The sequence below is a fragment of the Trachypithecus francoisi genome, unplaced genomic scaffold, assembly GCF_009764315.1.
Source record: "Trachypithecus francoisi isolate TF-2019V2 unplaced genomic scaffold, Tfra_2.0 Lachesis_group11, whole genome shotgun sequence".
Classification (NCBI taxonomy): Eukaryota; Metazoa; Chordata; class Mammalia; order Primates; family Cercopithecidae; genus Trachypithecus; species Trachypithecus francoisi.
Window position 1 is genome coordinate 79,835,458 of NW_022681456.1, and position 281,199 is coordinate 80,116,656.

The 281,199-nt window shown below is 47.9% G+C and overlaps 9 protein-coding genes, 3 long non-coding RNA genes and 1 other non-coding gene across 27 annotated transcripts in view; 8 read left to right on the forward strand and 5 right to left on the reverse strand.

The window, feature by feature from the left end:
* The window catches only part of GTSF1 (gametocyte specific factor 1), a 19,258-nt gene extending 12,304 nt beyond the window's left edge, over positions 1 to 6,954 (forward strand). For both annotated transcript variants that reach the window (XM_033221803.1, XM_033221804.1), the window contains exons 7-9: positions 1,484 to 1,578; positions 2,519 to 2,555; positions 6,745 to 6,954. In XM_033221803.1, the coding sequence (XP_033077694.1) occupies positions 1,484 to 1,578; positions 2,519 to 2,535 (112 nt within the window). In that variant the 3' untranslated portion in view covers positions 2,536 to 2,555; positions 6,745 to 6,954. The remainder of the gene's footprint in view (positions 1 to 1,483; positions 1,579 to 2,518; positions 2,556 to 6,744) is intronic.
* Positions 6,955 to 28,236: 21,282 nt separating this feature from the next.
* On the reverse strand, positions 28,237 to 74,058 carry LOC117089994. Of its 2 annotated transcripts, XR_004439838.1 has the most exons (3): positions 73,937 to 74,058; positions 36,294 to 36,362; positions 28,237 to 29,223 (listed from the first exon to the last, which is right to left on the reverse strand). It is a non-coding gene; the product is annotated as an uncharacterized LOC117089994 (long non-coding RNA). The 2 variants fall into 2 exon arrangements; XR_004439837.1 differs by lacking the exons at positions 28,237 to 29,223; positions 36,294 to 36,362 and adding an exon at positions 64,951 to 65,145 and having other exon boundaries at positions 73,937 to 74,022.
* Positions 45,273 to 69,908, forward strand: ITGA5 (integrin subunit alpha 5). Of its 2 annotated transcripts, none has more exons than XR_004439835.1 (30): positions 45,273 to 45,751; positions 52,772 to 52,902; positions 55,151 to 55,263; positions 55,395 to 55,515; positions 55,856 to 55,917; positions 56,009 to 56,054; positions 56,568 to 56,693; positions 56,927 to 56,971; positions 57,111 to 57,154; positions 59,201 to 59,257; positions 59,408 to 59,460; positions 59,749 to 59,957; positions 60,233 to 60,424; positions 60,652 to 60,697; positions 60,885 to 60,986; positions 61,166 to 61,221; positions 61,353 to 61,507; positions 61,808 to 61,945; positions 62,082 to 62,149; positions 62,809 to 62,959; positions 63,046 to 63,138; positions 63,284 to 63,363; positions 63,474 to 63,554; positions 63,661 to 63,766; positions 64,141 to 64,290; positions 65,192 to 65,275; positions 65,383 to 65,496; positions 65,574 to 65,792; positions 66,725 to 66,826; positions 67,698 to 67,719. XR_004439835.1 is itself a non-coding variant. In XM_033221805.1 (30 exons), the coding sequence occupies exons 1-30, from the start codon at positions 45,387 to 45,389 to the stop codon at positions 68,899 to 68,901; spliced, it is 3,297 nt and encodes a 1,098-aa protein (XP_033077696.1). In that variant the 5' UTR covers positions 45,273 to 45,386; the 3' UTR covers positions 68,902 to 69,908. The 2 variants fall into 2 exon arrangements, 1 of the variants encoding a protein (XP_033077696.1); XM_033221805.1 differs by lacking the exon at positions 65,574 to 65,792 and adding an exon at positions 68,818 to 69,908 and having other exon boundaries at positions 67,698 to 67,820.
* On the reverse strand, positions 45,704 to 48,004 carry LOC117089993 (vegetative cell wall protein gp1-like). Of its 2 annotated transcripts, none has more exons than XM_033221810.1 (2): positions 47,773 to 47,917; positions 45,704 to 46,212 (listed from the first exon to the last, which is right to left on the reverse strand). In XM_033221810.1, the coding sequence occupies exons 1-2, from the start codon at positions 47,780 to 47,782 to the stop codon at positions 45,731 to 45,733; spliced, it is 492 nt and encodes a 163-aa protein (XP_033077701.1). In that variant the 5' UTR covers positions 47,783 to 47,917; the 3' UTR covers positions 45,704 to 45,730. The 2 variants fall into 2 exon arrangements, 1 of the variants encoding a protein (XP_033077701.1); XR_004439836.1 differs by having other exon boundaries at positions 45,750 to 46,688; positions 47,773 to 48,004.
* Positions 73,222 to 97,851, forward strand: ZNF385A (zinc finger protein 385A). 3 transcript variants are annotated; one of them, XM_033221808.1, is made up of 9 exons: positions 73,222 to 73,766; positions 73,971 to 74,246; positions 81,241 to 81,377; positions 90,592 to 90,702; positions 92,481 to 92,643; positions 95,271 to 95,513; positions 95,886 to 96,055; positions 96,261 to 96,356; positions 96,499 to 97,851. In XM_033221808.1, exons 2-9 carry the CDS (start codon positions 74,237 to 74,239, stop codon positions 96,727 to 96,729), a joined length of 1,161 nt encoding a protein of 386 aa, XP_033077699.1. In that variant the 5' UTR covers positions 73,222 to 73,766; positions 73,971 to 74,236; the 3' UTR covers positions 96,730 to 97,851. The 3 variants fall into 3 exon arrangements, with proteins under 3 accessions (XP_033077699.1, XP_033077700.1, XP_033077698.1); XM_033221809.1 differs by lacking the exons at positions 73,222 to 73,766; positions 73,971 to 74,246 and adding an exon at positions 79,716 to 79,826; XM_033221807.1 differs by lacking the exons at positions 73,222 to 73,766; positions 73,971 to 74,246 and adding an exon at positions 80,790 to 81,144.
* A 5,518-nt stretch (positions 97,852 to 103,369) lies between these two features.
* GPR84 (G protein-coupled receptor 84) lies at positions 103,370 to 105,782 on the forward strand. The gene is made up of 2 exons (XM_033221811.1): positions 103,370 to 103,507; positions 104,368 to 105,782. Exon 2 carries the CDS (start codon positions 104,376 to 104,378, stop codon positions 105,564 to 105,566), a length of 1,191 nt encoding a protein of 396 aa, XP_033077702.1. The 5' UTR covers positions 103,370 to 103,507; positions 104,368 to 104,375; the 3' UTR covers positions 105,567 to 105,782.
* Positions 105,783 to 107,270: 1,488 nt separating this feature from the next.
* Positions 107,271 to 117,363, forward strand: LOC117089997. Its single transcript, XR_004439840.1, has 2 exons — positions 107,271 to 109,797; positions 115,475 to 117,363. It is a non-coding gene; the product is annotated as an uncharacterized LOC117089997 (long non-coding RNA).
* On the reverse strand, positions 116,220 to 146,312 carry COPZ1 (COPI coat complex subunit zeta 1). Of its 2 annotated transcripts, XM_033221812.1 has the most exons (9): positions 146,190 to 146,312; positions 128,004 to 128,072; positions 126,303 to 126,384; positions 124,960 to 125,051; positions 122,573 to 122,628; positions 120,230 to 120,307; positions 120,023 to 120,074; positions 118,409 to 118,447; positions 116,220 to 117,595 (listed from the first exon to the last, which is right to left on the reverse strand). In XM_033221812.1, exons 1-9 carry the CDS (start codon positions 146,205 to 146,207, stop codon positions 117,548 to 117,550), a joined length of 534 nt encoding a protein of 177 aa, XP_033077703.1. In that variant the 5' UTR covers positions 146,208 to 146,312; the 3' UTR covers positions 116,220 to 117,547. The 2 variants fall into 2 exon arrangements, with proteins under 2 accessions (XP_033077703.1, XP_033077704.1); XM_033221813.1 differs by lacking the exon at positions 128,004 to 128,072 and having other exon boundaries at positions 117,190 to 117,595; positions 146,190 to 146,247.
* A 3,236-nt stretch (positions 146,313 to 149,548) lies between these two features.
* On the reverse strand, positions 149,549 to 174,294 carry LOC117089999. The gene is made up of 3 exons (XR_004439842.1): positions 174,158 to 174,294; positions 174,004 to 174,081; positions 149,549 to 149,596 (listed from the first exon to the last, which is right to left on the reverse strand). It is a non-coding gene; the product is annotated as an uncharacterized LOC117089999 (long non-coding RNA).
* LOC117091148 lies at positions 154,469 to 154,572 on the forward strand. Its single transcript, XR_004440269.1, has one exon. It is a non-coding gene; the product is annotated as a U6 spliceosomal RNA (small nuclear RNA).
* Positions 174,263 to 183,291, forward strand: NFE2 (nuclear factor, erythroid 2). Of its 4 annotated transcripts, XM_033221815.1 has the most exons (4): positions 174,347 to 174,583; positions 175,106 to 175,235; positions 180,052 to 180,221; positions 182,017 to 183,291. In XM_033221815.1, the coding sequence occupies exons 3-4, from the start codon at positions 180,108 to 180,110 to the stop codon at positions 183,022 to 183,024; spliced, it is 1,122 nt and encodes a 373-aa protein (XP_033077706.1). In that variant the 5' UTR covers positions 174,347 to 174,583; positions 175,106 to 175,235; positions 180,052 to 180,107; the 3' UTR covers positions 183,025 to 183,291. The 4 variants fall into 4 exon arrangements, with proteins under 4 accessions (XP_033077705.1, XP_033077706.1, XP_033077708.1 ...); XM_033221814.1 differs by lacking the exon at positions 175,106 to 175,235 and having other exon boundaries at positions 174,263 to 174,583; XM_033221817.1 differs by lacking the exons at positions 174,347 to 174,583; positions 175,106 to 175,235 and adding an exon at positions 177,186 to 177,606 and having other exon boundaries at positions 182,017 to 183,224.
* Positions 183,292 to 188,397: 5,106 nt separating this feature from the next.
* HNRNPA1 (heterogeneous nuclear ribonucleoprotein A1) lies at positions 188,398 to 195,330 on the reverse strand. Of its 4 annotated transcripts, XR_004439844.1 has the most exons (12): positions 194,705 to 195,330; positions 194,018 to 194,134; positions 193,586 to 193,732; positions 193,219 to 193,429; positions 193,036 to 193,128; positions 192,857 to 192,949; positions 192,648 to 192,722; positions 192,287 to 192,442; positions 191,557 to 191,712; positions 191,200 to 191,259; positions 188,781 to 188,851; positions 188,398 to 188,555 (listed from the first exon to the last, which is right to left on the reverse strand). XR_004439844.1 is itself a non-coding variant. In XM_033221819.1 (11 exons), the coding sequence occupies exons 1-10, from the start codon at positions 194,927 to 194,929 to the stop codon at positions 191,204 to 191,206; spliced, it is 1,329 nt and encodes a 442-aa protein (XP_033077710.1). In that variant the 5' UTR covers positions 194,930 to 195,330; the 3' UTR covers positions 188,398 to 188,851; positions 191,200 to 191,203. The 4 variants fall into 4 exon arrangements, 2 of the variants coding, with proteins under 2 accessions (XP_033077710.1, XP_033077709.1); XR_004439845.1 differs by lacking the exon at positions 192,287 to 192,442; XM_033221819.1 differs by having other exon boundaries at positions 188,398 to 188,851.
* A 48-nt stretch (positions 195,331 to 195,378) lies between these two features.
* On the forward strand, positions 195,379 to 240,844 carry CBX5 (chromobox 5). 2 transcript variants are annotated; one of them, XM_033221820.1, is made up of 5 exons: positions 195,379 to 195,524; positions 221,224 to 221,402; positions 230,011 to 230,197; positions 235,936 to 236,036; positions 239,945 to 240,401. In XM_033221820.1, exons 2-5 carry the CDS (start codon positions 221,266 to 221,268, stop codon positions 240,093 to 240,095), a joined length of 576 nt encoding a protein of 191 aa, XP_033077711.1. In that variant the 5' UTR covers positions 195,379 to 195,524; positions 221,224 to 221,265; the 3' UTR covers positions 240,096 to 240,401. The 2 variants fall into 2 exon arrangements, with proteins under 2 accessions (XP_033077711.1, XP_033077712.1); XM_033221821.1 differs by lacking the exon at positions 195,379 to 195,524 and adding an exon at positions 219,334 to 219,413 and having other exon boundaries at positions 239,945 to 240,844.
* Positions 240,845 to 281,199: the final 40,355 nt, after the last annotated feature.

Genomic DNA, 281,199 nt, shown 5'->3' on the forward strand with positions numbered 1-281,199 from the left:
CTAAAAATACAAAAAACTAGCCGGGCGAGGTGGCGGGCGCCTGTAGTCCCAGCTACTCCGGAGGCTGAGGCAGGAGAATGGCGTAAACCCGGGAGGCGGAGCTTGCAGTGAGCTGAGATCCAGCCACTGCACTCCAGCCCGGGCGAAAGAGCAAGACTCCGTCTCAAAAAAAAAAAAAAAAAAAAAAAAAAGAGATTGGAAAATCCAGAGTACCTATTAGGAAAGAATATGCATCTCTTCTTCCCACTGATTTTATATACAATTTATTTTTTTAGAGACAGGGACTCTGTTGACCAGGCTGGAGTGTAATGGCATGATCATGGCTCATTGCAGGCTCTACCTCCTGGGCTCAAGCAATCCCCCTGGGCCTCTCAAATAGCAAGGACTACAGGGACCCACCACCACACCTAGCTAATTCTTTATTTTTAGCAGAGACAAGGTCTCACTATGTTGCCCAGGCTGGTCTCAAACTCCTGGCCTCAAGTGGTCCTCCTCACTCTGCCTCCCAAAATGTTGGGATTACAAGCCTGAGCCATCATGCCCAGCTCTAACTGACAGCTAGAAGATTTCTGGCCAGGCACAGAGTAGCTCATGACTGGAGGCCAAGGTGGGAGGATCACTGAGGCCAGGAGTTCAAGATCAACATGAGCAACACAGTGAGATCCTGTCGCTACAAAAAATTTTTAAAAAACAAAATAAGCTGGGCATGGTGGTGGATGTCTATAGTCTCACCTACTTGGGAGGCTGAGACCAGAGGATCACTTAAGCCCAGGAGATCGAGGCTGCAGTGAGCCATGATCATGCCACTGCACTCCAGCCTGGGTGACAGAAAGAGTCCTTGTCCTAAATAAAATAAAAATGAATGAAACTATTTCTCATTAACACCAGTACTCAAACCTTGGAAGATCAAGTTTCAAACCCAAATGAGAATACTTCTGGTTTAGGAAATGAAGGAATAAGATGCTATACTTCACTTTTTTCCCCAAACAGAATGCTTATCAAATTTTTACTTTTTAACTACTGAGGTCAGTAAATAATTTTAAGTGTATACTATTATGTGCATTAAGATAGAAAAACTTAAAATGAATTCCATTGGCTACAACTTTTAATTTTACCTCAGTTGAAGATTTGCTGCTTTTGGTTTGGTTGCCTTAGCACTTTGTTTTATCTCTTATGTTTATTGAGTGAGTTGATGAGCCTGTCATACAGCTGAACAGTAGATGGCATTGCTGTTTATCTCAATTTCTAGAAAATGAAAATGGTTAGACCCATCTTAATGCCTGTACAGAACAGGGAGCTTTCCAGAGAAGTAAGTGGTAATCATTCTAATTGCCGGAATGTTTTGATGGAAATGTGTTTACATTTCAGATGAATGTAGGTTGTTGTTTTTCCCCAAATTACAAAAAACACATTTTGATTATCTTACGTGTGCCTGCTTGAATGATACTGATCTGCTGACATAGCCAAATTCATCTTTTTGCAGCCCTGCAAGCAATATAGTTACGGAACATAAGAATAACCTGGCTTCAGGCATGCGAGTTCCCAAATCTCTGCCGTATGTTTTGCCATGGAAAAACAGTAAGTGAAACAGAGGCAAAATAGTTTTACTCTTTTCATTGTGCTAAATACAGTTGATCTTGATTATTCAGACGTGTTCAGTCTGAACACCTTGGAAGGTGTTCCATGACCCTTAAAGTGAGTGCCTCCTTAAATTTTATGCCCTAAGCACCTTACTCAGTTCACCCTACTGACCCTGGTTAGGAGCAAGAAATTATGAACAGGAAAGTGTAAGATCACAGAAGCCAAAAGAATATTTTCAAAATGGGGTGACCACTGACATCAAATACCATGAGAAAATTTGGGAACCAATAAAAAGGTTGATGATTTGGGCTAGGAGGAAGTCATCCCTGATTTTTTTCAAGGCATAATATTAGTAGAGAATTGGGATCAGAAATTGGATTGTGAGGGCCTAAATGGAAATGAGTAGAGAGAAAATGAAAGTCATAAGTCATAAGAACCAGCATAAAGAATGGTATTCAGATGTCCTCCCCAGACTTCAGAGGTCATGCTGGGTAAACAAGTACGAAATTTGTATCATATTACCCTCATAATGAAATTTCCACATAGGGAACACCCAAGATACTGTCATTTTTACTTAATACAAACTTTCTTTTCCAATGTTGCCCGTAGATTCCGATTCTCTTGATTTCAGTCTGTGCTACTGTTTGAGGTAATTTTTAGGTGGCTAGAGGATTCACTTTAAAACATTTTTCCCTGGATACTTGTGTTTCCCAAAACATGAAGTCACCAAATTATATGTCAAAAGGCTTGATAGGTAAAGGTCTATTTTCTCTTCCCATGCCCTTGGATGAAATCTGATTACTAATATTAAATTCTTCTACTTTTATATTATAATTCAGTATACCCAGGAATAAGTCATTTGTATTTAGTAAGAATAGGGGATGGAGTGAATTTCAATTGGCACGGTGTATTTATTTTGAAATATTTCTACTTGTAGATGGAAATGCACAGTAACTGAATACCTATCTCATCAAGTAAGTGTTTCAGTTTTATTTCACTATCTCTTCAGATGGTAGCAAGATTTAACTGGACATAAAGCAATTTGGGTCCAATTTTCTTTCAGATTATGGTATCAAATTAAAGCTTTGTGTGTGCATGTGTTTTTTAAGTATATAGCCTCTGTTATGGCTTTACACTCTAATGAATAGGCATTTACTGGTTAAATTAGAATTCTGTTAACACGCCAAGTTGTTTTCTCTAACATTAGTACACATTGCCTTTTTTTTTTAGTCAAAGTTACATTCTAGATCTATCATGCCTCTTTTAATGGACTGAGATTAATCAGACAGCTGTGCTTCACTGCTCTGCAATTCATTCCCTGTGCAGTACAGTTTAATACTCATCAAAAAATTCATACTCTTTTTAATGAGCACTTAAAAGTTTTGGGTTTCTGGCCGGGCACGGTGGCTCATGACTGTAATCCCAGCACTTTGGGAGACTGAGGCGGGCAGACCAGTTGAGGTCAGGAGTTGGAGACCAGCCTGGCCAACATGGTGAAACCCTGTCTCTACTAAAAATACAAAAATTAGCCGGGCGTGGTGGTGCACGCCTATAATCCCAGCTACTCGGGAGGCTGAGGCAGGAGAATCGCTTGAACTGGGAGGCAGAGGTTGCAGTGTGAGCCAAGATCACACCACTGCACTCCAGTCTGGGCCACAGGGTAAGACTATGTCTCTAAAATAAAATTTAAAAAATAAAAGTTTTGGGTTTCTAAGAGTCTTACACTGTCGATCTTATCTGAGTATTTGATTTAGCAGAACCTCCCAAAATCTATGTGAAGAGACCAAAATCTCTCTCACTTTGCACAGATGAAGCCTTGCCTTTAGGTTACCCTAAGTGCCTGTGGCAGAGCCAAGTTTGATCCTTCAAATGTCGTCTTGGCTGAGGTTGCCCAGATACATTGCTTCTGGCAAAGAGAATGTTATAAAGCCTGAGAATGGGATTATATCCCAAATGTTTTGGAGTTAGTAGGCCCTCAGTGAATATTTATTGAATTAATGAATAATTGGCCTCTTGCATTCCAGTCTGTTCATTCTCTCTGAACAGTGAAGCAGATAAATCTGTGAGTTAGTTTCATTTTGTAGTAAAACTACATGATGTTTCTTCTGGTAAGAAGCAGAAAAGAGATGCTAAAAGTTAACATCCCTTAGCTATAGACAATAATACTTATCAGTTGCTTCTAGGTACCAGCCATTTTTCGTAGTAGATTCTGATGTCAAATTGTTAAATACGTTTGAAAGCCAGAAAATGGGATTTGGTCCCAGAAGGACGAGAGATACAACAGCACTGGGGTACATCAGGAAAGCATACATTGAGTATGGTGGTATACACCTATCATCCCAGCTACTTGAGAGACTGAGACAGGAGGATCACTTGAGCCCAGGAGATCAAGGATATAGTGTACCATGACTGTGCCTGTGAATTGCCACTGTACTCTAGCCTCAGCAACACAGTGAGACCTTGTCTCTTAAAAAACAAAAGTAGGGGGCTGGGCGCGGTGGCTCAAGCCTGTAATCCCAGCACTTTGGGAGGCCGAGGCGGGCAGATCACGAGGTCAGAAGATCGAGACCATCCTGGCTAACCCGGTGAAACCCCGTCTCTACTAAAAAATACAAAAAACTAGCCGGGCGACGTGGCGGGCGCCTGTAGTCCCAGCTACTCGGGAGGCTGAGGCAGGAGAATGGCGTAAAACCCGAGAGGTGGAGCTTGCAGTGAGCTGAGATCCGGCCACTGCACTCCAGCCTGGGCGACAGAGCGAGACTCCGTCTCAAAAAAACAAAACAAAACAAAACAAAAGTAGGGAGGGCTGGGCACAGTGGCTCACACCTGTAATCCCAACACTTTGGGAGACCAAGGCAGGAGGATGGCTGGAGCCCAGGAGTTTAAGACCAGCCTAGGCAACATAGTGAGACCCTGACTCTTTAAAAAAAAACTGGGGGAGGGATTGGAAGAGAAGCATACATTGAACAGACCTGGATAAATGGTGAATTTTGAGTTCCTCTCTGATATGCTATACAAGGGGTCTGCCATCAAACAATATTAATAGCTGTCTAGTAAAAATGGCTACTCGGCCGGGCGCGGTGGCTCAAGCCTGTAATCCCAGCACTTTGGGAGGCCGAGACGGGCGAATCACGAGGTCAGGAGATCGAGACCATCCTGGCTAACACAGTGAAACCCCGTCTCTACTAAAAAATGCAAAAAACTAGCTGGGTGAGGTGGCGGGCGCCTGTAGTCCCAGCTACTCGGGAGGCTGAGGAGAATGGCGTGAACCCAGGAGGCGGAGCTTGCAGTGAGCTGAGATCCGGCCACTGCACTCCAGCCTGGGCGACACAGCGAGACTCCGTCTAAAAAAAAAAAAAAAAATGGCTACTCTAAGATAAAATCTAGGAGAAAGTTCTGGGTCTGTAACTTAAGACCAGACCCTTTTCTCCTTTGGGTCTTAACTCTTTGCGGTTAAACTCCTTACACACTAAAAAATTTATTTTTCTGTGTAACTCCTGAGGAATCAGAAAAATAATTAGGTTAGATAAGAATCCTTAAGCAGCCACAGACCTTATCCTCTTAATAAAAATGAAGTTTGAGTTTTTTGTTTGCTTTTGTTTTTGAGATGGAGTCTCGCTCCCATCACACAGTCTGGAGTGCAGTGGTGCAATCTCAGCTCACTGCAACCTCCACCTCCTGGGTTCAAGCAATTCTCCTTCCTCAGCCTCCCAAATAGCTGGGATTACAGGTATGCGCCACCACGCCCGGCTAATTTTTGTATTTTTAGTAGAGATAGTGTTACACCATGTTGGCCAGGCCGGTCTCAAACTCCTGACCTCAGGTGATCCACCCGCCTTGGCCTCCAAATAGCTAGGATTACAGGCAGGAGCCACTGCGCCTGGCCATTAAGTATTATTTCCAATGCCTGTTGTTGCAGAATTCTCTGGTTTATTTGGAAGGATACAAAAGAAATAAAAGATATGGGCCGGGCGCGGTGGCTCAAGCCTGTAATCCCAGCACTTTGGGAGGCCGAGACGGGCGGATCACGAGGTCAGGAGATCGAGACCATCCTGGCTAACACGGTGAAACCCCGTCTCTACTAAAAATACAAAAACTAGCCGGGCGAGGTGGCGGGCGCCTGTAGCCCCAGCTACTCGGGAGGCTGAGGCAGGAGAATGGCGTAAACCCGGGAGGCGGAGCTTGCCGTGAGCTGAGATCCGGCCACTGCACTCCAGTCCGGGGACAGAGCGAGACTCCGCCTCAAAAAAAAAAAAAAAAAAAAAAAAAGAAATAAAAGATATGACTGTGCCCTTAAGGAACTTAAGTGTGAGTGAAATGTTTTTGAATGTATACACATGACAGGGGTTTGTTCACTTAGCACTTAATGTGTTTTATCCTATTTATGTTTTTATCAACAACTCCACTTTTTACTAGACCAGTACCTCAGAAGCAAGTAGTATCATACTACTTCTTGTCCCCTAATGTACATTGTAAAAGCTCAAAAACTATTTTTGAACTAATGAGTAAATACAGTATGTGAGAAAAAGATCAAGGTAAGTTAATTGGAGTTAATCCAGAATTATCTGAATCAATTTCCTGATATTCTCCTCACTTGTAAAACTCTTGACACAGAGTGTACATTGCTTTCTGTATAGAATGTTTTTTTTTTTTTTTTTTTTGAGACGGAGTCTCGCTCGATCGCCCAGGCTGGAGTGCAGTGGCCGGATCTCAGCTCACTGCAAGCTCCGCCTCCCGGGTTTACACCATTCTCCTGCCTCAGCCTCCTGAGTAGCTGGGACTACAGGCGCCCGCCACCTCGCCCGGCTAGTTTTTTGCATTTTTTAGTAGAGACGGGGTTTCACGGTGTTAGCCAGGATGGTCTCGATCTCCTGACCTCGTGATCCACCCGTCTCGGCCTCCCAAAGTGCTGGGATTACAGGCTTGAGCCACCGCGCCCGGCCTGAATGTTTTTAATTCAATTAACAAGTTTCTCTGTGCTCAGTGATACTAAAGAGTTAAGGGTCAGAAGGTACTTGGTGTTGTGCCATTAACAACAGCAGATTCCTCCGGCGGGACAAGATAATTTAATTGGGTTGTAGTTGTGTGGCCCATTGTCAGATGTAGTTGGTGCTTTTTTCATTGAAAAAAACTAAGAACTTTTTTTTCTCCATTTACTTGCAGATGCCAGACCCTAAAAGACTCTTGCTTCTTCCTGCTACCAGTGGGTTCTTCATTTTCCTCCTAATCTAATTATAGAATGATAAACTCTCTGTGACTTTCCAAACTGACAAGCACATTTTTTTCCTCCCCCTCGCCACTTGAATCCTCGTTTGATGCAAGTACCCTCATACTCAGAAGCTTCCAAATAAACCTTTGATACAGATTGCTTAATAGTTTGGTCAAGTACCTGCAGCCCCAAGATTGGAGATCACATCCAATTCCACATTAATGAACCATTATGATTAAAAGTTTTCTTAAAGGATCTAACTGAAATAGACAGGAAACTTGGGTTAGAAAAAGAAACTGTATATTTGTGTTCTCTGACACACATGGACCAAATTCCTTTTAGTGTTTATAGCAATGGACTTTTTCTTATCAGTGCATCTGTTTATCCATTCTCTGAGATATTGATAACATTTATATAGCAAAAGACTCCATTCTTATTTATAGTCTTTAGGACATCTTACTGCCTATTTCCAACCTAGGGTAGTTTTATTTATCTCCCCATATTCCAGCTAGAAATTGTACTAGCGGTCAATCTAAGTGTGGATTATGTAGGAATTAAGATTGGAATGGAGGGGAGGAAGTGTACCTGTGAAGAAGAGATAGGCTTTCCACCTGTGTGTGAAATTTGATTAAACTTCAGAGTTTAAATGTATAAAGGCCTTGCTGACTGCCCTGGGATATGTGTGTAATGACTTAGATTTCTGAAACACCCACAGCTCTGGCTATCCTAGCATCTTGTGGATCCTTATAAGGAGACTTTATAATCTCCCCAGACCAGTTTTTTGTTTATTTGGATTATTTTTGGGTTTTGTTTTGTGTTTTGTTTTTTGTTTTTGAGATGGAGTTTCACTCTTATTCCTCAGGCTGGAGTGCAGTGGCGCCATCTTGGCCCACTGCAACCTCTGCCTCCAGGTTCAAGCAGTTCTCCTGCCTCAGCCTCGTGAGTAGCTGGGATTACAGGCATGTGCCACCACGCCCGACTAATTTTGTATTTTTAGTAGAGGCGGGGTTTCTCCATGTTGGTCAGGTTGGTCTTGAACTCCCAACCTCAGGTGATCTGCCCGCCTTGACCTCCCAAAGTGCTGGGATTACAGGCGTGAGCCACTGCGCCCGGCTTGTTTGGTTTTTATCAGGTTGGGTTTGGTTTTAAAAGTGTCTAGCATGGTGGGGAGGCATTTGGGATCTGGTATACATAGGGACTTGGATGAAGAATACTGACAAACATTTCCAAAAAAGATCTCTCTAGCATGGTTTGAAAATGACAGATAAAAAGGGGGAGTGGACTCCTGTGGAATACCTCCTTCCAGGAGTTTTCCACAGAACAGGATTCTCCCCCTAATGAAGCAGAGCTGTTTATTTAGTCTCAATCTTTAAAAACAGGTTCAAGATAAGACCCAGCACAATAGTATTTCTGCTTCCAGCTATGTGATCTTAATAAGTAGGCTGTTTCTCCTGGAAAAGGTAGTAGTATATTGAGGACAAAATACACATATATGACCCCTAGTTCCAGTCATTTATGTTTGTATATCAGTACCTCACAACAACTTTATTTTAAAGAAGTCATATTACTCAAAAATACAAAACACTTTTTGATTTTATTTATTTTGGTGATGACAAAACAAAACTGTCTATACTACACTTAGAACCTAGAACTCCTACCTAGTTTAGGAAAACCGAGTAATGTGAGTTTCATTGCAAAGAGCTACTCAAATATAACTCAATTAAATAGAAATTAATTTATTCATGAGGCGCAGTGGCTTATGTCTGTAATCCCAGCACTTTGGGAGGCCAAGGTGGGCAGATCACTTGAGGCCAGGAGTTTGAGACCAGCTTGGCAACATAATGAAACCTGATCTCCACTAAAAATGACAAAAAGCCAGCCATGAGGGTGTGTGCCTGTGGTCCCAGCTACTCAGGAGGCTGAGGCATAAGCATTGCTTGAACCCAGGAGCTGGAGGTTGCAGTGAACCACTGCACTCCAGCTTGGGCAACAGAGCAAGACTCTCTCAAAAAAGGAAAAAAAAGAAAATAGTTACTTTGTGCTTCTTAAATATTTAAAGGGTCAAGGTAAGCTAGCATCTGTCATTTATGAAAAACATTTTGTTATTTTAGGAAGACATCTCTTTGCTCATGACTACTAGGACATAATCACAAAACATCTGACCTTTTGGAGTGTGAGTAGCACTCACTACAGGAGAATGCCTGCCTGTGTTAATTTTGTTAGTTCACCAAATAGTTGTTTCTTTCTTTCTTTTTTTTTTTCTTTTTTTTTCTTTTTGAGATGTAGTCTTGCTCTGTCTCCAGGCTAGAGTGCAGTGGCACAGTCTCGGCTCACTGCAACCTCCAACTCCCTGGTTCAAGCGATTCTCCTGCCTCAGCCTCCTGAGTAGCTGGGATTACAGGCACACGCCACCGCGCCCAGCTAACTTTTATATTTTTAGTAGAAACAGGGTTTCACCATGTTGGCCAGGATAGTCTCGATCTCCCGACCTCATGATCCACCCACCTCGGCCTCCCAAAGTGCTGGGATTACAGGCTTCAGCCACCATGCCCGGCCAGTTCTCTTTCTTTAGTAAACTAATGATTAAAGCCACCAAATTGTCACAAGCTTTTTTTTTTTTTTTTTTTTTGAGACAGAGTCTCGCTCTGTCGCCCAGGCTGGAGTGCAGTGGCCGGATCTCAGCTCACTGCAAGCTCCGCCTCCCGGGTTTATGCCATTCTCCTGCCTCAGCCTCCCCAGTAGCTGGGACTACAGGCGCCCGCCACCTCGCCCGACTAGTTTTTTGTATTTTTTTCAGTAGAGACGGGGTTTCACTGGGTTAGCCAGGATGGTCTCGATCTCCTGACCTCGTGATCCGCCCGTCTCGGCCTCCCAAAGTGCTGGGATTACAGGCTTGAGCCACCGTGCCCAGCCAGTTCTCTTTCTTTAGTAAACTAAGGATTAAAGCCACCAAATTGTCTGGTCACAAGCTTTTAAGGCCTAGGATTCACTAATCTAGATTTAGATGGCTGGAAATTTTTGGAGATTCCCAAAAACTAGTAAAAAGAAATGGTTCTTAGGCCGGACGTGGTGGCTCACACCTGTAATCCCAGCACTTTGGGAAGCCAAGGCGGGTGGATCACTTGAGGTCAGGATTCGAGACCAGCCTGGCCAACATGGCAAAACCCTGTCTCTACTAAAAATACAAAAAAATTAGCCAAGTGTGGTGGCGACTGCCTGTAATCCCAGCTACTTGGGAGGCTGAGGAAGGAGAATCACTTGAACCCGGGAGGCAGAGATTGCAGTGAGCCTAGATGGTGCCACTGCACTCCAGCCTAGGCAACAGAGTAAGATTCCTGTCTTTAAAAAAAAAAAAAAGAAGGCCGGGCGCGGTGGCTCAAGCCTGTAATCCCAGCACTTTGGGAGGCCGAGACGGGCGGATCACGAGGTCAGGAGATCGAGACCATCCTGGCTAACACGGTGAAACCCCGTCTCTACTAAAAATACAAAAACTAGCCGGGCGAGGTGGCGGGCGCCTGTAGTCCCAGCTACTCGGGAGGCTGAGGCAGGAGAATGGCGTAAACCTGGGAGACGGAGCTTGCAGTGAGCTGAGATCCGGCCACTGCACTCCAGTCCGGGCGACAGAGCGAGACTCCGCCTCAAAAAAAAAAAAAAAAAAAGAAGAAGAAGAAGAAAAAAAAAAGAAATGGTTCTTGGGAGGGAAAGAGGGAAAGCTTGCTTATCTTTGGGACCTTCTTTTTCAGAGGATACCCTTCCTTTGGGATGTGAACAATGGAAGGCAAACAGTTGAATATTCTGCCTCAGTTTCAGCTAAAGTCAAGTGTTATGGTTAAAGGTTAAATGCAGAGGCATTTCAAAAGCTTAGCCAGAGATCTAAGCTTTGAGTCCTGCATTTTAGTCTCCTCCAGGGTTTCCATACTCTACCCAAGGAGAGGATTTGCTTTTTGGAAGATTGCCTTTCTCCGTAGGGGTTCTACAAGTGCCATTGTGATTTGCAAATGCTCTCACCAGGAAAAAACAAATGTAGGTGATAAGTGATGCTTAACTCTCCTGGTAGTTGTACCTGAGCTAAACAAGGAGAGTATTTGAACTTAATTTCAAATAATGCCCTTTCATTGGTGAGGCAGTAGCTGCTTGTGTTTGTCTCTCAGACAAAATGTACAGTATATACTATACTGGCATTCTTGTATTCCTTTAGTTGTACTTTTCACAATTCATATTAAACTCCAAAATAGGCAAAAACTGAGAAGATAACATTATACTTATTTTTACCATTTTTAAAGAGGCAGGTTGTGAAAAAGCAATTTATATACTGTATTTTAAATGATTGGATTGGCCTTAGAAGAGACATCTAAGAAAATACGCATTTTCATGTGCCAGTTCAATGGGTAGAATAAGGAAAAACTACCTAAATTTCATGCAAAAATACTATAACAACTGTTCATTCTTTTGACCACTGTCTTCCTGATACTGTTAAGGTTCAGAACATATTTACATCCTACTTTACAGTGTTGGCCTCTTCAGAGATCACTGAAAACACACTAACCTGTTACCTCATACTGCCCCTCAGCTGACTTTCCATTGCAGTCACACTAAGGTCTGATAAATGCAAACCTGGGTATGAACAGGGCATTTGCCTTTTACACAGCAATTCACTGCCTGATCCAACTCATTTAACTCATAAACTTGTTAACAGTTCAGACAAAAATGAAATATAAGATTGTTTGTAGCTAGGAAAAACAGCATCCTAAACAGTAACCCAAAGAACACCTATTTGGTCAACAGATTTGCATTTGTATTTACCTTAAAGACTTACATGAAACTAAAATAGTGTAAGAGACTTTGAGGAAACCTGTAAAAGACAAGTTTAGTTGTTTTATATATGTAAGGAAGAAATCAGGTTTATTGAAAACCACTGCTTATGAACCCAACCATGCCTCTTAATTTTTATTAAAATACTTGTCTCTGAAATAGTTTTTTCAAGTTTGTCTGTTTCAGTTCTGTTGCCTCAGACCAGCATCCTGAATCCCCTTGACCCCCGCCATTCTACTGTCTCTGCTTCACCAATTCCCAAGTTAAGTGAAGCCCACCACGTTTTACTCTATTCCTTCTAGGTTACCAAATATGGTTACAGAAAATCATATGTTTTCACTGGACAGGGTCCGGGGCTTAGATTTAGCTCCTTCTGTTGCTTTTCTCTAGAGTAGATCTTTATAGTAGAGATGCAAGTTGAAAGAAATTGAAAGTCTTCTTGAAATTAGAAGCTCCATTGAGATAACCTTTTGTTGAACTGCAGATTTCGACAAAGGAGTCTTTTAGCTTTATAAAATCCTGCAAAAATAAGCATTCACATGGTTCCCACCAGGTATGTAAATTTGATATCCACCTATTGTATCCCATATAGAGCTGAAATGGGCTGGGCATGGTGGCTCATGCCTGTAATCCCAGCACTTTGGGAGGCTGAGGCAGGTGGATCACTTGAGGTCAGGAGTTCCAGACCAGCCTGGCCAACATGGCGAAACCCTGTCTCTACTAAAAATACAAAAATTAGCCATGGTGGTGCACGCCTATAATCCCAGCTACTCGGGTGTCTGAGGCAGGAGAATTGCTGGAACCCAGGAGATGAAGATTACAGTGAGCTGAGATCACACCACTGCACTCCAGCCTGGGCAACAGAGCAAGACTCTGTCTCAAAAAAAAAAAAAAAAAAAAGGCCGGGCATGGTGGCTCACGCCTGTAATCCCAGCACTTTGGGAGACCGAGGCGGGCGGATCACGAGGTCAGGAGATCGAGACCATCCTGGCAAACATGGTGAAACCCCATCTCTACTAAAAATACAAAAAATTAGCAGGGCGTGGTGGCAGGCGCCTGTAGTCCCAGCTACTCGGGAGGCTGAGGCAGGAGAATGGCGTGAGTCACTGCACTCCAGCTTGGGCAACAGAGCCAGACTCTGTCTCAAAAAAAAAAAAAACAAGGCCGGGCGCGGTGGCTCAAGCCTGTAATCCCAGCACTTTGGGAGGCTGAGACGGGCGGATCACGAGGTCAGGAGATCAAGACCATCCTGGCCAACATGGTGAAACCCCGTCTCTACTAAAAAATACAAAAAACTAGCCGGGCGAGGTGGCGGGCGCCTGTAGTCCCAGCTACTCGGCAGGCTGAGTCAGGAGAATGGCGTAAACTCGGGAGGCGGAGCTTGCAGTGAGCTGAGATCCGGCCACTGCACTCCAGCCTGGGCCACAAAGCGAGACTCCGTCTCAAAAAAAAAAAAAAAACACAAAAACCTGAAAGGGAGCTTAGAGAGTACCTGATCCAAAGCTTCATCTTGCATATGAAGAAACAGACCCTATACAAGTGTGAAACACGACAGTTTTTAAAAGGAAAGAGAACAATAAACACAAAGTTCAAGATAGTGGTAATCCCTAGGGAAGAGGCCAGGATGAGGGGATCAGGAAGAAACACAGGGTATTAGTAGTAGTCTGTTGGTAAGTTGGATGGTGAGTTTCTTGGTGTTTATTATGCTTCACAAGTGTGTATTAAATACTATATAATTTTTAAACACTTAAGAATAATTGTTAAAAGAGTTGCAAAGTTCTTACTGTAAGCAAGTTACTGTTCTTACTTAGCATTTTATGTATTTTAGCCCAGGAGGGAAAAAAAAAACCGGCCCTGAAAATCTGATCCTTGCTGAGGATGCACAGCTTGTTAGTAGTACCTGTGACCATAACCTGGGACTTCTGATTTCTAATTTACTGCTTTTGTACCATTCTTCCCTAAATGTTGATTCTACACTCAACCTCTCATTCTCTCAGGCTATGACTTTCCTCCTGAACTCATTTCCATGTCTGCCAGTTTAGACTGCATGATCCATTACTTCAGTAGCCTAAACCAGCATCCTTAACCCCTGCTGCCTCTGCTTTACCAATTCCCAAGTTGAGTGAAGCCCACCATCTTTTACTGTATTCCTTCTAGGTTATCAAGCGTAGTTACAGAAAATCATATAACTGTGCCATGTAACTCCACTGCAGATACAGATTTCTAAACTCAGGCACTCATTCCTGTTTGACTTTCAGATTTACCTGGTGACTGTTGCAGCCCTTTTACTATTCTGAACTTAGTAGTCCCTACTTTCCATCCTCCACTATCAGCAGATGACATTGACTTTGCCTCCAACTTTTTTGAACTCCTGGGCTCAAGCCATCCTCCCAAGTAGCTAGAGCTACAGGTGTGTGCCACCACACTCAGCTAATTAAAAAAAAAAAAAAAAAAAAAAAATTTAGAGATGTGGTCTTACTATATTGCCCAGGCTGGTCTCAAACTCCTCAAATGATCCTCAACGTTAACCTCCCAAAGCACTGGGATTACAGGCATGAGCCACCACACCTGGTCTTGACTTCCTTGAGAAGGTACTGGTCATTAAACTTAACTTACTCTTTAACTCATACAGCATTTCTTTTTCCTTTATCTCATAAGTATACTTCTGGCTAGGCACAGTTGCTCACGCCTGTAATCCTAGCACTTTGGGAGGCCAAGGCAGGCGGATCACTTGAGGTCAGGAGTTCGAGACCAGCCTGGCCAACATGGTGAGACCCCATCTCTACTAAAAATACAAAAAATAAGCCAGGCATGGTTGTGCATGCCTGTAATTCCAGCTATTCGGGAGACTGAGGCGGGAGAATTGCTTGAACCCGGGAGGCCGGGGTTGCAGTGAGCCGAGATGGCGCCACTGCACTCCAGCCTGGGCAACAGAGCAAGACTCCGTCTCAAAAAAAAGTATTCTTCCTCTACAAGGCTAACTTTATCTGCATACCTTGTACTATATCACATTGTATTATCTATTGCTACATAACAAATTTCCCCAAAACATAGTGTATTAAAACAATAATAAACGTTACTCTCATAATGCCTTTGGATAAGGAATTTGGGAGTTACTTAACTGAGTAATCCTGGTTCAGGCTCTTTCATGTAGTTGCAGTCAAGAGTCAGCCAGGACTGGGCACAGTGGCTCACACCTGTAATCGCACATTCCAGCACTTTGGGAGGCCAAGGCGGGCAGATCACTTGAGGTCAGGAGTTTGAGACTAGCCTAGCCAAATGGTGAGACCCTGTTTCTCCTAAAAATACAAAAACTGAGGCCGGGCGCGGTGGCTCAAGCCTGTAATCCCAGCACTTTGGGAAATCGAGACGGGCGGATCACGAGGTCAGGAGATCGATACCATCCTGGCTAACACGGTGAAACCCCGTCTCTACTAAAAATACAAAAAACTAGCCGGGCGAGGTGGCGGGCACCTGTAGTCCCAGCTACTCCGGAGGCTGAGGCAGGAGAATGGCGTAAACCTGGGAGGCGGAGCTTGCAGTGAGCTGAGATCCAGCCACTGCACTCCAGCCCCGGCCACAGAGCAAGACTCTGTCTCAAAAAAAAAAAAAAAAAAAATACAAAAACTGGCCAGGGATAGTGGCATGCACTTGTAATCCCAGCCACTTGGGAGGCTGAGGCAGAAGAATTGCTTGAACCCCAGAGGTGGAGGTTGCAGTGAGCTGAGATCATACCACTGCACTCCAGCCTGGGCAACAGAGCAAGACTCCGTCTAAAAAAAAAAAAAAAAATACAAAAACTGTCCAGGGATAGTGGCATGCACTTGTAATCCCAGCCACTTGGGAGGCTGAGGCAGAAGAATTGCTTGAACCCCAGAGGTGGAGGTTGCAGTGAGCTGAGATCATACCACTGCACTCCAGCCTGGGCAACAGAGCAAGACTGTCTAAAAAAACAGTCAGCCAGGGCTGCCATTTCTGAAGACTTGACTGAGGTGGGATGATTTGCTTCTTGAGTGACTCACTCACATACCTGAAAATTCAGGGCCTCAGTTGCCCCCCACATGGGACTCTACAAAGCCTGCGAGTATCCTTACAACATGTCAACTGACTTCCCCCATGGTGAGCAATCTAAGAGCAAGGTGGAAGCCATAAATTCTTTTAGGACCTAACTTCAGAAGTCATACTACATTATTTCCACAATATGCTTTTGGTTACACCGGTGAGCCCTTTTCAGTGTGGAAGGGGACTTTACAGGAACATGAATACCAGGAGGCAAGAATCAATGGGGGGCTGTCTTGAAGGCAGTCTACTACACTGAGCTTCTCCTATCCTCCAATGTCTTCCATAAGTCAATTCCTCTCTCCTCTTTATCTTTTTTTTTTCTTTGAGATACGGCCACATTCTGTCACCCAGGCTGGAATGTAGGAGTGCTATCATACATCCCTGCAACTTCGAATTCCTGGGCTCAAGCAATCTTCCCACCTTACCTTCCACGAGTGGTCTTTCTTTTTTTTTTTTTTTTGGTAGAGATGGGATCTCACTATGTTGCCCAGGCTGGTCTCAAACTCCTGGCCTCACGTGATCCTCCCATCTCAGCCACCCAGAATGTTGGGATTACAGGCGTGAGCCACCATATCTAGCCCTCTTCTCTTTAAATTTACTCTTTCCTTAACTCTTTCAGCTGTGAAAATGTTTTGTTTTTTTTTTTAATGTATACCTTGTTCTCCATATTAATCAGGGTTTGGTTGCAGAGAACAGAATCCATTCTAGCTAGATTAAGCAGTAAAGGACTTATTACTAGGGCATTAAATGGATGGATCACAGAATTCTGAGGCAGGCTGAAGAAACTAACTCTAGACTGGACTTCCAGAAATGATTCCTAAAGACTGCTAAGGGAGGCCAGTCATGGTGGCACACACCTGTAATGCCAGCACTTTGGGAGGCCAAGGTGGGCAAGTTGCTTGAGCCCAGGAGTTGGAGACCAGCCTGGACAACATGGTGAAACCCTGTCTCCACTAAAAATACAAAAATTAGCTGGGGTATGGTGGCATGCACCCACAGTCCCAGCTACTCAAGAAGCTGAAATGGGAGGATTGCTTGAGCTCAGGAGACAGAGGTTGCAGTAAGCCAAGATATTACTACTGTACTCCAGCCTGGGTGAGACAGTGAGACCCTGCCTCAAAAAAGAAACTGTTAATCAAGCCGGGCACAGTGTCTCACGCCTGTAATCCCAGCACTTTGGGAGGCCGAGGCAGGTGAATCACCTGAGGTCAGGAGTTCAAGACCAACCTGACCAACACGGTGAAGCCCCATCTCTACTAAAGATACACAAAAATTATCCAGGCGTGGTGGTGGGTGCCTGTAATCCCAGCTACTCAGGAGGCTGAGACACGAGAATCGCTTGAACCCAAGAGGTGGAGGTTGCAGTGAGCTGCACTCCAGCCTGGATGACAGAGTGAAACTCCGTCTCAAAAAAAAAAAAGACTGCTAAAGGAGCTACTACCACTTCTACTATATTTAGGAAGCTTCTACTACATTCAAGAAGCTTCTACAGTAGTTAGGAAGCTGCCATTGCTGCTGGTAGTCCAAGAAGTATACCACCTCTGCCACTGTCAGCATCCCTAAATGGATGCCCTGCACCCTGTCTTAACCCCTGCTGGCTTCAGAATCCAAGTGAAATACTAGTGCATCTGATTAGCAGAACTTAATTCAGAAGTGATTTAACATAGCTAGCTAGAAGAGAATGTGGGAAATTTAGTCTTTAGCTTTCCAGCTTCTGCACACTAGAAGAGTGTGCATGCTGACCACATACATAAAATCCTTCACACTCCCACTGAAGCAATTATGACTTCAGTGCCAAGTTTTTTGAGAGTTGTCTATACCTGGTCTTAAATTCCCACTTACTCCTTGATCCATTGCAATCTGGCCACCCTGTTACCATCATCACCACTTGATCCCCTATTTGCAGGACCAGGGGTCCATTTTAGTCCTGCTCCCTGAAGCATTCAAGCAGTAACAGGTTGTTTCTTGTGATGCTTATGATAGTAGTCATATCAATGTTGTTCATGAAAGAATTAGTTGCGGCACTGGGCGCAGTGGCTCACGCCTGTAATCCCAGCACTTTGGGAGGCCGAGGCAGGTGGACCACTTGAGGTCAGGAGTTTGAGACCTGCCTGGCCAACATGGTGAAACCCCGTCTCTACTAAAAAGTGCAAAAATTAGCCAGGCATGATGGTGCCCGCCTATAATCCCAGCTACCGAGAGGCTGAGACAGGAAAATCACTTGAACCCAGGAGGCAAAAGTTGCGATGAGCTGAGATCACGCGACTGCACTCCAGCCTGGGCGACAGAGTGAGGAGATCAGTCTCAAAAAAAAGAACTACTTAGAGCCATTTTCCTCAAAGGGGCCTTGGACTTGAAGGCACTTAGAGCTTCAGCTGTCACCTAGACTTGACTTTCCTTGTACATGACTAATCCAGATTAATGATGTTACTGTTCACTCAGTCTTTTCAGAATTCCCTCACATTCAATTAGCCACCAAATCCTGGCATGCATTTATTTATTTTTTTTTTTTTTTTTTTTTTTTTTTTTTTTTTTGAGGCGGAGTCTCGCTCTGTCGCCTGGACTGGAGTGCAGTGGCCGGATCTCAGCTCACTGCAAGCTCCGCCTCCCGGGTTCCCGCCATTCTCCTGCCTCAGCCTCCCGAGTAGCTGGGACTACAGGCGCCGCCACCTCGCCCCGCTAGTTTTTGTATTTTTAGTAGAGACGGGGTTTCACCGTGTTAGCCAGGATGGTATCGATCTCCTGACCTCGTGATCCGCCCGTCTCGGCCTCCCAAAGTGCTGGGATTACAGGCTTGAGCCACCGCGCCCGGCCAAATCCTGACATTTAAATACCAGAGATGACTTCCGAAACCAACCAGTTCTTTGCATCTCCATCACCACTACTCTATTTCAGATCATCACCTTTGCCCGAACTATTGCAACAACTAATCTTTCAGCTACTAGGTTTTCCTCACTCCATTTATCTTCCACCTGCCATAGCACAACTTTCATATTTAATTGTTTTTAATTTACCCAGTAATAGTAAATAGCAGGACAGGCATGGTGGCTCTTGTTGGTAATCCCAACACCTTCGGGGGCTGAGGCAGGAGGACTTGAGCCCAGGAGTTCACGACCAACCTGGGCAACATAAAGAGACCTTGTCTCTACTAAAAATTAAAAAAATTAGCCAAGCATAGTGGCAAGTACCTGTAGTCCCAGCTACTTGGAAGGCTGAGGCGGGAGGATGGCTTGACCTTCAGTAGTTAGAAGCTACAATGAGCTATGTTCACACCATTGCACTCCAGCATGGGAACAGAGTGAGGCCCTGGCAAAAAACAAAAAAGAAAAAAAGAGTAATAGCAAAGGCTTATGAGCACTTGGTATGCACCAAGTATTATACAATGTACTTTATATGCATGTCACATTTAATTCCACATAATCTTAATAAAGTGGATACTGTGCTTACAAGTAAAGTTACAAGTCCTTCCTTGATAAATAAGGAAGCTGAAGGTCCTCAAACTTATAAGATTTGACCAGAGCTGTTTAGTTACTATATGAGGAAACCAGAATGGGAGTCATGTCTGCTACCCCTAAAGGCAGCACTTTTAACCCCACTGTATTTGATGATTGCTACAGCCTCATCCCTCGCCATCCTATTCAGAGTCTAGCCATGGCGAACTCACCATCTTTCTAATACATTGTGGTCTTTAATAACCATACCTCAGCACATCTTGTTTCCTGAAATGCACTCATTCCCTCCCCTTCCCAATGCCTTTCTGCTTAGCATATTCCTATTCCACCTTCAATTCCAACTTAAATATTACCTCTGGGGTAATTTTTCCAAGTTCCCTGTTCTATGCTCCTATTCTTCCCCGTTCATACTTTTTTTTCTCTCTCTCTTTTTTTTTTTTTTTTTTTGAGACGGGGTCTTGCTCTGTCGCCCAGGCTGGAGTGCAGTGGTGCAATCTCAGCTCACTGCAAGCTCCACCTCCCGAGTTCATGCAATTCTCCTGCCTCAGCCTCCCGAGTAGCTGGGACTACAGGCACCTGCCACCATGCCCGGCTAATTTTTTGTACTTTTAGTAGAGACAGGGTGTCACCGTGTTAGCCAGGATGGTCTTAATCTCCTGACCTCATGATCAAAGTGCTGAGATTACAGGTGTGAGCCTTGGCCTCCCAAAGTGCTAAGATTACAGGCCTGAGCCACCGCGCCCAGCCGGTTCATACTTTTTTAAATATACTTACTGAGTTGTGTTGTAATTAGCTTCTTAATGCTTGTATCTTTCAGGGTTTAGAAGGAAACAGAAACCACTCTTGATATTTTAAGCAGAAAGTGAATTTAATATAGAAAATTAGGTGTTTACAAAATCATCTGAATAGCTGAAGGAGCAGGCTCTAGGTGGGACTACTAGGAATGACTCTCAGAACACTACCGAACTGACTCACCAAAGGAGCTACAGCCTCTGATGACCACTGGAACACTAAGTGTGAGAAGATAGCACCACAGCTACAATCTAGAGATCAGGAAACTGCCACACAGTCCAACAACATATGTAATACCAGACTTTTTATAGAGCTAGTAACTAATGTAAACATCCAAGTGCGTGGTCCACAGAAGGGAGAATAAAGGAAACTGGATAGTCAGTGCCCGGAGCATTGAGAGTTTGCTCTAGAGTATGTTGGGGGTTTTGAATGCTTACTTTTATAATAAGATTGAGGCAAGTCTTTTTTTTTTTTTTTTTTTGAAGGAAATTAGTTATTTTCAAAGCGCAGAGAAATATGTACCATATGCCAAACCACCCCCCACCCTCACCCCTCAATGACTATAGTAGTTGAGTACTAAGTGGACAGGCAAACCTACTTGACAAAAGTGGTTGTACCCAGGCACAGTGGTTCAAGCCTGTAATCACAACCCTTTGGGTGGCCGAGGTGGGAGAATCACTTGAGGCCAGGAGTTCAAGACCAGCCTCAGTGACACAGCGAGACCGTCTCCACAAGAAAAATAAAATAAAATTTAAAAACTAGCCAGGCATGGTGGCATTTGCCTGTAGTCCCAGCTACAGACTGAGGCGGGAGGATCCCTAGAGCCCAGGAGTTTCGGGCTGCAGTGAGCTATAATTGCACTATTGCACTCCAGCCTGGCCAACAGAATGAGACCCTGTCTCAAAAAAAGTGATTATGAAAGCAGTTGAGAGGTAACATTGAACTAGGAGTCAAACATATTGAGTCTAAGATGAGCCCTGTGACCTTGGAAATATCAGTTAAACATTCTGTGCCTTAATCCTCTCTTCTATAAAGTGAACAAATTGAACTAGATGACCTCTAAGGTTCAGTCCAACAGTAAAATTTCATGTTTTTTAGTTATTCAATTGAAAAAGTATTTTTATAATGAAAGGGAAAATTATGCAACCATTTCTAGGGCTTGCTTTACTTTTGATCATTCTGTAAAATTTTCCTGTCAACCTTAAAATATTCTCTGAGGCCATCCAGATGAGGTGAGAGAAGCAGTGGGAGGAGAAAGTAACCTAGAAAAGGAAGAGTTTTTTCCCTGACTGTATTGAATCAAATGTAGTTTTTTTAAACACACGGAGCAGCTTTGGAGTTCCCTAATTTCCCAATTGGGGGTTTTCGTTAATATGTCCCCAGAAGTTAAGCGGGGAAAAAATTCTTCAAAGAACCATCACTGATTCTAGGAGCTGGAAGGGCTCATCACAACCTCAAAAGCTAGGCTTGTTTTAAAAAAAAAAAAAAAAAATACATTGAAAGTGTCCTCTAGGCTATGTTAGCTGGGCCAGAGATTAAATGGAGCTTTCTGCTAAGTCCCTGCAACCTCCTCAGGGCTATTTGAGGTACTTGCTGAGTTTTTTGCCCTAATTTCTTTTTTTCCTTCAAGACTTGCCCTTCATTCTCTTGCTTCTCCGATGCGAACTGCTTTTCAGAACATTTCCAGACAAACCTTCAGATGTTTGCCGAGGGACAGTTTGCCGGTACTGTTTTGTTGTTGTTCTTTCCCCAAAAATAGAGAAGACCCAGCAGCGACTGGTGCTGTCTTCAGAGGATGCTGTGGTATTACATAGCCCTTGATTTCTCCCCTGCCAATATGCTTTCTTATTGTGCTTCAAAGCTTGTTTACTAACTCCAGCTTAGTCCCTTGACTCTCCTCCCTTACCCTGCCCCCTGCATTGTGCATTTCAAAAGGTGGAAAAAAATAACAGCTGCTTCTCAGCCCTCTCCTTTGAAGAACTGCAGAATCACCAGGGCTAACATGTCAAATTGTACAGCCTTCACCAAACCTTTGCACAGAGATGTTTCAGGTTAGGAGAAAGAAAAAAAAAAATTTAACATAATAGCCTCTTTTCTGAGGGCTTTTAACAAACAGGCCCCAGGGCTACCTCTCCTTGCTGCAGAATATATAAATAAATAAGTGAATGAGCAGGGTTTAGTTCTTAGCCAAGGATGATACAAACCCCAATGTTATATCTGTTGCTACTTGGAGCCAATTAAATGAGATGGACACATGAAGGTTTGTTTTAGTTACAGCCCTACCCTGATACCATTCATAATCAAAGGCAGTTTCCCAAAGCATAGTTCAACTGTCACCTACATCACAATTATTTTAGAGGCTTGTTTTAAAACACAGATTCCTAGACTTTCGTCCAGATTTCCTGAATCAGAGTATCTGGAAGCAGCAAACAGGAATCTATTTTTAGCAATACCCTTTATATTAATTTGTATGCACAACAGTTTCTGAAACCACATATTATTGAATGAAGGTTTTTAGGAATATATAAGGAAGATAAGTATGCTATTTGAATTTTTTCTTTTCTTTTCTTTTCTTTTTTGAGACGGAGTCTCGCTCTGTTGCCCAGGCTGGAGTGCAGTGGTGCGATCTCGGCTCACTGCAAGCTCCGCCTCCCGGGTTCACGCCATTCTCCTGCCTCTGCCTCCCCAGTAGCTGGGACTACAGGCGCCAGCCACCGCACCCGGCTAATTTTTTTTTTTTTTTTTTGTATTTTTAGTAGAGATGGGGTTTCACCGTGTTAGCCAGCATGGTCTCGATCTCCTGACCTCGTGATCCGCCCACCTCAGCCTCCCAAAGTGCTGGGATTACAGGCGTGAGCCACCGTGCCCGGCCTACTATTTGAATTTTTAAGGACGCAGGTTCTTTAAAAATCAACACACAAATCACAAAGTAAAGAGTGTGGGGACTGGGTGCAGTGGCTCATTCCTGTAATCCCAGCACTTTGGAAGGCCAAGGCGGGTGGATCACTTAAGGTCAGGAGTTCAAGACCAGCCTGGCCAACATGGTGAAACCCTGTTTCTACTAAAAATACAAAAATCAGCTGGGCGTGGTGGCGGGCGCCTGTAATCCCAGCTACTCAGGAGGATGAGGCAGGAGAATCACTGGAGTACAGGAGGCAGAAGTTGCAGTGAGCTGAAATCACGCCACTGTACTCTAGCCTGGGCGTCAAAGCAAGACTTTGTCTCAAAATGAAAATAAAAGCATAGTAGTGATTAAGAACATAAAGAAAATAAAAGTATAGTATTTATGTCATAAGATAATTTAAAGATATAAGTGGGAAAAATGCATTAAAGTTTTTAAGAGTTTTAACAGTAAACACTCAATACATTTTAGCTATAATGAATAAACTGAAGATACATAATACAGAAATGACATGAACTGTATGTAGCATAAGATGATCCCCAACATTGTCTTAATTCCTTCTTGATTCCTTCCCTTTAAGCAAAAATTTGAAAGATATTTAAAGGGCATGTTTTAAGTGAAAACCAGACATCCAAAAAATAAAAAAGAAATGACTGCTTGTTACTTCACCTGGTAAGATGTTCAGCTGGAGAAGTAGAGTAAATTTCTGGATCTGATGTAAATTGTTTTCCTAGTGCTGTAACCTCCATGAATTGATATTATTGTGCAGCCTGATCAATTTTGAGGATGTGTATTGACATTGTCCCCATTTCACCAATAAAGGATTCATTTGAGAGCTGTCACTACTTATATACAACCTTCACTTCTGAAGATGTAGCCCAAGGACTTTGGTGAATAGCTAGCCCATGGTTTCAGCATGGACAAAATGATTGTTAATGGATTCTAATGGAATTGTCTTTGCTAATGAGCATAGGAAGAGAACTGCTGGTGGATGTGAAAAAGAACAATAGAGCCGGGCACGGTGGCTTACGCCTGTAATCCTAGCACTTTGGGAGGCCGAGGCGGGCGGATCACAAGGTCAGGAGTTCAAGACCAGCCTGACCAACATGGTGAAACCCCATCTCTACTAAAAATACAAAAAAAAAAAAAAGAACAATAGAGGACACCCCTAGTCTCTCCCATATTTGAGTCAGGTGGCAGACAGAGAGACAAGTAAAAGGCAATTCTTTAAGATTGCTTTCCCCTTGCCCTAAGGCTAACAGGAACCCTATGATCTAACCCTACCTACCTGCTGTTTTCTGTCTATGGGCATTCGAGGTGAATAGAGTTTAACCAACCTATATCCAGGGCAACTGAAGCAAGGAATTGAGGCTCTTGATCCAGCCCCTGAGACGTTTTTTTGTTTTGTTTTGTTTTTTGAGACAGAGTCTTGCTCTGTCGCCCAGGCTGGAGTACAATGGTGTAATCTCGGCTCACCGCAACCTCCGCCTCCCAGGTTCAAGCAATTCTCCCTCAGCCTCCAGAGTAGCTGGGATTACAGGCGCACGCCGCCACCATGCCTGGCTAATTTTTGTATTTTTAGTAGAAAAGGGAGTGTCATCACGTTGGCCAGGCTGATCTTGAACTCCTGATCTCAGGAGATCCACCCACTTCGGCCTCTCAAAGTGCTGGGATTACAGTCGTGAGCCACTGTGCCCCACTGACAGATTTTTTTGATAGAGAAAGCAGTGTATGGGGGAAATTGTACCCAAGTCTTCCTAGTACCCAGTCTCCCTGAAAAGGCGGTCAATCTGCCCCCATAGCTTCAACAAATTCTGAGAAGGAAAGATTTAACCTTGGGATAAACGTAGAGTATTGATGAGGTTTTAGGCTCTATGCTAGTTCTAAAGAAAAAACTGAGACAGTCTTGTCAATCTCCTTGGTGTCCAGTAGGTGGAGATATAGTCTAAGGTGGTCTGGGACTGCGGTGGAAATTTTAGGGCATTAGGTAGCTTCCAGAGTCTTCTGAGTCTGTGGGAAAGAGTAAGCAGGGTGCCTTTTCTGCTTCCCAGTCCACTCATCCTAACGCACATATACCTCACTTCTCTGCCTTCCCATTCTTAGACACTTTGGCCTGAGACAGAGATAACATACCATGTAGGGAGGAGTGACACCAAGAACTCTACAGTGGGGGAGTGTTGGGAAGAGAGAGATCACAGAGACATTTGAAGAACTTTCCTGAAGCCCAGGTCTTGTGCTATCCAGCACAGATTCTAGGTTGGCAGTAAGGTGTCCTCCCTTCTGCCAATCTGGAAATGCCAGTATCTTAAATCCGTGGAGCGACCACCCTCCTAAAATTGTCACACATATTCAAATCTAAAAGTGACATAAATCAGGAACTGCAGACCAGACAAGATGCACTATAGGTATTCAGCCAGCCATCTGGCATCCATGGACAACAGACATCAAGTTAACGCATGAGTGGACACCCTGCCTGCCAATGGGCACTAGGCCATGACCACCAGTTGGATACAATCAGCCTGCCAAGGTGAAGGGCATCCCACAGCGTTGTGCCTATCAGCTTCCCTGCCACAAACTGAATGGAACTCAGAACTTGAGAGACCTCCTGCCTACAGAGAAATAGACTCAGTTCTTCATTGAAAACAACAGGGGAAAGAGAGGCAGGGAAAGGGGGTAACGCTCTATTTTGCCTAAAAATAGTAGCGAAGTCTCTTCGTCCTATCCTTAGAAAAGTCTGGAAATTGACCCTTCCCAACTCAGAACTGGAAGTTGGGAGTCAGTAGGATAAAATGGAATATGATTTTATCCTAATGAGTGAAAGCAAATGTGGCATGAAGAAAAGAGCTGACTTGGAATAAAGACACCTGAATTCTGTCCCACATTAGCTGTATGACCTTGGGCAAGTCATTTCCTTTCTCTGGGCCTTGCTTAAAATGAGGACATTGGGCTAAATGATATCTAGAATATTGTCCTCCTCCAACATCTGCTGTTCAGTTCTGAGAAGTTATTGACTTTGCCTTGTTGAAGGTGACCAGTCTAGCACCCGCAGAACCCCATGTGACCCCAGACATAAGCTATGTCTGAGCTAAGGGAACCGAGTACTAAAGGAGTGGGGGAAATGAACGTTCTGAGCTCCCAATGTCCCTTTCTCACTATCTGTTTCCCACCACTGGGGACCCACTACAGGGATCTGAATATCAGAGATGCAGATCTTCTAATCTTTTGCAGAGTGAGAAGGCTGGAGGCTCCAGTCAGCCTTGTAACCAAAAGAATCTAAAACTACTATTTCAAGAAGAAAGTGATGCTCATGTGGGTAATATTCGTCATATTAATATGTATCAAAGCCAGGCACAGTGGTTCACAACTGTAATCCCAGCACTTTGGAAAGCCAAGACAAGAGGATTGCTTGAGGTCGGGAATTTGAGACCAACCTGGGCGACATAGCAAGAGCCCTGTCTCTACAAAAAGTAAAATTAGGCCGAGCGCGGTGGCTCACACCTGTAATCCCAGCACTTTGGGAGGCCAAGACGAGTGGATCACCTGAGGTCAGGAGTTCAAAGCCAGCCTGACCAACATGGTGAAACCCCGTCACTACTTTAAAAAAAAAAAATCCACAAGTTAGCAGGCGTGGTGGCAGGTGCCTGTAATCTCAGCTACCCTGGAGGCTGAGGCAGGAGAATGGCTTGAACCCGGGAGGTGGAGGTTACAGTGAGCCAAGATCGTGCCATTGCACTCCAGCCTGGGAGACAAGAGTGAAACTCCATCTCAAAAAAAATAAAATAAAATAAAATAAAATTAGCCAGGTACAGTGGTACATGCCTGTAGTCCCACCTACTCAGGAGGCCTAAGTGAGAGGATGGTATGAGCCCAGGAGTTTGAGGTTGCAGTGAGCTATGATCAGGCCACTGCACTTCAGCCTGAGTAATAGAGTAAGATCCCATCTTTAAATATATGTAGGTAAATTTTGGGTCTAAGGCCAATCTGTCTCTGATCTCTGCTCCACTGCCCACCCAACCCCACCACCACCAGCAGCAGCAGCTGCTGCCCTTCCTCACTAGTCTCTTCCTGCCCCTTTATATTCTCAGTGGGCTGACTGTTAGTTCTTCCTGCCGGTGCAGTTTTCACCTGGTCCCTAGTAAAGGACCTGTGCCTGAATTTATCCTGTGAAGAGAGGAATGCCTTCACTTTCCTTCCAGACACTGGTTCACTTCCTTTGCCCAGGTGAGTTTCCATAGGATATTGGAAACATTCCATTTACCAGAGCTTTCATATACACCCAGTCTGAAGAAAATATTCAACTTAACTACTGAGAACAAAGAATTTGGGGAGATTCCAGTATGACAAGTAACAATACTCATCTAAGACCTGAGTTCTACCACTTGTCCTCACCTCCACCCTGAGAAATCTTAAGTGCCCTCAGGGAAGAAAAGCTAGTCAGACTAATTAATAAATTGTTTTCTCTCACTGAGTTAACTTATGCTGAATTTCAAAGACAGTATCATTTCACATCTCATGTATCAGATGTTGTAGTATGCTCTAATCACCTAGGTTAGGGGTGGGAGAGTAGTTGATAACAATAACTTGAGGTAAAATAAGTATAAGTCATGAATCTTACTTTCAAGAAATTTATAGAATATGTTATCTATACATAAGAAGTTACCCCCAGAATGTAGTTACTTGAAACAACAATAAACATTTATTCTCTCTCTCAGTTTCTGTGGGTCAGGAATTCAAGGGCAGTTTAGCAAAGCAGTTCTGCCTTGATATCACTCTTGAAGCTGTAGTCAAGATGTCAACTAGGGCTGTAGTTATCTGAAAGCTTGACTGGGGCTGAACACTCTGTACTGCAAGCAGGTTCACACACATGGATAGCAAGTTGGTGCTGGCTTTTGGTGGAAGGCCTCAGTTTCTTTCCACACTGGCCTCTCCATAGGGCTGCTTGGTGGCTGCTTGGTGGCTGGCAAGAGATCCGAGAGAGACCATGGTGGAAACTGCAATGTCTCCTATGATTTCGTGTTAAAAGTTACACATGTCACTTCCACAGTATTGTGTTGGTTACATGGGCCAGCCATCATTCAGTTAGGAAGGGAAAACAGAAAGGGCATGAATACCAAGAGAGGAGGGTCAATGAGGCCATCTTGGAGGCTACCACATAATCTATCTGGGATTTCAAAGTTATGATAAAAAGCAATGCTAAATAGAAGAGCTACTATGTTTATAAACCTACAACTTTGAATATGCTCATGATAGAATGAATTTCATAGTTTTTCACAAAATGCCATTGAATAAGTGACTTCAGTAAACTCTATTTTGAAACTTGGTTTTTATTTTGCGCTCCTTGAAAACATTCTTCAGAGTAGGCTAAAGGATTTAATGAATTATATGGTTATCTTAATTTTCATTCAAAGGATATCAGCCATGCTGCTACAACAAAGAAACCCACAAATATAGTGAGCCTCTTACTTCAAATAAAGTACTAGTACAGAGATATATGGAGTAGATGGTCTTTGATAGAAAAGGCTTGCATCTCTGGGTCCATGGTGGCTGCTTAATGTGTCACCATGTCATAGCAAGCAGAAGGATGAAAGAGTGAGAGCAACTACCTTTCCTTTTTAAAGGCATGACCCAGAAGTTACACACATTGCTTCACTCACATTCCATTGACCAGAACATAGTTATGGGACCACCTCTAATTGCAAGACAGGCTGGGCAGTGTAGTATCTAGCTGGCAGCCATGCACCCTGCTAAGATTTAGTGTGTGGATAGCAGGGTAGCAGAGTCATACTATTAAAAGGAAGAAGAGACAGGACGATGAGAATTAGTGGTCTCTGCCACATTTACCTGTCCCTTGTGGGGACAGGACAGGTGACAAAAGTTAACAAGTAATTGGACCACATCTCTGGATCCAATTCAATAATTAGATGCACATTAAAAACACGATAGTAAGAAATGCTATCTTGCTAGAAGACCACCTTGTAAAAAACAATGTCATACAATTCAGAAATTAGTTTTGTAATGTCACTGTGTTATGTTTACCATTGCTTTCAAAACAGGCTCAATTTTTTCAAATATTTGTTTATCCAGGCAATGTGCTTGGCAGTGGAAAAACAGAAGTAAACAAGGTCCTTACCTCACAGAACTTAGTCTAAAAGGACAGACAAACAGGAAGATACAATATAGTGGGGTAGGTGCTGTGACTAGTGAAATCAGGAGTACTGGGTGGGGGATTAATGAAGGCTTCTTGGAGGAATTAGTGTTTGTGCTGGGACTTGATCTATAAAACACATTACATTCAATCCCAGCTACTCAGGAGGCTGAGGCACAAGAATCACTTGAACCCCGGGAGATGGAGGTTGCAGTGAGCCAAGATCACACCACTGTACTCCAGCCTGGGCGACAGAGTGAGACTCCATCTCAAAAAAAAAAAGAAAAGAAAAAAAGCAATATTACAGAGAGCATATCAGAGTTCAAATAGATTTCAAATTTATCAAACAGACTGAATGAGGCTTTAATATTTACAACCAAGTACTGTAACCATACATATAGCATATTAGTTTAATTATCCCAACAAATCTATGAGAAAGATATTACTGCCATTTTACAGATGAAGATATTGAGACCCAAGGAGGTTAAGGAACTTGCCAAGGTTACATATCTATTAAGTAAGGGAGGCAACATTCAAACTCAAGTCTTTTCAGATGACTTCCCTGTGCAAAATAAAAGCACATTAACAAAAAGCAAACATTATCATTAAAAATTCTGGCCAGGCGCAGTGGCTCATGTCTGTAATCCCAGCACTTTGGGAGGCTGACCCAGGCAGATCACAAGGTCAGGAGTTCGAGACCAACCTGACCAACATGGTGGAACCCCGTCTCTACTAAAAATACAAAAGTTAGCTGGGGCATGCCTGTAATCCCAGCGACTCAGGAGGCTGAGGCAGAAGAATCGCTTGAACCTGGCAGGCAGAGGTTGCAGTGAGCCAAGATCACACTATTGCACTCCAGCCTGGACAACAGAGCAAGACTCAGTCTAAAAAAAAAAAAAAAAAATTCTATAGAATATGCTTTCATAAAATATTTAGAGTTACTTCTATCATAGGTGCATCCAAATGTATTCAATTTCTAAATTATCCAAAGACTTCATTAATACCCTGGATAATTAAGTGTTAGACCATGTACTCCAGACTATAAGCCTAGGACTTCAGAAGAGTGGCACATTGCTGAGATTTAGAATGAGCTGGGGAAGACCGGGCTCAGTGGCTCACGCCTGTAATCCCAGCACTTTGGGAGGCCGAGGCAGGCAGATCACTTGAGGTCAGGAGTTCAAGACCAGCCTGGCCAACATGGTAAAACCCCGTCTCTACTGAAAATATAAAAATTGGCCAGACCTGGTGGTGGGTGCCTGTGATCCCAGCTATTCAGGAGGCTGAGGCAGGAGAATCACTAGGAGGCAGAGGTTGCAGTGAGCCAAGATCATGCCACTGCACTCCAGACTGTGTAACAGAGCAAGACTTCATCTCAAATAAATAAATAAATATTTTAAAATAAAATAAAGAATGAGATGGGGAAGCTTATGCAGGGCTTAGATGGGCCTTGATGACCAATACAGAGGACAGTGCATTCCAGACACTGGAATCACAGGAGCAAAGCTGAAGACAAAATGGGCACATTAGTGAGACAGTACTGAGACACTGAGACCCAGATGACTAAAGTTGAAGGTGTATTTGAAAGAAGCTTTCTGGTTCTCCCAGGTACAGGTCAGGAGAACGGAGAGATTGGAGACCTCAGGGTCAGTTTACCCCCACTTAAGTGGCCATGGTAGCTGTGACCTACCCTCACTTTTCTAGGAAAAAATATATCCCAGCATTCCCAAGATCTTCTCTCTTCAGTGTAATCATATTGTCACCTTGAATATCAAAAGACATGTATTATTTTCCTAATGCTGGTCCGGGGCTGTACCGATTGACAGACACAATCTTTGCTTCATTCAAGTTTCCAGTCCGATAGGATACAGACAATTCAGCCAACAAAATGAGGTAAACTTAGCCCAAAATAAAAGCATCATGATTCCCTTAAGAGGTCAAAGTGCTTACAGCTGTACCATGTAGGGGCCATAACAAATGCTACATTTAAGAGGACACTAGGCATGGTTGGGGTGGTCCCAGGCTTGATAAGGTTACTTATGCCCCCAAATCCTTGTGGTCAACCCCAGAACAGTCGCCTGGAAAAGGACTGATGGACAGGACACCTTTCCTCCAAAGGAATCCTGCCTCTCCTATATGCCCCAAAATGAGCATGAGTGGGAAGCTAACCAGAGGGAAAAATAGGAGGTGCTGTTAGGGTCAGACAGGATCCAGCAGCCTGGACCCAAGTGCTCGGAAAAGGCCCTTGTCTGAGTGGCTTTCTGGATTTCCTGCCCTCAAACACCTACCCTGCCCAACATGCACACTCAATCTCTTGCCTCCTGTTCTGCCATCACTGTGATTAGGAGGCACTACCCACCAAGAGGACGACAGACCACTGAGGTTCTCCTAAAGTGAGAAGGGAAATCACCCAGACCCATCCCCAGTGGGGAAGGGCAAAGAGATAGCAGAGGGCAGGCCTTTAAGATTACTAGAGAAAAGTGTTTCCAGATCTTAATGAAGATCAGGATCCTCCTTATCTCTCAACCCTCACTCATTTCTCCCAGTTCTACTCATCCAGAAGACGTAGAGTTTTCTGGCACAAGTGAGCAACAGCTGGATGGGGGTGGGGGTGTGTCTGTGTAGGTGTCTGTGCCTCTAGGCATGTCCCAGTGGTTTTTATGTGTGGGAGAGAAGTCAGCAAACAGGGTGTGGTTATGGGTGTGTCTCACGTGGCATGAGGCATCTACAGAGCAGTTCTGTTGAAATCCCTGGGCTCCCTGCTCTACCAGCCCTGGCTTTTAGTCCATTTCATGACCCTGATGAGACCAGATTCCCAGCTGATGACGCCCATTCCCAATCACCAGCTTCCAGCTCTTTGGCCCCTCCCCCATCCACACTCTTACTCCTCTGGCAGGCTAGCTGGGCTTTTGGCTGGGAACTGAGCTCAAAGCGGAAACAGGCAGTTGGGAGGTGTGATTTATGTCTCTGACTTCACCCCAGGCTGGAGCCCAAACACTTAGACCCTCCCCGCAAGTACCCGTCTGGCAAATTCTCTCCTCCCCCTCAAAATCTCAGGCTCTTCTAGCTGGTCAGAGGTCTTCCAGGCAACCCCATCCTCACTACCATCCCCCGCCACTAACACTACCACTCACACCTGTAACTCCTGCTGATGACAGTGATAGAAGAATTAACTTCACGATTACCCACAGGAGGCAGGATTCTATCAGCCCCAAACAATAGGTAAATCCCTCCATATATCTAATTTCCTTCTCTCCTGCTGTTGACCAGTAGTTGGTAGGAACAAAGGGGAGCTAACTCACTCAGAATTCTACCTCTGGCCTCTCAAGGTCTCTTTGCAGATTTAAGGTAATCCTCAATCCTGTGATTGTTTCTATCTCTAGAGACTTCTTATAAACATTCTCAAAGACATCAGAGTGCCATTTTCTTGCTCCTGATCAGTAACTTGATGCATATCTTTATCTGCCATTTGTCAAGAGCTGAAAAGCACACTCCCACCCCCCACAATCTGGAAGCCTAGAGTCAGAAAATATCTTGCTAGGAAGTGAGAGTCCTCTAACTCCTTCCAGGGGCTCCCACCTTTACCACTTAGAAAATCCTACTAGAAATCTAGTTTCATCTTTTCTCACTTTTAAAGATTCCTCATCAGTCAAATGCCCCTGTTAACTTTAGAGAATAGTTGAGGAGGATTAAATGAGGAAATCAATTTGAAAGATATAAAATGCTGCTTCATAGGATTATTTTGAGGTTAAATGAGGTCACATATGTAAAATGCTTAGATCTATACATGGTACTTGATAACTATTAGCTGTTTTCTCCTGTAATACCTCAAAAATTGGGGAGGGAACTGGGAGTTTGCCCTTCCTAGACATCTAGAGCCCATGGGCTCATTATAACCTTGTTGGATGGGAAGCTCAGATTCCTAGGTTTTAGTTTCTGAAAGTACATGGTTGCATGAATGAATGAATCCATGCTCCATTCAGTTTTCTGGGGTCTGGCCTCTCCTTCCCTGGCTTCCTTCCCATCACCCCCTACAGAGCCTTTCCCCTAGATCACTGAGCTCATCCTGGTTACCAATTATTTGTTTATTCCTGGCCCCCACACAAGGACTCCAGCCCCAACCCTGGTTTTCCCCTGAGTTCCTGTATGAGAATCTGAATGTGTTGGGGTAAGATGGAACCTCAAGGATCACCTAGCCCAATTCCTTTGATTTAGGAAAGACAAAATTGAAAGCCAAAGAAGGGCAGACTTGCTCAAGTTGGAACTTCCAAGTGAAATACCTGGATTCAGCCCAGGGAGTCCCTGTGTGCTTTCAAGGGAAAAAGAATTCTCATCCCCTTCTTCATTTCTCTCTCTCAGTGAGTAGAATAAATCACTATTTTTAACTACCTAAAACATGAGCAAAAGCTGGAGAAAGGCTCAAGGAAGTCCCTCCACATACAAGCTTACTGGCTTCTTCCTTATTTTCCCGGGTCTTCTCTAATCCTTGTATCTGCCCCTTCTTGCATTCCTCCCTTCCTCCACCTCCAGTCACACTTAGATGGCTTCTGTGCTAACGTGTATGTCATTTGCATATCAACAATAGATCAATAGATTTGGGGGGTTTTTGTGTTTGTTTTTTTTGTTTTGTTTTGTTTTGTTTTTTTGAGATGGAGTCTCACTCTGTCTCCCAGGCTGGAGCGCAGTGGCACAATCTCGGCTCACTGCAAGCTCCGCCTCCCGGGTTCACACCATTCTCCTGCCTCAGCCTCCCGATAGCTGGGACTACAGGCGCCCGCCACCACACCCGGCCAATTTTTTGTATTTTAGTAGAGGCAGGGTTTCACCATGTTAGCCAGGATGGTCTCCATCTCCTGACCTCGTGATCCACCCGCCTCAGCCTCCCAAAGTGCTGGGGATTACAGGCGTGAGCCACTGCACCCGGCCTTGTTTTTTTGAGACAGAGTCTTACTCTTTTGCCCAGGCTGGAGTGCAGTGGCATGATCTTGGCTCACTGCAACCTCTACCTCCCAGGTTCAAGCAATTCTCATGCCTCAGCCCCCTCAAGCAGCTGGGATTATGGGCGTGCGCCACCATGCCCAGCTAATTTTTTGTATTTTAGTAAAGACGAGGTTTTACCATGTTGCCCAGGCTGGTCTCAAACTCCTGAATTCAGGCAATCCACCCACCTTGGCCTCCCAAAGTGCTGGGATTATAGGTGTGAGCCACCACGCCCAGCCTAGATTTGTTTTTAAAAAGTGAATTTGTTGCTGAGCACAGTGGCTCATTCCTGTAATCCCAACACTTTAGGAGGCCAAGGCAGGAGGATCACTTGAGCCAAGGAGTTCAAGACCAGTCTAGGCAAACATAGTGAGACCCCGTTCCTACAAACAAAGAATTCGTTTTAAAAGGAAAAGAAGAATGGGTCAATGGCTTTCTTTGAAAGTGTTTAGTCTGAATCCAACACCTAGGTCCAAAGTGGGGTACACTTGACCAGCAGCTTCTGTGAGCATGACCACCCCATAAGCCTCATAAAGGCATTCCTTTTGCCTTTGCCAGTGAGGCTCTAGCATTCCAAAGATAAACCTAATGGACTGGTCTTTCCTAAAGTAAAGCCAGATTGCTTGGGTTTGAATCCCAGCTCTTCTGCTTACCTTGGGCAAGTTTGTGCCTCAGTTTCCTCATCTTATGGAATAGGTCAATAGTACCTCCCTGATAGAGGGGCAGTGCCAATTAAACAAGTTAATACATACAAAGCTCTTAGAATGCATACTATGTAGCATAAAGCATAAGCTATTATTATTATAGGAGAGACAATAACTCCAGGAAGCTGTGCCTCCACCTCCACCCCCCATACATACTTGAGCCATGTGGCATGGCTCCTCTCTCTCTTCCTGGGATCTCATTACCCTTCTCCAAACCTGCCCATCTGGCCCCTGTACAGTCTTACCCTTATCCAACCCCCAGCTCTACCCCTGGGGCCCAAACCTGGGTGTAGGGGAGGGAAGAAGAAAGAAAAAACGTGGCCATTTTAGGGCAGAAGAGCTGTTCGAGGGGAGAAGGGGTGGGGGCAACAGGGAAGTGGACCCAGAGTTGGGAAGCTCCTTATTGGGAAAGGCCCCCGTCTGATTCTGGGAGACAGAGGCCAGGCCTGGGCACTCAGCCAAGTCCAAAGAGCAGGCCCTAGGCCCTAGTCCTGGCCCCCAAAGCCAGCACCAGTGAAGAGACTAAATATTCAGTTGCTTTGGGCCCTTCTCCAGACAATCACAGGACACTTTCCCTACCCCAACCTCACCTCTTCTGACAAAATACCCATGGTGATTAAAGTAGCTGGAACCAGGAGTACAAGGTCTCTGTGTATATATGTGTGTGCTGGGAGGAGGGAGAGACTCATGCTTCCGGGCCATAATAAGGTCAAACCACTGTTCCAAAAGTGGCTGCCTCTAGGACACTGCCCACCACCCACAACCCCCACTACCTCCCCCCAAGTCCAACGGCTGGCTGTGAACTCCTCCTACAGGAATTCAGCCAGTTCTGGGGAGACTGCTGATGAGGGGGGCCCAAGGGTGAGTAACGGTTCCCGTGGGGATCGGGGTGCCCATGACTAATCAATGAGAGGGTGAGAAATAAAACTTACATTCCTTGACTTGTAGGGCAGTAGCTGGAGGTGGGAGGTGGGGCAGGGGCAGACTGAAGCAAGGACAGCCAAGTAGGGAGGCAGAGAGGGACGCGAGGCTGAGGCGGGGGTGGGGAGTCTTTCCAGCCCTGCTCTCTCCACATCTCAGGCTGAAGGAGAGGCAGGCCCCAGGTAACCAAACACCTGGGTTTCTGTTTCCCATCCCCTGGCAAATAAGCCTCTCCTCCAGTTCATTCAATCCAGGGCTACAGACTTTGAATGGGCTGAGGGAAGGGCACACTGACATCTCATTTGCATTCCTCAGCCCCTACCCCACTTATCTAGGAGTCCCTGTGCCCAGAAGACCCGGCTTGGAAAAACTCCCCTGTGCAAGGCTGAGAGCTAGACTAAGGGCATAAGAGCGGAAATGAGCTGGGAGCCAAGATGCTGAGAGGAGGAAGGAAGCCAGTCTGCTGCCACAAAGGAGTCAGGAAAGAGAGGGAACAAACAGCCAAGTGCTTCCTGCCCATCCCCTTCCCTGCCTCCCCACCAACCTCCTCCAGCCTGTCCAGACATCTCAGGCCCAGGGGGAGTGGGGAAAGGAGAGCAGAGACTCACACGAAATGCCCTCTAATGCTTCCAGCTCAGCAGCCTTCATGGCAGAGGCCGGGGCTATTCTCAAAGCAGCTCCTGTATCATGCCTAGATGATCACTCCCATGTCAGCCAGTTCCAGAAGTCCCCTTACCCCAATTTCCTCCACCAAAGTGACTCATTCCTCTCTGTTTCAAGCTTGCTTTCTCTGGCCCTCCAGTATCTGCAGTTGAAAGAGAACACCATGAGTTTGGGAAGGGACGTGGTGGTGGGGAGGGTTGGGAGAGTTTTAAGAACAGGCAGCCCTCTTCCCCAAACTACTATCTCACCTTCCACTGCACTAGCACGAGAGCAGGAGCAATCACACCTCACACACACGCACCCCAACTTTAGCCTATTGACAGCTCAGGATACAGATACATCCATGCAAATACACCAACACAAACATGTTCAGATTTTCAGACCATACACACACGCAGAGGGAGGTTTTCACCTCACAGGCACATTCACATCACACAGGATCTTTTCCCAGCCTGGCCGGCACAAATGGTGAACATGAGAAAGATGTAGAAACCTGGGCCAACTTGGACCCAAAATATATTCCAGGTTTGGCCCTTCTCCAGGCCTGTTTCTCCTTTCCTTACTACTCTCCCAGGGCTTTCCCATGCAGAACACGGGAGAAGGTGGAGAGGCGGCACCTGAGGGTGCTCTGTTCCTAAGCTGTGATACTCAGTCAGCTCTGTCTGGGTTTCTGGAACCCAGCCCCCCTCCCTGAGGTGATCACATGGAAAACGTCCAGCTGCGGTTGCTTGGAGAGATGAGCTCAGCCAGTCTGAGTGGGGCTGGGGGCCTGGACTCAGCGTCAGACTTTCCACTTCGGACCTTACCCCTCCTCCCACCTCCAAATACCACTCCAGGGATTCAGGAGCAGGAAAGGGGCCAAAGGGACTTCTGACACAAATGTCACAGTCTTGGACTGGTTCAGAGGGGAAGGGTGGACACTGATGAAGGGCAGAACAGATCTGGAAGCACCTCTAGTCTGCTTCATTCCTGCATACCCACTTCAGGGAAATAAATCCAAAGATAGACCAAAAAAGACAAGGGAGACTAGCTTGCAGTGTAAGAAGTGGGGGAAGATGACTTCAGAAAGTCATCTTCCCAGGGGTGGGAGGGGGAGGGTGGGGAGCTCAAGAAAGAGTAGATTCAACTCCATGACCCCAAAATGACAAAGGACATAGAAAGCTGTGTCCTAAATGGAAAGCTGGGGGTGACAGAGGAAGGAGCAGACCGGTGTTCCACACTGCCTCTCATTGGCCAATGAAGAGTTCCTGACCTGGCAGGAGGAAAGGATTAGTCCCTTAATCCAGTCTTCCAAAGTCTATTTCCCACTCTCCGTGACTCTGCACCCCTGCCCTCCCTCTCCTCACGTTCCTTTCCCTCTATCCCTCCTCTCTGTTGTGTGCTTCCCCTTTCCTTTCTCCTTTCCTCTCACCTACCATCTTTCTAGGATCCTCCTTCCTGGTTCCTCCACCCTCTTCTCCTTCACCAATCCCAAGCCACTCTGTCTTTTCCTCTCTCTAAACCCTCTCTGTCTACCTCTTTGCTCTTATTTATGTCTCCAACCTAGCCCATTTCCCCCTCCTTCTCCCTCCTTATTCTCCCCAGCATAACCCGCAGAGCTTTATACATAGTAAGCATTCAAAATGTATACTACTTAGATCAATGGCATTTATTAATTAATGTCCCTTGCACAATTCTAGGAACTTAGAGTAGACTGAGATCTTTATTAGTTAAAATGTTGGAGCCACGAAAGGTTTTTTTTTTTTTTTTTGAGACGGAGTCTCGCTCTCTTGCCCGGGCTGGAGTGCAGTGGTGGGATCTCAGTTCACTGCAAACTCCGCCTCCCGGGTTCACGCCATTCTCCTGCCTCAGCCTCCCAAGTAGCTGGGACTACAGGCGCCCGCCACCTTGCCCGGCTAGTTTTTGTATTTTTTAGTAGAGACGGGATTTCACCGTGTTAGCCAGGATGGTCTCGATCTCCTGACCTCGTGATCCGCCCATCTCGGCCTCCCAAAGTGCTGGGATTACAGGCTTGCGCCACGGCGCCCGGCCAACACGAAAGGTTTTAATCTGAAAAGTAACATCATCAGAGCCTTAGTTTAGGAAGATTAATTTGCCTGCAAAGAGTAGGGTGGATTTCAGGGGAAAATGAGACCCTTTTTTTCATTTTCTCTCGTTCTTTCTTCAACTGTTTCTTTCTCTCTGACTTCTTCACCGTCTGACAGGCTTCCCCACCTGATCACAACTTCCTCTCTCCCTTCAATGAGTCTTCCCTCCTTCCTTGAGTTTTCCTTCCCTTTACCCCATCCTGCCCTTCCTCCTCTCAACAACCCCCCCCCAGAACATCTGTAAGCAATCGGCTTCTAGAGAGGGGTAGGGTTGAGATTTCCCAGCCAGCTGTGGGGGTGTGGCCAGCTGTGGCCGACTGGGTGGAAGAGTGTGGCCTGAAGGGAGGGCTGCTCTCCCTAGAGGTGAAAGCTTGGAGTACCATTCCACCGTTCCTGTTCCTAGGCACGCAGCTCTTTAATCAAACCCCAGACTTCTCTTCTTCCCAGGTCAATCTCATCACACACCCCTTTTCTATCTGAGAGACCTGGAAGCCCTAACCCTACCTCCCAGTTCCACAATTCTGTCATCTGGAACCCTCTAGCCACATGTAGATTAGAGACTGGAAGAAGGCATCCAACCTCCCAACTGCTGGACATCTGTTGAAGGGAATATAAACCGAAGGGTCAGAAAGCCCCTCCTCTTGGCTTCTCCCTTAGGGCTTTGAATCCAATCAAGGACTGAGGCCAGAGGTGGGGGGTGTGGGTATTCAAAGGACAGAATGCAATTCAACCTTACTACAGGTAAAGCAGGAAGTCCAATACATTTTTGTACATTAGACCCAGAAGTAACCACTTGTGAATTGTGAATGTATAAACATTACCTTCTTTCATATTATTATTATTTTTTTTTTTTTGAGACGGAGTCTCGCTCTGCCGCCCAGGCTGGAGTCCAGTGGCCGGATCTCAGCTCACTGCAAGCTCCGCCTCTGGGTTTACGCCATTCTCCTGCCTCAGCCTCCCAAGTAGCTGGGACTACAGGCGCCCGCCACCTCGCCTGGCTAGTTTTTTGTATTTTTTTAGTAGAGACAGGGTTTCACCGGGTTAGCCAGGATGGTTTCGATCTCCTGACCTTGTGATCCACCCGTCTCGGCTTCCCAAAGTGCTGGGATTACAGGCTTGAGCCACCGTGCCCGGCCTCTTTTATACTATTATCTCAATTTAGTAAGCCTCAACCTTGGAGTCCAGGGGTTAAGAATCTTCTAAGGCTTTGTTCCTCCTCAAGTTATAGTTCTGGAAGAAAGGGAGGGTGCTCTGTGTCCCAGGAGTGCTCTGTGTCACTGGGCTCATAAATATCAGCCCCTGAGACTCTCCATTTTACTTTTATGCACTGGCTGCTGCGGACACCTGGAACCTTTGCAGGAATTGCTGTAAACCCCACTTATCCCCTAGTTCAGCACCCTAACAGGTTAGCTCTCCCTGAAGAGAAAGGCAAGGGGATGGACCTATTCTTCTTAGCCCTGTACATGATCCCTGGAAAACAAATGTGCTCATTGTGAGGTGATGATGGACAGGGAGGAATTTGCAGCCAAGGAAGGAGTGTATGTGTTTGTTTGGGGGTAGAGAGATGAGGAGCGCTAGAGGTCCAGAGAACTCATGAGGAAGACTTATGAAAAGCAAGGAGAGGGACATGCTGGGCCCCATCCCCAACTTTGTGCCATTGTGTTAAGGACTAATGGCACACTATGCTCTACAAACACACAACACACACACACACACACACACACACCCTGATTCCTACCTGATCAGAGATGCTGTTATCTCTACAAAGCCAGAAAGAGCTGAAGCTAGTAACATAGCGTGTCTGAGTTTGGAGTGCAATCTGTGGCCCTCCTGCCTTCCTCCCCAGCCTCTTCCAATGCCCTTTCTGTCTGGGATTGATAATCCTTCCCAAGAGAGGGCTGGAAATGGCAGTTGGACTTGTAGAGGTGGGAGGGAATGCCTGGCTCATCCTCAACCCCTCACAGCCCCAGTCGGATGTGCACTGGGAATCCTGGTGCTCCAGGTCCCTTCCTGATGGGCTCCAGATGTGCTTACATCTGGGAAGGCCATCCCAGGAAGCTGACACTCCCACCCACAGCTCCCACCCCGGATGGTTCTCTCCTCTAACTTCCAGGCCCTTGAGCTGAGAAGCTTCAGGCACCCCTTTCCTCTCGAGAGGTAGGTACAAGGCAGCAAAGGGGAGAGAAAGGAAAGTCATGGGGGTGGCATGAGTGAGCAGATAAAATGAGGTCAATGTTTAGGACACCCCAGAGGATCTTATTTTCCTTTTAACTTCCTATCTGGGGTTGTTACATTTTGCCGTAGCATTCTAGTGCCTCCAAAAATGCCAAAAATAAATTGAGAAAAACTCAAGAACTTTTGGAAGAGAAGACATTAGCAAGAGTGGGGGAAATTCCTTCCCATTGATCTGCTTAATCTGGATTCCTGACACTCTCCTGTCAGTGCCCACCCCAGTCCCTGTCCCCCTGCGCCTCCCCAACCTAGTCTCGCCTGGAAAAACTCCCAGTTTGGTCCCCACAGAGGTATCTAGTCATAAGAGTCTGAGTCTCTCTCTGTCGCCCAGGCTGGATTGCAATGGTGCTATCTCAGCTCACTGCCACCTCCACCTCCTGGGTTCAAGCGATTTTCCTGCCTCAAACTCCTGAGTAGCTGGGATTACAGGCTCCTGCCACCACGCCCAGCTAATTTTTTGTATTTTTAGTAGAGACAGGGTTTCACCATGTTAGCCAGGCTGGTCTCAAACTCCTGACCTCAGGTGATCTGCCCGCCTCAGTCTCCCAAAGTGCTGAGATTACAGGCATGAACCACCACATCTGGCTCTAGTCACAGTCTTAATCACTGGGTTCAGAGTCCTGGAGCAACAAAAGAACCCAAGCATCTTATTGCTAATGTTGCTTTTGTCACCCTAGTAAACATCTTTCATCCACCCCTCCTGTGCTGTGTGCAAACTGGGGATAGAAAAAGGAGAGGAGTCTGGGTTTATTTTAGGCATAGGACACAGAGGAGGGGTTTCTCCTAGGTCAGACAGCGGGTGGGGATGGTGGAGGTGACTCACAGATGATAGAGCCCTCAGTTCCTCTAGGCAGAGACCTGAGTCAGAGCAGCAACAGAGCCTGAGGGTGCAGATGGTCTACTCCTGTACTTTCCAATTTCCCTCTCTTAGACATACACATACACACACACAGAACAACTCCCCAGCTTCAGCAGGCTCTGGATCCTAGTATAACTGGGCTCCTATTCTACTTCTGGAAATCCCCCTATCCCCGCCTTCAGCTTCATAATTTTCCTAAATATCCCGCCTTCCTTCACTCTGTGAGATCCAACTTCTTTGTTTGCTTGTTTGTTTTTGTTTTGTTTTGTTTTTGAGATGGAGTCTCGTTCTGTCGCCCAGGCTGGAGTGCGATGGCGCAATCTCGGCTTACTGCAACCTCTGCCTCCCAGGTTCAAGCCATTCTCCTGCCTCAGCTTCCCAAGTAGCTGGGATTACAGGCACCCACCACCACACCTGGCTAATTTTTGTATTTTTACTAGAGACGGGGTTTCATCATGTTGTCCAGGCTGGTCTCGAACTCCTCACCTCGTGATCCACCCACCTTGGCCTCCCAAAGTGCTGGGATTACAGGCATGAGCCACTGTGCCCGGCCTAGGAAGTTTTATTTCATGGACATCTCAGCCTCCACCACCCCTACCCAACCAGGCTTTTTACAGCCCAACAAGACCTGAGTCTGTTTCTTGAAACCAAGGCATCCAGCCTCAGTGTTCTCAGAATTTCCAGGCATTTGAGAATCTTAAAGAAGCCACTGAGTCTCACCCCAGAGAAATCACATACATACGGACAAAAACTTCCACCCAGTTTCAGAGGATTAATGGATTGTATACCCAATCTTCCCCTACCCCACCCCAAGGACAATGGATCTAGGTTATAATTCCTACTCTAGGATCTTCCCCCATACCCCTGTAGAAACCCAGCCTGGTTTACAGGGCTGACATTGCTGTGGGAAAAGCAATGGCTTTGAAATCTACTGGGATTGGGTTTGGATTTCACCTCTGCCCCTTTCTGTTGGCCTTCGCTTAGTCACTTCTCTCCTTTAGGCCTCAGTTTCCTAACAGTAAAATGAGGATCATGATACCTTCAGTGCTGGATAAGTTGGGATAAATGGGATAGAGGCAGATTAAAGGTCAAGCCCAGGGCCAGGAATACAGCATGTGCTAAATAAACCATTATCAGTACTCCCCATCCTTCTTCCACACTACTAAAATTCAGCATGACTCCTGGCATTAGAACTTGCACCTGAACTCCTCTGTGGAAATTCACTCTTCTGGTTCTAAAACTCCAGCCTTCAAGGCAAGCAGGCTGGCGACAACAGGAGCCTGGTGAGTGTCCTGGCCTTGCCCTTCACCCTTCTTCCTCTCCATCAAGCAGACCATGATTCATAACAGTCAGTCATCACGCAAATCATTCCTACTGAGCAGTGAAGAGACAGAGGGTACCAAAGAGGTCAGGTTTAAGAGAAAAAACAGAGGCACTTGGAGACACACAGCCTTGGCCAGAGAAAGGCTGAGAGATATACAAGATGGAAAGAAAAAGCTGAGAGAAGATAGAGCATTTAGAGGGACAGTGGGCTTAGAGGAGAAGGCAGTGGGTTTGGAATCTAAACACTTAGGTTCTAGACTCACCGCTAACTGGCTAGCCATATGACCCTGGACAAATCACTTCATCTCTCTACACCCATTTCCTCTTCTGAAGGAGAAGATTGGACTGATGGCTTCTACCCCTCCTCATTGTCCTTTCTAGGTCAGCTTCCAGGCCTGGAGGTCTGTGCTGAAGTAGCTCTAATTAGGAGGGGACCCCAAGTTCAGGCTGAACCCAGAGCAGAGGAAGAGAGGATCAGGCAAAGGCAGGCATAGTGAGAGGAAAGGCAGGAGGTGTTGGGGCCACTGGGAGAGGACTTATAAGGGCAGAAAAAGCCAAGAGAGGAGGGATATTGGGGAGAGTAGAAAGGCCAGCCAAAGAATGACTAAGGGGCTCCCGGTGTAAACAGGAGCAGGGAATGGACAGGGAGGGGGCCTGTTTGAGTTGGCCAAGGCTGGGGGTGGAGTGGGGAGGAGGACTGGGGCAGGACGCTATGTCCCCTGTCCCCCACCAAGGCTCCTGGGAGGAGCTGAGTCACGCACCTCCTTCCCTGCACCCCTCCCCACCCCCACCCCCAATCTCCCAAATCCTGGGAAAATCTAAAGAGTTTGCCTAGACTGAGAAAGGAGAGTGTTTTGTTCACACACATGTGCTTTGCTGGGCTAAAAACAATCAGGCCTCAGCCCTTCTGCTCCCAAAGGGGGTTCCCAGCCCATGGGTTGAGTAGCTTTCACCTAAAGGTTGCCTTTTTGGCAATGCTTGGCTTAAAGATCCTGACCCAGAGATTCCTTGGGTTCCTCACCTAAGAAAGGGTCAGGACTTGCAGATGTGAGAATGGGATACGGGCCAGCATTGCCCCACAGTCTGGCCAGCCAGCCTCTCCCTTGGGCTGCAGCTGGCTCTGGAGAGGGGCTTTTAAAAAAGCAGATGGGTGATTTGGGACAGGAAGTAGAGTAGCAGAGTGAGGGGGAGAGTCATGGCAGGAAAAACAGCATTGACTCTGGACACTCTTATTCTGAGCCTTTCAGCCCAGAGTGGGGCAGAGGACTGGGGAACAGAAGGGACAGGGTTGACTTCGGGGGTAATATTCTGGAAAGGGAGGAGTCCTGGAGGAAAGGGACTGAAAGGCCTCGTAGTCCCCCTCCCCCAGACTAAGATAAAAAGGCTAGAATCCTGAAAAGTGATCTCATCACACAGAGCCAGAGCTTGGGGAAGAGGTGGGGGGCAGGGGGTCACTGCCTTCCCTTACTAGAGTCCCTTCCTCTACTTCCACAGGGGATCTGGGAAGAATGGGGTCCTGGGTTCCAGCTGCCGGTGTTTTTTGGTTTTTGGTTTTGGGATTTTTTTTTTTTTTTTTGGAGATAGCCTTGCTCTGTCACCCAGGCTAGAGTGCAGTGGTGCAATCTTGGCTCACTGCAGCCTCTGCCTCCTGGGTTCAAGTAATTCTCCTGCTTCAGGTTCCCGAGTAACTGGGATTACAGGTGCGCACCACCACGTCCGGCTAATTTTTGTATTTTTAGTGGAGATGGGTTTTGCCATTTTGGCCAGGCTGGTCTTGAACTCCTGGCCTCAGGTGATCTGCCCACCTGGGCATCCCAAAGTGCTGGGATTACAGGTGTGAGCCACCGTGCCTGGCCACAGCTCCCAGTGTTTACAGCCGTTAGGAGCTGAAGGTTGGGTCCCTTTGCAAGACTTCCCACCACCACCACCACCCCTCACAATTCTCCAGGTTTGTAGGAATCAGGTGAGTTTAATCAAGAACGTACTGAGGGGCCAGCCACTCGCAGGCTTTTGGTTAACTGTCAGATCCAAGGAAGGGGCTCAGCAGAGGTTTACATACCGTAGGACCAAGAAGGGGGCAAACTGGAGCAGAATCCTCCTGGTGAATGACCCCAGACTCCTGGGATTTCAATACTAGCAGCTTGAAGGAGGAGGCAGCGGAACTTGAGGAGCCGGTGTAGGTCCTCTAGCAAGCTGACTGCGAACGCTTTATCTGTACCTGAACTCTTGTGTCCCAAATCCAGCTGGCTAGAACCCAGGCACCCGGTGGCCCCGGAAGGCAAGGGGGAATCCCAGTTGGCCGGACGCCAGAGGAGTCTCCTGTCTCTTTAGACCCCAAAGTCTCCTCCCTAAAGCACTGAGGGAGACCCCACACACATATACAGGCTTCCTCCGCCCACCAGAGGTGATTCCTTTCCTCATTAGGAAATTCTCCGCTCCCTTTTCCGACTCGTTTTCCGAGCGTTTACGTTGTACATCTGGAAAGGAGTGGGGAGGAAGGAGGGGGAAGCAGAGAGGAGGGGGAAGAACCCAAACCCGCCCAATCTAACCTAGTCCAGACAACCGGCTTCCAGCTGGGGCTAAAGAAAGGGGGTTGGAGAGGTGCGCCTCCCCCCACGCCCCTTAGGGGTGGGGGACGCGGGCTCAGAGTTCCAGGGACCCAGGAATGCCCCCCCGCCAGCCCCCTCGGCAGGCGGGGGGAGGGCTCAGCCGGGAGTTTGGCAAACTCCTCCCCGCGTTGAGTCATTCGCCTCTGGGAGGTTTAGGAAGCGGCTCCGGGTCGGTGGCCCCAGGACAGGGAAGAGCGGGCGCTATGGGGAGCCGGACGCCAGAGTCCCCTCTCCACGCCGTGCAGCTGCGCTGGGGCCCCCGGCGCCGACCCCCGCTGCTGCCGCTGCTGCTGCTGCTGCTGCCGCCGCCACCCAGGGTCGGGGGCTTCAACTTTGACGCGGAGGCCCCAGCAGTGCTCTCGGGGCCCCCGGGCTCCTTCTTCGGATTCTCAGTGGAGTTTTACCGGCCGGGAACAGACGGGTGAGTGAGAAGGGCTGGCGACGGGATGGGGGTGGGGTAGCCGCCTGGAGACTGGGGGCGCGGCTGGGGTCTGGAGGGGACCAGAGTTTGAGTTTGAGGGTGGAGTTTGGAAGGACTAGAGCTGCAGTTGGGGGCCCGCGCTAAAGTTGGGGGCCCGCGCTGGAGTAGGGAGGGCACCGTGGCGGGTGAGGAGGGGCCCTGGCGTTTGCGATATGTGGGGAGACATGTGTCGGGTGGGGAGAGGACACGGAGCTGGAGAAGTCTGGGCAGGGGTCTCCGGGCCAAGAGTGAGGAGAGCGCGTGAATGGGGAGTTGAGGGTCTCTGGCTGAAGTCTGTGGGCTGCTGGGACCTGAGGCGGGTGGGGGCGCAGAGGCCGGGAAGGGCTTTTGGGGGGCTCCAGGAGACCTCGGGATCCGTAGGGGCCATTGTGCGGCGAGAGAACGGGTAGAAGCCGAATGAACTACGCGTAGCAGGAGGAAAGTCAGAGACTGAGGGGGTCGGAAGGTTAAATGGGGGCCAGCCTCATCCTCCCCTCCCCCCCTCAACTCAGGCTGGGGAAGACCCGAGAGAGGAACGGCGGTTCCCTCTCCTTTCTCCTCTGTCTCCTACTCCTCCCTCCACCCCCATTCTCTGTTCAGGCGAGGGGATCTGAGAACTGGGGGCGAGTGAGGGGACCCTGGCAATGGGGGCGCTGGGACTGGGGGCGAACTCAGCCAAGGGCGGGTGCTGGGATGTGTCGGGAGGGGTGTGTGCGCGCGTGAAGGGGGGTGGGCGGTTTCCCTCTTCCTCTAGCTCTTGGGAGGAAGAGAAAAGCTGGTTTCCTGTAGCTGGTCGGCTGGAGCTGTGCTGAGACCGGGACTTCTGGGGCTGGGGTCGGAAGCTGGGGAGAAGCCGGCTCCGTGGGGCCAAGAACGTCAGAATGAAGGACTCAGGACCCTGGAAGTCTCAAAGGAGGATCCTTATTCCCAACTCAGCAGAGTGATAAGCAGACCCGGACCCCGAGTGCCTAGAAAATGGGGTGCTGACAGGCTTAGGAAACAGGATTTGGAGTGGAAGCAACATTAGAACCAAGGGTGTCTGTTTAAATGTGGGATGGGGGAGATTGGGAAGCAAAAGAGGTAGGTGGTTGTTCCTGGGCTAGGCCACAGATGCCAGATTCCTGGTCCTCCACAATGACTGGTGTAATCCTTTTTCTTCTACATCTCTGAGCTGGGAGCTTCCTACTGCTTACCCCCACCCCACCCCCAGGATCTCAGAGTTTGAGGGGAATTCTGTCAGAAGTGACCTGTTTTTACACATGAGACAGTTAACTGATCTCTACTCAGTCCCTATGGTTTTTGGAGAAAAGGGGTTAATCTAGCTAATACAATTGGGGAAAAAGGCAAATTCTCCTTTGTCTGGAGGACTTGGGGATGGGAGAAAAGAAAAATGATTAGGCCTGGGCAGTTGGTTCTGGGCTATTCAGTGTCCCCACCCAACCCCCACCCCACCCCCCTGGCCTTTTGCCCAAACCCCATTGCATCACCCTGGCCTGGAGCCTCTGCCAGGACTGGTCTCCCCCAGGTTCCCTCAAACTTCTTATCACAGCCCTAATGGAGTAAAAAAGAGGGAGGGAGGAAGGAGATGAGGTCTCCTCTCGCAGATCAGAGTATCTAGTTGTCTGGCATTTAACCTTCTCTTTACTCTCCACCTCCCCTAAATTTCCCTTTAAAACACTCCTCTAAAACATCCGGACTTCACACATTCCTGGTCCCCTAGGTGTCTGTCTGGCCCTGGCCTGATCCTATAGTCCCTAAAGTCCTCTTCTAAAACAGGACCCCAGTGCTCATCCCTTCCCCTCCCCTTCTGCTCATCTCCCCTCCCAAGAGAACCCAGGTGTCCAGCTTGCACTCCTTCCCTCTCATTTCCTATTTACAATACCCTCTTAGAGTAGAATATTCTACCTTCCCAGTGACCTTCTCCCACCACAGCTAGGCCTTCACCCACCTCCCCACAACACAAGACAAACATAGCCCCTCACCTACGGCCATTGCCAAAGAGGGACAGCCTCAGTGTTCTTGTTCTTCCTGCGTCTCCTCTCTTGGTGAACACCAAAAGCGCATTAAAGGACAGGGTGAGCACCAAAGCAGTTAGATAGTAGGAAAGGGCAAAGCTTTAAGTCAGACAGAGGTAGGTGTGAGTCCCCACTACTTACTAGTTTTTTGTGTGGTACCCTGGTACCTAGGGTGAGGTACTTAAGCTCTTGGAGCCTGGTCTTCCCATGAAAATCAGACACCTAACTAACGGAGTTCTGAGGACTAAACGAGAAAACATATACAAAGGGAACCTGGTCTGCAGAGGGTGATCAATAGATGGGCAGCATGGTTTTTATGGGGTAGCTGTTTCTGTTTCTGGTTCTCTCCTTCCTAGCTACTGCCTAGTTCTTTAAGTTCTCCCCCATTTCTTACTTGCTTTGAGTATTTGCTTATACTGGTGATAGTAACAATAGTCTCTTATATTCCTTTAGCACTTTCATATCGATTTTTCCATTGGATTGTAACAAAAATCCTTGTGTTAAAGCCAAGGAAGCATTATTGCCCCATTTTTAGATATATAAAAACTGAGGCTGGCCAGGCGCAGTGGCTCACGCCTGTAATGCCAGCACTTTGGGAGGCCAAAGCGGGCAGATCACCTGAGGTCAGGAGTTCGAGACCAGCCTGGCCAAACTGGTGAAACCCCGTCACTACTAAAAATAAAAAAATTAGCCAAGTGTGCTGGCATGCACCTGTAATCCCAGCTACTCGGGAAGCTGAGGCAGGAGAATCACTTGAACCTGGGAGGCCGAGATTGCAGTGAGCTGAGATCACACCACTGTACTCTGGGAGACAGAGCGAGACTCCATCTCAAAAAAACAGCAAACAAACCAACAAAAAATAAAAACAACTGAGGCTTTAGGAGTCATAGAAATTTTGAACCAGAAGTTAGTTTAGGAAACATTCAAGGGAAATCCATCATTTTATGCCAGAGAATCCAAAGCTTGAAGAGAGACAGTGACTTGGCCCAGGACACTTGAAAGCTTGAAAGGCAGGCCAGTTTCAGCTCAGCCCCTTGTTTCCTTCTGCAACTGCCACAAGTGAAGACAGCTGTTCTTCCCCAGCCAATCATACATATCCCTTGTGAATGCACTGGTGGACCCCAAACCAGGTGTCCTCCTCTGGCCCAACCCATGCTACTGTAGGACCTGTAGGAGCTGGGCACTGGTCCACTTGCTGCTCTCCACCCCTGACCTTGTCAGGCCAACAGAGTCAAACAGTAACCCAGTATTGAACTGGGACTTGGTTAATCAAAAGCTGGGGAGACAGCAGATATGAGAGGAGGGAATCAGTTGGCAATGGGGTAGACCAGAATGCTGTCCTAGAAATCAGGATTTCTGATTTCTGCTTCATATTCTGGGAGGGATTCTGAGTGACCTAAGCACATTACTTAACTCCTCTGAGATAGTTTTCCCATCTACAGAATGAGAACATGGGACGAGGTGAGCAGCTTTGAACTTTTTCTTAAGGAGTGTCAGAACGAGGCCAGCCTGCCTTTATGCCATGTGGCCTGAGGCACCTACAGTAAAGTCTTAAAACCAGTGGGTGCTCTCTACAGTGCCTTCTAGCTATGGTAGTCTGTGTCTCTGAGGACCAACCCTTCCATTTCTGAGGCTTCAGAATAAATTATGGCAATTATTTCTTCTCTCAGACTCTATTTCAGAAGAGTGTACCTGCCAAACTGCATTTAGTAAGAAATAATGAATTCCTTTTCTCATTTTTTTATTTTTATTTTTTTTATTTTTTTGAGATGGAGTTTCGCTCTTGTTGCCCAGTCTGGGATATAATGGCGCAATCTCAGCTCACCGCAACCCCCACCTCCCGGGTTCAAGAGATTCTCCTGCCTCAGCCTCCTGAGTAGCTGGAATTACAGGCATGCACCACCACGCCCAGCTAATTTTGTATTTTTAGTAGAGACAGGGTTTCACCATGTTGGTCAAGCTGGTCTCAAACTCCCGACCTCAGGTGATCCGCCTGCTTGGCCTCCCAAAGTGCTGGGATTACAAGCATGAGTCACTGCGCCCGGCTGTTTCGTTTTGTTTTGTTTTGTTTTGTTTTGTTTTGTTTTTGAGACGGAGTCTCACTCTGTCCCCTGGCTGGAGTGTAGTGGTGCGATCTCGGCTCACTGCAAGCCTCCTGGGTTCACGCCATTCTCCTGCCTCAGCCTCCTGAGTAGCTGGGACTACAGGTGCCCACCACCATGCCTGGCTAATTTTTTTGTATTTTTAGTAGAGACAGAGTTTCACCATGTTAACCAGGATGGTCTCGATCTCCTGACCTTGTGATCCACCCATCTCAGCCTCCCAAAGTGCTGGGATTACAGGCGTGAGCCACCACGTCCAATGCTTTTCTCGTTTTTTATTAACCAAAAACATCTATAGCTGCCAATCAGAGTTTCTGACCAGCATGAGATAACCAGTTTCCCACATAAATTGATATAATTCCAGCCAAAAGCAAATACACTTTTAATTAGCCTAGGCCACCTTATCTGGTAAATGCATGATTTCCATTAGCCTTTCTGAAATCTTGAAAATAGCCCACGGACCCTTCATTGTTAACTTCTTAGACCCCTAAAAGTGCCCAACTGCTGCAGGATTTAGGAAGCAGGAACAAGATGTGGGAAAACAAAGACAAACTAGCTTGCATGCCATCCCTGGCGCCAGTCACCTCACTTGGCATGTTGGCAGGGGAGGCACTATTTATTGGATTGACTTAAGGTTGCTGGGATGGAAGGGCCACTGACTCTCCAGGTATAAGCCATGGGTAGTGTGGCAGGAGGAAAGGAGGCCTGGGTCTATGTCACTTGCCTGCATGCCAGCTATCTTGAACCATCACACAGCCGAAATGGATATGCCCCTGACTTGCGGGCTTTACAAACTTTGTAAACTCTCTGTCTTGCAACCTACTAAACTCCAGGCTACTTCCTCAGGCCACCCCAGAAGTGTCAGGCTCAGCTCCTCTCCAAGAGCAGTAGGTGTTGGACAAATTGGGAACAGGAATAGGGTCCCTTGGCCTTAGCCCGGAGAGCCAGGAAAACTTTGAGATAACCTCTTCTTCACCCAGAGGAAGAGGGAGAGGGTACTGCCCAAGTCCACAGTTAGTGCCTGAACCAGAACTCTTGGCTCCTGGTCCAGCGCTCCTTTCACTGCTTCCTGTACCTCTACTGTTCTGGTCTAGTTCAGGTTGGTGGCCCTTTCTGCTTTCTAGAGCCTGAAGGCAGCAACCAAGTTCTCTGGGGGCTGCCCCTGCTGAGAGAGGGGTCTACCCCTCTCACCTCACCCAGCCCTGGGGTGGCGCAGCCAGACCCCCCAATTGGATGTCAGGCCTGAGTGAGAAGGGTGGGGCCTGGCAGGGAGGTGGGGGTGTGGGAGACAAACGGAGAAGTGAGAGGTTGGAAACAGACAGGAAGCCACAGGCAGTAAACATTTCCTGTCCCCAGAGTAACGGAGACTGGCACCTCCCCTCCCCACCCCCCTAACTTCAGGAGCTCTCCCTCTTCAGCCTACCCATCTCCTATTCCTCTGGACCCTGCCTTCTCTCCCCTCCATTCTCACCATTGGCCCTCACAGACCCCTCCTCACTCCCCACTTCCGTCCCCTCGGAACTGCCCTCTCTGCTGCTTCCATCCCCTATACCTCCTGGGCCACTCCTCCCTGCCTCAGTATACCTGGTCTTCTTGGAAAATACCCCCAGCTCTTGTAACCTCTACGATAATCCCTCACTTTGGGCCTTCTTGCCTAGTGAGAAAGCTGAGGAAGGTATTCAAATATCAGGGAAGGGGTAGGTATTGGACGGGCTGAAAGCTGAAAGTGGACAGAAACCAATAGAGATGGAGAAATGTAAAATCTGAGATAGAGAGATAGGATCCAAAAACCAAAACCAAGAGAGCAAGCAGTCACAGGGGCAGAGGGACAGAGAGATTGAGAAGCAGTGCCAAAGGCAGACACGGAGCAGAGCAGAGGCCAAGGCTGGCAGGGGCACTGGTCCAGAGGCTGGGTCGAGTTGCCCAGGCAGCCAGATACAAGTCCTGGCAGGAGACCCTTAGGGGAAAGCCAAGAGAGCCAAGAGCTGTGTGGAAGTCTTGGAGGCAAGGGACCGAGGGATGAATGAGGCAGAGCTGACGGCAGGAGGACTGCCCAGCTCCTTAGCTATGACCATCCCATTACACAGGACCTCCAACAGAGGCAAACTTCTCGTCTCAGGGGGAACGGAGGCACTATGTCCAGAACTAGGACCCCGGTAGAGAAGACTCAATTCAGTCAGCTGGGGGTGGTCTATGGGAAAGGGGTTCAGGGGCTGAGACAGAGACCCAGCCAGGAAGGGGAGGTCCACACCAGGGCCAGGGTGAGGGCAGGCCCAGGCCCAGTGGAACAATCTGTTTTCACTGTCCTCCAGCTCCTCTCTCCACTCCTGCTGCCTGATTTCCAAGACTCACATTTTCCTCCTACACGCCCCAAGGCCGGGTGGCTGGGCAGCCGGATGCCTGGGTCTTGGCCCAGGGAGGGGATTTGGCTTGGGAGGAGAGTATATAGGCGAGATGACAGACCCTGAGGCTCCACAGGACCTTGGGGTTCCAGAGGCTGCACATCTAATCTCAGCAGGTACATACAGGAGAGGGAGAAGCCGGGGGTACAGGCTTTGGCCCCTCTTCCCCTTCTGGGAATTGACTCTGGTTCCTCTTCTCTTTATGAACAGGGGAAGGTAGGAGAGGACAGAGAATGGCGGGAGGAGGAGAGGGTTGTGTTAGTGACAGCGGCACATGGGGACCGCCTGACTCCAGTCTGTGCCTCTGGCATCTGTGGCATCTTCTGAGATATAAATACAACCCAGGGGGCATCTACTCCGCCCCCAGCCAGCCCCAGCCTAGAGGTCTGGGTCCTTCCTGCCTCCAGACACCAATGAAGAGCTAGGAGCCATCCTGAACTGCCTCTCTTTTCCCCTTCACAGGGTCAGTGTGCTGGTGGGAGCGCCCAAGGCTAACACCAGCCAGCCAGGAGTGCTGCAGGGTGGTGCTGTCTACCTCTGTCCTTGGGGCGCCAGCCCCACACGGTGCACCCCCATTGAATTTGACAGCAAAGGTAAGCCAGTGAAATTCAGAGAGGGACTGTTGGGTGGGACTGCAGCCTGGGGGCAAGGCCTGGGTGGGGCCTGGGGTGAGGGGTGGAGCCTGCTGGAACCCCCGGCCACGTGACCGCTCAGCACCAGCTCTGGTGCTCCAGCTGCTTACAGTGGATCCCCATGGCACTCACTCCACGCTCCCCTCCAGCCCAGCCCAAGGAGGACGGGCATGATTCAGAAACATGTGGCTCTCATTTCCCCTGAATCACCCACAACTCTGGGAGGCCAGGGCCGTAACACAGACAAAGACAGGGAAATGTTGCACAAACTATTCAGTTGCTTTAACGAAGTACTGACTAAGTGACAGTGCATGACAGGCACTGTGCTGGTGCTGCAGGGGTTGAAACATGACTAAGCCACTGCCCTCAGGAGCTCAAGGTCTGAGTAGACACAGATGGATGGGAGGAAGACAGAGACTAACAGCTATCAGTTGCTCTATGCCAGGCCCAGTTGTGAACACTTTACGTGTATTAGTTCACTTAATCCTTTCAACAACTATATAAGGTATTATTTTCCCCATTTTCTAAGTGAGGAGACAGAGGTTAAGTAGCTTATCCAAGGTTATACAGCTAGCAAACATCGGAGTGAGGTTATGAACTAGGGCCATCTGTCTCCAGAAATAAAAACCGGAGAGGCTGGGCACAGTGGCACACATCTATAATCCCAGCACTTTGGGAGGCTGAGGCAGGAGGATCACTTGGTCCCAAGAGTTCAAGACCATCCTGGCCAACATAGTGAGACCCTGTCTCTACCAAAAACATTAGACAGGGCCAGGCGCAGTGGCTCATGCTTGTAATCCCAGCACTTTGGGAGGCTGAGGCAGGTGGATCACTTGAGGCCAAGAGTTTGAGACCAGACTGGCCATCATGGCAAAACCCCATCTCTACTAAATATACAAAAACTAGCCAGTCATGGTGGCACTTGCCTGTAATCCCAGCTACTTGGGAAGCTGAGGCACAAGAATTACTTGAGCCCAGGAGGCAGAGGTTGCAGTAAGCTGAAATCACATCACTGTACTCCAGCATGGGCTACAGAGAAAGACTCTGTCTCAAAAAAAAAAAAAATGAGCCAGGCATAGTGGTGAGCACTTGTAGTCCCAGCTACTCGGGAGGCTGAGGTGGGAGGATCACTTGAGTGGGGAGGCCAAGGCTGCAATGAGTGGTACTTGCCCCACTGCCCTGCAGCCTGAGTGACAGAGCAAGACCCTGTTTAAAAAATAAAAATTTTGGCCGGGCGCGGTGGCTCAAGCCTGTAATCCCAGCACTTTGGGAGGCCGAGACGGGTGGATCGCGAGGTCAGGAGATCGAGACCAACCTAGCTAACACAGCGAAACCCCGTCTCTACTAAAAAATACAAAAAACTAGCCGGGCGAGTTGGCGGGCGCCTGTAGTCCCAGCTACTTGGGAGGCTGAGGCAGGAGAATGGCGTAAACCCGGGAGGCGGAGCTTGCAGTGAGCTGAGATCCGGCCACTGCACTCCAGCCTGGGCGACAGAGCAAGATTCCGTCTCAAAAATAAATAAATAAATAAAAATAAAAATAAAAAAAATTAAAAAATTAAAATAAAAATTTAAAAAAACCTGGGCAACATGGCAAAACCCCATCTGTACAAAAAACACAAAAATTAGCTGGGCATAGTTTCCACCCACTTGGGGGGCTGAGGTGGGAGGATCACTTGCACCTGGGAGGTCAAGATTGCAGTGAGCTGTAATCACGCCACTGCACTCCAGCCTGGGCAACAGAGTGAGACCCTATCTCAAAAAAAAGAGAGGTGGAACAAGATGCTCTTAGAGACCCAGCCCAAGTACAAAGACAAAGAAGTTCAGCCAAAGGGTTACTGTCTTGGGAAATAACCACTGTTCCCCGCCACCCTCCTGCCCCTACTCCACAGCAGGCATCCTTATCTCAGTTGGGTGAGAAAGCAGGAGCCATGGGGAGGCAACTCTAGAAAGCCCAGGTTCTGTGTGCGTGTGCGTGCATGTGTATGTGTGTGTGTGTATGTGTATGTGTGTAGTGGAGAGGTGAGTCAGGCTACACAAACAGGCTACACAAAGCAGAATTAAGCTCCTTACCAACTCTGCATTCCCAGTGAGTCGTGGAGACTCAGGGCTTGGAAGTGTTTGTTGGGTATCCCCAGGCTGAGGGTAGGGGCTGCCCTAGAGCTCAGCTGTCCATGGCTCAGCAAGACTCCCTCTTTTCACTCCCACAAGGCTCTCGGCTCCTGGAGTCCTCACTGTCCAGCTCAGAGGGAGAGGAGCCTGTGGAGTACAAGTCCTTGCAGTGGTTCGGGGCAACAGTTCGAGCCCATGGCTCCTCCATCTTGGTGAGGGGCCAGCAGGCTCAGTGGTGTGGTGGCCAGGAGATGGGCAGTGGTTGGGTAAAGCCGGGCCTGGAGGGAAGGAGGAAGGGCCTTACTGGACTGATTTTGAGGCCCCTCCTCCTGGGCCCTCCCAGGCATGCGCTCCACTGTACAGCTGGCGCACAGAGAAGGAGCCACTCAGCGACCCTGTGGGTACCTGCTACCTCTCCACAGATAACTTCACCCGAATTCTGGAGTATGCACCTTGCCGCTCAGGTAGGGGAAAGAGGGGGCCTGTGCCCCATGTCTGCCTTCTCATATACTTGGAGTGTCTCATATACTTAGGGCTGACTCGTGCCCCCCACCACATACCCCCATGAGATTCTAAGTTGCTTAAGATAAAGGTTAACCCAGTTAGTTAGCTTTTATGCTTACTGTCTAGTCCAGGGAGGCCCTTTCTCTGATTCTCTCTCCCACCCCCTTACCTATGCCCTCTCTTCTTTCCTGGATTGTATCTTTTTAAAAGCACTTGTCCTCGTCTAATAATAACATCTGAAAATGATGTTATTATCTGAAAATGAGCAGGGCTCATTTTCACCACCTTCTCCCCTCACAGATTTCAGCTGGGCAGCAGGACAGGGTTACTGCCAAGGAGGCTTCAGTGCTGAGTTCACTAAGGTGAGAGTGTGGTCTGGGAGAGAAGGGGCCATGGGTGGTGGACACGGGGGGATCGAGACCAGATGTTGGACTCCCCTCCTTTCACCCACAGACTGGTCGTGTGGTTTTAGGTGGACCAGGAAGCTATTTCTGGCAAGGTAAGTCCTCTCTCTGCCATTCTTTGTTTTTTTTTTTTTTTTTTTTTGAGACGAAGTCTCACGCTGTCAGCCAGGCTGGAGTGCAGTGGCACAACTTCTGCTGCCCAGGTTCAAGCGATTCTCCTGCCTCAGCCTCCCAAGTAGCTGGGATTACAGGTGCCTGCCACCACACCTGGCTAATTTTTGTAATTTTAGTAGAGATGGGGTTTTGCCATCTTGGCCAGGCTGGTCTTAGACTCCTGATCCACCTGCCTTGGCCTCCCAAAGTGCTGGGATTATAGGCGTGAGCGACCGTGCCCAGCGTGTTTCTGCCATTCTTTAAGTCCCCTGGCACATAGCCTCCCACTCTACTCCCAATTCTCCTCTTCCTTTCCTGAAACTTACATGCCACCACCCTCCCCATGCTTCCCTTTCTTGAACCAGACTTCTGAAATACTACCCAGTCAGCCCCCAGAGCCCCAAGCCCCCTTTGCCACCTCCTCACCATCTACTCCCTCTTCATCCTCGCTCCAGGCCAGATCCTGTCTGCCACTCAGGAGCAGATTGCAGAATCTTACTACCCCGAGTACCTGATCAACCTGGTTCAGGGGCAGCTGCAGACTCGCCAGGCCAGTTCCATCTATGATGACAGCTACCTAGGTGAGCAAGCAAGTGGGGAAGAGATGGCAGAGGGAGAACCTCAAGTGCTCCTGTTCCCACTCACCCCCTTGCCTCCCCTCTCCTACTCGGGCATCCCCAGCACCCCTGCCATACTTGCCATGTGCCTGCTGACTATGAAGGCCCAGCAGAGGTGGGGAAGGGATTGAGGGATAGGCCAAAGCAGAGGGGTCCCCAAAGCAGGAATCCTAACATCCACCCACTCTGTCCCCCAGGATACTCTGTGGCTGTAGGTGAATTCAGTGGTGATGACACAGAAGGTGAGTGTGTCCCCAGGCTGGGGCCAAGGGAGGGGGGTGGTTAGAGGCTCAGGGCCAGATAGCCCGTGAACTCCGCCACTTACCATTATCTACTTCCCTTTCCCCGACCTTAAGTCACAACTTTCTCTTCTCTCTGCAGACTTTGTTGCTGGTGTGCCCAAAGGGAACCTCACTTACGGCTATGTAAGACCCAGCCTGACCCCTCACTTCCTCTCCTCCCCTGCCTAATCACAAAGAACCATGCATGGCAGTTTGCAAGGGCTCAAAAAGGTGGATCAGAACACGGGCTCTGGAGGCAGACTGGCATTCAAGTTCTGGCACTTACTCTGGCAGAATCATTCTGCTCTTTATTCATACTCTGCTTCCTGCTGAACCTCTCTGAGCCTCCTTCTTCTCTGTATAACAATCGTTCTGACCTCACAAGGCTCTGGCAAGGATGAAATGAGAAAATGCATGTGAAAGTAGTCAGTGAATTGTTGGGCAATGTACAACTGGCAGATGTTATTATTAGACGAGGACAAGTGCTTTTAAAAAGATACAGATAAGAGTGCCAGCGGAGTTCATTCAATTAACAACATTTATTAAGGCAAGGTAAGAGATAAGAAGATGAATAAGTTATCATACCCCATCTTATAAGATGCTTCTAATCAAGTATGATAGATAAGACACTCATATAATTATGATCTAAAGTGAAGCAACTATTCATTCTCTTCTCTACTCAGTGCATCAGGCATTATCTATTCATGATTTCTATTCTTCACAACAAGCCTATGGGGTAGATATTATCATTTGTATTTTACATGTGAGAACACTGAGGTTCTAAGAGACCAAGTTCCTTAAGATCAACCAGTTAGTAAGTAGGTTTAAAATCAGGTCTCTCGGCTGGGCGCGGTGCCTCATGCCTATAATCCCAGCACTTGGGGAGGCCAAGGCGGGCGGATCACGAGGTCAGGAGATTGAGACCATCCTGGCTAACACGGTGAAACCCCGTCTCTACTAAAAAAAAAAAAAAAAAAAAATACAAAAAATTAGCCAGGCGTGGTGGCTGGAGCCTGTAGTCCCAGCTACTGGGGAGGCTGAGGCAGGAGAACGGCATAAACCCGGGAGGCGGAGCTTGCAATGAACCGAGATCACGCCACTGCACTCCAGCCTGGGCGACAGAGCGAGACTCCATCTCGAAAAAAAAAAAAAAAAAAAAATCAGGTCTCTCTTAATCCAATATCGGCATTCTTTCTGCACTTTGCTAAACTTCAGAAAAGTGATACAGTGACATAGCAGTTTAGGGGAAGGAATAATCTCCTTTCTAGGAAAAGGATGATAACAAGTTTGGGGAGTCAGGAAATAAAAATTTTAAAATTTTAAAAAGGAAGAGGACAGATCAGAGAAGGTTCTATGAAGGTTCAGCAGAGATGAGGCAGGAGGGCATCCTGTGCAGGAGCATGAACGAGGTGGAAGAAAAGGAAACAATTTCAGCCCAGCTTAGCAGCCTCATGAGCTGATTGAGGATGAGTAGAATATGGAAAGGTTGAGCAAAAACACATAGGTTAGGGCCAGATTCTCCAGAGCTTTGGAGGACCAGCCAAGAAGTTGAGACTTTGGGCAGTGACTGCAGGGAGCCACTGGATTTCCAAGCCAGAGGTAGCCTCCTAAATCTGCTGGGAGAGCTGGAGGCAGGGACATTGTCAAGACATCTGTCCAGCAGTCCTGGGAAAGGGCTCATACCAGGATTCAAGAGGCCTGGTGGGGCCAGTCACTAAGGGAACATAGGGGAGACATGGTGTTTGTGGTTCGGGGGACTGGAGGATGAGGATGACTTAGGTTTTGAACATGATGGGTTTGAGGCACCAGCGCACATTCAGTCACAATTATTATTGAGTGCCTGCTACTCACCAAGCATGACTTTAGGCTCTGAGGAGAAAGCAAAGGACAAAATCAAGTTCCTGCCCCTATTGATCTTACATTCTAGTGGGTAGAGAGGGACAAGGAACAGATAAATACAAATCTGTCAGTAGTTGGTGATTGATATGCAGAAAAGTAGTGAAGCAGACATAGGGTAGAGCTACCTGGCATAGAGGTGGGAATATGAGGGCAAAGCTGATGAGGGAGCTAGGGACAGTGGTCTGCATCTGTAAGGAATGCCTGCCCCTGGGGGTCCTGTACACATCCGTTCTTTAACCATGGGATACTCTGGGATTCCAGGACCAATGGGCCTATCTCTTCATCCCCCAGGTCACCATCCTTAATGGCTCAGACATCCGATCCCTCTACAACTTCTCAGGGGAACAGGTAAGGATACCCCTCAATCCCACCCCAGCTTGGCCCTCTGCCAACGAAGCCCCAGCCCTGACCTGTGTCAGCCCAACTTCCCATCCCTTCTTGATCCTGTGTATTGAACCTTCTAGTTCTGACCCAGCGCTGCCCCTTTGTCCTCCCCAGATGGCCTCCTACTTCGGCTATGCAGTGGCTGCCACAGACATCAATGGGGACGGGTGAGCAGTGGGAAATGAGCTCACTGTGATACCTCTCCCAGCTCCAGGAGGGAAGAGTGGGAATGGGACAGAAAATGCAAGGAGAATTTCTCCAGGGCTTTTTCTCTAGACTCTCGCTCATACCTGCATTCCCGTTGCTCAGGGACAAGGAAAGCTGAGAGCTAATGATCAGAGACCTCAGGTCTTCTGACTCGATGGAATCCAGAGTGCCTGGGGTTTCTGGCACTAGGATTGGGGTGGGGTGGCAAGACAGGGTATCGAGATGCCTGGGTTTGCCCTTCCCCTCAGGCTGGATGACTTGCTGGTGGGGGCACCGCTGCTCATGGATCGGACCCCTGACGGGCGGCCTCAGGAGGTGGGCAGGGTCTACGTCTACCTGCAGCACCCAGCCGGCATAGAGCCCACGCCCACCCTTACCCTCACTGGCCATGATGAGTTTGGCCGATTTGGCAGCTCCTTGACCCCCCTGGGGGACCTGGACCAGGATGGCTACAATGGTGAGTACCATGGGCTCAGAGAGTGAAAGGGGAGGCAGGGGCCCAAGTCAGAAGGGATTTGGGGAGAGGGCGTCTGTCAGCTAAGATACCCAGACCTCCATGACTTCCCGAGGGGTTAAAATCCCACTGTCTGGGTCTTGGGATTTGAAGAGACTAGAATATAGGGACTGACAGGTGGGAAAAAACTAGGATCCTAGGTCCTGGGGTCTGGTAGTAGAGATTTGGGCCCCTGGATTCCTGGCCTGCTGACTAGTGTGTGTTCTTGTGTCTTCCAGATGTGGCCATTGGGGCTCCCTTTGGTGGGGAGACCCAGCAGGGAGTAGTGTTTGTATTCCCTGGGGGCCCAGGAGGGCTGGGCTCTAAGCCTTCCCAGGTTCTGCAACCCCTGTGGGCAGCCAGTCACACCCCAGACTTCTTTGGCTCTGCCCTTCGAGGAGGCCGAGACCTGGATGGCAACGGATACCCTGGTGAGTTGTGCCCGAGGCCCCTTTTCACCTTAAAATTCCCTGGTCACTGACCCCTACCCTCTCTTCTGCACCTTTCCTAAAGTTCCTGGGTGCCGTTCTAGCTAATTCCAACAGAGGGCGCTGTCTTCTCACTTCAGCCTCCCTGAGCGTTGAAACCAGGAGGGGTTAGGAAGAAAGGATCCTGATTTGGGGCTTGCTGTAAGAGGTGATTTCTTGACTTCTTACAGATCTGATTGTGGGGTCCTTTGGTGTGGACAAGGCTGTGGTATACAGGTATGAACTCCAAGGGGAGTTGAGGGGACAACCTGGGGGAACTGGAACTGGAACTGGATTTCTCAACAGAGCTGAGGTTGGGAAAATCAATGCAGAGGACACACATTCTGGGGCTTGGGCATCAGTTTCCTGTGTCCAGGTTACAGAGGAGTCCTAATTCTATTGACCCCACATCCACTCTTGGCAGGGGCCGCCCCATCGTGTCTGCCAGTGCCTCCCTCACCATCTTCCCTGCCATGTTCAACCCAGAGGAGCGCAGCTGCAGCTTAGAGGGGAACCCTGTGGCCTGGTGAGCTGGCACCCAGGAAATTGCAGAGACCTGAGCCTGGGAGTGGGCAGGGGCACCAAGTCTGCCTTCAGAAGGGGGAAAATGGGGGTGTCCTAGTCTGGGTCTGGCTGGGAGATAGGTAGAGGATAGGATGTCTGTTCCAGTTGGATTCACCAGCTTTCTTCTTGGTCTTTCTCCAGCATCAACCTTAGCTTCTGCCTCAATGCTTCTGGAAAACACGTTGCTGACTCCATTGGTGAGGGAGACTGCCTCGATCTCTCAGGCCCTAGGACAGGGAATGAAGGGACTGGGTACCTGGGGACATTTCTTCTCTCTGAAAAGATGAGGAGAGACAAGCAGTTTCCCCTTATATGTCCCTGGCTGCAGGCTTCACAGTGGAACTGCAGCTGGACTGGCAGAAGCAGAAGGGAGGGGTACGGCGGGCACTGTTCCTGGCCTCCAGGCAGGCAACCCTGACCCAGACCCTGCTCATCCAGAATGGGGCTCGAGAGGATTGCAGAGAGATGAAGATCTACCTCAGGGTATAGCCCAGAGGGCGGGGTGTGGACTGGCCAGGGAGGGTGGCCACATAGAACTGAGGGCACCTCCTGAAGGGAAAAAGGTTGGGGGATTCCAGTGAAGGGTTTGGGACTCTTGTGGGGACTGAGAAAGGGAGACCTTCTGTCAGAGGAGCTGGGAAGCAGGCTGCCAGGGCCTCTGAAACAATAAGAATGGTCAGAATTGGGCCCTAAGCAGACAAAGGGATATGAGAGAGGCTGAGGAGCAGGACCACCAAGTCTCCAGAGTCCCCTGACTCTGTGAACTCTCTCCTCTGTCCCCAGAATGAGTCAGAATTTCGAGACAAACTCTCCCCGATTCACATCGCTCTCAACTTCTCCTTGGACCCCCAAGCCCCAGTGGACAGCCACGGCCTCAGGCCAGCCCTACATTACCAGAGCAAGAGCCGGATAGAGGACAAGGTGAGGACAGGGCAGGGAGAAGGGACCTGGGAGGACAGAGGCCTGGGTACTGTGGGGGCAGGGCCCTGGAAAGAGAAGAGCCTACAGCCCAGGAATGGGTCTAAACTTCCCCTCTCAAGGCTGCCCTGCTCCCCAGGCTCAGATCTTGCTGGACTGTGGAGAAGACAACATCTGTGTGCCTGACCTGCAGCTGGAAGTGTTTGGGTAAGTAGGGCTGACGGTAAGCTAGGGAGTTCCAGGTGCACCTGGCACCTGAAAAAGTCAGCTAGGGACATACTAGCTGTGTCGCCTTGGGAAGTTGCTCAGCTGCTCTGAGTTTTAACTCTTTTGTCTGTATAGTGGGAATAGTAGCATTTATTTCTCAGAGTTTTTAGAAAGATTAAATGAAATAATCTACATAAAAAATCTAGCCTAGTGCCTGCCATAGAGTTAGAACTCAGTAAACAGTATCTATTATGACTGTATTATTACTCTTTTTTTTTTTTTTTCTGAGACAGAGTCATGCCCTTGTCACCCAGGCTGGAGTGCAGTGGCACAATCTCGGCTCACTGCAACCTCTACCTCCCAGGTTCAAGCAATTCTCTGCCTCAGCGTCCCAAGTAATTGGGATTACAGGTGCCTGCCACCATGCCCGGCTAATTTTTTTATTATTATTATTTTTAGTAGAGACAGGGTTTCACCATCTTGGCCAAACTTGTCTTGAACTCCTGACCTCATGATCCACCCGCCTCAGCCTCCCAAAGTGCTGGGATTACAGGCGTGAGCCACCGCGCCCGGCCCTGTATTATTACTCTTATAATGGTCCTTTGTCCTGGTTTGAGGATTAATTCCCCAGTTTCCCTTACCCTCTGTGTCCCTTCCAGGGAGCAGAACCATGTGTACCTGGGTGACAAGAATGCCCTGAACCTCACTTTCCATGCCCAGAATGTGGGTGAGGGTGGCGCCTATGAGGCTGAGCTTCGGGTGACCGCCCCTCCAGAGGCTGAGTACTCAGGACTCGTCAGACATCCAGGGGTGAGATGAAATTCTCCAGTGGGAGTTGGGAGGATACCTCTCCAGAGAGGACACCAAAACCTGACCAGTGCCCACCCCACCTCCAGAACTTCTCCAGCCTGAGCTGTGACTACTTTGCCGTGAACCAGAGCCGCCTGCTGGTGTGTGACCTGGGCAACCCCATGAAGGCAGGAGCCAGTGTGAGTCTGGGATGAAAGAGGATGGGACAGAGGGAGAGCAGACCTGAGGGTGGTAACCAGCCAGCCGAGAGCACCGCTGTGAGATGGGGAGGGAGAGTGAAATACACAGTCCAACTGCCCTCTTTTCCTCTTTTTCTGTCCCCAGCTGTGGGGTGGCCTTCGGTTTACAGTCCCTCATCTCCGGGACACTAAGAAAACCATCCAGTTTGACTTCCAGATCCTCAGGTAGGGAGTGAGTGTGTCTAGGCTGGGGCTGAGCTGGGGACAGAAGGGAGGGCTGGGCACAGTTCTCACTGGCTGCACTCTAGCACCTCAGTCTTGCCTCCATCCCACAGCAAGAATCTCAACAACTCGCAAAGCGACGTGGTTTCCTTCCGGCTCTCCGTGGAGGCTCAGGCCCAGGTCACCCTGAACGGGTCAGTGCCAGGCAGAATGGGGTCTTTCTGAGAGGGGAGACAGACTTCTAGGGAAGGATGCATATGGGGTTCTTTCCACCCTCCTCTAAACCACCCTCCTCCTTAGTGTCTCCAAGCCTGAGGCAGTGTTATTCCCAGTAAGCGACTGGCATCCCCGAGACCAGCCTCAGAAGGAGGAGGACGTGGGACCTGCTGTGCACCATGTCTATGAGGTAAGGAGGGAAAGGGGCAGGGCCAGAATGAATGAAGGGAAAGGAGAGGTAGTATGAGTGACAGATGGCTGGAACCCACGTGAGGTACTGAGAGAGAGAGGAGGGAGGGGTAATGATATGCAAAGGCATGAGGCAGAGTCCTGTGAGAAACAGCCAGAAGACAGACAGGCCAGTTGAGTGGCTTGGAAAGAAAGATGGAGCCCCCTCCAAAAGTGTTGGCTACAGAGGATTTCACCTCTGCCCATTGCTTCCCTGCTTCATCTCTGAGATAGGAGCCCAACAGCAGGGTATAGTGGAACCACGGTGATCCAGGGTCTCAAGGGGGCAGAAGCATTCCCTTCCTTCTCATGATGATTGTGTTCTTCCCTCCTCAGCTCATCAACCAAGGCCCCAGCTCCATTAGCCAGGGCGTGCTGGAGCTCAGCTGTCCCCAGGCTCTGGAAGGTCAGCAGCTCCTATATGTGACCAGAGTTACGGGACTCAACTGCACCACCAATCACCCCATTAACCCAAAGGGCCTGGAGGTGAGGGCCTGAACACTGGCATGGGGAAGAGGAGCAGGTTCAGAGGACCAAGGTGGAGGGATTGGGGAAGGTTGCTGGGGGCCTGCAAGAGGCAATGAGGATGTGCCTATAGCTAGGGCTGAGGGTCACAAGACCCAGAGGTACCTCAAAAGCCTCTGGAGGAAAAAGGACCTTCATCCACTGTGTTTCTTTCCGCCTGAACTATCCCTTCTTTGTTTCCTGGCATACCCCTAGGGCCCAGTTATGTGCCACCTCCTCTAGGAAGCCTTCTTCAAACCTTTTCCTCTGGGCCCCAATGCCTGTTTTATAGTTCATTTACTCATTAACATTTAATTAAATAAGTGCCTGTACTGAACCCTGTTAGGCCCAGGAAATATTGTACCAAACAAAACTGACAAGGTCTCCACGTTCATGGAACTTACATTCTAGTGAAGGGTGATAGACATAGAAAATAGAAAGAGAAGGAGAAAAATTAACAGGGATTGAAAAGTGATGAAGTGAAGTGTTAATAAGCTGTGGGAATACGATTTAAATTGAATCACTGGAAAACCTCTTGAAGACGTCATAGTTGAATTGAGGCCTGAAAGATAAGGTTGAACCTATCTGTAAGACTCAGGGATGAGCATTCCAAACCGAGGGAACAGCCAGTGCAAAAACAGGAACATGGACCTAATTATTTATTTAAGCATCTCCTACAGCGTGAACTCTAAGAACCAAGTTTTCTTCATTTCCATATTTTAACCCCGAGCTCGGTACCTTGTACATAGGCGGCGAACAGTTGGATGATCAATAAATAGATAGATGAAAGAAGAGGTTGAAGCTGCTCTGGAACCCAGGTGCCGGCTGACTCAGAAGCTGTAATGAGATGGGAAAGGGGCCCAATACTCTCTTTCTCTTATAGTTGGATCCCGAGGGTTCCCTGCACCACCGGCAAAAACGGGAAGCTCCAAGCCGCAGCTCTGCTTCCTCTGGACCTCAGATCCTGGTAAGTCAGACAGGGAATGAGGTGTGGAGGAAAGCGTTGAGTACTTGTTTGGGTTCTCACAGCCACCACAAGGGCAGAACACCAGGTTCAAGCTTCTTTCTTCCTAGAAATGCCCGGAGGCTGAGTGTTTGAGGCTGCGCTGTGAGCTCGGGCCCCTGCACCAACAAGAGAGCCAAAGTCTGCAGCTGCATTTCCGAGTCTGGGCCAAGACTTTCTTGCAGGTGAGGGAGCCTTACCTCAGCCCTGACCCCTGACCTTTGGGCCTGCTTAGACTGACCCACCCCTTTCTCCACTACAGTAGCCACCTCTTCTTTGGTGAATGGGATCCAGCACTCCAGCTCCCCTTCCTTGCCCTTGTGTAGACCAGGCTGTATGTCCTTGGCGCCACCTAGTGACCACAGTGGGAGCAGCAGCTTCCCTTTCCTGGCCCATTCAGAGGAGGGAGGGCTGGAGGGAGACCAGTGTGCAAAGAATGCTAGAAAAACAGTGAAATGGAAGATGAATCCATAGTGGAGAGGTAAGCACATGTAGGAAAAGTAAAGAGCAGTCACTTCTTGAGCACACACTGCAGGCCAGGCACTGTCCTGGTGTCAAAGCACATTAATAATTTTAAAAAAAATTTTTAGGCCGGGCGTGGTGGCTCAAGCCTGTAATCCCAGCACTTTGGGAGGCCGAGACGGGCGGATCACGAGGTCAGGAGATCGAGACCATCCTGGCTAACACGGTGAAACCCCGTCTCTATTAAAAAATACAAAAAGCTAGCCGGGCGAGGTGGTGGGCGCCTATAGTCCCAGCTACTTGGGAGGCTGAGGCAGGAGAATGGCGTAAACCCGGGAGGCGGAGCTTGCAGTGAGCTGAGATCCCGCCACTGCACTCCAGCCCGGGGGACAGAGCGAGACTCCGTCTCAAAAAAAAAAAAGTTGTTATATTGAACATGTAGTCATCTAATTATATATTATCCAGTTACAATTATTCAGTTACACATTTGTTATCCCATATAAGGAACATCAAGAGAGGCTCAGGGGCCAGGCACAGTGGCTCACACCAGTAATCCCAGCACTTTGGGAGGCCGAGGTTGGCAGATCACTTGAGCCCAGAAGTTTGAGACCAGCCTGGGCAACATGGCAAAACTCCACTTCTACAAAAACAAAACAAAACAAAAATTAGGTGGGCACAATGGTACATGCCTGTAGTCCCAGCTACTTGGGAGGCTGAGGCAGGAGGATTGCTTGAGCCCAGGAGGTGGAAGTTGCAATGGCCTAAGACCACACCACTGCACTCCAGCCTGGGCAATAGTGTAAGACCTTGTCTCAAAAAAAAAAGAGAGAGAGACTCAGGAAGAATGAGTCCAAAATAGGGAAAGATCACAACCCCCGCCAGACCATGGGGAACCCTATGTCCTCTGGATCCCAAGAGAGGATGTGCTGACCAACTTTCCCCCGCCCACAGCGGGAGCACCAGCCATTTAGCCTGCAGTGTGAGGCTGAGTACAAAGCCCTGAAGATGCCCTACCGAATCCTGCCTCGGCAGCTGCCCCAAAAGGAGCGTCAGGTGAGTCTAGGGCCAGAGGACTGGACGAGGGAATACAGGGCTCAGAGTGCTGGAACGAGGGCTGGGACATGGGTGAGGGCTGGCCTTGGTATTGTTAACAACTGTTGAGAATCTAATATGCGCCAAGCACTGTGCAGATGCCAGAGACAGCGTGGTAAGCAAGACTGTGAACCTGGAGTTCACAGCCTCATGAAACAACAGTGTTCCAAGTGTGGTGATATTTATGAAAACACATAATAGGAACACCTGAACCCAGTCTATCTGGGTCAGAGAAGGCTTCCTGGAAGAAGTGATGTTCAAGCTGAGACCTGAAGAATAAATAGGAACTAACCAGGCTAGTCATTCAGGAAAGGGATATCCTGGGGAGAGGTGAATAACAGATATGAGGCCAAGCGCAGGGGCTCACACCTGTAATCCCAGCACTTTGGAAGGCCAAGGCAAGCGGATTTCTTGAGCTCAGAAGTTCAAGACCAACCTGGGCAACACAGTGAGACCCTATCTCTACAAAAAAATACAAAAATTAGCCAGATGTGGTATTGCACATCTATGGTCCCAGCTACTCAGGAGGCTGAGGCAGGAGGATCGCTTGAGACCAGGAGGCAGAGGTTGTAGTGAGCCGAGATCGCACCACTGCCCTCCAGCCTGGGTGACAGAGTGAGACTCTGTCAAAGAAAGAAATGGATATGATATGAAAGCCCGAAAGTAAGAGACAATATTGTACATTTTAGGAACTTAAATTTTTAAGTTCAGAATGCTGTTAGTTCAAAATAAGAGGTGGGAAGTGGGTCTGGATCCAATGACAAGTGGAGGTCAAGTATAGGGTGGAAAGAACTTCTGAGCTTTCATTGACTTCACCCAACTTGTTCCCCAGGTGGCCACAGCTGTGCAATGGACCAAGGCAGAAGGCAGCTATGGCGTCCCACTGTGGATCATCATCCTAGCCATCCTTTTTGGCCTCCTGCTACTAGGTCTACTCATCTACATCCTCTACAAGGTCAGCCACATCCTGCTTGTGACTTGGCCACCCTCTCATCAGGCTCTGCCCTTGATCTGGCACAGTCCCAAGTATCTACCTCTAGACTAGTTCAAGTATCTACCTCTAGACAGCCATGTGCCCCCACCTCTGTCCTGGCTACATGCATCCCATCCTAACCCTTCCTATAGGATCCCTCCCTTCATTCTATAGCCCCTAGCTTAGAAAGGGTCCTCTTGACTCAAGACGGTAAGTTTGCCTATACTTGCAAAATCAGTGGAACCCACAGATTACAAATACATGGCATTTGTGCTGTCAGTTTCTCCAAAAATCCATGGCAGTCATCACTAACCTAGAAATGGCTACTGATCATCTCCTAGAAGTGGCTTCAGAATCTCTCTCAAGAGGCAGCCATGGCCAACTGTGGTGGCTCACCCCTGTAATCCCAACATTTTGGGACGCCAGGGTGGGAAGACAGCTTGAGCCTGGGAATTCAAGACCAGCCTGGGTAGCACACTAGGACTTTGTCTCTACAAAAAAACACAAAGATTAGCCAGGTTTGATGGTGCGTGCCTATGGTCCCAGCTACTCTGGAGGCTGAGGTGGGAGGATCGCTTGAGTGCAGGAGTTTGAGGCTACAGTGAGCCATGATCATGCCACTGCACTCCAGGCTGGTCAACAGAGTGAGACCCTGTCTCAAAAACCAACAAACAAAAGCAGCCACTACTAAGCAATCAGACTGGCTGCATGAGTTCAAACCTATCTGCCATTTCTGGCTTAAGTGGGGAATTTTTAAAACACTGGCAAAAGATACCCACCATACAAAACCACCCCCAAGTTTAGTCCTCCTGGGTCCATTGCATAACTTGGAAGAGTAGTCCTAGCCTGAATTCAGAGGCCACTTTGCAAGATGTAGAGGTTGGAGGCACTAGAGTCCTCCTTATTACTTCTTGGGATAAGAGCTGTGGAGAAAAGGCAACCATAGCACCTAAACTCTCCCTCTTTTCCCCTTTATCAGCTCGGATTCTTCAAACGCTCCCTCCCATATGGCACCGCCATGGAAAAAGCTCAGCTCAAGCCTCCAGCCACCTCTGATGCCTGAGTCCTCCCAATTTCAGACTCCCAATCCTGAAGAACCAGTCCCCCCACCCTCATTCTACTGAAAGGGAGGGGTCTGGGTACTTCCTGAAGGTGCTGAGGGCCAGGGAGAAGCTCCTCTCCCCAGCCCAGAGACATACTTGAAGGGCCAGAGCCAGGCGGGTGAGGAGCTGGGGATCCCTCCCCCCCATGCACTGTGAAGGACCCTTGTTTACACATACCCTCTTCATGGATGGGGGAACTCAGATCCAGGGACAGAGGCCCCAGCCTCCCTGAAGCCTTTGCATTTTGGAGAGTTTCCTGAAACAACTTGGAAAGATAACTAGGAAATCCATTCACAGTTCTTTGGGCCAGACATGCCACAAGGACTTCCTGTCCAGCTCCAACCTGCAAAGATCTGTCCACAGCCTTGCCAGAGATCCAAAAGAAGCCCCCAGCTAAGAACTTGGAACTTGGCAGCTCTGGACAGCCCCACTCTGGTGGGCCAAGAAGGAACACTAACTATGGATGGTGCCCCAGGACCAGCTCAGGACAGATGCCACAAGGATAGATGCTGCCCAGAGCCCAGCTCGAAGGGGAATCAGAACTCAAATGGGGCCAGATCCAGCCTGGGGTCTAGAGTTGATCTGGAACCCAGACTCAGACATTGACACCTAATCCAGGCAGATCTGGGACTATATTTGGGACTGCTCCAGACCTGATCCTGGAGGCCCAGTTCACCCTGATTTAGGAGAAGCCAGGAATTTCCCAGGACCCCAAAGGGGCCATGATGGCAACAGATCTGGAACCTCAGCCTGGCCAGACACAGGCCCTCCCTGTTCCCCAGAGAAAGGGGAGCCCACTGTCCTGGGCCTGCAGAATTTGGGTTCTGCCTGCCAGCTGCACTGATGCTGCCCCTCCTCTCTCTGCCCAACCCTTCCCTCACCTTGGCACCAGACACCCAGGACTTATTTAAACTCTGTTGCAAGTGCAATAAATCTGACCCAGTGCCCCCACTGACCAGAACTAGAATCTGTGATCTCATACCTCACTCTTTCCAAACCCATCCTGGAACCAAGCGGCTTGGTGGAAAGCAGATGCCTATTTCTCTCATGGCTCCTTTCCACTGGGAGCCAGAAGTATGACCCCCTAGACACTGTGAAACTAGTTCTGGGTTCCCTTCTTAGGTGAAAGACGTGATGGAAGGAGAGAAAGCAGGGCTTGACTCCTCTCCCCCTCCCTCATCCCCCATCAGATCTGGTCCCCAACACTCCCAAGGGAGAAGGGAAAGGAATCTCTTCTCTTTGGGTTTGAGGATTAGAGAAGAATGCAAAGGGGGAGGTCCAAGGTGGAGGTGGGGAAGGATGGTTCAGAAAACTTCCCAGGCTTCCCTAAATCAGAATAATGAAATGAGTTGAGAGGAAAAAGCCATGGAACTAAATTAGAAGAAAGCCCAGTTAGGTTTTTGTATTGCTTTGTTTTCATTGCTACTGTGTGCTAGTAGGGGGTGTTAGTTTGCATACATTTAATTTCTCACAGGGTTCTGTGAGGTTGGTACTATTAATCCCATTTACACAAAGAGAAACTGAGGCCCAGAGAGGTTACATAACTTGTGCAAAGTCACACAGTGAGTGGCAGAACAGAGTGAAACTCAGCCTTATCTGACTGGGAAAGTCCGAATTCTTAACCAACATGCCACAGGGTTCAGATCTTTGAAGATAAGTCATGCAAAGTGAGGGATCCTCAGGGTCCTCTTTTCTCCTCAAGGCCTGTCACAACATGCAGCAAGAGGGAGAGCAATTGGGGTTGTTGGAGACAAAGATGTCCCTGTCAGGATAGACTAAAATTCAGCCACCAGAGGGCAGCATAGCCACAAATTTATGGGAAATTTGGGAAGGTAGGGTATGAGGTCCACCTCACCCTCTTCCCCCATCACCAGGACTATTCTCATTAACTCAGGCTCCTGCCTAGCAGGGCCTGCATCACCTAAAAATATCCCTCCTGGGAGACCAAGCCTGGACCACACTCCAGTCTGTGACTTCTTAGAATGCTCCGAGTCAGGAATGTCTTCACAGAACCCATAAATGAAAAGGAGCTGATGGGGTAGAAGAGACAGCATGAGACAAAGAACCCCCTAGCATTTCTAAGAATGGCAGCCATGGCATAACAAGGCACCAGAAATTCTAGAGGGAGGAAATCGCATACTTGATACATTAAGAGGAGTCCCCCTCTTGGGAGAGAGGTGGGAGTAGAAGCAGCCAAACTTCAGGGGCCAGACCTAAAATGTCTTCCACTGTCGTGAGGAGGAAATAAGGAAGGGCAGTGGGCTGTGAAAACTGGGCTGGTGTCATGGGTGTGTCACTGTGTAGGGCCTGTACTTTTGAGACAGTGACAAGTTCTTACCCGGGATGCACAATACAAGGAAGAAATTCCTTGAGCTCAGAAATGCCACAGACGTAATCTAGTATGAGCCTCTCTTTCCCTGAGCTGTAATTCTCAGACTCCTGGTCTAAGTTTCTTCTCCCAAATCTCTCAACCCTCCGAAGGAAGTGTGGCTCCCACCTCGAGACTTAAGTGTAGGGGGGCCAGAAGTGTAGGGGGCCAGAAGGCCTGAGCCCTATCCTTGGCTGTGTTGGTAGAGATGAAAAGGAGAAGGAAAGGAGGTCTTAGGAAGTGAACAGAGCAGCTGGGGGTGCAGGGAGGGGGAGGGGGCTCAGGAGAGGCAGCTGGCAGGCAGGAAGCTGATCTGGGGGTCTCAAGTTTCTTGACATCAATTAGAGCAGCCGGCCGGGGCTCATTAGTAGCCCGGGGTGCAGGGCTCATCAATAATGAATTCACCCCACACACCTTCCCCCCACCCCAGCTGCCTGCAAGGTCACCCGTCCTCTAGCCAGCTGCCGCCCCTTGGTAAGCTTAAGCAACCCCTCTTCTGAGATCTTCCTAACCCAGAGTCCCTGGGGCTGCGTGGCAGGGTGGACAACAGCTGAGGGCAAAGGGGTCTCTAAAATCAATCGACCATGCCTGATAATGACTCTTGTTTACTCTCTGAGTCCACCCAGGAGGAGAAAGAATGGGAAGAGGAAAGGAGGTGCAAGGTCTAAGGAGAAGCAAGGGTTTTTCATACTGGAGTTGACCAGCATGGTGGCAGGACAGACCCAGAGCAGGAGGACCTCCTCTGATGGACCCAGAAACCCCATATCCTCTCCCAATGCCAGACTTGGGCAGCAAGGCCAATCACCTGAGATCTCTGCCCCACTGAATCAGAAGGAGACTAAGGCATTGGCACTCCCAGCATTCTCTTGCCCTTGAGCTGGAGTGTCTTGGCAGGTACAGAAACAGGTCTTTTCTTCAAACCAGATTACTGGGGTGAGGGCAAGAGATTGCTGGGACCCAGAAACAGAAACTCAAACTTCCTGCACCTTCCCAATTTCCCTCCAGAACCCAGGAATGTCAGTCTCTTTCCCCTTCCTAAACTGTTCCAAAACTTCAGTCCCACCACCCTTTCACTGACTTCTTCCCCTCTGCTTCTACCTGCCTAAACCTCAAACGTTCCAGTTCCCACCCACTTTTCCTCTGATTGCGGTTGGCCTGAAGCTGACTGTGTGGCATTCTGGGAAATCTGCCTGCCACCCTCCCTCTTGAGACAGGTACAGACAAGTCCAGGCTCCATATTCCCCAGACATCTGCAGTGTCCCAGACTCCAGCCTTGTACTGGAGTCCCTTAAGAATACCTCTGAGTGGACTGGGTATGGTGGCTCACGCCAGTAATCCCAGCACTTTGAGAGGCCAAGGCAGGCAGATCACCTGAGGTCAGGAGTTCAAGACCAGCCTGGCCAACATAGTGAAACCCTGTCTCTACTAAAACTACAAAAATTAGCCAGGTGTGGTGGTAGGCGCCTGTAATCCCAGCTACTTGGGAGGCTGAGGTAGGAGAATTGCTTGAACCCAGGAGGCAGAGGTTGCAGTGAGCTGAGATCGCGCCACTGCACTCCAGCCCGGGCGACAGAGCAAGACTAGGGTCTCAAAAAAGAAAAGAAAAGAAGGCCGGGCGCGGTGGCTCAAGCCTGTAATCCCAGCACTTTGGGAGGCCGAGACGGGCGGATCACGAGGTCAGGAGATCGAGACCATCCTGGCTAATACGGTGAAACCCTGTCTCTACTTAAAAATACAAAAAACTAGCCGGGCGACGAGGCGGGCGCCTGTAGTCCCAGCTACTCGGGAGGCTGAGGCAGGAGAATGGCGTAAACCCGGGAGGCGGAGCTTGCAGTGAGCTGAGATCCGGCCACTGCACTCCAGCCTGGGTGGCAGAGCAAGACTCCGTCTCAAAAAAAAAAAAAAAAAAAAAAAGAAAAGAAAAGAAAAGAATACCTCCGAGTGGCCTGTACTTCCTCTCCCTCCTGACATTCTCCCCAGCTCAGACATTTTGTCCTACCCTCCATCTTCCCCTCCACCTCACCAAATACCCCCATGCCTCCCCACCAGTCCTCCTCAATCGAAGCTGGCCTTAGTGGGGAATGCCCCAGATTTAGGCCCTGGATAGATGCTCCCCGACGCCACCCCACCCCAATCCAGGTCATCTCTACAAGGTGCCTCAGTTCTCAATTTTCTGTCATCTTCCAGTTGCCCTAATGATCTCGGTTACAAGCTTCTATTTCCATCTCCTCAGGTCCATTGATTGCAATCTCTTCGCTGAGACCTTCCCTAACGACCCAGGCATTCAGACCCCAGCCAGAACTCAACCTGGGATCCATCTTCAACATCCCATTTCACCTCAGAGGCCCAGCCCTCAGGCATCCTGCTCCAAAGCCAGAACAACAAACTAGGACCCACACAATTTCCGCTGCACTTCCCCTGCCCCCTGCTCAGTCCATCACTCTGGAGGGAACCTAAGTATCCCACCCAACCCAAGGCCCATCGCCTCCCAAAGTACTTAGGCACCCCCGCCCCCCTCCCCCCGACTCCCCTTCCCATCCCATATCAGCCCAGAACCGGACTTCCCGCCCTCAGACTCAGCCCTCCCCGGGAACCCAGCCATCCTAGTTTCCAGCTTCGTCCATCACCTCACACCGTCTTCTACACGTCCTGTTCCCCCAGCCCTGGCCGCAGTGACACCGTAAACCCAGGAGGCCAGCAGGCAGCAAGAAGAAGGGCGGGAGGAAGCGGGAGGGGCCAGGACGCCCCCTCGCGGAGCCCTGAGTGCCCGGGTCCCCTCCTCCCGTCTTCACCTGCTGAGGGCCCCGCCCCCGCTCCGCCTCGGCCGGCCTCTGCTCCTCCCCGGCTCCTCCCCCCGTACCCCCAGCCCGGCCAGAACGGCCCCCGGGACAGAGCGACGCGGAACCCCGGGCGCCTGGGTCCCCAGCATGATCCTTGGTGAGTGGTCTCTGCGACTCCAGGCTCCCGGCTCCTGGGTTCCTCTCTGTGGGTCACCCACCGCCCCCCCATCTCCCGGCACCGCGGTGACTGCGGCCGCCCGTCAGCGACCGGTTCCCCCTCCCCCTTCATCTGGCTCCACATCTGGGGTCCCCTCTTCCCCTCTTCCCCAGGCTGCCGCTGCTCCGGGTAATCTAGGGAGTGGTAAAGCGGGAGGCAGAGCGGAGTGAGACCCCCGCCCCATAATTAGAACATTGCGTATTCATGAGGCTCATGAATATTATATACCAGTCTACGAGAGGCTGGGGGAGGGGGCTGGTCCTGGCTTGGTGGAGTTGGGGGAAAGGTTCGGACCCGTCTCCCGCCCCAGCGTCTTCCCCCACCCTTAGCTTAGACACTCCGACATCCTTCTGGGCCCAGGATAAGGGGGAAAGGAGGAAGTGGGGGGTGGAAGAAGAAGATGGTGGGTGTAGCTTCGAGGTGAGTGTGGTGGGAGGTGGGAACCTGAGGGCCGGAGATAAGAGGGCTGGGGAGCAGAGGGACTGGGGAGCAGAGGGGCTGGGGAGAAAAGGGGGTGGGGAAAATAGGGGGTGGGAAACTGTCCATCCAGGGCTCCTGCGGCTCAGAGCCTGTCTCCACAGCCATCCTGCCCCAACACGCCGAGACCTGCCCCTCTCTCTCCCTGCTCTAGCTGCCTGAGTCCCTCTTTCCTGACTTCCTTCTTCTCCCTCCACCCCTGCCTTGGGCTGGGGGCAGCAGGAGAGGGAGGGGCAATGGAGAGGGTAAGGATGGGGGATGGGAACTCCCGCTGGGCTCTGACAGCCTGACAGCCACAGCCACCCCATCCTCATGACCTACATCAGGAAAGGAGCCCCAGGGGTGGGGGAGGAAAGGGCCTAGCTGTGCTCTGGACTCTGCATCAGCACCGGCTGCAGGCTCCTGCCCTCCACCCTTCCTCCACAATAGTCCACAGGCCTGCTCTGACCTCTGCCCTCTACCCTGGCTAGGCCGGTTTCTGGGATCTGTTTATGGTGGGAGCCCCCCAACCAGGCACAGACACCTGTGGTCTCCCTGCCCCCAACTGAGGACACCTGGCTCCATGCTGGTACCTAGAGGGCTTGACTGGCTCATGCACTCATCCTTCTCCTGAGTCCCTCTGCTATTTGTCTTCCTTTCTTGCCTTCTTTCATTTCACTGCCTATCCCTGTTGACTACCTATTGTCCTTCTGCCCTTCCTCCATCTCTTTTTCTCTCCTCCTGTGTGTCCTCAGTCTCTCTCTCCTGTATGTCTCACCCCCTCCACCTGGCACTCCACCTATCTATTGAATGGATGACTGAACGAAGGCATGAATGACTGGTTGCCTGCCTCCTTCTCAAGAGCCTCTCCAGCAGGGGAAGTTATCACCCACCCTTCTATGAATACCATCCGGACGCTAGAGTGACCCCCACCAACACATGTTGCACTCAGTCCCCCAGAGCACAGGCTCCACATTCCTCAAACCTGCGTGATCCCTGAACCCTGGCTCCACCCCGGGCATAGCCCGAGAGACAGCATCATGCTTGCCCAGAACAGGCTGGCATAAGCCGTGCTTTCCCTGGTCAGCAGGCCCTGAAAAGGACATCATGGACCTGCTTGCTGGAGCCTGACCAAGACCCCAGGCCACCAAGACCACAGGAATAATTCCTGGGTCCACATTCTCTGAAACTGGACCACAGCCACGAGTGGGACCCTCACATCCCCCTGGAGGACACTATAATTAATTCCCTCCTCATGCCAAGCTCACAGAGGGCAGGAACTCTGGCAAAGCCCACACACCTTAGCCCTCTTTGAGGAAGGAAGGAGAGAGGGAGGAAGCTGCCAGCCAGGGCTCAGGCCCCACCCCCAGGGACCCTACAAAGGTTTTAGTTCTGAACACTCAGGTCCTCTGAATCCGTGTGCATGGTAGCCCTGGAGGGACCCTAAAACCTCCCTGCCCAGCATGTGACACCCAGCCAGCCTGCTCAAGATCTAGAGTCTGGGCCCCAGGTTTAAGATGGCAGTTCTGGGCTCAGGTTCCCTGTTCTAAGCCTTTCAATACCATCCTTTCCAACTGAGTCCCTGGTGCAGTAAGGGTAGGGGTGCATTGAAGGAGGCCCTTTCCAGTCAAGTTGGGAAAGATTTCCCAGGGGCCTCCCTGCTCTCCCCTTTCCAGTCAACTCCTCCCTCTAGGCCCAGTCTCCGCCTATATCCACCCAGGGGTTATTAGGCATGGTGTTTTGAGTAGTTGTTCATAATCATCCCCCTTGTCTCTTTCATCTTTGACTTCAAAGGCTTTCCAGTCCTCAGCCTGCCTCTTGCCAAGCTGGGGGAATTGAGGCAGAAGGGGGCATATACATGGAACTTGGTAAAAAAGACACAGGGGTTCAAAGCTTTCCTCCCACCCCGCCCTTAATTTTAGGCACTTCTAGGGAGGGAGACAAGGCCAAAGGGCCCGAAGGGAAAAAGAGATTAATTAGAGAAGAGATCTCAATTTCTCCTTTGGCCCAAGTCTAATTCCCATTTTAACCCAGTACTGACCCTATGCTTTTTACCACCTTGGGCCCTAACTACTTGCAACTTTAACCCCAGTATCTCTCTCTGATCTTAATCTCATTCTGGCCCAGTCTTCCAACCAACACTAACCCACAGCCCTGTACTAACACCTCTCCTGGCTCCTGTTCCTACCCAGATGCAGCCACTCCCTAAGCATTCTTTACCAACAAGGCTTGAGGCATGGGGCCCCACCTAAAATAGCCAAGGGGCTGGGGCTCCAGACCTGGCCTGAATTTCTGGGGAAGAGGGAAAGGAAAAGACCAATAGAGGAAGCCAGATGTGGCCTGGTTGAGGGTTAGTGCTGACAGGGCAACTTGAGCAGGATCAAAGTGCCCAGGGCTAAGTAGGGTGTGAAAATGGACAGATGGACATCCATCCAAGGGTCTGGAACTCACCCCCTCTAAATCGTGTTGGGAGCTTTCTTTAATAAAGCATTTAGCAATTCCCGATGAAGCTGGGTGGGGCTCTATCTGCTGGAGGTAATTACTCTAATGAGCTTCCCTCAAGAGTGGCCTGCCCCAGCCAGGCCTCAGCTCCTCCCTGCCTTGCCTGACATGGGTGCCACACACATACACACACACACTTACACACACTTCAATTTGCTCTCCACCTCTTCTGCCAAAAGTGCCTAGAGATTTTACCTAGCTAGAAGTCAAAAGCCCTGCATTTCCTACTCAGTTCCTGCCTCCCCAGCCTCTCCTATATTCCTGCCTTTTCCCCCCATCCCTTTCCAGATCTAGCCAGAAAAGTGTAGTGCTTGAAAGCCCTGTCTCTGGAACCAGACAGACAGGTTCACATCACTCACTAACTGTGACCTTGGCCAAATAACTCCCCTTCTGAGCCAGCTGTCATCATCTATAAGACGAGGATTCATTTATTCAGCAAATATTTATTGAGTTCTCACTGTGACATACCAGCATTTTACATGGAATTTGTTCAGTCCTCTCAACAACTTGGTGAGGCAAGTAGTGTTTTCATTTGACAGATGAGAAATGAGACTGAGAGTCAGAGAACCTAGCTGCTCACCCAGCTAGTGAGTGGTGGGACCACCTACTGGGAGATTGTGCATGTAAAGTGCCTGGCCTATAGTAAAGCCTCAAAAAGTGGCAACTATTGTTAGCCTCAGAAAAAGAGGGGAGGGGCCTGAGGCCTGGGCTACCTGAAACCAAGAATCCTGTTTCTGCCCACCCGACCCAAAAGCTGCCATCTGTCTCTCTCACCACTTCAGAATGGAGTGGACCCAGGAATCTGGGAAGGAGACAGTTTGTCTCCAGTTGCCCACCCTGCTTCCTTCCCTCACTGTACCCTCGTTTGACCCCTCTCTCCCACTCTCCTCCCCTCCCCCGCTCACCCAGGGCTCATGTCTGTGGAAAAGATGAGTTGCTAGCCATAGATAACTGAGTGGCTGCTACCTGTTTTCCTCTATCCCTCCTCTGGAGGAAAAATGAGGACTCCAACCTGAGGAAGTGCATGGAACTTGCTCTCCTCTTCCTCTCCTTGAACAAGATGGAAGCCCGTGCTCAGATCTCTGCTTCAGTTAAATTCAAGCCCTTTGGGAGTAAGGTAGCACAGAGAAAGAATTTGCTATAGAGTCCAACAGATCTTGATCTATATCTCAGCTCTGATATTTACAGGCTGTGTGACGTCAACCAAGTTTGTTAACCTCTCTGAGTCTCCATTTCCTCATAAGTCAAGTAGAAAAAATATTATCAGCTACTGCATTGAATCATGGCTACTTCATTGAGCTACTTCAGAGGTTAAATGTGATAATACTTGGAATTCATTACCTGGCACATAGTAGCCTCAAATTTTTTTCTGTGGCTTTTTCTGGAACTCTGCTGTCTCCTCTTAAGATGGCTTCGAGGAGTGGGAGCCTAGAGAAATCTAGAACCAGGGAAAGGGTCAAGCCAAGTTTCAGCCTCTGGTGCTCTGGGGCAGGGCAAGTGCCAGCCCAAAACCAGCTGCTAGGGGTAGCTGCTGGGTGCAGGGGACTCTGGGAGCACTCAGGTTTCTCTCACCATTCCTGATGCCGCCTGGGGCTCATTAAGGCTGCCCTGGCCTTGGGTAACAGGCAGTAACAGCCTTGGATAACAGGCAGTAAGGGAGGGTGGAGCACAGAGGGGAGATGCCATGAGGGGACAGACCAGGAAGGGGAGATGGTCAAGCTGCCCCGTCGGTCTGTCCCTCTCTCTTCTCTTTTTTCTTTCTTGCTGTCTCTGTTCTGTGTCTTTCAGTCTGTCTGCCCTAGTCTCTAGCTCTGTGTCCAGCTTTTCGGCAGTGTCTCTCTGTTTGTATGTCTGATTTCGCTCTCTGACATCTCTCCATTGTTCTCGATCCTTTTATCTCGCAGTGTCACTGTCCCATTCCTCCGTCACCTATTCCTGCTGCTACCACTCTCCCATCCTCTCACTTTCATCTGTCAGTCTCTCTGTGTGTATGTGTGTGTGTCCTCTCTCCGCCCCATCCCAAGTGTGTGTGTGTGTGTGTGTGTGTGTGTGTGTGTGCATCCTCTCTCTATCCCATCCCAACCTTGAAGGTGACAGAGGAGGGAGTAGACACAAAGCATACAGACCACCAGCTACTTAAGGGTCAAAGCCAAGGATCTTACCCTCTCCTTCAGCCCTGAGAATTCTGAAGCCCAAGCTCCCAGTAGCCTTGACACCCCCCTCTGTCTCAGTCACCCTGACCACCCACCCTGGCATGGGGTGAAAGAGACAGACCCCTCCAGACCTTTCTGGACCAGCTCCCTGCCCCCAGCTGTGCCTGAGCCCTCCCCACCCCCTCCCTCTCGCCTCAGATTCCCCTAATCCCTGCTCCCCTGCCCTCCCCTCTGCCCCACTTTTCCAGGATTCTGATTGGCTGATTCTACTGACTGGGCTGAGGGGGAGGGGGCTGGCAAGGGAGGGGGCAGAGGGCAGAACCAAGGGAAGGGGACGCTGTCAGGCCCAGGCCCCTGGGGGGCCAGGGCCAGGCCACTGCCTGGGGGCAGCAGGCACAAGAAACTAAAGGTATGAAAGGGGGTGGTCTCTATGGAGGGAACAGGAAAGGATCCTGGGGACCTTCTGCCCTAGTAAGGTCAAGGGAGGACGGGCCAAGCATGCAGCCTCCTCGGTTTGCCTTTGTTCCTGGGAACCCCTGTTGCTGTCAGGGGGTTACTGGAGCAGTGAAGGGTGGCCAGAACTCCCCAACTGGTGCACAGCAGGGTCGCAGAAGGGAGCTGGGCCAGTGGAAGCCCAGAGGGGCTCTGAGGACCTTTGGGCTGCCCCTTTGGAGTCTGGTGGGTTCCTCCCATGACTCTGAGAGGAGGAGGAAAAGGTTTCAGGAAAGGGTAGTTGAATGGCTGGCCTGGACTTTCATTTCCCCTTGGGGTCAGACCCAGGCATTCCCCGCCCAGAGGCCAGGTTGAGGTTCCTCCTGCAGAACTGGACCTGTAGCTGAGCATTCCCGGTGAGACAAAAGGGTCTTGGGGAAGACTGAGGAAGGTTGGGAGAAGGGGGTCTGAGAATGGCCTCGGTAGTTCACCTCCCAGAGCAAAAACCACCCAACCCGCTACCTACCCCCACAGGTGTCAATAGTTAATTAAGAATTATAATTAGAAGCCGGGCACAGTGGCTCACGCCTGTAATCCAGCACTTTGAGAGGCCGAGGCGGGAGGATTACGAGATCAGGAGTTTGAAACCAGCCTGGCCAAATGGTGAAACCCTGTCTCTACGAAAAATACAAAAAAATTAGCCGGGTGTGGTGGCGGGTGCCTGTAATCCCAGCTACTTGGGAGGCTGAGGCAGGAGAATCGCTTGAACCCACGAGGCAGAGGTTGCAGTGAGCCGAGATCGCGCCACTGCACTCAAGCCTGGCAACAGAGTGAGGCTCTGTCTCAAAAAAAAAAAAAAGAAGAAGAATTATAATTAGAGCAAAATCTAATTCTAGGGCATCTGAGAGATTCAGCAGCCCCCTCCAAATCTAAGTCCTAATATCGCCCTCTGGTCAGTGGGATGAATCACCCACTTGACTGTCTTCTTCCTGGGGTGATACCAAGCTTTAGGATCCCCTGGGGGAAAGCAAAACCAGAAAAAGAGGGTGGCCAGGGGCTTGAGGCTGGGAGTCCTGCTGGTTCAGCAGGCAGCCTGCAGAAAAGGTATGGGCTCTTACTGGGTAATGTGCCTAGAGACTTTGGGGGAGGGAGGCTGGAAAATGGGGAAGTGAAAACCACCCAGAAGGGAAGGACCAGTCTACACCCTCCCCCAGACCCACAGGGCACTGTGCTCCATTGCTCTGGAGCCAGCAGGGGAAGTGTGTACACTGTGCACTGGGGTGACACTTCTGAGTGTGGGGGCCCTGGCTAGGGAGTGGGACTGGCAGGCTTGGGTGGGGTTTCCAAGCTTTAATCTTCCTACTCCACAAAATGTTTTCTTTGCCCTTCAGGCAGCCTGAGCCGGGCAGGGCCCCTGCCTCTGCTACGGCAGCCCCCCATCATGCAGCCCCCGCTGGACCTCAAGCAGATCCTGCCCTTCCCACTCGAGCCGGCCCCTACCCTTGGCCTCTTCAGCAACTACAGCACCGTAAGTAGCAGCCTGCCTGCCTTCTCCATCCACTTGTGACCCGATCTTTCTCTCTCAGACCCACCTCTGCCCTCTTCTCCTGTTTCTAATTCTTTATCTCCTCTTATGACCCCATCTTCCTTAATTCTAGTTAATTTTGAGTACTGTGGGCCATCTGGTATAGTGTTAACAACAATAATAATAGCTAATATTTGCTGAGATCTTGCTACGGGCCAGACACTCTGCTAAGTGTTTTATATGAATTATCTCATTTAGTCCTACAGTGAATCGCCCTACCATCTAGAGAAGTAATGAGACTTAAATTGGTGGTAGTAACAGTAGGGAGGTAGGAGGGGTGTAGGTGCTGAATCCAGAAAGAGGGAATAAGCAAGAAAATAAGCATGCCTGTTTGTAAGTTTCACCTCCCTGGAGTCCACAGCTGGGTGGGTAGGATCAATGGGATAGGGCTTGGAGGACTGGCAAGATGATCTAGATTTAATACAATATGAAATAGGAAGGTGCTGTCTATTTGTGTGTTTGTTTGTTTGTTTGTTTGTTTTTATGAGATGGAGTCTTGCTCTGTTGCCGAGGCCGGTGTGCAGCGGCACGATCTCGGCTCACTGCAACCTCCGCCTCCCCAGTTCACTGATTCTCCTGCCTCAGCCTCCTAAGTAGCTGGGATTACAGGCATGTGCCACCACACCTGGCTAATTTTTGTATTTTTAGTAGAGATGGGTTTTCGCCCTGTTGGCCAGGCTGGTCTCAAACTCCTGACCTCAGGTGATCCGCCTGCCTCAGCCTCCCAAAGTGCTGGGATTACAGGCCTGAGCCACCATGCCCGGCGCCACTGTCTATTTTTGAGTAGGAGACTGACTGGTAAGAGCAGTATTTGAGGAAGGTGAGTGGAGCAACTGGATGAAAGGGAACAGAGGCAGGAGGAAGGTGAACAGTTAGGAGGCTATCCTAGCAATGCAGGTCCAAGGTAAGCCTCAAAAGCCAGACTGGGCTGTGGCAGTGGCAGTATGAACGGAGAAAAAGGAAGAATGGGGGAGGTAATTCCAAGGAAATATTGACAGGTCATGGTGACCAACTGGTGTTTGAGGGTGAGGGAGAAGAGAAGGCATGAGTCAAGGATGACTCCAGCATTCAGGTCTTTGTGACTGGATGGAAGTCACCATTGACAGAGGCAGAGGGTTGGAAGAGGAAGTTGGTCTCCGGTGAGGGTGATGAATTCCCTTTAGCATGTGGTGCTAAAGCTAAAGCTTTATTTATTTATTTTATTTTATTTTATTTTATTTTATTTTATTTTATTTTTGAGACAGAGTCTTACTCTGTCTCTCAGGCTGGAGTACAGTGGCATGATGATCTCGGCTCACTGCAACCTCTGCCTCGTGGGTTCAAGCCATTCTCCTGCCTCAGCCTCCCCAGTAGCTGGGATTACAGGCACGTACCACCATGCCCAGTTAATTTTTATATTTTTAGTAGAGACAGGGTTTCACCATCTTGACTAGGCTGGTCTCGAACTCCTGACCTTGTGATCCACCCGCCTCAGCCTCCCAAAGTGCTGGAATTACAGGCTTGAGCCACCGTGCCTGGCCTGTTTGTTTTAAAAAATAATAATAAATTTTTTTTAAAAAAAGGATATGGTGATTTGGCATACCAGTAGGACATTGAGCCCAAAATGTCCTACAGATAGTTAGAATTTGAAGCCTGGAAGGTGGGCTAGAGCTAAAGGTTTGGGGAAAGTCAGCCTTATTCAGCTTAAATAATCCACATGAAATCATATTTAGCCATAAATATGTATTGAGCATCGACTACACGCCAGGCACTGTAGCAGATGTTTCTATCTGCAATCTCATTTCACCTTTACAACAACCCAACAAGGTAGACATTATTATTCCATTTAACAAACGAAAAAGCAAAAACTAAGGCTCAGAAGGGTTTAGTAATTTATATAAGTTGACACAGTATGTGCCTAAGGTATGATTTGAACCCCGTCTCTACTAAAAATATATTTTTTTTTATTTTTTATTTTTTATTTTTTTGAGACGGAGTCTCGCTCTGTCACCTGGGCTGGAGTGCAGTGGCCGGATCTCAGCTCACTGCAAGCTCTGCCTCCTGGGTTTACACCATTCTCCTGCCTCAGCCCCCCGAGTAGCTGGGACTACAGGCACCCGCCACCTCGCCCGGCTAGTTTTTTGTATTTTTTAGTAGAGACGGGGTTTCACCACGTTAGCCAGGATGGTCTCGATCTCCTGACCTCGCGATCCGCCCATCTCGGCCTCCCAAAGTGCTGGGATTACAGGCTTGAGCCACCGCGCCTGGCCTTTTATTTTAAAAAATAGACAGGTGGCCGGCGCGGTGGCTCAAGCCTGTAATCCCAGCACTTTGGGAGGCCGAGACGGGCGGATCACGAGGTCAGGAGATCGAGACCATCCTGGCTAACACGTGAAACCCCGTCTCTACTAAAAAATACAAAAAACTAGCCGGGCGAGGTGGCGGGCGCCTGTAGTCCCAGCTACTCTGGAGGCTGAGACAGGAGAATGGCGTAAACCGGGAGGCGGAGCTTGCAGTGAGCTGAGATCGGCCACTGCACTCCAGCTGGGTGGCAGAGCAAGACTCCGTCTCAAAAAAAAAAAAAAAAAAAAAAAAAAAAAAATAGGTGTGGTGGCAGGCACGTGTAGTCCCAGCTACTTGGGAGGCTGAGGCAGGAGAGTGAACCCGGGAGGCAGAGCTTGCAGTGAGCCAAGCTCACGCCACTGCACTCCAGCCTGGGTGACAGAGCAAGACTGCAACTCAAAAAAAAAAAAAAAAAAATTCAATTTAACAAAAAAAAATTTTTTTGAGCACCTACTATATGCTGAGTACTGTGCCTGGTGTCAGGGACACAGGACTCAGTTACCACACTTGGGGAGCTCATAGTTTAATAGGAAGGATAACAAGTTAACCCTATGCAGTGTGAGAAGAGCTGTGTCAGAGGCATTTTGCTTGCACGGAAGCCCAAGTGTCAAGAAAGACCTTCCTGGATATGGTGGGTCCTAAGGGACCAACCAGAGCTAGGCAGAAAGAGAGCAGAGGAAAAAGGGATTTAACCTGGAGCAGGTGACATATAATTTGGGCTTTGAAGAATTATTGGCAAGATTTTTAAAGTAGCCTTAGGGAACATTCCAGACTGAAGTAAGTAGCATGAACAAGGCCTAGAAAGGAGCATTTGAGAAAGTGCAAGATTGGATGTGATAGGTCATAAGATGGGGAGAATAATTCCCCCCATCTAAACACCTGACTTACACTTGACCTCAGATCTTAGCAACCCCATCAGTGTCCCTATTGTATAGATGAGGAAACACAGACGCAGAGAGGTTAAGTGAATTGTCCAGGGTCACAAAGCTACTTAGTTGATTGGATAATCCAGGGTTTCGACTCCTGCAGAGTTCATGGCTCCACTGCCTCTAGCAGAGGTATTTAAAGCGATGAGCATGGATAAGCTTAGAGTTCAGCAGGGTGTTGAACTGCATCCTGCATCTGATTGGCAGGATTTAACTTGATGTTCCAAAGTACTGGCTATGTGACCTTAGGCAAGTTATTTAACCATTCTGAACCTCAGTTTTACCAACTGTAGAATGGGATAGTTTTTTCTTTCTTTCTTTCTTCCTTCCTTCCTTTCTTTCTTTTTTTTTTTTTTTTGTTTTTGTTTTTGTTTTAAGACAGGGACTTACTCTGTCCCCCAGGCTGGAGTGCAGTGGTGCAATCTCCGCTCACTGCAACCTAAGCCTCCTGGGTTCAAGTAATTCGCCTGCCTCAGCCTCCCGAGTAGCTGGGGCTACAGGTGCACACCACCATGCCCAGCTAATTTTTGTATTTTTAGTAGAGACAGGGCTTCACCATGTTGGCCAGGATGATCTCGATCTCTTGACCTTGTGATCCGCCCACCTCAGCCTCCCAAAGTGTTGGGATTATAGGCGTAAGCCACTGCACCCGGCCAATTTTTGTATTTTTAGTAGAGATGGAGTTTTGCCATGTTGCCCAGGCTGAGAATGGGATAGTATTAACACCAACTCACAAGGTTGTGAGATCATATTACATAATCATAATGCCTATCACAAACTAAGTGCTCGATCAGTGTTAGCTGCTATGATTATTATGCTATTGCTATTGTTTTTATTTAAGAGAGAAGTAAAGAGAGAAACATAGGATGGTCAAGGCCTTAGCCTTTGGGAACATGCAGAATTAGGCAGTGGGAACAGGAAGAGGCTTCAGCAAAGGAATGCAAAAGCCACTGGAGGGGGTGGGGAGGGAAATATGTTCCTGTAGAGTTGGAAAAGCCACGGGAGAGAGTGTGGCGGGCTGCATCAATACTGTCAAATTCTGCAGGGGAATGAGGACTGCAGAAAAACTGCAGACAGGCCTTTGGAAGTACTGTGCAGCAGTTAAGTACGTGGCTTTGGAGTCAGACTGCCCAGGTTTACATTCAAATCCCAGTTCAGCCACTTACTAGCTTATGACCTTGGGCAAATTATTTAACCTTTCAAAACCTCAGTTCCCTCATCTATAAAATGAAGATAATAATAGTACTTACTTCAAATAGTGGTTGTGAAGATTAAATTAGATAATCCATGCAAAGAGCTCAGTACAGAAGCTGGCACATTCCAAGGGCTCAATCAACATTAAATGGTGGTAGTGATATTATTCATGACAGAGTCTCTCCTTCCCAGTGGACTGGCACCTCCAGCACTCTCTCCTACTTGGGCAGTTCTTACTCCTTAGACCTCTTCTGGAATTACTGTCTCCCCTCATTCTCCTCCCACTCACTGCACTGCTTCCCTCTGCCCTTGGACATCCCTCACTGTTTCCCAAAGCCACCCTCTCTCTTTTTTTTTTTTTTTGAGACGGAGTCTCGCTCTGCCGCCCAGGCTGGAGTGCAGTGGCCGGGTCTCAGCTCACTGCAAGCTCCGCCTCCTGGGTTTACGCCATTCTCCTGCCTCAGCCTCCCAAGCAGCTGGGACTACAGGCGCCCGCCATGTCGCCGGCTAGTTTTTTGTATTTTTAGTAGAGACGGGGTTTCACCATGTTAGCCAGGATGGTCTCGATCTCCTCACCTCGTGATCCGCCCGTCTCGGCCTCCCAAAGTGCTGGGATTACAGGCTTGAGCCACCGCGCCCGGCCGGCAAGCCACCCTCTCTCTAGATCCAGTCCCCTGCTTCACTAATCTCTCTGCCCTAGGTGGAATGGGAGAAGATGAGACCTAGAGATGAAAGACTGGGAATCCCAGGACCTGTCTAGACAGAACGAGGTGTCTGGGGGAGTGGGGCTGCTGGGCCCTACAGCCTCAGTCCCCCAATGCTGCCCCCACTGAACCGCCAGAGGGCAGCAGGTGCACGAAGCGTAGGCTTTCAGGGAGCCTGGTTCTCCGGCAGGTGGCGGGCGCGGGTAGGAGGTGGGAAGAAGTTAGGAACGACATCCCCAGTCTGAGGTAGCTTTTGCCCTGGGTGCCCTCAGCTCCACAATTTGAAGGAGTCTCTGAGAGAGCAATGCCTGACACCTGGGTACCTGGGCTCAGTTTCCCATCCCTAGGGAGGGAAGTTACTTGTAAAAGGGTAGCAGCATAGAGGCCGCCTTTGCAGAGGAAGCCGGGGAAGGGTCGTCTGGGGACTCTGAAGACAGACTATCAGCAGGGGAGCTAGGGAAGGTCGGGGCAAAAGGGGTGAAAGAAAGGAGAAATGTCTGAGTTGGTGGGGACCCTGGACCCCAGAAGGAGCCCCAGTGGAAGCAACGAGGTCAATGCCCCTGCCGCGGGGCCAAGTGGCCTCTTCTCTTCCGAACAAGCTCTTTTCTAGGAGTGTCTGGATAATGGACATCCCCCTCTTTCCGCCCTAGCCCCCTTTCATTCCTCTTCAGCTCCCTGTCCCCGTCCCTGTCCCCGCCCCCGTCCTCGGCCCCGCCTCCGGGGCGGGCTCCGGCCCGGGCCAGCACCGCCTCCCCTTCTCCCCGCCGGCCGGGCCGCACAGCCCCGAGCCGCCCGGGCAACGAGCGCCGCGTCCCTGGCCTGCCCGGCCCGGCCAGGCTCGGCCCCTCAGCCCGGGTCCGCTACCCCGGGCCATGGAGCCGCGGCCCCTAGGGTCTCGCAGGGTAAGCCACCCGGCCCCTCCTCTCTCCCTGACTCCCGCGGCTGCCGCAGCGCACCCCCACCCCGTCCCCGCCCGCCCCTGCGAGGCTGGCTACCTCTTCCTCTGCCTGGTCCTCGGGTTGTCCGGCCCATCCCCCACACCGGCGCGGCCCTAACCAATCTCGGGATCCCAGCTCATGCCCCCAGACTACTGCCACCATACTGGATACCCTCACCTCTGCTTCCCACATTCTTGGAGTCCCCCAAATCTTCAGACTTCCTGTCAGGTCCTACACCTGCCCTCCAATGACCACACTGATCAGATCCCTCCTCTCCAGCCCCGGCCCCTTCCCAGCATCCCTCCCCCACCAGCTTCCACCTGCTCTGTACATACCCCCTAGCTCCTCTTTCCTATCTCAGTCCTTCCTCAGGTCTTCCCATCCCTGAGATTCCACCACCTTTCCCTTTTCATCTTAATTTTGGTGGGTGGGGAAGTGGGGTGCTCACACAAGGGGCAGCGGGTTCCATCAGATAAAGGGCAATGGAAGGAAATATAATCATAGCACCCCTCGTGTTCCTGATCTGGTTTCCCCCTCCCTCTCCCTTGCCCTTCCTGATTCATTTTGCCCCAGCTTCAGGGAGCGGTTCCCCTTCATGTCTACTGTTGGAGGGCAGGTGGGAGGGGACTGTTTTATGGACCTTTCCAGGCCGTGTCCAAGCCAGCATCCCAGGGAAGAGGTTCTGGAGTGAGATGGGCTCTGGGAGGTGCTGGCCTTCACCCCTCCCCAGGGAGCCCTCATCTAGGTCACCGGGGCCTCCTGACCTTGGCCTGGAGCAGCACTTCAGTGGCTCACATTCCACCTGCGCAGGGATTGGGCCCAGGAGTCCTCACCTTCAGCCTGGTGTCTCCTTAGTTGCTGGAGGAGGGTGGGAAGCACCCACCTGACTCCACTGGTGCCCTCTTCCCCACTCCCCACTCCCACTCCTAGCTGGTGTTTGTAGACTTAAACCAGGGGAGGGGGTTGTGCAAGAGCTAAGGTTCTCACCCTGGAGGAAGGACCCAGGTAGGACAGGAACCATTCTCAGGGTATGGATGCTGGGATGGCCAGTCCACAAGTCATCCTCGGAGTCCTGTGTCCTCAGCCCCTCTGGAGAGCAGGCTGGGATGATGGGACAGAGCACAGACAGAACTAGGAGACTCTGCTCTCCGCTTCCATCCCGCTCCTCTCTCCCTACTGTTTTCATCCAACTTGGGTTTCCTGGCCCAGACTGAGTTTCTGTTTGAATTCCCATTCCCCACCCAGCATGTGAGGAAGCCCAGGGCTGAGGAGAACTCTGGAACAGAGTTGGGGGTCTCTAAATAGGAAGGACTAAGGCCTGGAGACTGGGAGCTGAGAGCAGCCGTCTGTCTCCCCTTTCTGATGAAAGCCTGTCTCCAACTTGGTCTGTCTTTCTTTCTGCCAAACACATCATACATTCACACAGATAAACACACAGCTGAAGATTACACCACCTGACCATTCATGGTGTCACCAAAGCCCCCAACACAGAATGTTGATATATAAATGATGTACGCACAGTGCATGACACTTATTCACACTCCACCCATGCACAGATTGATCACAGCCTGCCTAACACACACAGACACACCCGTTCTCCTGTTTGGCTTTTCCTTGGATGTGACTGGGGCTTCTGAGAAGCTGAGGTAAAAAAGTGAGCCCTTAGAGAGGCTTCTTTCCAACCAAGAGTAGGCCAAGAGATTGACCTTGTTAGTCAGACCAGTTATCTGAACCCAGTCATGGTCCCTGCCTTCAGCACTACCCAAATGGAGCAGAGTGGATGAGGCCACCATCTATTTCACAGGGATACTAAAGCCCATTTCCTGACATTAACCCCACCCAGCCAGTGAAACTACTGGGGAGAGGCAAAGGAGAGTCCAGAGGGCAGGGCTTTTCTGACTCTTACCACTTTCCCCCACTTCTTGTTCTCTCACCAGTGTCTCACTGGAAGCCCTAAAGACCTGTCACAGAGACGGGCTCAGCTGAGGAGATAAAGACCCCAAGTCCCCAGCAACTATTTTTCACTTGATCCCTCCACCTGGAAGATAAGGTTTCAGTCCTAATTCTGTCCTATTCTTAGGAGAGAGCCCAGCCATCCCCCATTCTTCAGTCTCAGCTACATTCCAGTCTTGCCTCTCCCTAGCTTCCTAGAGGCCAAAAGGGAGGAGAACTGTTGAGGGAGGCAGTTTTCATGCCTCTGAGCCCCTGGTTTCGTCCCCTGATAGTAGAAAGCCTCAGAGAAACTCCTATCCTCTCCCTTCCTCATGTGAACTCTTGGCAGGAGACTGCAAAGACATCTGCTGACCCAGGGTGGGGACAGGGATGGTTCCTAATCCCGCCCAGCCCCACAGCTCTGCCCTAGAAACCCTCATGATCAGGGAGAGAAGGTTCAGAAGATCCCTGGGCTGCCTCGGGCCAGCCCAGGTGCTTAGGTCCCCCCACTTAGTCCCCATGATTCACTAGGAGCTCCTACTTTCTCCTGAGTTCTTTTACTCCCTCTAGAAGTTGCTGCCTTTAAGAGGTCCAGAGAGGAATGTGTTAGGGCGACCAGGGGCCCAGAGATGGGAGGCTGGGAACATCTGTCTCCTGGGACCAGAGGCTGGGCTTGGTGATAGTCTTACCCCAGAATGGAGGCCCAAAGGGTTCAGAGGCTTCAGCTGAAGGCCCTAGGATCTAGGGTGCTTTGGGACTTCATGTCAGAGGCCTCTGGTAGATTGGCTTCACTGTAGGAGATAAGTCAGGGCAACAGAGTTGGATGTTCATGGTATGATGGACCAAGGCAGGAGTCCAGGTTCAGATACCAGATCTGCTATTAACTCATGGTGTGACGTTGGGCAAACCACTTCTATGTTCTGTAAAATGGGAGCATTGGGCCAGTTATCGGTCATGTCCCTTTCAGTGCTATGAAGATTGGGCTAAGAGAGAAACAGAAGACTGAGGCTCAGAGCCCTCAGGTATGTTAAGGGATAGAAATGGTCTGGGGACCTTGGTTCAACACAGATATCTGTGTCGGGGGAATGCTGGACATGAGCTTGCGCTAGGGCTCCCAGCTCACCCCAATCTGCCTCCACAGATGGACCCTGTACAGAAGGCTGTGCTCTCCCACACTTTTGGGGGACCCTTGCTCAAGACCAAGCGCCCCGTCATTTCCTGTAATGTCTGTCAAATCCGCTTCAATTCTCAGGTAAGAAGCCAAGCTGCTCATCTATCCAATGGGTGGGGCAGGGGCAGCAGGGGACCTTGAGGGAGAGCAGAGGCTGGGTAAGAAGGCTTACTCTGGGTGAGGGACAGGGATTAAGGGGATAGTAGGCAAAGAGCAGGGAATAGGGATACTGCAGGAGAGGCAGGGTCTTATGGAAGGTACTGGAGAGGGATAAGAAATTGCTGTGTATTTTGACATGAAGTAGATCAGTCCTCTAACATTGATCCCTCCCTCCCTTGAGACTTGGGCATCCCTGGTTCAGAGCTTCTTGGAACATAGGTGGCCATCAGTGTCTGAGCAGGAGTGTGGCCTCTGGCCTACTGGTTCTTGGGCATGGGGCAGAGTTAGGTCATTGGCTCCCCCACAGAGCCTCTGTCCTCTTTGGCCTCTGCTAAACTCCTCCCTGGCCCACCCACTTCCCTCTAACTTTCTGGCTTCCTTCTCTCTCTACCCCATTTCCACTCTCCTCCCTCCAAATCACACACAAGGCCTGGCCCCTACTCTTATCCCATGGGGCTTTCCCCTGGGGAGAAGCTACCTAAAACCCAAAACCCAAACGTCCAGCCTCCCAGATTTCCTTCCTCTGAGGCTCCACTGGGACTCTGTGGAGTGTGTGTGGGTCTAGAGGGGACTTTGTGGGGTGCAGGTCCTGAGAGCTTTTGGAGAAGAACAGAGAGCCTCATTCTGCTGAGTACGGGAAAATAAAAGCATGTTCTGTTTCTCTACCCAGTACACAGAGACACACACACACACACACACACTCTCTCTCTCTCTCTCTCTCTCTCTCTCTCTCTCTGTCTCTCTCTCTGTCTCTCTCTCTCTCTCTCTCTCTCTTTTTCTCCATACTACTGGGCTCTGCACACCGCTACCCTACCCCTAGGCTGTCAATCTTCTTTTCCTGCCTATCCACACCTTTTATTTCTGCCCTTGTCTGGGTGACCCTGTGCCTCCAGGATTGTACATTCTTAGCGGGGGTATATATGGGAGTACAGCAGGGTGGGGAGGGGAAGCCAGCATTAGGCCTCTCCTTTAGCTTGGACCCCAGGCATCCTGTCTATCAACCCTGGCTCCACTCACTGGTGGATGGTGGAAGACTAGAGAGGCAGGGAGCCAACAGCGGATAGCCCTTCCCTCTTTTTGCCCTACCCTACCCTCCCCCATAAAATGGTTCTGTTTTGACAGCTGTCTCCACTGCTGTTTCTGTCCCCAGAGCTGGGCTTGGGGCCAGGGTCCTCCAGCATGTCCACAGAGACTTCAGGGAAAATGAGACCGAGAGTGGAGTAGTCAGGACGGAGCCCAGGCATCAAGGATCCTGGGACTTCCAGCCTCAGGGTGAAAGCAGCAAAGGCTGGATCCTAGGGGCAGAGGACTTGGGCACATAGCCTTGGGATCTAAGAGGATGCTGACTGACTGGATTGCTAGGCCTCTCCCAATTTATAACTCTTCCATAGATTTGTGGTCCCCCTCTCTCTACCAGGACTAGTTGGGGGGTCTGGGTCAGCAGCCAGGCCCTGGGTGTGGTAGTAGGGTGGAGTCTGAACTAGGTGGGGGCCCAGGTTCCCAGGGACTCAAGCTTGAGAAGCTAGTCTGAGCCCCAGGAATAACCAGGACTTATTGGCATGGGGCTTTATATCTCATTGGTGTACAGAAAAATTAACTGCAGCCTGCTGAGATCACCCCAGGACTTGAGGGAGCTCTGTGGGGAGATCCGTCAGATGAAAGGTGGTCTCAGATTCCATTTTCTTCTTCCATCCCTAAAGAGCCAGGCTGAGGCACACTACAAGGGTAACCGCCACGCCCGACGAGTCAAAGGCATTGAGGCCGCCAAGACCAGAGGCAGGGAGCCTGGCATCCGAGAACCTGGAGACCCAGCCCCCCCAGGCAGCACCCCGACAAATGGGGATGGTGTAGCACCCCGTCCAGGTGTGTCTGAATCCCCCCATATTCTTCAACTGATCTCTGTCTTCTCTCTTCTCTCCCCCTTTCCCAGAACTCTCCTCTGCTTCCATCTCTCTCTTCCTCAGTCCCTATACCCCCACCCCCACCCAAGGTGAGTCCTGGAGCCAAGCACAGTGATGTAAAATTTCCAATCTGTCACCCTTACCCCCACCACAGCTCCTCTCAACAGAGTCCCCACTGTCTGTCCTCCACACAGCCCAGTGACTCAGAGAGGGGCTAGGGTGAGGCCACCTGGCAAACATCCCCAAGAAAAAGAGAACCATCAAATCCAGAGAGAGGCCTTTTCATCTTAGGGAGTGGTGCAGGGAAGGGAATCAGAATACCTGAGTTCCTGCCCTACTGGGGCTCCCCTCAGGGAAGACAGAGAGTGCAAGAAACCTAGCAAACTCCTTGGATGATGTTGGGTAGTAGATCTTTTGACCTCCCTAGTCAGAGGTGTGTTTGTTTGTTTGTTTGTTTGTTTGTTTGTTTGTTTGTTTGTTTCTGGGAAATAGAGGAGTGAGACTAAGATCTTTGAGGTCTTTTCCAAGTTTACAAGATTCCTTTTTCCTCATGGCTGCTGACCATCCTCAGCCATACTTCCAGCCAAGAAACTGGAACAGGAATATTGAGATAGCAAGATATGAGCCACCCCCATCCTGGGATTACCACATCAGATGTCAATCATGGCCAATTCCAGAGAGACATAACATCTCCATCCTTATCCTTGCCTGGCCTTCCTGCCCTACCCTAAGAAGAATGAGAAACAAACATCTGTACTACCAGATTGAAAACGAGGCCCCCATTCTTGGCCGGGCGCGGTGGCTCAAGCCTGTAATCCCAGCACTTTGGGAGGCCGAGATGGGCGGATCACGAGGTCAGGAGATCGAGACCATCCTGGCTAACATGGTGAAACCCCATCTCTACTAAAAAAATCTACAAAAATCTAGCCGGGCGAGGTGGCGGGCGCCTGTAGTCCCAGCTACTCGGGAGGCTGAGGCAGGAGAATGGCGTAAACCCGGGAGGCGGAGCTTGCAGTGAGCTGAGATCCGGCCACTGTACTCCAGCTGGGTGACAGAGCGAGACTCCGTCTCAAAAAAAAAAAAAAAAAAAAAAAAAAAAAAAAAGAAAACGAGGCCCCCATTCTCAATAAACACACACACACACACACACACACACAAAACCCCCTCAGGGATGCACAGAGAGAGTGAGTGGGCAGGTGGGCAGGTGGGGGAACTGAGTTCTGTTTTTTGTTTTTTGTTTTTTGTTTGTTTGAGACGGAGTCTCACTCTGTCGCCCAGGCTGGAGTACAGTGACACAATCTCAGCTCACTGCAAGCTCCGCCTCCTGGGCTCAAGCGATTCTCCTGCCTCAGCCTCCTGAGTAGCTGGGATTACAGGCACCCGCCATCTCGCCCGGGTAATTTTTGTATTTTTAGTATAGAAAGGGTTTCACCATGTTGCCCAGGCTGGTCTCAAACTCCTGACCTCAAGTGATCCACCCACCTCCGCCTCCCAAAGTGCTGGGATCACAGGCATGAGCCACCGTCCCGGCCATGGGAAGCTGAGTTCTAATTGTACTTTGGCTGCTTCTTAGCCTGATCATCTTGGGTTAGTTTGTTAACATCTCTGTAAAATGGAGAGGAAGAGGATGATGATGATGGTGATGATGGTGATAGCTAACATTTCTTGAACAGCACTTCACGCATATTACCTCATTTAGTTCCTACAGTATCTGAGGATATAGGCAGGATAACTATACCTGCCCTGCTTTATAAACCATGAAGTCCTGTCCAGACTGAGATGTGGATGTGCTGTCTGGATTGGGATGGAGGTGAAGAATGTCAGAAAAAAGTAAGAGAAATAAGGGGAAGGACATAGAATGAACAAGCAAATGGGTACCTGGAGGGGTGAGGAGTTCCCCTCCCACAAGCTCCCCACCCCCACTGCCAGCCTCACCATGACCCGGAAACTGGATCAGCTGCTGGAGCAAGAATGGGAGCGCTAGAGTTTCCCCTGTACAGAGGCCAGAACCCAGCACTGAGGCCTAGGGCCTGTGCATCTTTAATCAAACCATGAATTATAGAACAGCCTGCATCCCTGTTTCTTCCCTCTCCGGTTCTGCTGTTTCTGTTTCCCTTTTGCCATGCCTGTGTTTATCTCTCCAGACCTTTCCTCACCCTGCCTCTGCCCCTTCCTAGGGCTCTTTCGTGTACTTCCCGGGGGCTGGGCAAGACTCCGGGAAGGGGCTGCCCTGGCAGGAAGCCCAGACTGGCTGGCAAGCCACTGAGGGCTATATCCTTGTTCCATGCCTCTCCCCCGGCCAGGCTTGCTGCCAGCTTCACCCTGAAGGTAGGCTGGTGAGGCTGGACCCCTTGGCCGTTCCCAGCTAATGGAGAATGAGCCAAGCATTGGAGTTTCACACCCAGCCTGCGGCAGCTGGACCACATCTGGCTCTGGACCAGGGCATGAGAGCATGCATGTTGTAACAGGGTGGGGACTCCTGGTCCCTTGCCCTCCAGGAAATCGGTGGCGGGGGGGGGTCTCTTCCACATGAAGAGTCTTCTCCAAGAGCCATCTAGGGTGATCCCCGTGTTTCTCCCCCAACAACAGTTTCCATGGAGAATGGACTGGGGCCAGCCCCAGGATCCCCAGAGAAACAGCCTGGCTCCCCATCCCCTCCCAGCATTCCGGAGACTGGTCAGGGTGTAACCAAGGGTGAAGGGGGGACTCCAGCCTCAGCTTCCTTGCCTGGGGGTAGCAAGGAAGAGGAGGAGAAAGCCAAGCGGCTGCTCTACTGTGCTCTGTGCAAGGTGGCTGTGAACTCCCTGTCCCAGCTTGAGGCACATAACAAAGGTATGGACTCCCCTGCCCCCACCCAGACTCTCCTGTCCTCAGGCCACCCCTGCCTCCGCATCCTAATGCTCCTGGCTTCCAACATCCCTAGACCATCTAAGACCTATCAGCCTGTCTGCCTATCTCCTTCTCCAGCCCTCTCCCCTGTTCCTTAGCCCTTTACTTCCTCAGCTCCCCCTTCTACCTTACTCCTTTACCTATGACTCTCTCCTGATCCACCTGTTTGGGAGGGTCCCAAGGAGCTTGGAAAGAAGTCACACTGCGCCCACCCCTTCCCCCTCATTTTGTAACTGGGAATGTGCAGATTTGAGGCCCAGTAGGCCTGGATAATTTTTCTTCCACCCCTTACCTCCTGCCCTCTCTGGGCTCCAGGTACTAAGCACAAGACAATTCTGGAGGCCCGAAGTGGGCTGGGGCCCATCAAAGCTTACCCTCGGCTGGGGCCTCCCACCCCAGGGGAACCAGAGGCTCCTGCCCAGGACCGAACTTTCCACTGTGAGATCTGCAATGTCAAGGTCAACTCGGAGGTCCAACTGAAACAGGTGGGTCTAAGGCCCTTCCCAGAAATTCTGGGAAGCTCCACCCTCTAAATGGGGAAGGAGAGCCAGGAGCTCGAGTAAAGGCCTTTCTTCAGGGTTTTCCTCAGGGGGCCACATGGGAGGGGCCCGGTGCTTGGAGCTTGATTATACCCCCTTACTGTTGCCCCTTTCCGGGAGCTCACAGCCCCCTACCCACCGGTCTCTGCAGCACATCTCCAGCCGGCGGCACCGAGACGGAGTGGCCGGGAAGCCCAACCCACTACTGAGCCGTCACAAGAAGTCTAGGGGCGCCGGGGAGCTGGCGGTGAGGCCTGGATGCTAGGGAATTCGGCAATGGGAGGGCGCGGGCGGGGAGGAGAGAGGGACGCGGGCTTTGCCCAGGGAGAGGTGGGGTTTGCAGGACCGCCGGGTGACTTCTCTCTTCCTCCGCCTTTCGCCCGCTTCAGGGCACGCTGACTTTCTCCAAGGAGCTGCCCAAGTCCCTGGCGGGCGGCCTGCTCCCCAGCCCCCTGGCGGTGGCTGCAGTGATGGCAGCGGCAGCAGGCTCGCCGCTGTCCCTGCGCCCGGCTCCAGCCGCACCTCTTCTCCAGGGACCGCCGATCACTCACCCTCTGCTTCACCCGGCCCCCGGACCCATCCGAACTGCGCACGGACCCATCCTCTTCTCCCCCTACTGACCTCAACCCTGAACCCCTCCCATTCAACTCCCCACCTCCAGCCGGGACCCAGGCCTCCGGGCTCCCAGCCCGCTCCTCCTCCCGGCACTCCCTAAATGATCTCTCCTTCCCCCCCCCACCCCGAGATACGGGGTTCCAGGAAAGGGGAGGGGTAGCGGGGGAGGGGGGCTTCAGAAAGGGGGGAACACCCCAGATCTCAGGGAACCCCGCCCCCTGCCTTTCCCTCTCCCCTAGAAAAGGGGGGGCCGTCTCACCCCCGAGCCCCCTTGGAGACACCCCCCCTCCCAAAAGCCATGTCCATCCAGCCCTTCCCCCCCAAACCTAGCACAAAACGGGGTTCACAAGCCATGGTGGGGGTCCGGGGGGACAGAAATGGATTTTCTTGGCAATAAGCGGACTCTGGGACTCCGGCCCCCTACCCCAAACTGAAGCGCTTCCGTGAACACCCCCGTCCTCCGTAGGGGGAGGGGAGCAGGCGGGATCCTGGGTCCCTCATAAGCACTTTGGTTTTACCGCCTGCAACCTCACTGTGCCCGCCCCGCACCATGCCCCAGCCCCAGGTCTAGCAGGGCCCATTGCAGGGGGCAGCACTTGGGGGCATCTCCGGCACTTGGGTGGGACCAAGGAGATGCCACCATAGACCTTTCCCTCGCCTTCTTCCTCCCTAGTCCGGGTTCCATTCTTTTCACCAGCACCCATCGCCCAAGGGGTACCGAGGGGGGCAAGGGGTGTCCAGTCCAAGCCCACCCCCGCCTCGCCTTCCGCAAAACTGTGAGCAAAAAGCAATAGAAGCCTCGCCCCCGCCCCTCCCCTTCCGCAGAATTCGCAGAGTCTGTAGCCTCCCCGATCCCAGTTCCTAGACCTCATGGCTGTCCCCTCCCACCAGTCACCTCCACTGCACAACCCGGGCGGTGGTGTGACACCCCGTCCCCGCCGCCGACTCCGTGGTTTCCGTATCGTCAACCCTTCAGCCGCCGACCCGGGAGGGGTCCGGCCTACACTGGTCTTCCCCTTCCCATCAACTCTTTCTGCTTGACAATGTAGCAACCCCGGCCCCCCACCCACGGTCCTCCCCTTTTTGCTCTCCCTGACAATAAAGTCTGAATTTGTTCTGCCCTCCGCCCCTGGACTCAGACTCTGTATTTGCCCGCTGTTTTGGGAGCAATTCTATCGGGAAATGTATCTGTATGGGACCGGCACAGAGAGAGGAAAAGGCGCGAGAAGGAGGAGGAAAAAGGAAATCGGGGGTGGGGGTAGGCAAAATATGAGGCTTGTGCAAAGTGAGCAGAGGCTCCCCATCCCACCCACCCCCACTTTCGTCCAGCTCGTGTAAACTTGGCCTGGGGGATCATTTCAAGTCCAAGTCTGGGACTGCAGCTGCAGCTGTTGAGAATTTGCCACAACTCCATAAGGCGGCGCCAACGACCCGGAAAAGGAGGCTAAGCCGCTCCTGTGATGTGTCTCGAGATTCCACGCAGATGGGTCTAGACTCAGTCTCAGACAAAGAAAAGAATCCAGGCTTTTGTGTGTCTGGTGGGAAACCCACGCCAGCGAGACTCAAGGCACAGGAAGAAAGGGGGGCAGAGACTGGGGATCTGAGCTCTAGGCTCTGGCCCCACATAAATAGTGACCTTGAGTCAGTCCTTGCCCTCTCTGCACCTCAGTGTCACAGTCTTCAAAATGAGGAGACTTGAGTCTTTTAAAGGTTCATTAAGATCTCATGTATCCAAGACTGAAGAACTGGACTGTGCCATTTACAGATATACTAGAATACCTTCTCAACTGGCCCCTTAAATGGTCTGTGAGACAAGGAAACACTGTTCAGCTGTCTCTCACATGGTGTGTGAGGAAAATGGTCTCTCCGTTATCCTCAAAATTTGGATCAATCATACACTCTCAAGAGCAGCCAGTAATCCTGACCCCCTCTATCCCTACTGAGTGGCAGGAAGTTCAAACAAAAAGCCCAAACCAAAACCCAGAATCTATGTGAGGTCCTCCTGACTTCCATCTCTGCGCACTTCCCCCTCTCTACCCACTTCCCAGTCTTGCAGAAGAAAGGAGAAGGGAAGTTGGGATGATGTCTGTTAAACAGGAAGAAGAGGGGAATGGGGGCCTCCTGGGTTTGTCAACTGTGAAGTTGACAGGTGGGTGTTCACTGTGGGTTCAGAATTGGAACCCAATAAGGAGTGTTTTGGTGGTTGTTTTCATGTTTGTTTTCCGGTAAATCTAGCTTTAAAAGGGTTGGGAGGATTCAGAAGGATGAGGAACAAGAGAGGCCCTATAGAAGAGTGGGTAAAGAAAAGCAGGGACTGGGTCACATGTGGGGAAGGAGATAGGGACTGGAAGAAATTGGGATTAGAGAGTCTGGGATACTAGCATACCCCACAAGTACCTCAAGTCTGCTAGTTTAAAACTGAATTCATTATTTACCCCTTTCCCTAAGCCTGCTCCTCCTCCCACATTTCCTTTTTTTTTTTTTTTCTGAGGCAGAGTCTCGCTCTGTCGCCCAAGCTGGAGTGCAGTGGCACGATCTCGGCTCACTGCAAGCTCCATCTCCTGGGTTCATGTCATTCTCCTGCCTCAGCTTCCCAAGTAGCTGGGACTACAGGCGCCCGCCACCACTCCTGGCTAATATTTTGTATTTTTAGTAGAGACGGGGTTCTACCATGTTAGCCAGGATAGTCTCGATCTCCTGACCTCCTGATCCGCCTACCTCGGCCTCCCAAAGTGCTAGGATTACAGGCGTGAGCCACCATGCCCGGCCACATTTCCTATCTTATTAAGAGCCCCATCATCCCTCTGGAAAGCAGAACGTTATCCTACTTCCTCCTTCTTCCTAACACTTCATCCAATGAATCACTAAATAAGTCCTATTTGACCTCCTAACAACATATGGATCCTTATCATTTCTTCATTCCCACAACCACTGCCCTAACCAGGACTGGCTCCATAATTTGTGGGACCCAGTGCAAAATGAAAAAGCAGGGCCCCTTATTCAAAAAGTATAGTATTGGCCGGGCGCTGCGGCTCATGCCTGTAATCCCAGCACTTTGGGAAGCCGAGGAGGGCGGATCGCAAGGTCAGGAGATCGAGACCACGGTGAAACCCTCTACTAAAAATACAAAAAATTAGCTGGTCGCAGTGGTGGGTGCCCGTAGTCCCAGCTACTCAGTAGGCTGATGCAGGAGAATGGCGTGAACCTGAGAGGTGGAGCTTGCAGTGAGCCGAGATCGTGCCACTGTACTCCAGCCTGGGGGACAGAGCGAGACTCCATCTCAAAAAAAAAAAAAAAAAAAGAATTTAGCCGGGCGCGGTGGCTCAAGCCTGTAATCCCAGCACTTTGGGAGGCCAAGATGGGCGGATCACAAGATCAGGAGATCGAGACCATCCTGGCTAACACAGTGAAACCCCATCTCTACTAAAAATATACAAAAAAAAAAAACTAGCCGGGCGAGGTGACGGGCGCCTGTAGTCCCAGCTACTCAGGAAGCTGAGGCAGGAGAATGGCATAAACCTGGGAGGCGGAACTTGCAGTGAGCTGAGATCCGGCCACTGCACTCCAGCCTGGGCAACAGAGCGAGACTCTGTCTCAAAAAAAAAAAAAAAAAAAAAGAATTTAAAGACAGTGATTGACAAGCATTGAACCAAGCACTAGTCCCTTCAAACTCCAAGACCCTATGCAATTATACAGGTGGTCTGGCCCTAACTTAGGCCCATTCTATCTCTTGTCTGAACTAGTGCCTCTTTACCCATTTCGCTCACTCCCAGCCTGCATGCCTTCATTCCTTACAGCAATCTAAGTGCAAATCTCACCAACTCCTTCAGCATGAAACCAGCTCCTTAGCACAATACACAAGGTCCCCCTTGACCCTGCCTGCTCAACTCTCCAAGCTCTTCTCTGTTGCTCTCTACCTCATGCCCTTTGTTGGCTTCTACCTGAACCTCTGCGCCTCTACACATACTGTTCTCTTTGTCTAGAATATTCTTCTACTTATCTCCCAAAATACTCTCCTGTTCATCATTCAAAATGCAGCTCAGTTACCTCTCTGTGAACCCTTTCCTCACCTCCTCCTTAATAGTGTGCTCCTTTTCTCTAAGCCTCTGATATATAGTTCTGGGTTGTTTTGTTTTGTTTTGTTTTTTGAGAAAAAGTTTTTGCTCTGTTGCCCAGGCTGGAGTGCAGTGGTGCAATCTTGGCTCACTGCAACCTGCGCCTCCCGGGTTCAAGCGATTCTCCTGTCTCAGCCTCCCGAGTAGCTGGGATTACAGGCATGCACCACCAGATCACTAATTTTTGTACTTTTAGTAGAGACGGAGTTTCATCATATTGGCCAGGCTGGTCTCAAACTCTTGACCTCAAGTGATCCACCCACCTTGGCCTCCCAAAGTGCTGGGATTACAGGTGTGAGCCACTGCACCCAGCCATGTATTTTTGGTTTGTTTTTTTTACTTGTTTTTTGCTTGTTTGTTTTTGAGATGGAGTCTCACACTGTCGCCCGGGCTGGAGTGCAGTGGCGCTATCTCGGCTCACCGCAACCTCCACCTACTAGGTTCAAGCAATTCTCCTGTCTCAGCCTCCCGAGTAGCTGGGATTACAGGCACCTGCCACCACACCCAGCTAATTTTTTGTATTTTTAGTAGAGACAGGGTTTCACTATGTTGGCCAGGCTGGTCTTAAATGCCTGACCTCGTGATCCACCTGCCTCGGCCTCCCAAAGTGCTGGGATTACAGGTGTGAGCCACTGCGCCCAGCCTATTAGTTTGTTTTTCTAATTTTTCAGAGACAGAGTCCTACTGTGTCACCCAGGCTGGAGTATAGTGGCATGATCTTAGCTCATTGCAGTCTTGACCTCCCAGATTCAAATGATCCTCCCACCTCAGCCTCCCCAGTAGCTGGGACTATAGGTACACAGCACCACATCTGGCTATTTTTGTTTTAATTTATTTATTGTAAAGACAGGGTCAGGCCGGGCGCGGTGGCTCAAGCCTGTAATCCCAGCACTTTGGGAGGCCGAGACGGGCGGATCACGAGGTCAGGAGATCGAGACCATCCTGGCTAACACGATGAAACCCCGTCTCCACTAAAAATACAAAAAAAAAAATTAGCCGGGTGAGGTGGTGGGCGCCTGTAGTCCCAGCTACTTGGGAGGCTGAGGCAGGAGAATGGCCTAAACCCGGGAGGTGGAGCTTGCAGTGAGCTGAGATCCGGCCACTGCACTCCAACCTGGGCGACAGAGCGAGACTCCGTCTCAAAAAAAAAAAAAAAAAAAAAAAAAAACAAAGACAGGGTCTCACTATGTTGCCCAGGCTGGTCTTAAACTCCTGATCTGAAGCCATCCTCCCAGCTCAGCCTCCCAAAATGTTGGGATTACAGGCATGAGCCTCCAAGCCAGGCCTATATAATATTTTAAAGCAAGCCTCAGCAAACTTTTTCTCAAAAGGCCTGATTATAACTATTTTAAACTGTGTTGATCAAGAGATAAAACTGAGGGTATTACATAGGTACTTATATAACAATTTAAAATATAACCATTTTTATGTTATTTATTTATTTATTTATTATTTTTTTGAGACTGAGTCTTGCTCTGTCATCCAGGCTGGAGTGCAGTGGCACGATCTGATCTCGGCTCACTGAAAGCAACCTCCACCTCCCCAGTTCAAGCGATTCTCTTGCCTCAGCCTCCCTGGTAGCTGGGATTACAGGCACACCCACCACGCCTGGCTAATTTTTGTATTTTTAGTAGAGACAGGGCTTCATCATGTTGGCCAAGCTGGTCTCAAACTCCTGACCTCAAGTGATCTGCCCTCCTTGGCCTCCCAAAGTGCTGGGATTATGGGTGTGAGCCACTGCACCTGGCCTAAAATATAACCATTATTAAATGGAAAAAAAAACATTCTTGGGTCACAGGCTATACAAAAACAGATAGCAGACTAGATTTGGCCCATAGGGCGAAGTTTACTCAACTTTGCTCTGGAGAACCGATTAAGCATTTGCATAATTATGTATCTGTCTCCCCTAGTAGACTATGCACAAGGCCATGTATCAGATGTTCTTGTATCCCTAGTGTCTAGATCAGAGTCTGATGTATAGTAGGCACTCAAGACAAAGTTGTTGGGTGAATGGATAAATGAATGATTGACCAGGACCCTGATCCCTTGAGGGGAATGAAACCAGAATCCTGGAGGCCTCATTCCCACTTTTCTTCATCTGACTCAGTTTCTCAGATGTGCTAGGGTGTTACATGGGCCCCTCTGACTTGAACCATGTCCAAGCCCTGGAGAGAAGAAAGGTAGTGCTCCTCCGAAACAAACCCAAGGCTTCTGGGGGTACCTAAAGTTGCTCCTGGAACTTGGTCTTATCTTTTGGCCCTTTGAGGAGTGGCCCAAATGTTCTGATGCTCTGACTCCGTGCCCTAGCAATTCTCAGCAATGATCTTACAGATGACTTCTGCCATGCAAAGAGGGGAAGAAAACAGAGTTTGGGTTTCAGGAAGGAGAAAGGAAAGAGTGAAACGACTCTGAGGTAAGTAGCAGGGGAATTTCAACAGAGAAGCCTAGATTTCACTAGCCAAAGCAAAATGAGTAGGACCGGAGGTGGTGAAGGAAGTGGCTGGGATTGGGTAACGGGGGAGTTTCTTATTCTTTCAGTGGAGTATAATAGGGAACTTAAGAGCAGGATGCCTCCTGCTTGAAGCCTGACTGTCCACCAGAAAGGACTGCTCTTTGGGTGAGTTGAACTTCTTCCATCAGAGAAAGAATTGAAGGCTGAGAAACTCAGGTAAGTACTTTTGTGGTGGGTTTACTTTTACCTTCTTGGTCTCCTCATCTCCCAGGTCGTAACAAACAGAAATGACTAAAGCCTATATGTGTGTGTAGTGGACAGGAGTAGAGGGAACTGAATACAGAGAGGATCCTGAATACAGGATGCTGAATAGAGAGAGGGGACTCCTGAGGATCTTCAGGGATAAGGAAGGAATTAGAAAAGTTGGAGGGCACTGGGTTTACTGAGAGCAATGGGATAGATATAGAAGAGGACTGTGGTTTGGAGCAGAATAAGACTAAGATATTTAGGCAAGAGATATTTAGATAAAAACTTGGGGAAATATTTGAGAATGGGAAAGGACTAGAGAACCTAAGGAGAGAGTTAGGGATCTTGAGATGAAGAGGCCTGGGAATGGTTCAGGAGGATAGCGAATTAAAGTGAGGTCCAGGAGCACTTCAGATGTCCAGAGTGCCAGAGCTGTTCAAGAGATATAAGTTGAGGCCGGGCGCCGTGGCTCAAGCCTGTAATCCCAGCACTTTGGGAGGCCGAGACGGGCGGATCACGAGGTCAGGAGATCAAGACCATCCTGGCTAACACGGTGAAACCCCGTCTCTACTAAAAAACACACACACAAAAAAAAAACCAGCCGGGCGACGTGGCGGGCTCCTGTAGTCCCAGCTACTTGGGAGGCTGAGGCAGGAGAATGGCGTAAACCCAGGAGGCGGGGCTTGCAGTGAGCTGAGATCCGGCCACTGCACTCCAGCCTGGGCTGCAGAGCGAGACTCCGTCTCAAAAAAAAAAAAAAAAAAAAAAGAGATATAAGTTGAATGCTAGGTTCTGATTCCCTCTTCCTCTTTTACCCTCTGCTTCTTTAGCCTCTATCATGCAGAAAACCTCTGACGCCAACTTCTCCTGCTACCATGAGTCTGTGCTGGGCTATCGTTATGTTGCAGTTAGCTGGGGGGTGGTGGTGGCTGTGACAGGCACCGTGGGCAACGTGCTCACCCTATTGGCCTTGGTCATCCAGCGCAAGCTCCGTACCCGATTCAACCTGCTCATAGCCAACCTCACACTGGCTGATCTCCTCTACTGCACGGTCCTTCAGCCCTTCTCTGTGGACACCTACCTCCACCTGCACTGGCGCACCGGTGCCACCTTCTGCAGGGCATTTGGGCTCCTCCTTTTTGCCTCCAATTCTGTCTCCATCCTGACCCTCTGCCTCATCGCACTGGGACGCTACCTCCTCATTGCCCACCCTAAGCTTTTTCCCAAAGTTTTCAGTGCCAAGGGGATAGTGCTGGCACTGGTGAGCACCTGGGTTGTGGGTGTGGCCAGCTTCGCCCCCCTTTGGCCTATTTATATCCTGGTACCTGTAGTCTGCACCTGCAGCTTTGACCGCATCCGAGGCCGCCCTTACACCACCATCCTCATGGGCATCTACTTTGTGCTTGGACTCAGCAGTGTTGGCATCTTCTATTGCCTCATCCACCGCCAGGTCAAACGAGCAGCACAGGCACTGGACCAATACAAGTTGCGACAGGCAAGCATCCACTCCAACCATGTGGCTGGGACTGATGAGGCTATGCCTGGTCGTTTCCAGGAGCTGGACAGCAGGTTAGCATCAGGAGGACCCAGTGAGGGGATTTCATCTGAGTCAGTCAATGCTGCCACCACCCAGACCCTGGAAGGGGATTCATCAGAAGTGGGAGACCAGATCAACAGCAAGAGAGCTAAGCAGATGGCAGAGAAAAGCCCTCCAGAAGCATCTGCCAAAGCCCAGCCAATTAAAGGAGCCCGAAGAGCTCCAGATTCTTCATCGGAATTTGGGAAGGTGACTCAAATGTGTTTTGCTGTGTTCCTCTGCTTTGCCCTGAGCTACGTCCCCTTCTTGCTGCTCAACATTCTGGATGCCAGAGTCCAGGCTCCCCGGGTGGTCCACATGCTTGCTGCCAACCTCACCTGGCTCAACGGTTGCATCAACCCTGTGCTGTATGCAGCCATGAACCGCCAATTCCGCCAAGCATATGGCTCCGTTTTAAAAAGAGGGCCCTGGAGTTTCCATAGGCTCCATTAGAACTGTGACCCTAGTCACCAGAATTCAGAACCATCTCCTCCAGGACCAAAGTGGCCAGCTGATAGGAGAATAGGTGAAATAACACGTGCGGGCATTTTCACAACAACCTCTCCTCAGCCTCCCAAATCAAGTCTCTCCATCACTTGATCAATGTTTCAGCCCTAGACTGCCCAAGAAGTATTATTAACTATTAATAAACGAATTCTGTGCTTTTAATGCTCAGGTGTGGTCTCTGGGGAAGAAGGAAACAGGTCACGGTTAGGCTCAGGGGCCAGGCTAGGAGGAGACCATACTATTCCATCCCTCCTGCATGACCAAATCCTGTCACCATGTGCATGCTCACAAATATCCCTAAAGCACCTGTGGCCACCAGGAGCTGGAATCTAATACCTAAGGATTCAGGGGTACCTAGGTCAAAGCAGAAGCAGGAAGCAGCTGGCATGGGACGTAGCCTTTAGAAGAGGGGTTTCTAGGTAATAAAACATGTGAGGTGATTTAAGAGGATTAGCCTTTTTGTTTAACTTCCCAGAAATCGCCTCTGCCCCTAACCACTGCTGCCAGGATCCACCATCCCTACAAACAAGTTTATTCATCTCAAAAAAGTTTTATAATCCAGCTGGGGATTATATCCAGCCCCCCAGCCCTCGCTCTGTGTGAGAGGAATGGTCATGGAGGAGGACTCCTTGGTCTGTAGAAATGGAACTGAGCTTAGCTGAGGCAAAGGCAGAAAAAGGTTCCAGGTGCCCTGGCAGAGTCTTGTTCACAGGGCTAATTCACCTGAGTCCCAGGCCTTCAGTTCCCTTGCATTTGTCATCTGGACTTATGAAAGCAGGAGAACAGGCCTAGTGGAGTGGCTCACGTCTGTAATTCTAGCACTTTGGGAGGCTGAGGCGGGCAGATCACCTAAGGTCAGGAGTTCAAGACCAACCTGGCCAACATGGTGAAACCCCACCTTTACTAAAAATACAAAAATTAGCCAGGCATGGTGGTGCATGCCTGTAATCCCAGCTACTCAGAAGGCTGAGGCAGGAGAATCGCTTGAACCCAGGAGGCGGTTGCAGGGAGCCAAGATCATGCCATTGCACTCCAGCCTGGGCAACAAGAGTGAAACTCTGTCTCAAAATAATAATTAATAAATAAATAAATAAAATAAAATACAAAAATTAACCAGGCATGATGGCAGGTGCCTGTAATCCTAGCTACTCGGGAGGCTGAGACGGGAGAATCGCTTGAACCCGGGAGACAGTGGTTGCAGTGAGCCGAGAGATCACGTCACTGCACTCCAGCCTGGGTGGCTGAGCGAGACTTTGTCTCAAACCAAAAAAAAAAAAGAAAAAGGGAAAGAAAAGAAAACGAAAGAAAGCAGGAAAACAAAGACTCTAGTTAAAAGGGCTCAGGAGCCAGGCTAGGAAACCATACCATTCCTTCCCTTCAGAATGACCAAATCCTGTCACAATGTGTATGCTTACACACACCCTTAAAGCACCTGTGGCCACCAGGTGACGCTGGTTCCCTGCGTTTCCTTTCTGGCTTCCCAGTTGAGGACAGTAGGCAGGACTGGGAATGCAGAGACCAGGGAATAGAGACCCAGGGATTTGCACCCTCCCTTTCCCCCAAAGCTTAGGAAGAAAGGTGAAGAATGAGACATTTATTATTCATGAGATATTATTGTCTACTTGGGGTGGGGCTGGGAGGAGTAGCAGTGTGGGCACTGGGGTGGCACTGGGGATGAAATGTGAGTCATGCTGACATTAATGCTCTGGCTGCATGTTGTCGCCTTCCTACCCCAAGTCCATGGTTTGACAGAACAAAGTAAAATCTGAAGATATTAAGGGCAGAAAGAATCACAGTTGAGGTGGACAGATTGACACCCTCATATGCAATACACTTCTAGGGTCCAGGAATCCTGACTCCTAATATGGAACATGCACTTTTGGGTGTCCTCCTTCCAAGAAAGTCACAGGAACCTAAACCAAATCAAGCTGGGGCTACTAAGGCAGAGGTCCAGACAGGTAAACTGTTGGACCAATGAAGAACAACAGTGTATGGGTGTAGAGACACAGGTTTCAGTCAAGGCTCTCTGATAATTAGCTCTGGGAACTTGGGCAGATCTCTGGACAACTCTGGGGCTCAGATTTTATCAACTGTACAAAGCGGGGTGCCGGGTACACTCTTAACACGTGCCCCGTGCAGTTCCCTGTACATACATTATTTCATTTACATGAAATTATAATTTCTTTCTTACAAATGTGAAAACTGAAGCACAAATAGGTTATTTGTCCAAGGCCGAATGACTAATATGTTGTAAGACCGTGATTTGAGGGCAGTCTCAAAACTGCCTTTCTAAAACTAGGGTCGAATGCCCAGATGATCCCTAACAGTGCTTCCTATTCAGACCTAAGATTCTGAAAGTTGACAACTCTCTGAAGGGTTGTAAAAGGATTTACTTTACATGTTCTTAGAAAGCAAATCACAACAGTGTCAAGTAGAAAGGTGAAGCAATAGGGATTGAAGTTAGACCTCAGAAAGGACTTCCCAATTATCAGTCGCTGGGGGGGAAAAAAAAAAAACTCAGGAGACACAGAAGGAAATCCTGGGGTCTAAGACCATGGAGGACAGATCTTAGTAAGAAAGCAGCCACCCTCCACAGCCCACACAGCCACCCCCGCCCCTAATTTCAATAAGGGTTGAATGAGGGGAAAGAAACTTAAGATCAGGCTTTCTAGAGGCGTTCTCTCTCTTGCGGTTGTGCTTGGCGCGTGAGCCCTACTGGGTCCCTCGTGGTGCGTCGCTCATGCGTGTCCCCGGAAGTGTGTGTGTTTGGAGGCCCTGTATGCTCACGAGTGTGAGTCACCGTCTGTCTCTCTTTGTCTCTTTATCTCTGTCAGTCTCCCGCCCGAGTCCGAGCTCTATCGCTGACTTTCTGACGCTATCTCTCACGGCCTCTCTTTGTCTCTTTCCATCTGTCCGTCTCTCCTGTAGGCCGTCTTCATCGCCTGTACCTCTGTTATCGCCTTTTTTTTTCTCTTAAGCTCGTCTCCCCATTCCCCGTTCCCGCGCTCCCCCCGCCCCCTCCCCAGTCGCCCGCCCCGGCTGTTCTTGCTCGTTCGCACGCTCTCTCTCTTTCGCTGTCTCTTACAGGCAGATTTATGGTCAGCTCAGGGCCTTTCATTGGCCAAGCGCTGACAGAACTTGATTTAACGCCGCCTCTCATTGGCTGAGCTTGACAGGGCGATTTACGAGTCACCCTACCATTGGCCAAACCGCCTTGGCCCTGATTTATGGCTCAGCGGCCGCGGGGAGGGGGGTGCCGCTGCTGGGGAGTGAGGATACCCCTCCCCTCGTCGCTGCGTCCCTCTTCCTCTCCCCTGTTTTTTCTCCTCTTTCCCTCCCCTCAAGGAATGGCTCTCCCTCTACCTGTTCCTCAGCCCCCTCCTCCCTTCTTTTTCGTCCACTGGGAGGGAAAACCGGGGTGTGGTGGTGATGGGAACTGAAGGGATGATGGGGTCTGAGGGGTACACATAGGCGGAGGAGTCGAGTCTGAGGGGTGCGGGTGGGGGCCAACAGGGAGAGCAGAGGAGACTGAACAGGGAATGAGGATTCCGACCTGAGGAACGAAGGGGAAACTGAGGGGGCAAAAGGATGACAGAAAGACAGGAAGGCTGAGGAGAGAAGGAAGGCAGGGGAAGAGAGAGAGAGTTAAGGAGATAAGTGGGGGGTTGGGTAATTTGTCCAAGATCCGAGAAGAAAGGAGACATGAAGAGAAAGGACGCATTTGAGGGTCCACACGGGCTGAAGCAGGGAGATCCGGGCACCGAGAGAGGGACTTTTCAAATCTCACTATCCAGACTGAATAAGAGACGGAAATTTCCTTTTCACACAATGGCTCTGAAAAGGGAAAGCATCAGAGAAGCAACGACAGAGAAAGGCGCAATAGGGAGGTGAGAGAGAGGGAGAAGCAGGAAAGGACAACTGAAAGGTAATAGCAAAGAAAAGAGGGAGGGAGAGCGACAGAGAACTAATGGGGAAGACCAGAAGGAAGGTAGGGTTTTTGGTTTTTTGTTTGTTTTTAGGGGAGGGAGGGAAAGTGCAGTGAGAGAAGACTACTCCCCAAAGGAAATATTGACAGAAAGGCTCCTCCTCCTCCTCCCTATGAAGACCCATTGGCATCTGCAAGGGGACAGACAAGTCAGGCGCCTCCCCCAGGAGATTCTGCTTCCTCAAGGCTGCAGTAAGCTCCCCATCCCATGCACCTCACTCCTCTCCTTGCCCACCTCCCCAGTTAAATTTATGAGTCCAGGGTGGCCTTCAGGAATTAGGAATATTTATGCTTCTTTGAGAGTGAGGTTTGGAAGGTGATAAATAAGGGTCCACTGGGGGGTGCAGCTGGGGGGCTCCTATTTTTAACATGGCCATTTTCCCAAGGCCCCCACCCACACATTCCCTCTCCTCCTGAGCCAGAGAAGGAAGCACAGAGGGAGGTGAGGAATGGGTTTCAGGTATCAGGAAGAGGGGTTGACTATCCTGTAGAGCCCCTCAGAGGACTGCAGAGCTTTGCAGCAGAAAGGATTGAAGGCAGATAGGGGAGGAACTTTCCAAGCATCCTGGCATTTGTATAGCCCCTAGTGTGCTGTTACATTTTTGCAGAAGGTGGAGAGAAGCCCATTTCCCCTCTGTCCCCTTAAGCTCAGTTGCTGAGGAATAGGAAAGAGAAGCCAGAAAATTCAAAGGCAGATTTCTCTGGCCTGTCACCATCCTCACAGGAAAGGAAGATTTGAAATCCCTCACCTCCACAGACCACAGCCTGGATCCCTGGGAAAGGAGGCTAGGAATGTGGGGCTCAGGGCATCTCCTAGGAGTCTTGGCCTCCAACCTGCTGCTGAGAATTAAAAACAGTCAATAGTTCTTGACATCCCTTGCCCTGGGCCTCCAGGAAATTGAGAAGGGGTGGTGGATCTGCCTATGGATCCACATACCTTCTCCAGCCCTCAGCTCTAGGAGCCATGTGTCTGTGACCCCCCCAGTGAAAGGGCTTGTTCTGGGTTTGGGTAGGAAGTGAACAAAGATGGAGGTCCATAATATAAGGGAGCCCTAAGGAAAACAGAGCTGGGGAAGAGTCACACATCGCCCCCATCCCCCATGCCCTCCAACCACTATGGCCTTAGCAAGGATGGCCACAATGCACATGCGTACATACACCAGACTGCTGCCTGGAGTGGGAGGAGGGAGAGAAAGGCCTAGACTGGCCCTTTAAGAGCCACTTAGGGTCAGAAAGCCTGGGCTACATAGAGGGGAAGGAGCTGATGTCAGAAGACGGATGGGCAGCAAGATGGGGATTGATGCTAATGGGGGAGTTAAAGCTAAGTACCCAGACACTCAGAGGGCAGAACTGCAGATCTGTCTTCCTTATGCTCACCCCCCTCTCCAAACGGAGGCTGTAAATCTGCCTCTTCAATTGGGGGAAGGGGGACTGAGGAAAAAAGACATGCTCTCTTCTCCCCTTTCCTGTTTCTTCCTTACTTGGTGTGCCCACACCGCCCCCCTCCACCCAATTCTTTTGTCCTCTCCCATTCTCTTGCAATCTACGACCCCTTCCCACTAAAATTTCCAATTTTTGGCTTTGCATCAGAAATTGACAGAATGGTTTCAGCTTACAGAGGAGTTTAAGAGAAGAGATCACAAGTTTTCCCTCACCAGACCCGGGTGGGAATGCTTGGTGGGATTGTGGTGAGAAACTGGTAGATTGGTAACTCCCAGTTCCCTCAGTTTCTCATCCTTCCACCCTCTTCTCACTTGGAGGTAACTCTAGCTGCCATCTTCCGGGACAATAGGGTAAAGGCAAGAAGCAGGAAGTTGGGTGCCAGGGGCTGGAGGAGCACCAAAGTTTCTGAGCTGGGTTTGTGAAGGCTTCTGACACACTGAGATTCTAGAGGGGCTGGTGGTGGGCTTCCAAGGGCAGCTAGGGAAGCTGCGAGAGCTGTCCACTGAAAGATATACAGTCTGGTTTCTCGGAAACTCCTGGATCATACCGTTCCCTCTCAAGCACACACCCTGTCTGCTGAGTAGAGACAATTTCAGGCCAATAGTCTGTTTACTGTAAAGGACCAGCTGCTCCTTGTACCTCTCGGGAGGGAGTCGGAGATGTTAGGAAAGAAGACTTTTTCAGAGGGGCTAGAGCTAGAATTGGTAAATTTCATTTCTTTCTTTGCTTTCAGGTGAGACTGTGTCTCCCACCTTTCAGGACCCATAATCACCCTTATTTCCTTTCCTACTGGCAACCAGGGCCTGTTCTTGAGAAGTCCCTCTCTATATTAGAGGACAGTCCCTCTCATCTGTTGCAGTATTAGGCCTGAACTCTTTCCCAGCCTTGGAAACAGTTGGTGCCTGATTGCCTCTAGTTTCCAAATCCTCTTCCATATCCATAAGATAATAACCCCAAGACATCAATCTCATTTCTTCCCTTCTCCCAGGTTTTCCTTCAGAGGGCTAAAATCACCTCAGGATCATACTCTTCTCTGTTTTCTAAGTTTTCAGAGACAAGGGAGAGAGGAAAGCTGGAGTGGGAAAAGTTGGGGGTTGTGAGCAGCAGCCACTGGAACCCAGGCTTCCAGCCTCCCAGCATCCGGCCTAGTGCTCCCTCCTATCCAAGGGAGGTCAGTCATTGCCCTCAGCCCTGGTCTCTGGCTGCTTCTCAATACTGGTGATAAATCCTGTCTTTGTCTCCCCTCTGACCCAGGCCCCAGGCAGGCTGGGGGTCAGAGCTGGGGGAGGGGTCAGTGTGGAGGAAGGGGAGATACAAGGAGAATGGGAGGAGAAGATGGACAGGAGCAGCTGGTGGGCAGGCATGGGGGGTGGGCAGTGAGGGGATGGGGCCTCTTCATTCTACAGATCCTGGACATTCCAGCAGGCCTGCATTCCAAGTGAGAAAGTCAGGATTGCTGAGTTGTGGAAATACCTTCAGAATGGTCCCTTGAGCATCCGGAATACTGGCAGATGGGGGGCTAGTATGGAGTGCCTCAAGGAAAGAGACTGCTGAAAGAAATGGAAAAATATTGTGGAAATCGTCCTATCCATACGCAGACCCCTATGCAAATGTGCCATGCACACACCCACCCACACACACACTCACACACACAGGACTCACGGCATGAGGGAGCCCTGGAGAGCCAGGCTGCCCCTTGCCTGGCCCCTCCCTAGTGGCCTTCTCTTGCTATGACTTTCCTGTTTCCAACTCTATTCTTTTTCTCTGCTCCCAGTCTTGCTTTCCTTCTTTGTGTCTCTCATTCTCCCAGTCTGTTATTCTCACCGTCTCTCAGCCTCTGCCTCGGTCTCTCAATCACTTTTTCTCTCTCATTTTGTTTCTTTCCATCTTCTTGTCTCCCTCTCCCCTCTCCCCAAATTCCTGGATGCTGCTCCATGTGTCCTGCTTCTGCCACTCTTCAGCCCAGCCATCCCTCCTACCTCAGTGCCACATCAGAACGCTGTTCTGGCCCAGAGGGGACCTTTGGGAGTTAGATTCCAAGAATAGATGGGAAGGAGAAAAGAGGCTCTGAATGAGTCCCTGCTTTAGTGGGACGTCTGGGAATCATATTGGGTTATGATATGGCACGGAATTATGATATGGCACGGAAGGGTGGGGTGGGCAGAAGGTGACCAGAAAGAGAAGCACAACTAAGGGAGGTAGGGTGAAATGAGAGAGAAGATATTAATAAAGAAAAAGCATAGGCCAGGCACGGTGGCTCACACCTGTAATCCCAGCACTCTGGGAGGCCGAGGTGGGCGGATCTCCAGAGGTCAGAAGTTGGAGACCAGCCTGGCCAACATGGTGAAATGCTGTCTCTACTAAAAATACAAAAAAAAAAAAAAAAAAAAAAGCTAGGCATGAGGGTGCATGCCTGTGATCCCAACTACTTGGGAGGCTTTGGGAGGCTGAGGCAGGAGAATCGCTTGAACCCGGGAGGTGGAGGTTGCAGTGAGCTGAGATTGCACCACTACACTCCAGCCTGGGTGACAGAACAAGACTCCATCTCAAAAAAAAAAAAAAAAAGGACACCAGGCTGGGTACAGTGGCTCATGCCTGTAATCCCACCACTTTGGGAGGCCAGGGCAGGTGGATTACTTGAGCCCAGGAGTCCAAGACCAGCCTGGCAATATGGCAAAACATCTCTATAAAAACTACAAAAAGTTAGTCAGGCATGGTGGCACACACCTGTAGTCCCAGTTACTCAGAAGGCTGAGGTGGGGGGATCACCTGAGCCCAGGGAGGTCGAGACTGCAGTGAGCTCTGATCATGCCACTGCACTCCAACCTGGGTGACAGAGTGAGACCCTGTCTCAAAAAAAAAAAAAAAAAAAAAGAAAAGAAAAAAAAAAGAAAAGAAAAGAAAAAAGAAAAGTCACAGAAGGACAAACACTAAAGAGAGAAGGGTGCGGACTTGCAGTTCTCTCTAAGTGTGTGTTTTGGGTCAGTGTGAAGGGGAGGAGCTGAGGGGCATCTCCTAAGTCATATTGCGATATAGGTTCAAAGATAAGGTCTGGAGGCTTAGCCAGAAAGATGTGACGTCCACCAGGCAGCCACAATTCTGGACTCTCCGTCACCTACCAAGGAAGTTCTCAGAGACCTTTTTCTCCTCTCCAGACAGTCTTGGAGTGTTGGTTCCCTCCCCATTCACCTCCTCCACTCTGTCACCTCCCTTCCTCCCCCAGTGAGAATGACATCAGCTCTGGCTGCCCGTCCTCAGCCCAGTTGCTGATGTACTCTCCCATGGGTGAAACAGAAGGCTAATCACCTTTGCCCCATGCATTCACTCTCTAGTCCAGGAGCTGGCGTTTACATAGCCTAGCACTCTGGAGTAGGAGTGGGAGGAGGCTGTACCAAGAAGGTAGCTGCAGAACATTGTGGGAAAAGAGGGGGCATGAGCATCAGGGGGAGGGAGAGGGAGAGGAGTGGAGGGGGGCACTTGAGGAAGAGAGGCAGCAGCAGTAAATCACCCTGTGGGGGGGCTCCCTCTGCCTGAGCTCAGTGGGGTAGGGAAAGAATAGACATAGAGGGTGGGGGGAAGAATGGGGAGTCGCCACATCTGGCAGGCAGGTGTCTGGCACTGTTCAGGCTGTAGTCACTTTCCCAGCCAAAGGGGAGGAAGGGGGGAGAGGGGAGAAGGGGCCTCCCAGCATCCCCTGGGAAAGAGGGAAAGGTTCACAAGCAGAAAGACAGAGGCTTACAGACAGAAAGAAACCAAGGAAGAGAAATAATCAGACCCCGCTCCCAGGCTCTGCTTCAGTCAGTGCTTGGGGATGTGTTTATTCATAGCCCTGAAAAAAAAACTGCTAGGCAAAAAACTGCATAGGCCAGGGCACCAAAGTTCCATTCATGCTGGAAAACAGAAGGCAGGAGTTTAACCCAGGCTAAGCTGGGGAAACTGAAGCTCAGAGAATTCCAAGTTTGAGAACAGGATAGAACTCCATGCTCCACACCATCACACATCACCACCACTCAGCTCTGGTACTGACACTGCCCCTCCCCCAGGTCAATGCTGTGTGGTGAGTAGGAAGATTAGGATGGTAAGGCTGAGTATTGCTTTTCCCCAGCTCAGACAGGCAAAGACAAAAGAAGTACCTAGTCTTTATCCAAACTCTTGCACTCCAACTTTCAATGCAGGACTGTAGGCAGACGTGGTATACCCAGGTTTTTTTCTTTTCTACCTGCTGAGGAGTATCCCATGCACAGGTGCCCCATAGTTGTTGAGCTTAATTGTCAGGTTTTCATAGAAGAGCAGGCAAGACTGGAAAACTCTGGGTTTCATGTTCTGATGCTGGAGAGACTCTCCCCATCCCTGTTACCTTCCTTCCCTCATCCTTTCCCATCTGAGATACTAATTTGGTCTCCCTTGCTTAATCCTGGAATTGCAGGTCCATTTTATGAGCGGCAGAGGTGACTGAGGAAACCCTTCAAACTGCAGTGGAGAAGAGGCTCCCCACACTCCCCCTTCCTTAAAAATCCTGCAGAGGAAGGGGGAAAGAAAACCAAAGCATTCTGTCGCCGCGGCAACCATAAAACCCCCAGCTAAATCCATCTTGTGAGCTCACCGCCCCATTAAGATGCAGGGCCAGGCGCTGCGCCAGCCCAGCCACATTCATTTGTGCGAATAAAGGTGGAGGAGGGGGAGGGGAGCAGGCTCTGGAGGGACGGGGAAATGGCGAGAAGAGGTTATTTACACCACCGTCCTGACCTTCTGGAGCAGCGCTGGCTCCGATAAATAACCCGCTCAGCGCCGTTTCAGAGCAGGAGTGGGAGGTGCAGGAAGGGAGCAAGGGCTGGAGGAGAGCCCCCACGCAGGTGCGCGTCTCTGGGTTACTAATGGCTAAGGCGGGAGCAGGCAGCTGGCTTTGGGGGTGGTGGGGGAAAAACTCAGTTCCCTGGGACTCCCACTGAGAAAATACCATCCCCACCCCACCCCTGGCGCCAATTTCCAGGCGAGGGGACGGAGAGATGCCAAGGAGGCAAACAGCCCCGTAAATTAGGGATGGGGGGGCACTGCTATAGAGTCTCTGAGGTACAAGGGAAGAAATATTGTAAGATGGGGAATGAGGGGGGGCTGGAAGAACAGGAGTAGCTGCCAAAAAGAGGAAGAGAAACAGAAACATCACACAAAGGCAGTTTTGAAAAAATGTTTTATTCCTCTTTGCACAAGAGCAGTTTATGAAGGTGGCTATCTCCTGACTCCATGCATCTTTTACACAAAGATGCCCCCTCAAAAATGCCCAGTTATCTGCCCCACTTCAGTGTTGGAGAACTGGCAGTTAGTAAGTGGGGCAGAATGCTTAAGTCTCAGGAAGGTTTTAAAAGACATTTTTGTGGGGAGGAAGTTCTGGGTCAAGGGGAAAGATTAGAACCAAGAGTGAGCATTCCATTCTCCATCTTCCTGGGGAAATCCAAATCCCAAAGGTTTTAAGAAGAAAAGCACCTCTCTCAGCGACCTAGAGACAGGGAGAGCACAGATGCACTGCTTGGGTGTAAGGCTGAAGCAGAGAGAGGGTGGGCTGCAGCGACTGCAGACCCAAGGCAGAGGAGTAAATGCATGTCGGGGAGTTGAGGGGACAGAGAGAGCCTAGACGCCCAAGTCATAAGTTCTACTCCTTCCCCAGTTCTGAGTAGAAAGTTTTCTTCCCAAGACTAGAATGGAGTTTTAGTTTTAGGAACTGGCTTTGCTTCAGGACACAGAGAAGACAAACCAGGCAAAGATCCCACAGGTAGTAAGGGTGGAGAGTTAAGGTAGCTAACTAAGAGACGGGCACTCACGACGGCAGTTTTGAAGCTATATGCCAGATCGGGGTAGAGAATGCATTTTATGTGCCCTATTCAATACAATTTAAATCACTGTTTCTTCTGTGTTGTCCCTTCCCTATGAACTATTCCCAATACCTTTTCCAAGGCAGAGGACAGGGCAGTAAGAAGGAATGGAAGAAAACACTGAGGTCAGTAAGTGGGGCTAGGGCTTAGACTGGATAAATCCCTACCCATCCCCACCCCTACTTGTTCTATAGTAAAGAATTCTCTTTCTCCCTCCCCTTGCTGGGGTGTCGGGATGAGGTCCAGGTAAAGGCAAAGGCAGGAAAACATTCAGCACATTCTTTCTCCTACTTTAATCTGAAGTTTAGCTACAACAAAGGGCACAGAATTTACAAAAATGTCAGGGCAGGGGAGCATGTGAGCATAATCCAGTCTAGAAAGAAAGAGGGTGCTTCTCCTGCCCTATTACCTAAATACGCTGGGAGCTTTACTCCCAGAACTGCAAGAAGAATGAAAAAGAATAGGAAGGGTGTAGGGGAGGTTGGGGGGACAACCACAAACAGAATGGAGATTTAAGGATCCCTGTGATCCCCGAGATGACGCTGAGAGCATCAACTGGGGAACTAGATGAAAATTCACAGCAGACAGGCGAATTTTTTGAAGAGGATGAAGAGCCAGGAACAGTGGGGTCTTCACCGAAGGAGTGACCACTTGATCTGTTCTTTGGCTGACTGCAGCACCTGCAGAGATAAGAGCAGCATTGAGGAAAGCTTGCTGACAGGGCAGGGTAAGCATGAGGGCTGGGGATCTCCTTCCCCTCACTTGTCTTCCCTGTCCTTACAAGAATGGAGAACAGAAAATCCCCAAAGGTAAAGAGATGGGAAGAAGCTCTCTAAGGCCCTAGCAGATTGTTTGGAAAATTCCAAAAAAATACAAATCCACTGAGGGGGATGAAGAGAGAAGAGGTACAAAAGAAAAAACAAAACAAAACTGGGAGTTACTGGACACATATTAAAAGGGGCAGTGGGTGGGAGACAGGTAACAATCCAGATGGACTTCTTGGTGAGAATGCCAAGTGTGTAGAAAACAGAACCCCTCCCTTCCCCCTACATCAGGTAGACAATCTATCTGCAGTCAAGGTAGCAAGATGGATCTGCAAAACCTGCATATTCTAGAATATGCATTTCCAGCGTAGCCCTCATTTGAATAATAAGAAAAAGAGAGAGTGTGTGCACAAATGCACACAGACCATCTGCTTAAGGCAAGCCTCTGCTGGGGAATAAATCACTGAATGAGGCATCAGGCAGGGAGGGTTTGAAAGGTACAGAGCAAGGTTGACAGCCACTGTTCACAGGAAACTAAGAAAGGAGTTGGAAGTAGGGGTAGGGAGTGGCTGGCTGTATGAGTCCCAGTTCTCTGGAATAAGAGGGAGCCAAGGAAGATGTGTCTTGAGTCTCCAGTCTCACTCAGACTTGGGAGGTATGGGTGGAATGCTGTTCTAGCCTCTTTAGTGACCCAGTCCATCTGGAAAGGAAGAAGGGAGAAAGTCATACCTGAGACACGGTCTGCTCCGTAAGGGGGACATCTTCACCCTATGGCACAGAGATACAAGCATTTAGTGTGAGAGAAAGCTGGAGTAAGACCTGATTGGAGTCTGGTATTAGAGAAGAAAAAAGTGATCCTTTAAACTGAAACAAAGGGCAGATGCACTGAACTTTTCAGTCCCTACTAGGGACTAGTACAGCTACAGTTTTACTTGGCCAGAGGGACTATGAACAAAAAAGGGTCATTTCATCCAGCTTCCATTTTAAGGCAGGAGGACTTCTTAAAAGATTTAACTCCATTCCGAGTAACCAGCAGGTTATCTGATCCTCAACTCCCTTAACTTGGGGGTGGAGGACCTGATTCCCTAGTCAGAAAAGGCCTTCTCTGAGTATCAATATTGCTAGGGAAAGGATGAGGGGGAGCCAGGAGTGGTTTAATGGATCCCGCAAAGCCTGATGGGTAACGACAGCATGTTAATTTGAAGAAATAAACTGCTGCAACAGCAGCCTGAGAAGAGAAAGGGGGGAGTTGGTGGGGGGAGGGGGACCCTCTCTGTTGCCACATAGAGACATATGTTAGAGGAGAAGATTAAACTATGCAAATGGAGCCCACAGCAGTTAAGGGAGATTTCCCATTACCAAGCACTGTCAGCCTTCACTCTGTGGAGGTCAGAGCCAGGACATTCTGTGAATGGGGAGATTTGCTTTGCTCAGACATCTCTGCACCCGTATAATTTGCTTGTGGGCTCTCTGCATCCACCATTATCTCCTCAGCTGACCTGGGGCCTTCTATGGTTAACTCAGAGGCCCCTTTCTGATATCACTAGCACCAAAGAGGACTGAGGTTCTGAGGTTCTGGCAAATACGTACCTCCTGATGGAGAGGCACCATCCTCAGTTACGTAACACTTTATTTATTTATTTATTTATTTATTTATTTATTTATGAGACAGAGTCTCACTCTGTCACCCAGGCTGCAGTGCAGTGGTGCAATCTTGACTCACTGCAACCTCCACCTCCCAGGCTCAAGCAATTCTCCTGCCTTAGCCTCCTGAGTAGCTGGGATTACAGGCACGCATCACCATGCCCAGCTAATTTTTGTATTTTTAGTAGAGACAGGGTTTCACCATGTTGGTCAGGCTGGTCTCGAACTCCTGACCTTGTGATCTACCAGCCTCCACTTCCCAAAGTGCTGGGATTACAGGTGTGAGCCACCACACCCAGTCCTATATAACACTTTAAAAGACAAAAAAGATACTCTTCTGCCTCAGATGATTGGATCCATCTCCAAGAAGGGAATAAGCCAACTTCAAGTTCTTTTATAATTTCAAAACCATAAATATTAGTTTATCACTTATTAAATAAATATGTATTAAATGTCCACTTTGTGCAAAGACTGTATGAGATGTTAGGTACCATATTAGGGGTAGAAATAAGTTCTTTCTTCTTCTTTCTTTGGGACAATAAGAAGGGAAGGAAAAAGAAAGGCTGAATGTATTTGAAAGAAAAAGAGAAGGTTCTATGTATCCTATGAGCCCCAACTACTAGACACATCCAGCAGGTCTGGCTGTGGAGGGTGTTTGTGAATAGATGCGGGGATGCAGAGAAACACATTCCTGCTTACCCTTAACGCCACCCGGTGTACCACCTGCTGGGGATCACTCTCGAGGATCACCCTGCAAAAACAAAGAAGAGATCATTGTTCACTCTGTCCCGAATGCCCAACTCACTGTGGGGGAACAGGACCTCTGGCCACTGAGCCTGCTTGACTTAGGACAGGGGCAGTTATCCCACTACCTCACCCAAGATCAAGGCAGATCAGAGAACTTACCCTCCATCTACGATTTCATCCACAGCCAAGAACAGCCCCTCCATGTTCTCCAGCAGTGCTCGCTTTTCTACATTTTTCCTGAGTCCCCAAGAGAAGAGAAGGAAAAAACCAACTTGTGTGTGAAAGAAATCCTAGGACCTTGTCTGAATTGAGGAACCTAAACTAGACCAATAAACATCTCCACCAACCACACAAAGAAGTAAATAAGGTGAAGATCTTTTTAGCTAGTTCACTCAAAACCCCTTTCTACTCTTGGTTGCTGAATAAGGAATGTATAGAAAGAGATTCAAATAATACAGTCAATTTCTGACTATTCAGGGGTTGATTATCCACAGCTATTGTTTCTTTCCTACCTGCCATGCTGCTGCTCATAACATTGCTCACAAACACTGACATCAGTGGGTGGAAAAAAACAATATAAACAGAGCTAAGACTCAATCTGGAGGTGGCCGGAGGTGGGAGGGGTTGAATGCAAACTTTATTTGCATTCAAGCTCTAACAAACCTCCTGAGACATTCTCTGTTCCCTCTTCTCCCTATCCCTTACCAGCTCTGCTCAGACCCTGAAAAGAAGCCCAAAGAGGGGGCAGGGTCTGCATGCACTAGCCTCAGATCCGGTGGTTGGTGCATGTGGCCTGTCACATCCGTCAGTTTGAGTCTTTCACTAGATTACGCGAAATGAAGTCTATTCATTCACCTGGATAAGAAATAAATCATCCCCTTCCTGAGGAAATCTGAGCCATTCACCCTGCTGAGTTTGCAGGGCTGAGAGTGCCTGCTGTTCTGGGTTCACTTGGGAGCTGCTGGGGGAATGAAGTTCAGAGCCCTGGATGTTTTCAGGAAAAGTAACTTACCTCTCTTCTACTACCCATCTACACGGTTAACAGAGAACAGAGGGCTAGTAGGGAAGTGGAAAGGGCGGAGACGGTAAATGGCAGAAGCTTCCTGTTTTTTTTTTTTTTTTTTTTGGTTTTTTGAGACAGGGTCTTGCTATGTCGCCTAGTCTGGAGTGCAGCAGCATGATCACAGCTCACTGCAGCCTCAACCTCCTGGGCTCAAGCAATCTTCCTACCTCAGCATCCTGAGTAACTGAGACTACAGGTATGCACCACCACACCTGGCTAATTTTTTTATTTTTTGCAGAGACATTATGCAGGGTCTCACTATGTTGCCCAGGCTTATCTTGAACTTGACTTATGCAATCCTCCTGCCTGGGTGCTTCCTGTTCTATAGAAGGGAAAAAACAAAGACTAGAAGTGGAAAAAAAAACTGGGCTAAGTGGCTCACGCCTATAATCCCAGCACTTTGGGAGGCCAAGGTAGGTGGATCATTTGAGGTCAGGAGTTCAAGACAAGCCTGGCCAACGTGGTAAAACCCCATCTCTACTAAAAATACAAAAATTAGCCAGGCGTGGTGGTGCGTGCCTGTAATCCCAGCTACTCTACTCAGGAGGCTGAGGCAGGAGAATCGCTTGAACCTAGGCAGAGGTTGCAGTGAGCTGAGATCATGCCACTGCACTGCAGCCTGGGTGACAGAGTGAGACTCCATCTCAAAAAAAAAAAAAAAAGAAAAGAAAAAAAAATTGGGAGTGTTGCTTCCATTCTCGAAGTACTGAATGACATTCTATCTGGGACACTTCCTTACGCTTGCCCTTTCCCTACTTCTAATGTCAAGAATGAAGCCCAGGAAAGCACCTTGAGGATGCTCAGATCTGACAGGGCCACAGGGGATTACAAGAGTAAACACAGAGGTAAAGATTCGGCTCCCTCCCAGTCCCCTTCCTTAGTAAGATCACTATTCCATAGGAGGGACATACTCTCCATCCAGTCCTCCCCAGTAACATGAATTACTATGAATTAATAAACCGACCTTCTTTTTTTCTTTTTTTCTTGAGACACAGTCTCACTCTGTCGCCAAGTTTGGAATGCAGCGGTGTGATCTCGGCTCACTGCAAGCTCCGCCTCCCAGGTTCACGCCATTCTCCTGCCTCAGCCTCCTGAGTAGCTGAGACTACAGGCGCCCACTACCATGCCCAGCTAATTTTTTGTATTTTTAGTCGAGATGGGGTTTCCCCATGTTAGCCAGAATGGTTCACCTGACCTTGTGATCCACCCGCGTTGGCCTCCCAAAGTACTGGGATTACAGGCGTGAATCACCGCGCCTGGCAAAACCCAACGCCTGGCAAAACCCAACTTCTTAAACTAAATCAACTCCCTGGAGCCTTTGCCAATCTCCTACAATCCCTGAGCCTGAAGATGGTTACTTTATCTCCCAAACAGAAATCAACAATGCCCCTGCTGTTTCCATCATAACTTCGGGGAAAAAAAAAGAATGTCCTGCTCACCTCAGCATCTGGCTCAATGAGTCGAAGAGGCAGTTCAGAACTGCCATAAGCATCAACTGTTGGGAAACAGAGGAGGCAGAAGGATAAGGTTCAAGGCCCTGAAAGCTGCTACCTAAAAACAAAACCTCCTAATTCATTAAACATCAAAAGACACAGGCTTTCACAAAGGACCAAAAACATAAGGTGGAAGTGAGAGCACAACAGGAAGACAACCTGTGGTTTCTCACAGAAATAAATTCTGCTACGTGATCCCACAATTCAACATCTCTTTTAGCCAAAAGTTTAAACAGAACTTTCTTGTCACAGTCCTCTACAATGTCTTTACCAACTGTATGTGTGTTACCTGATGTCTTAGGTAGAGAAATCATTAACCAAGCAATAGCTGAGGTGAGAGGAAGGCTGCAGAGTTAGTGTAAAAAGCATGGACTTTAATTGGCTGGGCACAGTGGCTCACACCTGTAACATCTAGACCCTGTCTAGACCCTGACTCTATCCCAGCACTTTCGGAGGCCGAGGCAGGCAGATTGCTTGAGCTCAGGAGTTGAGACCAGCCTGGGCAACATGGCAAAACCCCGTCTCTACAAAAAATACAAAAAAAATTAGGCTGGCATGGTGGTGGGCACCTGCAGTCCCAGCTACTTGGGAGGCTAAGGTGGGAGTATCACTTGAGCCTGGGAGCCAGAGGTTGCAGTGAGCCAAGATTGCACCACTGCAATCCAGCCTGGGAGACAGAACAAGAACCCTATCTCAATTTTTTTTTTTTTTTTTTTGAGAGTCTCGCTCTTGTCGCCCAGGCTGGAGTGCAATGGCACAATCTCAGCTCACTGCAACCTCCACCTCCCAGGTTCGAACAATTCTCCTGCCTCAGCCCTCCCAAGTAGCTGGGATTACAGGCATCTGTCACCACGCCCAGCTAATTTTTGTTGTTGTTGTTGTTGTTTGAGACGGAGTTTCGCTCTGTTGCCCAGGCTGGAGTACAGTGGCGCAATCTCAGCTCACTGCAACCTCCGCCTCCCAAGTTCACACCATTCTCCTACCTCAGCCTCCTGAGTAGCTGGGACTACAGATGCCCACCACCACACCCGGCTAATTTTTTGTATTTTTAGTAGACATGAGGTTTCACTGTGTTAGCCAGGATGGTCTCGATCTCCTCACCTCAAGTGATCCTCCCGCCTTGGCCTCCCAAAGTGCTGGGATTACAGGCATGAGCCACCGCGCTCGGCCTATGTCTCAAAATTTCTTAAAAAGCATGGACTTTAAGTCAGACAGATATGGGTTTGAATCCAAGCTGAGCCATTTTCTACATGTGTGACCCTGAGAAAGTTATTAGGTTAAACTACATCAAACTGCCACTTTTGTAGTTTTCACAATGGTCACATACAAGTAATTTCTTATGGTTCTTCATGGTTTGGTTTCCTCATTTGTAAAACAAAGGCACTAATGCTTACAACTCATGGAAGTGCTGCAAGGTTTAAATAACAATGTACTTTACAAAGCACTTATACCAATAATAAGAGCTCAGTAAGAGTTGACTTTCTTGGCCGGGCACGGTGGCTCAAGCCTGTAATCCCAGCACTTTGGGAGGCCGAAACGGGTGGATCACGAGGTCAGGAGATGGAGACCATCCTGGCTAACACGGTGAAACCCCATCTCTACTAAAAAAATACAAAAAACTAGCCGGGCGAGGTGGCGGGTGCCTGTAGTCCCAGCTACTTGGCAGGCTGAGGCAGGAGAATGGCGTGAACCCGGAAGGCGGAGCTTGCAGTGAGCTGAGATCCAGCCACTGCACTCCAGCCTGGGCCACAGAGCGAGACTCCGTCTCAAAAAAAAAAAAAAAAAGAGTTGACTTTCTCAAACTTTGACTTTTGCCTCAAATTATCTGGGGGCTTATTTTTATTTATCTATTCTCCTAGAATTTGCTACCTGAGGCAAATAGCTTTTCCTGCTTATAGGAAGCAGGTTAGGACTATACCCAAGGTCTTCTCAAGTGACCTATTCAGAATGTATGGTTTCAACACAACTCAGGTTGTTAGCTAATTGGCTCAAACTCAGTCAGGTATGGACCCTTCATAGAAGGAGCAAGTATCTCCCTGCAATCTTGACCATACCTCAGAAATCCATCTTAAAAAATACTACTCAGGGAAGGGTATTAAAACATATATGATGTTTCCTAATGGATATAAAAGATCAATCTAGGAAAACTTCCTTTCTAGGCGATTCATTTGCTGGGCCATGTTTGTGAGGCTGGTGGGATCTCTGACAACTTCATTAACTTGGTCAGAAGCTAGAGGAACACGGCTCTATCAGGGCCCCAAACCAGTGGCTATGTACTGCCTGTGGTTTAGAAAGTAGGATCAGAAATAGCAAAGAGGGGTAGGGATTCTCACCTCATTTTCATAGGAGCTGCCAATCACATAGAAATAGAGATCTATACTGCTTTTGTATACCACTGTCAGGCCTTCCAAGAGGGCAATTTCACCTGGTGGGGGAAAAAAAGTAGAAAGAGTGGGTGGCCTGAGGTAAGGAAGTAGGAAAGAAGGAGTTACCAGCCAGGTGCAGTGGCTCACGCCTGTAATCCCAGCACCTTGGGAAGCTGAGCCATGTGGATCACCTAAGGTCAGGAGTTCAAGACCAGCTGGTCAACATGGTGAAACCCCATTTCTTTTTTTTTTTTTTTTTTTTGAGACGGAGTCTTGCTCTGCCGCCCAGGCTGGAGTGCAGTAGCCGGATCTCAGCTCACTGCAAGCTCCGCCTCCTGGGTTTACGCCATTCTCCTGCCTCAGCCTCCCGAGTAGCTGGGACTACAGGTGCCCGCCTCGTCGCCCGGCTATTTTTTTTTTGTATTTTTTAGTAGAGACGGGGTTTCACCGTATTAGCCAGGATGGTCTCGATCTCCTGACCTTGTGATCCGCCCGTCTCGGCCTCCCAAAGTGCTGGGATTACAGGCTTGAGCCACCACGCCCGGCCGTGAAACCCCATTTCTACTAAAAATACAAAAATTAGCTGGGCGTGGTGGTGTGCACCTGTAATCCCTGCTACTCGGGAGGCTGAGATGGGAGAAGCACTTGAACCTGGGAGGCGGAGGTTGCAGTGAGCCAAGATTGTGCCACTGCACTCCAGCATAGGTGACAGAGAGAGGCTCTATCTCAAAAAAAAAGAAAAAAAAAAAAAGGTATTACTGTGAATTCCTAGTATCCAGCTGTTTTGGGCTAAGGTGAGGCCAACTGTAATGACCTCCAAAGCCAGAAGATGATCTGCACTTCTTGGGTGGTGGCAGAAGAGAAGCATAAACTTGGGGGAGTCTAAATGTATCTTCTCTAACCACCATCCTCCGTTCCTGCCCACTATACCTATTTCCCTCCTTGTATATGAGACAGGATACTAGTCGATCCTTCGGAGGTGAAAATGCAGAGCGGTCACCTTTACAGACTTCCATTTACCTGCCCTAATGGATGCGGTACAATAAGCAGAGCTGCAGTTAAATTTGTCAAGTGAGGCTCATAAATCCAGGGACTAGACAGGTAGCTAACAGCCAACCTTCCAGCACGGTATTCCCGCGTGAGGTACACTCACCTCCCCATTACATTCTGAAGAGTTTATTATACAAGGGGAGGAAGGAAAAAAAAAAAAAAGGCAGAGTCATTTTATCCTTTCTCCGCAGCCCTGCTACCACCCCCTTTCCACCATGGTTCCCCACAACACAGGGAGTAGTGAAAGGAAAATGACCTACTGTCAGTCCGATGAGTCTTGTTGAAAATGTTCTTCTCAAAGGCCTTTTGCTCCTTGACACTGGGGTAGGTGTCGTCATAGTACTGGTCAGAGGGAAGGAGACAGGGTTGGGTCACTAGAGCTGGAAGCCAGAATGATTAGTGACTATGCTTTGCCCTGGGATCTTGGATTTCTCTCTTTCAAGGCATGGGGCAAGGGAGAAATACTGACATGGAAAAGGAAGGACTGTAGAGGCAGAGAATGGGCAGTGAGTAATCTAAGAAAAATAAATAAAAGACCCTGCCATAAGCAACCCCACCTCACATTTCTAAGACTGTCTGAGGGCAGAAGCCTACCAGCCCTACGGTGAGGCTCTGTGCCTGTCTGCAATCTAGACCTCTCCTAAAACCATTCTCATCAAGTGTTTCCTAGGAGCTACCCCATGTCAGGAAGCAGTGCTAGAGAACACAAAAAACACTAGAAGCACAGAACATCTCCATAGACCCTCACTCACTGTATGAAGCTGAGGCATGGGGAAAGGCTACAAAAACCTCCTCCAAAGAAAGGCAAACCCTGCCCTATGGTCCATCTTAGCTTTCTTTTCTGCAAGCTGAAAGAAGCATCTAGCATACCACTGAGCCCATTCCCAGGCTCTCCCTGGCAAGGGGGTGGAGATGCAGGCTGCTAAATCGCTAGCTCTTTAGGGGCTAATCCGTTGCAGTCAGCTGAAGACCTATGACAGGTCTGGCATTTAGTAACTGGATAACTGTTTCAAAAGGTGTCCTGCATAGTTACATCCAATTACAGGGAGGAACAGCTGGTGAATTCGAAACTAATCTCTACCTGCTGACTGATTTATGCTATGCTCGCCCGGAGTTAATACACCAGGGACAGAAGAAATTTCTACAGGAGGGGGAGAATACGGAGGGAGAGAGGGGTGTCCTTTCTTCTTTCTTCCAACAGACCCAAAGTTGAAAACATCACTCTGGGAAAGTCAGGAGGTAACAAGCTTGATGGTGACTATAGACCTAGGAATGGAACCTTGGAACTGCAAGAGAATTCTCTGGAAAAACCCAGGCAGGGTGACATGGTAGAAGAGAAGGGGATAGGAATGATGGACATGGGCAGACTGCCTCTTAGCATCTACATACTGCTTTGTTAGGAACCAAGGTTTCAAAGCTTTTTCCTAATCTGATGTTGACAACAAAGGAGGTCAAAGTCTGAGGACAGTAAGCAGGGCAGCAGTACAACAAAGGGACAAAATAAAACAGGTTTTATCTGGAGTAGGCAAGATAAGATGGAAGAATTCAGGCTGGGTATGGTGGCTCACACCTGTAATCCCAACACTTTGGGAGGCCAAGGTGGGCGGATCATGAGGTCAGGAGTTCAAGACCAGTCTGGCCAACATGGCGAAACCCTGTCTCTACTAAAGATACAAAAAATTAGCCGGGTGTGGTAGTGCATGCTGTAATCCCAGATACTCAGGAGCCTGAGGCAGGAGAACTGCTTGAACCTGGGAGGCAGAGGTTGCAGTGTGCCAAGGTTGTGCCACTGCACTCCAGGCTAGGCGACAAGAGCGAAACTCCATCTCAAAAAAAAAGATGGAAGTATTCTCAAAATTATACTACTGAGCAACATGAGTTAATAGGGGATCAGTCCCAAGATTCAAATCTCAGAATAAGCCTTTGTGTTGTTCCTAAATTAATTCAAAAGGGAATCTCACCTTGGCAAAAAGTCGATCTCCATCATTGTCCAGAATCAGGATGGCTTTGACAGTATACAGGGAAGGTTCCTGAAGAGATACGAACATACCTTCAGTCCTGAAGGCTCCCACCACCACTGGTAAACCAGATACCTTCCCCTAGTCCCACTGGGGCTGCAAGGGGATACAGAGGTACCTCTGTAAGTCCCTTACCTCAACATGGTCAGATTTTGATATTTCCCATTGAGAAAGACCGAGGGTAAGTAAACTGAGAAAGCATTTAAACAAAGGATTCCAAAGTACCATCAGAGAAACAGTTTCTCTGATGCACAGGGGGCTTAATCAAGAGAAGTCATGCTGTTATTTCCAAATATTATGGTACAGTTATTTTCCAAATTACCCTCTCCCTTCCTGCTCTCCCATGTATAGGCGGTTACAGAATGTGACCAGATTAATTAAAAGGCACTGAACAAGGCCATTTGAAAATAGGGTTGAATGTCCTAGTATACTTGGAAGTTTCTGCAGTCTGAATGCAGTGGCAATGCAGAAACATAAAGCAAGTCTTCCCTAAACCACCCACACACTGAGCAGAGGGAAAAGAGCGTTTACACACACACACAACACACACACACACACACACACAGGCACACCAGTTCTCAATGCAGCTTAGTAAGACAGCCATCTTCCAAAAACTCTCCTGTCCTCCAATTCTTCTACTATACCTTAACTAACACTACCAATTAACTTCCAAGGACAAAAGCCAATCTGAATTTTGGGGGAGTTAAGAAGCAGTGACAAAATGATCTATCTGAGAAACACTCTGGGGCCTAGAGTGAGTGAGCAAGAGGGTTAATTTTTTTTTCCACTACCAAGAATCAAATAAGGAATCACAGCCTCAGTCTTAATGGTTCTTCAACTGTAAGTATATCACTTGCAAAAGCTGTGGTGGTCTGGTGCTCTCCTCTACCCCTGCAACTTCGAGGAAGCCAGCTAACTAGGAGAAGAAAAATTGCAGGAGGCTGAGGCAGGAGGACTGCTTAAGGCCAGTTCAAGACCAGCCTGGGAAACATAGGGAGACCCCCATCTCTACAAAAATAAAAAAATTAGCCAGGTGTGGTGGTGTGCATCTACAGTCCTGGCTACTCAGGAGGCTGAGGTGAGAGGATCTCTTTTTTGTTTATTTGTTTGTTTGTTTCGAGAGGATCTCTTGAGCCCAGGAGTTTAAGACCACACCGAGCTATGACTGCGCCACTGCACTCCAGACAGAGTGAAACCCCATCTCTGATTGAATAGAAAAACCAAAAGTGAGGGGAGACAGTGATGTGTGCATGAGAGGTATTTGCAGCCTCACATTCCTTGACTTTCTTTTTTCTTCTTTTTTTTAAGAGAAAAGGTGTCACTATATTGCTCAGGCTGGTCTCAAACTCCTAGGCTCAAACAATCCTCCCACCTAGGCCTCCCAAAGTGCTGAGATTACAAGTGTGAGCCACTGCACCCAGCCTACATTCCTTGACATTCTAATCAACATTACTTACCATTGATATCCCTTGTGCTATGAGACAAGGCTGTTGCTTTGCTACCTCTTTCCTGGCCTTATTTAAGAAACCCACAGTCCTCACAGGAGCCAAACACAAAAGTATGTGTTTGACAGAGATCCAAGAGTGGGGAGGAAAGAATCATTGCCAAGAACCCAGAAACTGCAGCCTCTACAAACATAAATTGTCTCATGAGTCTGCAGGAGGTTTATGGTTCCATGTAAAGAATCAACCCTGTTTGTGGGTGCAGAGGGGGCAGGCAGTTCAGAATGGGAGTAAAAGGAACCTAGTCTTTTGACAACAACCTGATGAGGAACATAAGTTTTCCCTACTTGAATTCTTGAGGACTGCAATTTTTGTTTTGTTCGCTGGTTTATCCCATTTGTCCAGAACAATGCCTGACACATACTAAACTCTCAATATTTGGTGAACAACTGAGAGAATAAAGGAAGTTTAAGAATAAAGTTGCCGGGCGCGGTGGCTCAAGCCTGTAATCCCAGCACTTTGGGAGGCCGAGATGGGTGGATCACGAGGTCAGGAGATCGAGACCATCCTGGCTAACACGGTGAAACCCCATCTCTACTAAAAATACAAAAAACGAGCCGGGCGAGGTGGCGGGCGCCTGTAGTCCCAGCTACTCAGGAGGCTGAGGCAGAAGAATGGCGCAAACCCGGGAGGCGGAGCTTGCAGTAAGCTGAGATCCGGCCACTGCACTCCAGTCCGGGCGACAGAGCGAGACTCCGCCTCAAAAAAAAAAAAAAAAAGAATAAAGTTAAAATGTCTTGATGCAGTATGCATCTAGGGGACTACTTATAATTAGACTTCCACATATAAGTGGATTTTCTGATGTGGCCACTTTGGGTGATATTACTACCAACTTTATCCCTCCTCTGATAAACACTCCTTAGACATGCCCATCCTGTATACATAACACTCTGGAATAAACAAGGCATGAGTAACTCCTCTCTCAAATTAAAGAACATTGTTGCCTAGTGGAGGGAAGTCCTCTAGAGTCTAGTCTTAAAAGGTCACAAGTAGAAGCAGCCCTCCTAACTCCTAATTCCTCACAGAAAGATCTTCCTGTAAAGCAGGCTCAGTTCTATAACAACTTGGGTCCTCAATTCCAAAAGGGAGACAACAATGGGAATGAGTTTTCTTAATGGGACAAAAGAAATCCAAAAGGAAGAAAATTTAGACAAAATCATTTTTGCCCACAACCTTTTCCTGGAATTCTTTGGCCCTGTTCCTCCATCCACATTCACAGCAACTTTAGAGAGCTGCCCATTAGTTTAAGCTGGGCATTAACCTGGCATAGGAAACTGGTTCTTGCAGCCATAGAGTTTGGCATCCCTAGAACCCAAAGAAAAGAAAAGCCCTAATGGCCACCAGCCAACTGGGAAAGTCAGTCAATGTCCTTTGTGGCCAACAGGGTGTGAGTGCCTACGACAGCCACACCAGCAGAGAGAACATATCCCTGGGTTCTGCTCCTGGTTCTTTTCACTGGCTTCCTAGAAGACATTATCAAAGAAAACCCAAAAATAGAAACATTGGATCTTCCTGGGAAGAATAAAAGACAGGCTAAGGAGGACAAAGATAAAGACTAGATTTGACACAGAGCTTACTGGAGCTCTCAAAAGGGAAAGAAGGCATTACAGAAAAGGCTGGTCATTTCAGATTTCCAAAGGAGGAAGCATACTAAATAAAGCTGAGAATTTAGGCAGGAGCTTAAATGCCGCTTCAGTTCTCCATTCTGCTACAGCTGGAGCCAGCAGCTTCTTTACTTCTCCTGCCACCTCCTGACTGCAGCTGGTTCCACTTCAGCCTGGGGCTTTTACCTCTCAGGAGTGGGGAGGGTTATGCCATAAAACTAGCCAGTTTAAAGGCCCCAGAAGTCATTACTGATAATGTAATTTCATTTTAAGTTTTTGCAAAGGGCAAGTTTATAAATAACTCCTAGCTACTGAGAAATGGGCTTCCAGGACAATGGACTAGGCTTGACCTTGTAACACATTAAATGCTGACTGCTGAGAAAGACCTTATCAGCTTAGGGCCACATTGAAAGAATTTAAAAAGGTCTATTCTTCCCTCCCACTTCCAAAATGGGTAGCTGCTAGAAAGCTTTCGAGACAAAGTTCTGTGATGCACTGACTTTCAGAGAGCCACAGCCTGAGTGTATAACAGAACTTCACCTCAAATGCTAATCGTGCTTGGAAATGATGTATAGGCAGATTGTTTTTGTGGGCGGTTGGGTGACTTAGACAGATTTTCATGTATTTATGTTTTTATTATCAAGAAAACAAGAATGCTGTCCTGAAGACAGGTGAAACACCACAGAACAAGTAACTAGGCTGCTGCAAATGAATCTTTGATCTCAAGGGCTTTTTTTTTTTAATTTTGAGACAGTCTCAGTCTGTCACCCAGGCTGGAGTGCAGTGGAGCAAACTGGGCTCACCACAACCTCCGCCTCCCAGGTTCAAGCAATTCTCGTGCCTCAGCTTCCCGAGTAGCTGGGACTACAGGTGCACACCACCACGCCCAGCAAATTTTTGTATTTTTAGTAGAGACGGTGTTTCACCAAATTGGCCAGGCTGGTCTCGAACTCCTGACCTCATGATCTGCCTGCCTTGGCCTCCCAAACTGCTGGGATTACAGGCATGAGCCCCCGTGCTGGGCCTCAGTCAGGAGCTTCTAAAGCCTGGTGAAAAGCATCAAGGTCTCCAAGAACCCTCTCCCCTAGCACATAGAGGACTAGAGGGGAAGAGTCATTCCCAGTGCTGCCCCCTGTGGGCCTTCTTGGTGACCTGCAGCTTCCACAGGATTATAGTCATTAGCAAAAATATTTTTCAAAGGCAGCTCTGGATAAAAGCTATTTGTGTGTCTTGTAGGACAAACTAGTAGAGATGGGCCCTGAAAAATAACTGAATTAAGTCTGTTCACAATGTATATAGTAAGAGAACCCTTTGGGGTAAGATCTTAGTAAGCCACCAGAAGACTAGGGGAATAGTGTTTGGGGAAGGTAGAGAGGATACCTGGGAACTATGATGAATTATTTGATTCATTTAGGGGAAAAAACCAAGAAGCCTTTATGGAGGGAATTACAGGACACTAGCTACAGAGCTGAAAGAGCACAAATAAGAATCTGGAGGCCAGGCGCAGTGGCTCATGTCTGTAATCCTAGCACTTTCGGAAGCTTAGGCAGGAGGATCACTAAAGCCAGGAGTTCAAGACCAACCTGGGCAACATAGTGAGACCCTGTCGCTGTGAGAACTTAAAAAAAAAAAAATGCCAAGCATGGTGGCATGCACCTGTAGTCTCAGCTACTCAGGAAGCTGAGGCAGGAGGATGGCTTGAGCCTGGGAGTTCAAGGTTGTAGAGAGCTACAATTGCGCTACTGCACTCCAGCTACACAAAACAGTGAGAATGCCTCAAAAAAAAAGATGCTGACTGAGATCACCAAAAAGTTCTTCATTGTCTACTTTAAAAATAAATCCTTCCAGCCTGACCAACATGGTGAAACCCTGTCTCCACCAAAATTACAAAACTTAGCTGGGCGGGGTAACAGATGCCTGTAATCCCAGCTACTCAGGAGGCTGAGGCAGGAGAATCGCTTATACCCGGGAGGCAGAGGATGCAGTGAGCTGAGGTCGCACCACTGCACTCCAGCTTGGGCGACAGAGCAAGATTCCGACTCAAAAAAAAAAATCCTTAAGGCCATACCAAAAGGGGTTACCCTGATGTGGCAATGGGTCTTGATGAATTAAAAACTGTAGCAAGATTCTCTTCTCTCAATCCTGTTTACAAAGTAAAACTAAGATGGTAAAAACTAGAAGGAGAAATTCCTAGATACCACTCTCAGCTCCACATGGCTAAGTAGGTATACTTCCTGACTCTGTGCCAACATTCCTTTTTTTGTTAAGAGTTTCACTTTGTTGTCCAGGCTGGGGTGCAGTGGCACCATCTTGGCTCACTGCAACCTCTGTCTCCCGGGTTCTAGCAATTCTTGTGCCTCAGCCTCCTCAGTAGCTGGGATTACAGGTGACTGCCATCATGCCAAGCTGATTTTTTGTATTTTAGTAGAGATGGGGTTTCACCATCTTGGCCAGGCTGGTCTCGAACTCCTGAACTCAGACAATCTGCCTGTCTCGGCCTCCCAACATGCTAGTATTACAGGTGTGAGCCACTGCACCTGGTCTCTGTGCCAACTTTTTTTTTTTTTTTGAGACGGAGTCTCGCCCTGTCGCCCGGGTTGGAGTGCAGTGGCGCGATCTCAGCTCACTGCAAGCTCCGCCTCCCAGGTTCACGCCATTCTCCTGCCTCAGCCTCCCCAGTAGCTGGGACTACAGGCACCCACCACTATAACCAGCTAATGTTTTTGTATTTTTGTTTAGTAGAAATGAGGTTTCACCATATTAGCCAGGATGGTCTAGATCTTCTGACCTCGTGATCCACCTGCCTCAGCCTCCCAAAGTGCTGGGATTACAGGCATGAGCCATTGCGCTGGGCCTGTGCCAACTTTTTTAAAATTAGGCCGGGCGCAGTGGCTCAAGCCTGTAATCCCAGCACTTTGGGAGGCCGAGACGGGCGGATCACGAGGTCAGGAGATCGAGACCATCCTGGCTAACACGGTGAAACCCTGTCTCTACTAAAAAGTACAAAAAACTAGCCGGGCGAGGTGGCGGGCGCCTGTAGTCCCAGCTACTTGGAGGCTGAGGCAGGAGAATGGCATAAACCCGGGAGGCGGAGCTTGCAGTGAGCTGAGAACTGGCCACTGCACTCCAGCCCGGGCGACAGAGCGAGACTCCGTCTCCAAAAAAAAAATAAATAAATAAAATAAAATTAAATTAAATTAAAAGCTCCTCTGGGGTTAAGGGCTCCAATTTGCCAGCCACAATCCTATGGACTTCAGATGAAAAGAAAAGAAGAATTAGCTAAAGTCTTTGACAGGGAAGAGCAGTTTTTACGTATCAGATTTTTTTTTTCTTTTTTAAGACAGAGTGTTACTCTGTTGCCCAGGCTGAAGTGCAGTGGCGTGATCTCGGCTCACTGCAGCCTCTGCCTCCCAGGTTCCAGCAATTCTCCTGCCTCAGCCTCTAAGGCAGCTGGGATTACAGGTGCTTGCCACCACACCCAGCTTATTTTTGTATTTTTAGTACAGATGGGGTTTTGCCATGTTGGCCAGGCTGATCTTGAACTCCTGACCTCAGGTGATCTGCCCACCTCGACCTCCCATAGTGCTTACAGGCATGAGCCACCGCACGCAGCCTATATCAGATTTATTAATATTATTATCATTTATTGTCACCCAGGCTGGTGTGCAGTGGTGCCATCACAGGTGACTGCAGCCTCAACCTCCCAGGCTTAAGCAATCCTCTCCCTCAGCCTCCCAAGTAGCTAGGACTACAGGTACATGCCACCACACTCTGCTAATTATTTCTGTATACAAACAAGATTAGATTCAAAAAGCACAGCTCAAGAAGGAGTGGGAGCCACTGGTACCACAGAATATTACCCAGTTGACATGAGACCAAATATTGGTTATAAAGAAAAAATTCAACACATGACTCAGGAAGAACTGACTGGAGGAAGAGACACCTACAATCTTCCTATCTGACACAGACCCAAACATGTAAAGCACAGTCAACAAGAGTTTTGATATTACAGGAGAAAATGTCTCTAAACTCCTACAATCCATCTCACAGGGACAGGGTCTTGCTATGTTGCCCAAGCTGGACCTGAACTCCTGGGCTCAAGGTGTCCCGCCTCAGCCTTCCAAATAGCTAGGACTACAGGCATGCACCACCACGTCTGGCTACAATACTTGTATTATAATCAGAATCAGCCATTAACTCAAGTTTTCCCATTCTCTGAGATTCGGCTTCTTCATCAGAGAATGAGAAAGAGGCTTGATCTAGATCAGTTAAGGTTAATGCCTTTTTTGAGTTACAGCAGACCCCTTTGATAAACCTATTAAATCTATGGACCGTATTCCCAGCAAAATACATTCACAATTTTTTTTTTTATTTCATAGCTAGGCATGATGGTTCCCACCTGTAATCCCAGCACTTTGGGAGGCCAATGCGGGGGCAAATCGCTTGAGCTCAGGAGTTCGAGACCAGCCTGGGCAACATGGTGAAACCCTGTCTCTACTGAAAATACAAAAAATTAGCTGGGCATGGAGATGCATGCCTGTAATCCCAGCTATTCAGGAGGCTGAGGCATGAGAATTGCTTAAACCCCAGAGATGGAGGTTGCAGTGAGCCAAGATCATCGCACTACTGCACTCCAGCTTGGATGACAGAGCGAGACTGTCTCAAAATATATATATATACATATATATATAAATAATTTGGCCGGGCGCGGTGGCTCAAGCCTGTAATCCCAGCACTTTGGGAGGCCGAGACGGGCGGATCGCGAGGTCAGGAGATCGAGACCATCCTGGCTAACACGGTGAAACCCCGTCTCTACTAAAAAATACAAAAAACTAGCCGGGCGAGATGGCGGGCGCCTGTAGTCCCAGCTACTCGGGAGGCTGAGGCAGGAGAATGGCGTAAACCCGGGAGGCGGAGCTTGCAGTGAGCTGAGATCCGGCCACTGCACTCCAGTCCGGGCAACAGAGCGAGACTCCGCCTCAAAAAAAAAAAAAATAAATAAATAAATAAATAATTTTTTATGATTTCAAGGAGTTCATAGAGCTGAGTTTAGAATTAAATGAGATTCTCTCTGAATATAAAAAGATGGTGTGGAGGGAGCAGGAAAAAGAGGGGAAATGAGTGATACTTTTGTAAATCACCCCCTCTACTCTACCTGGCACCCAGTAATGACTTTAATAAATGTGTGTGTGGCCTTCATAAATTAATAAATATGATTGAGAAAACTAACAGCCAGCAGGGGGAATAAAGGTCAGCAACCACGCCCCCTCCAGCTTCTTTTTTTTTTTTAAAAAAAAAAAAAAAAAAAAAGACTGAGTTTCATTCTTGTTGCCCAGGCAGGAGGGCAATGGTGCAATCTCGGCTCACTGCCAACCTCCACCTCCCAGGTTCAAGCGATTATCCTGCCTCAGTCTCTCAAATAGCTGGCATTACAGGCACCCACTACCACACCTGGCTAATTTTGTATTTTTAGTAGACAAGGTTTTGCCATGTTGGTAAGGCTGGTCTCAAAACTCCTGACCTCAGGTGATCTGCCCACCTCAGCCTCCCAAAGTGCTGGGATTACATGCATGAGCCTCCATGCCTGGCCACCTCCAGCTTTCAATGGCTGAATTTGGTGACTGTGAAATGGGCAGGACAAAGATAACCAAACCCTAAGCTTTTTAGGAATGCAAAGTCTCAGGTTCTTTCTCAAAACTCAGAAAGCCTGTCTGTTGGAGAATCTTTTTTTTTTTTGAGATGGGGTCTCACTCTGTCGCCCAAGCTGGAGTGCAGTGGCTCACTGCAACCTGTATCCCAGGTTCACGCCATTCTCCTGCCTCAACCTCCTGAATAGCTGGGATTACAGGCGCACGCCACCACGCCCGGCCAATTTCTGTTATTTTTGGTAGAGACAGGGTTTCACCATGTTGGTCAGGCTGGTCTCCAACTCCTGACCTCGTGATCCGCCCACCTCGGCCTCCCAAAGTGCTGGGATTACAGACATGAGCCACCACACCCAGACTTGCTGGAGAATTTTTTACCCAGGGGTCACATAGTCCCTAATTCTTCAACTATCATGGAAGTGAAAGAATCACAGAAATGAGGGACAAAGCAGTACTGCTGGGAAGAGAGATTAACTGAATAAGGAGAAATCAGACTGAACTCCAGACCTGAGGCCTGAGAGCACCATTAGAACATTTTGCCTTCTCAGTTTGGTAATCCAGGGGCCCTCACTTAAGTATCACTCAGAAAAGGAAAAAAATCAAACGGGGCTAGATCCATTCCTGATGAGTCCTCGGTCATGATTTGTATCATGATTTATCCCCCCACAGCCCTCTGCTTTTGCTTCTGAAAACAAAAAGCTAGTCTCTGAAAGACTGAATTGAGAGCCTCTGTGTTATCTTTCAGTCTATTTATGCCCCCAAATCAACCCCTAAAGGAGAACTGCTCTATTCTCCTCTGGTTTTAGTCTCCCTCTAAAATTACACAACAGAAAAGGAGTTGCAGAAAATTAGTTGACCGAGCTATCCAGCGCAATTGGCTATGGATGGGATATCTGCATTGAGAGTGAGAAAATAGGCTGGGCACAGTGGCTCACGCCTGTAATCCCAGCATTTTGGGAGGCCAAGATGGGGGATCACAAGGTCAGAAGTTCGAGGCCAGCTTGGTCAACATGGCGAAACCCCGTCTCTACTAAAAAAAAAAAAAAAAAAAAAAAATCAGCCAGGCATGGTGGCTGGCGCCTGTAATCCCAGCTACTCAGGAGGCGGAGGAAGGAGAATCGCTTGAACCTGGAAGGTGGAGGTTGTGGTGAGCCAAGATCGTGCCATTGCATTCCAGCCTGGGCAACAAGAGCAAGACTCCGTCTCAAAAAAAAAAAAAAAAGAGAGAGTGAGAAAATAAAAAGACAAATAAAAAAGCAGGCTTCATCTGCAGCATATATAACTTAGGTTACACAACAGGAAGGACTTCCTGAAGAGATGGGTGTGGTCAAACACCAGAAGAGGTGACACAGGCTAGGGAATGTAAGGGCAGGAGAGATCCCACTAATAATCTGATGTAAGGAAACCTATTCTGCCCAGAAACAGAAAGGACAGAATGTGAGAGGGCCCTTGTAAGCACAAGCATCTTACAAGTGCATGGACTCATTCTCCCAATCCATCTTCATCAGCTGTCCCCTGGGCACTCTGTCTTTCCTCTTCCTAATTACTCCAGCACAAGTGGGTACATAGGTACTGATTCTTTATCCCTGCTCCATCTAATTTGCTCCTCTAGTTTCCCCTTCCACAACCTGTTTTCTTGTCAACATCCAGACTCTAACCAAGTCATGTCAATGGAGTAAAGTAAGAAACAGCAGCAAGTATCTAGATAAAAAAGACCCTAAACCTGCTACTAGGCTCCCTCAAATACCTGGATAATTGCATTCATCCTCAGCCTCCCAAGGCTGACCTAGCTTCTCAAGGGTCTGGTTTTCTTCACATGGAGGCCCCCTCCTCCTCTTCTGACCATGTGACAGCTCCCCTAGATCTTTGATGTAATTTATACCTTGCCAGGGACCAACTCTTTCCCACCACTGTGAAGGAGAGGGAAAAATATATATAAATACGTCGGAAATCTATAACAAGGTCTTCTTGGAGGGCAAGACATGGGGAGAGTTAGAAGCAGCATCAATTGCTCTTTGGGGGTTTTAGTTCAAGCCGAGGTCTGCTTCCAGCAATCAACCATTAAAACAAGCCGGCCAGAGTAACAGCACAGTTTATTCTGATCATTTAATTTGAAGTGTCAATAAATTAAACTTCAATCAATTAAACTAGGTGTGCAATAACCCAGATGGACACCCCGACACCAACATAATCACAATAAAAATTTTTATTGCTGCCAGGGACCTCACCGGGGGCAGTGCTGGCACTGCTCGCGCCCTAGCTGAGAAATATATCTCCACAGCGCAGGAACGAGGAGATTGCTTCTCCTAACGAAATGGAGGGGCCAGGCACCAGCAAGGACGCAGCTGGGAGAGGGGCACAAGGGACTGCCAGGAACGAGATGGGAGTGCTTTAGGGGCTTAATGTAATTGATACCTTTGCCCAGAGCAGGGGGAGGGGGGCATTTAGGCCAAGTACCTCTACTGTTAGTGCCAAAGGAATTTAACAAAAGCCCCATTAAGATGATTCAGGAAGCGAAGGCCAAGGAGCAATATCAACCTTTAAAGTCATTGACGTATTCTGCATAGTTTCCTCCTCCCTATATACTCATATCCTTGTGCACTTTGGATGGCCTGATTTTTGAATGAGGCTTAGAATTTGGGATTTGGTCATGGTTTTAAAATATTAAGGTAAGAGAAATCACAGAATTAGAAGTCTAGTCTGTAAAGCACTGGAGAAGCACTCTGAAAGCGAATCCAGAGAGGATTAGGAAAAATAAAACCTATGAACAAAGATTTAAAGATCTAAACCGATACAGAATTCAGTTTTTTTGTTTGTTTTTTGAGACAAGAGTTTCACTTTTTGCCCAGGCAATGGCCCTCGGCTCACTGCAACCTCCACCTCCCAGGTTCAAGCGATTCTCCTGCCTCAGCCTCCCGTGTAGCTGGGGATTACAGGCGCATGCCACCAGGCCCAGCTAATTTTTGTATTTTTAGTACAGACAGGGTTGCACCATGTTGGTCAGGCTGGTCTTGAACTCCTGACCTCAGGTGATCCACTCACCTCGGGATTACAGGCGTGAGCCACCGAGCCCAGCCAGTAATTCAGCTTTAAAGAAAAAAGTAGGCCGGGCGCGGTGGCTCAAGCCTGTAATCCCAGCACTTTGGGAGGCCGAGACGGGCAGATCACGAGGTCAGGAGATCGAGACCATCCTGGCTAACATGGTGAAACCCCGTCTCTACTAAAAAATACAAAAAACTAGCCGGGGGAGGTGGCGGGCGCCTGTAGTCCCAGCTACTCGGGAGGCTGAGGCAGGAGAATGGCGTAAACCCAGGAGGCGGAGCTTGCAGTGAGCTGAGATCCGGCCACTGCACTCCAGCCTGGGCGGCAGAGCGAGACTCCCTCTCAAAAAAAAAAAAAAAAAAAAAAAAGAAAAAAGTAGAGGGAAGGAGGAAGCGGAAATCCTTATCTTTAAGATTCCATAGGTTATTAATGGAGAATGGTGACCTGCAGAGATCCTCTCCATTTGCAACTCAAAAAGGGAGACCCAGCAGAAACAGCAAGAGAGAAGAAGCCAAGTCCAAGGATGTAGGCTGAGATCACTATTATTAAGTACTGGGAACTAAAAGAGATGAAAGGGTCTCTTTCCTTAGAGCCTAAGGAAACCCAAGAGAGATTCGACAAATCTGCTTGAAAGCTAGAGCTGGATTACTTAATTCAAGAAAGAAATGTGACCCATTGTAAAGTACCTAAACAAAGGGAACTTATTGTTCTTTAGAAATTCCACAATCAATGCAAACTTTGATCAACAGTTCTTCTTGACCCCCTGTATCTTACCCGTCCCTTTTTCTCAACATCCTGCAGCTATGTATGTACCTTGTAGAGGTAAGGACAGAAGAATATGCTTTGATCAGATTGTCCCTAACAGCATTACATAGGTTTCCCATAACAAAGAATCACTGTGGTTTTATTAATATTTTTTTTTCTTTTTTTTTTTTTGAGACGGAGTCTGGCTCTGTCACCCAGGCTGGAGTGCGGTGGCCGGATCTCAGCTCACTGCAAGCTCTGCCTCCCGGGTTCACGCCATTCTCCTGCCTCAGCCTCCCGAGTAGCTGGGACTACAGGCGCCCGCCTCGTCGCCCGGCTAGTTTTTTGTATTCTTTAGTAGAGACGGGGTTTCACCGTATTAGCCAGGGTGGTCTCAATCTCCTGACCTTGTGATCCACCCGTCTCGGCCTCCCAAAGTGCTGGGATTACAGGCTTGAGCCACCGCGCCCGGCCCACTGTGGTTTTAAAAGCAAAGTCCAGGGATACCTGACCAAGTTAGCAGTAATCTGTCAATGCAGCCTATTAGGCATAGATTAAAGCAGAAGAATAAGGTAGAAGCAGGCTGAAACAGACTTCACTGAGGAAGCAGAGACAGAGAACTAAGGGAAGAGAAATGTGACAGAGAGACTTTTTCTTTTTCTTTTTTTTGAGATGGACTCTTGCTCTGTCGCCTAGGCTGGAGTGCAGTGACATAATCTCGGTTCACCGCAACCTCTGCCTCCCAGGTTTAAGTGATTCTCTTGCCTCAGCTTCCTGAGTAGCTGGGATTACAGGCGTCTGCCACTACGCCCGGCTAAGTTTTGTATTTTTAGTAGAGACCAGGTTTCCCCATGTTGGTCAGGCTGGTCTCGAACTCCTGACCTCGTGATCCACCCACCTCAGCCTCCCCAAGTGCTGGGATTACAGGTGTGAGCCACCGTGCCTGGCCTTTTTTTTTTTTTTTTTTTTTGAGATGGAGTCTCACACTGTCGCCCAGGCTGGAGTGCAGTGGCACGATCTTAGCTCACTGCAACCTCTGCCTCCCCGGTTCAAGCGATTCTCCTGCTTCAGTCTCCCAGGTAGCTGGGACTACAGGCACACACCACCATGCCCAGTTAATTTTTGTATTTTTAGTAGAGATAAGGTCTCACTATGTTGGCCAGGATGGTCTCCATCTCTTGACCTCGTGATCTACCTGCCTCAGCCTCCCAAAGTGCTGGGATTACCGGCATGAACCACTGCACTGCGCCTGACAGAGATACTTTCACATATAACTCCCCCAACTTACCCAACTACACACAGGCCCACTGTTAAAAGGGCTCTCCAAGTATTATCTTCCTCATTCCTTTACCTTTAAACAGGCTCCCTTCTAAATACACGCAGGTAAGTCTAAAAACTTCCAAAAAGGCCGGGCGCGGTGGCTCAAGCCTGTAATCCCAGCACTTTGGGAGGCCGAGGCGGGTGGATCATGAGGTCAGGAGATCAAGACCATCCTGGTTAACACGGTGAAACCTTGTCTCTACTAAAAAATACAAAAAACTAGCCGGGCGAGGTGGCGGGCGCCTGTAGTCCCAGCTACTTGGGAGGCTGAGGCAGGAGAATGGCATGAATCTGGGAGGTGCAGCTTGCAGTGAGCTGAGATCCGGCCACTGCACTCCAGCCTGGGCCACAGAGTGAGACTCCGTCTCAAAAAATAAATAAATAAACAAACAAAAACTTCCAAAGAAACCAATTCCCTAGAATCTATCCTAGTCTGTTAATTGGGTTTGGGGGCAGGTTTTTTATTCTTATTTTTTTAGAGACTGGGTCTGGCTTTGTCACCCAGGCTGGAGTGCAGTGGCACAATCATAGCTCACTGCAGCCTCAAACTTCTGGGCTCAAGAGATCCTCCTGCCTCAGCCTCTCATAGTGCTGGGATTACAGGCGTGAGCCACTGCACTCAATCTCTTACTTCAGAATACCTGCTGCTGGTGGCCAGGCACGGTGGCTCACATCTGTAATCCTAGCACTGTGGGAGGCTGAGGGCAGGCAGATCACGAGGTCAGGAGATCAAGACCATCCTGGCTAGCATGGTGAAACCCCATCTCTACTAAAACTACAAAAAATTAGCTGGGTGTGGTGGCGGGTGCCTGTAGTCCCAGCTACTCAGGAGGCTGAGGCAGGAGAATGGCGTGAACCTGGGAGGCGAAGCTTGCAGTGAGCTGAGATCACGCCACCACACTCCAGCCTGGGCGACAGAGTGAGACTCTGTCTCAAAAAAAAAAATAAAAAACAGAATACTTGCTGCTGGGCACAGTGGCTCACTCCTGTAATCCTAGCACTTTAGGAGGCTGAGGCAGGCAGACTGCCTGAGCTCAAGAGTTCAAGACCAGCCTGGGCAACACAGTGAAACCATCTCTACTAAAATACAAAAAAATTAGCCAGGCGTGGCAGTGCACGCCTGTAGTCCCAGCTACTCAGGAGGCTCAGGCAGGAGAAATTGCTTCAACCCAGGAGGCAGAGGATGCAGTGAGCTGAGATCACACCACTGCACTCCAGCCTGGATGACACAGCGAGACTGTCTCCAAAAAAAAAAAAAAAAAAATACTTGCTAACTGGCCAGGTGCAGTGGCTCACACCTGTAATCCCAGCACTTTGGAGGCCAAGGCAGCAGATCACTTGAGGTCAGGAGTTCAAGACCAGAGCAGCCTGACAAACATGGTGAAACGGTCTCTACTGAAAATACAAAAAATTAGCTGGGTGTGGTGGCGGGTGCCTGTAGTCCCAGCTACTCAGGAGGCTGAGGCAGGAGAATGGCGTGAACCTGGGAGGCGAAGCTTGCAGTGAGCTGAGATCACGCCACCACACTCCAGCCTGGGCGACAGAGTGAGACTCTGTCTCAAAAAAAAAAATAAAAAACAGAATACTTGCTGCTGGGCACAGTGGCTCACTCCTGTAATCCTAGCACTTTAGGAGGCTGAGGCAGGCAGACTGCCTGAGCTCAAGAGTTCAAGACCAGCCTGGGCAACACAGTGAAACCATCTCTACTAAAATACAAAAAAATTAGCCAGGCGTGGCAGTGCGTGCCTGTAGTCCCAGCTACTCAGGAGGCTCAGGCAGGAGAAATTGCTTCAACCCAGGAGGCAGAGGATGCAGTGAGCTGAGATCACACCACTGCACTCCAGCCTGGATGACACAGCGAGACTGTCTCCAAAAAAAAAAAAAAAAAAAATACTTGCTAACTGGCCAGTGCAGTGGCTCACACCTGTAATCCCAGCACTTTGGGAGGCCAAGGCAGCAGATCACTTGAGGTCAGGAGTTCAAGACCAGAGCAGCCTGACAAACATGGTGAAACGGTCTCTACTGAAAATACAAAAATTAGCTGGGCATGGTGGTGCGTGCCTGTAATTCCAGCTACTCGGGAGGCTGAAGCACGAGAATTGCTTGATTCTGGGAGACGGAGGTTGCAGTGAGCCAAGACAGTACCACTGCACTCCAGCCTGAGAAACACAGCCAGACTCTATCTCAAAAAAAAAAAAAAAGAATATTTGTTAACTGCCTGGTACAGAAAATATTTAAAACTACTCAGATTTTAAGCTTTTTACCTATATTTGACCAACTGACATAAGGAATTATCTGTCTTTAACATTCTGAAAGAGAGGAATTAAAAACTGTTATTCTTTTATCTGACGAGGATTTGAACATGTATGCATAGGAGATCTAAAGGAAAATAAAAGACAAGCTTCTTTGGAAAGAGGCCTGGAGTTCAAGCCAATTAAGGAAGGAGGCTGCAAGTTAAATTCCTACATTATACTACCTATCTACCTACACACACACACGCACACACACACACACACACACACCCCTCCAAATCGCAAAATAGGGCACTTTTGAGAGAAATTATCTGGTCCAGTTCTAAATAAGGGGTAACAGGTATTTTATTTGTTAGAACAAGCATAAAGCATCATATGGACAAGAGGGCTAATACACCCCTTGTAGCGACTACAATTCTCATGTAACCAGAAAGGGAGAAATTAGCATCCTAGATCATACAGTGAGAATCCCTGGCCAGGCACGGTGGCTCACGCCTGTAATCCCAGCACTTTGGGAGGCCAAGGCGGGCAGATTATGAGGTCAGGAGATCGAGACCATCCTGGCTAACACGGTGAAACTCCGTCTCTACTAAAAAATACAAAAAATTGGCTGGGCGCGGTGGCTCAAGCAAGCTTGTAATCCCAGCACTTTGCGAGGCCGAGACGGGCGAAATCACGAGGTCAAGAGATCGACACCATCCTGGGGCAACATGGTGAAACTCCGTCTCTACTAAAAAAAACACAAAAAACTAGCTGGGCGAGGGAACGGGCGCCTGTAGTCCCAGATACTCGGGAGGCTGAGGCAGGAGAATGGCTTAAACCCGGGAGGTGGAGCTTGCAGTGAGCTGAGATCCGGCCACTGCACTCCAGCCTGGGCGACAGAGCGAGACTGTCTCAAAAAAAAAAAAGAAAAATACAAAAAATTAGCCGGGCGTGGTGGCAGGCGCCTGTAGTCCCAGCTACTCGGGAAGCTGAGGCAGGAGAATGGCGTGAACCAGGGAGGCGGAGATTGCAGTGAGCCGAGATAGCGCCACTGCACTCCAGGCTAGGCCACAGAGCAAGACTCTGTCTCAAAAAAATAAATAAATAAATAAATAAAATAATTCCTGGCTAGGCGCGGTGGCTCACGCCTGTAATGCTAGCACTTTGGCAGGCTGAGGTGGGCGGATCACTTGAGGTCAGGAGTTCGAAACCAGCCTAGCCAACATGGTGAAACCACATCTCTACTAAAAATACAAAAAAAATTAGCCGGGCATGGTGGCACGCGCCTATAGTCCCAACTATTCAGGAGGCTGAGGCAGGAGAATAGCTTGAACCCGGGAGGCGGAGATTGCAGTGAGCCAAGATCGTGCCACGTGTGCACTCCAGCCTAGGCGACAGAGCAAGGCTCGGTCTCAAAAACAAAAAAAAAGGATTCCTAAGGTCCAATGGGTAGAGAAAAGGAGAACAGAATAAGGAGTCTGGAAAAAATATTCCACAATCCATGCTAACTTTATCAGGTATCCCAGAACTTTAATGGAATACTGATTCTTTATCATGACAAACCTATTTAATAGGGATTAATAGGAAACCGAAGAGAAAACAGTTTCCTGAAAGAATGTGGCAGGGAATCAGCAATGGAGAGTCAAACTTGGGAAACCATCTGTATTCTTTTCTTACAATATGGGACGAGTTTGGTAGTTTGGGTAAATTAAAATTAGGATATCATCCACAATGCTAAAAATAAGGGGAAACCTGAAGAGTCCTAATCCAGTACGCTTACATGTCTGTGTATCCTAAGGAGTCCATGTGCTGCCTTTAACTTTCCACCGACTCTATGCCCTCTCCCCGGCAGGACTTCCTACTCTAAACCAAGGCTTTAGCTCCTACACTAGGCCACACACTTATTCCAAGGGTCGGCAGAACCGTCAGTCCCCAAGAATTACCCGGCACTCTCCTTCCCCGTCTCCCACTTGGGCTGAACCCTGACTCCCGGCCCCTGTGGACAGCACAGCATCTCTGCTGCCCCTCCAGCTCCTACCAAAATCAGCGCCTCCATCTTGCCCCGCAGCTGGTGCCGACGTGGAGCCGCAAAAGTAACGCCACCGCTGATTGGTCACACGTCCCCATTAGGCCCTGCCTAGGATAAGGATCATTGGGTAAGACGTGCTCTGTTGACCAATTATTGTACTAACTTGCTTACCGGAAGCAGAGTGTCCAACCAGAAGGCACAGGTGTTTGATTGTCAGTTTGAATATTCAATAAAACGCCAAAACCTCACGACTTATTCGAGCGGGAGGGTCGGTGGGGCGGGGTTGTTTCCATGGGGAACGGAGGAAGCGATTGTTAATTTTCAATTGGTAGGGCCGGGGACACGTGATATAGTCGGCCTGATTTAGCGATTTTAAACGCCACCCTCTTTAGGGGGCGCTGTGTCCCCTTAGCCTTTAACGCTGGCGCTTCCTAACAGGGATCCTGCCCTAATAATCCCTATTTTCAGCGCCCCCTAGGTCCATGATCTCTGTGGCTAGCCCTTACCTCAGGCTCGCTCGGGTCACTTCAGCATCCTCACAGAAAGTCTGCACAACCATAGAGTAGAGCCAAGAAAGGCCCAACATGTTAAAACCAAGGCTGCCAGGAGATGATAGTCGCAGTAACAATCTCCGTAAGGTGGAGTTCCAGGCTTTGCTGGGCCTGAGAAACGTGAAAAGTCAGAGTTTGTAACAGCCAACTTTGGCTCAACGTGAAATCGTCTTTGGAGATGGAGTTGGGGGGACAAACGGGGAACCGGATTAGAATAAGGGAGGGTTATAGGGAGTAAGGTCTGGGGTTTTCCAATAGAAACAAGCCGTTGTGGCTGGGCGCGGTGGCTCAAGCCTGTAATCTCAGCACTTTGGGAGGCCGAGGTGAGCAGATCATCGGAGGTCGGGAGTTCGAGACCAACCTGACCAACATGGAGAAACCCCGTATCTACTAAAAAAAAAAAAAAAAAAAAAAAAATACAAAATTAGCCGGGCATGGTAGAGCATGCCTATAATCTCAGCTACTTGGGAGGCTGAGCCAGGAACTCTCTTGAACCCAGGAGGCCGAGGTTGCAGTGAGCCAAGATCACGTCATTGCACTCCAGCCTGGGCAACAGAGCAAAACTCCATCTCAAAAAAAAAAAAAAAAAAGAAAAGGAAAGAAAAGAAACGAGCCGTTGCAAAATGAGAAAAGAGAAGTTTACTGAATGCAAGGATTTCACAATAGGGAATGGTTTTGATGAAGCTTGGCTTTCCCCTATCCCTTGGTTTCCTGATCCCTGACTCCTCTTAGGGCAGGGACACCTATTGCCTTAATTGTCCTAAAGGGATTTTTTTCCCTCATCTCTGAAAATTATGTCCTTAGGAGCTCTCCAAGAAGAGATTCCAAACTTACCCAGGAATTTTTCTTTTTCTTTTTTTTGAGATGGAGTCTCTCTCTGTCTCCCAGGCTGGAGTGCAGTGGTGTGATCTTGGCTCACTGTAACCTCCGCCTCCCAGTTTCAAAGGATTCTCCCTGCCGCCTCAGCCTCCCATGTAGCTGGAATTACAGGTGCCCACCTGGATTACAGGCGTGAGCCACCACGCCCAGCTATTTCATAAGGATTTTAAAAATCTATTAAATAATGTATTTAAAGATTTAGCACCATGCTTGGCACATAATAAGTGGTCAGTAAATGTTAGTATTATCATTAAACTGCCAAGCCAATGACAACCCACTGACTGTGACGCCAGGCACAGTAAATGTTTGAACAACTCTCCTTGAGGAATAAAAGGACAAGCCTTCACTTCTTACAGATATAAGGCTTAATGCCTGGGATTCCACCAGAAATTCACCTTCCTTCATAGTACACTGTAGCTCTATAATTTGCATTGTATTATTTTTCATTTTATCTTGTTTTTATATATAGACTGGGTCTCACTGTGTTGTCCAGGCTGGAATGCAGTGGCTATTCACAGGCACAGTCACTGTATGCTACAGCCTCAAACTCCTGGGCTCAAGCATCCTCCTGCCTCAGCCTCTGGGGTAACTGGTACTACAGACACATGCCACAGGGCCCTTGTATTGTATTGTTTTATATGTTTCTTTGATTCTGCTCCGACTATCAGAAAAATTCCTGGGTGGCTGGGCGCGGTGGCTTATGCCTGTAATCCCAGCACTTTGGGAGGCCAAGGCGGGTGGATCACCTGAGGTCAGGAGTTTGAGACCAGACTAGCCAACACGGTGAAACCCCGTCTCTAATAAAAATACAAAAATTAGCTAGGTGTAGTGGCAGGCACCTGTAATCCCAGCTACTCTGGAGACTAAGGCAGGAGAATCACTTGAACCCGGGAGGCGGAGGTTGCAATGAGCTGAGATCCTGCCATTACACTCCAGCCTCAGCAACAAGAGCGAAACTCCATCCCAAAAAAAAAAAAAAAAAATCCCGGCTGGGAGCAGTGGCTCACGCCTGTAATCTCAGCACTTTGGGAGTCCGAGGCGGGTGAATCATGAGGTCAGGAGTTCAAGACCAGCATGGCCAAGATGGTGAAACCCCGTCTCTATTAAAAATACAAAAAATTAGCTGGGCACAGTGGCAGGCACCTATAATCCCAGCTACTTGGGAGGCTGAGGCTGGAGAATCTCTTGAACTTGGAGGGCGGAGGTTGTAGTGAGCCGGGACTGCATACTGCACTCCAGCCTGGGTGACAGAGTGAGACTCCGTCTCAAAAAAAAAAAAAAATCCTTATGAAGTAGATTATTAAACCCATTTTACAGATGAGCAACGTGGAGCTTAGAGCAGTTAAATAATTTGCTTAAGGCTATAGAACTATTTTAGCAGCCATATGTTTGAGCACAGGAGACTCTAAACCACGTTTTTTTTTTTTTTTTTTTTTTTTTTTTTTTTTTTTTGAGACAGAGTCTCGCTCTGTCGCCCAGGCTGGAGTGCAGTGGCCGGATCTCAGCTCACTGCAAGCTCCGCCTCCCGGGTTTATGCCATTCTCCTGCCTCAGCCTCCCGAGTAGCTGGGACTACAGGTGCCCGCCACCGCGCCCGGCTAGTTTTTTGTATTTTTTAGTAGAGACGGGGTTTCACCATGTTAGCCAGGATGGTCTCGATCTCCTGACCTCGTGATCCGCCCGTCTCGGCCTCCCAAAGTGCCGGGATTACAGGCTTGAGCCACCGCGCCCGGCCTAAACCACGTTTTTATACAAAGTCCACTACCCTAATTTGTTGTACCGCCTCTCTTGCATCCTAGTCCTACCTCAAGGACTCTACATCAGTACCAGATGTTCTACAAAGACCATAGGGAGGAAAACTGTGGTATGGTTGGTTCATGGGGATGGTTGGCTCTTTTTTCTGTGGAGTAACTGACAAATGTTAAGTCAGATATTGTTCCAGAAGATCTCTTTATTCTTAGTTCTCCAGCCTGTTGGGGTAATTGTGCTGTGTGGGGAAGACAACTGACTGAATTAGAGACATTAGTTATTGTTGTGACTTTGCTTTAATCAGTGAAATAACTCTGCAAGTCTCTGTACCCTCTCTGGATGGATTATAGTTGTCACTTCTCGAAAGGGGAGAGGTTCAGACCAGAGCTTTCTAGGGCCCTACCTTTTTTTTTTTCTTTTTTGAGATGGAGTCTCACTCTTGTTGCCCAGGCTGGAGTGCAATGGCACGCTGTTGGCTGACTGCAACCTCCGTTTCCCGGGTTCAAGCGATTCTCCTGCCTCAGCCTCCCGAGTAGCTGGGATTACAGGCATACGCCACCAGGCCTGGCTAATTTTGTTTTTTTTTTTTTTGTAGAGATGAGGTTTCTCCATGTTGGTCAGGTTGGTCTCGAACTCCCAACCTCAGGTGATCTGCCTGCCTCGGCCTCCCAAAGTGCTGGAATTACAGGCATGAGCCACCACGCCCAGCCGGACCCTACCTAACATTAAAATTCTATGATTGACCAGGTGCCGTGGCTCATGACTGTAATCACAAGACTTGGAAGGCCAAGACGGGTGGATGCCTTGAGGCCAGAAGTTCGAGACCAGCCTGGACAAAATAGTGAGACTCCCATCTCTACAAAAAAATAAAAATAGGCCAGGCGCGGTGGCTCACTTTGGGAGGCTGAGGTGGGTGGATCATGAGGTCAGGAGTTCAAGACCAGCTTGGCAAAAACGGTGAAACCCTGTCTCTACTAAAAACACAAAAAATTAGCCGGGCATGGTGGCAGGTGCCTGTAATCCCAGCTACTCGGAGGCTGAGGCAGAGAATTGCTTGATCCCAGGAGGCAGAGGTTGCAGTGAGCTGAGATCGCACCACTGCACTCCAGCCTGGGTAACAGAGCGAGACTCCGTCTCAAAAATTAATTAATTCATTCATTCATTAAATTAAAATAAATTTAAAAACCAATAACCTCCATTATTTCCTGTGCCCAGCAGCTGGTAACCACTACTCTACTTTCTGTCTCTATGAATTGACTATTCTAGTACCTCATAAAATGGAATCATACAATATTTTTCTGTTTGCGTCTAGCTTATTTCACTTAGCAGAATGTCTTAAAGATTGCATAGGAGGCCGGGCGCGGTGGCTCAAGCCTGTAATCCCAGCACTTTGGGAGGCCGAGACGGGCGGATCACGAGGTCAGGAGATCAAGACCATCCTGGCTAACACGGTGAAACCCCGTCTCTACTAAAAAATATAAAAAAATTAGCCGGGCGAGGTGGCGGGCGCCTGTAGTCCAGCTACTCGGAGGCTGAGGCAGGAGAATGGCGTGAACCCGGGAGGCGGAGCTTGCAGTGAGCTGAGATCCGGCCACAGCACTCTAGCCTGGGCGACAGAGCGAGACACCGTCTCAAAAAAAAAAAAAAAAAAAAAAAAAAAAAAAAAAAAAAAAAAAGATTGCATAGGAAATCTTTGAGGGATCGATTTCATGAAACAGAATTCAAAGAAAGAAATATGGAAGAGAATAGAGATAAAATCGGAAAGGTATTTTGTGTCCAGGTTGTGAAACACCTTGAAAACAAACCTAGGCCGGGTGCGGTGGCTCAAGCCTGTAATCCCAGCACTTTGGGAGGCTGAGACGGGCGGATCACGAGGTCAGGAGATCGAGACCATCCTGGCGAACACGGTGAAACCCCGTCTCTACTAAAAAATACAAAAAACTAGCCGGGCGAGGTGGCGGGCGCCTGTAGTCCCAGCTGCTCGGGAGGCTGAGGCAGGAGAATGGCGTGAACCCGGGAGGCAGAGCTTGCAGTGAGCTGAGATCCGGCCACTGCACTCCAGCCTGGGCGACAGAGCGAGACTCCGTCTCAAAAAAAAAAAAAAGAAAACAAACCTAGGTAGCTGCCATTAGAGGGACCAGCTATTGTGGAAGTTGGAATTGTTACAGTCTTTTGGAAAGTATTCTGGCAATATCCTGTAAAACTAAACATGGATATACTCTCTCCTAGAGAAATAAAAACACAGTCCAATACCTAATGATACATATTTAAGAATGCTTATTACAGAATTGTTTACAATGGCCAGAAATAACATCTGTCAATAGGGGAATGAGTTAATACATTATTGTACATCTAGACTGTGGAATAATATGCAACTAGGCTGGGCTCAGTGGCTCATACTTGTAATCCCAGTACTTTGGGAGACAGAAGCAGGCAGATCACCTGAGGTCACGAGTTCGAGACCAGCCTGGCCAACATGGTGACTTGCCGTCTCTACTAAAAATACAAAAATTAGCTGGGCGTGGTGGTGGGCACCTGTAATCCCAGTTACTTGGGAGGCTGAGGCAGGAGAATCGCTTGAACCCAGGAAGAGGAGGTTGCCATGAGCCAAGATCACACCATTGTACTCCAGCCTGGGAAACGAGCAAAACTCCGTCTCAAAAAAAAAAAAAAAAAGAACGTTAGATCTACATACATTAACCTGGAGAATAACAATGGCGTGTTAAATGACAAAAGTAAGTTGCAGAGTAATTTATATGTCATTATTTCATTTTTTTTATTAAAAAAAATAAGACTATAGGCGAGGCGTGGTGGCTCACCCCTGAAATTCTAGCACTTTGGAAGGCTGAGGCAGATGGATTACCTGAGGTCAGGAGTTCCAGACCAGCTGGCCAACATGGTGACTTGCCGTCTCTACTAAAAATACAAAAATTAGCTGGGCGTGGTGGTGGGCACCTGTAATCCCAGTTACTTGGGAGGCTGAGGCAGGAGAATCGCTTGAACCCAGGAAGAGGAGGTTGCCATGAGCCAAGATCACACCATTGTACTCCAGCCTGGGAAACGAGCAAAACTCCGTCTCAAAAAAAAAAAAAAAAAAGAACGTTAGATCTACATACATTAACCTGGAGAATAACAATGGCGTGTTAAATGACAAAAGTAAGTTGCAGAGTAATTATATGTCATTATTTCATTTTTTTTATTAAAAAAAATAAGACTATAGGCGAGGCGTGGTGGCTCACCCCTGAAATTCTAGCACTTTGGAAGGCTGAGGCAGATGGATTACCTGAGGTCAGGAGTTCCAGACCAGCCTGGCCAACATGGTGAAACCCCATCTTTACTAGAAATACAAAAATTAGCCACACATGGTGGTGCATGCCTGTACTCATAGCTACTTGGGAGGCTGAGGCAGGAGAATCACTTGAATCTGGAAGAAGGAGGTTGCAATGAGCCGAGATCGTGCCATTGCACTCTAGCCTGGGCTACAAGAGCAAAAACTCCATCTCAAAAACACACACAGGCCGGGCGCGGTGGCTCAAGCCTGTAATCCCAGCACTTTGGGAGGCCGAGACGGGCGGATCACGAGGTCAGGAGATCGAGACCATCCTGGCTAACACGGTGAAACCCCGTCTCTACTAAAAATACAAAAAACTAGCCGGGCGAGGTGGCGGGCACCTGTAGTCCCAGCAACTCAGGAGGCTGAGGCAGGAGAATGGCGTAAACCCGGGAGGCGGAGCTTGCAGTGAGCTGAGATCTGGCCACTGCACTCCAGTCTGGGCGACAGAGCGAGACTCCGCCTCAAAAAAAAAAAAACACACACACACACACAAAAGACTATAATTATGAATAATTATGTCTGTAAATGTTTATATTCTATTCTATTAATATTTATTGATGCCAACTGTGGGCCAGGCACTTACAGTAAGCACTGGGGATAATGCAGTGAACAGAACAGACAAGTATGTTTACCCTCATGTAACTTGCATTCTAGCTGGAGGGGTGGGGTAATGTGTAGAAGCAGACAATAAACCAAAAAAATAAGTAAACTGAGGCCAGTGAGGGGTGGCTTACACCAGCAATCCCAACATTTTGGAAGGCAGAGGCAGGAGGATTGCTTGAAGCCAGGAGTTTGAGACCAGCCTGGGCAACATAGCAAGACTTCATCTCTAAAAGAGATAAAAAATTAGCTGGGCTTGGTGGCATGCACATGTATTCCCAGCTACTCCAGGAGCTGAGGCTGAAAGATCGATTGAGCCCAGGAGGTCAAGACTGCAGTGAGCTGCATGATCTCGCCACTGCACTCCAGCCTGGGTGACAGAGTGAGACACCACTTTAAACAAAAAAAAAAAAGTAAACTATATAGTAGGTTAGGTGATAAGTATTACGGAGAACAACAAAATGGAAAAAGAGGTTAGTGGACAATTCCACTTTGTTGAACAATTTATTATATATATGTGTGTATATATATTTAGATATAAGAAAATATTTCTAAAAAAGAATATATATATAAAATATATGTATAAGAATATATATATTCTTTTACATATATATTCAATATATATTCTTTTTTAGAGATGAGGTTTTACTCTGTTCCCTAGGCTGGACTTCAATTCCTGTGCTCAAGGGATCCTCCCACCTCAGCCTCCTGAGTTGCTGGGACTACAGACTCATGCCATGGGTGCTGGGCTATGTGTTGCACAATTTGAAATGGTACATTTATGTTAGGGAGAAGAGAGAAACAAGGAAGAAGAGTTAAATAGGGTGGTCATGGAATACCTTATTCAGAAGGGGACATTTCATTGAGACACCCCAAAGAAGTAACAGAAAGAGGCCAGGCGTGATGGTTCACACCTGTAATCCCAGCATTTTGGGAGGCCAAGATAAGCAGATCACAAGGTCAGGAGTTCGAGACCAGCGTGGCCGACATGGTGAAACCCCATCTCTACTAAAAATACAAAAATTAGCTGGGCGTGGTGGTGTGCGCCTGTAAGGAGGTTGAGGCAGGAGAATGGTTTGAACCCAGGAGACAGAAGTTGCAGTGAGCTGAGATCATGCCACTGCACTCCAGCCTGGGTGACAGAGCAAGATTACGCCTCAAAAACATATATATATAGTGCTGGCTTCAGCAGCGCATACACTAAAATTGGAATGATGCAGAGATTAGCATGGTCCCTGCGCAAGGATGACATGCAAATTCATGAATCCTTCCTTTTTTTTTTTTTTTTTGAGATGGAGTCTTGTTCTATCACCCAGACTGGAGTGCAGTGGTGAGATCTCAGCTCACTGCAACCTCTGCCTCCTGGGTTCAAGCGATTCTACTGCCCCAGCCTCTGCAGTAGCTGGGATTACAGGTGTGCACCACCACACCAGACTTTTTTTTTTTTTAATTTGTAGTAGAGACAGGGTTTCACCATGTTGGTCAGGCTGATCTGGAACACCTGACCTCAAGTGATCCAACCACCTCAACCTCCCAAAATTCTGGGATTACAGGCATGAGTCACTCCTCCCGGCCACAGGTATTTTCAATTATTATGGGTATGTATTTAGGAGTGGAATTGCTGGGTCATATGGTAACTATGTTTTACTTTTTTTTTTGAGACAGAGTCTCACTCTGTCGCCCAGGTTGGAGTCCAGTGGTGGGATCTTGGCTCTTTGCAACCTCTGCCTCCAGGGTTCAAGTGATTCTCCTGCCTCAGCCTCCTGAGTAGCTGGGATTACAGGCACATGCCACCACTCCCGACTAATTTTTGTGTTTTTAGCAGAGACAGGGTTTCACCATGTTGGCCAGGCTGGTCTGGAACTCCTGAACTCAGGTGATCCGCCCACCTCAGCCTCCCAAAGTTCTGGGATTACAGGTGTGAACCATCACTCCAGGCCTGTTTTACTTCTTTTTGGGACTTTGTTTTTTGTTTTTACTTTGTTCTGTTTTTTTGCTTTTTTGTTTTTGTTTTCCAGGCTGGAGTGCAGTGGCGAGGAGACGGCTCACTGCAGCCTCAACCTCCTGGTCTCAAGCAATCCTTCAGCCTCAGCCTCCCATGTACCTGGGACCACAGGTGTGCACTAGCACACTTGGCTAATTTTTTATAAAATTATTTTTTGTAGGCCAGCACAGTGGCTCACGCCTGTAATCCCAGCACTTTTGGGAGGCCAAGGCAGGCGGATCACCTGAGGTTCAGGACCAGCCTGGCCAACATGGAGAAACTCTATATCTACAAAAATACAAAAATTAGTGGGTCGTGATGGTGGAAGTAGCATAATCCCAGCTACTTGGGAGGCTGATGTAGGAGAACCACTTGAACCTGGGAGGCAGAGGTTGCAGTGAACCAAGATCGCGCCATTGAACTCTAGCCTGGGCAACAGAGTGAGACTCTGTCTCAAAAAAAAAAAAAAAAATTTCTTTATAGAGATGGACTCTTGCTTTGTTGCCCAGGATGATCTTGAAATCCTGATCTCAAGCGATCCTCCTGCCTTGGGCTTCCAAGCACTGGGATCACAGGCGTGAGCCACTGCACCAGCCCCTGTGTTTAACTTCTTGAGGAACTACCAAATTATTTTCCACAGTGGCTGCACCATTTTACATTCCCAACAACAATGTTTGAGGGTTCTGATTTCTCCTCTCCACATCCTCACCAACACATGGTATTTTCTGAGTTTTTTGGTTTTGTATTTTCTTTACAACCATCCTAGTGGTGTTTGTAAACCATGGTGTCTCATGATTTTGATTTGCATTTCCCTAATGACTAACGATTTTTTTTTCACTCTGTCCCCCAGGCTGGAGTGCAGTGGCATGATCTCGGCCCACTGCAAGCTCCGCCTCCCGGGTTCACGCCATTCTCCTGCTTCAGCCTTCCGAGTAGCTGGGACTACAGGCGTCCGCCACCACTCCTGTCTAATTTTTTGTATTTTTAGAAGAGACGGGGTTTCACCATGTTAGCCAGGATGGTCTTGATCTCCTGACCTCGTGACCCACTCACCTCGGCCTCCCAAAGTGCTGGAATTACAGGTGTGAGCCACCGCGCCCAGCTCCCTAACGACTAATGATTTGCACATCTTTTCATATGTTTGCCTATTTGCATATCTTTTTTTTCTTTTTTTTTTTTTTTTTTTTTTTTTTTTTTTTTTTGAGACGGAGTCTTGCTCTGCCACCCAGGCTGGAGTGCAGTGGCCGGATCTCAGGTCACTGCAAGCTCCGCCTCCCGGGTTTACGCCATTCTCCTGTCTCAGCCTCCGGAGTAGCTGGGACTACAGGTGCCCGCCACCTCGCCCGGCTAGTTTTTTGTATTTTTAGTAGAGACGGGGTTTCACCGTGTTAGCCAGGATGGTCTCGATCTCCTGACCTCGTGATCCGCCCGTCTCGGCCTCCCAAAGTGCTGGGATTACAGGCTTGAGCCACCGCGCCCGGCCTTCTTTTTTTTTTTTGAGGCAGAGTTTTGTTCTTGTTGCCCAGGCTGGAGTGCAATGGTGCAATCTCGGCTCACGGCAACCTCCGCCTCCCAGATTCAAGCAATTCTCCTGCCTCAGCCTCCCGAGTAGCTGGGATTACAGGCATGCGCCACCATGGCTGGCTAATTTTGTATTTTTAGTAGAGGTGGAGTTTCACCATGTTGGTAAGGCTGGTCTCCAACTCCCGACCTCAGGTGATCCGCCCGCCTCCACCTCCCAAAGTGCTGGGATTACAGGCATGAGCCACCACGCCCGGGCTTTTTTTTTTTTTTTCTTTTGAGACAGAGTCTCACCCTGTTGCCAGGCTGGAGTGCAGTGGCATGATCTCAGCTCACTGCAACCTCCAACTCCCGGGTTCAAGCAATTCTCCTGCCTCAGCCTCTCCAGTAGCTGAGATTACAGGCACGTGCCACCATGCCCAACTAACTTTTGTATTTTGAGTAGAGACGGGGTTTCACCTTGTTGACCAGGATAGTCCCGATCTCTTGACCTCGTGATCTGCCCACATTGGCCTCCCAAAGTGCTGGGATTATAGGCATGAGCCACCGTGCCCAGCCTTGTATATCTTTTTTTTGAGAAATGTCTATTCAAGTCCTTTATTCACTTTTAAGTAGATTATTGTAAGAGTTCTTTGTATATTCTGGATACTGGATCCTTATCAGGTACAAAAATTGCAATTATTTTCTTCTATTCTGTAGGTTTATGGAAGCAATTTTTTTTTTTTTTTTTTTGAGGCGGAGTCTCGCTCTGTCGCCCAGGCTGAAGTGCAGTGGCCGGATCTCGGCTCACTGCAAGCTCCGCCTCCCGGGTTCACGCCATTCTCCTGCCTCAGCCTCCCGAGTAGCTGGGACTACAGGCGCCCGCCACCTCGCCCGGCTAGTTTTTTTGTATTTTTTTAGTAGAGACGGGGTTTCACCTTGTTCGCCAGGATGGTCTCGATCTCCTGACCTTGTGATCCGCCCGTCTCGGCCTCCCAAAGTGCTGGGATTACAGGCTTGAGCCACCGCGCCCGGCCTATGGAAGCAATTTTTAAATGATTAATTTGACAGTTGTGTGTGCAGAAAGGATTTGAAGAGACAGAAAGCAGAAAGACCAACTAGGAATTCATTGCAGTTCTTCAGGTTACAATGGACACAAAACAGTAACAGTAAGAAAACGTCCCCCAAAGATTGTGCACAAGTGAAATTAGGAAAAGTCAGCTGAGCATGGTGGTATGTGCCTGCAGTCCCAGTTTCTTGGGAGGCTGAAGCCGGAGGATCACTTGAGCCCGGGAGTTAAGAGTCTTCAGTGAGCCATGATCACGACACTGTGCTGCAGCCTGGGCAACAGAATGAGGCCCTATCTCAAAAAAAAAAAAAAAAAAAAAATTAGGAAAACTCAAAGTATAATAGATGGTATCAGCCATTTGTAGAAGTAGCAAATAATCTGGTGTAGTTTCAGGTAAGCATAATTCTATCAACATATCCAAAGTTCTAGCAACCTAATCACTCAAAGTAAAATGGCTGGAGGCCTAACACAATCAAATTCTAACCCAATCAATTATAATAACATGGCTGAAGGGAATATAAACAGAATCAATTATATTAACTTGGCTAGAGCTGAAACCCAATCAATTGAATTGTACCTTGTCTTCATAGAAAGGGGAGTAATGAAGTACTCTGCAAAGAATTCCCACCCCTAAAATTGTCATTATTTCTCCAGTGACATTTAGGAAAGAAGATTACCCATTTGTCCAACACAAATGAGTATCTTATATCTGTATAAAGAAGATGTATACCTTATTAGTCATTAAAATTATCCAACTAGGGTGAGCTCAGTGGCTCATGCCTGTAATCCTAGCACTTTGGGAGGCCAAGGAGGGTGGATTACCTGAGGTCAGGAGTTCGAGACCAGCCTGGCCAACATGGCAAAACCCTGTCTCTTCTTTTTTTTTTTTTTTTTTTTTTTTGAGACGGAGTCTTGCTCTGCCACCCAGGCTGGAGTGCAGTGGCCGGATCTCAGCTCACTGCAAGCTCCACCTCCCGGGTTTATGCCATTCTCCTGCCTCAGCCTCCGGAGTAGCTGGGACTACAGGCGCCCGCCTCGTCGCCCGGCTAGTTTTTTGTATTTTTAAGTAGAGACAGGGTTTCACCGTATTAGCCAGGATGGTCTCGATCTCCTGACCTCGTGGTCTCGATCTCCTGACCTCGTGATCCGCCCATCTCGGCCTCCCAAAGTGCTGGGATTACAGGCTTGAGCCACCGCGCCCGGCCAACCCTGTCTCTTCTAAAAACACAAAACTTAACCGAGGGTGGTGGCAGGCGCCTATAATCCCAGCTACTCGGAAGGCTGAGGCAGGAGAATTGCTTGAACCTGAGAGGTGGTGGTTGCAATGAACCAAGATCGCACCACTGCACTCCAGCTTGGGTGACAGCAAAACTCCATCTCAAAAAAATAAAATAAAATTATCTAACTAATTCTACTTGTTCACTAAGCAACCTTCTAATGATCAAACTTGTCTTCCAAAATAGTCAACCAACCATTCTGATTAGCCAATAAGATTGTCTGGGCCACTGGAAGTTTTTTTTTCTCTATTTCTTTTTTTTTTTTTTTTTGAGGCGGAGTCTCGCTCTATCGCCCAGGCTGGAGTGCAGTGGCCGGATCTCAGCTCACTGCAAGCTCCGCCTCCCGGGTTTACGCCATTCTCCTGCCTCAGCCTCCCGAGTAGCTGGGACTACAGGCGCCCGCCACCTCTCCCGGCTAGTTTTTTGTATTTTTAGTAGAGTCGGGTTTCACCGTGTTAGCCAGGATGGTCTCGATCTCCTGACCTCGTGATCCGCCCGTCTCGGCCTCCCAAAGTGCTGGGATTACAGGCTTGAGCCACCGCGCCCGGCCTTTTCTCTATTTCTTAATAACAAAATTTAAAAGTGGTATAGACGGCCGAGTGTGGTGGCTCACGCCTGTAATCCCAGCACTTTGGGAGGCCAAGGTGGGTGGACCATGAGGTCAGGAGATCAAGACCATCCTGGCTAACACGGTGAAATCCCGTCTTTACTAAAAATACAAAAAATTAGCTGGGTGTGGTGGCATGTGTTTGTAATCCCAGCTACTCAGGAGACTGAGGCAGGAGAATCGCTTGAACCCAGGAGATGGAGGTTACAGTGAGCTGAGATTGCGCCACTGCACTCCAGCCTGGGCAATAGAGCGAGACTCCATCTCAAAAAAAAAAAAAAAAGGTGATACAGAGAGGTTGTTTTGTTCTTCTTTCTTTCTTTTCTTTCTTTCTTCCTTTTTTTTTTTTTTTGAGACGGAGTCTTGCTCTGTCGCCCGGGCTGGAGTGCAGTGGCGCCATCTCCGCTCACTGCAAGCTCCGCCTCCCGGGTTTACGCCATTCTCCTGCCTCAGCCTCCCGAGTAGCTGGGACTACAGGCGCCCACCACCTCGCCCGGCTAGTTTTTTGTATTTTTTAGTAGAGACGGGGTTTCACCGTGTTAGCCAGGATGATCTCGATCTCCTGACCTCGTGATCCGCCCGTCTCGGCCTCCCAAAGTGCTGGGATTACAGGCTTGAGCCACCGCGCCCGGCCCCTTTCTTTCTCTCTTTCCTTCCTTCCTTCCTTCGTTTCCTTCTTTCTTTCCTCCCTCCCTTTCTTTTTCTTTCTTTCCTTCCTTCCTCTCTCTCTCTTTCTTTCTCTCTCTCTCCCCCACTTTCTCTCTTTGTGAGACAGAGTCTCTTGCTGTCTGTCACCCAGACTGGAGTGCAGTGGTGCAATCACGGCTCACTGCAACCTCAGCCTCCCAGGTTCAAGTGATTTTCAGTTTGAAAATAGATAAATATTTCCTAAGTAGCTAGGACTACAGGTGTGCACCACCACGCACAGCTAATTTTTTATTTTTAGTAGAGACAGAGTTTCACCATGTTGCCTGGACTGGTCTCAAACTCTTGGCCTCAAGTGATCCACCTGCCTTGGCCTCCCAAAATGCTGTTATTACAGGCCTGAGCCACCATGCCCGGCCAGGCCACTGGAAGTTGTATGTAGAAATATGTAAATTAACCATGTGGCTTATATGTTACATTCTTCTAAGTTTGGTCAGCATAAGTGAGTTCTTCCAAGATGAATTAATTGACCAAAATTGACATGGGCATTCAAGCCAAGGCTTGAATGTTTTCTTTTCTTTCTTTCTTTTTTTTTTTTTTTTTTTTTTGAGACAGGGTCTTACTCTGTTGCCCAGGCTGGAGTGCAGTGATGCGATCTCGGCTCACTGCAACCTCGACCGCCTTGGTTCAAGGGATTCTCCCACCTCAGCCTCCCTAGTAGCTAGGACTATAGGCACACACCACCGCATCTGGCCAATTTTTGTATTTTTTGGTAGAGATGGGGTTTCACCGTGTTGGCCAGGTTGGTCTCAAAGTCCTGATCTCAGGTGATCCACCCACCTCAGCCTCCCAAAGTGCTGGGATTACAGGCATAAGCCAGCGCGCCCAGCCTGAATGTTCTTAGAAAAAAAAAAACTTAGCAATGTTTCTTTTTTCTTTTTTTTTTTTTTTGAGACAGAGTCTCGCTCTGTCACCCAGGCTGGGGTGCGCTCTCGCGCTGCAAGCTCTGCCTCCCAGGTTCACACCATTCTCCTGCCTCAGCCTCCTGAGTAGCTGGGACTACAGGCACCCGCCACCATGCCCGGCTAATTTTTTCATATTTTTAGTAGAGACAGGGTTTCACCATGTTAGCCAGGATGGTCTCAATCTCCTGACCTCGTGATCCACCTGCCTCGACCTCCGAAAGTGCTGGGATTACAGGCGTGAGCCACCGCGCCTGGCCTAAAGTTAGCAATGTTTCTATCCTTTTTTTTTTTTTTTTGAGACAGAGTCTCATTCTATCGCCCAGGCTGGAGTGCAGTGGCTGGATCTCAGCTCACTGCAAGCTCCGCCTCCCGGGTTCACGCCATTCTCCTGCCTCAGCCTCCCGAGTAGCTGGGACTACAGGCACCCGCCACCTCACCCGGCTAGTTTTTTGTATTTTTTAGTAGAGACGGGGTTTCACCCGGTTAGCCAGGATGGTCTCGATCTCCTGACCTCGTGATCCGCCTGTCTTGGCCTCCCAAAGTGCTGGGATTACAGGCTTGATGTTTCTATCCTTGATAGTCTAATCAACCCAGGTGTGGAAGGAACCTTGTTTCATATGCTCAGAAGAGACAGTGAGAGGAATTTTTTGCTTGGTTTTTCCATTCTGCAGTGGAAGCAGACTCAGATAAGCAATGCAAATTGCCTAGGGCCACAGAATTCAATTAGATAAGGCTCTAGACACTAACTCCCAACCCAGGGCTTGCTTTGGCTTTTACTATAGCAATCATAGATTGCTTCTACTCCAGCCACTGCGTAATAGAAAACAGCACAGTGGTCATCACAGCAGAGTTGGGGCAACTACAGCTGTTGACCTGGAGATGTGGGCGAATCCTCTCCACAAAATCAGGTCTTGGGGAGACAATAGAAGGGTGACATCGTGTTTTTTTTGGTTTTGTTTTGTTTTGTTTTGAGACTGAGTTTTGCTCTTGTTGCTCAGGCTTGAGTGCAATGGTGCAATCTCCGCTCACTGCAACCACCGCCTCCCGGGTTCAAGCGATTCTCCTGCCTCAACCTCCCGAGTAGCTGGGATTACAGGCATGTGCCACCATGCCAGGCTAATTTTGTATTTTTAGTAGAGACGGGGTTTCTCTATGTTGGTCAGGCTGGTCTCGAACTCCCAATCTCAGGTGATCGCCCGCCTTGGCCTCCCAAAGTGCTGGGATTACAGGCGTAAGCCACTGCGCCCAGTATCTTTTTTTTTTCTAAGACAAAAACACCTCTGTTGTCTAGGCTGGAGTGCAGCCTCAACCTGCTGGGTTCAAGTGATCCTTGCACCTCAGCCTCCAAGTAGCTGGGACTACAGGTGTGTGCCACCACAGATGGCTAATTTTTAAATTTTTTTGTAGAGACAAGATCTCGCTATGTTTCCCAAGTTGGTCTCTAACTCTTGGCCTCAAGCAATTATTTTGCCTCAGCCTCCCAAAGTGCTAGGATTACAGGCGTAAACCACCACACCCAGCCGTGGCATCTAACCTAACAACAGTCTGGTTTTGTCTCTGAGGTGTAGGAGGTGTCTCCCCAACATATGACTATGATGAAAATTAAGACCACAAAAAGGAAGATTCCTAGGGTTATGTAGTTGCAACCTTCATCCAGTAGGTTGGAGTGCTACCTGGATGAACTACTTAGACTGCCACCTAAAGATCCACCCCTACCTCTTAATTACTTTATCAACCTTCCTCAGGACTACATCAAACACAGTAACCTGTATAGAGAACAACATTGCTGGGGGCAGAATTGAATGTTAGCTATGCACTCAGGAATGCAATTTTTTTCATCCCTTCCCAGAGCTGTGAGGGGATGACTTTCCTTAGGAAGACGGATATTTCTTTCATTTTTTTTTTTTTTTTTTGAGACGGAGTCTCGGTCTGTCACCCAGGCTGAAGTGCAGTGGCCAGATCTCAGCTCACTGCAAGCTCCACCTCCCGGGTTTACACCATTCTCCTGCCTCAGCCTCCCGAGTAGCTGGGATTACAGGCACGCACCACCACGCCTGGCTAAGTTTTGTATTTTTAGTAGAGACAGGGTTTTACCATGTTGGCCAGGCTGGTCTCGAACTCTTGACCTCAGGTGATCCACCTGCTTAGGCCTCTCAAAGTGCTGGGATAACAGACGTGAGCCACTGTGCCTTCTTTCACCTTGATAAGGTAGAAGACCACACATGTGGGAGTAGATACAAGTAAACTGGTGGATTTGGTATTGTAAAAAATGAGGCAGTCTCATCTAATTGCATCTATTTTATCAATGAAACATGAAGCAAGATCATCTGCTGAGAGTGAAGTGGAGGTGGTATTGGAGATGTTAGAAGAGAGAAGGTGTGAAACAACCATTATGCAGGGTAGAAGAGAGAATTTACCAGGGAAATATAGAATTATTTGGGAGTGCTGAGTTTTAGGGGCATTATTTTTTATTTATTTATTTTGGGTTTTTTTTGAGACAGAGTCTTGCACTGTTGCCCAGACTAGAGTGCAGTGGCACAATCTCAGCTCACTGCATCCTCTGCTTCCCAGGTTCACGCTATTCTCCTGCCTCAGCCTCCCAAAGAGCTGGGATTATGGGCCTGCGCCACCACGCCCAGCTAATTTTTGTATTTTTAGTAGAGACGGGGTTTCACCATGTTGTCCAGGCTGGTCTCTAACTCCTGATCTCAAGTGATCTGCCCGCTTCGGCCTCCCAAAGTGCTGGGATTACAGGCGTGAGCCACCGCACACTTTAAATTTAAAGTGATACTAGTTTGCCAGATTCTGAGATTTTCTCCTTCAATATTCAGCTACCTAGGTATATATATGGAGAAGCTGAATTGTTGGATTTAACTAGAATTGGATTTTTTTCCAGAAAGTTCTATGGAGGGCAAGAGGAACAAGGAAGTTAACAATGTCTGCAAGTTTATAGTTCTGGATGTGAAGGGGAGTGAGTGGATTATTTAAAAAATGAAAGGCCAGGCACAGTGACTCACACCTGTAATCCCAACATTTTGGAAGGCCAGGATTGGGCGATTGCTTGAGTCTGGGAGTCTGAGGCCAGCCTGGGCATCACAGTGAAGCCTGGTGTGGTGGCACGCACTTGTAGTCTCAGTTACTTGGGAGGCCGGGGTGGGAAGATCACTTGAGCCCAAGAGTTTGAGGTTGCAGTGAGCTATGATAGCACCACTACATTCCAGCCTCGGAGTCAAACCCTGACCCTAAAAAAAATAAAAAACCTAGGGCCAGGCTCGGTGGCTCACACCTGTAATCCCAGCACTTTGGGAGGCTGAGGCGGGAGGATCACCTGAGGTTGGGAGTTTGAGACCAGCCTGACCAACATGTAGAAACCCCGTCTGTACTAAAAATACATAATTAGCCGGATATCGTGGCGCATGCCTGTAATCCCAGCTACTTGGGAGGCTGAGGCTGGAGAATCGCTTGAACCCAGGAGATGGAGGTTGCGGTGAGCCAAGATCATGCCATTGCACTCCAGACTGGGCATCAAGAGTAAAACTCCATCTCAAAATATAATAATAATAGACCGGGCGCGGTGGCTCAAGCCTGTAATCCCAGCACTTTGGGAAACCGAGGAGGGCAGATAATACGAGATCAGGAGATCGAGACCATCCTGGCTAACACGGTGAAACACCGTCTCTACTAAAAATACAAAAATTTAGCTGGGCGTGGTAGCGGGTGCCTGTAGTCCCAGCTACTCGGGAGGCTGAGGCAGGAGAATGGCGTGAACCCGGGAGGCGGAGCTTTCAGTAAGCCGAGATCACACCACTGCACTCCAGCCTGGGGGACAGAGTGAGACTCTGTCTCAAATAATAATAATAATAATAAAATAAAATAATAATAATTTATTATTATTTTTTTAGACAGGGTCTCTCTCTGTTGCCCAGTCTGGAGTGCAGTGGCATGATCACAGCTTACTACAACCTTGACTTCCTAGGCTCAAACAATCCTCCCACTGCAGCCTTCTGAGTAGCTGGGACTACAGTTGCATGCAGCCACACCTAGCTAATTAAAAATAATTTTTTTTTTTTTGGTAGAAGAACCCTTTTGTAGAAGGGTCCCACAATGTTTCACAGGCTGGTCTCAACTACTGAGTTAAGAGATCCTCCTGCCTCGACCTCTCAAAGTGCTGGGATTACAGGCATGAGCCACCCTACCTGGCCTCAACTTTTATTTAAATTCAGAGGGTACAGGTTTGTCATATGGGTATATTGCATGACATTGAAGTTTGGGGTATGAATGATCCTGTCACCCAGGTAATGAGCATAGTACCCAATAGGTAGTTTTTCAGCCCTCCCTGCCATCAGTGGTCCTGAGTGTCCATTGTTCCCATCTTCAGAGCCAAGATTTGAGTGCCGGCATTTCTGACTCTGAAACTCATGCTCTTAGCCATTGTACTATGGTGCCTGAGACAAATTTTGTTCAATATCATTTTTGCCAGTGGCATGATCTCGGCTCACTGCAACCTCTGTCTTCCTGGTTCAAGCGATTCTCCTGCCTCAGCCTCCTGAGTAGCTGGTATTACAGGTGCGTGCCACTACACCCGGCTAATTTTTGTAATTTTAGTAGAGACGGGGTTTCACCACGTTGGCCAGGCTGGTCTCAAACTCCTGACCTCAAGTGATCCGCTCGCCTCAGCCTCCCAAAGTGCTGGGATTACAGGTGTGAGCCAACGCACCTGGCCTATTTTATTTTTTTGAGTAAAAAAAAAAAAAATTACCGTTTTACTGTTATACTATTATAGGATGATATAATGAAACACAAAATCATGTGGTCCAAATATAAAAATATTTAAATGAGGCTATTAATTCTCTGGTACATATAATTGCAAAATAACTTAGAAAAGAGGAATATGGGCCGGGCGCGGTGGCTCAAGCCTGTAATCCCAGCACTTTGGGAGGCCGAGACGGGCGGATCACGAGGTCAGGAGATCGAGACCATCCTGGCTAATACGGTGAAACCCCGTCTCTACTAAAAATACAAAAACTAGCCGGGCGAGGTGGCGGGCGCCTGTAGTCCCAGCTACTCGGGAGGCTGAGGCAGGAGAATGGCGGGAACCCGGGAGGCGGAGCTTGCAGTGAGCTGAGATCTGGCCACTGCACTCCAGTCCGGGCGACAGAGCGAGACTCCGCCTCAAAAAAAAAAAAAAAAAAGAAAGAAAGAAAAGAAAAGAGGAATATGGCCTGGTGTGGTGGCTCACGCCTATAATCCCAGCACTTTGGGAGGCCGAGGGTGGTAGATCACCTGAGGTCAGGAGTTAGACCAGCCTGGCCAACGTGGTGAAACCCCATCTCTACAAAAATTGGTCGGGCACGGTGGCTCACTCCTGTAATCCCAGCACTTCGGGAGGCCGAGGCAGGTGGATCACAAGGTCAGGAGTTCAAGACCAGCCTGGCCAAGATGGTGAAACCCCATCTCTACTAAAAATACAAAAAATTAGCCAGGCATGGTGGTGGGCGCCTGTAATCCCAGCTACTCAGGTGGCTGAGGCAGAGAATTGCTTGAACCCAGGAGGCAGAGGTTGCAGTGAGCTAAGATTGCACCACTGCACTCCAGCCTGGGTGACAAGAGTGATACTCTGTCTCAAAAAAAAAAAAAAGAGAGAGATAAATTAAAGAGGACTATGTGTATGTGCGAAAGTAGCCAGAAAGAGCGTTGTAGACCTAGAGCTTGAAATGAACTCTCCTTGGAGAGTAGATTATAAGGAGGGAACCAACATTAATGTATTTCCTGTATAAGCACTGTATGTGCATTGCTTCATCTGATCCCTTACACAACCTGTGATGGAAGCTCTGTTCTCCCTCATTACCAAGGGGAAATTGAGGTTAGATAATTTGCCCAGGTCCACGCTGCTAGGTGCTGAGCTAAGACTCAAACCCAGATCTCTCGTCTACTCCATATTGCCTCAGATTGGTAGAAAGGGCCAAGGAAGGCATTCCAGGTAGAGGGGAGCAGCAGGGGCAAAGATGGAGGTCTGGAATGAGAAGGATGCCTGTGAAAAGAAGTTAGTAAACGGCCAGGGATCTGGCCTTCCATTCTCTAGGAGCAAAGGGTGGGACTTCCTAGGCAGTTCCACCCACTTTAGAGGGTTGCAACAGTGTGAGGTGGGGCGGAGGTTCTGGGGTTCCTGAAAGGTGACTGAAGCCCATAAGCCTGGCACTGCGCCCATGGCGTGGCTGGAACTAGCCCCGCCCAGTAGTGCTGGGATGGGAGAGCCATGGCCTGCAGGCTAGTTCCTGAAAGTCTAGCCACCAGTCCTCCCCACCAACACTGGTGCAGCCTAGCTCTTGCTCTCCCCCAGAATCAGGCTCTTCACTGGCTTCAGTTTGTCCCAAGCATCTCTCTACCAGAGTCTGACCTCCAGATAGGGCATTCGAAGTTCCTCAAGCCCTTGGGTCACTCTGGCCTTCAGGTATCTAAGCTTTCATCTAATAAGTAACAGACTAATTTTTGTATTGATCCCATTTTATCTTCCTAACAACTTCACTAAGTTGGCATTCTCATCATTGTCTCCATTTTCCAGGTGAGGAAATAAAGCTCAGAAGCTTTGGGTTGGCCGGACTTGGTGGCCCACACCTGTAATCCCTGCACTTTGGGAGGCTGAGGCGGGTGGCTCACCTGAGGTCAGGTGTTAGAGACCAGCCTGACCAATATGATAAAACCGCATCTCTACTAAAAAAAATACAGAAAATTAGCTGGGCATGTTGGTGCGCGCCTGTAATCCCAGCTACTCAGGAGGCTGAGGCAGGAGAATCGCTTGAACCCAGGAAGTGGAGGTTGCAGTGAGCTGAGATCGTGCCATTGCACTCCAGCCTGGCAGCAAGAGCAAAACTCTGTCAAAAAAAAAAAAAAAAACAGAAAGGTTGGGTTACCCAGGCTACATAGCCAGTAAATGCCAGGACCCAAGCCCAAGTTTGTTTGTTTGTTTGTTTAGAGATAGGGTCTTCCTCTGTCACCTAGGCTGGAGTACAGTGGTTGGAGTACAGTTCACTGTAACCTCAAACTCCTGGGCTCAAGTGATCCTCCTGGCTCAGCCTCCTGAGTACCTGGCACTACAGGTTCAAGCCACCACACTCGACACGAAGCCCAAGGATTTTTTTTGTTTTGTTTTGTTTTGTTTTGTTTTGAGACGGAGTCTCCCTCTGTCGCCCAGGCTGGAGTGCAGTGGCCGGATCTCAGCTCACTGCAAGCTCCGCCTCCCGGGTTTATGCCATTCTCCTGCCTCAGCCTCCCAAATAGCTTGGACTACAGGCGCCCGCCACCTCGCCTGGCTAGTTTTTTGTATTTTTTTTAGTAGAGATGGGGTTTCACTGTGTTAGCCAGGATGGTCTCAATCTCGTGACCTCGTGATCCGCCCGTCTCGGCCTCCCAAAGTGCTGGGATTACAGGCGTGAGCCACCGCGCATGGCCTTTTTATTTCATTTTATTTATTTATTTATTTATTTATGAAATATTGCTCTGTCACCCAGGCTGGAGTGCAGTGGCACAATCTCGGCTCACTGCAACCTCTGTCTTCCTGGTTGAAGCTATTCTGCCTCAGCCTTCTGAGTAGCTGGTATTACAGGTGCGTGCCACTACACCCGGCTAATTTTTGTATTTTTAGTAGAGATGGGGTTTCACCATGTTGGCCAGGCTGGTCTCAAACCCCTGACCTCAAGTGATCTGCTCGCCTCAGCCTCCCAAAGTGCTGGGATTACAGGTGTGAGCCAACACGCCCGGCCTATTTTATTTTTTTGAGACAGAGTTTTGCTCCATCACCCAGGCTGGAGTGCACTGGCACAATCACAGCTTACTGCAGCCTCAACCTCCCGGGCTCAAGCCATCCTTTCACCTCAGCCTCCTGAGCAGCTAGGAGTACAGGTGCACGCCATCATGCCCGGCTAATTTTTTTTTTTTTTGAGACGGAGTTTTGCTCTGTCGCCCAGGCTGGAGTGGAGTGGCCGGATCTCAGCTCACTGCAAGCTCCTCCTCCCGGGTTTACGCCATTCTCCTGCCTCAGCCTCCCGAGTAGCTGGGACTACAGGCGCCCGCCACCTCACCCGGCTAGTTTTTTGTATTTTTTAGTAGAGACGGGGTTTCACTGGGTTAGCCAGGATGGTCTCGATCTCCTGACCTCGTGATCCGCCCGTCTCGGCCTCCCAAAGTGCTGGGATTACAGGCTTGAGCCACCACGCCCGGCCAAATTTTTAAAAATTTTTTGTAGAACCAAGGTCCCACTATGTTGCCCAGGCTAGTCTCAAACTCCTAGGCTCAAGTGATTCTCCTGCCTCAGCCTCTCAAACTGCTGGGATTAGAGGTGTGAGCCACCGTGCCCAGCCTCAAGCCCATGTGTTAAGACTCAAGGTTTATTATGCACCACGAAACTACTTCTCTTTCTAGATTTAGAATTAAGCCCCAGGCCAACATGGTGAAACCCCGTCTCTACCAAAAATACAAAAATTAGCCGGGCGTGGTGGCAGGTGCCTGTAATCTCAGCTACTTGGGAGGCTGAGGCAAGAGAATCACTTGAAACTGGGAGACAGAGGCTGTAGTGAGCTGAGATCGCGCCATTGCACTTCAGCCTGGGTGACAGAGTAAGGCTCCATCTCAAAATAATAATAATAATGATAATAATAATAAATAAAGTAGAATTAAAGTAGGATTATTTCTTCTGGACTACGCTAGGCTTATCTATCAGCCTTCATCCATTTTGGTGTTAGTACTAGGCTCTGGTAAAGGGCATAATTCTTAGATGCCAGGGTATGGGAACTTCAGTTGCATCCAACTCCCTTGAAAGTCCCAAACCCTTTTGTCCTGAGAATGGGCTTCAGTCTCCCCTTAATTCCTGAGTCAGTCGTCTAAAAATTCTTATCTGAGGAAAGAAACCTCCTAAAAGACTTTTTAAAATCCTATCCTTACCCAAACTGGAACACAAGGAGCAATGAGTTAGATGCTTTAGGAAATCCAGTCCACCATCTGAGCCTCGGTGTATAACAGGGCCCCTCGCTACTTTAGTAAGAGAGGCCTCGCTATTCCCTTGGTCCCAGACCCCTCCACCACCTCCCCCAACCATTGGGGTAACCGCCCGGCTCTGCTGCCTAGGATAACGCCCAGCCCTCCCCTTGCCCCCTGTGGCTGCCTCCCCTTTCCGTCTGTTGAGAGAGGAAGCCAGGGGGTGGTGGGTGCAACCCTGCAGGGCACTGATAAAGGGCCAGCCCTGCCCCCGCCCTCTGGGGCCACTGCGGTCAGACCAGCAGGCAAGCAGGCAAGGCAGCCAGCTCCCTCTGGGACCCATGGCCCTCCCCTGGTTCCACCTCTACACACCCCGCCCTTCTCGGGAAGCTGGTTGCATAACTCAGTGGGGTGTTTGGCAACATTGCTTGTGGCTTGACCTGCTGCTGCTGGTGGTGTACACACACGTTATGAGGGTGAGGGTAGGGGTGGGTTGACCAGGTGTGACAAGAAGTCAATCTTTCAGGGAGTTGGTTAGCAGTATACGTGGAGAATGATAAAATAGTAAAGATATGTGGCCGTGGTTTTCTCCGTATCGTATTCCATCTCTTTCTACCTTTGATGAAGTGGGAGAATCTTGAGGATAGGAAAACCTTAGACATCCCTGCTTTACCAAGTCATAGGCACTATCCAACCCATTCAGGCTGGCTCCTAATGCTTTGCAATTTGTAAATCAAACAAAGGAGACTTAAGGTAGAAGGGTGTTTGGTCTGGATTTCAGGAATCTGAGAGGAATGGGCTAAGGAACCATCCCTTCCTTTGAGGGCTGTAAAGGGTGTTCTGGAGGCAGGACACAGCCTGAGAACCACAGTGAAGTCCTCTTTTTCTGTAGGAGAGGAGTGAGTGTGAGATGGGAGAGACATCTCCACCTAGCCAGTCCACTTAGTGAAGGAAGGCTGTCTCTTCACTTAGAACATCCTACTTGACTCTTTCTGTCCCCTCAAATAAGTAGTAGATGACCTCAAACACTTCTATGAATCCCTATTGTTTATAGGATAAAGTATACTCTCCCTAGATTGACTCTCAAGACATTGTATAATTTAGCCCCTGTCAAATTTTTCCAGGCTTATCTTCTCCTACTTTCCATCTCATACGCCAACCTAGTAAACCCAAAGTATTGCTCTGTATTTTATGCCTCCATGCCTTCACATCTTTGCTTGGAATACTCTTTTCCCCTTCTCTGCCTGGGAAATTCCTAGCTTTTCTCCACAGCCTAACTTAATTGTCATCTCCTCTGTAAAGCCCTCCTTGAATTTCACTTGGCAGAATTTATCTCCTCTTCTGCTCCATAGCACTGTATATATACCTTTATTTTTTTATTCAATTTTTTTTTTTTAGCTAGAGTCTCACTCTGTCACCCAGGTTGGAGTACAGTGGCACGATCTCAGCTCACTGCAACCTCTGCCTCCTGGGTTCAAGCGATTCTCTTGTCTCAGCCTCCTGAGTAGCTGGAATTACAGGCACATGCTACCACACCTGGCTAATTTTTGTATTTGTAGTAGAGACAGGGTTTCACTATGTTGGTTAGACTGGTCTTGAACTCCTGACCTCAGGTGATCTGCCTGCCTTGGCCTCCCAAACTGTTGGGATTATAGGCGTGAGCCACCGTGTCTGGCCTATTTTATTTTATTTTATTTTATTATATACACCTTATTAATGTAATTCCCTGACTAGACTTGACTGAAGATACAGACTCTCTTGCTCATCTTTGTGTTCCTGGGATGTGAAACATAGTAGACACTCAATAAATATTTGTTGAATGAATGAATGATGAGCCTTGTGTTATCCATAATTGTCTATGCAACACTAGTATCCTGAACTGATAATTCTTTTTTTTTTTTTTTTTTTTTTTTTTTGAGACGGAGTCTTGCTCTTTCGTCCGGGCTGGAGTGCAGTGGCCGGATCTCAGCTCACTGCAAGCTCCGCCTCCCGGGTTTTACGCCATTCTCCTGCCTCAGCCTCCCAAGTAGCTGGGACTACAGGCGCCAGCCACCTCGCCCGGCTAGTTTTTTTTTTTTTTTGTATTTTTAGTAGAGACGGGGTTTCACCGTGTTAGCCAGGATGGTCTCGATCTCCTGACCTCGTGATCCACCCGTGTCGGCCTCCCAAAGTGCTGGGATTACAGGCTTGAGCCACCGCGCCCGGCGATAATTCTTATTCAATAAATGTTTGTTGACTATCTAGAACCTGATATCATTATATAGTCAGCCACAAATGTGACTGTTACCATTCTTCATCCCCTCCAAGTGGCCCAAATAAGTATGCAAATGAGAGAATTATATCTGAGAGCCTACCTATGTGACCCAGATTCATGCCCAAGTCTCAAGAGATTCTGAACCCACATGTAACATGCAATGAAGTCATTGGATTGCCTCCTGTCCTACCTTGATCATGCATGTGCAGTCATGATCTACTGGAATAGGGATGGAATTCAAAGCATTTAACCATAGGTTTGGCATGGGCATTGGCCAATTCCAGCACAAGCAGGCAGCACAGGAGACTCCTTATGGTACTAGCATTGCCTCTTTACTTCCATGGTTGTGTTGCTGCGTTGTTGGGGATCTTAGAGAAGAACTAGGCTGCTGGTGGAGTCGTGGGGGACACTTAGAGGGCTCACAGCAGCTGCCCTTTATCAAGTAGGACAGAACATTTTCATTATTTTAACAGTAAACGCAATTCCATCAGAGCATGCTTGTTGAATGCCAGTCCTGCCTCAGAGTGGCACCTATCTGCTTCCCCAGTCTTTAGATGTTTCTCATTTAACTTGAACACCGTAAGAAGAAAAAATGTAAGCTGCAGATGTCAGGATTGAAGCTAGACATATAGAGCTGAAAGCCATTACAAATTAGGAGGAAGAAAGGCTCTTTTCTCATAGTCTCTGGAGAAAGATGGGTTTGACCTGGGGCTTTGGTTGTGTAGCTTGGAGGCAAAAAGATGAATAAGTGGGCTGCGTGAGGTGGCTCATGCCGGTAATCCTAGCACTTTGGGAGGCCAAAGTGGGAAGATTGCTTGAGCCCAAGAATTCAACATCAGCCAAGGCAATATAGTGAGACACCACTTCTACAAAAAAAAAAAAGAAAAAAAAATTAGCTGGGCATGGTGGCGCTGACCTGTCGAACCAGCTACTTGGGAGGCTGAGGTGGGAGGATTGCTTAAGCCTGGGAGTTTGAGACTGTAGTGAAATATGTTCACACCACTGCACTCCAGCCTGGGAGACAGACTGAACTCCTTTCTGGAAAAAAAAAAAAAAAAGATAAGGGTACTTACTGGCCTAACAGAGTTGGGTGCCATGTGGCTGGGGTGCTTTGCCTGAGAGAAAGGAGGACAAAGGACATGTGGGGTCCCCTTTAAGGGAGGTGAATAATCTCCTTGCTGGGCAGCCCCCCACCTAACTCCCCTCACACACTGACAAAAACCTGGCCAAGAAAGAGGCCTTTGTCCTAGGACATCTGAGGCTGAGGGGGGAGGGGGGAAGGCTACAGGTGAAAGGACACATCAAAGCAGCCAGCTGCCCCTCCTCCTCCAAATAGTTCCCCTGCCCTTGTTCCCAGAGTCCAGGTTTTCCTTAAATGAAGGCTATTCCCTAAACGTCCATCTGCCTAGACAGCTGGTAAGCTAGACACCTGGTCCTTACCTTCAGCTGTCTTCCACCTTGATATGACTCAGTTTCCCCATCCCTAGGAGAGTCGTGGGGACACAAGGCGACGACAACCTGTATAAAGTTTAAAGGTCACGTTCGAGGGGACCATCAAGTTGGAATTCATCAAACGCATGGGAGAAACACAGACCTGGCTGGACTCCTGGGCTGAAAAGGAGGGCTGTGAGAGGCTCGGAGCCATGTGTGCCCCCGCTGGCCAGGAGCAAGGTGGGGGCGGGGTGTGGGCAGAAACCACATCAGGCTCAAGTTTCCTCTCTTGGCCGAAAGGGGCAGGAGGAGAGGACAGCCACGGGGAAAGGGGAGGGTTGCAGGAAGGACTGAGAACTCAGGCCGAGGGTTTCAGACGCTGGTGCGCCTGCTTGGGGCTCCTGTGCTCAGCCCAGCCTGAACCTCCACACTCAAGGCTCAGCAATGGCCCGGGGGCGGGGCGCGGTCCTCGCAGATTCTCAAAGGTAGCCGGGATCCTCGTCCAGCAGTGTCAGCTCAGGCTCAGCCTCCCCAGAGACAACACCGGGAGCCTCATCTCTTTCCTCACTCCGCTGGGACTCTGCCACAGGTGCCTGAAAGGCAGGGTGGGTGGGGAGGATTCCAGTGGTATCCAAGGGGCAGGCTGGGGAGGGTGAAGGAGGTGAGGGGGCAAAATAACCAACTTTCGGTATGTTATTAGGAGACCTCAGACTTTTAGATTGCTCCTGGTTTAGGAATCTGATATATTTGGGAACTCCTCTAGGAGAAGACCTAAATGGTTTCTTGGGTGCTCTAGGATCCTTGGGATAGAGGCTGCGAATGGGGACCAGAGAGTGGTCTCCCGAGGCAAGGCACCACTGAGGGACTGGGGAGTAGCCAGGAGGAATCCTTCAACTGGTGGGCTACCCTGGGGGAACCAATAGTCTACCCTTTCCCCAACTCCATTCCTTTACTCTGCCCTGTCTAGGCAGCTGAGAAGGTTTGGGGAAAGCTGAGGAATTGGAAACACTGGATATCTGAACCTCTGAGAAGCGTTGCAGGGTGGGGCGGTTGGATGGGAGATCGCCTCTGGGTTCTTGCCTCCCTTGCCTTTTCTCTTCTCTGTGCCCAGGGGCAGTAGAGATCAGCTGGACCTGGAGGGAGAAGGGAGACATCCCAACCCCAGCATAGTTGCTTCTAACTGGAACTCTTGGCTGCTTGGGAAATAGGGGCTTGGGAAGCAGTGGAAGAGAAGAGAGGAGGTATCAGAACTGCTGGGGCTGGGGTCCCCTAGACAGCGGTAGCAAAGGACTGGAGTTTGGGGTCCAGGGATGAAGTGACAGGATAGCAGAAACTTGTCCCCCTCTCCTTTGTTCTCACACATTTATTTGAGTCATGCATGTCCCCAGGGCACTGAGCTCACTATACTCAAATCTCTCTCCCTCCTTTTTTTCCCCTTCATTCTGTCTCACCTCTGTGTGCGTCTCTCTCTTTGGGAGTTCTCCCTAATCTTTCTAATAAGTTGCTTACCTGCCAACCCATATCCCATGTTTTACTAATCCCTCCTCATCCTTTCACTGCACCTATTGACACATGGAGAGGTGAGGTGGTCAAACAAGCCTCCGAAAAGGGATCCTGAGGCAAGCCCCTCTCGTTGTTCCCCCTTGTTAAGGAAGTTAAGAGCCCTGGGGCAGCAGCCAAGGCCAAATGTATTCCTCTCTCCATTATCCCTCTCCAAATGGTCCTCACTCTGTATTCCTAAGCATGCATCTCCAATATCATTCTGTGAGTACTTAGGGATTGTGATAAAAATCTTTCTGGGTAGGACCACCAGGATAAGAGTAAGGAGGATGGACTTTTTAGTCCCTGGTGACAACCCCATTTCTACCTAATCCACAATGTTGGGGAGTAAGAGAAGGAACAGACAACCCAGTGAGAGTAAGATGGTTGTGTGACCTCAAAATGAAAGCTGAACTGTAAAGTGGGAGCTTCTTATTGTAAAAGAAAGGGAACACAGGGAAGCCCACTTCACTTTCCCAGTATCTCCCCAGTTTCTATACCCTCTATGGTGTTCTATTTGATCCAATTCTATCTCCCTGATCTATCCCACTGCCTGCCAGCTCTGCTGTCCTCTGAAAGGTAGGCTCTGGAGACCCAGAGGGACCTATGCCTGGTGTATAGAACACCACCCATCCTTGAGTGTCTAGGGAAAAGCATCCTGCTCCACCTGCCACCTGGTACAAACTTGCTACTGCACCCAAAAGCTGGTTGGAATGGATCCAGAGGTTCTCCCAGAGGTTCTCCTCAACTCTCTCACCTCCAAACTCCTGCCTGTCCTTGCTTCCCTTTTTTTTTTTTTTGAGACAGAGTCTTACTCTGTTGCCCAGGCTGGAGTGTAGTGGCATGATCTCAGCTCACCGTAACTTCTACCTCGCGGGTTTAAGCAATTCTCATGCTTCAGCCTCCTGGATAGCTGGGATTACAGGTGTGCACCACCAGACCTGGATAATTTTTGTATTTTTAGTAGAGATGAGATTTTGCCATGTTCGCTAGGCTGGTCTCAAATTCTTGACCTCAGGCGATCCACCCACCTCGGCCTCCCAAAATGCTAAGATTACAGGCGTGAGCCACCACACCCGGCCACTGAGGCACTTTAAAATGCTGATTCCTGGGTCTATGAATTAAATTCAGTAGATTTGAAGTGGCTTTCAGGAATCTGTGTTTTTACATGTAGCCCAGGTGAATGTGGCACACAATGAAGTTTGTGACTCCCTGAGCTAGATGCAACCTACGGCCTTTCACAGCAATTGGTTTCTAGTCCTGTCTCCATTTAGGGAAGGGACTGAATGAGAAGCAATTTGCCAAGGTCATGCATCTTTTTTTTTTTTTTTGATTCAGAGTTTCACTCTTGTTGGCCAGGCTGGAGTGCAATGGCATGACCTCGGTTCACTGCAACCTCGCCTCCCTGGTTCAAGCGATTCTCCTGCCTCAGCCTCCCAAGTAGCTGGGATTACAGGCGTACACCACCATGCCCGGCTAATTTTGTATTTTTAGTAGACAGGGTTTATCCATGTGGGTCAGGCTGGTCTTGAACTCCCTACCTCAGGTAATCCTCCCACCTCCTCCCAAAGTACTGGGATTACAGGCGTGAGCCACCGCGCCTGGCAAGGTCATGTATCTCAAGTGCCAGAGAACCTAGGTCTCCTGCCTCCTAGGGCAGGATCTTTGTACTGCACCTTAGAGTCAGATCCAAGAAGATAAAAGGAGAGACAAATGCGGGGGTGGGGTGGGGTGAGTAAAGAACTATGAGGCAAGAGTCATTGTCTCCGCCCCCTAAACCCTTTCTCCATTCACTTTGCCTTTGGGCAATTTCCGCCAGAACCTGGGTGGAAGAGGGTGGGGTTCCGGTGTTGAAATGGCATCCTGGACAGACATAAACAGCCCACCCACTCTGCCCACTGGCAGAGTTGCCTACACCAACTCCCATCTCTGGGGATGGCAATAAAACAAGGGGATGGAGGCAAGGGCTAGGGGAGATACTCTTTCAAAAGCATCATTTGTAGTTCCTACTAATTTTGTCGTAAGTCGAAGAGAAGATTCCAAATTAAATTGCTGTGATGGGCCATCCTTGTGGTGAGTGGTCTAAGGTCATGCAATTTGAGATCATACAATCCTATCCTCTGTCCTTCTTTTTCTTTTCTTTTTTTTTGAGACAGAGTCTCGCTCTGTCGCCCAGGCTGGAGTGCAGTGGTGTGATCTCAGCTCACTGCAACCTCCGCCTCCTGTGTTCAAGCACTTCTCCTTGTCTCAGCCTCCCAAGTAACTGGGCTTACAGATGCCCACCACCATGCCTGACCAATATTTGTATTTTTAGTAGAGATGGGGGTTTCACCATGTTGGCCAGGCTTGTCTCAAACTCCTGACCTCAGGTGATCCACCTGCCTCAGCCTCCCAAAGTGCTAGGATTAGAGGTATGAGCCACCGCACCTGCCCTTTTTTTTTTTTTTTTGAGACAGGGTCTTGCTCTGTCACCCAGGCTCAAGTGTGGTGGCACAATCATGGCACACTGCAGCCTTGACCTTTCAGGTTCGAGTGATCCTCCCACCTCAGCCTCCTGAGTAGCTGGGACCGCAGACGTGTGCCACTATGCCTAGCTAATTTCTGCATTTTTAGTGGAGCTGGGTTTTTACCATGTTTCTCAGGCTGATCTCAAACTCCTGGCCTCAAGCGATGCTCCCACCCCGGCCTCCCAAAGTGCTTCCCCTCTCCCACGTTTCTTTCGTCCTAGCCTGCTTCCCTTTACTAATGTGGCAGGGTATGTCTGTGTGCGTGCACATACACACAATGTCTGACCATAGAGATCAGGAAGACCTTGCCAAATCTACTTGGAGTCTCTTGCTGACGGCAGGGAAAACAGATGCAAGGAAGGTGGGTGTCAGGGAATAGGGAGGTAGCATGAGGAGAGGGACTGACAGAGAGAAGAAGATAAGGACATGGGTGAGGGTTTGCTGAGAATTCTAAGCTATCCAAGCAGAAAGGGACCTCCAAGGTCAATTTGTCCAACTCCCTGGTTTTACAAATGAGGAAACAGAGGCCCAGAGAAGTGAGATGGCTTGCTCAACATCACACTGCTGCTTTGTGGCAGAGCTGCAACTAGAACCCAGGTCAAAAGAAAAGGGACTGGAGGGCAGTGTGTATTCAAGGCTCTAGGGAGACATTGCCCAGAAGGAGAAAGAGAGACTGACACTCCACAGAGAGAATTGATGAATGATTTCTGATACTGATGATTTCCAATAGAGGTTTGGAGTATGAAGATACAGTGGCAGGAAGGGAAGGTGCCTAGAAGAAATTATAGTCAAGTGGAGTCAGGTTCTAGACCTCATCCTGCTATTATTTATCAGCTTCAGTCTCAGCTTCTGATGTACCTTTAGAATCTTTGTGAAAACCAGTCTTTTTTTTTTTTTTTTTGAGACAGAATCTAACTCTGTCACCCAGACTGGAGTGCAATGGCGCGATCTCAGCTCACTGCAACCTCCACCTCCTGGGTTCAAGTGATTCTCCTGCCTCAGCCTCCTGAGTAGCTGGGACTACAGACATGTACCACCCCACCACACCCAGCTAATTTTTGTATTTTTAGTAGAGACAGGGTTTCACCATGTTGGCCAGGCTGGTCTTGAACTCCTGACCTCAGGTGATCACCTGCCTTGGCCTCCCAAAGTGCTGGGATTAGAGGCCTGAGCCACTGCACCTGGTGAAAACCAATCTTATAAACTAAGCTTGCAACATCAAGCTTAGTTCTTAACAAGTGCTTACTAAGTCTTTACTAAGGTTGTTGTATTACCTCAGAAGAGGAAACACTTCTGGTTGTATGGGTTAAGGTATGGCCCAAATGACACTGTGAGGACACAGGACAGAAGTCCAGTGTCTCCAGAGCCCATTCCTTCTGTGTCTCTGCCGCCTGCAGCTGATAAACCTCTTATCTGGCCCAGGCAGGGAAGCCCAGGGCCAGGATAGGAGGAGAGGGCAGAGCTGCTATCAGCCACCAGGCCTGGGCCATATCTTGGAGAGGGGGAGGGGCTGTCTGCTTGGCTCTTTCCACAACATGCTCTTGGGGATCCTGAAGCATATACTGTCATCATCTTGGAAAGAAAAGGCTGAGAACTTAAAACTGAGGACAGAGGAGGAAAGCAGGGTGACCCCTGATGTTGCCCTAGAAAATGAAAAACAAAATACAGGAAAACAGAAAAACAGAAGATCTGACTCTGCCCTTAGCCGAGAAAACAGTTTGGGGGAGTAAAAAGTAGGGGAAAGAGTGGGCATTTTGCCTGGTAAAAGGGTAAAGACCTTCTGTGCTACCAAAGGAACTGACTGTGGCCATAGTTGGTGAGGTGGAGATCACACCACAGGAAAAGATTTTCCATCTTAAGGGATTGTTGATGAGTCCAGCACGAGTGAGGATGGGGAGGAGGCAGTCTCTCCTTCCCTCAGGGGAAGCTGGAGGGAGCCCCTCCAAGGAGGTAGTGCAAACTTGCAGATCCTAGCAGGTGTAGCTCTAACACCTCTTTTCCTTTGACACAGGTTTCTAGAGCCATCTGGGCTTTCCAGGAACCTGGACCAGACTCTGGCCCAGTAGGATGTCCCCGTGTCCTCCCCAGCAGAGCAGGAACAGAGTGATACAGCTGTCCACTTCAGAGCTAGGAGAGATGGAACTGACTTGGCAAGAGATCATGTCCATCACTGAGCTGCAGGTGAGTAAGGGCGGGATAGGGTGGGGAGAGCGTGTGTCAGAGAAGAGAAGCTGGGAGTTGACCTGGACTGAGGCAGAGGGCGGGAGCAAGCAGGGCTCAGGGCTGGTAATGCTCTAGGCACTGGGAAAGGAAGAGCTGGGAAAGATCTGGATGGAAGACATTGAGGAACATTGAGGAGGAGGAGTGGAGGAGGAGTGGAGGAGCAGTGGTGGGGAGGGAATGATCTGATCAGGAGTGTATGCTCTCTCAGCAGCCACTTGACTCACATCTCTCTCTATCCCACCTCCTGTTCTCCTTCCCTTGCTCACCTTCTTCTCTTCTGACCTGGCTCTCTGATCCTGCCATCTTCTTCCCTCATTACCTCTGCCTGCCCTTGGCAACTGGGTCCGTTTACTCCAGGTAGCAGAGCAGTAGTTCAGGGGCCTCAGGAAGGGGAGTTGGACTATGCCAGGGTCCTCTCTTCCTGCTACTTGGACAAAGGGGTGTCTGTTGGCTTAACAATGATGCCTTTGTCCCCAGCTGGGCTGGAGCAGGGTGGCTCCCCGATGTGGGTTGGGGGCCTTGTTTCTAGCACGTTCTCTACTTCTCACTGCACCTGGGCAGGGACAGAGGGACTGAAGAGGAGACGGCAGAGTTTGTGCTGGCTCCCCAAGGTGCTTCTTAGCCCCCAGCCCGCCCCCTTTTACTGCCCTGCTACCATGTCTAGCACCCTCAGGATCTGCCCTAGGCCCTCTTCCCACACAGCAGCTCCCTCTGCTGGGCATCTGGGGCATGGCCAGGATCTGAACTTGACCCTTTGACCCTAGATAACTGCAGCAGGAAAGGGTTCTGAGGGGTCATCTTGAATAATAAGGCTTTGACTTCCTGAAGGAAATAAAGGAACATGAGCCATTTCTTTCTTTCTTTTTTTTTTTTTTGAGATGGAGTCTCGCTCTGGTGCCCAGGCTGGAGTACAGTGGCATGATCTTGGCTCACTGCGAGCTCTGCCTCCCAGGTCATTCTCCTGCCTCAGCCTCCTGAGTAGCTGGGACTACAGGCACCCGCCACCACACCCGGCTAATTTTTTGTATTTTTAGTAGAGACGGGGGGTTTCACCGTGTTAGCCAGGATGGGCTCGATCTGACCTCGTGATCTGCCCACGGTGACCTCCCAAAATGCTGGGATTATAGGCCTGAGCCACCACACCTGGACGAACATGAGCCATTTCAACCGGGTAAGAGCTTTTCCAAGGAGAGTTCATAATTGTTCCAGCATTAGGTAGACTTTTCTGCAGTCCAACCTCAGTGACTTCCATTCTTGCTAAAGCTGCGTTTTTGGTTTTTTCTTTTTTTGAGATGGAGTCTTGCTCTGTCGCCTAGGCTGGAGTATAGTGGCACCATCTTGGCTCATTTAAACCTCCACCTCCACGGTTCAAGCAGTTCTCCTGCCTCAGCCTCCCAAGTAGCTGGGATTACAGGCGTTCACCACCATGTCCGGCTAATTTTTGTATTTTTAGCAGAGATGGGGGTTTCACCATGTTGTCCAGGATAGTCTCGAACTCCTGACCTCAGGTGATCTGCTGCCTTGGCCTCCCATAGTGTTGGGATTACAGGCGTGAGCCGCTCCTGGCCTTAAGCTGCATTATTCTTGAAACAACTGTATCAGAACTTTGGAAGAAGCTTCCAATGATTATGGCAACTTTGTTTCCTTGTTACTATCTCACTGGGTCTTTCAGAAGAATCCAGCTTGGTCCTGAGAGAGTGTTGGTTTCTCTTCCTTAGTCTGTCTCCACATCTCTTTGTGTCTTTCCTTGCAGGGTCTAAATGCTCCAAGTGAGCCATCGTTTGAGCCCCAAGCCCCAGCCTCATACCTTGGACCTCCACCACACACAGCTTACTGCCCCTGCTCAATCCACCCAGATGCTGGCTTCCCACTTCCTCCACCACCTTATGAGCTCCCAGCATCCACATCCCATGTCCCAGACGCCCCATACTCCTATGGCAACATGGCCATACCAGTCTCCAAGCCACTGGGCCTCTCAGGCCTGCTCAGTGAGCCACTCCAAGACCCCTTAGCTCTCCTGGACATTGGGCTGCCAGTGGGGCCACCTAAGCCCCAAGAAGACCCAGAATCCGACTCAGGATTATCCCTCAACTATAGTGATGCTGAATCTCTTGAGCTGGAGGGGACAGAGGGTGGTCGGCGGCGCAGCGAGTATGTGGAGATGTACCCAGTGGAGTACCCCTACTCACTCATGCCCAACTCCTTGGCCCACTCCAACTATACCTTGCCAGCTGCTGAGACACCCTTGGCCTTAGAGCCCTCCTCAGGCCCTGTGCGGGCTAAGCCCACTGCACGGGGGGAGGCAGGGAGTCGGGATGAACGTCGGGCCTTGGCCATGAAGATTCCTTTTCCTACGGACAAGATCGTTAACTTGCCAGTAGATGACTTTAATGAGCTATTGGCGAGGTACCCGCTGACAGAGAGCCAGCTGGCGCTAGTCCGGGACATCCGACGACGGGGCAAAAACAAGGTGGCAGCCCAGAACTGCCGCAAGAGGAAGCTGGAAACCATCGTGCAGCTGGAGCGGGAGCTGGAGCGGCTGAGCAGTGAACGCGAGCGGCTTCTCAGGGCCCGCGGGGAGGCAGACCGGACCCTGGAGGTCATGCGCCAACAGCTGACAGAGCTGTATCGTGACATTTTCCAGCACCTTCGGGATGAATCAGGCAACAGCTACTCTCCTGAAGAGTACGCGCTGCAACAGGCTGCCGATGGGACCATCTTCCTGGTGCCCCGGGGCACCAAGATGGAGGCCACAGACTGAGCTGGCCTAGAGGGGTGGAACTGGTGATGGGATTTCCTTCATTCCCTTCTGATAAAGGTACTCCCCAACCCTGAGACCCAGAAGGAGCTGAGTTCTCTAGACCAGAAGAGGATGACAATGGGAACGGGTGTTTGGAAGTTCCAAAGTGTGTTCAAAGAGGCTTGCCTTGACAGAGGGCTGGAATCTGTCTTCCCTGACTCAGCTTTTCAGGTCTTCAGCCTCCACCTCGTCTAAGCTTTGGTCTATAAAGTGCGCTACAGAAATAGCCTTTTACGTGTCTTCCTTCTTGAGGGAGGGTGATGAAGCTGAGATAGCTATCTGTTTGAATCTTACCAAGTTCATTTCATCCCCCCCAGAGCTCTGTATGAGAGGTACCATAAAATTTGGGCTTGAGGCTGGGCATGGTGGCTCACACCTGTAATCCCAGCACTTTGGGAGGCTGAGGTGGGCGGATCATTCCTCATGAGGTCAGGAGTTCGAGACCAGCCTGGCTAACATGGTGAAACCCCATCTCTACTAAAAATACAAAAATTAGCTGGGCATGGTGGCGCACGCCTGTAATCCCAGCCACTCAGGAGGCTGAGGCAGGAGAATCACTAGAATTCGGGAGGCAGAGGTTGCAGTGAGCCGAGATTGTGCCACTGCACTCCAGCCTGGCGACAGAGCAAGACTCCATCTAAAAAAAAAAAAAAAAAAAAAAAAGGGCTTGAGCAGTACGGGGATCTACCACCTTCACCTCCTTTTCAGAGTAAGGGGCCATGGATGATCTGAAGAAGCCCACACTCCCTGGTGGTGCCCTGTTTGTAGAGCTTGGAGAGCTGCCCAAACTGGCTAAACACCCTATGCAAAGGTTCCTGATGTTTACATCTCTTTTCTCTCAATCCTCCCAGCACAAAAAAACCCAGAATGCCCATAGGCCTTTCTTTTTTTCTTCCCCTCCTGCTTGCCTCTCAGCCTGGGTCCTAATATGCCAGAGTTCTCTCAGAAGACTGAATGGGCTGTTCTTGGCTGCAATTTATACATCAAAATTTCAGAAGATTTCACACCCAAGCTTTGGTAAAACTCACTCCACAGTGGAGTAAAATATTCATTCCTGTGAAACGTTTTCTCCTGTTATGTTAGACAAACACTACCCAGATCTTTTCTTTTTTGAGAGACAATTTCACTCTTGTTGCCCAGGCTGGAGTACAATGGCGCGATCTCCGCTCACTGCAACCTCCGCCTCCTGGGTTCAAGCGATTCTCCTGCCTCAGCCTCCCGAGTAGCTGGAATTACAGGCATGTGCCACCATGCCCGTCTAATTTTCTATTTTTAGTAGAGATGGGGGTTTCTGCATGTTGGTCAGGCTGGTCTCGAACTCCCGACCTCAGGTGATCCGCCCGCCTCAGCCTCCTAAAGTGCTGGGATTACAGGAGTGAGCCACTGCACCCAGCCAACACTACCCAATTCTTGTTTTGGGGCCCTCCTTTTCTTTTTGTTTGTTTTCTTTGAGATGGAGTTATGCTCTTGTTGCCCTTGCTGGAGTGCAATGGTGCGATCTCAGCTCATCACAACCTCCGCCTCCCGGGTTCAAGTGATTCTCCCGCCTCAGTCTCCCAAGTAGCTGGGATTACAGGCATCCACCACCATGCCCGGCTAATTTTGCATTTTTAGTAGAGACAGGGTTTCTCCATGTTGGTCAAGCTGGTTTTGAACTCCTGACCTCAGGTGTTCTGCCTGCCTCGGCCTCCCAAAGTGCTGAGATTACAGGCGTGAGCCACCGTGCCTGGCTTTTTTTTTTTTTTTTTTTTTGAGACAGAGTCTCACTCTGTCGCCCAGGTTAGAATGCAGTGCCGTGATCTCGGCTCACTGCAACCTCAATCTCCACCTTCTTTGCCTCAGCCTCTCGAGTAGCTGGGATTACAGGTGCCTGCTACCATACCTGGCTATTATTTGTATTTTTAGTAGAGATGGGGTTTCACCACGTTAGCCAGGCTAGTCTCGAACTCCTGACCTCAAATTATCCACCTGCCTTGGCCTCCCAAAGTGTTGGGATTACAGGTGTGAGCCACCATGCGCGGCCTAGATATTTTTTATTAGTCTATTTTGTTTCTTCTTGAAACAGAATATAATTGACTAAGTTTCAGATTCCTTAGCCATATCAAAGTCCAGTCAAACCTCCCTGACACGACACAATCTCCTTGCTTGGAGTTGTATGGTCTCCAATATTCCCAGTCACTGAGTTACACAGCTTACTTCTTCAGAATATTTTATGTTTACTTTTTATTCAATTTTACTAGCTCCATTCCAACATTAAAACCTTACATCCAAGTTCTGATCTAGACACCACAGGCTGAGGTGGGAGGACTGCATGAGCCCAGAAGCTTGAGACCAGCCTGGACAATATAGAGAGACCCTAAAAAAAATAAAATAAAAAATAAAAATTAGTGGGTGGGTACAGTGGCATATGCCTGTGGTCCCAGCTATGTTGGAAGCTGAGGTGAGAGGATTGCTTGAGCCTGAGAGTTCGAGGCTACAGTGAGCCATGATAATGCCACCGTACTCCAGCCTGGGCAACCGAGCGAGACTGTCTCAAACAAAAATGGGCACCACAGATACTGAGACCTAAAAGCAACACAGTGATTAGGGAGATATGGAACGTGGTCTCTAGCCTAAGTTTTGGAATGAAAACAACTTGAAGCGCTTCCTATTTTTTTTTTTTTTTTTTTGAGATGGAGTCTCACTCTGTTGCCCAGGCTTGAGTGCAGTGGGCTGATCTCGGCCCACTGTAACCTCAACCTCCCAGGCTCAATCAGTCTTTCCGCCTCAGCCTTCTGAGTAGCTAGGATTAAAGGTACATGCCACCATGCCTGGCAAATATTGTATTTTTAGTAGGGAGGGGGTTTCACCATGTTGGTCAGGCTAGTCTCGAACTCCTGGGCTTAAGCAATCTGCACACCTCAGCCTTCCAAAGTGCTATCATAGTCATGAGCCATCCAATGTTTCCACATTGTTTTTTTCTTGTTTTGTTTTTGAGACAGCGTCTTTCCTCTGTTGCCCAGGCTGGAGTGCAGCAGCAGGATCTTGGCTGACTACAACCTCCACTTCCTAGGTTCAAGCGATTCTCTTGCCTCAGCCTCCCAAGTAGCTGGGATTACAGGCACCTGCCACCACGCCCAGCTAATTTTTGCATTTTTAGTAGAGACAGTTTTCACCATGTTGGCCAGGCTGGTTTCGAACTCCTGACCTCAAGTGACCCTCCTGCCTAGGCCTCCCCAAGTGCTGGGATTACAGGTGTGAGCCACTGTGCCTGGCAATGTTTCCACATTTCTTTTTTTTTTTTTTGAGATGGAGTCTTGCTGTTGCCCAGGCTAGAGTGTAGTGGCATGATCTCCGCTCACTGCAGCCTCTGCCTCCTAGGTTCAAGTGATTGTCCTGCAGACTCCAGAGTAGCTGGGATTACAGGTGCGCGCCACCACGCCCTGCTAATCTTTGTATTTTTTGGGGGGTGGGGAAACAGTCTCATTCTGTAACACAGGCTGGAGGGCAGTAGCGCGATCCTCTGACTCACCGGTTCAAGCAATTCTTCTGCCTCAGCCTCCTGAGTAGCTGGGACTACAGGCATGCGCCGCCACACCCGGCTAATTTTTTTTGTATTTTTTAGTAGAGACGGGGTTTCACCGTGTTGCCCAGGTTGGTTTTGAACTCCTGAGCTCAGGCAATCTGCCCGCCTCGGCCTCCCAAAGTGTTGGGATTACAGGCATGAGCCACTGCACCCAGCCATTTTGTCTCCCCGTTTCAAGTTGCAAAGGGCAGGGGCTTGGGCTAGCTGTTCAGAAATTTAATTAGTTCACCTAAGAGAGGTCAGATACAGACAATCCCCCTGCTCTCATGAAAATCACTAGTAAGACCATCTCATACACACGCACACACACGTTTGGTGTGCCGACCTAAACAAGGTGGAACATAAGTTTGAAAATAGAGCAACCTGGGTTACATGGTCCAGTGGTTGCAGGAACTTGGGCCAGGATTTTACCTTGAGCCTATTTCCCGATTCAGAAAATATGGAATTTACTTTTCACAATCACATATAATGAAGTATGTAGCAAAGTACATGGAATGAAACAATGTTTCTCTTCAATAGGCATGCTTTTAGGAAACTACTATCCTCAAGTTGTCCTTTCCCTTCAAGGAAATATGCTTGTCCACAATAAAACCTCTGGCAAATGCCAAGTCACAAACTGAGACCCTGACACTACTTCCAAGTACCACAAGGCTGATGGAACTTAATCCCACATAGTTATTTCAAAACAGCATGGGTGTTAAAGAGGCAAAATTTTCCCAATAATTCTACCTCCACTTTTGTTAGGTTCAAAACTGAGGCTGGTTAGCCAGGCGAGGTGGCGGGAGCCTGTAGTCCCAGCTACTCAGGAGGCTGAGGCAGGAGAATGGCGTAAACCTGGGAGGCGGAGCTTGCAGTGAGCTGAGATCCGGCCACTGCACTCCAGCCTGGGCAACAGAGCGAGACTCCGTCTCAAAAAAAAAAACAAAAAAAAAAACTGAGGCTGGATAAACTTTCCTTGAAAATATCAGAAACATTTAAGTGGCCAGGCACAGTGGCTCACAGCTCTAATCTCAGCACTTTAGGAGGCTGAGGTGGGCAGATCACCTAAGGCCAGGAGTTCAATACTAGCCTGGGCAACATGGTGAAACGCTGTCTCTATTAAAAATACAATTAGCTGGGCACCTCTAGTCCCACCTACATGGGAAGTTGAGTCAGAATTGCTTGAACCCAGCAGGCAAAGGTTGCAGTGAGCAAAGATTGTCACTGCACTCCAGCCTGGGTGACAGAGGGACACTTCATCTCAAACACACACACAGAAAAACCTAAGCATTTGCTAGAGGGTACAATCATTGCTTCCAAAATAGCCCTTACATTTTCAGGCTATCTTTGAGAAGCTAAGTCTTGCCTCCCATTCAGTTTACTTTCTTACTCCTGGCTTGGTAATTCTACTTTAGTATGAGACAGCTGACCAATAAACCCAACTTGTTTGCCAAAGATGAAATCCATTATGTCCTTCTGCAACAGATGGTGAGCGTAAGTCCCAATAGAGACCTACTGAGCTCAATGGCAGTGCTACAACTTGATTTTCCCTTGCCAGGGGAGCTAGAAAAAGGACATGCTCAATTGGATCAACAGTAAAGTTTACTTATTATAATGAGCCAAAAATTACTCCAGCAGTGAAAACCCATTTCTATTTTCATTAAACCATAAAGTTGAATGGGATGAATTTAAATATAGCAATTCACATTGTAACCAACCATATCCTCTCTAACCTGAATTTCAACGTTATTAACCACAGATATCACAAAGAAGGACAAAACAAGCAGAACTAAGTTAAATACAGTTTATTAAAAAAAAAAAACAAAAAACAAAAAACAAAAAACCCCATTTACAAAATGGAATTTGAGCTGCAGAACAGCTCATGTCAACTGCACGGCAGTGATAACGAAGTACAGTGGCTCAGATAAAGGTCTTCACAAGGACGTTCCTGCAAAAGGCAAAAGAGGTTATAAAGTATTTACATAAGCAGAGATGAATGACTACACAATTATATCCACTGTCACTACTGGGAATATCTGGTTTTACCAGTAACTTTTTGCAATTGGATGAGATTACAAAATGTTTTGATTTGACGTACAGCTTGTCCTTCTCCCTTTTTACTTTGGGAATGCAGGGCATTCTTTTGCTGACCACTAACTTATAAAAAACTTACCTTTCTGCCACGAACTTGGACAGGTGAGTTTCTGTTTTTAAGAGCTGATAAGACTAGTAGCAGGCTCCTCCCTAGAAAAGTAAACAGCCTTTAGAAGTAGCTCTCTTCTAAGACCAAGTCCCATCTCAAGCTAAACCCCCCATACCTCCCATTAATAGCCCACCCATCCCCCCACCATTTGGGGAAGAGTCTATTACTTTGAGCCATTATTTTAAGGAAATGGGTCAAAGGAAGATAAATAAAAGGGCAAAAATTTATATTCACAGTACAAATAATGTGCTCACTTCCTTCAACTGGGAGCCACCAATAGGGTGTCAATTTAAAACAATTCATCTCCAGAAAAACCAAGTTCAGCTTAACTGGACTAGTTTTGGCTCAATATATTAAGAAAAATGTTTAACAGAAAACTGGACTTTAACCAACTATATGGATGTAAGTAAAATCTGTTCTTACCTACCCGCATAGCAATAAAACCTTTCCTCCTGGTTCTGACTGCTAGTCCTAAGAGTCAGGTGTGCCTTACTCTTGTCTGCCTCCTTCCTTGCGATGATCACTGAAATTTCACTCCCTCCTAGCTTTCATGGAGCGCGCCGTGGCCTGCCCCTGGCTTATCTGTACTCCACATACCACAAGTGTCTACTCTCAGCTGTAGAGTGTCTGAGCTCGGAGCCATTCGCGCTATACTTGCTAGCAGTTCCTAGTAGCTGAACATCTCTCCTGGATCTTTAAAGGCATTGTCACGAATCCTGAGGTATCTGCAAACTCCCTCAATAGTTAGGGTTCCACCTGCTATTGCAAACTCAGCCAGTATCATGGACTATCACCCATGCTTTCCCACCCACCACCACCTCCCACCCACCTCCCACCACCCTCCTCCCCAAACTTCCAACACACCCATGGGATGGAAAATACAGTACTATTGATAAACAAATCTCTATGCTACTAGGTACAATAGCACTGAAATTGAGAGCACCAAAGGTAAGGCTCAAAAGAATCTATGTACAAATAACACATTATCAGATATCAACTGTTAAAGGTTTAGAAATCATTTTCTATACAATTAACATTTTAGGTAGGTTGTGTGACCTTGTGCCATAAAGGGAAACTGCAGTTAACATGAAATTACGTAGAAAAATTTAGTTTCTATTGGTATGGTTTTCATCTCCAAATTAATTAGTATAGTTAACTGATAAAACCTCTGAAGGCCCACCCAAACAGAACCCAGTCAAACTGCAGTTTTCCTTTAATGTAAGCCTATCTTTATGTTCATTAAAATACTTTCTGATATTGCTTATTTTTAAAAGGCCTCCCAAACACTTCAAATCTGTGGATTTATGGAGCGGCATTAGCCAGCAGCTAGTTTCTATTCTCTGGCAGAGCTTTGAACTTGAATTGTGATAGAAGCATTCAACATCATCAGGGGGAGTGGGTAGGGAAAGTCCAAATCTCTGCCAGTCCCAAATCCATACAGTTGTCATTTCATTCAAGAGAATTAAATCGTTTATTGATTACACATGATAATGGTTGATACACAAGCTTCATTCCCATCTATAATTTTATCTGGTACCATTATTCAATTTAGATATATTGCATAGGATGTGCCAACAATCACTTTTATAACCAGTAATTCCATGATTTTGCTTGGGTAATCCCTTTTAATGGTGAACTTTAGGTCACAACAGTAACTATCAGTTCAACTACACCAAGGTTTCCGAAGACAATGGCTTCTCCACCCAAGCAGGTTGTATATAAATTCCAAATAGAACCTGGCATCACCCTGAAGGAATTCTAACTTCACACTGTGGGGAAATTTACCAAGATGGCTTCAGAGTAGACTAACTTACACAGCACATTAAAAAAAAGACATTTATTCAGCGTCACGATCAGACTATTACATTTAGCAATCAACAGCATGGGTGCAAAAAAAAAAAATCTACATTAAAACCCTTTGTTGGAATGCTTTACACTTTCCACAGAACAGAAACTAAAATAACCTGTTATACAATTAGTCACAAATACAGTCCTCGAGTTTTTTGCCCATACACATGAGTATTTGTCTAAAACATGTCTTCTTTGTAGCAGCTAGGCCCTGCCACCACTGTGCTTGGCTGAGTTCACAAATCTGTTGTAACCTGTAGCTTCCCTGTCACTTCTCTGGCTCTCCTCTCCTGCTAAGCTTTGTTTCCTGTTGAACAATATGGAATAAAGTTGTTAATCTAAACATATTAAGACTCAAGGCTACAATCCAATATCAAGTTTGCTTCCCACAAATTTTGCTGATCTGAATATTAACTTTATATCCACAATTACTGCAATTATAATGTTAACTATGTTGCACTGCTCAGCTACATTAGGGTTATTGGGTTCATCAGCAATTTAAAAAATTATGTCAACAACACACAAAAAGGTGCTTACTTACCTAATTAAAATCTTCTGCCACTGCCATAGCTACTGCTGCTGCTGGAACCGCCATAGCCACCTGAAGAGTACAATTTCTTTTTTAAAGTTTCGAAGTGCCAACAGTAATACAATGTTTTCATATTTGAGATAATAAAAGTTAAATTCAAGTGTCTGGCCATTAAAAAATGGCCCCTACTCCAAGGGAGGTGGTAAAGGGGTCCCATGATTTTTAAAATGTGATCAAATTATCACTTTCTGAAGGTTCTAAACTGTAAACGTTTTGGTGCCTAGACATAGCAGTTAAAGGGCTTTCTTCCCAGCAGTAGCTACAGACACAACTTTTTTTACATGATCCCAAATTACACAGATACCATACCTTGGTTTCGTGGTTTTGCAAAGTATTGGCCTCCACCGCCATAGGGGCCAGAGCTTCTGCCTCCAAAATTTCCTCCCTTCATGGGTCCAAAATTTGAAGACTGATTGTTGTAATTGCCAAAATCATTGTAGCTTCCACCACCTCCAAAATTGCTTCCTATGAATGGGAAAGAGGGCCTTCGTCTGTTACCTGAGGATGATGCTAGTTTCCAATTCTGTTTAGTGGTCAGAATAATAAGGTTGAGTTATCTGCCTTCCTTTCTCCCAAACTATAGTGACTCCAATCCTTGCATTTCATTCTCTGGGAAAGGCATTCAGTTGAATAATCCAGTAATAAAAAGAAAACTGGCCTAACTCACCATGACATAAAATAAAGAGATTTTCATAGTGGCTCAAGCATATTCTACAGCCTTGAAGGCCTTCATGGATCCAGGGCCACGGCAAGCAGAAGTATCTTGGATACATCAACTAAGCGCCTAAGGTCCCAAAGGAGTTAAGATACTAAATCCTTCTATGATACTAATCTAACTCAGACAATACTATCCACTTATCTCTACTAATTGGGAGTGAGGCGGCCCCAGCTTAAAGCTAGGAGGAGGTAGCATAGCAAGCCCATTTATTTTTAATATACCATGCAGTGTACCACACAATGCTTTGAACAGCACCAGAACCCAAGCTCTAAAAGGCTAATCTAGCTGTCACACCAAGTACTTGGATCACTGGATACCTACCACTACCACCGCCAAAGCCGCCTCCGCCTCCGTTGTTATAGCTGTCATAGCTGCCACTCCCGCCATAGCCACTGCCCTGGTTTCCATAACCCTGTCCACCACTTCCATAGCCTCTGCTTCCTCCAGAGTAACCAGGGCCGCCTCCTCCATAACCACCTACAAGAATACAATTCTTCTCAATAAGACAAAAGTATTTGACAATGAAAACTTGTGCAAGTGTAATGGCTGAAGGCCTGCTCACAGCATGCGTGTTATGGGCAAGGTTGAGTTTGTCATGCACCAGAATTTTAGTCTCTTATCAACCTATTCTAAAGATCCAGGTTGCCAGGATTTTTTCTCTACTTAGTCCTAAAAAACTTACCATCATTACCAAATCCATTATAGCCATCCCCACTGCCACCATATCCACCACCACCACGGCTGCCACCAAAGCCACCTGGAAGAAAAAGTTTCAAGTTTTAAGTATGACTTGCACTGAAAGCGACATTCTGAATGCACTTCCCATACTGTAAAATCTACGTAGCAAAGATGGTGTTAAGTCAGAACTACATGTACATAAACCATACATACCACGACCACTGAAGTTTCCTCCACGACCGAAGTTGTCATTCCCACCGAAACCACCTCCACGACCACCACCAAAGTTTCCAGAACCGCTTCGACCTTAAGAAATGAAGTTTAAGCATTAAATCATTTATACCTGAGTATCTCAAAGTTACCTATCAGGTTTAATTAAGCAACAAGCATACCTCTTTGGCTGGATGAAGCACTAGCCATCTCTTGCTTTGACAGGGCTTTCCTAACTTCACAGTTGTGGCCATTCACAGTATGGTATTTCTGAACTAAAAAAAAAATACAGACACATGGTCTCAGGATTTAGAATGACACATGGATTGTGGAACCCTTACTAAATGCCACTATCGGATACTTACTGACAATCTTATCCACGGAGTCATGGTCGTCGAAGGTTACAAAGGCAAAGCCCCTTTTCTTGCCACTGCCTCGGTCAGTCATGATTTCAATCACTTCGATTTTCCCATACTGCTCAAAATAATCTCTTAGGTGATGTTCTTCAGTGTCTTCTTTAATGCCACCAACAAATATCTTTTTCACAGTTAAGTGGGCACCTGGTCTTTGAGAATCCTAATAGGAGGAAAACCACAGGTTTAGATTAGCAAACCCTATATTCAAATCAAACATTGTTCTGGTAAGTTTAGAAAACTCCTGAATCTTAAGTCCATAACAGCACATCTCTAAATGAGTTGAAGAGAAAAAAAAACCCAACACAAAACAACTCACTTCTCTTGAGACAGCTCTCTTTGGTTCCACAACTCTTCCGTCCACCTTGTGTGGCCTCGCATTCATAGCTGCATCCACCTCCTCCACAGTGGCATATGTGACAAACCCAAAGCCCCTGGAACGCTTGGTGTTTGGATCTCTCATTACCTGAGAACAGTGTTAATTTATGTAACACAAAGTCTGACCGCAGAAGCTTTTGTCATAACTTTGAATAGGGCAATAGGAAACTTTACACCAGCCTTTTATAAAAAGCGGTTCAGTTTCCCACTACCCTAGATTTAACAGGTAGCTTTTAAAATCAAAGCAGAATGTTCCTTTGTCGACAAAGTTCTAACCATAATGCTACTAACAACTTTCATAAGCATTCAGAGAGGACTGCACCAAGCTATGCCAAGGAAATCGGCTATTTTACTGCTTTGTTCCAATTCTTACCACACAGTCCGTGAGCGTTCCCCATTGCTCAAAATGGCTCCTCAGGCTCTCATCGGTTGTTTCAAAGCTCAACCCTCCAATGAAGAGCTTCCTCAGCTGTTCGGGCTCTTTAGGAGACTGGAGTGGGGGAAGGGGGAAGTGTTAAATGGACTACAACACGAAACAATTTCCATCAAGGAAAAAAAAAGCCAGACACCAACTGTGTACCTAGCACTTATTGTTCGTTCAGGTCGCAACAAGCCACGTGCTTCTCCCTATCAAGGGAGGCAGTACGCTGGGGGTTGGGAGTGCTGGGAAATCGCAAGCGCATGCGCCTCTAGTCGTCTTCCGACGCACGCGCTTTGTTGCAAAGGCTTGGGCGGGAGGGGTCCATCTCCATAATGGGACTAACCGCTCTTCAGAAATCTCGCTCACCAAGGCAAGGTTTAAAAAAAGACAAAGATCCTGTGTGCCTAAGAATTTTGCTACGAGTAGCAAGTCCCGCGTGATAACTCATGGTTGGCGGAGAGCGGCCTCATGGCGATCAAGAGGACAAAATGGCGACTTGAACTTTGGGAGGGGTAGGCCTGGGCAGCGACCGAAGTTAACTGTAGAATCGGCTGGGGCAAGGAACGAAACCAAGCTACATCTTACCGATTCAGGAAAGGGAGAGGAAAAAATTCAAGTTGGAAAGCTCGCCTAACTCACCTCTGACTTAGACATGACGGCAGGGAGAAGAGACTTTAACGATGCTTCTTCGGCGGCGTCCACGGGCAGAAAGGAGCAAGCTGACGAACGTATCTGCCAGCCTACCTTCGGCCTCTCTTTTTTACCCCGCCTCCTCGCTTTCGGCATTGGTAGACTCCGCCCTGGGACAGCTCTGATTGGACATTTGAAATCGCTTCCCCTTACTATTGGCCTGTGGTGCCACATTGCTGTGTAACGTCATTCCTTTGGGCGTTCTACGCGTCTCCACCCCTTGGAGTCAATTGGTTCTCGAGTAATATTATTGTTAACCAGTCTGATTGGCCAACCGACCAATCATTCATGTTTGAATCTACCTGGGGTGTTTAACGCCTTTTTAATCTTCCACGCGTAAATATTACAGTCAAGTCGCTTGGCAAAGCATGATTAACACTATGTATTAGATAAGCAGTTAGCCACGAGGTCACAGTTTTTTTGCAAAGAACGCTTGTTGACCGCACGTGTAGCAAAATGGCGAATTGTGCGCAGGCGCATTAAGAAGTTCCACCTGCCTCTGGGAACACGTGAAATGGCGGGCAGGACTAGGCAGTGAACCTACGGCGCCTGCGTGTTGGCGGGAGTTGGTCCTAGCTTTGCGCATGCGCAGTGGGCGGAGAAAAAACGGTCCGGTCCCAGAATAGGTTGCGCAGGCGCAGGGAAGGATCCGTTTTGGCGGGCGGTTGGCGTTGCGCAGAAGGCGGCGGCGGCGGTGGTGGCTAGTGGTGCGGCCTCACCAAACAGGAACAGGGCAGACGTTAGCGTGAGTGATCACTCTCAATCCCGGGTAAGTGGCAGACAGTCTTATCTACCCATAGTAGGTCTTGAACTGACTCCATTTGGGCCCGTTATTGTGTGAAATGAATGGACCGCGGGGTGGGGGATAGTTAAGGGGCAGCGGTGGATCAGGTCAACCAATAGAAGGACAGGGGGCGGGATGTTTTAATCCCTGTAGGTTCTTTGGAGCTGTGCAGCCGAAGACTTTGACTGGCTTGTGTATAGGCCAATTGGGTGTGCCTTGAGCTGCCGACTGATCGGCCCTTGGGCCATCGGAATGTGGGAGATGGGTTTCCCCTTCTGAGCGGCGTCTCACTGAGCCAGTGAGCAGGAAGCGCGCGGTAGGTTGGGCTTCTCCAGGAGGCAGCGGTTTGACTCCAATGGGGAATGCGGGATCGGGCGGTTAAACGGAAGGAACGAATCTGGAGCCAGTAGACGGACAGCCTAAGGAAAGCGCTGGGACCAGTCGTCCAATCGGCTCTCCAAAAGAGAGAGGTCTTCGATTTGGGGTTGTGAGGAAGGGGAGTCGGTGCCTGTAATGGCGTGTGAGGATGAATGTTTTATCCACAATGACTTTTCTGACGAAGCCTTTAGGCCTCAGTCCCATACACCTCCCTGAAAGCCTAAGTTTCCTCCTGTATTCCTCGACTTGAGCATTTTCCCCCCGCCTCCCCACTTGAGGTTTGGGGAACAGAGGAGGTTTTTGTTTGTTTGTTTTTTATAATACTTTCAGAAGTCGCTTCTTTAGGAAGACTGTTAAAATGTTAGAACGAATAGGAGAAATCTCTATATCCTGATAGTGCATATTTCCACGGACAATATGTTTGTAGGTCCATAGAAAAGTTTTGGAAAGCTACACACCAAAGTGTGTCAATCCTAGGGATACAGTAGGATCGAGGCAGGCTGGTTCTTTAATGTTTAAAACTTTGCAAGATTAATGATTTGTGATTAAAATTAAATAAAAAATGAAGTCAGTTGTTTTGTGTTTCTAATCATAATCACATACTTACCACCCCTTTTCTGATTTATATAATCCATGTGCCCAGTGCTTTTATTTTAGTCTCTTTCTCCCGAGAACTTTCCCTCTCATACATTTCTTTTCTTTACACCATTAAAGATATCCTAAAACCCCCTTTTTGCTGTTCATTTGAGGATATCTGACTTTGGATTAAAAAAGAAACGCTTAAAGAGGGTAATATTTAGGGTTCTGGGGACAGAAGACTCATCCATCACCTGGATTATTCCTTGCCTTTTTAATTAGATTTCCTTCGAAGTGTGTTTTACATGCAGTCTATCTCCTTTTGATAATGCCCACTCTGCTTATTCCAGGATCTTTTGGAGAAATAAATAAATTTTGATAACATTGGCTGTATCAGAGTCTTACTGCTTTATTCAATAATTCAGGATCAAGGAAAAATACTTAAATACTGAAAATCAACTACCTATGAAGTACACTTATGACTAGAGACCTTTCCGACTTTATACCAAAGACAAACGATTTTAATAGCAGTTTATGAACAGAGGAAAAATTTCCATGTTCTCTGGCACTAGCAAAAGGACAAACCTATAATTTATACCTGGCTTTAAACCTATTTGTAGGTTTGCTAGTAATAGGGTTGCTGAGCTTCTGAGAACTAAAGTGATACTGGTTAAGGGTATCTGTCCTGGATTTATTTAGGTTTGAAAGGAATACAGTCTTAACCTACAGCAAGATTTCTCAGCGTTAGCACTGTTGATATTTTGAGGCAGATAATTCTTTGTTAAGGGTATTCGGGGTGTCCTGTGCATAGTAAAATATTTAGCAAAATCCCTGGCTTCTACCGACTATATGCCAGTAACATCGCACCTCTCGCCACATCCCCATTTGTGACAATCAGATTGTTAACAGACATTGCCAAATGTCCGGGGAGGTAGGGATCGGGGATAAAATCTCCCTCGGTTGAAAATCATTTTTCTAAAATTCTGGAGCATGCAGGGCACAGTTTCGTGTTCCTGTAGTCCCAGCTACTCTGGAAGCTGAGGCAGGAGGCTTGACCTCAGGAGGTCAAGGTTGCAGTGTGAGATGATTATGCCTGTGAATAGCTACTGCACTTGTCTGGGCAGCACAACAAGATCTTACTGCTAAAAAATAAAAATAAAATGCTAGAGTTTATTATTTTTTCAAAATCCATTATTTTGCCAATTGGAAAATGCGTAAAAGTGAGAGAAGATGGTTGAAGGGTTTAGGGAGTGGCATTTGGTAAATGGATCGCTAAATCCTGATGTTTATCTCCTTAGATACAGAATTGATCCTTGTTCTATTTGATAAAAGGAAATTTTTATTAAAATTTTTACCACTTGATCTGGTGCCAGTGGCTCACGTCTGTAATCCCAGCACTTTGGGAGGCTGAGGTGGGCGGATCACTTGAGGCCAGGAGTTTGAAACCAGCCTGGCCAATATGGTGAAACCCGCCTCTACTAAAAACACAAAAATTGGGCCAGGCGCAGTGGCTCATATCTGTAATCCCAGCCCTTTGGGCGGCCGAGACGGGTGGATCACTTAAAGTCAGGAGTTCAAGACCAGCCTGGCCAACATCGTGAAACCCCGTCTCTACTGAAAATACAAAAAAATTAGCCGGGCGTGGTGGCAGGTGCCTCTAATTCCAGCTACTCGGGAGGCGGAGACAGAATTGCTTGAACTTGGGAAGCAGAGGATGCAGTGAGCAGAAATTGCACCACTGCACTCCAGCCTGGGTGACAGAGCGAGACTCCGTCTCAAAACAAAAAAACAAAAAAACCGGCCGGGCACGGTGGCTCAAGCCTGTAATCCCAGCACTTTGGGAGGCCGAGACGGGTGGATCACGAGGTCAGGAGATCGAGACCATCCTGGCTAACACTGTGAAACCCCGTCTCTACTAAAAAATAACAAAAAACTAGCCGGGCGAGGTGGCGGGTGCCTATAGTCCCAGCTACTCAGAGGCTGAGGCAGGAGAATGGCGTAAACCCAGGAGGCAGAGCTTGCAGTGAGCTGAGATCCAGCTACTGCACTCCAGCCCGGGCGACAGAGCGAGACTCCGTCTCAAAAAACAAACAAACAAAAAACCCCACAAAAATTAGCCAGGCATGGTGGTGGGCGCCTGTAATCCCAGCTACTCAGGAACCTGAGATGGGAGAATCGCTTCAACCCGGAGGCAGAGGTTGTAGTGAGCTGAGATCGTGCCACTGTACCCCAGCATGGGCGACAGAATGAGACCTTGTCTCAGGAAAAAAGAAATGTTTACCACTTTTTGCAAATTAAACTTATACATACGACTGATTGCATCTTGTCCTTGTTTGGCTTCCTAAAATAATGGCAAATATGTTTTTGAAGAAGGTAGACTTTGCCTTACATCCGTCTTTTTCACTTGATTCTAGCTAGCCTCTTTACTGGGATTCTTTTGGATCCACGTTTCAAAACTTTTTTGACCTCAATAAGAAATGTATTTTACAGTAATCCTGTACACACATTGAAACAGATTTCACTAAACAAACAAATGTGCAGAGCACTCTGATACTCTTTTGTCTGCAGTATACTATTTCATTGTCTTAAGAAAGCAGTCAATTTCCACTGAACTGATTTCGCAGCTGTTTATAGACCCAGAGTTTTGGGGGAAAAAAGACTGCTGATCTAAACAATAGGTCACCAAATCATGCCACTTTTGATTACTTTCTGAGTCAGTTCCTTCCATCTCCAGCCCCAACCCCTGGTACAGATGGTCCCTTACTTGTGATATTTCGACTTAAGATTTCTTTCACTTTTACAATGGTGTGGAAAGCAATTAATTTCCTTTCAGTAGAAACCATACTTCAAGTATCCACATAACCATTCTGTTTTTCACTTTCGGTACAGTAATCAACCAATTACATGAGATATTCAACACTTTATTATAAAATAGGCTTTGTGTTAGGTGATTTTGTCCAACAGTAGGCTAATGTAAGTATTCTGAACACATTTAAGAGTAGGCTAGGCTAAGCTATGATGTTCAGTAGGAACACCTTAGGTGTAGGAAATGAATTTTCAATTTTTCGTATTTTCAACCTATAAGTCAAGGAGTATCTAAACAGATTAAGCAGTGACCTGTTACTTGGTGTTTTTACTCATGTGTTTTACTTTGAAAGATTATAGGAGCCAAGCCGAGACTTTCTAGTTTACTGTGGTGTGCAAGTGAAAATTGCTTGTTTTATTATAAAGTCTCACAGTGCTTAAAGAGGGAAAGCAATAAAAATATTGCAAAATCTCTCACAATGTGATAGGGTTTTTTGTTTGTTTGTTTTGAGATGGAGTCTCGCTCTTGTTGCCCAGTCTGGGGTGCAATGGCGCAATCTTGCCTCATGTCAACCTCCGTCTCCCGGGTTCAAGCGATTCTTCTGCCCCATCCTCTTGAGTAGCTGGTATTACAGACATGTGCCACCACGCCCTACTAATTTTTAGTAGAGACAGGGTTTCTCCATGTTGGTCAGGCTGGCCTCGAACTCCTGACCTTAGGTGATCCGCCTGCCTTGGCTTCCCAAAGTGCTGAGATTACAAGCGTGAGCCACTGTGCCCAGCCTCTAATGTGATAATTAGTAGATATGATGAACTTTTCTCTCTCGTGGTGAAATTTTAGTGGGTAATTTTTCATTGAAATTCTGGGAATATCACAGAGTTAGAAATCCTAACTTCCAGAGTGATACGTGTTGGGCCTCCAATTACAAAAGTTACAGCATTTGTACTTAGAATTTAGAGACATACCGGCCGGGTGCAGTGATTCATGTCTGTAATCCCAGCACTTTGGGAGACCGAGGCGGGCGGATCATGAGTTCAGGAGATTGAGACCATCCTGGCTAACACGGTGAAACCCCATCTCTACTAAAAATACAAAAAATTAGCCAGACGTGGAGGCGGGCACCTGTAGTCCCAGCTACTCTGGAGGCTGAGGCAGGAGAATTGCTGAACCTGGGAGGCGGAGGTTGCAGCGAGCCAAGACTCGGCACCACAGCACTCAAGCCTGGATGACAGAGCGAGACTGTCTCAAAAAAAAAGAAAAGAACAACTTAGAGATATACCTAACCATTGCAACCAAATCTAAAAGTGTTTACTATAAAGGGGAATATATTTTTTCACTGTTCTGTCTGAAAAGTAGTAAGTGGAAAGCTTCAATTTGGGTAGTAGGTAAGCAGGGTGATAGTTGGGGAAAGGAAGAGTGGGCCTACATTTGAAGTGGCTGGATTTGTATATGGCTGGGGAAATTCTGGAGATTCTCAGAGCCTTTAACAATACTCTAGAAAAGAGAAAGGTTTGGTATCAGGGTACAAAGATTTTTGAGGAAGACCAAGTATTTTTTTGCTTCTATTGAGATTTGTTTGTTTTTGAGACAGTCTCACTCTGTTGCCCAGGCTGGAGTGCAGTGGCGTGATCTTGGCTCGCTGCAACCTCTGTCTCCCAGGTTCAAGTGATCCTCCTGCCTCAGCCTCCCAAGTAGCTGGGATTACAGGCATGTGCCACCATGCCTGGCTAATTTTTTTGTGTTTTTAGTAGAGACGAGTTTTCACCGTGTTAGCCAGGATGGTCTCGATCTACTGACCTTGTGATCCAACTGCCTCGGCCTCCTAAAGTGTTGGGATTACAGGTGCGAGCCACTGTGCCCAGCTCTATTGAGGTCTTTAACTGCATAGCATGATTTCTGTATCTTATTGATATAGCCCATTTAATTAATAACTGTCGTGGTAAAGCATTTCTAGTCTTTATTTTGTCCTTTTACTTAGATTGTTTTTATTTCCATTCACCTTACATGAAACTGGGCCTAAAGCTATGTTATGGATATTGATTTTAAAAGTAATAAATTACAATATGAGATACCACTTGATTCAGTATGGCTGTTTACATATCTGCTATTCGTGAACTTGGACTCTGGGCAATCATCTTTTTCTCCTGACATAAACTTTTATTTTTCTTCCTTGCTTATAGAGAATGATTTTAACTGATCATTGTACTAATAGGAAGGAGTCCAGGTCATCCTGAGAAGAGTTCGCTTGTCCAGAGTCCAAGATGCAGATTTGTTGGATTTCTGTAAGCCACTGGAAGCCACATATTCATTTCTGATGACAGCTTTACACTTGTGCTGGAAGAACACCCACTGTGACAACTGCTGCCTATGTTTAGTCTGTCCAGGAGCTCTACCAACTAGCATGTTTGCAGAAAAACCTACACTGTTCTTGTTAGCAGCTATGTAAATATTAGATCTTTCTGAGTTTCTCTTCTCAGATCTGCCAATTTCTTTGGGGCAAATTGTATCCTGCAGTTGCCTCAATTTACCCTTTGAAAATGAGGGATTAAAGGTTTTAGACATTCTTTGGGTTGTCTGAAACACAATTCTTTTTGCATCAGTAATGTTTTATATATGTCTACTTTATGATTTTTAAAATTTTATTCTCCCTGTATATTAGTTTCCTGTGGCTGCTGTAACAAATTACCACAGACTTGGTGGTTTAAAACGAGGAGTTAGGCCGGGCGCGGTGGCTCAAGCCTGTAATCCCAGCACTTTGGGAGGCCGAGACGGGCGGATCACGAGGTCAGGAGATCGAGACCATCCTGGCTAACACGGTGAAACCCCGTCTCTACTAAAATATACAAAAAATTAGCCGGGCGAGATGGCGGGCGCCTGTAGTCCCAGCTACTCGGGAGGCTGAGGCGAGAGAATGGCGTAAACCCGGGAGGCGGAGCTTGCAGTGAGCTGAGATCCGGCCACGGCACTCCAGCCTGGGCAACGGAGCGAGACTCCGTCTCAAAAAAAAAAAAAAAAAAAAAAACAAGAGGAGTTGGCCGGGTGCAGTGGCTCAAGCCTGTAATCCCAGCACTTTGGGAGGCTGAAATGGGCAGATCACGAGGTCAGGAGATAGAGACCATCCTGGCTAACACGGTGAAACCCCATCTCTACTAAAAATACAAAAAACTAGCCGGGCAAGGTGGTGAGTGCCTGTAGTCCCAGCTACTCGGGAGGCTGAGGCAGGAGAATGGTGTAAACCCGGGAGGCGGAGCTTGCAGTGAGCTGAGATCCAGCCACTGCACTCCAGCCTGGGCAACGGAGCGAGACTCCGTCTCAAAAAAAAAAAAAAAAAAAAAAAAACGAGGAGTTTATTCTTCTCACAATTTTGGAGCCCAGAAGTCTACAATCAAGATATTGAGGCCCCTTTGGAGGCTGTAGGAGAGACTGTGTTCTTTGCCTCTTTTAGCTTCTGATTATGGTCAGCATTCCTTGGCATGTCTCTCTGCTCTGTTTTCACATTGTCTTCTGTCTTGGGTACTTGCATCAGAACTCTCCCTCTACCTCTGTATTATAAAGATACGTATGATTGCAAATAAGAAACCACTTGGATGAACCAGAGATAAATTTCTCCTCTCCTATCTTTTAATTCAACCTGAGAGAGCAGATTTAAAATACATTTTATTCCTAAAGTGGCAGGTCCTTGAAAAAAAATGTAGATTCATGTTTATTTTATTTTGAGACAGAGTCTCGTTTTGTCGCCCAGTCTGGAGTGCATTGGTGCAATCTCGGCTCACTGCAACCTCCGCCTCCCAGGTTCAAGCTATTCTCTTGCCTCAGCCTCCTGAGTAGCTGGGATTACAGGTGCCCAGCCAATTTATGTATTTTTAATAGAGATGGGATTTCACCATTGTGGCCAGGTTGGTCTCAAACCCCTGACCTCAGGTGATCCGCCTGCCTCAGCCTCCCAAAGTGCTGGGATTACAGGCATGAGTCACCACGCCTGGCCAGATTCATCTTTTAATCACATCTTTTGCTATATAAAGTAACATTTACAGGTTCAAGGGATTAAGATATGAATCTCTGTTGGGGGAGGGCCATCATTCAGACCACTACACACTGGTTCCCTAACCTCTACCCAAATAGATTTGACCTAATTCAGAAAAGGTTATTTTTAAAGAAAGAGAGGCAAGTGAAAAAAGGCTCAGAAACCTGGGTTCTTGTCCTACCTCTGCCATTATCTAATGGTGTAACCATGGGTGAGCCATCTGCCCTCTTTAGTCCTTAGTTTCTTCATCTTATAGGGAGGGAGTTGGATAAGTGATCGTTAACAAGCCTTCTAGACCTCAGACTTTATGAAGTGTCTCCTAAGTCATCTTGGAGTTTGCTTTTTAAGTCAATAATTTTTTTTTTTTTTTTTTTTTGAGATGGAGTCTTGCTCTGTCGCCCAGGCTGGAGTGCAGTGGCGGGATATCAGCTCACCGCAACCTCTGCCTCCCGGGCTCACGCCATTCTCCTGCCTCAGCCTCCCGAGTAGCTGGAACTACAGGCGTCCGCCACCGCCCCCAGCTAATTTTTTTTGTATTTTTAGTAGAGACGGGGTTTCACTGTGTTTGCCAGGATTGTCTCGATCTCCTGACCTCGTGATCCGCCCGTCTCGGCCTCCCAAAGTGCTGGGATTACAGGTCTTAAGTCAGTAATTTTAAATGTGAATCAAAACATTACAAATTACAACGTTTTGTGTCAGTGTAGTCCTGTTCTTGCCTAAGACTTGAAGGATGGAAGACTGAGCTGTTGGCTGAATGTTAACTCCTTGGGATATTAACACAGGATAACCTGTATTTGTTAGCTGTGTGCTTAAACCTTTCTAAAGAAAAGGTTTTCTATAAGGGATGTAATAGACTAGCTGGGACATTTTCACTGTATTTCTAGTGAGGCTATAGACTGTGTAGCCTGGATTTTCTTTCCAGTAGTAGTAGTTCATCAAAATTAAACACTGACAAATTTTTTTCTACCTGAAACTAGGTCATAGAGAGAGTAAAAATTTTCACTTGCAGTCTTACTCTTCAGACTCACTGAATGCCTGTTCCATCCTGTTTCATTACTAGGAAGGACACTAGATAAAGCCCTGAGCTTGAGATGTTGTATTTGAAAGGACTGTTTGAAGATCAGGTTTTACAACACACTTGTTATTTATTTCTTCTGTGGAGAGGAGGAACCAAATTGGATTCAAGTATTTTTCTGATAGTAATCTATGTTTCTTAGAATAAAGCAAGTTCATATCTGAGCCAGAGGGCATAATTATGTCAGAATAAAATATAATTATGTCGGAATAAAATGCTCTGTACTAAAGAGGTCAACTAACAGGCTGGGAAATCTTAAGTTTTGTTTTTAAGGCAAATCCTTGAACTCTCTGTGCCTCGTTTCTCATCCCTAAATCTGTGCACCTCACCTCACTGGGAGTTGTGGAGGGTAATATACTGCTAATTTGTTCAGTATTTCACAACAATAAATTATGCCTAAGATCTGATAAAACATAGCAAACCTCATTTATATGAATAGAGATAAGCATAGATAAGACTTACAGATAATAAAGAAAATTCATTAAAATTTTTTTAACTTTCTTGATTATTAAACATTTTTCCTTCTGTTTCCTATATATTTTCCAAAGTATTTTCTTATTATTTTTCCATGATAGACTTATGAAATAGGGCAAATAACAAACACCGGGTTATGTAATAAATGAATAAATCCATCAAGTGGATATAACAATTCTAAATGTCCTAAAAGCTAATAATAAAGCTTCAACATACACCAAGGAAAACAGAAATGAAGTAACAAGCCAGGCGCGGTGACTCATGCCTGTAATCCCAGCACTTTGGGAGGCTGAGGTTGGTGGACTACCTGAGGTCAGGAGTTCCAGCCCAGCCTGGCCAACATGGCGAAACTGTCTACTAAAAATACAAAAATTATCTGGACATAGTGGTGTGCGCTTGTAATTAATCCCAACTACTTGGGAGGTTGAGACAGGAGAATCGCTTGAACCTGGGAGGCGGAGGTTGCAGTGAGCTGAGGTTGCACCACTGCATTCCAGCCTGGGTGACAGAGCAAGACTCCGTCTCAAATTAAAAAAAAGGAAATAACAGACATCTGCAATTATATTTGGAAATTTCAGTGCCTCTCAGTAACTGATAAAACAGGTAGACAAAGTAAGGAAACAGAAGACTTGAACAACACTGCCAATAACCTGATATAATTGACATTTATAGAATAGTACAAGCAACAACAGAATACATGTGCTTTTCAAGTGCGCATGGAACATTTACACAGTTTATTTTCTGGGTCAGTAAGTCTCAAATTCAAAAGGATTCAATCATAAAGGTTTTTTAAAAACTTTAAATAGGGTCTTGTTCTGTCCCCCAAGCTGGAGTTCAGTGGCACAATCATAACTCACTTCAGCCTGAAACTCCTGGGCTCAAGTGATCCTCCTGCCTCAGCCTTCAGAAAAGCTGGGACCACTGGCATGTGCCACCATGCTTAGCCCCCCCACCCTTTTTTTTTTTTGGTAGAGACAGGGTCTTGTTATGTTGCCCAGATTGGTGTCAGACTCCTGGGCTCAAGTGATCCTCTCATCTCAGCTTCCCAAAGTGCTGGGATTACAGGCATGAGCCACTATGCCTGGCCAAGGTATGTTTCTTTCCTGATCATAGTGCAATTAAATAAAACATCAGTAACAAAGATATCAAGAAAAATCCCTAAATATTGTGAAACTACACAACACACTTCAAAGTAACCCACCTACAAAGAGGAAATTGCAAAGAAAACTAAAATATACTTGGAACTGAATGAAAATGAAAAGACGATATATCAACTTTTAGGATGAGGCTGGGTGCTGTGACTGATTCCTGTAAACCCAACACTGAAGCTGAGGCGAGAGGATCACTCGAGCCCAGGAGTTCGTGACCTGCCTGGGCAACATAGTGAGACCTAGTCTCTAGAAAAAACAAAACAGTATCCAGGAGTGGTGGCTTGCCAGTAGTCCCAGCTACTTGGAAGGCTGAGGTGGGAAGCTCAGTGGAGCTTGGTAGATCAAGGCTGCATTGAGCTGTGATCCTGCCACTGCACTTGAGCCTGGGTGACAGAGACCCTATCTCAAAAACAAAACAAAGCAAACTTGTGGGATGCAGTTAAGACAGTGCTTAAAGGGAAATTGATAGCATTAAATACTTTAACAACAAAAGCAGGTCACTGACAGTTTTGGCTCTATGAACCTAGAAAAAGAACACATTAAATCCAAAGTAAACAAGAAAACAGTAATGATAAAAGCAGCAGTTATTGGTATATAGAACAATAGAGAATATCAGTAAAATGGAAAGTTCTTTGAAAAGATGAATAAAATTGATAAATCAGGAAAAAAGATACTAATTGCCAATATTAGGAAATAAGGAATATCGCTACTGATCCTACAGATAAAAGTAATAAGGGGATATTTTGAAAAACGATATGGGCCGGGCGTGGTGGCTCGAGCCTGTAATCCCAGCACTTTGGGAGGCAGAGATGGGCGGATCAGGAGATCAGGAGATCGAGACCATCGTGGCTAACACGGTGAAACCCCATCTCTACTAAAAAAATACAAAAAAACTAGCTGGGCGAGGTGGCGGGCGCCTGTAGTCCCGGCTACTTGGGAGGCTGAGGCAGGAGAATGGCGTAAACCCGGGAGGCGGAGCTTGCAGTGAGCTGAGATCTGGCCACCGCACTCCAGAGCGAGACTCCGTCTCAAAAAAAAAAAGAAAAACGATATGAATACATTCAGTGTCTTAGTTGAAGTTAGAAACTTCCTTGAAGACAGACTACCAAAACTCACTTAAATACAGAACCTTGGGTGGGCATGGAGGTTTACACATGTAATCTCAACATTTTGGGAGGCCAAGAGGTCAAGACCAGCCTAGGAAACATAATGAGACCTCTCTACAGGAAAAAATAAGAAGAAAACGTCCGAACCTTAGTGGCCCTATCTCTGTTAAGGAAAAGGAATTTGTAGATAGAAATCATCCCACAAAGAAAACGCCAGGCACAGGCCAAGCGCAATGGCTCGTGCCTATAATCCCAGAACTTTGGGAGTCTGAGGCAGGTGGATCACGAGGTCAGGAGTTCAAGACCAGCCTGGCTAGCATGGTGAAGCCCCATCTCTACTAAAAATACAAAAATTAGCCAGGCATGGTGGTGTGCTCCTGAGTCTCAGCTACTCGGGAGGCTGAGGCAGGAGAATCGCTTGAACCCTGGAGGCGGAGGGTGCAGTGAGCTGAGATTGCACCACTGCACTCCAGCCTAGACGACAGAGCAAGACTGTCTCAAAAGAAAAAGAAAACTCTGAGCCCAGATGGCTTCACTGAAGAATTTTACCAAACTTTTTAGGAAGAAATACCAATTTTATACAAACTCTTCCAGAAAACAGAAGCAGGAACGCTTATCAAAACATCTATTTATTTATTTTGAGACGGAGCCTTGCTCTGTCACTCAGGCTGGAGTGCAGTGGTGCAATCTCGACTCATTGCAACTTCCGCCTCCTGGGGGGTTCAAGCAATTCTTCTGCCTCAGCCTCCTGAGTAGCTGGGACTACAGGCATGTGCCACCAAGAGACAGACTTTCACCAGCCAGGATGGTCTGTTTTTCCCGACCTCGTGACACGCTCACCTCAGCCTCCCAAAGTGCTGGGATTACAGGCGTGAGCCACCACACCTGGCCCAAAACAGTTACTTTTAACTTCATCTACTGTCAGACATTTAACTTCTATTTGCTTTATATTTTTCAGAGTATTTTCTTGTTTTTCCCACAACAGATGTTTAAGTAGGGCTAATAACTAACACCCATGAGAGTTAATGAAATTATCCAACTTGACCTTTTAGTGATCTAGTTGGGTTAAGACCCACATGTACTTACTCCTGTCCTATCTTTCCACTATTGGCAATTTACCTTTTACCTTTTCTTTCTTTCTTTTTTTTTTTTTTGAGACGGAGTCTCGGTCTGTCACCCAGGCTGAAGTACAGTGGCCGGATCTCAGCTCACTGCAAGCTCCGCCTCCCGGGTTTACACCATTCTCCTGCCTCAGCCTCCCGAGTAGCTGGGACTACAGGCACCTACCACCACGCCCGGCTAGTTTTTTGTATTTTTTTAGTAGAGACGGGGTTTCACCGTGTTAGCCAGGATAGTCTCGATCTCCTGACCTCGTGATCCGCCCATCTCGGCCTCCCAAAGTGCTGGGATTACAGGCTTGAGCCACCAAGCCCGGCCACCTTTTACCTTTTCTATAACTACCTTTGGAGGAGGTGGTAACTTGACCAAGGAGGAACTTCAAAAATCCTCGCCTTAAAATTGAAACCTGGAATAGACTGTGCTCATGCAATGCTTGACATTTTTTAGGCCCTCAATAAATATCCCATAATCAACCAATTTTAGAACAAGGATCAGAATTACTATATTAATCATGTTTTTGGCATAGGATTTGAATTGGGAATGTAGTTGGAAACTGGACAAAAAGGGAGTCAGAAAAATCTTATGTAACACATCAAAACACTCAATTGAAGAGCTGGGTGGTCTGAGATTACCCATTCCTTTAGCCATTTATCTGATGCCTTTCTTTGCATTTAACTATCAATATAGTTGAAGTGTAGAGCATACTTTTATGATATTGTGGCATAGTAACTCAACTTAAATGTCAATAGAGCTACTTGAAAAGACCTGCAAGGTTCGATAACTTCTGGTGTGGGTTTGTTTCTCCTGTCGTCACCCATTATGTATTTTTTTTTTTACAGCTTTTAAATTCCCACAGAGAGAAATTGGTCAGGATCATAATACATGGCTCAGGAGCAGCCAAGGATACCCTTTTTTTTTGTTGTTGTTGTTGTTTGTTTGAGATGAAGTCTAGCTCTGTCACCCAGGCTGGATTGCAATGGTGCAATCTCAGTTCACTGTAACCTCCGTCTCCCGAATTCAAGCGATTCTCCTGCCTCAGCCTCCTGAGTAGCTGGGATTACAGGTGCCCACCACCACGCCTGACTAATTTTTGTATTTTTAGTAGAGATGGGGTTTTGGCATGTTGGCCAGGCTGTTCTCGAACTCCTGGCTTCAAGTGATCCACCCGCCTCCCAAAGTGCTGGGATTATAGGTGTGAGCCACCATGCCCAGCCAAATGTCTTCTTCAAACTGATGCTAAGAAAACAAATTGTCAGCTGGACGCTGTGGCTCACGCCTGTAATCCCAGAACTTTGGGAGGCCGAGGTGGGTGGGTCATGAGGTCAGGAGATCGAGACCATCCTGGCTAACACTGTGAAACCCCGTCTCTACTAAAAATACAAAAAATTAGCCAGGCGTGGTGGCAGGCACCTGTAATCCCAGCTACTCAGGAGGCTGAGGCAGGAGAATGGCATGAACCCGGGACATGGAGCTTGCAGTGAGCCAAGATCGTGCCACTGCACTCAAGCCTGGGCGACAGAGCTAGACTCCATCTCAAAAAAAAAAAAAAAAATTGCCTGACTTAACACAGGCTCTTTGTAAAATGGATGATTTGGGCCGGGCGCGGTGGCTCAAGCCTGTAATCCAAGCACTTTGGGAGGCCGAGATAGGCGGATCACGAGGCCAGGAGATTGAGACCATCCTGGCTAACACGGTGAAACTCTGTCTCTACCAAAAAATACAGAAAAACTAGCTGGGCGAGGTGGTGGGCGCCTGTAGTCCCAGCTACTCAGGAGGCTGAGGCAGGAGAATGGCGTAAATTCGGGAGACAGAGCTTGCAGTGAGCTGAGATCTGCCACTGCACTCCAGCCTGGGTGACAGAGTGAGACTCCGTCTCAAAAAAAAAAAAAAAATGGATGATTTGTTGAAATGACCTGAAGAAGCCTTTGTAACCCTTAAGCTGTTGAGATCTAAAATATGCAAGCTAGATAATGCCATGGTAAGGACTGAGTCTTAATTTTATGACTAATATTTGGAAACTGCTTTATCACCATAATTTTATTTGGGAATGAGCATTTTCAGTTTTCTTTTAATCCTTCCATATTTTGTGAACATGATCTGCCAAAGTGGTATGTATAAATCTAAGATTCATGATAATCTACTCAAATGTTGCTCTTACCCATTTTCCTCAAGATTTATTTATGATGGTATTGCCAGGTTCTTTGTGAAAGGTGATGAGGTCTCCAAATTCATGTTTCATTACGCTTGAGAGGAGTGGATGTGAGATTAACACCCACCTGAGAGTGTGGTGCCTTGAGATGAGTTCAGTACATTTCCAAGGATAGAGTTGTTGGAAAACACCATCTGGAAGGCATTTTCCCATGGTGGTGCCAAATTCTGCTTTCTCATAAATCTTGAAACAATTGGATAGTTAACCTCTTGCCCAGTGGTGGGTTTAGGTGTACCCTAACTAAATTTAAAGAAAACTGATACTTTTTTTTTATAGGGCAACATCTTATTCTATAAAATAGAATGCATGTTTCTGAAAACTGGTAGTTGAGAGAGGAAATTCAGTAGATTTTAATGAGGGTGAAAAAAAGAAAATCCAGTATAAAATGATGAGATATCAAGCAAGAATTTTTGTGTTACTACTAAATACACCAGTTTACCAGACTGATACCTTCAAGCAATTCTGAAAATTGAGTCTTGTAACCGACATTCATTTATAATATGTTGGTAATCAGAGCTGGGGGGACATACAACCAAATGGAACTTACAGGGCAGCCTTTGTCGCCATTTAGAATGTGTATATATACAATTATTATTTTACATATTGGGGAGGTCTCCCTATGTTTGCTCATGCTGGTCTTGAACTCTGGGCCCAAGCTGTCCTCCTGCCTCAACCTCCCAAATTGTTGGGATTATAGATGTAAGCCATGGCACCCAGCCAAGTATATGTTTTTGTTTTTGTTTTTTTTTGAGACAAAATCTGGCTCTGTCGCCCAGGCTGGAGTGCCGTGGTGTGATCTTGGCTCACTGCAAGCTCTGCCTCCCGGGTTCATGCCATTCTCCTGCCTCAGCCTCCCAAATAGCCGGGACTACAGGTGCCTGCCACCATGCCTGGTTAATTTTTTTGTATTTTTAGTAGAGACAGGGTTTCACTGTGTTAGTCAGGATGGTCCTGATCTCCTGACCTCGTGATCCGTCTGCCTCGGCCTCCCAAAGTGCTGGGATTACAGGCGTGAGCCACCGCGCCCAGCCAAGTATACATTTTTTTTTGTTTTTGTTTTTTTTTGAGACAAAATCTGGCTCTGTCGCCCAGGCTGGAGTGCCGTGGTGTGATCTTGGCTCACTGCAAGCTCTGCCTCCCGGGTTCATGCCATTCTCCTGCCTCAGCCTCCCAAATAGCCGGGACTACAGGTGCCTGCCACCATGCCTGGTTAATTTTTTTGTATTTTTAGTAGAGACAGGGTTTCACTGTGTTAGTCAGGATGGTCCTGATCTCCTGACCTCGTGATCCGTCTGCCTCGGCCTCCCAAAGTGCTGGGATTACAGGCGTGAGCCACCGCGCCCAGCCAAGTATACATTTTTTTTTGTTTTTGTTTTTTGAGGCGAAGTCTGGCTCTGTCGCCCAGGCTGGAGTGCAGTGGCAGGATCTCAGCTCACTGCAACCTCTGCTTCCCAGGTTCCAGCAATTCTCCTGCCTCAGCCTCCCAAGTAGCTAGGATTACAGGTGCCCACCACCATGCCTGGCTAATTTTTGTATTTTTCGTAGAGATGTGGTTTTGCGATGTTGGCCAGGCTGGTCTCGAACTCTTAACCTCAGGTGATCTGCCTCCCAAAGTTCTGGGATTACAGGGTGAGCCACCACGCCCGGCTGTTTTTATCTAAAAGAACAAAAGGCTCTTTACTCCCATGATCACTGTAGCAGGAGTTTTCGCCTGATTTTTTTTTTTTTTTTTTTGAGATGGAATCTTGCTCTGTCACCCAGGCTGGAGTGCAGTGCATGATCTCAGTTCACTGCAAGCTTTGCCTCCTGGGTTCACGCCATTCTCCTGCCTCAGCCTCCCGAGTAGCTGGGACTACAGGCGTCCACCACCACGCCCCGGCTAATTTTTTGTATTTTTAGTAGAGGCGGCGTTTCACCGTTTTAGCCAGGATGGTCTCGATCTCCTGACCTCGTGATCCGCCTGCCTCTACCTCCCAAAGTGCTGGGATTACAGGATTGAGCCACCACGCCAGGCCTGATTTTTTTTTTTTTTTGAGACAAGAGTCTGCCTCTGTTGCCCAGGCTGGAGTACAGTGGCACCATCTCCACTCACTGCAGCCTCTGCCTCCCTGGTTCAAGCGCTTCTTCTGCCTAAGCCTCCTGAATAGCTGGGATTATAGGTGTGCACTGCCTTACCTGGCTAATTTTTGTATTTTTAGTAGAGATGGTGTTTCACCATGTTGGCCATGCTGGTCTTGAACTCCTGACGTCAAGTGATCTGCCTGCCTCAGCCTCCCAAAGCGCTGAGATTACAGCTATGAGCCGTTGTGCCCAGCCTCTTGGCCTGATTTTTAAAAGATCATGAACTAGAGCTGTGCTAGCCAATGGGAGAACATTTCTTCCCTCCATGCTCTCTTCTGTTAATAAAGTTTGTGTTGTCTGTATGTGGCTTGTTAATGATGGGGGTGTTAACGACCATAGTTAATCTTTCTTTTCAACTCTTTCCTAATCTAGTCTCTTAAACAGACATTTAAAAAGCTTTTAACTCCTCTTGAATTGGGTGCTCATGGGCTTTTGGTGGAGGTGGAGTGATAGTTATCAGCCCATTTAACAAAACCTGAGACAGCCAGGAAAGCTGTAATGTGAATCTCTATGCTATGTTTTTGTTAAAATGCCACATGGCTAATACTTTAGAAATCATAAATCCACTGCAAGAAAACATCTTTATAGAGGATATTTTAGTTTTATGCTGTTTGTGTTACATACCTAAGACCATCAGTACTTCAAGCTCCATAAAGAGCAAGGAACATAGAGCAGATTAAAATGTTTCTGTAAGTTTGGTTTGTTTTCATCTGTTTTATTTGTTGCAATAAGGCTATATATAGAGGATGCCTTGAAGACTGCTGTAGCTGACAATTTAATCTTCACCTAAGTCACTGTCTCCCTAAGGGCCTTAAGGAAAAGTGGGAATTTCGCAAGTCTGGGCCAACTGCAACCACTCATCAATGGCGTATTTAATTAATCCATGTGATAGGGAGCTTTGCATATGTACTCTCCTCTGCTCTTTAACCCTGGCTTACTTCCTCAAGGATTTTGCCTTGTTAGGGGGCTTATAGAATTTATGTTGAAACTCTAAAATGGAGAGCACATTGATTATGCATCTTGACATTTGGTTTGATTACCATGTTTAAATAATTCAGTGGGTAGTTCAGCGAGGTAGCTTACCAATTGGCTTTCTTTTTCTTTCTTTTTTTTTTTTTTGAGACGGAGTTTCACTCTTGTCTCCCAGGCTAGAGTGCAATGGCGCGATCTTGGCTTACAGAAACTCCACCTCCCAGGTTCAAGCGCTTCTCCTACCTCAGCCTCCCCAGTAGCTGGGATTACAGGCACCTGCCACCACACCTGGCTAATTTTTGTATTTTTAGTAGAGACGGGGTTTCGCCATGTTGGCCAGCCTGGTCTCAAACTCCCGACCTCAGGTGATCCACCCGTCTTGGCCTCCCAAAGTGCTAGGATTACAGGCGTGAGCCACTGCGCCCAGCTGGCTTTCATTCTTAATAAAAAGAAAGCTTAGTGAAAGATCTAGAATTATGTGTACTTTTGCTCATAAGTGGTGATTAAACTTAAATGGCTATAACAAGATGTAAGAAAAGCCACCGGAATTGGTATTGAGAAGTAGTGAGTGCTTTGTAGGGGTAAGGCAGGAGGATTGCTTCAGCCCAGGAGTTTGAGACCAGCTTGGGCAACACAGTGAGACTGCATCTCACCAAAAAAATAAAAAAATGTAGCCAGGCATGGTGGTGTGCCCCTGTGGTCTCAACTACTCAGGAGGTGAGAGGATTGCTTGAGCCCAGGAGTTTGAGGCTGCAATGAACTGTCCGCGTCACTGCACTACAGCCTGAACAACAGAACGAGACCCTGTCTCAAAAAAGAAATGACTGGAGGGATGAGAGTAGAGCCTGAACTGGACAAAGCAGACAGATACCAGGGACCCTGTGTAGGTTGTTCCAGGATTAAATGGTCAATGCCAAGGGCTAACCATTACCTCTTTTTTTTTTTTTTTTTTTTTTTTTTTTTTTTTTTTATTGAGACGGAGTCTCGTACTGTCGCCCAGGCTGGAGTACAGTGGTGCGATCTCGGCTCACTGCAAGCTCCACCTCCTAGGTTCATGCCATTCTCTTGCCTCAGCCTCTGGAGTAGCTGGGACTACAGGTTCCTGCCATCACAACCGGCTAATTTTTTGTATTTTTAGTAGAGACGGGGTTTCACCGTGTTAGCCAGGATGGTCTTGATCTCCTGACCTCATGATTCACCCGCCTCGGCCTCCCAAAGTGTTGGGATTACAGGCGTGAGACACTGTGCCCAGCCTTTTTTTTTTTTTTTTTTTGAGATGGAGTCTTGCCCTGTTGTCCAGGCTGGAGTGCAGTGGTGCCATCTCAGCTCACTGCAACCTCTGTCTCCCAGTTTAAGCGATTCTCCTGCCTCAGCCTTCTGAGTAGCTGGGATTACAGGTGCATAACTGCCTCAGCCTCCTGTGTAGCTGGGATTACACCACGCCTGACTAATTTTTGTGTGTCTTTAGTACAGATGGGGTTTCACCATATTGACCAGGCTGGTCTTGAACTCCTGACCTCATGATCCACCTGCCTCCGCCTCCCATAGTGCTGGGATTATAGGCAGGAGCCACTGTGTCCGGCCTACCTCTTGTTTTTCTGGGTTGCCTTAGCTTGCTTGTGATGCCCTCTCTGTAATTACTGGGGGCTGAATTTTTTGTTGTTGTTTTTGAGACGAAGTTTCGCCCTTGTTGCCCAGGCTGGAGTGCAATGGCTCAATCTTGGCTCACTGCAACCTCCACCTTCTGGGTTCAAGCGATTTTTCTGCCTCAACTTCCCGAGTAGCTGGGATTACAGGTGCCTGCCACAATGCCTGGCTAATTTTTGTATTTTTAGTAGAGACAGGGTTTCACCATGTTGGCCAGGTTGGTCTGGAACTCCTGACCTCAGGAGATCTGCCCGCCTCAGCCTCCCAAAGTGCTGGGATTACAGGCGTGAGCCACCGCACCCAGCCTCTTTTCTCATCTCTATGGGCCTTAGGTGCTGTAATCTATCTATAGTTACTGGGTAGCTTTACCAGATAGTTCCTATCTATATTTAAGAGAGAAGGCTGAGAGCAATTATTCCTGAAAGACTCTAGAAATTTGAGAAGTTGCTCACCCTTTCCTTTGGAGATTTCCACAAGGATAAGGTTGTGTTCAGAGGCTCATCTTCTTTTCCTCTGTCATCGTATTGGGATTCTACCTTAATCACTCCATCATCCTGCCAACCGTGTCTCATTTCTCATGCTAGAAAGCCCCCTCCCCCTAAGCTCAGTGTGAACCACCAGTCTTGATGCTTTATCTGGTCCAGGCTCTAGCCCTTAAATTGTTTGACTGGCTTTGTGTTTCATTTGACCCTAATACTCTGGGTCACACTGTCTAAAAGAGAATTATGTCCCCTCCGATGTCTGAGTGCATTTCTCATTTCTTACTGCTGTTCCTGAGCAGATCTGTAACTTCAAGGTTAAGATACGACACATTCCATCAGAAGTATGTCGTCATCCTTGCCAGCTTCTGATCTGTGACTGTCCAGGAGATTTACAAGACAATTGCATGCCATCCTTTAAAGAATATTATGGTTGGACTCTTGACTCCTGGCATCAGGCCTAATTTGATTTGTCAGTGGTTACAAAACCCATTTCCCAAAAAGAAAAGGACCTCAGCCCATGTGCCCTTTAGGCAGTTTTTAAGGGTGGAAAGGAGGGAATTGAACTCAATCTTTATTTCCTGATGTTTTGTGGGGAGGAGTGGACACCAGAATATTTTTGTCTCTTTCCTCTTTAAATTCACTTTTCTTTCTCTGAAAGATTTCACCAAAATGTTAGTATTGCTGTCATTCTTTCCTGTTCCTTATTCCTTCACAGAGTTACTATTAGTCTTTTCATTCTGCCATCTTTAAAGTTTGTCTGAGTTTCAAGGAATAAGTATTTTGCCCTTGAGAGAGAACATACCTACCCTGTTCTCCGAAGGTTTATTCGTTTTCTAGTGCCTAGTTAACAAAGACACTGTTCCTCATTTTCTTTTTTTTTTTTTTTTTTTTTTTTTTTTTTGAGGCGGAGTCTCGCTCTGTCGCCCAGGCTGGAGTGCAGTGGCCGGATCTCAGCTCACTGCAAGCTCCGCCTCCCGGGTTTACGCCATTCTCCTGCCTCAGCCTCCCGAGTAGCTGGGACTACAGGCGCCCGCCACCTCGCCCGGCTAGTTTTTGTATTTTTAGTAGAGACGGGGTTTCACTGTATTAGCCAGGAGGGTCTCGATCTCCTGACCTCATGATCCGCCCGTCTCGGCCTCCCAAAGTGCTGGGATTACAGGCTTGAGCCACCGCGCCCGGCCCTGTTCCTCATTTTCTTGCTATCTACTAATGTGTTCAGCTGCAGGAGTTACTGCATGTGATTTGGTTTACTAGCTTAGGAATTTGGAAGGTCACATATTTTCTTCTGCTGTTGTATTCAGCCCTGACATATTTTTACAGAAGGTTCTCTTTGGGGGACTTAATAGATCTTTGGTTTCAACATAAACTCACTTTTTCCCTAGGAGGTAGGTAGGGCGGGTAGTACAGATTTATTTAGCCTGTTTAAATGATGCCGGGATTAGATGGAAAATTTATTTACTCAAGATCACACATGGCAAGTTAATCAGAGCCAGGATCCTGTTTCAATGTTTGGTATTGTTTTCATATCCCTTAATTATGAAAAGTTTAAAACAAAAGGTAAGAAGAGTTGAAAAATGCAGTTTTTAATCGGAGGTTTGCTGATGATCCATTCCAATTTGAGGAAATCTTTTGTAATTAAAAAATTTCTGGACGGGTGTGGTGGCTCATGCCTGTAATCCCAGCACTTTGGGAGGCCGAGGCGGGTGGATCACGAGATCAGGAAATCAAGACCATCCTGGCCAATGTGATGAAACCCCATCTCTACTAAAAATAACAAAAATTAGCTGGGCATGGTGGCACATGCCTGTAATCCCAGCTACTTGGGAGGCTGAGGCAAGAGAATCCCTTGAACCAGGGAGCTGGAGGTTGCAGTGAGCCGAGATCACGCCACAGCACTCTAGCCTGGTGACAGAGCGAGACTCCGTCTCAAAAAAAAAAAAAAGAAAAAAAAGTTCTCCTTTGGTCTTACACCCTATGGTTTCTTCTGTTTGACAGCCAAAATAGTCACCATTCTATGCTTCTTCTCAACTGCGTTCTTTCTTATTTATTTATTTATTTTTTTGAGACAGAGGTTCGCTCTTGTTGCCCAGGCTGGAGTGCAGTTGCGCAATCTCGGCTCACTGCAACCTCTGCCTCCCAGGTTCAAACGCTTCTCCTGCCTTAGCCTCCCCAGTAGCTGTGATTACAGGCATGTGCTACTATGCCTGGCCAATTTTTGTATTTTTAGTAGAGATGGGGTTTCACCATGTTGGTCAGGCTGGTCTCCAACTCCTGACCTCCGGTAATCCATCCGCTTCGGCTTCCCAAAGTGCTGGGATTACAGGTGTGGGCCACCGTGCTTGGCTCAACTGAGTCCTTTGCTTTTGATTGTCCCTTTTTCTTACTGTCCTATGGCAGCCACTTCTGGCTTTAAAGTTCCCATATCTATAAAGCAGAGTAGTTTTGAAGCTCTCAAAAATGTTCTTTAGAGCCAGAAGAATGGAAAACTTAATAGTATTTCAAGTCTCTGTATGTCTTTTTTATTTATCCCAGTACTCCTTTTCTCAAGTATTGGGACATACTGATACAGAGAGTTGTACATTAATAATGTATCAGGTGATGAATAATTATTTAAAAATCTGTTTCATAACATTATAGAACAACCTAGAACTGGTTTTAATTTATCAACCATTAGGTTGTGGCAGAACCGCTCTCTTCTTTTTTTTTAAACTTCTTAGGAATTTTTTTCCACCTAAATTTATTTTATTTTATTTTTTTGAGACAGTCTCACTCTTGTCGCCCAGGCTGGAGTGCAGTGGCGCGATCTTGGCTCACTGCAACCTCCGCGTCCCAGGTTCAAGCGATTCTCCTCCCTCAGCCCCCTGAGTAGCTGGGACTATATGCGCCTGCCGCCGTGCCTGGTTAATGTTTTTGTATTTGTAGTAGAGACGGGGTTTCACCATGTTGGTCGGGCTAGTCTCGAACACCTGACCTCAAATGATTGCCCTGCCCCGGCCTCCCAAAGTTCTGGGATTGCAGGCATGAGCCACTGTGCCCGGCCCTCCACCTGTAATTTTAGTTAAAAGTTTTTTTTTTTTTTTTTTTGGTTGGTGTTTTGGTAGTGCTTCATGTCTTTGGATTTTGTCTCTAGTAATCACCCCAAAGAAGGAAAGTTATACAGTGTCTTTAAAATACTTCCCTTCCCCTGTTTCCTGTTATTTTTCCCCTCAAGCAATTTTAATTAACTTCTGTGACAGATGGTAAAATGGGGTTGCCCGAAGTGCTCTGGTGGGCTGTATTAAGTGATGGGTGGTTTGTACTGATCGTGTTGTAGAAGGATCGAGCCTTTCCCCTCCCCCCTTCAGTTGAGCTGTAATCTTGTTAGGTGATCTTAAAATGCTATTGATTAATTTACAGTGCTGTTAGAGGAATAAGCATAAATACTGGATTTAAAACCTAAGAAGTAATTCCCTTGAGCTCTGAATGCCTTAGCCTTGAGGCCAAGAGAGGTACCTTCCAACTTCTCCACCCAGTCTTCACTGAAAAGGAAAGTTAAGCCTTTTAACTTTTCCATTTGCTTCTCCCCCTTAGTGTAGTACTGCTGCCAGTTGCTATGGCAACGGACTGGGACAGCTGCGCAGTGGCGCCCAGGCAGCTGGGTGGGGGCGGGGGAGCTGCCAGCCCGCCAAGACCCAGACCTGGGAGGGAGGCCCCTCCTGTTAGCCCAGAGGGAAAGAAAGAACTGGGGCGATCCGGTAGGTAAAGGAGGGAACCCCCATTCATTTTCTACCTTTGGGGCTTCTCTTCTGCATGAAGGTATAAAGGGAGATTTTTCTTTTCTCTCCCTCAAAATGAAGAACACATGTAAATCCTTGTTTTTCCTGGTGAGGCAGGGGAGGCCATAGCCACAATGCTTAACTGCATGCATCTAACATGGGGCTGGTTTTAACCCCAGCGCTCTGACCTAAACTGCTCAGCTCCCGGAAATTCCAAGGTGAGTGGGGGTGGGGGTGGGGTACTCCCCCTGGAATATGACATTTCCTGTCTCTGGTGAGGTTGGAGGCTGTTTCATTTTAAATAAACCACATAAAATATTTTCTTGAAGCTTAGGACTCTTCTAAATTCTTGGAAAAATTATTTTCACCCCCCCGCACTTACATTTTCCTACTACCTCTTCCAAATAGAGTATTTTAATAAAAACTTAGTCTTATAGGGCAGTAATGGGTATAGGCAGTATTTTAGGTGGGCAGACCTATTGCTAATAAGTTCTGGGGATATGGTTTCCAACTATATATTCTTGTAATAATTTTTAAAATTTTGCTAATTTGAAGTGAATTGATAATTGCCACTTTTTATGTGACTTGAACATCATTCTGAGATTAGTAGTGGGCCATCCCTGACCCAGTGGTTTTCTGGTCAGGGTGGAAATATTTACAGGGTGCTGATAAACATCTTTAAAGATTACAGGAAAACAATAATGGAGTTCAGCTAAGAAAACAATTTCTGCTACTCTGTAATCCAGACTGTAGGCGCCACTTAGCATGGTTAAGGAAGAATTCTTAAAAATGATTGTGGAACAACAACATGGGAATTTTTTAAACTAGATTCTCTGTTGAGTACCCCCTGGTGTGCATATTTCTGAGCTTAACTCAATTTCCATTTGTGTTTCCTTGCTTCAGCTTTCCTTGGGCCTATGAATGGTTCCTCTGTATTTTGAGGAGGCTTCATGTTGATGCTGAGTCTGGGGCCAGACTTCTTTTTCCTCCTCCTCTTCCTTTGGCCCTGAGTCAACTTCAGTTAAGAGGAGAGGTACCTTCTTAACTATTTGGATTAGTTACATCTTGGGAATTACTGAACAATCTAGTGACTAATTTTGAATTTTAGGACTGAAAATTTTTTTCTCCTTTCTGCCTCCCTCCCATCCCCAAATTAGCTTTCTAAAAAGGAAGCTTAGTGTGTTTGAGATGTCAGCCTTACTTTTGTGAGCTGATGGATACTCTGAAGGGACAAGCTCAATTTGTTTAAGGGAAATGTACCAAGTCACTGAAAATGTGGTGAAAGATGCCCGAGCAAGCCTTTTTTGTGCTGTTAAAAGATTGGGCAAGATGCTCAGAGCACACAAAACTCATATTTTAGTGGCTTTTCTTTTTTCATTTTTATAAAGACCCTTATTCACCTTGGAGAAAAAGGTTTTAATTTTATCTTGGTTCATTTAACTGAAGATTTTGCACATTTGTGTTTGAGTTTCTGGCTTGTAAATAGCTATAAACATAGCCAGGAATAACATACCACACTACTTGTCTTTTGGAATCTGGAATAGAAGAGTTAGACAGTTGTGCCTTCTAATAATTTTGGTCTCTTTAGCCGAAGAGAAGGTTGTAGCTGAGGAAGTGAAGACTGATTCATTTTTAAATTAAATTCTTAGGACTCATTTGTAGAATGATTTGAGACTCAAGAGCAGGGCACATGGCAACTTGGTGTTATCCCCTTTTCATCCCATCAAGAAGAGACAAAGTTTTTAACTCTTCACATGGATTCTAACCATTTTGTCCTTTGCCTTTACAGGGACCCGGTGGCCTTAGTCTTTCAGGTGGAACGGTGTGCAACATGGGAAAGAAAACCAAGCGGACAGCTGACAGTTCTTCTTCAGAGGATGAGGAGGAGTACGTTGTGGAGAAGGTGCTAGACAGGCGTGTAGTTAAGGGACAAGTGGAATATCTACTGAAGTGGAAAGGCTTTTCTGAGTAAGTTCCTTTTTTTCCCCAGGCTTTGGTACTCTGTAGAGATAGATACCTTTGGTTTATTTCCTTAGGAATCACGAGCATCTTTGTCTTTTTCTTCTCCCTTCCGCACTCTTCCTAAGAGTTAGAAGACACAGCAGTAAACAAAACAAAATCTCCCCGCTTGTGGAGCTTATGTGCTAATGATACTGCTTTTGAAAGGCAGTATAATGAATTGGTTAGGAGCACAGACTAGGGAGTCAGATTGCCTGGATCTAGATTCTAACTCCATCACTTATGATACAAACTGGATAGCCTTGGCTAATTTCCTTAATCATTTTATCTCCTCAGTGAAATAAGGATAAACAGTAGTGCTTATAAGGCCAGGCGTGGTGGCTTGTACTCTAATCTCAGCACTTTGGGAGGCTGAGGCAGGCGGATCACCTGAGGTCAGGAGTTTGAGACCCGCCTGGCCAACATGGTGAAACCCCATCTACTAAAAATTAAAAAATTAGCTACTGGGGAGGTTGAGGTAGGAGAATCGCTTGAACTCAGGAGGCAGAGGTTGCAGTGAGCCAGGATTGCGCCACTGCACTCCAGCCTGGGTGACTGTGTTTTTAGTAGAGGCAGGGTTTTGCCATGTTGCTCAGGCTGGTCTGGAACTTCCAGGCTCAAGTGAGCCACCTGCCTTGGCCTCCCAAAGTGCTGGGATTACAGGTGTGAGCCACCATGCCCGGCTGTGAAATTAATTTTAATAATATTTTATTTAACCTAGTATATGAAAAATACTATTTCAGCGTTAATCAGTACAAAAGTTATTAATGAAATTTTTTGTGTGTGTGTGCTAAAACTTGAAAATCTGGGATATATTTTACACTTTATAGTACATCTCCATTCAAACTAGCTGCATTTCAAATAGGCAGATGTGGCTAGTGGTTACCATATTGGATGGCACAGCTCTGCAGTATAGGACCTAAATACACTGAAAGATACAGTGGTTTACCAATACTTTTGGATAAAGGCTATGTGTCAAGAACCTTTGAAACATACAGGAGGTTATTTCATTACATGATCAAAGTTTCTCATCTGGAGAATTACTGGCGTTGTAGGTGGGATCATTCACGCATTTTGCAGGATGCTTAGCATCTCTAGCACCCAGAGTGCAAGTATGGGTAGCACAACAATCAGAAGATGCCCTCTTTCTAGAAAGGAGTGGTATCACAGCTTCCACCAGTGATGAGAACTGTTGAGTTTGAGAGACCTCTAGAGCACTAACAGATAGGAACTAAAGTAACACCTGAAGATTTTGAAGATATTTATTGGGCCCATTTAATCACCACTGGAAATATTTGGGGTGTTTGAAAGATACTTGAAACTCTTTCTCTGTCATTGAGCTACTGGTACCGTACCATAGATGAAAGGGGGAAAGATAAGGTTTGGGGTAGACAAATTAAACATTGGTCCTTTTTCAGAAATGCCCTGGATTTCATGAAAGACTGGAACAAATCAGCATTGTCTATAACTGAATGCCTACTTTGTGCTAGACAGTGATCAGATTCTACCTCTCGTGCTTCTTTTGATTCTCATAAAAGCATTTAGAGTCCAGGTGTGGTGGTGTGTACCTGTAGTCCCAGCTACTAGGGAGGCTGAAGTGGGAGGATTGCTTGAGTCCAGGAGTTCTGGGCTATAGTGCACTAAACGGATCAGGTGTCTGCATTAAGTTTGGCATCAATGGCCGGGCGCGGTGGCTCAAGCCTGTAATCCCAGCACTTTGGGAGGCCGAGACGAGCGGATCACGAGGTCAGGAGTTCGAGACCATCCTGGCTAACACGGTGAAACCCCGTCTCTACTAAAAAAAAATACAAAAAAAAAAAAGCTAGCTGGGCAAGGTGGCTGGCGCCTGTAGTCCCAGCTACTCGGGAGGCTGAGGCAGGAGAATGGCATAAACCCGGGAGGCGGAGCTTGCAGTGAGCTGAGATCTGGCCACTGCACTCCAGCCTGGGCGACAGAGCGAGACTCCGTCTCAAAAAAAAAAAAGTTTGGCATCAATATAGTGACCTCCCAGGAGTGAGGGACCACCAGGTTGCCTAAGGAGGAGTGAACCAGAGCAGGTCAGAACTCCTGTTCTGAGCATTAGTGAGATTAGGCCTATGAATAGCCACTGCACTCCCGTCTGGTTAACATAGCAAGACCCTGCCTCTTCAAAAACTTTAATTTTTTTTAATTTAAATTTTTACATATTTTTATCTTTACAATAGAGACAGGGTCTCACTGTGTTACCCAGGCTGGTCTCGCACTCTTGGGTTCAACCAGTCTGCCTGCCTTGGCCTGGGATTATAGGTGTGGATCACTGTCCCTGGCCAACCCAGGCTCTTTTTAAATCATACTATGTTGTCTTTTGGGTGGAAACCGAAGTAGAAGCAGCAGTGCCAAAGTGTTAGAAAAAGGGATAATCCCCTTATAGGACTGGCTTTCCTAGCTTTCAATAGACTCCTCCCAACCCCCAAGTCTATTTGGCTTGTGTTACAGTGTTGGTACACCTTTCAATATTGGTATGTTAATTTCCTCTGGAATGGTAAACTATGTGGTATGTGGGTTTGGGGGAAAGTTACTGTGTGAGGAATTTTTTTTCTTGACTTTTTTTTTTTTTTGAGATGGAGTCTCGCTCTGTCACCCAGGCTGAAGTGCAGTGGCGCGATCTCAGCCCACTGCAAGCTCCGCCGCCTCCCAGGTTCATGCCGCCCCAGCCTCCCTAGAAGCTGGGACTATAGGCGCCCACCACTAGGCCCAGCTAATTTTTTTGTATTTTTAGTAGAGACGGGGTTTCACCGTGTTCGCAAGGATGGTTTCGATCTCCTGACCTCGTGATCTGCCTGCCTCGGCCTCCCAAAGTGCTGGGATTACAGGCGTGAGCCACCGCGCCTAGCCAACTTTTTTTTTTTTGAGACAAGAGTTTCGCTCTTATTGCCCAGGCTAGAGTGCAATGGCGTGATCTCGGCTCCCTGTAACCTCCCTCTCCCGGGTTCAAACAATTCTCCTGCCTCAGCCTCCCGATTAGATGGGATTACAGGTGCCTGCCACCACGCCCATCTAATTTTTGTATTTTTAGTAGAGATGGGGTTTCACCGTGTTGGCCAGGCTGGTCTCGAACTCCTGACCTCAGGTGATCTACCTGCTTCCACCTCCCAAAGTGCTGGGATTAGAGACGTGAGCCACCCTGCCCGGCTGAGGAATTTTTTTTTCTGCTGAGAGGGGATATAAAGGAGAAGCTTTCCCATATTAGCTCAAATGATTTAGAAATAAATTTTGTCTCAATATTGTGTTCCTTTTGTAGAAATTTGTTTAGGTCGAGAGTAAATAGCTCAGATTTTTCCATCTTTCTGCTTTCTACTTGAGTCAGGTTATTATGGCATGTGTTCAAATCATTCCCATCTGAAGAAACCTTATTATTATTATTTTTTTTGGAATGGAGTTTCACTCTTGTTGCCCAGGCTGGAGTGCAATGGCTCGAACTCAGCTCACCACAACCTCCTGCCTCCTGGGTTCAAACGATTCTCCCGCCTCAACCTCCTGAGTAGCTGAGATTATAGGAAGGCGCCACTATGCCTGGCTCATTTAGTATTTTTAGAAGAGATGGGGTTTCACCAATTTGGTCAGTCTGGTCTCAAACTCCCGACCTCAGATGATCTGCCTGAATCGACCTTCCAAAGTGCTGGGATTATAGGCGTGAGCCACCGCGCCCAGCAAGAAACCTTATTTAAAATAAACAAAGGCCAGGCGCAGTGGCTCACGCCTGTAATCCCAGCACTTTGGGAGGCCAAGACAGGCAGATCAGTTGAGGTCAGGAGTTCGAGACCAGCCTGGTCAACATGAGGAAGCCCCATGTTGGGTGAAATTAGCTGGATGTGGTGGTGGGTACCTGTAATCCCAGCTACCCGGGATGTTGGGGCAGGAGAATCACTTGAACCCAGGAGGCGGAGGTTGCAGTGAGGCGAGATTGCGCCATTGCATTCCAGCCTGGGCGACAAGAAAACTCCATCTCAAATAAAAAATAGGCCGGGCACCGTGGCTCATGCCTGTAATCCCAGCACTTTGGGAGGTCGAGGCGGGCGGATCACGAGGTCAGGAAATCAAGACTATCTTGGATAACATGGTGAAACCTCGTCGCTACTAAAAATACAAAAAAATTAGCCGGCCATGGTGGCGGGCTCCTGTAAGCCCCAGCTACTCTGGAGGCTAAGGTAGGAGAATGGTGTGAACCTGGGAGGCGGAGCTTGCAGTGAGCCGAGATCGCACCACCGCACTCCAACCTGGGCGACAGAGCCAGACCCCATCTCAGAAAAAAAAAAAAAGAAAAAACATAATAAAAAATAATAAATAAATAAAACCAACAAATAAAATACCCAAGATGGGCTGGGTGTGGTAGCTCACTCCTGTAACACCAGCACTTTGGGAGGCCAAGGCAGGAAGACCACTTGAGCCCAGGAGTTTGAGATCAGCCTAGGCAACATAGTGAGACCCCATCTCTACCCGCCCAAAAAAAAGTAGCTGGGCGTGGTGGTGCACTGCTGTAGTCCCAGCTACTTGGAATTCTGAGGCAGGAGGATCACTTGAGCCTGGGAGGTCAAGGCTGCAGTGAGTCGTGCTCATGCCACTGCATTCCAGACTGGGTGACAGGGTGGAGACATTGTCTCAAAAAAAAAGAAAATCTAAAAAAATATGAGTAACAGTTATTTAAGATTATAAAAGGGCAGTGCATAATTTATTATTATTAATTTTTGAAACAGGGTATTGCTCTGTCACCCAGGCTGGAGTGCAGTGGCGCGATCTTGGCTCGCTGCAAGCCCTGCCTCCCGGGTTCACGCCATTCTCTCACCTCAGCCTCCTAAGTAGCTGGGACTGCAGGTGCCCGCCACCACGCCCAGCTAATTTTTTGTATTTTCAGTAGAGATGGGGTTTCACCGTGTTAGCCAGGATGGTCTCGATATCCTGACCTCTTGATCTGCCTGCCTCGGCCTCCCAAAGTGCTGGGATTACAGGCATGAGACACCGTGCCTCGCCGCATAATTTATTATTTATTAAGTTGTCCTTTCCAGGAGTTGCACAGGTGACTGTATGTGTGAAATCATGCTGTTTTTGCCACTTTGAAACTAGAATTCAAATTTGGGTTTTTATTTTTAAGAATTATTTATTTTTCTTTTTTTTTTTTTTTTTGAGACGGAGTCTCGCTCTGTCGCCCAGGCTGGAGTGCAGTGGCCAGATCTCAGCTCACTGCAAGCTCCGCCTCCCGGGCTTACACCATTCTCCTGCCTCAGCCTCCCAAGTATCGCCACCTCGCCCGGCTAGTTTTTTTTGTATTTTTTAGTAGAGATGGGGTTTCACTGTGTTAGCCAGGATGGTCTCGATCTCCTGACCCCGTGATCCGCCCGTCTCGGCCTCCCAAAGTGCTGGGATTACAGGCTTGAGCCACCGCGCCCGGCCTTATTTTTTATTTTTCATTTGTTTTTTTTTTTTTTGAGATGAAGTCTCACTCTGTCGCCTAGGCTTGAGTGCAGTGTCGCGATCTCGGCTCACTACAGCCTCTGTCTCCTGGGTTCCAGCAGTTCTCCTGCCTGGCCTCCTGAGTAGCTGAGACTACAGGCGCGGGCCACCATGTCTGGCTAATTTTTTATATTTTTAGTATAGACGGGGTTTCACCATGTTAGCCAGGATGGTCTCCATCTCCTGATCTCGTGATCTGCTCTCCTTGGTCTCCCAAAGTGCTGGGATTTATAGTATGAGCCACCTCGCCTGGCCTATTTTTTATTTTTTGAGATGGAGTCTTGCTCTGTCGCCCAGGATGGTGTGCAGTGGCATGATCTCAGTTCACTGCAGCCTCCTCCTCCTGGGTTTAAGTGATTCTCCCGCCTCAGCCTTCTGAATAGCTGGGACTACAGGTGTGCACCACCAGTCCTGGCTAATTTTTGTATTTTTAGTAGAGATAGGGTTTCATCATGTTGGCCAGGCTGTTCTCAAACTCCTGACTGCAGGTGATCTGCCCACATTGGCCTCCCAAAGTGCTGGGATTACAGGCGTGAGCCACCATGCCTAGCCAGCAAATTTTTTTTTTTGTTTTTGAAAGGAAGTCTTGCTCTGTCACCCAGACTGGAGTGCAGTGGTGCAATCTCGGCTCACTGCAACCTGCAACCTCCACCTCCCAGGTTCAAGCGATTCTCCTGCCTCAGCCTCCCAGGTAGCTGGGATTACAGGTGTGCACCACAACACCCAGATAATTGTTTGGTTTTTGTTTTGTTTTGTTTTGTGATGGAGTCTCATATGTCACCCAGGCTGGAGTGCAGTGGCCTGATCTTGGCTCACTACAACCTCTACCTCCTGAGTTCAGGTGATTCTCCTGCCTTAGCCTCCTGAGTAACTGGGACTACAGGCGTGTGCGTGTGCCACCACGCCTGGTTAATTTTTGTAGTTTTTGTAGAGATGGGGTTTCACCCTGTTAGCCAGGATGGTCTTGAACTCCCAACCTTGTTATCCGCACGCCTCAGCCTCCCAAAGTGCTGAGATTACAGGCGTGAGCCATCGCGCCCAGCCATGATTTTGGCAGTTTTAGTAGAGACAGGGTTTCACCACGTTGGCCATGCTGGTCTGGAACTCCTGACCTCAGGTGATCCACCCCCTTCAGCCTCCCAAAGTACTGGGATTACATGCATGAGCCACCGTGCCTGGCTGAAATTTGGGTTTTTAAACAGCTTTATCGAGGTATAAACGCCATAAAATTCACCCATTGAAATTGTACAATTCAGGCTGGATGCGGTGGCCACTCAAATTCCAGCACTTTGAGTGGCCGAAGCAGGCGGATCACTTGAGGTCAGGAGTTCGAAACCAGCCTGGTCAACGTGGTGAAACCCCGTCTCTACTAAAAATACAAAAATTGGTGGCTGCACGCCTGTAATCCCAGTTACCGGGGAGGCTGAGACCAGAGAATCACTCGAACCTGGAGGTTGCAGTGAGCCGATATCACGCCACTGCACTCCAGCCTGCAAGACAGAGTGAGACTCCCATCTTAAAAAAAAAAAAAAAAAATTGTACAAATTCAGTGATTTTCTTTTTTGTTTGTGTTTTTTTTGAGACAGTATCTTACTCTGTTACCCAGATGGGAGTGCAGTGGTACTGTCACGGTTCACTGCAGCCTCAGCCTTCTGGGCTCAAGGGATCCTCTCATTTCAGCCTCCCAAGTAGCTGGGACTACAGGTGCAAGCCACTATGCCTGAGTAATTGTTAAAGTTTCTGTGGAGACAGAGTCTTGCTATGTTGCTTAGGCTGGTCTTGATTGAACTGGTGGGCTCAAGTGATCTCCTCACCTTGGCCTCCCAAAGTGCTGAGATTACAGGCGTGAGCCACTGCGCCCAGCCCAATTAAGTGATTTTTTTTTTGTGTGTGTGATAGAGTCTCACTCTGTTGCCCAGACTGGAATGCAGTGGCTTAATCTTGGCTCACTACAACCTCAGCCTCCCAGATTCAAGCAGTTCTCATGCCCTAGCCTCCTGAGTAGCTGGGACTGCAGGTGTGCACCACCAAGCCCAGCTAATTTTTGTATTTTTAGTGGAGACAGGGTTTTGCAATATTGACCAGGCTGGTCTTGAACTCCTGAGTGCCTCCCAAAGTGTCGGGATACAGGCGTTAGCCACTGTGCCTGGCTCCAATTAAATGATTTGTAGTAAATTTACAGAGCTATGCAACCACAACTGTGATCCAGGTGTAGAACATTTTCATGTCCCCCAAAATTAATTCTCTTGATTCCCGTTTGTAGTTAATTACAACTCCCTCAGCCCCAGGCAATCACTGATCTGCCTTTTTTTTTTTTTTGGAGACAGAGTATGACTTTTTCCCCCAGGCTGGAGTGTAGTGGCGCAATCTCAGCTCACTGCAACCTCCCCTTCCTGGGCTCAAGTGATTCTCCTGCCTCAGCCTCCCAAGTAGCTAGGACTACAGGTGTGTACCACCATACCAAGCTATTTTTTGTATTTTTAGTAGAGGCACGGTTTCACTGTGTTGGCCAGGCTGGTCTCAAACTCCTGACCTCAAGTGATCTGCCTGCCTTGGTTTCCCAGAGTGCTGGGATTACAGGTGTGAGCCACTGTGCCTGGCTAATCTGCTTTCTGTCTCTATAACTTTGTCTTTCTCAGACATTTCATATAAATGGAATTAGATAGTATGTAGTATCTTGTGTCTTATTTATTTCACTTAGTATAATGTTTTTGGGTTTCTTCCAAGTTGTAGCATGTTTTAGTATTTTGTTTATTTTTGTTGAATAATATTCCTTTGTATGGATAGACCATATTTTGTTTTTCCATGTCACTATCCATTGATGAACATTTGAATTTGTTTTCTGTTTTTGACTATTAACATGCTGCTGTAAACAATTGTAAATAAGTCTTTGTGTGGGCCTTTTCTTTTTTTTTTTTTTGATTTTTCCTGGGTGGAAATCTAGGATCAAATTTGTTATCTTCTTTAAAGCGTAGGGTTTCTCTGTGCTTTTTGTCTGAATGTCCTCTTTGAAATAAGGCAATGGATATTTTTCCTCATTCTTTACTCCCCCTCCCCATTTTTTTTTATTTTTCCCATTTTTCTTACCCAGGGAGCACAATACTTGGGAACCTGAGAAAAACTTGGATTGCCCTGAGCTAATTTCCGAATTTATGAAAAAGTATAAGAAGATGAAGGAGGGTGAAAATAATAAACCCAGGGAGAAGTCAGAAAGTAACAAGAGGAAATCGAATTTCTCAAACAGTGCCGATGATATCAAATCCAAAAAAAAGAGAGAGGTAAGCTTCCTTTCCCTTTTTCCCCACAAACTATTCTTTTGCCACCAAAATAATAATACATAGAAGTATCATATTTTAATATGGTTGTTTCTATTGTAAGGATGGACCTATGAGGTAAATTGTTGAACAAAAGAGCTTCCAGGGAGGTATGTTGATTACAGCTCCCTCTCCTGGCTAAGTGAGAAATGTAATTTGTGGCCACTGAATTGTATTAAGGTGGCAAAATTAAATCTTTGTAAACTGTTAAATCACTCCTCTGCCTTCTCTATAAGTAGAGGACTTAGTTATCTTAGAGAAAGAGGATCATTGGTGAATTTTTTAAGAATAGAAAGGGACTTTGAAATGTTTTGTTTTGAGACAGAGTCTTGCTCTGTTGCCCAGGCTGGAGTGCAGTGACTCGATCTCAGCTCACTGCAATCTCCACCTCCTGGCTTCAAATGAATCTCCTGCCTCAGTAGTAACTGGGATTATAGGTGCACGCCACCACGCCCGGCTGATTTTTGTATTTTTAGTAGAGACGGGGTTTCACCATGTTAGTCAGGCTGGTTTTGAACTCCTGACCTCGTGATCTGCCTGCCTCGGGCTCCCAAAGTGTTGAGATTACAGACATGAGCCACCATGCCTGGCCGGGGCTTTGAAATGTTTGCCATGTCTCTTCCTTTTTTCTTTTTTCTTTTTTCTTTTTTTTTTTGGAGACAGAGTTTCTCTCTGTCACCCAGGCTAGAGTGCAATAGTGTGATCTTGGCTCACTGGAACCTCCACCTCCTGGGTTCAAGTGTTTCTCCTGCCTCAGCCTCCCAAGTAGGTGAGATTACAGGCACACACCACCATGCCTGGTTAATTTTTTGTATCTTTAGTAGAGACAGGGTTTCACCATGTTGGCTGGGCTCGTCTCAAACCCCTGACCTTGTGATCTGCCCGCCTTGGCCTGCCAAAGTGCTGGGATTATAGGCATGAGCCACTGCGCCTGGCCCTTTTTTTTTGTTCCAGTGATAGCATTTGCTTTCAATTGTTGATAATCTTTTTTTGCAGTGAAAATCATATAATATACAATTAAATATTTTATTTATTTTTATTTATTTATTTTTTTTGAGACAGAGTCTTGCTCTGTCACCCAGGCTGGAGTGCAGGGGCATGATCTTAGCTTACTGCAACCTTCAATTCACCTCCTGGGTTCAAGCGATTCTCCTGTCTCAGCCTCCTGAGTAGTTGGAATTACAGGCATGTGCCACCACAGCCAGCTAATTTTTGTATTTGTATTTTTATTATTTATTTATTTATTTTTTTTGAGATGGAGTTTCACTCTTGTTGCCCAGGCTGGAGTTCAATGGCATGATCTTGGCTCACTGCATGCTCCGTCTCCTGGGTTCAAGTGATTCTCCTACCTCAGCCTTCCAGAGTAGCTGGTATTACAGACATGCACCAACATGCCCAGCTAGTTTTGTATTTTTAGTAGAGAGGGTGTTTCTCCACGTTGGTCAGGCTGGTCTTGAACTCTGGAACTCAGGTGATCCGCCTGCCTTGGCCTCCCAAAGTGCTGGGATTACAGGTGTGAGCCACTGCGCCTGGCTCAATTAGCAATTTTAAAGTGTACAGTTCAGTGGAATTAAATTCTCTCAATCTATTATTTCTACATACTTGACATACAAAATTAATTTTTGTATTTTGAATCTTCTTCAGTTTTGGAAAGTGTATTTATGAAATTTTGGTTTGATTTAGTTGCTTTAATCCTTCTGATCTTTAGCTCTCAAGTAAGTAGAATAAGCACTGTTACTGCCTCTCTCTTTTTTCATTTGTGTGTGGGCGCATAAATACACACACTCTTCCATCTCCTCCCACCCCCAGCTTCCACTCCTTTCATTTATTTCAAGGTTATGAAGCCTTTTGTGGTGAAGGATGTATCATACACTTTACATTTAATAAAAGCATAAGTCTACTTCGGAATCTTCCAGCCTTCCAGAGTAGCAGCCACAATCATCCCTATTTATCTTCATTCTAATTAGATATATACCTTTCTAGAACATTAGTTCTCAACCCTGTCTACACATCATAATCACCTGAGGGGTACGTTAAAAAAATTTCTAGTGCCTAAGATGCACCCCAGACCAGTAAAATTAGAATTTTTTTTTTTTTTTTTTAAGACAGAGTCTTGCTCTGTTGCCCAGCCTGGAGTGCAGTGGCACGATCTCACTGCAACCTCCGCCTCCTGGGTTCAAGCGATTCTCCTGCTTCAGCCTTCCTAGTAGCTGGGACTACAGGCACATGCCACCACACCTGGCTAATTTTTTGTATTTTTAGTAGAGACAGGGTTTCACCATGTTAGCCAGAATGGTCTCAATCTCCTGACCTGGTGATCCAACCGCCTCGGCCTCCCCAAGTGCTGTGATTACAGGCGTGAGCCACCATGCCTGGCCTCTGTCATTTTTTAAAAAGAGCTGTCTGAATAATCTGACTTAGAAGCACTGGCCAGTGCAGAGAGTTTTGTTCTTAGGCCAGGTTCTGAAGCTTACAACCTTGAAAACAACCCCCACATGTCCCTTACATCATAATGTTCATCTGGGGCCCCTGATAGCATTCTTAGCAGCACTGGCTGCTGTCAGGTAGACAGCTGGGATGATAGGTGATTGTATGTTTTAAAGGTACAGGAGGGGATTGTGTATCTTTTTTAAGACCCCTGGAGAAGAAATTTGTTAGTTTGCATTATGCCTGATTTAAGATTACTGCCTGTATGATGATTTTAGCATTTTCTTTGCCCCGGCTCCTTTTCAGCAGCTTGAACATTTTTCTTCCATTTGCCTCCCCTTCCCTCCCTATGTAGCAAACTGTTTTCAGTTGCCAGTTATGATTTACAACTTAGTCCATGTGCCAGCATTCCAGCTGTGAGCAGCTGTGTGAACATCTGGGAACTTCTTCCCTGTAAGCGCCCCTAAAAGAGGCTGTGTTTTTAAAAGTCAGTATCTCTCATTGATCCATGCATGGAATTTCCTTCCAGTTGTGGATTTTGGTATCTTTGGGGACCACCCGGACCCCAAATGCTTGTATGTCTCAGAAGAAAGCAAGTGAACATAAGATCAAAGAGATTTTATTATGAAAATCAGGCAGTAGATACTTAGTTCATTTGGGCACCTCTAAATCTTTTTTTTGTGTTGCCACTGGAGAGGCTAACATTATCTTCCATAATAAAGTTTTTTAAAGTTCCCTAGTTTAGACCAGGTGTGGTGGCTCACACCTGTAATCCCAGCACTTTGGGAGGCTGAGGCATGTGGGTCAGTTGAGGCCAGGAGTTCGAGACCAGTGTGGTCAACATGGTGAAACCCTGTCTCTACTGAAAATACAAAAATTAGTCAGGCGTAACCGGGTGTGATGGCTCATGCCTGTAATCTCAGCACTTTGGGAGGCCGAGGTGGGGTGGATCACCTGAGGCCAGGAGTTTGAGACCAGCCTGGTCAACATGGTGAGACCCCCGTCTCTACTAAAAATGGAAAAATTAGCCAGGTGTGGTGGCATGCACCTGTAATCCCAACTCCTCGGGAAGCTGAGGCAGGAGAATCACTTGAACCTGGCAGGCGGAGGCTGCAGTGAGCCGAGATTGTGCCTCTGCACTTTAGCCTGGGCAACAGAGGGAGACTGTCTCAAAAAAAAAAAAAAATTATCTGGCTTGTATAAAATTTTGCTTTTTGGCTCTCATCAGTATTATTACACCTGGATTAGAACCTGTGCTCCTTGTCTAGATTGTATTACTGCATTTAGACCAAGTTTCAATACTCATCTCATCAATTATCAAATTTTCTTCTTTCTGTCTTAAGAGACAGGTTCTCACTATGTTGCCCACCATGGAGCACAGTGGCATGATCATAGGTCACTGCAACCTCGAACTCCTGGGCTCAAGGGATCCTCCCATCTCAGCCTCCTGAGTTGGAGTAGCACACTTCAGGTGTGCACCACTGTGCCCAGCTAATTTACAGAGACAGTTGCCTATGCTGGTCTTCAACTCCTAGTCTCAAGCAATCCTCCTGTCTCAGCCTCCCAAAGTGCTGGGATTACAGGCATGAGTCACTGCACCAAGCCAGTTTTTTGTTTTTGTTTTCTTTTTTGTTTTTGTTTTCAATCACAGTCCAGTTCTGCCTTCTAATGCTAGCAATCATCTACATCCAGAGGGGATAGGCACTCACCAGGGCCTTCTGTCCAACCAAGCATATAGGTATTGGTGTTTGTGATCTCTGAAATTTTGCTATTTAATAGTATTGGCCTTGCATAATTCTTACCTCTATTCTTTCATAAATATAGGTGACTGTGAAATGTGTTAAAATTATTGGTTAGTGTTAAGGTAAACTAAAAGCCTAAAAAAATAAATATTGAGAGAGAGGTAGTATATTTGAAGTTCATAAGATGAAAAGATACAGTTAGGGTAAACAGGGTATTCTTTAACATTTCAGAAGCTTATTTACAATATTTTTTTTTTTTTTTGAGACGGAGTCTCACTCTGTCGCCCGGGCTGGAGTGCAGTGGCCGGATCTCAGCTCACTGCAAGCTCCGCCTCCCGAGTTCACGCCATTCTCCTGCCTCAGCCTCCCTAGTAGCTGGGACTACAGGTGCCCGCCACCTCGCCTGGCTAGTTTTTTGTATTTTTTAGTAGAGACGGGGTTTCACCGTGTTAGCCAGGATGGTCTTGATCTCGTGACCTCATGATCCGCCCGTCTCGGCCTCCCAAGTGCTGGGATTACAGGCTTGAGCCACCGCGCCTGGCCTGCTTATTTACAATATTAAGGAGATTCCAAGTGAGTGGGATTAGAGGAATTCCTAGATGTTGACTCCAGCATATCTTTTTTTTTTTTTTTTTTTGAGACGGAGTCTTGCTGTGTTGCCTAGGCTGAAATTCTGTGGTGCGATCTCTGCTCACTGCAATCTCCGCATCCCAGGTTCAAGCAATTCTCCTGCCTTAGTCTCCCGAGTAATTGGGGTTATAGGCACCTGCCACCACGCCTGGCTATGTTTTTGTATTTTTAGTAGAGATGGGGTTTCACCATGTTGGCCAGGCTGGTTTTGAACTCCTGAGCTTGTGATCCGCCCGCCTCGGCCTCCCAAGTTCTGGGATTACAGGCGTGAGCCACCATGCCTGGCTGACTCCAGAGTATCTCATAGGACATTAGAGACTTTTAGGATTCACCTCCAATCTTCTGGAGGAATTCCAGGAAAGATAATCACATCTTTTTTTTTTTTTTTTTTTTTTTTTTTTTTTTTTTGAGACGGAGTCTTGCTCTGTCTGTCGCCCAGGCTGGAGTGCAGTGACCGGATCTCAGCTCACTGCAAGCTCCGCCTCCCTGGTTTACACCATTCTCCTGCCTCAGCCTCCCGAGTAGCTGGGACTACAGGCGCCCACCACCTCGCCCGGCTAGTTTTTTGTATTTTTTAGTAGAGACGGGGTTTCGCCGTGTTAGCCAGGATGGTCTCGATCTCCTGACCTCGTGATCTGCCCGTCTCGGCCTCCCAAAGTGCTGGGATTACAGGATTGAGCCACCGTGCCCGGCCGATAATCACATCTTACAGAAATCTCTCTTGGCATCACTGTCACTTCATTGTCACTGTCAGTACTTAGTATTAAGTTCTAAAAATTTTTCTGAATTGGTGACAGAAATGATATCAGGAGATATTAACTTAGTTGTGTTTTGTTGAGCCTAGAAACGGAGTTTTCTTACTCTTTCCACAAGCTGTAACCTTTCTTCGTCTTCTATTTATAGCAGAGCAATGATATCGCTCGGGGCTTTGAGAGAGGACTGGAACCAGAAAAGATCATTGGGGCAACAGATTCCTGTGGTGATTTAATGTTCCTAATGAAATGGTGAGAGAGATTTGGCTTCATGTTACAATTGTGTTTCTTTGCCAGTGACTTGAATTTGTGTGGAAGATAGGGTGGCAAGACTGCTTTTTCCCAAACCATGAATTTTCAATGTCAGAGATTTTTTTTTTTTTTTTTGAAACAGTGTTTCGCTCTTTGTTGCCCATGCTGGAGTGCAGTGGCGCGATCTCACTCAGCTCACTGCAACCTCCGCCTCCCGGGTTCAAGTGAATCTCCTGTCTCAGCCTCCCAAGTAGCTGGGATTACAGGCGCCCACCACCATGCCTGGCTAATTTTTGTATTTTTATTAATTAATTAATTAATTAATTAATTTTGAGGCGGAGTCTTGCTCTTGTTGCCCAGGCTGGAGTGCAATGGTGTGATCTTGGCTCACCGCAACCTCCACTTCCGGGTTCAAGCAATTCTCCTGCTTCAGACTCCCAAGTAGCTGGGATTACAGGTATGCACTGCCATGCCCGGCTAATTTTATATTTTTAGTAGAGACAGGGTTTCTCTTTGTTGTTCAGGCTGGTCTCGAACTCCCGACCTCAGGTAATCTGCCTGCCTTGGCCTCCTAAAGTGCTGGGATTAAGGCGTGAGGCACTGTGCCCGGCCCATTTTTGTATTTTTAGTAGAGACAGGGTTTTGCTGTGTTAGCCAGGCTGGTCTTGAACTCCTGGAATATCAGAGATCCTTAGCTGATACCACTTATTGGTGTTAAATGGGAATTATGCTTCAGAATGGATTGCTATTAAGCCAAATTATGTTAGACTACATATCAGAAAAAAAGGTAAATTTGAGGTAGAAAATATATAAAGGTTGGGTGCAGTGGCTCACACCTGTAATCACCACTTTGGGTGGTCAAGGCAGGCGGATGGCTTGAGGTCAGGAGTTCGAGGCTAACCTGCTTAATGTGGTGAACCTCCATCTCTACTACAAATACAAAAATTAGCTGGGCGTGGTGGCGCATGCCTGTAGTCCAGCTACTTGAGAGACTGAGGAAGGAGAATTGCTTGAACCTGGGAGGCAGAGGTTGCAGTGAGCTGAGATCGACCCATTGCACTCCCGTCTGAGTGACAGAGCGAGACTCCGTCTCTTAAAAAAAAAAAAAAAAAAATATATATATATATATAAAAACATGACTTAACCATTTGTTTACACAGTTCTGAATTACTTATTGTAAGACTATGGGCCTGTGACCCTGGGCTAGACATCAAATGAGGCTTTCTGCCATCCCTGAGGGCCAAACCTGCTGAATAATGTCTGAAAAAGAAAAATAATCTCAACAAAAAGCATTAAAGCTAATACTGGCCAAAGCACAAGTTATTTCATTCTATAGAGAGAGAATGGCGCTAAGATGAAAAGGAAATAGTTCTTCTCAATTTGATTTCTCTTTTTTTGAGACAGAGTCTGTTTTGCCTGGCGTGTAGTGACGCGAACTTGGCTCACTGCAACCTCCACCTCCTGGGTTCAAGTGATTCTCCTGCCTCAGCCTCCCAAGTAGCTGGGATTACAGGCACCTACCACCATGCCTGGCTAATTTTTGTATTTTTGGTAGCGATGGGGTTTCGCCATGTTGGTCAGGCTGGTCTCAAACTCCTGACCTCAAGCAATCCGCCTGCCTTGGCCTCCCAAAGTGCTGGGATTACAGGCGTGAGCCACTGCGCCCAGCCCTAATTTGATTTCTTAAAGACAGGGTGATTTATGGTGTGGCCCTCACTACCTCTCTGTTTCCAAGTATTCTGGATTTGTGATACATAGAGGGTTTATGTTACAGTGCCACTAAAGAAACATGTTACCTTAAAAGTTATATAATGAAGACCGGGCGTGGTGGCTCACGCCTGTAATCCCAGCACTTTGGGAGGCTGAGACGGGCAGATTACAAGGTCAGGAGATTGAGACCGTCCTGGCTAACATGGTGAAACCCCGTCTCTACTAAAAATACAAAAAAAAAGTAGCCGGGCTTGGTGGCGGGCACCTGTAGTCCTAGCTACTCAGAAGGCTGAGGCAGGAGAATGGTGTGAACCTGGGAGGCGGAGCTTACAGTGAGCCAAGATTGCGCTACTGCACTCTAGCCTGGGCAACAGAGCGAGAGACTGTACCCCCCCAAAAAAAACAGTTATATAATCAAAAGACTTAATATTTTATCTGATGAGAGTACTGCTGATAAATTACCCAGAAACCTGTATTTGAAGATTTGCCATATTCAGAAGTAAGGAGCTATATGGACTGCTTGTTTTGTTTTGTTTTGTTTTTTGAGACAGAGTCTTGCCTTATCACCCAGGCTGGAGTGCAGTGGTACCATCTCGTCTCACTGCAACCTTCGCCTCCCAGGTTCAGGCAGTTCTCATCCCCCAACCACCTAAGTAGCTGGGATTATAGGCATGTGCCACCACACCTGGGTAATGTTTATATTTTTAGTAGAGATGGGGTTTCATCATGTTGGCCAGGCTCGTCTTGAACTCCTAAGCTCAAGCAATCCACTTGCCTCGGCTTCCCAAAGTGCTGGCATTACAGGTGTAAGCCACCACGCCCAGGCTGGACTGCTTTTTAAAAATTTTATTTTAGACAGTGTCTTGCCCTGTCACCCTGGCTGGAGTGCAGTGGCGTGATCACAGCTCACTGCAGCCTTGACCTCCTGAGCTCAAGTTATCTTCCTACCTCAGTCTCCTGAGTAGCTGGGACTACAGGTGCATGCCAACATGGCCTGCTAATTTAAAAAATTTTTTTTGAAGGGACCAGGTTTTCCTATGTTGCCCTGGGTTCAAGTGCTTCTCTCACCTCGGCCTCCCAAAGTGCAGGGATTATAGGTATGAGGCACTGCGCCTGGGCTGGACTGCTTTTTCCTACTCAGCCATATGTGGTTACTTACGATTTACGTTAACATTAATTAGCTTTTTCCACCATAGTCCATATTTGAGTATCTGCTCCAATAAGGTGATAATTTTTCTTGTCCACATCTCAGGATAATTTTATTTTGTTTTTTATTATTTATTTATTTTGAGACAGGGTCTCGCTCTGTTGCCCAGGCTGGAGTTCAGTGGTTCAACCTCAGGTCACGGCAACCTCCACCTCCCAAGCCCAAGTGATCCTCCCACCTCAGCCTCCCAAGTAGCTGGAACCACAAGTGTGCACCACCATGCCTAGCTAATTTTTGTATTTTTTGGTAGAGATGGGTTTCGCCATGTTACCCAGGCTGGTATCGAACTCCTGGGCTCAAGCGATCCACCTGCCTCAGCCTCCCAAAGTGCTAGGATTACAGGCATGAGCTGCTGTGCCTGGGCTTCTCAGGATAATTTTAATTTTTTAAAAATTGATTTGGAATCATGTTTAAGGAACCATGTGGCTAAATTTTTTTTGTTATACTTGGTAGTAGAGGTTGTGTAACTGAGATAATTGAAATTTGTAGCTAAATTTTTATTTGCTTGTTGTTCCAATCCACAGTTCTGACCAGAGGGGTAATGAGTATTTAAACGGACACAAAGTGAGGAGGGTTAAGACCCCTTCACTTAGATGATCTGGAAACTGGATTGACCAACCTGTGTATAATTGACTTATGCATAATTAATAGAGCTGAATGTAGGTTTGATTGGGTTCACTCACATGCTTGTATTCACAAATAAAAATTTTGGAAGCAGATTAATATTATTTATCATTCAGCTTTTTAACCTAAGCCTACCATGGTTTACATCTAAATTCTAGCTACAGACATCTGTTTCTGTATAATATATTAAGTATTAATCCGTTTACTTAAATTTCTTCTTGAAAGTATTGAAAGGGTCCTTTTCACCTTGAAACCAAGGTGAGGAGGAAATCAAGTCAACTAAATCCATATAATGATATAAACTTAATGTCTGGACAGATTCTTTCACTGTTCCTCTCCTTTTAAATCTCATATTCTTTCTCTCCAGGAAAGACACAGATGAAGCTGACCTGGTTCTTGCAAAAGAAGCTAACGTGAAATGTCCACAAATTGTGATAGCATTTTATGAAGAGAGACTGACATGGCATGCATATCCTGAGGATGCGGAAAACAAAGAGAAAGAAACAGCAAAGAGCTAAAGGAGGGGATGGTCTCTGTCATTTCTCTTTGTACATAATACATTCACCTCCCTGCCTCTCCCTTCTACCCAACCCTTTCTATCCTAAACACATCCATAAAAAATGTGCTTATCACTGTGCTCCACAGGAGAAATGTTGGTATTGGTTCTCTTGTAACATAACTGATGGTCTGATTAATGATGAGTGTCTCTCTGTGAAGACCAGGCATTTACATACTGAGTGTAATACCCACAATTTTTTTTTTCCTTTGCCCTGATCTCTTCCTGCTCCCCTGTGACCTCAAGATGAGTTTTAACTTTTTAATCACCTTAGAGTCTTGATCTTTTCAGGGTTGGTTGATTTTTAGATTGGGGGATTTTGTCACAATGATGTTGAATTTTGGTTTCTTGCTTTGGTTCTTAGAACATGTTGCTGACTAGCTGGCCTTTGTTCTGACATGTTGAGATGCAAAGGATGTTGCCCGTCTGTTAAAAAGCCAATAGCAACTGCCTACCTGTTGGGGCTTTCCCAACCTTGTTCAGCTCTACCCAGGAGAATACAGGGTTTCTGGTGTGGTCTTCTGGGCCACCCTCTGTTGTTCATCCTCACTCATCTTCCCAGAATTACTCCATCCTTTGGAAGATTTGAAATTTTACACTGAAATTTGTCAAGACACTCTTTTTAGCCCCAGGACTTTTGGTCTTGCTTTTAGCACTCTCCACTTATGCTTCTGTAAAGTGATATCAGTTTGTGATAAAATGACAAGATTATTAACTGTGGAGATTTTTAGCTATAGTACATGAGGATGATGGGGTAGGGTACAATTGTCTTTATTATCACATATGGTATGTATGTATGATTTCTTTCCATTTCTCATATTTAGACTGTATATTTATGTAGGTGTGAGTGTTTGCCTGGTGCTTGCTTGTGCCAAGGTGCTAGGCACCCTCCAACCCTGCCAACTTTTGTGGCCTCCCAAAGCATTCTTGTTACCAAAGAGGCTTCAAACCTGACCCTCACTTCTCAGTGGACCCAAGTTTCCCTTCCATGCCATTATTTTCAGTGGGGAAGTTTTAGAGGTGAGCTGTTGGCCACAATATCAATTTTAAGTATTCATAGCAGTTAAAAGTCTCTTGCATTCTTGGCTCCTGGATTTACCACCAAGAATCCCCAAAATATTAATGATCTTCCCTTTTTCTACCCTCAAACTTATAGTTGTATCTTATTTTTTAAAATGAATTTTCATGGCCAGGCACAGTGGCTACCACCTGTAATCCCAACACTTTGGGAGGCTGAGGCAGGAGAATTGCTTGAAGCCAGAAGTTTGAGACCAGCCTGGGCAGTGTAGTGAGACCCCTGTCTCTAAAAAATATAAATAAATAAAAATAAAGGCATGTTCCTAAAAGACTATCACCTTGGAAAGTGACAGGCCCTGGCATTATTAGCATGTTGACACAAACTTTTCTCCTTACTCAGCAAAATATTTCCTTTTGGTTTCTTCTTGTGTTGCTATTATATTGAGAAATTTGTCTGATCATATCCTTCTGCCTTTGTCCCCCAAGAAATGCCCTACTTTATCCTTTTCTTTTTGTGGTTGAGGAGGGCTAGAGAATCACAATTAGAAGTAAGGAAATAGCAGGGTTTTGAGGATCCTTGTCCCAGCCCCAAAGCTGAGGAAATAAGAATAAATGCTTAATATAGCCTTAATTCTAGAGTGCACCAGCCATGAGGCTGCTTTTCTTGTTGCTTTTGATTTTTAAAACATATAGCTGTCTGGCCAGGAGCATCCACCATTTCTAGATTATTCAGAGTAATGAGGGGAATGGATGGATTGCTCCAGTCCACAGATGAGCCACATAATATGCAAATCATATACCCATTCATAGCATTTGTTAGCATTGCTTCCCTGCTCAGCTGCTGATTTAATTCTGTGTGCTTATATAAATTATGTCAAAAATTATACTGCATAATTGAGGTGACAGCTGTTGCTGCAGTGACATGACAGACTGGAACAATGAAGCTTTTGGTTTAAGTCAGCTAGGAAAATCCTTCTGAATGGTAATGTGATTGGGCAAGAGTTCATAAACCATACCTCAAGTGGGTGGGAGTTTTATCTGTATATTCCTTCTCTCTCTGAAGGAATTAAAGGCCTAGATCAAGTGCTGGATAATTGACAATTGCTTGTACTTAATCTGATCGGTATCTAAAAGAAGGAAAGGATGGTCAGGAAACAGATTTATCATAAATGTAGCCAAGGATATCAATTAGGGTAGACAAGAATAGGACAAAAATAGGCCAGAGCTCCTGAGGAGGTGATTTGGGTCTCGATTTGCAGAAAATGACAGCCTATCCACGTGGCCTAGTATATGCCTCCCAGTAGCAGTGGGCATGTAAACTGCAGTGACCATATTTTTAAAACTAAAAATCTAGTATATGGACAAAGAACATGACAATATTTGGTACTGAGATTGGTTCTGAGAAACTTGGGGCACATGGCTGCTGTGGTTATAGGTAATATTTAAGACATTCATAACAATCTGATATTCTTTTTACCGAAATAACCCCAGTATCATCTACTACTTATCATCTCTTTAATAGACGTTTGTCTTTCTTGTTTTTGGTTTATTGTACTGAGTGCCACCAAAACAACTTCTGTTCTCTTCCTTCCTACCTGCAGCTGGTTCTATAGGATTATAGGGAGCTAGAGGCCAATACTGATTTCAGCCCTTAGCACAAAGGAAATCAGATGCCTGCTTCCAGCATTTGTTAGTGTTGAGTAGATGTTCTTGCCCTAGAAGAATTAACAGCCTCAAACAGAAACCTGTTTCATGGAGCTTTCTCCCCTCAGAAGAGTTAATAGTTAAGCACTAAGCACTCTTAAACACCTAGGTCTCAAATGCTAAAAGTATATTTTTCCTGTGTTTTAGTCCTCTTTCAAGAAATCTTTCTAATCCTTTCAATAATCAGCATTAAAAGATCTTCCTTTCTTCAGAGTTATAGCACAGCTTTGCCCAGTAGAGTCTACCAAGGACAGCTTAGCAGCTCTTTGATCGCTGGGCTAGGCAGATGGCCTTCAAGTTAAGATCAAATGCTGGAAAATCAGCCTGCATGGGAGCATCCATTTTAAACCTGGAGAGAACCATGGTGTTTTCTTCTTCAAATAACAATCTAGTTTTTTTTTTCCCCCAGTACTAAAATTTTATTGTCTTTCAGACAACATAATTTTTATTTAAAATTGGAACATACTATCTTCATGCTTTTTCTTTCTTTTTTTTTTTTTTTGAGACGGAGTCTTGCTCTGTCACCCAGGCTGGAGTGCAGTGGCCAGATCTCAGCTCACTGCAAGCTCCGCCTCCCTGGTTTACACCATTCTCCTGCCTCAGCCTCCCGAGTAGCTGGGACTACAGGCGCCCGCCACCTCGCCCGGCTAGTTTTTTTTGTGTTTTTTAGTAGAGACGGGGTTTCACCGTGTTAGCCAGGATGGTCTCTATCTCCTGACCTCATGATCCGCCCGTCTCAGCCTCCCAAAGTGCTGGAATTACAGGCTTGAGCCACCGCGCCCAGCCTATCTTCATGCTTTCTAAGCTAAATCTTAATTTAGATTTCACTCCTCAGTAGATCCCAGAGGAGAAGCTATATAGGATCCAGATTCAAATTTAACAGTGTCTTCTACTTCTTTAGTTATGTTTTCTATCAACTCCTGCTGCTTCTTCAAATAAGGATATTTCTCAGGAGACTCTTGTCCACTGACTGTATTTTTTCCTTTTTGATCTGTAGCCCCGGTTAAATGGCTGACGTCCTTCTGTGGATGATTCTTGGAGGTAGTCTCAGAATTCCTAGGTGATTGTCTGTCTTCCTCTTGTCCTTATCCTAATACATTCACCTCATTTATTTATTTATTTATTTTTAGATGGAGTCTCGCTCTGTCACCAGGCTGGAGTGCAGTGGCACAATCTTGGCTTACTGCACCCTCCACCTCCTGGTTTCAAACTATTCTCCTGCCTCAGACTCCCTAGTAGCTGGGACTACAGGTGTGCGCCACCATGCCCAGCTAATTTTTGTATTTTTGGTAGAGGTGGGGTTTTACCATGTTTGCCAGGATGGTCTCGATCTCCTGACCTCGTGATCCACCCACCTTGGCCTCCCAAAATGCTGGGATTATAGGCATGAGCCACTGTGCCTGGCCACCTGTATTAATTTTTGTGCACAAAAATAAAATTGTCATTATTTGTTTGCTCTCATGGGGCACTTTCAGTAATACAGTTTTTTTTTTTTTAATTCCAGTTGCCCGCTTTGTTGATCCCTCCTTTGTAATACCAGACTTTGCTAAAGACTTGAGGGGTGGTTTCAGAATAGGGTCAGGTGATGGGAAGGCAGGATGAGAAAAGCCCTGGACTTGCATGTGTGAGAAGGCTTCCAACCACATCTTCACTCAGACTCTAGGTCGGAATTCCTGTCCCCAAAACAAGCTTCTGTTTTTTTGTTCACAATGGTATATTTGCTTCTAAATTTTTCCTGAATTGCTGAGAAGCAGTCATTAGCTTTGTTAAGTTTGGTTTGGGGACATTGTTGGTATCAAAATCGAAGTCTTCATTCGATGTAGGCTATGAATCATCAATAACTGGTTACTGGAAAGCTTGACTACCATCCACTGGGTTGCCATCCACTGGGTTGCTATTTTGAGAAGGATTTTTGGGTATCTTTTCTCCTTTATAATCTTCAATTAGTTGATGATTGCTTTCTAGTTTATCAACTGCATTTATATTTACTTTTCTGTTGACTAAAAATCCATTATTTGCTGGCACCCCCCCCCCACCCGTTACAGCAAGTAAAAGTGGTCTGAGGTTATCCTTGTTTTTCTTTGCGGTTTGCCATGTGTGAAAGCAGTTTTCCTGCTATTGATATATTCTCATTATAGACAGAATAGTGGAGAACAGTGTTGCCATGGACAACAATCCAGTTTTGGTCTGCTCTGGGGAGCATTTGGACTTGTGGTGCTTCTAACACTTAAAAGTCTAGATGGTTCTTGACTGTCCCCCAGCCATACCACATACTACTTTGTGCATTCTACTTTGTGTCATTAATGAAGAATTGGTCATGTCCCTGTAACTTAGGCATTTATTATTCTTAACTCTTTGTTCCTGTTCTGTAGCCACCCTGCATATGTTCAGGCCAAGCCACAGGGCATTGGGGAAGGTTTTTGGGATTTTCATATTGAGAGTTTATTGAATCTGTAGTTTACCCCAGCTTTCCTAAGATACAGTGAGGGGTTGGAGGGATCTGTGTTTGGCCTGGGGAGCAATTGTCTCTACCTTAAGGTTATATTTTGAGGGCATAAAATACTATTTTGCAATGTCATGAGAACCCCATTAGATCTGAAATGTGGAAATGGTTTCTCACAATTTAAAGAAAAAACTCACTTTGCACCCATGATCCCATCCTTTTGGTTGAGATTTTAGAATAAAAATTATAGTGTTGAGATCCGTACTTTTGTAATCAGACCACCAAGCATGCCTGTGGCAAGGCAGAGAGGAAAGGTCTAGAGCCAGTGTATTGCAGTTTCATGCTACCTTTACCTACTAATCATAAAAATTATGTTTTCAAAAGTAGATGATACTAGCCTTACACCCAAAAACATGTTCTGAATTAGATGCCCCTCTCACCCAATTTTTATTAAGCTTTCTAAATTCCAGCCACATTGCTGTACATCAACATTGGTTTCATTCAACAGACAGTTTTTTTGGCCTGAAGATACCAAGTGGAGGCCATCCCTGCCCTCAAATAACTTTCATACTGGTGTGTGATGAACTGACCATTAATAGTTTAAGTGCTTACAAGCTATGTTTCTGTTAAAAAAAATAGCTTGGTATAATAAATGCTATCTATAAACCAATACACATTTCTGACTTGGGGGCAGAGACAGACTGGCTGATGTTGTATAGTTTGTAGCCCTAGAGTAAGAAGTTGACATTAATTTTGGCTTATATGTGGAAAAGAACTATAACATTGGGTGAACTGAGCCAGCTAGCCATAGAACACAAGAACATATTCCAGGAAATAAATATAGCTGAGGGTTGGAAATGCTGTTATTACCGAGAGAGAAAACAGGTGAGTTTGGATTGAGACCTCCTGATTTTCATCCCTGGTTTAGATTCTTGGCCACAGTAGTGGTAGAGTTAATCTTTGCTTGTGGAAAGCGTTAAGTGTGTTGCAGATTCAGTTGTGTTACATGATTGTGGGTTCTATAACAACATATTCCTCATGGACACTTCACCAGAGTTGCTCACACCTTTTTAAATTTCTCATCCCTTTTGGAGGAATGAACATGAGACTGCCTTTAAGCCTAAAACAGGGACATGCTTTCCAATGACGAGATTTTCCAAAGAGAAGGCTTGGAGCACATCTGTTAATACCTGAGCATCTACTCTGAGTGGAGCAGTTTTATTCAATACTGAAGAGAGGGTGATTTCTAAGCAGAGAATTGTTATCACTTATGTGGAAACCTTTCCCAGAAATACGTATACCTTGTATATTAAATCCGAGTCTCAGATTTAATCCTCGAAGCCTAGCTGGGTTAAGAAACAGTCTGATCTGGCTGGGCGCAGTGGCTCACGCCTGTAATCCCAGCACGTTGGGAGGCTGAGGTGGGCAGATCGTGAGGTCAGAAGATTGAGACCATCCTGGCTAACACGGTGAAACCCAGTCTCTACTAAAAATACAAAAAATTAGCTGGGCGTGGTGGCGGGTGCCTGTACTCCCAGCTACTCGGGAGGCTGAGGCAGGAGAATGGTGTGAACCCAGGAGGTGGAGCTTGCAGTGAGCCGAGATCGCTTCATTGCACTCCAGCCTGGGTGACAGAGGGAGACTCCATCTCAAAAAAAACGAAAAGAGAAACAGTCTGATTGTAAAGATGTTGATTCTGACCTATGGGTGACCACAAGAAAAAGATATTTATTTCTGCCTGGATAATTGAGAGTTGACTACCTTTGGAAGTCAGAATTCCCAGGAATTAGAGTAACTGTTCTGGAAGGTTAAAGTGTGAAGTTTTTAAGATAATTTCATAAAAACAATTCTGGTTTCTTTTTGCTTGTGCTGACTTTCTTGGATTTTAATCTACCTCATCTTGTCTTTTTAGAGTTACTTCAACTTGTCACTTTAACATTGTGCTTGACTTTGGTTGTGTTCTGTGATGGAATTTTTCAGATTCATTGACAGCTTGTTCTCTTGCCTTTTCATTCTGATCCTCATTTCGTCTCACATCATCTCATAAGGCTCTTCTGTCAAGAGAAATATTTTAAAATAGTTTAAAGTCTTGCTTTATGGGAAGAAAGTGATTCCTCCAATGCTATTTGTTTCTGAGGTCAGTAAGAGGAATTAAGGCAGTGGGGGAGGGAATGAATCCTGCACTGGAGGCAAAAGCTGACAAGGAAAGAGCCATTAATTAAGACAATTTCAAAGTCAACTGATTGTGATCATTAATGTCACAATAGATCAAAACCTAATTATCACTGCCTAGGTAAGAGCCATCAGTATTAATCGGAAAATCTAATAGGAAACTATTATCAAGAAATTAGGCCAAATTGAATGCAATGAACTTTTTATCTTGCCATTCTCTATTTTTTTTGTGGTGTCCCCTGGCATTGGCAGGTGTGACCCTAACAGTCGATTCAAGGCCAAGTGGCCAGTTTGTCAACCTTTTTTAAGGGATTTCTTTTTATTTTTAGGAATTCCAAACAGTTAACCTAAACTGTGATTGCCAAAAGATCAGTCTTGAACTTTCTTACCACCTGTATCTGTTTATGTGATCAGCTATCAGTGAGAAAAGAAAAAAAAATCTGTTTAGGTCTTGGAATGGTTCCTGTACATAGAATATCCATATTGAGCCTTTTTTTTTTTTTTTTTTTTGAGATGGAGTCTTGCTCTTTTGCCCAGGCTGGAGTGCAGGGGCATGAGCTTGGCTCACTGCATCCTCCGCCTCCCGGGTTCAAGCAGTTCTCTGCCTCACCCTCCCGAGCAGCTGGGATTACAGGTGCCTGCCACCACACCCGGCTGATTTTTGTATTTTTAGTAGAGATGGGGTTCACCATCTTGGCCGTGCTGGTCTTGAACTCCTGACCCTGTGATCCACCCACCTCAGCCACTCAAAGTGCTGGGATTACAGGCGTGAGCCACCGCACCCGGCTACAGTATCTTTATTACAGCTCACTGCAGCCTCAATCTTCTGGTCTCAAATGATCCTCCTGCCTCAGTCTCCCAAGTAGCTGGGACTACAGACGCACACCGCGGTGCCTGGCTAATTTTATTATTTAAAAAATTTTTTTTGTAGAGACAGAGTCTCCCTGTGTTGTCCAGGCTGGTCTCCAACTCCTGGGCTCAAGTGATCCACCCGCCTCAGCCTCCCAAAGTGCTGGGATTACAGGCATGAGCCACTGCACCCGGCTCCTAGTGAACATTTTACTGTGTGTGTTGATACATCATCTTTTGAGTTTCTGTTGTATGTGGGGACTTGCTACACTGGCTGCTGTGAAGAGGTATGGAAGAAAGGAGAGGCTTTCTGCCTAGAAATTCTTTGAGAACACCTGAAAAGACAGTTTAATCATGTCACAACACTCTTAAGGCTCAAGTCAGTGTTCTCTGGTTTCCAGTAGCTTTAGGACTGGATTCTTTTAAACCAGGGCTGGTAGTGAGTTTGGTGTCTGTTTCATGTCCCCCTCACTCCCCACCTCCTCAGTTTAAGATAAGAGACATAATGATTTATACCAGAATCCAAAGGGGGAGAAAAGACATACTGTTTTTTTCTTCTACCTTTTTTTTGTTAAAGAGTTACATCTCTGGCAGGAGGAAAGAATACAAGAGTCTATATGATTAGTTACAGAGAATATTTTCATCCCCTCTCCCTGAATAGAAAAGCAGGGATCACCATGTGTATCCTTATCCTTGAGGTGTTTTTGAAGATGCTGCAACTCCTGAAGTAGAGCTGAGGCAGAAAGGCTGGAAAAATGCCGCCCTCTGGGTATTGTGGGGAGGGATGTGACATAGTAAGAGGGTGTTTTGTGGTGTTAGGATTCCCACGCAGCCAACCTTGCAGCTTTGTAAGAGCGCTACCAAGAACCACCACTGGGGAAATGGTTCTTATTCATTGTTTCTGTTGGAATGTGGTCTTGCTTTCTGGATTTTAGGAATTCAGGTTACTCAATATAAAACTTTGAGAAATCAGTGTGACTTAGTCCTTCACCTCCTAATATAAAGTGAATATTTCTTTACAAAAGAATTCATGTCCTTAATGTTAAAGATATAATTTTATTTTCAAAATATCTGTAACATGATTTTCAGAAGCAGTTCATTTTTCCAAGATTCCTCACATTATACTAGATAAATAATAGGCCCTCAGTTAATACTCTTGGGTTATTGAATTAATCTAGTTTGCAGAATGAGGTGTATCTGCCAACTTCCCTCTGCTTCCAAGTGCACTCTGAGAAGTAAAATGCTCTGGGAAATGGAATAAGAATTGAGTGGATGCTGACTCTGTGTGCCCACCTCCTCAACTGATTCATAATGGCTGACCTTGGGCAAGTCACTTCTTTCAATGCCTCAGTTCCCCATCTGTCAAATGGGGGTAATAATACTGACCTACCTCACAGGGGTGGTGTTGTGAGGCATTGTAAATCAAAGGTAATAGAATACTTCAGGGTCCTCTGTGGAGGATGTCTTGAGCCGGAGTTTAAGCCTGACACACAGGCTGTCGTCCTCACCGAGCTGTCTCCAAGACTGGAACTACTTAGTGACTCGGCAAATTCTCTGCCCCCCACCCCTCATCAAAGCTGCTAGTTCAGATGTTGACAGTGTTTTCATGAATGTTGGAATCTTATTAGTCCAGACTTTCTTAGGATGTTGTTGGGGAAGGCACTTAGGATTTTCTGTGTCTTGCATTCACAGAGGAAGGCCATTTCAGATTCAAGAGCATTGGATTAGGGAATCGTGAGGCAGAGATGCTACTGCTTATTTCTCTCTGCAGGTTGGGGATTAAAGTTCCATTCCCATGGGTTTGAAGCAGACTCAGACTGTCTCAGGATCAAAGCAACCCTCAGTGGTTTTATGTCATTGCTTACCACTCCCCAAACTGATCCCAGGACAGCTGGGTCACTGTACCCCTTTGTAGTATCTGTACCCGGGCCTCTCCTTCCTCATAGGGACCAGCTGATTCAATAAATGTGACCACCTTGTTTCTACCCCCCAAAAAAACTACATTGGAGTTATTTTTCCTAGAAATGTGTGTAACACTCAGAATTGGGCATTGATCCTTAAAGCTTCATCCAATTCACCGTATTCAGCATCTGTCATCTCTTTCTCAGTGTCTGCAGTCTGAACCTAACCTTGACCTTTTTTCCCTCTGGTTTGAGAAACCTTTGGACACTATTTCTACTTGCCCAGGTGTGGGCTCAAGAGCCTTACTCTTTCCATCTCAGTTTAGGGGTGCAGCCAGCTCCTCTTCCCAATAGGGCTCTTTCTCCTTTTCCTCTCCTTGGCCCTAGATTTGTAATCCATGAAAAAGCACAAGGTCCTGGCTCCTTGCGGTCACATTCTGGTTCTCTGTGTTTTGTGGACTTTGTTCTCACTGTTCACCCAGCACTAGCAGTACCAGACGGTTCTGTGGAGTCCTGGGGAATGGAGAGAGCACAGTCTGACACCCTGCCAAGGAGCCAGGAATTGACTTGCCCATGGTCCGCTGGCTTTTCCACCACTTCCTACAGGATGGGATCTAAGAGACTCAGGAGCTGGGTTTCTTTCAGCACTCTGTACTGTCCCAAGTAGCAAACAAATCACTTTGTAGCCAGATTTCTGAATGGAAATGAGAAATTGAATTCTCCATGGACTTTTAGGTTTATGGGGGAGTTTTGATTGTGTTTCTTGGTTTTATTTCAGCCAAACATGTCTGCTTTTGATTTTTTTAAAAAAACTATAAGTGGTCTATATATATGTTCACCTTTTAAATGTAAATGTTTAAAAAGTAAGCATTTATGTGTTTCCATAACTGACATCTGATGCAGACCTCATTCTCTCCCCCTCTTCTACCCTCCTCTTTTCCCTCTTTTCATACTCTTGTATTGGTTCTAATAAATGGTTGCTTTTCAAATATGGATTCTGAGTGGTGGTTTACAGATCTGGGTCTTACACCCCTTGTTTAATTTGGGCCCTGGAGTGTCAGCTCAACTTCTGAAAGAGCAACAAGACTTGGAGAACATGGGCTTCTTTTCTAAGAAGTACTGGTCTCTGACTTCCTGCAAATAACCACAGGGTGGCGCAAGCCTGAGGAAATAAGATAACGCATATCCTGTTTCCTACTCTTATTTCCTTAACTGGTTCAGTGTGTACCTTTCCTGGTTTCCATGCTCTTGTGTGCTCCTAATGGTTCAGAGAATAAATATTAGCCTTCAGCAACCTGGGGATCCCTAGAAGAGTCTTCTCATGGCTATTAGAATTTATGGAATACCACATCAAGCAAATGCAATCTAAATCAGGTTTGAAAATATGTGAATCTGTAAACCTTGTATTTTATCTTTCTGATTTGCTTTGCAAATACCAAAGAAACTTCTCTGAGGACCGAAGGCTTGTGGGTCAGGAACATGGTGTGAGGTCAGTTGGAAGTTAGGAGGAGGAAAGTATGTAGATAATCAAGAAATTATTGAATAATACAAGCCTGATGTCGTCCTGAGTCTAATGGAGATAGGCAGAAACTCACAGAAGAGAGAAGTGAGGAAGATGAAGGGGTCCCCGAACCCAGACATCCTCTCACTGACATGTGAGGCCTCTGGAGCTGAGCACTTGTTTCTGCCATCTCTTATCTGCAGTTCTCCCCTCGTTTTCCTTTCTTGCTGAGTTATAGGGTCTCCCCAGTCTAATCTCATAAAGTCTTATGAAGACATCTGTAGGTTGGCTGGCTTAATGGTCCATGACCTCATAAACATGGGACAGGAGAGCCATTTGGTCCACTTCAGAGCCAGACCCTTCTGGACATTATTTATTTCCTATCATGGAAGCCTGAGACTGCTTGCCCTCTTCCCTTTCGATCTCTTTCTTGCTCTCTAAACAGCATGTCACTTTGGCTCTGTCTCAGGCCCACTGGAAAGCACAACTCCAAGGTTTTGACACCCACATTCCTATTCCTAAACAACTATGTCTTGGTTTTTGTTTCCCTTCAGTGAGGGACTGTGCCTGCATAGCACTCATTCAGATGGGCTCATCATTGCTCATAGCTCTCCTCCCAGGAATCTTGCCTCAGTGTCCTGGAGAAGTCAGGAACTGGGCAATTTTGCCCCCTCCTTTTGTCTTTGTTAAAGAGCTTCAGAGCTTATGAAATCAGTGCCGCACTGGCAGCCTGGGGAAAATGGAGGATCACTGTGTGGGAATCCCCTTCACTGGATCACTGAGCACACAGTTCTATGGTTTTGTTTTGTTTTGTTTTGTTTTTTTAAAACGGAGTCTCACTCTGTTGCCCAGGCTGGAGTGCAGTGGTGTAATCTTGGCTCACTGCAACCTCCGCCTCCCAGGTTCAAGCTATATACTGCCTCAACCTCCTGAGACTGGGACTACAAGTGCCTACCACCACGCCTGTCTAATTTTTGTTTTGTTTTGTTTGAGATGGAGTCTTGCTCTTGTTGCCTAGGCTGGAGTGCAATGGCACGGTTTCGACTCACTGCAACCTCCGCCTCCTGGGTTCAAGCGATTCTCCTGCCTCAGCCTCCTGAGTAGCTAGGATTACAGGTGTGAGCCACTGCACCCAGCCTAATTTTTTTTTTTTTTTTTTTTTTTGGTAGAGACGGGGTTTCCCCATGTTAACAAGGCTGGTCTCAAACTCCTGACCTTAAGTGATCTGCTCGCCTCGGCCTCCCAAAGTGTTGGGATTACAGGTGTGAGCCATAGCGCCTGACCTGAACACACAGTTCTAAACCGCTCTGTTAGAGTCAGCAGTCCTCAGCCTCTGCTCTTTGGAAGTAAGTGTGAGCTAGGTGTGACAGCCCCAGTACTGAGGGCTGCTGAGCATGAGTGTGTGCAGAGGAGAGCCCATTATATCCTGTGGACACACCAAGGTGCTCCCCAAGCCTTGAGAGTGACTTGTGCGTCTGTGTTGGGGAACAGGAAGACAAGGTGAAAGCTGGGGGCCAACTGGTGTGTGTGGGCATGCCACACAGGCATTGCGGGGGTTCTGCTGTTCAGGCTGAGATGCAGTAGCCACTGTGAGAATACCCCAAGAACTCACCTGCTTAAAGTTACGAGAAGATGAAGACAGATGAAGGGAAGGGTCTGATTCTCAGCTCTTTTTTCCTCTTCCCTGTTGCTCTCCTGCTTTCCCCTCCACCTCTGCAGCTGTAACATCTTGCTTTCCAGGTGCTGACTCCCTCCTTTCTCTTAGCTTCTGCCTTTATTTGTGAGGCTGTATTTTTTATGGTTTCCCCCTTTGTCTACTGTATCGTGTGTATTTTTCTCTTTGTCTGCTTTTTTTCCTTTTCTAGTCTCTCCAGCCCATGTTCTCAACATCCCTTTTCAATTCCATAAGCAACCTCAATTTGGACATTTAATTTTAACCCCATCAAATTACTATCTTTCGTATAACAATCTGGGACTCTGTGAGCTCTTCCTGCCCCATGCTGCCTCTGGAAACAGGTGCTTCTGTTTATGTGTAGTATGTGATGCGCCCTCCCACACTGGGAGAGGTGATGCTAGCTCAATAGCCTCATGCCTCCTCTCAGCAAAGCCTTGTTTGATCATTTGGTTATGAGCCAAGGATGGAGGAAGAGACACTGAGAATTGAGCTTGCTGATATATTTGGGGGCTGCTGAGATGAAAAGGTTTAGGGTTATTATTGTACCCTTTCCTGTTCATTCCTCTTTCTGCTGCTGCTGTCTTCTGGAGAAGGAAGCTGGTGGGAAGCTGAGGTATTGACCACAGCTGCTGCAGCTTATGAAATTCTTACAAAATTAGCTACTAGGGAGGCTGAGGCAGGAGAATCGCTTGAACCCGGGAGGCAGAGATTGCCGTGAGCCGAGATCGCACCACTGCCCTCCAGCCTGGGCAAGAAGAGCAAAACTCTGCCTCAAAAAAAAAAAAGAAAAGAAAAGAAAAGAAAAAATTAGAAATTCTGCTTCTACATGTGTAGCAAGGGTAGGGGTAGGGATAGGGGGTGGAGATGGGGATGAGGTAGGAGGGCAGGTAAATTAGGGCCCTTGCCTTTGCTATGTAGGAAGGAATGGGATGGGCCATGCAGCACTTACTTCTGCAGCCTGTTTCCCCTTTGCTTCTCCCCACTCCACTCCACACTATAATCCTTTGCTTCTGTACATTTCAGCTATTCCTGGTAGGAGCCAGGACAGCTCAGCTCCTAGACACCTGGGCCTGTCCTCTGTCACATACCCCTTTGCTCTAGTTCCTGCCTTACCCTTCTAGTCCTATTTGCGCATGGAGCTGGGAGATAGAGAGGATGGGGCTGCCACAGTGATCCCAGGAGAGAGCAGGGCTGGGGCTCCCTGCTGCTCAAGGATGTGGTGCAGCCAAGTCTTGCTTCTGGAGCAGGTCACAGGATGCTTCCTTCCTCTGTGTTTTTTCTGCCCTTCCTATGTCCCTCTCCCTGACCTTTTCACTGTTCATTGTCCTTTCTAGTTACTGTATTTTCCTTTGTATCATCTTCTCAGTTCTTTCCATTTTCCTCTCCCGTTTTTTGTTGTTTTATTTTTTTGATACGGAGTCTTGCTCTTGTTGCCCAGACTGGAGTGCAATGGTACGATATTGGCTCACTGCAACTTCCGCCTCCTGGATTCAAGTGATTTTCCTACCTCAGCCTCCTGAGTATCTGGGATTACAGGTGCCCACCACTACGCCTGACTAGTTTTTGTATTTTTAGTAGAGACGGGGTTTCGCCATGTTTGCCAGACTTCTCAAACTCCTGACTTCCGGTGATCTGCCCACGTCGGACTCCCAAAGTGCTGGGATTACAGGTGTAAGCCACTGCGTCCGGCCCCTGTTTTTTTGTTTTCATGTGTCAGAGAGTACAGAGCTAATAAGGGGGAGTGAGTGAAAGGTTTAAGATGGAAAGAAAAGTATAGATGGTTTTTCCTCATTTCCTTGTGGGGGAACGGGGAGACTACCATCTTTCTCTTCCTGAGAACTGGAGCATCTCTCCATCCCCAGCACTCCTGATTCTCTCAGCAATGATGTTTAAAACAGGGATTCATTATCTTGAAAAATAGTTCCAATTCTTATTTTTTTGTGTGTGACTATGATTACGTATTTGTGAGAGAGAACACAGTCAGTTATCTGTGTGGTATATTTCTGTTAAAAATTTAAAGATGATCGCTTTTGAGAATTTTATAACCCTCCTTGACATGATTGGAGCCATCTGGTTGTTGCAAGAAGACTGGAAACTACTGATCTCCAGTGTCCTACTAAACCAGTTGGGTCCTTATTTCTGTCTGAAATTTTTGCTGCCTTATTTAGCATGGGAATGAAAACTTTCTTTGGGGATCTCCTGTTGTCTCATTCATCAGCCTAAAGGCTCATGGGGCAGGTAGAAACCATTTGCCTGATTCCTCTCCCCACTAACCCCACCACCCTCTGCCTAACCCCCCAAAAGACAGGCCCAGCCTGCCTGTAGAGGGAAGTGAGGAACAGTGCCTGGGCTCAGAGATTGAATCTCTCATCCCCACCCTTTGCTTCTCCCCACACTTCTTACACTCAAAACACGGAAGAGGGGTGTTTGGAAACCCAACTTATAAGCTTGGATAGAGGAGGTGGAAGAGAGAGAGGCATAAGGTTGTCCCTGTGAAAAACTAGGAGACTGTAGGATAAAATGAAAAAGGATAGCCAGGGATGGTGGCTTAATCCTGTAATCCCAGCAGTTTGGGAAGCTGAGGCAGGAGGATCACTTGAGTCCAGGAGTTTGAGGTTACACTTATCTATGATGGCGCCACTGCCCTTGGCCCGGGTGACAAAAGCAAGATCCTGTCTCCAAAAAAAAGTGGAGATGCAGGAGTTGGAAAAATAGATGTTGTGCGAGGGACATGTATGCACACAGATGCTAGGAATGTAGAAGCTCATGAAAGGGGCAAGTGAGGCCCTCTGAGGCTGTGTATCCTCTGCCTCCAGGCAGTATCTTCACTCAAACAGATGGCTGGAACTTCACTTCTGAAGAGCTCTGGGCAATGAATCAATTTAGCATCCACTCTCATGTGTTCTCAGTTAGAATAATCTTTGCTCTGGACTGTATCACCTTCCTGAAAATCTGAGAAATACTTGGATTATTTCTCCATCCTGAATTACTTCAATTTTTACCCTAATATGGGGATTTGGAGGACCTGGAATCCCAACGCTTTAATTCCCAAGCCTGTTTTAGGTGGTCCCAGGAAGGGAATGAAAAGTGGGTGTGTATAAAAGAGGGAAGTTGAGGGGATGGCAGTGCAGGAAGCTGCAGGTAAGGATTCCCCAATCCTCACTAGAGATCTCGATTGAATAACTGTTGCTATCTTCAAAGAAGAGATGGGACAAACAGCCCCCTTTACTCCACAAGGAAATGGCAGGTCTGTGTGTATATGAATTGGAAGGCTATATTCATTTGAATATAACTCTCTGAATACATTCATCCTCATTTGAATATATTGAATTTCACTGAGTCCAAGTTGAGTCACTTTAATGGAGGGGAAGCAATGGCCTAAATAATTCAAGGCAGTAGATAATCCCCAAATCATTTATGAATGTGATTGAAAGGCACTTGGAAGGGGCTTTGGAAGGTGCTTTGTGGACTTCTCTGGGCCAAAAGGAAGAAATAATTAATGGAGGCAAATGAAAAGCTACTCTTAGACCTGTACCAGAATAGCTGTACAGACCCCATGGTATTGAAAGAGCAACAAGCAGGTTGGAAGTCTGAGGGCACAAAGAGAGTTGCAGTTATGTATGGATTGAGAAAAACTAGGAATCAATAAGCCTACAACTGACATCACTCCCGAATTAACCAATATAACAGCTCGGAACAGCCCATGCACTGGGCAGAATCCTTAGATAAAAGAATTGAAGTCTGGCTTTGTTATTCACAGGTTGAGTAATTTATTTCATTTATTTATTTATTTATTTTTTGAGACAGAGTCTCATTCTGTCGCCCAGGATGGAGTGCAGTGGTGCAACCTCGGCTCACTGCAAGCTCCACCTCCCAGGTTCACGCCATTCTCCCGCCTCAGCCTCCCTGAGTAACTGGGACTACAGGCGCCCGCCACCATGCCCGGCTAATTTTTTGTATTTTTAGTAGAGACCAGGTTTCACCATTCACAGGATGGTCTTGATCTCCTGACCTTGTGATCTGCCTGCCTCAGCCTCCCAAAGTGCTGGGATTACAGGTGTGAGCCACTGAGCCCAGCAGATTGAGTAATATTGGCTAAATTAATTCCCCTCTCTGGGTATCAGTTTCCTAAGGGAACTCAACTCAAATATGGGATGATTATTTCATTTTTCACAAAGTATTTTATCTTTTTATTGTAATCATAGCAAAAAATTGATAAAAGTAGACACTGGGAAAACTATAATCCTATGATGTTACTATGACATATTTTTACATTTGAGTGCTTGACCAGATTTTTGTCCATATGAAACAAAATCCCATTTTTACATAGTGTGTGTACCATTTTGTATTATTACTTTCTAAGATAGGGTCTCACTCTGTCTCTCAGGCTGGAGTGCAGTGGCATGATCTCAGCTCACTGCAGCCTCGACCGCCCATACTCAAGTGGTCTTTCCACATCCTGGACTGAGCCTCCCTCCCAAGTAGCTGGGACTACAGATGCATGCCACCATGCCTGCTTTTTTTTTTTTTTTTTTTCCTAAGAGATGGGGCCTCCCTGGCCGGGTGCGGTGGCTGACGCCTGTAATCCCAGCACTTTGGGAGGCTGAGGCAGGCGAATCACAAGGTCAGGAGATCGAGACCATCCTGGCTAACACAGTGAAACCCCATCTCTACTAAAAATATAAAAAACTAACTGGGTGTGGTGGTGGGCGCCTATTGTCCCAGCTACTCGGGAGGCTGAGGCAGAAGAATGGCATGAACCTGGGAGGCAGAGCTTGCAGTGAACCAAGATCGCACCACTGCACTCCAACCTGGGGGACAGAGTGAGACACTGTCTCAAAAAAAAAAAAAAAAAAAAGAGAGAGAGAGATGGGCCTCCCTGTGTTGCCAGGCTGGCCTGGAACTCCTGTGCTCAAGAGATCCTCCTGCCGGGAGCAGTGCTGGGATTACAGACATGAGCCACTGTGCCCGTCCCTATTTTGTACTTTTTTTCACTTAACATAAAAAACAGTTCTGGGCTGGGCATGGTGGCTCACGCCTGTAATAATCCCAACACTTTGGGAGGCCGAGGCATGAGGATTGTTTAAGCCCAGGAGTTCAGGACCACCTTGGGCATCAAAGTGGTATCCCTATCTCTACAAAGAACACAAAAATTAGCTGAATGTAGTGGTGCACGCCTGTAGTCCCAGCTACTCGGAGAGCTGAGGTGGGAGGATCGTTTGAACCAGAGAGCTTGGGGCTGCAGTAAGCGTTGGTCATACCGGTGCTCTCCAGCTTGGGCAACAGAGTAAGACCTTGTCTCTTAAGAAAAAAAATTTATCAATGTACTGTGTATGGATTCTACCAGGATCCATGGTTTGGAGGGCCCCCTGGCCACTTCATGTTAGTCTCATACCTTTGAAACAGTAGTGGTTCCAGTATTCCATTCTCAGCTGTTGTTCTCTTTTTATTATTATTATTATTTTTTGAGACGGAGTCTGTCTCTGTCACCCAGGCTGGAGTGCAGTGGCGCGATCTCGGCTCACTGCAAGCTCCACCTCCTGAGTTCACACCATTCTCCTGCCTCAGCCTCCCGAGTAGCTGAGACTACAGGCGCCCGCCACCACGCCCGGCTAATTTTTTGTACTTTTAGTAAGGATGGGGTTTCACCGTGTTAGCCAGGATGGTCTCCATCTCCTGACCTTGTGATCTGCCTGCCTTGGCCTCCCAAAGTGCTGGGATTACAGGCGTGAGCCACCACGTCCAGCCTCAGCTGTCATTCTTACCCCACTTTGTTCCCTTCTTCTAAAATAGCTTCTATACTTTCGTTATTTCAACCGTGACTTATGAACTTATGGCCCCTCACACTGGTGTCTCTGGGCCTCGATCGTATGGCTGTTCTCTCTGTATCCACTTGCCCTTTGCTACCTCCTCCTGAGAATCCTGGAAACTCTTCAAATGCAGACCCTTCAAAGTCTGCCCCAGGCCTGCCTTTACTGCATTTTCCTCCACTTCTATTCTCCTTATCCCTCCCAGCATTTCACAGAACTATACTCCATGCCCCAACAAGCTGGTCTCTTGGATTTCAATGCCTCTGCCCCCACAATCCACTCTGCATAGTTTGCTTTCTTCCTCCCTGATGCCTTCATGGGTTCCTTCAAGTAAAAGTATTCATTCTGTCTTTGGTGCTTTCACAAGCTCTTATGCCTCATCTGTATTATAAAATAAACTGAATTCCTGTGGACAGAGTTCATTTCTACTTCATCTCTGGATCTTCAATTCCTGGCTGAGTGTGTAGCACATAGCAGATGCTTATTAAATAATTGTGGGATGAATCAGTGGTCAAGTCATGGTTCCCACTTGCTTCATTTTCACCAAAGTTGTAATTGTCACCACTGATCAGTACCCTTACTGTTATCATCATTAACTTGATCATGATCACACTTCCTTCATGGTCAGTATTATTTTTAACTCCATTGACCACAGCAACAAAAAAAGAACCTTTATTAAACATCTGTTCCTAGAGGATAGTATGCAAAAAGCTTTTAATGGAGTTACATGTCATCCCTGCCTTCCAGAGCTCATAGTCTAAAACATAGTTTGTGCTGGGAAATGGTCATTATAGACTTTCTGAAGGATGACCAGTGAACAAGAAAGTAAAAATTATTTAAAGAATGACATGAGGCCAGGTGTGGTGGCTCATCCCTATAATATCAGCGCTTTGGGAGGCTGGAGTGGGAAGATTGCTTGAGGCCAGGAGTTTGAGACCAGCCCGGGCAACTAGCAAGACATCTTTACAAAAAAATTTAAAAATTTGCTGGTTGTTTTGGTGCACACCTATAGTCCTAGCTACTTGGGAGGCTGAGGTGAGAGGATCACTTGAGCTCAAGAGGTTGAGGCTGCAGTGAGCCCAGATCATACCACTGCACTCCAGCCTAAGTGTCTGTTCCCTACCCCACCAAAAAAGACAGACATGATGTGACATTTAGAGAGGTATCATGGAATCCCCAGCCCTCTCACCTTCTACTTGGACTTGTCTCCATCATTACCCACATTGTGAAACTCACCAAAAACACTGATAATGGTTAGGAAGACTTCACTGCCCAGACTTTCTGGCGAGTCCCAGCCCCAGCTGGGACTTCCCTTCTGCCTTCCTGCTTTCTCCATGAGACTGTCTTGGTCTAGATATCCTTATCAGTGAGTCTGATCACAGCAATAAGATTGCACAGTATGCCTCTTGAAGCACCAGAAGTTTTTGGTTTCTGAGTTTGGCATCTCTAAAAGGTGGCTCATAAATCACTTATGCCCTTGTGGTGCCTCAGGCCTGCGAAGCACAGATGACGGTGGAATTGGAGAGAGATGGTGGTGGAGAGTTGTTGCTGGTGGTGGTAGTTACAGAGGAAAGTATTTGGGATGGAAAGAGGACAGGATTTCTAGAGGGTGAGAAGGATGGGAAGAAACCAAGCCCCAGAGGAAAAAGGGGAGAGGAAATGTAAGTAGAAAAGGTGGGTGCATAAAAGGGTAGGAATGTAAAAGTCAGTGAAAAGGCAGGAATGATGTGAGGTATGGTAGGCAGTGAGAGAAAAGATGCTATGTGAGAGAGAGCCACTTGAGTGTGTCCAGGCATCTCCTGGGCACCACAGTGTGAACGAAAGGTGAGATGAGAGTCTCAGCAGGGAAATTCACCAAACCCTCATTTGTAGGATGGGAAGTGAGAAGGTTGGGGATTCCAAAGGTGCCCAGCGTCTTGGATGGCACACACACCAGCCTCCTATAAGGTAATTGAGTTTTCTGTTGTTTCACTCAGAAAAGAGGCATGGTGGGAGTGGGAGCCTTATATTAATATCAGTTCCCTCAATGTTGGGCACACCCATGAGTGATGTGAAGCTGGGTCCAGACTGTATCTCTGGGTGCGGTAGGACTTGGTACATGTAGCCAAGGGGGAGTTAGGGTTAAGGGTGATAGATCTTTGTCATTAGTTCAAGGAGTTAAGAAGACCAGAAATACAGCTAGTATGAGGGAGGCTCTGGCCTGAGCAGAGATAGGGTGAAGCCTGGATGGAGTGAGAGGGAACAATATTGGATCAGAGCAAAGTGGAGCTTTCCATGCAATGAATGCATGTATATCTCACAATTCTGAGAGGAAATTGAGCCCAGGAGAAGGCTTTGAGCAGCCCAAAACGTCACAGTTGTCCCTAGGCCTGGAACTCAGGTCTGTCTTCCTGAGCTCCCCCGACTGTGTTCTGTTCTCAGAAGCTTTGGCTGTGCCCCTCCCAATCCTGGGATGCACACTTAGGGCACAACTGACCATAATTAAGGGCAGGCTGGACAGTTAGGAGGCCTGGACATTTTTTTTCCCTTTCCTTTTTGAGATGGAGTGGCACTGTTTCGGCTCACTGCAACCTCCACCTCCTGGTTTCAAGAGATCCTCCTGCCTCAGCCTCCCAAGTAGCTGGGATTACAGACGTGGGCAACCATGCCCGGTTAATTTTTGTATTTGTAGTAGAGACGGGGTTTCACCATGTTGTCCAGACTTATCTCAAACTCCGGACTTCAAGCGATCTGTCCGCCTCGGCCTCCCAAAGTGCTGGGATTACAGGCATTAGCCACCGAGCCCAGCTGGATATTTGTTATAAAATGACCAAGGGAACACAAAACCTGAAAAGACAGGAAGCACTGGGGGAGGCGTGGTTTGCACACCAAGACCTGTCTGGGAGAAGACTGTGGGGACAGGGGAGGGATGTTCAGACTAGGGCTCAATACTCAGAGGAAAGTCCAGAAGGTCCTTGCTTCGAGCCCCTTTAGGCAGCCTAAGGTGATTTGGGGGCGTTTGTGCTGCCCCCTGGTAGCCATTGTGGGAATAGCACTGAGAATCACGCTCAGTCGACGAACCGGTATGAACCCCATCCTACAGGGTGAATTCTTGCTGTCTCATACTTTCTTGCAGAATGTATGCTGGTAAAATTCCTTAAGCCTCTTGGCCTGGATTGTTAGTGCTCTTCTTCCCCGGGGCAAGGGAGTGAGATGGAACCTCATGTCATCTGTCTGGAATCTCAAGACATGTAGTAAGCATTTTATGTACTATTCTCACTCCATTATTACAAAGTCCCTATTAAGTGGTCACTGTTATTCCCATTTTAAGGTGAGGAAACAGCCTTCGAGGGAGGCAGTTACTTCTCCAAGATCATGCAGTGCCAGGGTTTGAACCTCAGTCTCTTGGCTCGGAGTCCAGTGCTTTTTCACGGCATCCGCTCTCCACTCATAATCCCCCTGGTTTCTCACCCCTCACAATCTTGGGCCAAGATGCGTAAGGACCCAAAAAATACCAAGAGGAGGGGCTCTCCCATGGGCTCGCAGATGACATGTAAACGACGCTGCTTGGGATCACCAGAGCCCTGGGTATCTATGTGTGCCTGAAATAATCAAAGCCTCGCTCATTTATTGAGTGAGTATCTCCTGGGCTTCAGACTTTGTACCCAGAAGTGGGATACAGCAAAGAACAGACATGTTCTCTGTCTTAAGTGAGAGAGCTCACAATTTGGTAAGTGCAACTGACCAAATGTTTTTGCAGTAAGTGCTAATAGATGTCATTATCAATTGCCATGGGTGAGAGGAATCGCGGAGGTCTTTCCAAAGGAAAGCATATCTGAGCATTGATTTTCAAAGAACGTTGTCTGTCAAGCAGACAAGAGGACAGAAGAGCAGTTGAGGTGGAAGCAAGGTGCAGGTACAAGTCCAGGCAGAATGAGAGAGCTCATGAGGAGCTTAGGGACTCTCAGAGCAGTTTTGTGTAACTGAAGCGCTGGCTGTCGTGTGCCTGAGTCTGGCCATGATGCAGAAGATAAGGCTAGAGAAGGGGGATGCTGACAGAATGTGAGGGGCTTTCTTTGGCAAGGGTGAACAATATAAGCTTTATTCTGCAAGCCTGGGAGTCCAGAGTTTTCAGCTGTTGACCTCCATTAGACCAATTTTTTAGCAAGGTAACCCCAGAGGCAGGACTACCACCTAGGAGGCTATGCACCAGTTCTGGCAGGAAAATCCCACCAGAAGCCCCTGGTCCAAGGCGTCAGGTAAGGATGAGCGCATTCAGGAGACATTGACCAAGTCGAATCCAAGAGAAATGGAGGAACCAGAATCTGAGATTGCAGGCTTGGCCTGCTCCAGTGTGAGACAGACATGCCGGAAGGTGGCGCGAGCCGGGGGAGCCGCGCTCCCGCGGTTACTCGCTCAGGGAGGCGTGAGAATGCGCCAGTACCCGGGGAGTGAACAGCCGCGGCGGAGGCGCGCAGGGAGAACGCCTGCCCCGCGTGGGGCCTGCTCGCCCGGAGGCGCCAGCCACGAATGTATGGCCCAAAGCCGAATGCAGTTGTGCGCAGCTGGGTATGCAAATGTATGCAAATCCGTGCTGCCAGGCCTGGGCTAAGTTGCGAGCCGAGTCAAAGGGTGGGGGAAGCGGCGCAGCATTGCTACTGTTCTTCCGCTCCCAGAGGAGTTCAGACGCAGTGAGGGAGGGGATGCAGTGGGAACAAATGCATCTTCCCTGTCCTGACCGTCCCGCCTCAGGACCGTGACAATCTATTGGGACAAACGTGGGTTCCCTCTATGTCCTCAATGACCTTGTTCCCCCACGCCCTCAGCCCCACCCTGCGTAAGATGCGTGCAGGGGGAAGGGCCCTGGCACCCAGAATACCTGAGCCCCTGTTGGTCAGAGCGTCCTTCCTTCACTACGAGCGGGAATGAGCCACAGGGTAGGTAGATGATCCCACATCCGACCCAGTCTCCCATAATTACCCCTCCCCACAGCCAGGGAAGGGGTCTTCCGGAAGATCTGATTTATTTCATCTCTTCATTGTGACCCGTCCTTCTGCCTCCCATCCGCTTCTTGAGAAGTCCCTCCAGAAGTCTAACCATAGTCACACTTGCTATTGTTTCTGTTTTATTTTTCCGGGTGGTTTAGTGAGAAGACTATTCCCAAAGTCCCAAGTGTTGGGTTCTGAGGGTGTGGGAGTGGGGCCTGGGCATCAACTCCCGCCCCCCTCCCCCATCCAAGGACCAAGGAATAAGTCCCCACCCAAGGCAAGAACTGGAAGGGAGTCTGGGCTGTCATCTCCCGGCTCTGGCTTCTTTTCTTCTTTTTTTTTTTTTTCCCCGCTTTTTTTTTTCCCTTGCCGACTCTTCCCTCAATGGCCACAAGGGGTCTTCCTTGCGCTAAGAATGGGAAATCTGGCGTTAGGTTTGAGCGCTGGGAGGGTGGGGCGCCTAGCGAGGCTTCCTCTCCACGGTTTCCGAGCGCGGAGACCTGCAGGCGTCCCACCTCCCCACCCCTCCTCGGTGGCTTCATTCAGTCTCAGACTTCTTCAGGTCTCTCACCCCACGCTCCAGACTGGAGACTGGTATTTCAGGATCTCCTGCTCCTTCCCCTAAGCCTATGGAGCAACCAGAGGGCTGTGAGCCGAGACAAGAATTCGGGCCAGACATACAGTAGGCGCTCAATAAATGCTTTTCAGATGAATGACAATGTGACGGTGTCCTGTTCAGAAGCATGGGGAGGGACGAGACGACTCGGGTGAGTTGAGCAGGACACCCCTCCTCCCAAAGCAAGAGGGTGCCAAGAGGCGGCTCAACTGCCTACGAGGGAAACTGAGGCCATCTGTGGGACTTACATATTGATACAGCAGGGGAGGTCCTGAAGTGACAGGGGCAATTAGAAGGGAGGGGTTAGCCAATCAGAAAGCTGTCGTGGATTGATCTGACGTCGGAAGGCGGGAAAAACAGAATATCCAGGCCCCTAAAGGGAAGCCTTGTTAGAATGGGGAAATGGGATGTGAGCGTGGAAAAGGGGCTGGAGATTTGGATTGTTTAGCTCAGAGAAGCAAAGTTAAGGCAACCCCTTTCTCCTGCGAGGGCAGAACTTGTTAGGTTTAGCTGAAGCTGCAGCAGGAGGAACGGCGGTCAGACCCCAGGAAGGACTTCCCCGTTGGAGTTAGACATGGGGGCAGAGGGTGAAGGGGTGATGACGTCGTTCCTGGGGTGGGAGGTGAGTTACCTGAAACCGTCTTATAATGGAAACCCGTCAGGGCTGGTGGCGACGGGAGATACAGTTAAGGGTTAGATGCAGTGGGTGGAAGCTTAGGTGAAGTCGGCTGCCCTTCCCCCAAGGAAGCGGCTGCAGGACCCCAGAGGTGGGAGGTTCCTGACCAGGTGCTCTCACACTCACTGCCCACCTGGAAGGACACCTGGGTGGCCTGCCACACGCCCCCACCCAGGGCTTGCAGGAAGTCCTTCTCCAGCCGGATGGGGCGAGGTGTGTTTGGATGAACCGTAGCCTCGGGCTGCACCCGGGTGGCGCAGACCTCCTCGAAGACCCTCACACAGGTTCCCGTGGCAATTCGCCAGTCCCATCCCCTAGCTTTGGCGCATTCAGGGCCGCTCCTGAAATGTCCTCCCTGCAACCCTAGAAAAGGCTCCTCTGGGAAGCTTGCCCTGCTCTTGCCAGCCTGGTCAGAAATCCTATGGCTCTTCTACTTTGTTTCTCTGGGTCACCTGGGTGAGCAGGAACCACACCTTCATTAGCACATAGTAGGGATACCAAATAAAGTTTTGGATGGAGGCCTGGTTTAAATCTTGCACTGTTCTAGTCGTGTGACCTCGATTTGAAGCCCCATATGCTGATCCGTGAAATGGGTACTTCTGTCTTGCTTACTTCTTAGGCTTTTTTTTTTTTTTGAGACAGAGTTTTGCTCTTGTTGCCCAGGCTGGAGTGCAACGGCACGGTCTCGGCTCACCGCAACCTCTGCCTCCCAGGTTCAAGCGATCCTCCTGCCTCAGCCTCCCAAGTAGCTGGGATTACAGGTGCGTGCCACCACGCCCAGCCAATTTTTGTATTTTTAGTAGAGACAGGGGTTTCACCATGTTGGCCAGGCTGGTCTCAAACTCCTGACCTCAGGTCATCTACCCGTCCGGGTCTCCCAAAGTGCTGGGATTACAGGCGTGAGCCACCGCGCCCGGCCTTCTTAGGCTATTTAAAGGACTATGTGCCTGAAATAACGAAAGGGAAAGCATTTTGTTTTATGCAAATGCAGGCCATGCAGACACCCGTGTGCTCAGGGGTGGGTACACCCACGTTCACACAGGTTGAATCTCTTGGAGGGGCTAGGTCCGCGTCTCTTGATTTTGCAGTCAAGCAAAAGCTGGAGATGGTAGGCAGGAGGGCCAGCTAGGGACAGCTAGCTGTCTGATGCCAGAGAGGGAACCCAAGAATGCGAGGGGTGGTCCCCAGAACTGGCTAACCTAGACCCAGGATCTCATTCTCCAGGGCGGGATCCCAGTTCCCTGGAGGATTCTGGGTACAGGCCAGTGGGCCTGGACCCTGGCGCAGAAACACGGGACCGAAGACCTCGCTGTGGGAGCCCCGAGTCGGGGCTGCCCGGCAGAGGGCGCCCAGGCTGGCTCGGGCACAGCCCTCTTTGGGTGCGGCCCGCCTCCTGTTGCGCCCTCTGCTGGCCAACAGGGACAATGTCGCGCTGCCTGTCTTCTGAGGCCACAAAATGGGCGGGGTTCTGCTTATTCAGGGTCACTTGGCCACGCCTCTCCTGCAGAAGCCTCCTGCATCCTGGACCCTGCAACTCCCAGCCATGCCTGGCTCTATCTCCTCCATGCTTCAACTCCTTGTGGAGAAGGGAGCCCCTCTCCATCCCTCAAAAGGTGAATCCAAGTACCAGGTTTCCTGCCCAGCTCAGCTCCACACTCAAGCTCGACCGGGAAGGATGATGAGAATCATCCCCCAGCAGCGTCACGTTTAGGGTATCTTTTTCTTTTTTTTTGAGACGGAGTCTCGCTGTGTCTCCCAGGCTGGAGTGCGGTGGCACGATCTCAGCTGACTGCAAGCTCCGCCTCCCGGGTTCATGCCATTCTCCTGCCTCAGCCTCCCCAGTAGCTGGGACTACAGGTGTCCATCACCAAGCCCGGCTAATTTTTTTTGTATCCTTAGTAGAGACGGGGTTTCACCGTGTTAGCCAGGATGGTCTTGATCTCCTGACTTCGTGATCCCCCCACCTCGGCCTCCCCAAAGTGCTGGGATTACAGGCGTGAGCCACCGCGCCCCGCCAGGGTATCTTTATATCCGGATTATGGCGGTTTAAAATTCAGCCTGCCTGCTCCCAACTCCCTGGCCACTGCCTCGACCCAGCCTGTCAGTCCTTCATGATGTCTTAGCTTGCGCATGTTCCAGCCTTCTCATTGGACCCCCTGCCTACCGCCTCTTCTCTCCACTTACCAAAATTATCTTTCTAAAACACAAATTGGCTGGGCGCGGTGGCTCAAATCCTAGCACTCTGGGAGGCTGAGGTGGGCGGATCACTTGAGGCCAGGAGTACAAGACCGGCCTGTCAACATGGCGAAACCCTGTCTCTACTAAAAATACAAGTTAGCTGGGCATGGTGGCCTGCGCCTGTAATCCCAGCTACTCGGGAGGCTGAGGCAGGAGAATTGCTTGAACCTGGGAGGCAGAGGTTGCAGTGAACCGAGATGGCACCATTGCACTCCAGCCTGGGTGACAGAGCCAGACTCCGTCTCAAACAAAACAAAACAAAAGCAATAACAAAAAACACAAATCAGTGTAGGTCACTATTTTACTTTAATCTCCAGTAGATCCCCATTGCCTAAGAGAAAAGGTCCAGACTCCTTAGCTCATCTCCGTCTTCTGTGTTTGGCCAAATCTAAGCCTCTGATCTCATCATATCACCTCTTTACCTACTCGAAATTCTCCAAACACATCCTGCTCCCTTTTCCTTTCTTTTCCTTTCCTTTCCTTTCTTTTCCTTTCCTTTCCTTTCCTTTCTTTTCCTTTCCTTTTCTTTCCTTTCCTTTTTTGACAGGGTCTTGATCTGTCACTCAGGCTGGAGTGCAGTGGTGCAATCTCAGCTCAATGCAGCCTCAACCTCTGGGTCTCAAGCCATCCTCCTGCCTCAGTCTTCCTAGTAGCCGGGACTACAGATGTGCTCCACTGTGCCCAGCTAATCACATCCTGGATTTTGGTCTTTCTTTGGTAAATTTCTACTCATTCCTCAAGGCCTAGTTCAAATATCCCCTTGCTGGGCATTCTTTTCTTTAACACCCCCAGGAAGCATGTTTCTGTGCCCCCATGGACTTCTTTGTACTCACCTCTTTTTTATGACATTTATCCTGGGGCATTATCTGTTCACAAATTGGTTCCCTGCCCCCCACCCCAACACACCTAGACGTTGAGCATCGCTAGGTCCAAGTCTGATTCTTATCCATCCTGGTACATACTGGGAATCCAATCTAGAGCTGCTTGGCCAAGGACCCACTGGTGCCTCAGGCCCAGATTGGAAGAAATGGTGTCTCATGTCTGCCCCTGGGCCTAGAACATGGCAGAAATGCCTCTGCCTGTTCAAAAACTGACTGGACAAGACAGTTAACTCATTCCCTCACTCCTGGGGTGAGCCTCTGCTTCCCTCCTTTCTTTCCAGGAGATCAGCCATCCTTTCTTCCTCCTTGCTGTTTGCTCCCTTCCCTGTTAGGAGGCAGGTACTCCAGACCCTCTGGGTTCTGGGAACCTAAATTTAAGTCTGATCCAGAGGTTTATTTCTTAAGAGCTCAGAAACCGATGGTAGGGGAGGCTTCTCCCCTCTGCAGAGTCCCAAAGATTCCCCACTGATTCTTGGACCCCACTCCAAGTCAGCCTCCCCACCCCAGAATTTACCTAGTCCTTGCTTGTCTAGCCTGGGGCTTGGGGGCAAAATCATAAATTTGAGAGACAAGAGGCGAGATAAAGATCATTTGTTGAAAATGATGTCATCAATCATTTGCTGGGGAGAATACATCTAAGAATTCCCCAAACCTGGGTGCTCAGATGCACCCCCTCAAGCTCCTTGTTATGTTCCCCTACTCCAATGTCCCTGGCCTCCCTGGTCAGCTGTTTTCCTGGGCTTGAGGTTGCCTGGTCATTTTTATTTCATTCTTTCCAGCCTGCATTCTTAGAAAGCCCTCAGGCCCTTTCCTACCTTGGGAGGGTCTCAGGATGGAGAAGTTCATCCCCCACCCTTCCCAGCCCACACTAATGATCATATTTCTGAAAGAGCCTGGAGGGGAGATTCCTAAACTCCTAGTTGTAGAGTTTCAGGCTGAGGATGAACAGATAAATAATGGCTTGCCAAATTAATTAATTATTTTATTAGCCTGAGTAATTATTAATCAGGTAATTAATCACCCAGTTGTGCACTATGAATACTAATTACGTGGTTGGGGGTGGGGGACGACAGTGGTGGAGCAAGTTATGATTTTAAGGTCTGGCAATGTATGGACCTTCTCTTGGTCCTAGGAAGATTTCGGAGGATTTATGGGCTCCATCTCTCCCCTCAGCCTCACACCCATGCTTAGAGATTAGGAACAGAATGGGATCTACCCGGATCCTTTTGCAAAGGCAGACATCAATTTCGTCCTTCCCTTCTTGACTTCCAGAGTTCAGAAGGATGGAGGACATGGAGGCAGGGACACGTACATGGAGATGAAATGAAAGTGAAGAGAACGTGCACTTGTGAGTGTGTGTGTGTGTGTGCAAGTGTGTGTATGTGAGTGTATGGTGTGTGTGCAAGTGTGTGTATGTGAGTGTATGGTGTGTGTGTGAATGTGTGTGTGAGTGTGTGTGTGTGTGCAAGTGTGTGTATGTGAGTGTATGGTGTGTGTGTGAATGTGTGTGTGAGTGTGTGTGTGTGCAAGTGTGTGTGTGTGAGTGTATGGTGTGTGTGTGTGATGTGTGTGTGAGTGTGTGTGTGTGTGCAAGTGTGTGTGTGTGAGTGTATGGTGTGTGTGTGAATGTGTGTGTGAGTGTGTGTTGTGTGTGTGCAAGTGTGTGTGTGAGAGTGTATGGTGTGTGTGTGAATGTGTGTGTGAGTGTGTGTGTGTGCAAGTGTGTGTGTGTGAGTGTAAGGTGTGTGTGTGAATGTGTGTGTGAGTGTGTGTGTGCAAGTGTGTGTATGTGAGTGTATGGTGTGTGTGTGAATGTGTGTGTGAGTGTGTGTGTGTGCAAGTGTGTGTATGTGAGTGTATGGTGTGTGTGCAAGTGTGTGTATGTGAGTGTATGGTGTGTGTGTGAATGTGTGTGTGAGTGTGTGTGTGTGCAAGTGTGTGTATGTGAGTGTATGGTGTGTGTGTGAATGTGTGTGTGAGTGTGTGTGTGTGCAAGTGTGTGTGTGTGAGTGTATGGTGTGTGTGTGAATGTGTGTGTGAGTGTGTGTTGTGTGTGTGAATGTATGTGTGTGTATGAGTGTGAGTGCCTGAATGTGAGAGTGTGTGTGTGAGTGTGTGAATGTGTGTGAGTGTGCATGTGTGTGTACCAGGGTGAGACTGAGACAGAAGTAATTCCTAAATGTGCCAGATGTCTCCACAGGCTCAATTTGGTCATTTGATATAAGAGAGCAATGCTGGGATTCACTAAAAATTTTGCCTTTGAACCTGATGTTTTGGAAGGTAGAGATGCCACCAGAAGCAAGGAAAAATAGAGGAGGCTGAGAACAGAGACAGGAGGAAGTGCAAGGCGAGACAGGAGATAAGGGGAAGAGGGAAGGAGGAAAAGTAGAACGGGCTCTTTGCCTTTGAACTGACTTCATGGTTTTGTCTTGCTGGGATGGGTGGTGTTCCCTTCTAGGCTTTCTTTTCCACACTCCCCATCCTACTCAGGACCTTCTCTCTTCAGAGATTTGGAGTGGGCTCCACCTTCAGAATCTTTCTCCTTGAGCTATTTCCCAAGACTCTGTCTACTGCCCTATAGGGTTGGAAGGAGGGAAGTGAGGATAAAAAGAGATGGTGAAGTGATGGCAGGTTACACTTGCCCTTGACACCAGGAAATCATTCTGCAAGTCCCACCTCCATGCCTCCTGCTGTTTGGAGATCCCATCAACTCATATCCCTTTGGATAACAGTAAGCTCCTGTCTCTCAAGGTGCCCCTTCCCCCAGACCTCCTTTTCCCTGGGCCAGGTGCTCCCAGGTTCCCTTCCTTCCACTGCTCACTTGGGGAGGGTCACTGATCATGCTTTTAAGCCCCCTGAGGCCCTCTGCTCATAGCCCCTTTTACTTTCTGTTTGTGGTAAATTTCACCCTTTATTTACAGTGGGTCCTGCTTTGTTTATGACCTTCTTGAGGTCAGTTTTATTTTTGTATCTCCAGTTCCTCTCCCATGCACTGTTTGTTTATGCCTCCTCTTGGTGCCCCCTTTGCAGGCTCTTTACCAAGACCCCACTCTGAGAGGGCGCAGGGGAAGGGGAAGGCCTGGATCTGAGAACCTGGGTCCTGCAACTCCAGGAGATGGTTGGGCTAAGGAGGGGGCGGAGGGGTGGCCGTGGTAGCTCCATCTCCTGGGTCTTACATCAAATGACCAGTCAAATTGAGGCTGTGGAGAAATAGAAAGATACCTAGGAAGAGGAAGGAACTGGAGGTGGCCCCTAGGTCCTGAGAAGCACTTGCATAAATTGGCCAGGGAAGAGGCCCTCACATGCCCGGTCCCACCTGTTTGGGGCTCAGGCTGCTGTGAGAATATGAAATCTCCATGCTCCTCAGGCCCCAGTCCTTGCAGGGCCTGTCCACTGGGCATCCCTGTTCAGTGTATCCTCTCAGCAGAGCTCTGGGGGCAGGGCAGGGGGTCAGACTCAGGGGCAGCTCCTGACATGACAGAGCCTGCCATGAAATAAACATGGGGCCTGGAACCCAGCCTCTTGTTTGGAATTCTTGGTGGCTGGGGAGGGTGGTGGTATGGGGAGGGAGCGGTTGGTGGGAAAATGAGTGGAACGGGGAGAGTAGACCTCATGGAGGGTCCGTGGGTGCTGAAAGAGGAGACTGAAGCCTGGTGCCCTTGACGTCACTCAGGGACTTGTTGCTAATGGCTCTGGGAAAAGGGCTAGCATCCAAAGTCCCTTGAGATTGACTTACCCTCTTATGAAATCACCCAGCACCAACTCTGAGTAAGCACCTGATGGGCACTGGGGAGGGAAGAACGGAGGATGGAAAGAGCTGTGGATTCTCAGCACCTTAGGGGAGCACAGCTGCACTCACAAGTTCTTCCTCTCTGACTTCCACCTCCCTCTGTAAGGGATGGGGGAGTAAAGAAGGTGGAGTGAGAGTGGCTCAGATTTCTTGCTCTTCCCTCCAGAGTCTCCCCGGGAGTTGTTGATCTTCAGCCAGGTTCTGAGCGTTATCTAGAAGACACTCCAGGGAACCAGCTCCAGCTCTGTTGGAGCCTTATCTTGTCTGCAGACAGACTCAATTAACCTCTTCTCGCCCTCAGTGCATGTGTGGAGGGCATCTTCCTCCCATCCCTGGTGGCCCTGCTTTCTTTTTCTTTCTTTCTTTCTTTTTTTTTTTGTGAGACGGAGAGTCTCGTACTGTCGCCCAGGCTGGAGTGCAGTGGCGCGATCTTGGCTCACTGCAAGCTCTGCCTCCTGGGTTCATGCCATTCTCCTGCCTCGGCCTCCCGAGTAGTTGGGACTGCAGGCGCCCGCCACCACGCCCGGCTAATTTTTTGTATTTTTTAGTAGAGACGGGGTTTCACCATGTTAGCCAAGATGGTCTCAATCTCCTGAGCTCGTCATCCACCCGCATCGGCCTCCCAAAGTGCTGGGATTACAGGCGTGAGCCACCGCGCCCGGCCTGGCCCTCCTTTCTGTATGTCTCTAGGGGCATCCCAGATATTTCTCCATCTCCATGTCCTCCCCCTCCCCAGTATTTTTCAGGCTAGGACACCTCTGGAAAGGAGATGTCTTCTATTTTCTCTTGCTCCTTTCCCCTGAGCTAACCCTACCCTGCATCCCTGCTAAGCCCTTCTTAGGATCTTCCCTTCATCTCTCCTCTTCCATTCATCCTTTCCTTAGAACACAGGCACTCTATGGCCAGGCACAGTGGCTCACTCCTATAATCAATTCCAGCACTTTTGCAGGCCGAGGCTGGTAGATCACTTGAGGTCAGGAGTTCGAGACTAGGCTGGCCAACATGGCGAAACCTGTCTCTACTAAAAATATAATAATTAGCCTGGCGTGGTGGCATGTGCCTGTAATCCCAGCTACTCAGGAGGCTGAGGCAGGAGAATGGCTTGAACCCAGGAGGCGGAAGTTGCAGCGAGCTGAGATCGTGCTACTGTACTTCAGCCTGAGCGACAAAGTGAAACTCCGTCTCCAAAACAGCAGCAGCAACAACAACAACAACAAAAACAACACACACACACACACACACACACACAAAACCCAGGCACTCTAGTTCCTGACTCCTACTCCAAAACCTCTCTGGGGCCTATTGTCCATGGTGCTTTTATGGATTTCACAGTGGTACCTCTTCTCCACTTGGTCCAAAGCCTCAGCTTTCCAGGCTGCAGAGGGGAGAAGAGTGTGTAGTTCCTCCCATTGCCAGCAGAGAGCAACACACACACAAAACCATGCAGAAGGGTTGGGAGGTCGAGAGGCCTGGAGTGGGACCACCCTATTGAGAGGTGGGACAGACGACACTTGCAGCCTAGGGACTGCCTTAGGAGCAGGATAAGCAAAAAATTTCTAGGACCAATAAGTGGGGTGGGAATCTCTAGTTTTTAGCCTTATTTACAAACTCTGTAATAGCTAATAGTATCAGCTACTTTTTTATTTTTTTGTGAAATGGAGTCTCGCTCGGTTGCCTGGGCTGTAGTGCAGCGGTGCGATCTTGGCTCACTGCAACCTCCGCCTCCTGGGTTCAAGCAATTCTGCCTTAGCCTCCCGAGTAGCTGGGACTATAGGCGCCCACCAACACGCCTGGCTAATTTTTGTATTTTTAGAAGAGATGGGGTTTCACCATGTTGGCCTGGCTGGTCTCGAACTCCTGACCTTAGGTGATCCACCTGCCTTGGCCTCCCAAAGTGCTGCAATTACAGGCGTGAGCCACCATGCCTGGCACAATATCAGGTACAATTTGAGGCGGGCACTTTACATAACATGTCAAATTCTCAGCCGGGCACGGTGGCTCACGCCTGTAATCCCAGGACTTTGGGAGGCCAAGGCAGGTAGATCACAAGGTCAGGCGTTTGAGACCAGCCTGGCCAACATGATGAAACTCCTAAAAATACAAAAATTAGCTGGGCATGGTAGTGCGCGCCTATAATCCCAGCTACTCGGGAGGCTGAGGCAGGAGAATCGCTTGAACCCGGGAAGCGGAGGTTGCAGTGAGCCAAGATTGGGCCACTGCACTCCAGCCTGGGCAAACAAGCGAGATGCCATCTGAAAACAAAATTATATCTATATATGTGTGTATGTATATATATATGTGTGTGGTATGTGTGTGTGTGTGTGTATATATATATATCAAATTATCAAAATAACCATGAGGAACTATTATGTCCATTTTACAGAAGGGTAAACTGAGGCAGAGGAAGGTCAAATCATGCTAAATCATGTGCCCAAGATCACACAACCAGGAACTGGCAGAGGTGGGATTCAGTGGTCCTTTCAAGGTGGCCCATGCCTGAGGGAGTTGGCCCCCTCCCTCCCAGTCTCGATGTAAGGAGCCTGGAAGGGGCCCTTGTGGCGCCCAGGCAGCCCTCTCCTTCCGGCACCCAGCAGGCTTCAAAGGAGGGGCTGGGAAGCTGGGCGGGGGACCCCTGCCTCCACAAGCCTCCCCCAGCCTGGCCAGATGCCTTTGGGGCCTGGAGACAAGGGGCAGAGAATGGGGCTGCCATAAACAGTGTCCGGCTGCACCATGAGGCTGTAAAACCAGCCCAGCAGAGCTGGAATGTGGAGGGATCTAGGAAGGATTTTCCGGTGGGTCTGGCCTGATAGCATCTTTGGGGCCTGGGGTCAAAAGGGAGCCCACCTCCCTTCCCTCCCTCTTCCCAGCCAACCTGCTGCCCTCTCCTTTCCCCTTCCCCCACCTCCTTTGCTCCCACTTCTCCCCCCATCTTCCTCCTCTCTTCTAGAGACTTCTGTCATGTTTCTGGAGCTGTGTCTAAGTGTCTCCACCCCTGCTTGGTCTCTCTTGGCCCCTTCCTCTCTGGCAGGTGGTGCAAAACCCACTTGAATCTGTTCGCTGTGTAACTTTGGGGCTCCTCTGCCTTATTCCCCCTCATCTGTAAAATGGGGAATAATGAAGCACTTATCTCAGAGGCTAGATGAGGTAAGATCTGTAAAGCACTTAGGACAGTGCCTGACTCATATTAAATACGATCTAATTGTCTGTTAATGTAATAAATATCAGTGTGTCTGTTTATTCCAGTTTCTCTTCCCTGCAGAGGGATCTGGGTCAGCTGGTAGGCTTTCCTCTACTTATTCCTTCTCACGACCTTCACTTGGGTCCAGGAGGCGGCTGGTGGTGCGACTCTAAGGACAGGATGAATGCTGGACATCCCACCTCCCACCAGGCCAGGCCCCCAAGTCTAGCTTTGCAGAATCAGGCTGCCATCCCTTCTGTGGCCAGCAGGGGGCAGCAGATGCCCGGACTGTGACCTCCAGGAAGGGGTGTGCGCTCACGTGGCCCTACTGAAGGCCGAAGACAGCGATGGGAAGGGCCCAGTGGTTGTGTGTCTAGGTGAATTTCCAGGTGCCTCGCTCCTGACCCTGCGCTTCCATGTGTGAGGATGAGGTGGGGAAGGGGTGTCTTGCCTTGTTACCCATGTTGTGACATGTACAGGGGCAGTTGTGTGTTTTAGAATGTACCAGGACCACCAAATCAGCATCCTGTGGCCCAAAAGGACTTAGAGATTGTCTAATGGGCCAATTCCCTTATCTTCAGCTGGGGAGGCCAAGGCCCAGGGAGGGCAACATGCTTGTTCAGGCTTGCACGGTGAGCTTGTGGCCGAGCTTTCAGATGCTTACTGCACGGCTCTTACTGGTGTGTGTCTGTGAGTCCATGAGAAGTGGGTGTGTCTGCTGTGCCGTACAGAAACCCAGGTCTCAGAACAAGTGCCTGCTTCCCCGACCCCCACTGCTGAGGCTAACTCCTGGAAGAGGCCTTGTCCTCCCCTTCTCTGGCTTCCTTGTCTCTGCACCAGCCTCTTCTTCATGGCCCAACTGACCAGCTGAATGAAGGATATTCACCTCCTTCCCTAGAATCTAGGTGTCTGGAGATGGGGGCTCTTGTAATGATAGTGAAAGCTGCTGTGATTACTACCATGGTGAACCTTTGTAGAGTAGTCATTGCCATGCATTAGATCATTTAATTACTTAATCCCGCATCAATCTTTCAAGAGAGGCACTCTGGCTATTCTCATTGTATCCATGAGGAAATTGAGGCACAGAAAGGTCGAGGACCTTGCCCAAGACTGCACAGCCAGCAGGCAACCAGGCTGTCCCAACCCAGCGACAAGTACTAAGCAGGATGGATCCCATGTGATGATGCTAGCCATATCCCCAGTAGCCACCTGTGGCTGCTTGTAGAATGCTCAGCATGTGCCCAGCACTTCTCATCTGATCTTGGCTGCTCACAATAACCCTGTGGCATGTTTTATCTTCACTTTGCAGACAAATTAACAGAAGCTCAGCTAGTAAGCAGAAGGGCCAGGTCTGTATCAGAGCTCTGGGGGGCTCTATGGTAAACCCATGCACTGAATCATCCACTGGTCTGGTGCTCTCAAACTTTACATCACCTTAGGACTTGTCAAAATGCAGATTCTAACTCAGTAGGTCTGGGGTCAGGGCCTGAGATGCTGCATTTCCTTTTTCCTTTCCTTTTTTTTTTGAGACGGAGTCTTGCTCTGTCGCCCAGGCTGGAGTGCAGTGGTGTGATCTTGGCTCACTGCAAGCTCTGCCTCCTGGGTTCACGCCATTCTCCTGCCTCAGCCTCCCGAGTAGCTGGGACTACAGGTGCCCGCCACCACACCCAGCTAATTTTTTGTATTTTTAGTAGAGATGGGGTTTTACCGTGTTAGCCAGGATGGTCTCGATCTCCTGATCTCGTGATCTGCCCGCCTCGGTCTCCCAAAGTGCCTGGATTACAGGCTTGAGCCACCGTGCCTGGCCTCCTTTTTTTTTTTTTTTTTGAGATGCAGTCTCGCTCTTGTCACCCAGGCTGGAGTGCCGTGGTGTGATCTCGGCTCACTGCATCCTCCGCCTCCTGGGTTCAAGTGATTCTCCTGCCTCAGCTTCCCATATAGCTGGGATTACAGGGGTGCGCCACCACGCCCAGCTATTTTTTGTATTTTCAGTAGAGATGAGGTCTCACCATCTTGCCCAGGCTGGTCTCGAACTCCTGACCTCATGATCCACCCTCCTCGGCCTCTCAAAGTGCTGGAATTACAGGCGTGAGCCACGGGAGACGCTGCATTTCTGTAAGCTCCTCCAGGAGGTGTGGATGCTGCTGGTGCATGGATGGTGCTTTGAGCACTAAGGGTCTATAGCTTCTTCTAGTTCTCATACAATGGGCTTTCTCTGGACTTCAGTGTCCCCATCTGCAAAACAAGAGGATCCTAGGAGCTCAGATTCTCAGTTTAGCCTTGTTCCATCCCCTCTGTTCCTTCCCTTACAACCTTAGACCATCTCTAAGCACTTGACATTATGTTCTCTTAGAGGGCAGTGGGCGGACATTACTTTAAAGGCTTTGAAGTGTGCTCCCAATTTCTAACAGAAGGAAAACACAAGGCCCTGGTGGGAGTGGGTCCTTTTTCAAAGTCACAAAGCTCATTAGTAGGTACAGAACTGAAACCCAGATTGCTTACTCCCAGTCAAGCTCTGCACTCCTCCTGAAAGGGCCTTGGGTGCTCCAGGTATCCACAGGGAGGTCCGGATGCTGGGAAGTGGGAGGCTTAAGGGCTCCCATGAGAGGCTGGACGACAAACCATTGTTATGGGCAATAGCTTCAAAGGGGAAATTGAGGCACCTAGGAGAAGGCTGCCCTCCTTTTCTTGGCCTCATCCTGTTTGTCTGGGGTTTTCCCTCCTTCTTCCCCACCTCCTCTGCTTCTTGCTGTCTCTATTCTCCCAGCCCTGGCATTTCATCTCATCTCTGTTCTCTGGTTGACTCTGTTCCCAGCCCTCCAGGACTCAGAGTCACGGGTGTGATTTTGAATAGTCATTGACCAGCTTGCATAGCCAGCTCCACTCTCCCTTTCTCCAGCTCGGTCCAACCTTCCCATGACCTGTGCCTGGCTTTCTTCAGCAGACCTTTAGGGCAGACAACACCCAGAGGCTGACAGAGGGGACCTCCCTGTCTGAGAGGTCCTAGAGCAGGAAAGTGGGTCTCATCCAGGCTGTGGGGATGGACCTTCTGCAGGAGCCAGACTGGATGGGGGCCTTTAGAACCTCATCCCTGCATTCAGTGGCAGCATTCAGATTAACCTCTCTCCTGGCTTTCAGCTGGGAGTGCGGTGGAGTGTTCACAACCCTTGGTCTTTTCATGCCAATGACACCGTCTGTCCTTCTGGGAGGTCTGCTGGCCTCACATTTACCTGGAGAATGAGCTGCTCGTCAATTTGCTCACCAGGGCAACCATAGCACAGAGCAGGCATGCAGAGCCGGGTCCTGCGGCTCTCCTGGCCCCGGGTGGGGCTCAGCTGGCTGAGGAAGAACTGGGAATGAAGGTATCCCAGCTCTCAGCTGGGACTCAGACTGGAGAAAATAGGAGCAAGCAGCTCTCTTCCTGGCCTTTTCCTGGGTACTCTAGGAAAGTTCCTGCCCCCCCCGGGTGGAGGCCCGATAGTTGTTCATCCCACAAATGCCTACTGAGCCCTGCCCATGTGTGAGGTGCTCTGATGGCCATCAGAGCTTGAGCCCACCTCAGGTCTTGGTGACTGAAAGCAGAGGGCTCTGTCCATGGGCCAGAGAGTGGGAGGGAGGTCCCAGCAGTACCAGACAGAGAGGAAAGGCCAGACAGACCCTTTTCTGGAGTCAGGAGCTGAGGAGACATGGAGGAGGAGTGAGATGCCTCCCTGCCCTCTCTAACTAACCCCCTCCCGCACGGGGGGGTGGGGGTCCGGTCTGTAGATGGTGAGCTGGGCAAGTTGCTCTCTCTGCCTCTCCTGGCCTCATTTATCTTCTTTGAAATATGACAGCATGAGGCTAAGCCAGGAGTTCTCAGGAGATGACTTAGAAGCACCTGGGAACATTACAATTCTGATTCCTTGGCCCCTCTGATCTAAGTGCTCTGAGGTCCTGGGGTCAGTACCTAGCATTTGTTCCTCTAAGCCCTGCCTGATTCTAATGGGCAGCCAGGTGATGGGTGGTGGAGGCAGAAGGCTGGAGGACCTCCTACAACCCCTCCTGAAGGCTAAGGGGGCACCCAGAGTCCTTCCTGCTCTGCCAGGCTGCAGTCTGGGGGAAGCCACTGTGCTCGAGTTTTTATAGTGCTAGGCACTGAGTGGCGTTCACTTAGACCCCAGACAGGCACTTATTATCCCCATCGTGGGAAGGAAACTGAAGCCCAGAAAGGTAAGTGGAACAACCTTGAGCTTTTTATTTATTTATTTTTAATTTTCATTTATTTATTTATTTTTATTTTTTGAGATGGAGTTTCGCGCTTGTCACCTAACCTGGAGTACAATGGCGCGATCTCAGCTCACTACAACTTCTGCCTCCTGGATTCAAGCAATTCTCCTGCCTCAGCCTCCTGAGTCGCGGGGATTAGAGGTGCCTGCCACCATGCCCAGCTAATTTTTGTATTTTCAGTAGAGATGGGGAGTCCTCATGTTGGCCAGGCTGGTCTCAAACTTCTGACCTCAGGTGATCCGCCCGCCTCGGCCTCCCAAAGTGCTGGGATTACAGGCGTCAGCCACCGCACCCGGCCAATCCTAAGCTTTTAAAATCTTAGGTCCCCACCACTGCAGGTCTGTAGCTTTTTTCTCCACTTTCTCTGCATTGGTTTCTCTTCTCTTGACGGACAAGACACTTTCTTTTTCCATCTCCTGCCCTCTTACCTACCTCTTCCTCTTTTCTCTCTCCCTCTAATCTCCAGAGAAGATGCTTATCAACTCTTTTCTGAGAAGTCCTCCCTGTCGTCTGTCCCAAGTTTCTTCTCCAAGGAGAGTCCATATTCCCTGGTCTCCCCTTGTCGGTGGGGAGGAGAGAGCGTCGTGGATATTGCCTCTGACTCACTGCTGTTCCTGGCTCCCCTGGCCTCCTGCTCCCTTCTTCTCATCTATCACTAGTTCTTACCCTTCCTTCCTCTTCAGAATTCTTTGTTTGGTTTCTAACAGAGGCAAAAATCCAGAGTAATTAATTCCCAGAGAGAAATTCTCTCCAATTCCAGCAGGAAGGATTGAGTCTAGATGCCTGGAAAAACTTTCAAATAGCCAAAGTGAGTAGTTCTGAATAAGGGTGTGGATCCAAGGGGAAAGACTGGTCTCTCTCCAGGTTTATAATCTTCTTGTTCTTCCTGGTTCCCCGCTTTTCACATGCCCACAAACCCCTGCTAGGGTGACTTTGTGCCCATCCCCTGACCTCTTCGTGAGTGCTGCCAGGGGGTCAGAGGTCATGGGCTCCTCAGGGCCACCCTGATGCTGAAGGATGGGGCTGGGGCACCCAACCACCCTGGCCTTGCCCGTTGTCCCTGCTCTGGGCCCTGTGGCCTCACCATCCACTCCAACCATCCCTCAACTTCTCAGGATGGGACTCATGGAGGGTCTGTGTGTGGGAGATCTGAGGGCGTGCCGGGTATATCTGTGGAGCCAGCCGTGTGTGTGGCTGTGCATGGAGTGAAGGCATGCCTGGGGGTCCTGGTGTGCCTTTGCCTCAGCCCTTGCCCCAGAGCTCCAGAAGGCCCCTCTGGTCTCCATCCTGCCTCTGGCCCCGGGGTCAGCTGGTAGGTGTGATAAGTTGGTGAGTGCACAAACTTGGGAGAGCCACTGACACTATGAGGTGAGCACACTGAC

Excerpts from the sequence above, each read along its gene's own strand:
- HNRNPA1 (XM_033221819.1), bottom strand. The coding sequence starts at position 194,929 with ATGTGGCACCACAGGCCAATAGTAAGGGGAAGCGATTTCAAATGTCCA. Across the intron at positions 193,430-193,585 it reads AGAGAGCTGTCTCAAGAGAA|GATTCTCAAAGACCAGGTGC; the intron begins GTGAGTTGTTTT and ends TCCTCCTATTAG. Across the intron at positions 192,723-192,856 it reads AGGAAACTTCAGTGGTCGTG|GTGGCTTTGGTGGCAGCCGT; the intron begins GTATGTATGGTT and ends TTTTTCTTCCAG.
- ZNF385A (XM_033221807.1), top strand. The coding sequence starts at position 80,811 with ATGAATCACCCACTTGACTGTCTTCTTCCTGGGGTGATACCAAGCTTT. Across the intron at positions 81,378-90,591 it reads TCTTCAGCAACTACAGCACC|ATGGACCCTGTACAGAAGGC; the intron begins GTAAGTAGCAGC and ends CTGCCTCCACAG. Across the intron at positions 96,357-96,498 it reads GGGGCGCCGGGGAGCTGGCG|GGCACGCTGACTTTCTCCAA; the intron begins GTGAGGCCTGGA and ends CGCCCGCTTCAG.
- GPR84 (XM_033221811.1), top strand. The coding sequence starts at position 104,376 with ATGCAGAAAACCTCTGACGCCAACTTCTCCTGCTACCATGAGTCTGTG.
- CBX5 (XM_033221820.1), top strand. The coding sequence starts at position 221,266 with ATGGGAAAGAAAACCAAGCGGACAGCTGACAGTTCTTCTTCAGAGGAT. Across the intron at positions 221,403-230,010 it reads AAGTGGAAAGGCTTTTCTGA|GGAGCACAATACTTGGGAAC; the intron begins GTAAGTTCCTTT and ends TTTCTTACCCAG. Across the intron at positions 230,198-235,935 it reads AATCCAAAAAAAAGAGAGAG|CAGAGCAATGATATCGCTCG; the intron begins GTAAGCTTCCTT and ends TTCTATTTATAG.
- COPZ1 (XM_033221812.1), bottom strand. Across the intron at positions 125,052-126,302 it reads CAAGACTCATCGGACTGACA|GTGAAATTGCCCTCTTGGAA; the intron begins GTAGGTCATTTT and ends TTCCCCCACCAG. Across the intron at positions 118,448-120,022 it reads TACACCGGGTGGCGTTAAGG|GGTGAAGATGTCCCCCTTAC; the intron begins GTAAGCAGGAAT and ends TCTGTGCCATAG.
- NFE2 (XM_033221814.1), top strand. The coding sequence starts at position 180,108 with ATGTCCCCGTGTCCTCCCCAGCAGAGCAGGAACAGAGTGATACAGCTG. Across the intron at positions 180,222-182,016 it reads TGTCCATCACTGAGCTGCAG|GGTCTAAATGCTCCAAGTGA; the intron begins GTGAGTAAGGGC and ends CTTTCCTTGCAG.
- ITGA5 (XM_033221805.1), top strand. The coding sequence starts at position 45,387 with ATGCCCCCCCGCCAGCCCCCTCGGCAGGCGGGGGGAGGGCTCAGCCGG. Across the intron at positions 55,516-55,855 it reads GTATGCACCTTGCCGCTCAG|ATTTCAGCTGGGCAGCAGGA; the intron begins GTAGGGGAAAGA and ends CTCCCCTCACAG. Across the intron at positions 57,155-59,200 it reads GGAACCTCACTTACGGCTAT|GTCACCATCCTTAATGGCTC; the intron begins GTAAGACCCAGC and ends TTCATCCCCCAG.